Source organism: Dermacentor variabilis, chromosome 5, assembly GCF_050947875.1.
Source record: "Dermacentor variabilis isolate Ectoservices chromosome 5, ASM5094787v1, whole genome shotgun sequence".
Classification (NCBI taxonomy): Eukaryota; Metazoa; Arthropoda; class Arachnida; order Ixodida; family Ixodidae; genus Dermacentor; species Dermacentor variabilis.
The window spans coordinates 117,771,102-118,031,404 of NC_134572.1; the positions used below are offsets into that span (position 1 = coordinate 117,771,102).

The 260,303-nt window shown below is 46.0% G+C and overlaps 3 protein-coding genes and 1 long non-coding RNA gene across 13 annotated transcripts in view; all 4 read right to left on the reverse strand.

Moving 5' to 3' along the window:
* Positions 1-20,184: 20,184 nt before the first annotated feature.
* LOC142583101 (uncharacterized) lies at positions 20,185-134,499 on the reverse strand. Of its 9 annotated transcripts, XM_075693412.1 has the most exons (24): positions 134,218-134,499; positions 128,890-129,046; positions 127,374-127,449; positions 121,658-121,920; positions 105,356-105,463; positions 98,074-98,185; positions 97,067-97,208; positions 95,216-95,356; positions 94,643-94,748; positions 87,466-87,567; positions 83,321-83,485; positions 80,120-80,288; positions 73,764-73,993; positions 73,193-73,322; positions 71,287-71,564; positions 68,785-69,096; positions 60,774-60,864; positions 54,742-55,093; positions 46,554-46,704; positions 44,785-45,019; positions 32,120-32,293; positions 30,716-30,937; positions 25,543-25,599; positions 24,612-24,748 (listed from the first exon to the last, which is right to left on the reverse strand). In XM_075693412.1, exons 3-23 carry the CDS (start codon positions 127,387-127,389, stop codon positions 25,568-25,570), a joined length of 3,531 nt encoding a protein of 1,176 aa, XP_075549527.1. In that variant the 5' UTR covers positions 127,390-127,449; positions 128,890-129,046; positions 134,218-134,499; the 3' UTR covers positions 24,612-24,748; positions 25,543-25,567. The 9 variants fall into 9 exon arrangements, with proteins under 9 accessions (XP_075549521.1, XP_075549522.1, XP_075549525.1 ...); XM_075693406.1 differs by lacking the exon at positions 25,543-25,599 and having other exon boundaries at positions 20,185-24,748; XM_075693407.1 differs by lacking the exons at positions 25,543-25,599; positions 105,356-105,463 and having other exon boundaries at positions 20,185-24,748.
* Positions 134,500-139,887: 5,388 nt separating this feature from the next.
* Positions 139,888-216,937, reverse strand: LOC142581951 (uncharacterized). The gene is made up of 3 exons (XR_012828330.1): positions 216,767-216,937; positions 142,572-142,661; positions 139,888-140,196 (listed from the first exon to the last, which is right to left on the reverse strand). It is a non-coding gene; the product is annotated as an uncharacterized LOC142581951 (long non-coding RNA).
* On the reverse strand, positions 164,498-165,726 carry Hexim (Hexamethylene bisacetamide inducible). Its single transcript, XM_075693416.1, has one exon. The coding sequence runs from the start codon at positions 165,556-165,558 to the stop codon at positions 164,653-164,655; it is 906 nt and encodes a 301-aa protein (XP_075549531.1). The 5' UTR covers positions 165,559-165,726; the 3' UTR covers positions 164,498-164,652.
* A 29,109-nt stretch (positions 216,938-246,046) lies between the features above and the next one.
* Positions 246,047-260,303, reverse strand: part of LOC142583103 (uncharacterized) — a 90,419-nt gene continuing 76,162 nt past the window's right edge. For both annotated transcript variants that reach the window (XM_075693417.1, XM_075693419.1), the window contains one exon: positions 246,047-254,510. In XM_075693417.1, coding sequence (XP_075549532.1) covers positions 254,207-254,510 — 304 coding nt within the window. In that variant the 3' untranslated portion in view covers positions 246,047-254,206. The remainder of the gene's footprint in view (positions 254,511-260,303) is intronic.

The window sequence follows — 260,303 nt, forward strand, 5'->3', positions numbered from 1 at the left end:
CCTGATAGTAATTTTTTTCTAAATTCCAAATACCTTATTTTTCTATACACCCAATGAAACATGTTACCATGCGCCGAAACGTGATAAAAAGTGGCGCGCGAAGCGGCGTTTAGTGCTTGGGTGTCACTACATAAAGCCGTTTGGCCCGCTGCTTCTTGCGCAATCTGAAAGCATCGTCTTTTCCTACACGTCAGGGTGCGCATATGCATCACAACTGTACAGTCGAGTTCATTTTTAGCGTGGTCGACGCGCCCTTTCCCATCAATTCAACGACGGGCAAATCTTTTGCCCTTGTATAGCTGCTTCGCCGCATAGTGGGCAAACAAAAGTGCCCCAGGAAAAACTAATCAGCTAGTGGAATAAAACCAAACTACACCTGCATATATAGAGAGAGACCTACAGTACGTGCCACTAGAGTGCAATTAGCGCCTGAGTTTTCGGTGCGCTGCAATTGGCGTTTTAAAAACCACCCCATGCATTTTAAACGGGCCTACAAAAGTGCCCCAGGAAAGAGGTCTAGCCAGCGGAATTAAACTATACTCGTCATATAGCGTGAGTCTATTGTCGAGATTAAGTGCCTAAAGTGCAAATCCCGAAAGATGAGGCATTACTCCGCAATCGATCTTTTCTTTAAATGCTTCCCATAGAGTTACGCCGACCACATCGCCCGAGGGTCGGCTTCGCTGCAGTGGTCGATGTCCCGAATTCATGAACTTGTTACTGAGATTGGTTGCCTGTTTTCTTTTCTTTAGTTTCAAAAGACATACAGTAAAACCTCGTCAATACGTACCAGCCTAATAAGTAACTCCCGTTTAAGTCGCGATGATTCTCCCGCCCTGTCGCCATTAAACCTAGTGTATTGGTTCGCCGCTTAAAGGGCCCCTCACCAGGCCCCATAGCAAATTTTGGTTATACGCTGGAAGTTGTTACGTGTCCTCTAGGGAGCGTTCTTTTTTTTCAAATTTTTCAAATCGGCTCATTAATAGCTGATATAGAAGAAATATTTCGGTACCGCTAACCCATAATTTCAAGAGGCGAGCTCCACTGACAAGCGAAACACTGTCTTCTCGCCCTGTCTACCCTCCGCAAGCGAATTTTTTTCCCTGCGTCCTCCCATACCGGACCTCGAGGATCGCGCGACGCATACGTCACGGGCCCAGCCTTCTTTTTTTTCTCCTCGCTTCTTTTTTTTTTTTTTTTTTGGCGCTGCGCACTTTCGCTGACGGCGTCGCGCGCGAGCTGTTCTGATTGGTTTCGCGCAGCGCACGATTTTGCGCACTGTGCACAAGGACACAAGACTAGCGGTATAATTCAGTGCTACACGAATACTGAAGCAGAACAAGCGGAACGCAGAGCGTGATCATGCGCTGGAACACGATAGAAAATGGCATAGTTTCGGTACCTGACCCGCCGTGGTTGCTCAGTGGCTATGGTGTTGGGCTGCTGAGCACGAGGTCGCGGGATCGAATCCCGGCCACGGCGGCCGCATTTCGATGGGGGCGAAATGCGAAAACACCCGTGTGCTTAGATTTAGGTGCACGTTAAAGAACCCCAGGTGGTCAAAATTTCCGGAGTCCTCCACTACGGCGTGCCTCATAATCAGAAAGTGGTTTTGGCACGTAAAACCCCAAATATTATTATTATTATTTCGGTACCTGCGCACGTGACTGCACGACCGTGGGAAAAAGCAGACGAAGCGGAAGTACATCTCTCTTGATTCGGTGTTAAGAAAAACAAAAAAACGCGCAGACATTCCGTCTGTGTTTTATTAGTCCTCTAAACTTCAATTCCTCAATTCAAGCAACAGATCACACAAATAACAAGTGTTGCCTTGAATAATTCTCGAAGTCACGTGTCACCCCGATTGACGTCACACTGCGGACACGAGTACGTAGGCGCAGGGACACGAATACGTCTTGGAGCGCGGTCGCCGCGAGGGAACGGCGTTCGGATTGAAATTTCAGACCTTTCCGCGGCGCGTAGCGATGTAATTCTTTGCAAACACGATCGTTAGCGCGCATTGTATGCTCTGCGCTTGTCTGCTGAAAATGGCCAGACCTCGTGAGGGGTCCTTTAAGTCCCAGTCACTTAAGTCGCTTAAACGTAGGCCAACCGGTTAGCGCGTAGCATTTACTTTACTTTTAGGTGCGTACAAGCGTGAAATCGGCGAAATGTGCGCGCAGACACACATAGCGAAATTGCGGCGCACTGACCTTTCGCGGGCTGCAGTTGTCACTGATGGTGACGTCAAAACATGGTAGCCATGACGTGTTTCCTGCTCTCATAGCCTCTAGCGCTTCTACGTCGTCGTCATGGATGACGGCGTGAATGATGACTCTTCCGTATCGGACGCGGCGCGCACGTTGACCGTCGTGAAGACGTTCGCAGAGAAATGGGGCCTGATGGAAAAATTGGCTCGCAACGTTGTTGAGTTTGAGGATGCCGTCGTCGCTGCAAGAGCGCCACGGCGGCAAGGGAAAATCACAGATTTTTGAGTGGAGCTCGCCCGTTCCTGCGGCGAGCGTCGGCGTCGTCCCTCGGCATCCCCGTAACCGAGCGAACGAGCACAGCAAAAGGATGAAAGAGCGAACGCGGAGCGCAGCGGGGGGTGAAAGACGGCGATGACGAAGAGAGCGCGAGGAGGAAAGAGGAGGAGGAGGGTGCAGCGGGACCATGAGGCGTAAAGCGAAGGAAGGCATGAAGAAAGCGTGAGAAGAAAAGCGTAGTGCCGCGCACGACGGTCTTTGCGGTGACGATGGCTACGAGATGGCGCCAGATAGTGCGCGTCGTAAAGCGCGTCGCGCGTCGCCTGGAAACAAAGCACTGCTTGAGGGGAGGTCTGTCTGCGGCGGCTGGTGTGAATCGAGCCCACGCGCCACGATTACCGAGGCAGTCGCGCCGCCACACTCAGTTCCGTTTGCAATGTTCCGCAGGAAATAGATTGCCCGCGCCAGCCGGTACATCACGAAATGAAAACACATATACAGCTGCGCTCACATTTCGCATTAGGGATTATCGTAATCGTCGGTGATGTTTTCTTTTTGTATCTGCTCGCAAATAAAACTTGTCTGCGTGTGTGTTTGAGTGAGAATCGACTTTCTTTTTTTTTTGGCACTAAGTCTATAGTTACTGATCTGCCATTGTCGGTTACTCAGTACATCGCTTAGCGTGTAACTTATATACGTTCCCCGCTAGCTACGTATTAACGTGGTTTTACTGTGCAAGTTAAACCAACTAGCCCAGCGATGTACGCTACTGCATTTCATCTCTATGGGAGTTCTAGCGCGAGGCTGGCTTGACCGGAAAGTGTGAATGTACGCCAGGCCACAAAAGTTCACGGACCACGGGCATTCAATCCCCGAGCACCTTGTAGCACTAGCCAGTAAAAATGCATACGACAATGTTTTAGCACATTCTAGTCGAATAATTTTCGTAATAGCTTGTGGCTGGGTGTACGCGTTCTTTTTTTGTTTCTTTCTTTATTTTGTGATCCACGTCCTAACTGTTAGTCCTGCTTACGCCACTGAGCCATATTTGTTAATAAATTTAATTGTCTTTAGAGTTGTTAGCGGACGTACCATCAAAAAACCTGGTCTAGGTGCCGATTTTCGCCAAGATCTTCATAGACGTAGTGATTCACAGCCAGCAGTCTTTTCACCAGTGAAAGCAAAAACAAAGTTCACGCCATAACGCCATACCAACGGCATCATGTGACTACGCCATACGAGCGTAGTCACGTGATAACGTTAGAGCGCTGCAATTGGACAAATCCGTTTGGAAATTGAATGGCACGAAGGACTTGACTCACTTTCGACTGAAAACGCGTTCTTTTAAGTCTTCTAACACGTCTTTGTAGCTTAAATTGGCTCATTTTTATATACGTAAGTTTCAAAACGAAGTGTATGAATGTGGTTTTGAATTCAAGCGATTTCGCAATAGTTTCTGTTTACGGAATTGACTCGATCACTTTGAAAAACACGTTCTTCCCCTGTCCATAGGTAAGCTAAACCAGCCGCGTCTTTTTCCAGTTTCTTTCACTCTTATGTGCCGCTAATGCATAAATGCTCCTTAAATGTCTATTTTACTCTAAGTAAAAAGCGGGCCCTCGGTTTTCCTTCTCGCATTTTACCCTTTGCCACTTCACACCTCGCCTAATAAGCACGCCTGCGCCTCCTCCTTTCCTCGACCCGGTCATTCTGTTCAGTCACGGTCCCCTCACAAAACTGCCCATAACAGGCGGCTGTTCCGAATCTCGTAGACGCATTTCAGTCAAGGCGCGCATGGTACCACAGCTTCGTCATTCAGCCGCATTTGAATTTCTAGCCATTTATCTTTCCTTGCTAGCAACCCCTCTGCGCATATACGTAGCATATCCCCTACGGTCTTGATACTTATTCTTTGTGCATCGCGCTTCCTAACTACTGTTCTAATTCTGCTCTTCGCTGGTGTGTCGCCACATTCGTTGCTTAAGTCTTCGGGACGACGGCCTGGCGGGGCGGTTGCTGGGTCCGATATCCACCCCAGACTGCTTTCAGCGAGCAGTGGTGTTAGTAGGCGCCTTCATAGAATTTCGGGTGCGCGCACGGCTTAAGGGCGCTGTCTCACTACGGAGCGGTGCAACTGAATCACGGGCGCGGGCTGGTCACTGATGCGATTCGTCACCTGAACCGCCTGAATAAAACTAGAGGCAACTAAAGGTGGGTGAGTGTAAACTTATTCGAATACGAATTGAATATGAATATCGGTATCGAATATCGAATAGTCAAATGTAGGCGCATATATTCAGAGCAGGAACATTTATTTTGGTACAGTTAGGCACCACGCTTGTACTGACGAGTGAATAAAGACATAGCGTACAATCAACTGCAATCAGTACAAGTTCACTAATTGTCTTTGAAAGAACTGCACGAATATCTTTATCTTTATAGCCTGCTTGCAAACAAACTTTTGAGAATGTGCGGCTGCTGTGCGACGAGCTTTTAGAAAGCGCTAATGTTTGTTGAAAAAAAAGTTGAGAAGTTGTGAAAAATACAAAGTTGCTGAAGGACGTGCCTGCCGCGCGCACATGGAAAATGGTCCGTTGCAAGCAGTTGGGCTTTATATGCAGCGAAGCTTTGTTTAAGCGCATAAAGAATCGAGACACAACTACATACATGCACACACAGGCGCACACAAATTATACCCAGTCTTTTGTTAAGCGGAGTTGCTGACTACGGGCGAGTACGATGGACGCCTCCGAGCGCATCATGGTTTCGGAGGCAACAAGCGCGTACCCATTCTATCCGCAAGAAGCGTTTACTCGTCATTACCGTAATTAAAGGGAAGCTGAAACGGTTTTCAATTTCCATGAATTGCAGGGATTGGGAAGAACAGACCTAATAATTTATGGTTCCGAAATTTTTTTCTTCGTTTTGTTAATATAAGGGGCGGAAATCGCTTTCTAAATCACCCCCGCGGACACGCCCCCATCGCTTCCCGGAGCGCCGGGTGAGGTGGTTGCCAGAGGAGAGAACCGGCGAGAGTGACGTCACTGGCGGGGACCGAGCTGCCGGACCGGCGTGCTGGCATGCGCTGGCATACCTCTTTCCGTCCTGCGCTTTACTCAACGACGCTACCAGATATTTGCCGCCGCCGCCGCCGCTCACGTTTGTTTTGAGATTTTCGTTTTAAGCGTCATTACCGTGCAGCCGTGGATGCGCGAAGGTGAGCTTTCTTGTTTTTTTTTTTTTTTTTTCTTGCACGGCTGGCGCAGCCACTGCCGCGGAAGCCAGAGCCACTTGGTGGTGATGCAAGGAAGCCAGCGGCGGTGACGCTTGCCTCCTGCGCTGTGATTGGTTGGCCTCTTCGGCGATAGAACAGCCAGGCAGCTGCCACGGTTACCAAAACCAGGCGATTTTCGCAAACAAAAGCTTCGCTTTTGAAACAAAGCTTGCGTTTACCATTTTACTTATGCATTGCTTCAAAAACGTTTGTCGTTGTTTCACAACTGATAATTTGCGATAATCTGTTTAGCAAGCTAACAGTAACACGACTGTAATGGTCAGTTGTCGCCAAATATGCGGTTAGTTTCTATATTCAAAAATGCTGAATAGTTCATTTTCCAAATACTAACAGCCATTGCGCAGTGTTCGATTCGTATTCGAAACTTCGAATATTCGCCTGCCCTGTAGTAGCGACATTCTTTTATTTTGCCGTCCGAGACGGCGAGAGAGGCAACAGCTCCGAGATAGCCTGCTTGTTCCGATGGTGACGCGTAATGGTGGCGTCACCATGAAGACGTCCCCTTGGCGGCAAGCCCCGCTGTCAAATCCCGGCCGCGGCTGCATATCGATGGGGGCGAAAAGCAAGAATGCCACCCCCCCCTTGTCCTGTACGTTGCGTGGGGTAGCGTTCCTGTATATATACAGGAACACTAGCATGGGGCACGTTAATGATCCCCTGGCGGTCAAAATTAATCCGGAGTCCCCCACTTGGCATGCCTCATAATCAAATCGTGGTTTTGGCGCGTAAAACAGCAGAATTCAATTATTGCCAAGGGGATATTGTAACTGTACACGTAAAAAAGAAAAAGGAACGTCAGGTAAAAAGAGCATGATCGGTAGCGGTTCAAAGAAGAAAGCCGCCGTTGAATATCGCCAACTGTGAGAAGCGTCAGACTACGATGGGGACGTCACCGTGAGAACAAGCAGGCTTCATTATATCTGGGAGCTGTTGCCTCGCTTGCCGTTTCCGGTGGCAAGATAAAAGAATGTCGTTGGAGAGACTAGACTGATACTTGGTAAGAATTTAATAGAGCTAGCCGCAAATCTAATTGTGGCCGCGTGTACTGTACATGCAAGCGCAAAATTGTATAAAAAGCAGTAGTTTCTGTAGTCGGCCGACAAGAAATAAAGGGAAGCTGTTTTTATTTATTGCTTATGAAGTGAACGCATTGCAGCAAGAAATGACTCGAGGGCGTCTGAAAATGGGTCATCGATGGAGTCTTGCGCCCGATGAACTTCTTGAAAAGCCGAGAAGGTATTGAGAAAGCATGAAATTATTGGGTGTTTCACGATCTATGCCGCAGTAGCGGACATTTCTCTAAAGTTATAAACATGGCTGGCAGTACATGGCACGACACGAGTTGTAGCATGCAAATGTGAACACTCGTCCTCTTTGTGTAAATAACGCTGCAGTGAAATAGCGAAAATTGTGCCGTTAACGATGTGGGCCTCAAAAAAAGAAAACGTCCGGCGATTAAGATACTCCCTAATGCCAAATCTGGGCGCATCTTTACACGTGTTTTCATTTCGCGATATATTGACGTAAATAATTTGAGACCGAAATCACTGCACCGACTGGCAGTGGGCCGGTGCCGTCAGCGCCTTTTGTAGAGGGAGGGCCAGTACGGGTACGCTGGCAAGATGAGCGACATCGAAGCCAGCTGTGGACGAAGACGACGGCGAACGCGCGAGCAGTGGCGCGCGCACGTACGCGCGGTTACACCGACGCCGACGCTTTTTTATCCCCCACTGTGGGTATGTGCCACGGCCACTCAGGACAACAACAACAACAACAACAACGACGACGCTCGACCCAGGAACGGTCGCCTAAAAGAGCTGCGCTCTAAAATGACTGAAGTGACGTCTACAGCACTTTTCGACGCAGTTGCTTATTCGCCCCGACGCAAAACGAGCGTTCGTTGTTATAACAGAAAAATAAAAGTAAATACAATCAGCTAAACTCAAAACAACTACGTACGCCTTTCTATGCGTGATACCGCTTTCGACGCTCGACAGAACAATGCCCACTTCTCGGTAGCGTCTTTTGGAACGCTGCATTCAGGCACTTGCCAAAAAAGATGAAGGACTGACAAAGACCGCTTCAATTTCTTTTTTTTTTTCGGTGGGGGGAGAAACTGGCGAGAAAAGCTGACGAAGGTGCTGTTTGCAGACAGCAGCGTGATTTTTTTTTTTAGTAATAAGTGTTTTACCTATCGAAGAGTTGTTATTCACCTACCTCTGTAGAGCTTGTCCCTTCGTATTCCTTCCACGGCCGATTGCCGGGCGACATTCTCCCTTCGCTAAGGAGAACACGGGTGGCTGCGACTCGTTGGGGTATAGCTTGCGTGGCACCCTCGCGCACCCACACTTAGAACGGCCTCTCTCACGTTTCACAAAAACAGTAGCACAACCACGCAGTGACCGCAAAACAGCGTGCACGCATCACGCGCCGTGGTGGTACAACAAGCACGACGTGCCACGATCAGAAAAAGACGCGTTCCCAAGCCGGCGGCTCGTCGCCTACTGCCGCGCGCGCACTACGAAAAGTAACGGCCGTGACGTCACGCGGCAACTTCTTGTTTTATTTCGTCCAGCAAAGCTGGTGGCCACAGACAATGCCACTAATGCAGCGATTACGCATGGTGCCCCCCGCACTGTGCTTCCGCCATTCGTAAAAGCAAGCCCCCTTTAAGATTCTTCAGGAAATGGTGATGATGATTAGACCTCTATTCGCGCGAGGGCATCTATAGGGCCAAAGAGCGCCAGGAGGTGTCCCGCGATTCTGCAGAATTTTAGGTTTAAAGTAGTGATTTAAAAGCTGCATAGAGGCACACGCGTAAAATAGATCTATATATTTTAGTGCACCGATTCTAAAATAATCACAAAAAATAAATACAGGGCCTCAAATGCATTGTCTACAGCCGCAAATGCGAAAGAATTATGAGTCGTCCAAATCCCTCACTGCACGATCCTTGTCTATGCAAGAAGTGCGAGGACATACTTTTATGCATCACATTGTTCCTCACCTGTGAGGTAGAACCTGACCGTTCGTACAGAAGGACACAATTTCTAAAGAAAAATTAACTTCCGCAAGATAATTAAGCACTCTCTTAAAGTTTAAATGTGGATCCTCTGATAAGAATAACGAGGAACGGCTGGGAGGGGAGGGTGTATATGGTGCGAGTAAACTTTCCTAAAATAAGCCACTCGCTCTCGGTGAAGTCCAAGACATTCAGTGATGACATGCCGAACGATTAGGGTCTCTCCGCAGTGTGGACACGTCGACGGATCAGTTGCAGTCAAGGGGTAGTAGTTATGTGTTCCATAAGTGGGTTCTTTTCTTAACCGTGCCAGGGTGACTTCGGTAAGTTAATTGAACTCTAGTGGGAAAGATTTGGTTAATTGCGGCTTCAGCAGACGCAGCTTGTTTTCAACTTCCTTGTTACATTCAGCTTGCCGGCGCTTACGTAGCTCCTAACGTATAACTGGCTTCATATGTACACCAGGTATTCAGCTCACATCAATTGTGTCCCGATGAACAGCTTCCCTAACATTTTTGTCTGCCATTTCATTGCCTGCGATCCCAGAGTGGTCTGGCACCCAGCACACAACAAGAGCAAGGTTCAGTTGATATGTTGCATGAATGTTTCTTTTTTTTTAAGAGAGCGTGTTCAAAACAGGTATTTCAGCTAGGCTTGCCTCAAGACAGGGCCGTGACAACGCTTAAATAATCAGTGTATACTATGGACTTTTGTATCTTGTATTGCACAATGTGCACAACAGTGATCAGAATACCGTAATCTTCAGCTGTAAGATGTTTCTACGGTTATGCAAGGTTTTAGAGTTGAAGAGGTTTGGGCCATGGGCTGCACATGATGCAGAAGTTGCACACTTTGAAGCATCAGTGAAAAATTCCACAACTCTATACTTGTCTTCAAGGAAAATGTTGCTGGATTAGTGCAGTTCGGCAATTTTTCTTTTTAAGCTCTTTAGAGGACAAGACGCGAGCGACTGGACGTTGCCCTCAAGACAAGATGAGTTCAGCGTGGTCACTTTCCTGCAGATCTGTGAAAACTATTCCAAAATTTTTTGAAACAGATTTTACAAGCAAACGGGAAGGGCGGGGCGTGTGAAGGCCGGTTTAAATACAACTCATTTGTGGACAGGTCATTTATAAGTGATTTGCACGAATGTTGTTTTAGGGACGTGGTTTTTATTGCATAAGTGACTCCAAGATATGTTCGCTGATAATCCAGTGCCAATAATCCGACTCTGCATGAAGAATTTGGACAGGGCTGGTACGAAAGGCACCAAGTTCTAGGAAAATACTTAAGTGGTAGACAGGTTCAAGTGGCTTAATTAAGTGTTGTCTTTGAAGCTGACTGGTAAACAATACATTCATAGTCAATGCGTGACAACACAAAGCTTTTAAGATAGGAGACAATACCAATCTGTTCCCCACGATTGGTGAGATAAAATCTTTAAAAGGTTCATAGTCTTAAGACATTTTAGCTTGAACGGTTTTATATGCTGGATGAAGGTTAGCTTAGCATCGAAAATTAGACCCAAAATGTTTGTTCTATCGTAATGAACAGGCTTTTCCCATTCAACGTAATGCAAGAGTCAGGACACACCGCTCTTCACCTGGAAAACAGCACGCGAGTGGTCTTGTCTGCGTTGAATCAAAACCTGTTATCGTCTGCCCATATGGCTAGTCGAATAACACTGAAGTGTATCTGGCGTTCACACACAGACAAGCTGCAAGATTCGAAGGTGACCTGAATGCCGTCCACATAGACAGAATAAGATACCATAGGTGTGATAACGAAACAAATAGGGATAACTTTAGTAATTAAAAGTATGCAGCTGAGTCCTCCACCTTGTGGCACACCGTTTTCGTGAAAAGTGCGCTATAACATATTGCCCATTCTTACGCGAAACTTCCTTTCCGACAGGTAATTTCGCAAAATGTTCAGCATACTGCCACAAATTCCATACGACGACATGTCTTACAGGGCACCGTATCGCCAGGCAGTGACACATACCTTCTCAAGGCCAAAGAATACGGACAGCTACTATTGGCTGTGTACAAATGCATCACGTATATATGGCTCGAGGAGGACTAGATTAGCGATTGTAGACCTCGCTCTTCGGAGGCCAGATTGGTAGGGGCAAATATACCGTTATATTCCAAAAAGTATGTACCTAAGGTGACGGTTAATCATTTTTTTTTTCAAAGACCTGAAGCAAACAGCTAGTGAGGGCAATAGGTCTGTAACTGTTAGAGGGCCCCTGACCAGGCCCCATATCAAATTTTGGTTATACGCTAGAAGCTGTAACGTGTCCTCTAGGAAGCGTTCTGCCGCAAAAAAAAAACATTCAAATCGGCTCATTAATAGCCGAGATAGAAATACTTCAGTGCCGTGAACTTATGTTTACAGGAGGCGAGCTCCACTGCATAGCGAGACGCTCTCTCCACTCGCCCCGTCCAGCCTCCGCCAGCGAAATTCCTTCCCTGCGTTTTCCCATGGCGGACCTCGAGGATACCGTGACACATGCGTCACGGGCCCCGCCTTCGTTTTTTTTTTTTTCTTTTTCTTCGCTTTCTTTTTTTTTTTCGGCGCTGCGCACTTCTGCTGGCGGCGTTGCTCGCGAGCTGTTATTGTTTCTCACAGCGCACGATTATGCGTGCTGTGCACAAGGACGCACGACTAGTGGCATAATTCAGTGCTTACACGAATACTGATGTACCTGCCGTGGTTGCTCAGTGGTCATGGTGTTAGGCTGCTGAGCACGAGGTCTCGGGATCGAATCCCGGCCACGGCGGCCGCATATCGATGGGGGCGAAATGCGAAAACACTCGTGTACTTAGAATTAGGTGCACGTTAAAGACACCCAGGGGGTCAAAATTTCCGGAGTCCTCCACTACGGCGTGCCTTATAATTAGACAGTGGTTTTGGCACGTGAACGAATACTGAGGCAGACACAAGCGCATCGCAGAGCTTGATTACGCGCTGGAACACGGTAGAAATAGGCATAGTTTCGGTACCTGCGCACGTGACTGCAGGACCATGGGAACAAGCAGACGAAGCGGAAGTACATCTCCCTTGCTTCGGTGCGAAGTAAAATTTTAAAAACACGCGGACATTCCGTTTGTGTTTCATTATTTCTCTAAACTTCGTCAATTCGAGCAAAAGATCCTACAGATAACACGTCTTCAATAATTCTCGAAGTCATGTGTCGCCACGAGCGACGTCACACTGCGGACACCAGTACGTAGGCGCAGGTACACGAGTACGTCACCGTCCGGCTTCGAGCGCGGTCGCCGCGAGGGAAAGGGAAAACGGCGTTCGGATTGAAATTTCAGACCTTTCCGCGGCACGTAGCGATGTAATTCTTCGTAAACACCATCGTTAGCGCGTATTGTACGCTCTGCTCTTGTCAGCTCAATTTGGCCAGACCTGGTGAGGGGCCCTTTAACTACGGAAGGGTCTTAGCCGTGTTTCAGTATTGGTAGGAATTTATTGTCTCTTTCCAAGCTGAAGGTTTATGCCAAGTTGTAAAGTCATAAGAGGCAATTTAGGGTTTTATGAGACAGATTCTTATTTCATATGTTATCGTGCCTGAACCTGGAGCCGAGTCACCGCAAGAGCCTACGGCAAGCTTGAGTTCCTGGAATACTGATGGTTGGTTGTATCCCCCTGATTAAGACTTGTTTGGACACAGGTAAACAAGGTGTTTCAGCTAACACTTTCAAAAATGTTTAAAAATTGTCCGTGGCAGATAGCACATTTCCCGTCCATGAGCTGGTCTACTCAAAGAGGCGGCCATTACTTGAACAAGAAATTGAAATGCATAATAGACTAATTAACAACTCACAAATGAAGAGTTGAACTAATCACATTATGGCACATATTGCAATTTACAAATTCTAGCGGGTAACACTGCAAGGCATATCCATTTGAAAAGAATTGTGTAGGTGGCACCATTTACCAGATATGCGCCACCAAACTTGCTGTAGAAATGCGCTGTCGTTCTACTTACTTTCTCATCAAAACGTTCTATGCATTGAAGCGCAAAGGCAACTGGAACGCCAATGCATTCTTCCGCAAGGTTCGGGAATTAATATCTCCAGGTTAGTGTTGTCCTGAGCCATGTGGTTTTGTGTTACGCGTCGTATGTTGGTGGCCACGTGATCTACCTATGCGAGGGCTAGCCGAAAACGGTGGCAGTTTGATGCGCACCGTGTTCCTGCGCGCCCAATGTTTGAGGTCACGTGATCGAGCCCGCAATGCCCCAGTACCGGTCCAAGTAGGACCGGCCATTTAGACCGCCACTGGGACACTGCGGTCTCGATCACGGCACTCGCCGGTCCTACTTTATACGACCGGCACTGACCGCCTCCACTAGGCCGTGGCTGCCCAGGTGGCCGAGCACGTACGCGGCCCTGATGCTGTATCTTGGAGGTCACCGGCTAAGGGTGCCAGGGCGAAGAGTGAGCCGAAATGGCCGTTGGCTTCATGCGCGCGCAATGTTGGAGGTCGCCTAGTGAGAGTTTTGGAGACGCCGCAGAGCTGAAATGGGGAAGCGAGTTGCGGCGCAAGAACGTTCGCCTCGGGACCAGCGCGCGCAATTTCCGCAGCCGGAGCTCACCAGCGTTGTGGCACCGAATGTTTGCTGCATATTATTTTTACGTCCCACAAAACTACTAACCTTGCTTCGTGCAATTGTGTAGTAATTTACTATAGCTATCAATGCTTCGCTTTTCAGGTGAGGCTGCGACTTGTTTCCCTTTCGCTCGCGCTATGGGTGACAATTCCTCTTGTTGATCGCCAAAGTCGCAAAAATCAGCCCGAGAGGGAGAGCTGCGAGGAAAGGCGCGTGCGGCGTGGAGACCAGGAGAGGAGGAATGTCGCTACCTTAATTTTAATCAGCGGTTTATCGTCACCCCACTTGGTACGCCTGGCACTTACCCGAGTGCATGTCCGGTTAAATGAATGCGCTTATCAACTTCGCCGCTGTAGAAAAGCATCCCGCGCAGTGCTGCATGCCTATTGTGCTGTGCATGCTCTTGAACTTGCAGTATTTGCCGCGCACGCCGGAGTATGCCGCTCGCGCGCTTTGCACAGCAATGAACCGCACTTGCACGTTTAACTCGACAAACGTTAGTTAAAGGGACACTAAAGGTTACCAGAAACTCAAGTTAAAGTGGTAGAGCAATGTTCTAGAACGTCTAAAGCGTCAATATAATCGCGAACAGGGCTTTAGTAACCGAGAAATTGAGGTAAATGCATGACACGATTTGAGACTCCCCCGGCGACATTCCGGTACTAGCCCGATGACGAAAGCACTCCTCATAATTTGTGTTACTAATACTCAACTACTCGTATTAAAAATATCATTTCATTCGATTATAAGACGGGAAAAAAATGCTACTTGTCTACGTCTATTCGATTCTAAGAAAAAATAACATTTTGACGTTACCCTTCAGTAATATGGGTGGTCGAAAGGTTTCGTTTTCGCTCGACTCTGCGCGCTCGACTCTGCGCCGCTCACGCTTTGGAGTTTCAGTAGTTTCGTTATCGCGTCGTGCTGTGAGGGTTCTGCTGGCTCGCGAAGCTTTCATTTGGAAGAAGCAGCGAGAATGCCACGTCCATGTGATGTCGTGGGAAGCCCTCGTTGCTTTCCCGCTCCGGAGAGCCGGTGTCGAGGCCGCCGTCGTAGTACGCAACGACGCCGGGAGCGCTCGCCTGTGCTAAAATCGCTGAAGTTGAGCCCACCATCGCGAGCCAATCTGTCGTTGACAGGGACCATTGCGACGAGCGTCGAAGTTTGCGTCATAGAATGAAGTACCAGCTTATGGTCGCGTGTTTCTCCTTCCGCTAGCCACCATACTCTGCTCTGCTGTCGGCTCTGTTTCTGGCCGCGCGTTTGCATTTTGCGCAGAAAAGCCGTAGCGCCGTCTGCAGACGCCGTTCTACTCACCGATGGCGCAACGTCACTATGAGACCATGATGTCAGTACTCCTCGATCGGAGGGCGGGCGATTTGAACTGCGCTAGAGGAACGCGGACGCTTCAGATCGCATTTTCTCTTAAAATAAGTCTCTCCTTGGCACGAAACAAGCGTTTCAAGGCTTCTGGGATGGTATTTCAACAGTCCACGTTGACTTAATAGTAACCTTTAGTGTCCCTTTAACACAGCGCACGTAAGGATCAGAAACTCAATAACGCGCGGAGCATGCACATTGAGTACAACGCCACTTCACTTCTTCGCGTACGCAATACGAATTTTACGTTTGCTTGCAAACGCTATCCTAAATCTGTCTGTTGCCCCCAACAACAGCTTCAAAATATACCGCTCGCCGAAGCTGGCTTCGCCGCAGTAAGACCCTGTGTGGGGAGAAGCCGGCCTCTCGCAAACGTTTGCTTAGCAGCGCCAGGCGTCGTTAAAACTGAAATGACATCAACTGGGAATAAAAACAAGATGGCTTTTAATTTTGATACCGGTGCTCCACTGGAAACGTTCAGAAGCGGGGCTGAAATATACTTATTGAGCCGTATCTCTCGACGAGTCAGACATTACTTACACTGGAAATCAAAATGCGTGATTGACTAACAAAATTTCAATAATCAACTTTTTAAGTTATATTACTTCAGCGCTCTTATTGCAATATGAGAATTGTAGCCAGTGATTTCACAAGGCAAATTCACTTAGAAAGAATTTTGAAACTATACTCCATCTCACAAGTCGTTTGCAGCACTACCGAAGGTACGACGTGTGCGCAGGTAATATCCTTGCGCAGAGCAACATAGTTCCGGGGCATAACCGTCTGATTATTGACAGGACTAGAGATTATTTTTCCTTAGTACATGATACGTTGCAGCGATGCGCGACACGTTTGCGCATGCACGTAGTATACGGCGAATCACTGTGGCGGTGAGCAGACGACGCGGCGTGGATGAACACATCTCACGGGGTATTCGGCCTTCCTATTAGCTACGGTCCATATATTGGCTATAAGGAGACCTGCAGCTTCCTCGGTGCTGCAAACGACCAGTTTTGAGGTAACCGCTGCCAAATTGCGGTAAAAGTGCCCGGTTGTTCCACTTACTTTTTTAACAAAAAGGGCCCCTCACCAGATGTAGTCATCTCGAGCTGACAAGCGCAATGCATACAATGCGCGCTAACGATCGTGTCGGCCAAGTATTACATCGCTACGCGCAGCGCCCTGGACTGAAATTTCAAACCGAACGCCGTATGCCCTTCTCCTTGCGGGCGCCGCGCGCACAGTCGGGAGTGTGACGTGTTTATCGCAAGTACGCCTACGTACATGACAGTGCTGTGACGTCACCCAGTGACACGTGACTTTGAGAATTATTCAAGGGACCATCAGTTACTTGTCTAATCTGTTGTTTCGATAGACGAAGTAAAGTCTAGAGAAATAATGAAACCTAGAAACTGAATGTCTGCGTGTCTTTTACTTCGTACCGTAGCAGGAGATGTACTTCCGTTTCGTCTGCTTGTTGCCCCGTCGTGCAGTAGCGCGCGCAGACAACGGAACTATGACATTTTCTACCGTGCTTCAGCGCGCGATCATGCTCTGTGATCCGCTTGTGCCTGCCTCAGTGTTCGTGGAGCACCGACTTATACCGCTAGCCAGGTGTTCTCGTGCGCTGCGCGAAACGAGACAAATGTGACAACTGCTCGCGCACGAGATCGTCAGCGGAAGTGCCCAGCGCAGCAAAAAGCAAAAACGAAAGGGGGGCCCGTGACGCAGGCGTCACGCAATCCTCCAGCTCCAGTATGGGAAAATGCAAGGAAGGAATTTCGCTTGCGGAGGCTAGACAGGGACCAGCGGAGAGAGTTATGTTGGCGGTGACGGTCGCCTCCTGAAACCATGGGTTCGCGGCACTGAAATATTTCTATCTCAGTTAATGAACCAATCTGAAATATTCTTGCGGTAGAATTCTCCCTAGAGTGCACGTAACAACTTCGAATTCCGGCGTATGACCAAAATTTGCTGTGTGGCCTGGTGAGGGGCCCTTTAAGAAAACGTTTTGTGTGTGGGTGTGCATAGTTCAAAAAAAATTGGCGTGGTTGAACGCGGTTAAACCGAGCTTGTCGAGCGATAGCACGGTTTGGTTTGGGAAAGGACACAGGCGCTGCTCGGCGCCGTCAGCGACTACCGCATCTACAATTGCACCACAAGACAACAAACAGACGCTGCTCGGCGAGGCAGCAGCAGCAGCGAGCGAGGTGACCTTCATGCTGCGTCTCGCTTCAACGCGAACGAAGCGCCGAAAGCACAGCGCATACGAAGCTAGCTGCACTGGGCGAATTTTGTACACATCGCAGATCGCTCGGGTGAGGCCTGCGCGACCGCGCACTTCGTCCACATCGCAGATCGCTTTCAAGATATGGGCGCCCACGCGGCGTAACGCAGCAGCCGCCGGTATATATAATGACAGGCTGTCCCAGTGGACCTTGGCCGAGCTTGAAGGCGATTTACGGAACCAGGCGTTTTCTGGCTTTGCACCTGGGGTAGTATCTATCGCTCTAAAATTACTGGAACACCAATGCATATCTTCGCAAACTTTGGGACTGCATATGTTAAAATAGGGCCCCTATTTTGTAGCGATGCCTTTTCCGCTGCTAAATGCCGTTTCGCACTTCGTCAGTGGTCAAAGCGACGCTCCGTCCGCGTTATCAAAGGCATCAGCCGGCCGCTAGCGGTGGATGATAAAACTGGCATAGAGTCGAGGGGCAGGCATTGCTACAACATAGCGGCAATAGCGGCCCTAAAGCCGGCCAGGGTGAGTACCTGGTCAGCGAAAGTCGTCGAAATACCAACCTACCCTCCTGCTCAGCGCTCCTCTCTCGCTCACCCCCTTAGCTTCCGGCGTCAAACGGAACTTGCGTAGTCGCAGCTTCTGGTTTTAAGCGCAAGCGACGTGACTGCTGCACAGGGGTGCGAGTGTGCAACAAGCGAAAATCCAGTAAGCGGAGCGACCGTAAATGGAAACCCCGGAAGCGGATATTGCGGTAGCGGAACTGGTATGAACGACGAATCAGGGAGCAGCGGCGCATAGCCAAGGTTGGAGCTACTTAGCAAAAGTGGCGCTGACGCGTGGATAAAGGGGCTTTAAGCGGCACTGTCGTCATTCTCAAATTCGTTCCAAGTGGATATGACTATCGAGGTCATCGGCTACAATTTGTAAATTGCAGTGTGTGCCACAATTCGTATAAAAGTTCACTAACAAATGTACATTTTGATTTTCCGTGGAAATAGTGTCCACCTCAATAAGTAATTCTGATGCATGCCACGGGTAAATAAAAAATTATGTTAACGATAAAATCCGCATAACCCATGCATGCTGACTAAGTAGTGTGAGTGAACACACCTCCGTTTTGCATAATAAAAATATCTTTCCTGAAGACTTGATATATATAATGTTGGCTTATAGGTATTCAAAAGCACGCGCTTCTCTCATAGGAGTCGCTCATCCTTCAGATTCTTCCCACTGGTCGTGTGCCCATTCTTGTCCAGTACTCCAGAATAGGTATATGCCACTGTGCCACGAGAGGCACACAAACCTCAAATACAGAAATGCAGCAAAATACGAGTCTTTGTCCTCTGTGCATATACCTGCCATCACCATGTTCTTCCCTTGCCAAGTGTTGCGCATCACTTTTGTCCTCACGACATCACTGCACAGATGTCTCGCACTGTGCATCCGCCAGATTTTTTTTCATTTTGGCGTGGTGTGCGAGTATAGTGCATAAATATAAGATTGCTAGAGAGTTAAAGTTACCTTTGCAACAAACATACGTAAGGTTTCACACAGCACAGAATGAAGGTAAACGCAATTGTAGTTGTATAATATACACACTGCTTGACTGAAGCTTTGGATTCCAATGTGCGTTCAATCTTTTTTTTTTTTTTATGTCTGCAGACAAGGTAAACCCCGAAGGGTTTAACATGACCTTTTTCATGCGATTGGCGTCCTTACACTACTAACCCCACTTTGGTGTGCTGCTAACCGCTATCGCATGACAATTTCGGAATCTGGGCAAGTGCCCCTTTTTGGCCATGCTCCATGATGAGTATGTACCCGAATAGACAAGCAGGACAGGAGCATTTAGTGGCACTGGGTATGAGCCACCGAGTGTGCCCCAATAGACAACTTGGGTCACCGAGCAGGGGACACAGCGTATGTGCCAATTCTCAGCCAATGCCACAGAATGGGTGTGTACCCGAGTAGACAAGCAGGGCAGCAGGCAAGAAGGGAACAAGTCTGCGACTGAAGCGTCGGAGTGTGGAAAAGGAACTAAAGGGAACACACTGGGACACGAGCGTGCACCGAGCGAGGTTGCTACTTCTTGCCCGTTGTCCAGCTTGAGTGTGCACAGAGTGCAAATCAGTGAGCCACACAGAAGTGAAGCAGCTGGCAACAGAAAGTAAGTCGGCTACAGAGAAGTGCATAAAAGCACATTCCATTTGCATCACTTTGTGCAAGCGTTTCCATCACTAGAGTATCATTTATACTTAAAATTTGAGCAGTCGTCAAAGGAATCTGCGCTTGACATCGATTTTCACATAAGTGTGGGATAAGCGCAATTGGTAACAAATCCAAAGCGATGGAAATCTCCGAATGAGCACTGCAGATTGTAAAGGCATCTTCAGAAATACAATGTGTTGCTACATTGCTTGAATGCCTTTTGCATTCATGTCGATAGATATCTCGAGATGGGTTCTGCCTAAATTGCCGAGTACCATATACAGTGGCATTCTGAAAATTAATTCCAAGGTCACTTACAAGATCACTGGCTACAATTCGGAAATTGCAATATGTGCCGCGAAGTGATAAATTAAGAAGTTACGTAGTATAAAGCTTTGTTATTTGCATGACTTCTCATGCAAGTAACGTCCGCCTCTGAACAATTCAGCTCAAGAACTAAAATTATGTTATCTGAAACAGGCGATTTTTAACGATTCCATAAAACTTAAATATGATCACCCTGTATATAATCTACTCCTTAACATAATTTACTCCATGAGCGGTACAATATTGTCAAAAAATTCGGGGAAGCAAATCACGCACACTCGCAGCACAGAGAGGAAATGTTGCACAAAAATGATACTTCCGCCAAATCTACCTTCGATGTAAAGCATTTTTTTTACTCCTGAACACTGCTGTAGACAATAAAAGGTCGCTATGATTGCTTATCACAGCAAAATCTGATATGATGCACAGGTTCAGGGGGATTAGCTCGTATGGTTAGTAAACTTGCCAGCAAGCGACTTTGCACTTGCATAAAGACAGCTCCAGCTTAAACCCATTCCAATAATAGGGGATTTCCAAAGAAGACCTCCAATTCGTTCCGCGAAATGAGGAGAAAGAAAGAGGCACCACAAGAGAGGCAAATTCCAACAGGTTTATTTCTTCCTAACATGAGTGATTGCAGCGCATGGGACGTGACACCACGAAACAATTCTGGCAATGTAAAAAAATGTAAAAAAACACCTAGAAAAAACTCTACGGCCTTTTGTCGTCGTCGTTTTCCACGTATCCAAATTCCCTTGTTTGCAATTTATCGTGACGCCGTCCTTCGGCATTCGGACGTCGTCGTCGTCGTCGTCACCCGTTGGCTTGTCCCTGCCCCCTCACGTGTACGTCCCTCGGCCAGAAAGGGGTTAGTGCTTCCCCGCGGCAGTTCTCCGCAGCACGAGGGATCCGAGGTGTGGAGGGGGGTTACGAGGGAACAACACAGTTCCGATGCCTCGGCCTCTGAGCGGGAACGGAGGACGAGCTGCCAAACGGCAGCAACCAGGCGCTGGCCTTGTCGCTGTGCTGACGACAAGGATCCGTTCTTGAGCTGACACCTGGCCGCACACGCGTGGCTCACATTTTTGTACACAAGAGGCCGGAAGAACAGCGCTTGCTTGAACGTAGTGACCGCCCAGACCTCAATGCGGTGCAGAGGGTGTCAGGGACACGTGGTCGGTGTGAGGCGGAGAGGAGGAGGAAGTGGGTCCACGGTGGGCTGCTGCTGAGGGGGAAACAAGGCCTATGTACTTTTTTTTTTTTTGCTTGCATATGAGATGCGGGTAATTCCCCTTGCTTCTTTTTCCTCCTCCCAGGTGTTTGTTGCTGCTGCTGCTTTCAATCATGTCCATTTTTATTTGCCAGAAAGTGCGGCAGCTTCGCGGTCAGCTTAGCATGCACGTCCCCCATACATCTCCATACATCTCCATACATCTCCATGGTGTCCTTTTTCTTTAAAACTCTTCACGGAATGTAAAAAAAAAAAAAGACTGTGGCAAAAAAGTCACTGCAACATCTGCCTTTCTCTCACTCCCTCGGTGCTAACACAAGATTTGCTGTTGGCGCAGAGAACACACTCCACAGATTCCCGAGTCAGGCGCTGAGATAATGCGGAAAGAAAGCCGAACTGGCCACTGCGAGGGCTGTCCCGCCGTTCTGTTAACAATTGGCACACAAAGCACAGCCTTCACAGCCACTGTCGATCTGTCTCGGCTCCACCAGACAGTGGTGAAGAGGATACCACTGCGGCTGCCAATGCATCAGAGAACAGCTGCTGCAACTCTTATAAATATGCCTCTCAATAGTGCAACAATCAATCACCTGTATGTACGTCACTCTTCGTGTATATCCAACTCTCACAGTGCCCGGGTCAACGCTCAATGCCCAGGTATAATAAAGCAATGTTCAACTTTTAATAAATAAATATTCCTGATGTGATTCTTCTGAAACACTTAACCCCCGAGCACCTCCTTCAAGAGCAAGAAGCGAAAGGGCATAAAACAGGATGACTGGCGGAGAGGCCAGGGACTGGTAATGCAGTTTGCTCTCATCGCGAAGTGCCTCGCAGAATAAATAAATACTGCCAATCTTTTTTTCTTCGCAGCCTTCTGCGTGAGAGTGTAACGTGGTCACACACGTCAGAATGATGCAACTTGGTTGGCACACTGGGTCGTAGCACACAGTACGCCATGATGGTGGAGCCACGTTGTAGGGGCTGGCTCAACACAGGCCAAAATAAAGAGAGGGTGGGGAGGGAAACGACAGGAGTGCCTATGGCCACACGCATGCAATGCCCGCTGCAACCTCTCACTTGGCTTCCGCGTTTGCTAAAGGCACCGCCGTGCCAAGTGAGACAACTCAAATCATGACAGTCACTTGAAACAGCCCAGGCTAACTGTGCAAGACTCCAGGGAGGGTGCACACCCATTTCAGGCACACAGCAAAGGTATGGTAAAACCATGTCCGTCCACTAAATGACAAATAGCTGTTGATCCTCTCTGTCAAAATCATCCCCTCATGACTGCCTGTCCACAAAGCCCTCCCAGGTACGGACAAATGAAAAAGAAATGCAACAAAAGTTCTAAAAGGCTGTCACAATGTGTTCGAACTTTTAACACACCGTGGCGTCGCACACAGACTAGGGTAAAAGAACATGGCTGACACATACACGGGTGTGACCACTGCATCACTCTGAGGCTGCTCCAGAGTCTCCAGCTAGTCAACATGAGGGCAATGCCTTTTTTTTCATTTCTCCTGCAGAGATCGATGATAATGCTTGCACGTTGCCACCAGCTGATTCTGCTCTAAATCTTCCAGAGTGCAAAAAACTGGCAGATATGAGAAAAGTACTACACAATGACTAGCAATGCAATGGCTCGAAACTAGGCAAATTGCGAGTTGTGCCAGGTGGGCTCGAACACACAGGTTCTTCCCTACAAGGTAACAACCCTAAACTTTGGGCGCAAACAGTGTCTAGAGGGCAAAGCTTCTTCAGAGGGTGCACGCAGGCTGCAACCAACTCTGACTGCTAGCCAATGCCAGGACAGACAACTATGTTTCACCGTTTCATGCTGCCGAGCCGCTGCCACCTTCGGTGTCATCAAGTCTTGCAGCTGCCGTAGCACAGTGCTGACAATGTGCTGGCCACAGAACCCCTACTATCCTCTGCACAGGGCATACACATGCCATACATAATTTCGGGCGGGGGTGGGGCACTGCCCCGTGTGCATCAGCAGTAGTCACCAGAGCTGCTTTGCAATGCTAGCTATGACAAAAACAACCGGTGAGCACTGTTGCACCAGCAATTTGCCAAAAAGGGTCCTCAGAACAACTGCAAAAAAAACAGCTCTGCACATTTTATGGCAGCAACGGAACGTGGACAGCAAAACACTCCAAACAAATGTAAAAGATAACCTTTCACCCAACTGCTCCCCCTCCCCTTATAACGCAAATGGCCGGCTCATAACGCTGCCACGAAAACTTGTCCATGAACATATTTTTTTTTTTCCTTAAGGGTGTAAATCTATCAACATTTTACAAAGGCAGGTGACACTGGTGTCACCTTGGGCTACTCGGAGGCCAGTTTTGTGAGCACTCCTCCAAAACACCTCGGGGTTTAAGTGTACAGCCTGCATGGCCCACTTCCTAACACACATCCTTGCAGCTGACGGGAACACATCCCATTACCACTCTGTGTGGCTCTACCTTGCACACACAGTTGGACAGGACACACAGGTAAGAGTCTCGCAAGTTTTCACAGTATTACAACTGTTTTTTGGGAGCATGTGCAAGTTTGGCCTGCCATGAGCCTTTTCAAGTGCAGTGAGCTCCCGGCTTATTCTTTCATAACCCAGTCTGCTTTGGCGCCAAACCCGACAGGAAACCTCCCTGTGGTGTGTCGGAGATAACGTGACCGAGCTCTTATAATTGGTCAGACACGACCAACAGAAAAGCTCAAGTTGGGAAAACATTAACTTTACTGTATGAGGGGTGCAGATAGCATAGCATTATCAGTTTAACAGATGTGCGCAACTTCTCAGAAAGGAAACCAGGGCTACTATATAAGAATGAACCGGTTACCATATTGATCTCCCCCAAAAAAAGACTGTCGGTACCACATTGCGGCAGCTTTAGAAGAACCAACACATGCTCACAATGAGCACAATGTGGCAGAATTGAACATTCTTACATTATCGCTACAAATTGTTTCAGATGCATCAACAATGTCTTTAGTACATAAAAAAAAGCCAAATTCTAGCACAACTGAAACTGTCGCTGATGCTTTCAAGCACGTGTTTGTTACCTTAAAAACATACCTGGGGCTCACGGATGTTCCACTCGTGATGTGTTTCGAGCCAACCACAGTGGCCTGAATGTCTTTCCCAGGCGCTCCCCATTTCGAGGGATGCTTTGTAGTGTGTCGGAATGGGTAGTACTTTTTCACTCCTTTATGTCTGGTGCCTTAAAGAGTATTTCAAGTGTGTTAGTTGCCATGTAGCAATGATCTCTTCTGGTGGCTGCGGTATCACCTGGCAAAGAAGCCATACTTGTCAATGTACTGTTTCAATTAATCTTAAGGCGCACTTGGCAGCACAGCATGTGCCCTCCCCTTGACACCAGGTAGCCACTGTCCGTGAGAGGTGCTACCCAGAACGAGAAACGATCAAGAGCAAAAATTTACACTTTACATGCCAGACAATCACGCAACTCGCCACAAGAGGCCACTACTGAACAGCCCCTTGAACCACACAATAGAGTCGCGACAGATTCACTGTGAGGTTTCCTGCCAGGTGGCCGCCGGATGTCCTGCCATGCCCAGCTCTTTGCATGCTTGGCACTTCTTCGCAGCACATCACCACGAAGAGGCGCTAGCTGGATGGAGGTGGTGGGGGTGGCAGCTCGGTGGAGGAAGAAGAGGCTGCTGTGGGCAAAGGTCGCAGCTGAAAGGACAGGCCAGAGATGAGGAGGGCCCCCTGTGCAGCAGTTGGGGAGTCGAAACAGGCCAGCAGCTGTGACGGGCTCGTGCCAACCCGCTTCAGCTGCGCCCCGAGCCGCAGCAGGGGCTCCAGCTGCTGCTCCACTTCGGTGGGCGCGAGGCCCTCGGCCAGGCCCAGCACTTCCAGCACGTGGCCGCCCCCTGCCGCCACCGCCGTTGTCGCTGAAGTAGAACATCGTGCATGGCACCTAAGCGTCCAGCCTTCACAATGACAAAGATGGAAGCTGTATTCCAGGTTGGCCACTTTCAGCGATACCTTCACTGTTGTGCACCAAGTGCGACGCCCCCCCTCAATAATCATTGCTGCCTCATCAACACCGCCATTAGGCCAAGCTAGTTCACTTTCTTCTTATTCGTGGATTACATAAATATCTTAACGTCATCGCTCTGCGGGAACCTTCACTGCTCCAAACTGCATTTAAGACTGCCATTTATCTGAACTGCACATCACACATAATGCCGAATCCCTTCACTTGCTCCCATAGCATGATGTGTCAGAACATGTCTCATTGCAGTGAAGCGCACATGTTGATTTAGCCAATTCATGCGCAGCACAAGTGGCCTTGCTGAGAGTGACCAATGAAGAATACAGCACCTATTTGTGTGAAACATGGCCCCCTCCAGGTCCAGCAAATTTCCATTCAAATGACTGCAATGGCTACTCACTTGCCGGCTACACTAAGGCTACACTAGGCAAGCAGTGTCCAACTCTACAGCCAGAAAAGGCACTACAACAACTTTAACTGGAAATTCGCAGTGGTAAGGAGCAGTGTATAGCCACAGTTCCAGCAGGCTATGCTCCAGAACTCACAGCTACATGCCCTGTAGTTGTCAGCCAAGGAGTGCAGCCTACACCACTGCTGCGGTGCCAGTTGCCATTCGTGTCAAGATCATGTTTTTTTTTTTTTAATATCCGATTCAACGTACAGTAACTGTAAAATCCGGGTAGCACATACCTGCATTGTTCCGCTCTAGGCGCACCTATTCTGTTTTCCCGGCCTGGCTGCCATAGACTGCAATGTAAATGGTTCCCCACTTAGCGAGCAACTGCTTAATGGAAACAGAAGAGCTTTCCAGGAAAGCTGTGCTACGAGTGACTTTTCTACAGTTTTCTGGCTGCTGGATTCAGAACCGGCACTGATTTTTCAAGTTGGTTCCCACAAACCATAATCATTACTGGATAACTAAAGGATGCCACATGGCATACAGTGAATCCAATCCTACTCCACGATTTACCAAAGGTGTAGTAAGTAGTTTAGGTACAGGCTTCATGTGTCCTCTGATAACATTAACGCAGATTGCATATTGTGTGATGAAGCCTGCCAGCTAGTTCTCAAGAAAACAGGAGCCCATTCAAATACCTTAACAAATCAATAAAGACAAATATTTCTTCTCACATGTTCGTACTTGAAGATTGCTTTATATAAGGAAACTTAAGTCAAGAAGCGTAATTCCAAATGTACTAACAAACTGGCAATATCTTCACGTATTGAAAATACTACATACTTGACTTGAAGCACAAAAAAAAATGGAAACACGAGGACAGAGGAAAGGAACACCAGACAGGACCAGCGCTAACTTCAAACTAAGGTTTATTCTCAAGAAAACCACACATTTTTATCTGTCAACACTGATCAAAAGCACACAACATCCTTCACCAAAGCATGCTCCAATCCCCCCAAAAGTTTAAAATAGTTGTAAATTCAATCACGACACTGCTATGCGCATAATAACACAAAAAAACCAAAAGCTCCGAGATTGCAAGACATAGAACCAAGCTCTGAATCAGGCCCTTATTATGTGTGCACTAATAACATTGTGTTAGGAGTGAAAAACGCTTAGTCAAGATATGTTATTTTATTTGTGTGAAGGTTAATCAAAGGTTGGCTGAGACATGTGGAACCGCTTTTGTTTTTGCTTTCCGCATGCACAAAAATGTCAGCCAGCCCACAATGTTATCAGCGCACACATAAGGGCCTGATTTAGAGCTTGCTTCTATGTTTTGCAACCTTGCAGGTTTTTGGCTTTTTTCTTTTGTTTGTTTTGTGCGCATAGCGGTGTTGCGATTTAATTTTACTACTATTTTAAACTTTTTGGGGGGACTGGAGTGCGTTTGCGCAATGGCCTATTGTGCTTTTGATCAGTAATGCAGTGATTTGGGCTTGTTGGTAAGACATTGTGAGGCTTATAGCATGTGAAAAGACAAGGACCTGTCGACAGATAAAAACGTGTGGTTTTCCGAGAACAAAATTTAGTTTGAAGTTAGCATTCGTCCTGCCTGGTGTTCCTTTCCTCTGTCCTCGTCTTTTTATTATTATTATTATTATTATTATTATTATTATTATTATTATTATTATTATTATTATTATTATTCCCCCCCTGCTTCCACGTCAAGTATGCAGTCTCACAAACTCACCCAAATTTCATCACTTATATGAATACACTAGCCATTATGAAAGCAAATCTTAACAATTCTTGTTATCAGCCACAGTTGTTGATTTTTTTTTTCTTTAGGTTTCATGAACATCAAACAGGTTAACACAGAGCCGCACAGAGCACAGAGCCGCAGCACACTGGCTGCCTGCTGCTGGCCAATGTAAGCGTAATTCCACCTGGAGGGGCGCAGCTTTGCACTCGCTGCAGCCTCCCAGTTTCGGTTTCGCGTGCTATAATAGCCAAATTTTGTCGTGCCACAGTTACGCTGGTAATCGTATTTTTCCAGGTCCGAAAGTTGATATGGCTTGTATGGAGAGCTCGCTTCAATTTCCCAATTACAATGAGCCCAATGAAACTAAATGTTTATAAGTCGATGGACTTTTGTTAATTAGCCACCACTTATCATGTATCATTTTTCGCCCCATGGTTGCCACTACTGACGACATGCTTCTAAAGGAACAGACCTTTTACTTCAATATAGTTGCTTTTAAATATTACTTAAAAGGTTTGTAGAAACACCCAGTATTCTTGCACTCATCAGTCTTTTTGCATGGCCAAGTTTCCAGGTCAATAGGAGCTGGCATGTTCATTTAGAATTAACTCTATTTTTGTTGGAAACAAGAAGGCCAATGTAAAAGCTATCGAAATTGCCACTTCGAGAAATGTGTCACTGCAAGAAGTAATGACAAATAAAATTGTCGTCCACCTGGCTATGGCACAAAGCTACAAAGGAAACCCATCCAGGTTTCTCAGAAACAAGGCCTTGGAGTTCAAGAAAATCTCATCCTGGTCCATGGATCGAACCTTGGACCAACGCCTTTCCAAGCCAGTTGCTCTACCATTTGTGCTAACCAGCAGCTCATTTGTATGCGTTTCCTTGGTTGCTTCGAGCTACAGACAGGTGGATGACAATCTTCCCTTTCATGAACCTTCCTCCACTTTGTGAGCTTCCACAGAACTGGTTTGCTGTAAGAAGTAATGATAACCAGTTTCTGACCCCTTTTCATTAAACTTCATCCATCTCTCAAAGCATGTATAGAAATACAGGACAATTCTTTTGTTACCTCTTTTTCACGGCACCATAACCAAAGTAAAACATGAAGGGGCATTGAAGCAGTTTTCTAGGTAATCATAGAATGGCCTCACTATTAAAGGACGTCATCTCACGAATGTCATCCTGCAAAAACTTTCCGAATCCTCCAACTTTAAGTTATTGCCCCAGTACCCCTGGCTTTCTCTTTTTTGCCTTCACTAGTACGCCGGAAGTTACACAGCAGAGAAGACAAGGGGGCTAAGCCCTGGCCGAAAGTTGAGTGTCCCAGCATTGAAAGGGCTTGTCACGACACCCCATGGCAGCTGCAGTAAGACTACAATACGCAGCACATTGCTGCCATCTTGGAGGCCTCACGCAGTTGATGCAGCTACGCAGAGCACAAAGATGAAAACTTTTCCGTCTTTTGAGATCGCAGACATATACATTCTTCATCTATTTAACTAAGAATTAGCAATTACATTTTTCTGAGAATGGCCTCGCAATCCCAAGATCAACTAGTAGCATTGGCAGGCCAGCTGCTTTCGAAGATGCGTTGCGGAAGCACGAACAAGTGATTTTTCACTGTCTCTGACACGAGATTGTCAATGCCCTGCTGCATTCTGTGCAGCAATATTTGGCTCGCATGTTAACAGCAGCCTCTAAGACAGATTGACAATGTTTTCTTACTATATTCAAAACGTGTTTCAAGGCCCTTTTAAGGTCCACAAGAACTCAATAACTGCACCACCCCAAAAGCAATGAAGGCAGTGTTGGGACTACACAAACGTGAAGCAACGAATTCAAAGCAGCAGCAAGACAATGCACACAGTAAGAACCCAGCACTCCACCATTCCAAATTAAATGAAGATTAAGCAGAGCAGCAAAAGCTCTGCTTAAACATGAGCACTAGCCTCGCGCACCTTGCCGCGGTACGTGGCAGTGACAACGTGGCCTATACGAGGAAAGCAGACCCAATTTGTTCAATTTGAAGTTGCTGGATAGCATTCAGCAGTCCGAAAGTTTAGTTACCAACAAAAGTGCGTGGTAACCAAAACAGTAGCTTGGCAGTGTCAAAAAGCTGGACAACATGCTTGCCAGCAAGCAAGCAGCAAGCACCAGCTTAACAAGCCGCTTGCCACCATCAGAAAGCCTGGCACATACACCGAAACTTGGGTCAAGTTTTCTTTCCAAAAAGTTACGTGGAGAAGCACAACCTCATTTATATAGCTGCCTTGGTAACAATATTAATTAGCTGGCAAGTTTGGTGATGTATGGGTTAGAGTTGTGGGCCTTGAGGAAATATGAAGCTTCATCCCTTCAAGCTCTGGTGCTTACTCTTGAGTCGTGAGAAGTACATGGACTGCAGGATGAACCAATATCTGTTTTATGTAAGACTAAACCCAAATGTTCCTTTGAAACAAAGATAATGAAACTAAAGCTTCCTTATTTGGGTCATGTCACGAAGGCTACCAATTCTATGGAAAGTAATTTAATGCTCACTAAAGTGGAATGTAGGAGAAAACTGGGACGCCAGTGCACGTGACGGTTAGATGGGATTCTTCAGGCCACTTGGAAGCATTTCAGTGAGTTTTAAGAGCCTTTCTTAAGCAGAGCTCATTGGCGTTTGTATATTCACCAAGCGTCGAAAGCAAGTGAATGGTACATAACGAGCTATGTAATGAAGAACAAGAGGGGAAAGATCGGTAAGAAAAAATTTTCAACAAAGTAGCAAAGGTGGATACCTTGTTGCTGTGAACATGAAAATTCTGCAATTCAAGACCGTGCAAATGTGCCTTCAACTGTCTCAGGCTCTGTACAAAAACATTATGAAAGAATATACAGAAGCAAATCAGACCATGACAGAATAGAACCATTTCAGAGTTTTTAATAACAAAAAGTCAAACTGTGACACTGTCAATTTTCATTAAAAAAAACATTACGCGTCTGTGCACTGTTTCGTTCCAGATGAAATTGAATGCAGGGCAATGAAATTTCTTCAGAAGAATATTGTACAATGTCTTCACATGACGGTGAAATAGATCTGCTGCAATGTGGCTTAAGTGTGCCACTCCACAACGCAAATAAGGTTTTCCCCTTCACCGCAAGACTTCAATCTCTCAAAAGTTGGCAAGATCTCAGCCCTTTGTAATTAGCTGAACCACTAGCCGTTGGGATAAATGGGCAATGCAGAGGATGGCCAGTTGCAATCTGGCATGGCACCAGCCACTATTGCCTGTCAAAACAGCACAAGAAAGATTCCTGACCTGTCATTGATGAGAAACCACCACTTCTAAAGATTGCGATCAAGAGGAGTGAAATTAATGGATGTGCTGCGATAACCCTGCTGTGCCTCACATGTGCCATGCTTCACTGCCCGATATGGTCATGCATGCCTTCAAGAAGTGCTGCATCAGCCCTGCCCTGGGCAGGCGACGTGCTGTGGGATGTCGAAAGCAACGAGCAGCTGTCATCATTCAAGAATCCCAACTGTTCATACAGGTCTCGCAAGCAGTTTTCATATCACATGGCACACCAATAATCCAACAAAATGTCTTTTCTTACTACTTCTACCTCCTGCTCTACATACAAGTGTTTCTGAAGGGCACAGATGAAGGTCGCCGTGCCCTGCTAACAGCACAAGGAGGAAGGGCCTCACATACCAGACGTTGTGCTAGACGTTGTGGGCAAAGGGGCCGAGCTGGGCGGGTTGGAGGGGGCACGGGGTGGTGCTCGCGGCTGCCTGCGGGCACTTCGGGGTGGACGAGCCCCCATGGTGGCTGGGGCAGGTGGGGGTTGTGACACAAGCCGCAGTGCTCCCCTCAGCATGGCTGGTGGTGGCCCCTCGTGATGTTGCTGCAGCGGGTGGCCAATCAGCCGCACGTCTGTCGCGAAGTGGGGTGGTGGGAGTGGGGGGAATGACGAGAAGACTCAGTGCTTGCATCTCTGGCACATGCTATTCTTTCCCCCAATATCTGCCATTTAGGAGCAAAGTTGGCTTTGAACCCACTTTCTACAGGACACTGAAAACTGTTTTCCCCACGACACAGCTACCTTGCCCTTTCGGAAAGAGGATTCTTGTGAGAAGCAATAGGTGCTCTTTGTAGTGCACAAGCTGCTAAAACCTTTGGACTCCTCCTGTCAACCAGTGGGCATTCTTGCACACTGATCCCCATTGCAGCAAAGTTTTCATATGAGGCACCATGTATGATTTCTGGCAGCGGACTCATTGACTGGGGAATTTCCTTTCCACTGCTTTAGCCAATGGGAGCAATACCAGAAGCGATACCCACAAAAATAAATTTTCTGAAATGCAAGCCACATACAAACACTCACCATGCCAATACCCCATAAGTACCAGTCTGATTCCATACTATTAGAAACATGTACATCCAGATGTTAGTGCTGTGGCTGTACATTCCGGGCACACCTGAACAACAGCACCACCATGGGTATTAACAATAGAGACACACTGCTGAGTGTGCTAGGTAAACGCATTCGGCACTACAATGCACCTGCAGTGCATTGTCTGTGCTATGTCTGTTCACGTGTCTTTTCATTGCAGCACATAGCTGTGTCGAAAATGTGTCCTGCATTAGTGGTGCGTGGACAACAACAATCCAATGGAAACTGGTGGCATTAGGCCAGGACATAATCAGAATATAAAAGCATCAAGCATCTCGCACAGCCTCTTCACACAAATGATTGCCAGGAGCCAGCCTTCTACAACAGCTACGATCATGCACCACATAGCCAATGGACATGTAAAACACTGAACACTTCCACCATTACTTGATACCACAGTGCAGCAGAGCACTGGCATACATTTGAAAGGCTAATCATCCTGCCTGGCCAATAAGAGTGAGAATGGATCTGAGAGACGCTGGAAACTGAAGTGCCCCTTGAACAGCTCAGGCGCCCCAAATTTTGTTGTTTGACATCTGCAACAAGGTAATCTTGAATAAGAGACTTTTCACCGAGATTCAGTTTAGCTGTGCACCCCAAATCGATCGTGTCGCACCATGCCAGCCCACACAAAAAGCCGACCCCCCCCCCTCTCTGCTCACCTGGTAGCAGAGAGAGGCCCCGTGAACGGTACAGGGCCGCCATGGCAGCCACAGTGGAGGCAGGCTGACTCACAGCAGCTGGAGTTCGCGACCCGTTGCGGCCAGCTCCCCCACGATGGCGCTGCTGGTGGTGCTGCTGCTGTCCATCCTCTCCTCCAGACATCCCCATGCTCCCTAAACAACAATCATAGCTTGGCTATTGCAAGCACTGCCTCACAGTGCAGGCACCGCACACCAAGGGCACAGGGACAGAGAGCACATTGTCTCATACTAACGACAAGACCTTGACACCTTCAAACAAGGATGCGCAAGGCAAACAACTGATTTCATGTTACCCAAACTGCAGTTGGGCTGTGAGGAATGCCTCAGCGGAGGGCTCTGAATTAACTTGGTTCATTTTGGAAACATGTGCAGCAACCTTGACATACAGCTGATTTTGCATTTCGCAACCACTGACATGTTCAGCCAAGATTACCAAGAATCAAAATCCACAAACTTGGTGCTTAGCAGGAGAATCACACAGCAGCTGATCCTCTGCTTAAGTGATAAATGTACAGGAAAGCAATAACTACCCAAGTAAGAAGGTAACAAAAATTGCAGTCATTTCTAATGTCCCTCTGTTGCCGTTTGATGAAATCAAGCAAGGATGTACAACATTTGGATGGGGCCAGACAACGCTGTAATGCACAATATTTGCACTGATACAACTTCAATACATAACAATGACACAACACTGGCCAAGTTCAAGTCAAAGATCACACAGCTTCAGAAGCTTTAAAAAGGCACAGAAAAAAAGTGATGCTGGATGCCTGCCGAGATATTCAACACCTCACTGTTGAGCCATCCTTAATTAACGACAGTAAAAGAAATCACAGTTGGAATTGACAAATGCTGGTAAGGTCCATAAGCAAGTTTCAATTAATGAAGCTGCAAGCCAAAGCTATGCCAAGCTACTGACCAAAGCCCAAAATTTGCTCTGAGCACTGTGCCATTGCGAGCAAAGACTGATTTTTCATGAGGCTTGAATAGGCTGTTCTGAAAAGGTGCAGGATTCAAGAAGGCCCGAAATGTGCTGTCAGTATACTCTCAAGAAACAAGCCTTCACCAAAAAAGAAGTGACACCTTGTGGTATTCCAAAATCATTTTTCTAATTTCTTGCTCGTCTCTTTAAGCCAGGGTAAGGAAAAACTACTCTTAATATTTATGCAAGATGAGCATCCCTTCAGGTCGCATTTCGGAATGAAATTTAAAGGAACGCTCGATTAAGCACGAGGTTTAAAGTGACCTCAACCAAAGTGCAAATACAGTGACATGTCAAGAACACAGTAGAAGGCACACATCAAAGCAGCATGCACACGTGTGCTGGCAAATCCTCTCATATGCTTCTCTTTGTTATGTACAACCCCGACCTTTGCCCTGCTGAAGCGCTGAGGTGGCACAAACCTTGACACCCAAGGGATACACAAGGGACGCACAAGGACACACAAGGGATACTCGTGCCTGCGAGGGGTAACTTGGCCTCTGATTTCTGGCTGCTGCATTGCTGATAATGCTCTCAAGGGGGATGTGAGGATGTTATTTGGACAGGAGCTCGAGATAACCCCTCTGTTAACCCCTTTTCAATGTACACCACCCTATTACTGCCCATGTGTTTGCGCCATGCATGGATCGGCATACTCGTACTCATCTCACAGTTGTGAGTGGGAGTATGAGTGAGTGACAAAGGGGCATGAGGTGCCGATAAGTGTGAATAGATGCGAATGACCAGTGGCAAGTGTGAGTTGACTGTAGTGCAAACATGACTAAACTGTCAACATGTGTGAAGAGTACCAAATTGACTAAGCGCCAGTGGATGAGTGGACATGCCGTAAAAACCCATGAATAATAAGAGGTTTTTTCCTTATTATTAGCGTCCCAAATTTTCACTTCGTACTATATGCAGATCCGAACAAAAATTTCAGTCAGAAATTTGGGCTAGAGGTTTTGGTTTCGTTATTGCTGCGTGACTTTGGCTTGACTACGTTATTGGTGCGTGGCTACAGCTTGGCTTCCTTTTTGCTTCATGGCTACGGCTTGATTTCGTTATTGTTGCGCGACTACAGCATCGTTTCTTTATGTAGTTGAGTGCGCACCTTGGCAGCACACGTGCAAACTGCGCTTTGCGAAGTTCATCTTTTTTATTCCGCATTGAAGGATTGAGATGTCCGGACCACTAACTCAGTACTCGGCTGCTTTCAGGAGAAAGGTTATTTTAGCCGCACAGGACATCGGCAACAGTGCGGCCGGGAAGCAGTTTGGCGTCAATGAGGCAAGCATACACGGATGGCGTCAACAGCAGGAAGCCCTTTCCACGTACAGTGGAATGTGAAGAAGCTTTCGCGGCCTGAAGAGTGGGACATTTCCGGAAATCGAACTCGCCCTGACGGAGTTTGTACACCAACAGCGAGCCACGCATCTAGCTGTGAGCATAGAGCTTATGCAGGCAAGATCTAAGGAGCTTGCAAGAGAATAGGTGCTACCAAGCTCCGCCTTCAAAGCGAGCAAGCACTGGATTTATTGCTAAATGTGACGTGCTGGACTTTCCTTACGCCGCCGAACTTTGGTTTCGCAAAAGCTGCCCAAACCGCTTGAAAGCTGCTTGTGGCTTCCAGCACCACGTTATTTCGCTGTGCAAGTCCAAGAACCTCCAGCTAGGGCAAATCGGCAATGCTGACCAAACACCGGTTTATCTGGACATGCCATTGCCCCTCACTGTGCACAAAAAGGGCTCTAAACAAGTTTATGTCCGGTCCACTGGCAATGCCCGCCCTATGTCGTCTTCAAGCGCAAGACACTGCCTAAAGGTGAGGAGCTGCCAAGAAATGTGGTCGTAAGATGCCATGAGAAAGGCTGGATGAATGAGAATCTTGTGCTCGATTGGATAAAGTCGTCTTTGCAGGCGGCCCCGCGCACTGTTGTCGTTCCCGTCCATCCTCGTGCTGGACGCATTTCGTTGCCATTTGGCCGACTCAGTGAAGAGGCTGCTGCGCGAATCTGGCACTGAACTCGTCGTTATACCGGGTGGGATCACGTCTCAGCTGCAGCCTTTAGATGTTTGCGTGAACAAGCCATTCAAGGACGTAGTCAAGTGGTGTTACGCAGATTGGATGCGCTCAAGTGAGCCTGCTGACCGGGTGGCTGAAGCGGGCTTCACCAGCCACACTATGCAAGTGGATTGTGGACGCATGGGCCAGCATAACAGAAGACCTTGTGCGTCTCGGCGTGGCATCTCGAACGCGCTCGATGGCACAGAGGATGAGTACCTCTGGGAAGATATGTCCGACAAGGAACTATCCAAAGAGAGCGCAGCTGAGGAAGGCAGCAATTGTAGTGCGCAGTGCAGTTTGAATAAATGTGTTCCTCGAGTTTTTCTAACTCGTATTATATGCAGGTAAAACTATTTTTTTCCCTTTCGCATCCCAAAACATTCACCTCGTACTATGAGGTCTGTTAGAAAAGTATCTGACCTTTTTTTTTTTTTTTTTGCGAACACCTGGTGGATATAAAACAAGCGCGCTTGCATGAGCTGACCTTGAACCTTCGTGCGCATGCACATATTTTTTCCCGCCTGCCGATAGCGTCAGTCGCTGGGATGCAGCGTTTGAGTGAGGTAGTGCGCAGTGCTCTCGTTGGTTTTTTATTGCAAGGAAAATGGCGGAGCAACTGAAGCAGCGCTGCTGCATCAAATTTTGCCAGAAACTGGGCGACAGCCAAGTGGAAACCATTCGGAAGATTCAGACGGCTTTCGGTGACGATGCTATGAGCAGCACACAGATTAAGGAGTGGTACAACTGGTTTAAAGATAGCCGCACATCAATGGAGAACGAGCCACGCCCCAGTCAGCCATGAACATGCCGAAATAGGTCATTGCCGAAGTGAGTGCTGTAGTGATGCGCGACAGTCGTGTGACTATCCGAGAAATTGCGGAAGAGGTGGGCATCAGCACTTTTTCTGCACATTTCATTATGACCGAACATTTGTCTATGAAGAGAGTTGCGGTGAAATTCGTGCCGAAGCTGCTCACAGTGGAGCAAAAGCAACTTCGTGCTGAAGTCTCACAGGACATGCTGTATTTCACAAACAGTGACCACGACTTCACGAACACCATAATCACTGGTGAGGAGTCTTGGGTGTACGGGTGCGACCCGGAAGCCAAATCCCAGTCACAGTGGAAGCATTCCATGTCACCAAGACCAAAGAAGGCCCGCCAAGTGCGCAGCAACGTCAAAGTGATGCTGACTGCTTTAACTCCCGCGGTGTGGTACACCACGAGTACGCACCACAGGATCAAATAATCACCAAAGGGATGTCCTCCGTTGCCTAAGTGATGCTGTGCGGCGCAAGAGACCGGAGTTGTGGTCAACAGGAAATTGGCGCACCCATCACGACAATGCTCCTCCACATTCCTCGCACTTGATTCAGACTTTTTTGGCGAAAAAGCAGACTCCTGTAGTTCAGCAGGCTCCTTACTCTCCTGATATGGCCCCCTGCGACTTCTGGCTGTTTCCCAAGATCAAGTGGCCATTGAAAGGTGCGCGATTTCAGACAAGAGAGGACATTATGGCTGCAATGGCAGCTGAGCTAAACTCCATTCCGAAAGAGGCCTTCTCGAAATACTTCCAACAATGGCAGCACCGCTGGGAGAAGTGTGTGGAGTCCCAAGGAGACTACTTTGAGGGTGATTAGGTTTCCAATGCTCCAATTATGGCAGTTTTTTTTTCTTCGGTCAAAGGTCGGATACTTTTCTAACGGACCTCGTACATGCGGGTTCGTATTATACGCGGGTTTTTACGGCAAGTGCAGGTAGCTGCGAGTTGGAGGTGAGTTATGAATGCGAGTAAATGACAGCGAGGATGAGTAGGTGTGAGTATGAATGCGGGTTAGTACCGGCAAGCATGACTGGATGTGGCTATTAGCGTGAATGAGTGCCGGTGAGTGAAGTGCAAATAAAAACTTGAGTGAGTGCTGATGAGTGCTTGTGGACAGGATTGTGAAAACGAGTGAGCACGTGTCCTGCAAAATGTGTTGCTGAGCGAGTGTGTAACTCCTTATTCTGCTGACCTATGACGTTGTGAGCTTTCTCCTTTATTATATACTGTTATATACTGGTGTTATAACTGTTATATACTGGTCATTTGTGTGAGCGAGGTAAGACCACAGGGCGTTCACTGCTGCTAAACCATTGTGGCATTCAATCTCCATGTCTGTACAACCTGCAGAAAAACAATTTTTTGAAGCAAGAAAAGGAGAGAAAGCAGGTGTAGCATGCATTTGTAAAAGGAGATGCTTCTAAAGTTCGTGGTCTTGGTCTCATGCATCGACGCATCTAGCAGTGAAAATGCCCGATAAGCTTGATCATGTGAAACCAACAGACAATGAAACCAAAGAAAGCAATGGGTAAACTGATGGAATAACAGTAGATTTAATCAAAGATGGAGGATACATAATGCTTGGAAAACTGGCGGCTCTTTATACGAAATGAGTATCGACTGCAAGGGTCCCAGAAAACTGCAAGAATGCAAGCATTATACGAATCCACAAAAAGGGAAACGTTGAAGAATTGAAAAATTGTAGGCCCATTAGCTTACTCCCAGTATTATATAAAATATTTACCAAAACAACCCCCAATAGAATAACGGCAACACTGGACTTTAGTCAACCAAGGGAACAGGCTGGCTTCAGGAAGGGATAGTCTACAATGGATCACGTACATGTTATTAATCAGGTTATCGAGAAATCCGCAGAGTACAATAAGCCTCTCTATATGGCTCTCATAGATTACGAAAAGGCATTTGATTCAGCAGAGATCCCAGCAGTCATAGACGCATAATGTAATCAAGGATTACAAAACGCTCATGTACATACCTTGGAAAATATCTACAGTGGTTCTACAGCTACCTTAATTCTACACAAGAAAATCACGACGATATTTATAAAGAAAGGAGTCCGACAGAGAGACACAATCTCTCCAATGCTATTCACTGTTGTGGGGATGCGCGACTCTCGCGCATCCCCTGATGTTTTTCCTGCATAGGTCCCTTTTCCTGCAATCCAGCTTCGCCGCGTGGCCTGCGTGATGCCCGCGGCAGTCAGTCTGGTTGAAGCGCAGTACGAGCATTGGCGCTAGTGTTGCGCTGCTGACGCCGCCTCACGGCGGGGTTACTTGGCCGCGGAAGAGGAAGGCTCTGGCGCGGCTGGAGAACAGCGCGGACGTGCCACGCGTGCGCCGATCTATGCCTTTGCGAGACCGTCTCACGTGGCCGCCTTCGAACGCACCACCGTTCGCATGACCGTACACGCGAACGACCAGGCGTTGGGATCCAGCATGGGGTGAACATATTCGCTCATTATCCGGTCGCGGTGAGTCAGACTTCTAGATTTGTCGCGCACCCATCGGCATGTTTTGTGGATAGCAACTCGGCTAGCAGGCACTGATCTTTGAAAGGTGCAATAAATGCCCTTGTGATTGTTTGCACTACTGTGTTGTCGTTCCTTTGTCACAAGAGTACGGGTGAGAACCCCACACTGTGTGCTTGGAAGAAGTATTCAAGCTATTAAACTGGGAAGGCTTAGAAGTAAGGATCGATGGCGAATATCTCGGCAACCTTCGGTTTGCCGATTACGTTGTTCTATTCAGCAGCAATGCAAACAAGTTGCAACAAATTATTGAGGACCTTAACAGAGAGAGTATAAGAGTGGGGTTGAACATTAATACGCAGAACACAAAGATAATGATGAATAGCCAGGCAAAGGAACAAGAGTTCAAGATTGCCACTCAGCCTCTAGAGTCTGTGAAGGAGTACATTTACCTAGGTCAATTAAACACAGGGTCCCTGATCATGAGAAGGAAATTCAAAGAAGAATAAAAATGGGTTGGATCGCATACGGCAGACATTATCAGCTCCTGACTGGAAGCTTACCATTATCATTGAAAAGGAAGGTGTAGAATCAGTGCATTCTACCAGTGCTGACATATGGGGCAGAGACTTGGAGACTGACAAAGAAGCTTGAGAACAAATTAAGGACTGCGCAGAGCGATGGAACGAAGATTGCTAGGCATAAGTTTAGGAGACAGAAAGAGAGCAGTTTGGATCGGAGCAAACGGGTATAGACGATATTGTAATCAATATTAGGATAAATAAATGGCTTGGGCAGGTCATGTAATGCGCAGATTAGATAACCGTTGGACCATTAGGGTGACAGAATGGGTACCAAGATAAGGGAAGCGCAGTAGAGGACAGCAGAAGACTAGGCGCAGCGATGAAATTAGGAAATTCGCGGGCACTAGTTGGAATCAACTGGCACAGGACAGGGGTAATTGGGAGATGGCAGGGTGAGGCCTTCGTCCTGCAGTGGACATAAAACAGGATAATTATGATAATGGTCATGGTGGTGGTGGTGATTATTATTATTATTATTATTATTATTATTATTATTATTATTATTATTATTATTATTATTATTATTATTATTCTAAAGTAAAGTGAACCAGGCAATAAAACAGTGCTGCAGGTGGGATAAGAACCCACATCTTCCATCACTAAATATTCTTGAGAATTATATACAGTATTTACTCAAATATTAATGGGCCCCATTTTCTTTTTCCGGAAATTTCACCCGAAATATGCTATCAACCTATATCAGCCTATATCGACCGAACAACCTCAAGCTGTACTGGTGAACAAAGCAAACGTACAGAGATAAAGGAGTTAACTCCGTACTAAGGCTCACCTTAGCCAGGTTCAAGAACATTTACTGGCCCACTGGTGTCCCACTGGTGCACCACACTGGTGAACCAGTAAACATCATACTGATGCACCAGTGCTGGGATTTCATCACAATATATACAAGAATTGAACTTTGACCTTCATTTTCCTTTCTCAAAATCAACCTATGCCTCAAAATTCACGAAAATAGAGTTTGGGTGAATACTTCATCAGTCTAAGCTGACTTTGTCTCTCTTTCGTGGCCCCATATTAACTTTTGTCGCTTTTCATGTATTATATGTATCATATTGTGTACTATGTACTATAATATTTAATTATAATTATGGGAAAATTTGACGTCTATCCAATTGCTATAAAAGAAACCCATATGAGTTCCTCGAAAGAAAATCCTCGTAGTTGAAGAAAAATTGGGTGGATGTCTCGTTTTCCCTTAATTATTATATCTCTCCACCCTGCGGGTTTCCAGAAATCTGTTACGTTAAACTCTTGCCTTTGCTTCGAGATATTGACAAATTCAACTTCGCCCTGCCGCCTGGTTAGCTCAGATAGTAGAGCAGCTGCCCCGAAAAGGTGGTGGTCCTGGGTTCGAGTCTCGGACCAGGAAGAATTTTTCTTCAACTGCAAGGCTTTTCTTTCGAGGAACCTGTATGGCTTTCCTTTGTAGCAATGGCTAGGATTGCGTAGATGTCTCGTTTTCCCTTAATTATTGCTTTTCTACACCTTGCGGTTTTCCACAGAACTATTGATCAAATTATGTAATTATGAATGCTCGGGTATAGAAACCTTACCCCATATGCCAGCTATGTTCCTTATCAATAGGCTCAGCTGTACTGAGATGTATACCATAGGATATTCGTTAATGTGACACCAGTTTGGTGATAATTGGTTAATTCAACATTGGGGCATGCACCATACGTGTTATGCATGGTGTTTTGGTGATGAGCATGGGTTAGGAGGCATGCAAACATGCATTAATATTGTGGCCAGGCAAACTGACATGCCAGACCACAGACGTGATGCAATGCAAAGCAATCAAAGATAGATTTTCACATCTTAGAATCAAGGCATATGAAAATGGCTGCGGTACACACACTAGCAGCGGCTTGTCTCAATGCCTGCACGCACTCGCAGATGACGCATCCTTTGCAAGCTGTCCGGCACCATAGACAGATTTCCCCATGTTCAGAGATCATGCACACAACAAGGCTTTTGTGAGAAAATTATGAAAATAAAAAATCAGAGTGGTGCCACCTGTCGTGGAGTATGGTACCTTTCTCTCTCATGTGAGGCATGGCATCAAAGGGCTGCCGTTACTTTGTAGCTGCTGTTGCAATGAAGGCTGTAGCACACTTGTTTGAAGGTTGTAGCATCTCGAACTGGTGAGCTGGAGTCTGGAGAGTTTCATGGCCAACTTATGTTGGTGCTGTAACTTCGCAAACAGGCAATCTATTTTTTTGGGGTAGATCCTGGGGAACCTCGACAGGTACGAGTGCCCTCAAATAAAGCTCTTCTATTACAGTACGCTGCACTTTATTTTTCTGGGTGGCAATTTTCTGGCCACCATTTTGAATTTTGGGGGCAATCCTGAACGAGGGTCCTCTCCCCAATGATGCACAGAACTCGGGAACATGCGAGCATGTTCCTGAGTTCTGTGCATCATTTAAAGGGGCCCTGAACCAACCCTTGGGCTTGGTGAAATAACATAGTCCGCGGGTAGCATATGCTGCTGTGAACATCTCAGCCAAGTTTTGCTGTCGTGTGCGGTGGGTGTAGCTCGCAAGCAGACTACGAAGTCACCTTTCTCTCAGACGCCCTTCAAACTGCGATCGGCTACATGGCGTTGATAATGCGACCGCCACTGGGTGCCGCCACAAGTCCACTGGCTACGCGCACTGCAGCTCACTCCAGACAACCGCGTTTGGTTTATGTTTAGCGCGTCGTAGGCACCAAAGACGGAAGCGTTGGTGTCTACGTTAACATCCAAAATGAAATTTGAACTGCGCACCACGGTGACATCTAAAAGGCGAAGCATTCTGGGCACACCCCACTGCGCCGTAGCCTTCACAGTGCAAGGCACAAAAGAAGGAACAGGAGCACAGCAGAGGCAGTGTTTGATTGCCGATAACTCCGCTTCTGCTGAATGCATTGAAGTACTTTTTGCAGCAAAGTATTTCTGAAATAGTCTATTTTCACTTCAAATGCCTTTCTCCATGTTGATAAAAAGGATGTGGCTTTTGAAATCAACTTCCTTATTTCTGAATGGATTTTATTTGAATATTGGCATAGTGGTAATTGTTTTGATTGTTATCACAGAAATTTCAAAGCTTAAGCTCAACTTCTTTACGAATGTTTTTCTCCTTTTGGGCTTGTCCCGAGCCTGAACGCCTTGCAAAACGTGATATAAAACTCGTTTTAAGGACTGTGCATACCAAAATGAATGGTTGAGGGCATGACATTCTTAGATTTCAGTATTTACAACGAGACTTTCTTTAGTTCTCATTTTTTATGAGAACAGGCATTTTGACTGTGAGCAACTAGTTGAATCACTAATTCCAAAAAAGTCATACTGGAAAAGTAAGAATGTCACACCCTGAACTGCACTTCAAAGAGTACAGTAAAAGACAGCAAGGCAAGAAAAATAGTTTTGAGAAAATGGCTTACAAAAGTTGTACCATCGACTTTAGGTTATCAAGAGGCACCAGGGCTGTAGTCATTGATGTTCTATCAAATGCAAGGCTTCTAAAGTGTTTTGTCTTTAGTTTGAAGAGCTTTGCTTGCCCTTTTTCTTCCCCAAGATATCCTTGTCCACTGCTCTGTGAAAAGCATGTTGGCCAGGTCGCAGACCAAATGTCACACAATATCCCACAAAAAAACAGCAAGTGCCAAAATTGTATTTGCATACTGCTTTGCTGATAGCTGTTTCTAGTGCAGCAGGGAGGCTTATCCCTTAGCTTCACTCACATAATGTCTCCCTCACATTCAATAGCGCATTTTTGTCTTCTTGTAGCCATGACCAGATGGCTAAAGAAAGGCTTTCAGCAGCATTTTGAATTTTGTTTCCTAGACAACAGCTGAGGAGCTAGCTGAACATTAGAAAGGCACTGGTACAAGGACAGCAATGCAGCTGAAACGAGTATGCCTTGCAAGCTGGCACTTATGTGGAGGTGTTTTCGCAGCCTAATGTTTGCACCAGCTACCGCATTTTGAGAACACTGTGCTGTCCAAACCTTTTCTTCTTTGAACCTTGCAAGGGCCTGGAGAGCTTACGGAATGCAGTGGAAGGTTTGTTGAATATTGCGAGCACAGCTGAATGGGACATTCTTGGACGATGATCTTGATCACCGAGTCCGATGCACCGGTGCATGGAATGCCTAGCAGCGGGTCCAAACAGTACGCACGCGAAGTGCATGGTCGTGGGTCTTGAGGATTGCGTGCACAATGTGCTTGGTGTCGGCACCGACACTCCAAAGGCTTAGCTGCAGGTCCGAGAATTGCTTGCGCAATGCACTTGGAAGTAAAGTTGCAAGTGAAGTTCAAAGCACCAATGCTCAAATGGCTTATTCATGTGTCCGAGGATTCCGCGCATAAAGTGCTTCGCTGCGAAGTCCGCATCATCGATTCTTGCAATGCTTACCCCGTATTCAGAAATGTATCCTAATTTGAAGCCCATGCTTCACTTGATATAAATGACGCCTGGTGTGAATGTGCCCAAGATGCTCACTGCGTTTCCTTTGCTGCATTCACGACAGGTGTCATTTAAAGGGACATTAAAGTGAAACAATAAATCAGCTTAGACTAATGAAGCATTGTTTAAGAACCCTGCAGGCAGTCATTTCAAAAATTAGTTTGATTATTAGATGAGAAAATGAAGGTCCAAGTATCAGTATTTGAATTTCGCGCCGAAACCCCAGCGCCGGTACATCAGCGTGACGTCAGGGATTCCAAAGTATGTTTTCGCATTTGGGCCGCGTTGGCCGAGTAAAGGTTGCTGAAACTTGCCATGTTTAATATTTGGTTCCTTTAGAACACAAAGTAGTCAATCTGTACCGCTATATATAATTACTAGGCCCTAGAAGATGCCATCTAAATCCAAGACGTCACAGCCACCAGGTGCAGGAGCTTCAAGTAGGCGTCGCCACCCGTATTTCGTTCTTGCGCTTTTTCTGGCTTACCAAACGTCTTATCGTTGTAAGAATGGTGTTTTTGGTGTTGTAGGAAGGTAATTTACTGATGCGGAAGAAATCATTTTTCACTTTAGTGTCTCTTTAAATCAAGGGAAGCGTGGGCTTCAAGTTAAGATGCATTTCTGAATACGGCAGTTAGCCCATGGGTCTGAGATGTCCAGTAACAGAGGGGTCGGCTGCGTTTCTGCTATGCCCACGCCAAGCCCATTTCGACACTCAAGATCACAGTGGTCAAGACGTTAAGAGCTCGCAAGGTGCAATGAGCAGATGACGCCCCTACAGAGCGAGCGCTGGACCAATGGCAAACCGCGCCGGAGTCACATGGTGGGTGCGACCAATCGGAGACTCTGGAACAACTTCAGTCATTTGCTTTTTGTGCACTTGTTTCAGTGTGGAGATGATAGCTGAAGTGGCAAATTTGAAGACGGAGATGGCAGCACTCAGTTGCGCCATTCCAGAGATATTGTAGCTTTAAAAACACTGTTCTTTCATGATTTCTGCGAAACTTTTTGCCACCTTGGCTGATACAACAAATTTCTTAAAGCACTTCTATGCGGTTTTCAGCGATGATATTTTGAAATCGGATATAGAACAGGTTATAGAAACTGAAAATGAGATATTCAAGAAATTGATCTCTTGGCCAGTTTAACAATGCCGTCTTTTGCTGCATCATGTTTGAGTAGATCGGGTAACAAAAATTAGATGAAATCCTCACCCATAGACGAAGCATCTCCACTGGACGCCATTCTTTCTCCCATTGAACCATCCCCATACGGTGTCGTCGCCGAAGGGTGCGTGGGTGCTCCCATGCCGAGGAAGGGTGTGCCGCTTTTGGCCATGCCACAGGCCGGTAAACCCACGGCAAATGAGGTTGGCCCAACCAGGGAAGCACGGCTAGCTCCTGCTGCATTGCTCGCCACAGCAGGCCTCGCCACACACGGCACCAGTGACTGCGTTCGCACGTGCACACAAAGCTGCTGTTTGCTCCATTGTTCAGGCATGCGAATGGTGAGGAAACCAGGTAGGGGTGTGCGAATGGTAATACTTGAGCCCAAATAAAAGATGAATCGAATAGTGCCACATTCAAATAGAATATTGAATACTTTTCTAACAATAAACAGCTGTGTTCAGCATTATATAGAACGATGCTGGTGCAGAAACTTCAGGGTGGTTTTTGCTTTTGGGTCTTTTCAGGGTTATCAAGCCCCCTCAAAGTGCTCTCTCTCTCTCTCTTTTATTTTGATCTTTTTAAATTTTTTAAATTTTTTAAAATTTTTCTCCCCGGAGAGGTAAGTGTTGCTTTTAGGTGGCCTGAGCACATCAGGCCAACTGCCGTGCTTCTCCCTGCCTCATTGCACACCCCTTCATGGTATTTATAGGTCAGCAGGATAAGTAGATGCCAACTCGCACTCACTCACCAATATATTTGTAGGCTACATACAGTAGTTACCTGTATCTAACGTGCAATAACGTAAAAATAAGGAAACAAAAGTACACCTGAATTTAACGTGGCCTCTATTTATAAATAAAATACAGCATGCCCCATATGTTAGCTATCTGAAAAAAAACCAGACAGAGTGGAATTTTTTCAACGAAGTTTTATCATGCCAAATCGTCATTGCACCTTATTAGCCACAGTTACTAAAGCACAAAAGGGTGGTATTCTCTAGTCATCACTTTTAGAGATGCTGCTGTCACTTCTGCTAGATTTTACGTGACTGCACTACAGAAGTATGTGGCCGACAGCGATCCTGGCACTCGGCACAGATAGCTTAGCATAGCGTCAGAAAAGCTGGCGTCTGCATACGCCGATATATTCTGAGCCTAGTCGGACAAATTCTCGGGAGGGTGACAGTATCTCCAAAAGCGACTGATCACAAGTACCACTCCAGATTGTAGTTGGGCACAAAACAAACCCAGAGAAACCTTGACAAAGACATGCTCAGTGGCAATCTTGTGATGACAGTGACACTGCCTCAGGTGGATTTGAGATTTGACGGTGTTGTCACTGTGACACGCCGGGCGATTTTCGGAGCCATTTTCTCAGAAGAAAGGTGAACATTAGATTTGGGTAAATATGGCACTCTCTCGCACTCGTGTGCCTTCTGCACTCGCACTCACTCACATTCCTACTCACAACCACTCATACTCACCCACACTAGCACCATGTTCATAGGCGCTTCCATTCGCACTTACTAGCACCCACTCATGTTCATGCTTGCATCCACACCCCTTCACCAATATGCATTCCCATGCATGCTCATGTCTGCTCTAACTCCCTGTCACCGATTTCCATTCATACTTGCGTTAACAGGCACTCACTGCTGTTCACACTCCCGCCCACTCAAACTCAACAGCACTCGCTCCCATTCATACTAGCGCTCATTGTCACTCCCATGAAATGAGGATGGAGCGCGCGAGTTGGTCCACTCGTGAACGAGTGCGCCATCCTATGATGCTGACGAACACGCCTTTGCAATTCACCTGGAAGGCGGTGACCATGGGCGGCAGTGGGTGCTGGGGTGGCACAACGGGTGGTCCAGCTGAGCAGAGGGCATAGCCCACCAGGGGCTGCTGCTGTGCCTGCGCTGTGCTGGATGGAGGCGTCTGTGGCCGCAGGTACCGCAGGGGAAGGCTGCGTGCACACAGGGATAAACTTCAGGAAGTCCTCACTGCAAGCTACACAGCAAAAAGAGCAGTGCATGCAGTGTGCAAGCAAACGGAAATCTAGTGCTCAGAAAAATTAACAATGCAGTCAGGTAAGAGGACAATGTTACCTAAGGGGAGATGTGGGCCTTAAACCAAGAATTACTAAAATGCTTATTCTTCGAGGTATGGTGCTGAAAACTTGACCAGTTAGACCTTGATATAACGAACTTCAGTGTAACGAAATCATCGATATAACGAAGTATTTAACTTTTGAACACCATGTGTTTAACTTGAACACCATTTACTTAGAACCTCAATATAATGAAGTGTGTTTCTGTGCGATTTAAATATAACGAAATTTCGCCTCCGCCGCCAAGGGATGCCAAGAGAATAAATGGAAACTTCCACGGATGCCAATGGTCAAATGATTGAATTACAAGTGTCTGCTTGCAAATGCACCTCTCAAACCAAGCACGGCATGACAAGAGCAACCGCCACGATGGAGCCGCGTCATGTTGTGTATAAAGTCCAAGTGCGATCATATCCTATCCCGGCCTATGCACTGTGTGCTTTAGGTGCGAGTTAAATTGTACAAGTGTGAGACAAGAAAGATGGTGGCTTCCCAACTGCCGCCTTCCCATACGAGCAAAGGGAAAGAGGGGGAGGGAAGCTTACTCACGGTAACGAGATCAATCGTGCGCGAGGGGCAGAGGGGGGGCTTCGCGATTTCTACCACACGTCTAGGCCATGACTGCACATGGCTGTAAGCGCAGCTAAGCGCATACGCAGATGTGCACCCTGCTTTTGAGGTAATCTGCCGCATGTTCAAAGAGTGGGCGTGCTGAGACAGCCTGGCATCATGTTAATTGTTAACTGTCTTCCCACGCATTTAGTATTGGAGGTTGCGTAATCTCAAGTTTCGGCAACTCTTGGGAGCGAGAGGCAGACGAAGCATTCACTCCCCGCTGCCGGCGCATTTCATGATAGCGTCGTCGCTATGTGAATGACGCTATCAGCTGCAGAGGTGAAGTGCACGCGAAGGCATGGCTGGCTTTGCTTAATTCATAATGCCGATGGCAAGATATCGTCGATGTGGCATGAAACCATATCATTCATTGCCGACTCCCAAATCCATCAAAATAAATTGTTTCCTCATTCAAATTTGCTTTTTTAGATTGCCCGATAATTCGGAAAACTCTGCGGCCCCTTTCTTAGCAAGAAAAATCAATCGGCGACTGTACTTATTTGTATAAAACGTCGAATTTCAATGCAGCGAAATTTCGATACAACGAAGCAAATTGCAGAGTTTGCCTACTTTGTTATACCGAGGTTTAACTGTACGTACCGTCTAGACTCGCCTAAGGGTCGCACTTTTTTTTTTTCCGCAATTTTGACGAGGTGCAGCCTTTACACGGGACGACCGAACCTTTTGGTCAAAATGGTGCCGGTGCAGCCAACAACTACTCCACATGTACCACTGCATCAGAGGTCAACACGCAGCTCTCACCATCTATTAGGGGCACGCGGAAGCTCACAGCACGCAAAAATTTGCCAATGTGTGCATGTGGTATCGGGGCACCAAAAGCGACTGCTTCTCAGACTTTTTTTTTTTTTCTCTAAATTTTGGGCCGCCAAGTTGGGGGGTGCAGCCCTCACACAAGTCTATACGGTATACGTAATGTTATGCGCTTATTTCGAATATAAGGTTGATTTTTGTTTATCTCCTTTCATTCTAATTTTATGCAAGCTTACTTTAATTAGTTTTACAATGATTAGCAAATTATTTGTTCCTTAGATTGGGCTAAATAAGGTATCGATGGCTTCTGTATGATTCAGGGAATGCCATAACACCTACTTAATTGCTCTGCCTTATCCAGTACAAGAGTTGTGAGGTTATTAAGTTGAAACTTCAAACAGTGTTTTTCTGGTGCTTAACTCTGATGTCTCGCAATTGTTGTTCTAAGTAAAGCAGGGCAATAAGGTTGATCTTATGGCATTCCTTGGATCGCACTGAAGCCATTGATAACCTGCTTAGCGAAATTGCAGCAATAATATTTTGAAAATCTTTGCAAGAAATTATTCAAAGGAAGCTTGCATAAACTTAAAACCAGAGGAGATAAACAAAAACGGACTGCACATATAAGATAAGCACATAACATAAATGGGCAAGTTTTCGGTGCCATGTCTATAAGAATAAAGAAGAAACCAAAGGGTTCAATATTTTGCTGACACAACCAAGCCATAGACAATGCAGCCAACTTCCCCTATTCTTTTCTTTGATTCATCGACAGTTGGCTTCATGTGGTTGTGTGACAAAAAATCAGCAGTTCCGCCTGAAGGATGAAGAGTTGACAGTAATAGCAAGGCTTAGCGTTGTGCTCGAACTGCTCAAGCGGTGTTCTAACAGTACGCATACGCCGTATGCTGGAGCGACACAGCCCGCAAGGCAACTCCTACTGGGCAGAGGGAACAGCAACGTGGTACATAAGCAGGCAAGTCACAATGCTAGCATGATTAACGCCACCAGTGACATTGCACGTGTTGTACCTCGACGCTCGATGGAGCACGAGATGAGAGCAATGGGAAACCCGTCAGCGTTTGTCAGCGCCCAGCGAAATGTTTGATAACGTCACCTACTGCTCAGACCATGGCATATGCACAGCAGCTCAGCAAGAACACTTGTGTACTTACAGTGTACACAATGACTGAGCCGACTGAGTGGAGTGTTGATAGCGCATCCACTTGGCCTCGCCGTTTTTGCAAATCAAACAGGCCAAACTCGCTGTGCATCTCTCAAGACCTTCTAAACTTCCGCACACGGGCTGCGCATGCGTTGTCGAGCGAAACAGCATGAAGGCGTGGACACGCCTCAGGCGTCTGTAAATTGCTATCGCAATAAAGAATGAGCCCTTTGTTTTCACTTCCCATTCATTGTATAGCGAGGGCTTCGACTCTGGCAGCCCTGATGCATTCAAGCAGCATACACGGGCTTATTGGCCAGTTTGCCTGTTCTTAAGTTCGCATACTACGGGGTGCCTGAGGTTATAAGGATGTTACACATCTACCATCTTGGCCATGAAGTGGCGCTGGCTAACATAACCAAAGTCGGATGTTGTACCCAAAGAAAAGGAAGTAGCCAGGGAAGCAGCAACTCAATGGGTAAAACTTTGCACAGGTAACGCAGAAGATGTAGGCTCAGCAACAAGTCGTATTTTCGTCCACTTTTATTTTCCCTTTCTTTAATTTATCATTTCTACATATAAAGGGGGGACGCGACACTCGAAGTATGAAAATAGACCTGAACATCGCATTTTCAATCTCTTCATTTTCACATTCTCGAGACCCTTCTGCACCTTTCTGCAACTTTTGGTTTTAAAATTACGCTTATTTTACGAGTTATAAGAGGCACAAATGGCGAATGCGTGCACGCGAACCTTTCAATTGATATCTAAATTCACCCTATTTCAATGACCCGCAGCATGCAAACTATGCGCTCCGCCGCCACCATTTTGGTTTTGAGGGAAAGTTTGTGTATCCAACGTTTCATCTTTTTTTAGTAAGCAACCATGCTCTCCAGGCAAAAGCGAAAAAATCAATGACAAAATAATGCCCAGTGTGTGCTTCTTTGGTTGGTCGGCACACGTGACCGAAATGGCAGTTTTTCATTGGCTAGGGAGGCCTGTTTTCAACATTGTTGCACCTGCGCTGCCATTATGAAGAGTATTTCTCTTGCAGAGGTGTGCTATCCCTAACATGATCGTGTGGTTCACCATGGCCGGCGGTGAGAATAAGTTCCGATCTCTGTGCCATTACGGCTGCACACGAAATAAAGGCCAGGGCAGAAAGCACATTGGAGCTGCCACTGCATCGCGGGAGCATGTGAGGAACGATCGGGCTACGACATTGTCCGATAACACCGTCGTGACCGAGGGCGCTTCACCGGAAAATGTGCGCGTTGTCGACTCCAGCAGTGTAAGCGTAAACGTCGGTTATTGGCGACAGGAGTGTGCACGAAATTGCTTCCCCTGACAGCATGGACTCTGGCTGCATTAGGATAAACAGCGATGTTATCGGCGATTGTGAGGTGCACGAGGACACGTCCCGTGGCAGTGCGTGCAGTCCGTGGCAGGCCACATCAGGATAGACACCAATCGGTGTGTAAGAAGTGCGCGAGGTGCCCACCAGTGAAAAGGCCTCACTTGAGGGGGCTTTCGTTGGTATCGACAATGGCATGGTAGATTGAGCCTTTCGCAGAGGCGAGCGGTGCAGCAACCACGCCAGCGTCAGATCAGCCTACCGCTCCTTACATTTTGTGATTTGGAGTTTAGTGTCAAAGGAACAGCATGCATCTCTCTTTGCCCTACAAGCTGCTGTTGCAGAAGCTGTCCTATGCTTCAACACTGGGAATCTGCATGCATCTCCTGCAATTCTACAACAGCTAGACATACAGCGGAACCTTGGTTATACGTCCCCCGGTTTTGCGACAACCCAGGTTTTACGACAGATTAGCACAGTCCCGGCGAAGTCCCCATAGAAGCAATGCATTAAAAAAAAACCCATTATCCGACGCAATTTTACGCCTGACCCATGTTATACGACGACCCTCACGAAGCGCAGGACGGAATGGCGGACGAAAGAAATGTACCGAAGGTCTCTTTCCTCGCTCCAATCATTTTCTCCCTCTATTCTCGGCGGCGTCGCCTCTCATCGCATTGGGGAAGCGTTTCTCTCCTTCCAGTTTCCCAGCAACAGATCGCCGACAAGGTAGCGTGGAGAGGCCTAGGTTTATAGCATGTGTTCTTCATCGTAATCCTAGTGACCAACGTTCAGCGGAGGTTTTTTGTTGTGTGGAGCAACGCGACACACAATGTCCCGGAAGCGGACAGTTATGTCGCTCGGCGATAAGCTGAATATTATCGAGGAAGCAGAAAAGCAGCATGGAGCCACGAAAGCCAGCGTTGCCTGGGACCTTAAGATACCCGAACCTTGCTTAAGACGATCCTGGCAAGCAAAGAAGTGATATTGCAGAATGTCAACAAGTTCGGGCTCAAGCGGAAGGCGGCAAAACAAGGACAGCATGAGGAGTTAGAAAAAGTTCTCGTCAAGTGGCTGCATCAAGCACGGAGCTCTGCAATCAACGTTGACAGTGCCGTTCTAAAAGAAAATGCGGACCTTGTGGCATTGCATCTGGGCATCGATGACTTTCAGGCATCGAACGGGTGGCTGTATCGCCTTATAAAACAAAACAGGATTCCGCTCCTGCGGAGAAAGCACTTCCGTGGACATTTCGACGGTGAACAAGTGGATGGAGTCGCTGCCGGAGATGATTGCTGCATACAAGCCCTGCGACGTTTTTAACGCCGATGAGAGCAGTATTTTTTACCCTGTGCAGCCCGAGCAAACCCTTGTGTTTAAGGGTGACAGCTGTCATGGTGGCAAGCGTAGTAAAGAGCATGTGACAGTGCTATTCTGTGCTAATGAGGACGGTTCCGAGAGGCTGCCTGTGCTCGTTGTAGGAAAGTTTGCAAAGCCATGGTGCTTTAAGAACTTGAAGACGCTGCCGTGCAGCTACAACTTCAACAAAAAGGCGTGGACGACGTCTTCGCTCTTCAGCAATTTTTTGCAGCAGCTGGATAACAAAATGGGTGCTAAGGCATGGAAAATATTGCTTTTCATGGACAACGCACCGTGCCACCCACCCGATATGTCCAGCCTGAAGAACATAAAGGTTTTTTTTTTTTTCCGCCCATCTGCACAAGCCGGCTGCAGCCGCTGGATGCCGGCATCATTAAGTGCGTCAAGCAAGGGTACCGGAAGTGGTTAGTGCAGCATCGGCTGGTGGCTATGGAGCGCAGCGAGTCGAAAAAAAAGATCACTGTGCTCGACGCCATTCATTTTATTGCCAGTTCGTGGAACGTAGTGTCGCAAAGCACAATCGCTAACTCGTTCAAGCACTGTGCCTTTAAGCGAGAGACTGTCCCCTCTGCTGGGGACGCAACAACCTCGATGCCGCTCAAGGCTGATGCAGGCTTTGCCAACGACGATTTCAAGAGTTTAAACCTCACCAGGACTTTCGCCGAGTGCACGGAGGCCGACAACAATGTCGCAATCTGCGGCGAGGTGTCGCTGGATGACGCCATCAAGGAGGCTTTGCCTAGTGCCGACACCGCTGCGACATCGGACGAGGACAACGATGATGCCACAGATGCTGTGCCTGTGCCTACCACGTTCGCCGAGGCGCTTCGGCACATAGACGGCATCCGGAACTTCATCTGTTCACGCGACGTCGCAGAGGGCCTCCCTTTGGACGTTGCCCAACTCGAGCAAAAGCTCTTGGTTCACGGATCACCCGCCGTGGTTGCTGAGTGGCTATGGTGTTAGGCTGCTGAGCACGAGGTCGCGGGATCGACTCCCGGCCACGGCGGCCGCATTTCAATGGGGGCGAAATGCGGAAGATCTCTACTACAGCGTGCCTCATAATCAGAAAGTGATTTTGGCACATAAAACCCCATGATTTTTTTTGGTTCACGGATCAAACAAGGTCCAAAAGAAACAACTTTTTTTTAAGTTTGCACCAGCTGGAGGGAATTGCAGCAGTGGGTAGTAGAGTGCCGTAAAGGTTTGTTTGAATAAAGCATGATTGGTACCTGTGCTGCAGCATTAATTCTTATTGCATTTACTTTTTTGGTAATTTGGGTTTCCAAGCCCTGAAGAGTATTTTAGTAGTTTGCATTGAAGTTCCTCATAAATCCGTTATGCGAAATAAGTAGTATTTCTATAGGCATAATTTATGTTTGGATTTTACTACGCCTGCATTTTACTATGCTTTCTCACGGTCCCGAGAAAGTCGTATAATCGGGGTTCCATAGTAATTATTGTTGTCAGTGCATCTCAGAGAGCAAAGGAGGAAAAGCTCCATCGAAGTGCTGGCTCCAGTAAGAAGCCTCCTTGAGTGTGAGGAAGCTGGTCAAGATGACGTATAAGAATGGAATGCATCCAGATTATTTTCTGGGTGCATTTCCCCGAGATTTTATGGTTATGTTCTGAATAAAGGGGTTGCAGAATGTTTTTCCTTGATTTCTAAAAACAACAACTTTGACGAGCTTCCAATTTTGAAGGTAAAATAACTTCTGAACTTCTGTCTTATTTCAGCCATCGGCTCTTTTCTTTTTTTTGGAAGAAAAAAAAGGTATGCAGGAAGCAATATGGCCATTTTCAAGGCAGTACTATTCTCAAAAACTTTTTTTGAAATGGGTCACATGTTTGACAAGATGGCATTTTTTTCTAGCAACATTAATGAGCTCTAACATCTTGTTCGAATTGGCCTAGAACATTCATACTTTATGACACTCCCTGAACATTCTAGATAATCTTTACACTCAAACCACTGGGTTTGGATTTTCTGTTTAGATGCTAATTTTTCTCCAAGCAAAGGACCCAGCTAATAGAATGCTTTTAGAGTATATAGTAAACTTCTTATTCTATGAAACTGTTAATTACATTTTTATAATCTGCACATTAAAGTACACAAGGTGCAAAAATTTCGTTCAGATCTGCCCAAAAATTTAAGAAGTTGCCTTTCAAGTGTAGCCTGCCCGCTTAATTGAAGACCAGAGTTGACTTCCCCTATACTTTCCCTGGCTTAATTTTCTGCTGGCTTCATAGTGACTGTGTCTAACATTGCTAAATATATACATGCGTATGCGTAAGACTGATGGTGGTGGTGATGACCACACAACTGTATGCATCACGCCATGCGACAGCGGCTGCTAGCAGTAGCATAGCCCACTTGGAACCTTTGCTCTCAACACAATCTTAACAGCATGTTAAGCTAGTCCTAGTGTTAAGCATGTTAGTGCTAGTGTTATACTGAGGTTCAATTGTACTCCAGGCGCACAGTAGCATGATTGACCAATCTTCACACTAGCAGTGTGCTATGTTGTGGGCATCTACTCTTGCAAAAAGGGGGGAAAAAATGGTGACGGCCCACCAATGGCTGCATTGTGCTTACAGGCCCCTGTACCTGGCAGGTGGAGGTGGCTGCTGGTGGGGTGGGGCAGCAGGTGGGCTGGTGGCTACCAGGTACATGGGCACCAGCTGCTGGTGCTGGTGGTGAGGAGGTGCAGCAGCCTGCGGTGGCATATGTTGTTGTTGGTGCTGGTGGTGGTGGTAGGGCTCGCCTTGCCCCATCAAGGGTGCTGCAAAGGTCCCCAGAAAGGCCGTGTGGGAAGGAGGCCCTGGCTCAGCCGCACCATTGCTCAGGCCGGCCGCAGCCATGGGAGGTGCGTAGTAGCCCCACACAGGGTACGATCCCCCCCCGACTGGGCTGCCAGCAACCAGAGCACCTGCCTGGGGACTGGCCGCAGCTAGGCCCACTGCAAGCGGAAAGAGAACACGGCAGTCAGAATCAAAGCCACAAACCAAATTACGATTGCACTATGAGAACCATTGCTAGGAGCCTTCATGAAAATATGGTTCTTTTCTAAAGGTGCGTATATATCTGAAACCAGTCTAATAACGAATCAAATGCCAAATTTACTCATGTAAGGGCCACACTTTTTTTTTTCCGATTTTTTACTGCGTGCAGGTTTTACATAAGGCAGGCTTATGGCTATTCACTGGGACCTCAATCTGCGCTCAAACTGGTATGCAAACTAACACAGCCACTGGCAGTTGACTGAACATATTTAGTCACAACCGGTTTTGGACAAGCACAACGCCACGAAAATGTTAAAAAAATTGGGCAGTCCGAAAAAAAAAAATTGCAATGATGAAATTGGCTTTTTTGTTTCTTAGAGTGCCAGTGCGACGGAAAATTTTTTTAAGGGCTTTTGCAAAGTTTGTGCTCCATTAATCCTTTCTATGCCATTGACGAGTCCCACTTGTCAGGGCATTTCCTCCAAAATGTGTAAATTACAAGTTTGACTTGTCAAGGAATTTCCTTTCGTCTGTCAAGTACCACAGACGAGCGGCAGTCGTTCCATCATTTTGACGTGAATCCGACGCTATTATATGGCAACAGTTTCCCAGAAATCTTCATTTCTTGAGGCCACAGAATGGTGGTGCGGAGTGAGGCTGCTACAGTGCTGATGGCTTCCATTTTTAACACCAGAATTATGGTGCTTTTGGGTGTTTCACCTCAAATAAACAATTAGACCTTGAAAGCTCTAGAGAGCCCTACTCAAAGCTTCATTTAGCATTAACAATTATGAGACAGAGTTAGAAACCCTGGTGTCCATTATCACGTAGGCGTGGTTCAACAAAAATGCTTTAGTAGTGGCACCTTCCCCAATTTTCTTTTGCTGCTGCACCAGCAATAATGCATCACGCATGGAAGTAAAGAACTAATGGTCGATCAATTGGTAGTTCTGACGAAAATGCATTAGGACTAATCCTTCGCAAGCCTTAAGTGACCAACAAGACACCTGAAGAATGCCACACGACTCCTTAACGAAGCTTAAGGGGGCAGGTGGACATCAGAGCTAACTCTTTTGTTCTTTGACCTAGAGCAATGAAATTTGGCAGCCATACTCGAAGGTGTCTTAAAGAAATATGCAGTGTCATTACGGTACCTTGACTAGTTTTCAAGTTACAATATGTTAAGTGTGTTCCACTTGTGGAAAACCTCGCACTGTAAGGAAACATGCCAGGGAGCTGCCTGTAGTTTTAAAAATCTTTGCTCAAAAGAGCACTACAGGGTACAACAGTTTCAAAACTCTTTTAACTGCTTTATTTTTTTTTACACAGAACGTCATGTTCACTTTCACTAATTGTACTAGAACTTGTCATTCACAAATTAGCATGCAGAAAAAGAACTAAGCCCTCAGCAAGGTACTGAAGACTGTCATACCCTCAAGCACACTTCAGGGAATACATAAAAATAAACAGGACCAAAATTGGTCCAGGCATTCCCATGCTACCCTTTCCACAGACAATGCAGAATGCCCAAAAAACAGTTTTGAGAAAACGTCTCTAAAAGTTTTTGGAGCAGTTCACATCTCTCAAAATGCACCAGTATTGTAGTTTTTGCTGTCTTTGCTTACAGTGTGATTTTTTTGGTCTCTGCCCTTTTATTTGCGCAGTCCGAAGTGCCGAAGTACGAAATACCTAGCCGCGCAGTCCAAGGTGCCGACACGCAAAATTAGTACCCACGGGCTCGAGGAGTCGACATTCTATGTGCTTAGTTGCGCAGTCCGAGGTGCCAATGCACGAAATGCCTAATCGCAGGCTTGATGAGTCAACACTTGATGTGCTGAGTCACACAGTCCGAGGTGCCGAAGCACGAAATGCCTAGACGCGGACTCGAGGAGTCGCGCAGTCGGAGGCACCGATGTACAAAATGCTTAGGCAAGGGTCCGAGATGTCCACGCGCGATGTGCTTAATTGCCGAGTTGGAGACTCCTATGCGCGAAATGCTTAGCCGCGAGTCTGAGAATTGCCTCCGCAATGTGCTTGGTCACAAATTCCGAAACACCAAGTGCTGAAAGGCATTGCCACGTGTCCGGATTCCGCGCATGAATCTTGGTCGCGATGACCGTGTCATCGATGCTCGGTATGCTTAGCTGCGGGTCTGAGACGTCCACAAACGTAGGAATTGGCCAAGATGCTGTGATGTCCACGTAGCACCTGTTTCGACACATAGAGATTACGGTGAGTGGAGACTTCCAGACTTGCCAGGTACAAAGGGCCGAGCAGACAACGCGAGCGCCAGACCAATGGCGAACCGTGCTGGAGTCACGTGGCGGGCACGGCCAATCGCAGACTCCGGCACGACCTTCAATCATTTGCTTTTTGTGTGCTTGTATCTGTACGGAAGGGCGAATTTGAAGATGGAGAAATTCGTTTTCCAACGAGACCAAGATGGCGGCACTCGATTGCGCCATTCCGGAGATATAGTGGCTTGAAAAATGCTTTTTTGATTTCCGCAAAATTTTTCGCCACCTTCGCTGATAAAACAATTTTTTTAGAGAACTTCTACGTCGTTTACAGTGATATTTCGGAATCAGATAGAAAAAGGGTAATAGAAACTGAAAATGTGATTTGCAAAAATGCGATTTTTTTGCCATTTTTCGCGATGCAAATGCCGCATCCCCCCTTAACGCATGTCACTTTACACTTCGTTTGTTCTCCCCACTCCGCAGCATGCTTTCAGCGCTTCATTACAGTTGGTGCAGCCAAACGAGCCTCACAGGCTTCTTCTGATTTGGCCTGTAGTCACCACTGTATCGCCTCGACCTTTTTCGGCAACATTTCTCAGCATGACTTTCCACACTGCTCGTTTACAGTGCTCCCATCCATGTTATAAATGCACTCAAAGACACGCACCTTCAGAAGACATGTCTCAACCCTTGAAACGCAACAGGCAAGCTGCCAGGCGCAGTTACCTCCTCTCCCCTGGTGGTCTGCCAGCTGTGACAACGCCATCTAGACTAGGAGAAGGCCCTGAGCAATCCGAGGCAACGTCATCACTAGGCCACACCGTACGAGTACTGCTGGTACATATCAAGACGTGTGCACGGGGTCACATTCTGCTTGCTGTACTGCATTTCAGGATAATGTATTTTGTGCTAGTAATCTGTGCTGCTCGTGCAACAAAAGTCTTGACTGCAGCGTGTCTTGTGTGTGTGCTTGTTTGTGCGAGCCTGTAGGCACGGCATGGCATGGTGAAAGGTTGCTGTGGAAATGCCACACAAAAACTGTGTGCCGAATTGCCATGGTAACTATGCGGTGGGAGCAAAGGTTCACATGTCAAGTTTCCTCAGGAGGAGGACCTGTGAATTAGAGCCATCCCACAAGCTAAACTTATCGTCGTAGAGCACTCCAGGGTAAGTTGTAATCAGCTGTAATTTTCTTTTGCAATTTGCAGTGAAGAAAAGCGGCTAAATGTATATTTGAGAAATGTGTAGAAAAAGAGCTCGGTAAATATTTAACACACCAATTAACAATTTATTGCTTAATTTACAGAATTTCTAACATTTCTTTTAATTTTGCGAGCTTCAATTCTTAGCGACATCTTCCCAAGGCATTGTATGTATACGACACCACTGGACACAGTTACAGTGCTCTTGGCGCACATCCACCCTTATGCAAATAATGTGCAGTCGGTTTCTGGAGTGCCCCAATTATAGTATCCACAGTTGAACCTCGCAATAACAAAATCGTCGGGGAACGCGAAAAATTTCGCTTTCGTGATAATTTCGTTGTTGCAAAAAGAAACAATACAGATAGGTAATGCATCGCAGAACAAAACTTTACTGTCAAAATTCCGTTAGCCTACTTTGCAAGCTTTGCTCCAGGATATAGAACCGCATAGCCAACAGTACAAAGTGTGCCGCATGGGTCGAGCAGCAGTGGCAGCACTGCCATAGCGCAGTATTCTCGGTCAATTGCTTTCGGAAATGCAATCACTTCTGCGAGATCTTGCGCAACTCGGCACCAGATGCAGAGCAACAGCACATGCAGCAGCGTTTCTCCAGCGCACGCTGTTGCGCATAGGCGCCGAAGCGTCCAGGGCCGAGCGGGAAAGTGTTTGTATCTCATGTACCCACAGGCAAACGATCAAGATAACGGCCTTTTCGCGCAAATATATGACCGGCGCCGAATCCGCGCGCGATGCCTGTCGGGTGGCACCAAAGCCAGCGTTCTTAAAGCAAGGGACGCGTAATGCCGGACGATTACTCAATCATCACCCGATGCATGACACTCCATACTCTACGACCACCACCTGAAGCGCCATAAACTATTCCATGTCGGTTGGATGTGCATTTCCTTGCTTTTACTGCATTTTTCTCACTGAGGTGCCCATTACGTAGTGCAATGCCATGATCGGTGATTGTTCTTCAAAACACACGTTCAGCTTGCATTCAGTTTCGTCTCGTGCGATTGGCCTAAGCCTCGCCAAATCGTCAGCCGCGGGGAATGCAAACTGAATGTGCGTTTCGAAAGATCTACGATCTCGCCTATAGTAGGCGTGCAAAAACCGTCGTCACATGTCGGTAGTAACATGTGTGCCGTTTCAAACGGGCGATCAACAAACAAGCTGGCGGCCATAATGTGTTTCCAGCGCACTGACCGCTTCCGGCGCTTGGTTGTTTTTGTGAAAAAAAATGGTGGCGCCCACACAAGTGTAATGTTGTGGTATTTTACGTAATTTTAATGCAAAATGATCGCATTTGAGCACATATTGGAGCATGCTAGCCTTACGCGAGTAGGTAATATGCGGAGTTACGTGGTGCAAATTTCACTGATGCGGGATTGCAGTACAGGAACATTTCGTTGCCAAGAGGTACAAAATGCATTGAATTATGGGCGTTCGCTGGGGATACGAAAATGTTTTGCCGTCGCGAGAATTGCGTAGTTGCAGGATTTTGTTATCGTGGGTTTTGATTGTACAGCAATGGAATTACTGCTGAAACAATGTCATAACTTAAAAAAATTATTTCTGTTCTTGTTTACGTTGCTGGCTATGCAATCTACACAACTTTAATATGACTGAACAGTATCAAATCCAGGACATTGCTGACACTGGACAAGCAGGTTCTTGTTTCTGTAACAGAGCAGCACCATGAACTTAAAAAAGAACTCGACCGAGGTGGCCTTGTGTTTCCCACAATGTGTGTCATAAATACCCGCTGCTGCACTGTTGTACAGAAGCTGCCCAAGATGCGTTTTCTGAAGGTAGCATAATCAGTGGCAACTTGTGACGAACCTAACTATACACCTGCTTGCTTCTGAAGACTTGCGATTTCGACACATGTGAAGATGCGCACAGAAGTGAAGTCATGATGAAGCATGTAATATGGTGCAATGTGAGCACCTTGTTAAGGAACTTCTGTTGTAGCATGAATGACAGTCTTTGACGCTGACAACAAATCAAAGAAAAAAAAGAAACTCAAGAATAAGGCAACTCCACGACCTTGTGCATTCAGATTTAGCCCTCAGATCAACTTTAGTCAATTTCTTGAAAAAATGAGCACTAGGATTCAGCAAATGCAGTAATGTAGACTAGGGAAGGGAGCCGAAAGTTTGACATTAGAAGTAAATATTTGTACTTACCCTGTGAATTTGCATGAGCTTCAGGCACCGAGGTAACATAGTTGCGCCCACACGTTGTCAGGGGTGCCGGCTGTACATAATAAATGGGACCCTGGGCAGAGAAAAGCAGCGCATGTCATTAAACAGCCTAATCAAAGCTTTTAATGGGGCAATTTCAATTCAATTGTGGGGTGGTTAACATCTCTAAATGCAAAATACCTAATGAGAGATGCTGTAGCGAGGGCTCCACACTAATTTTGACCACCTGGCAATCTTTTACACTTGCACGCAACACCCAAAGAGCATTTTTCCATTTCCCCGACCACCACAGCCAGGAATCGAACCCAACGACCTTGTGCTCAGCAGTGCAATGCCAATGCCACTGAGCCACAGTGGAGGACAGTTCAAAGGCAAGGACAAAATATGCCGTTTGCTACGTTTCCGGGAGTCGCCCACGCAAACTTTTGGTTCACTAGAATAAGCAGTGTCTGTATTTGTGTCATTCCTTAACGTACAACAAAAGTCAAACAACCTGTTTACAACCAAATTCTTTTCCATACAAATACCTGGATCTGTGACTGTCACTGCACTAAGCAACATTCCAGCCAAAGATCAAGCTGTTTGTGGTTGACACAGCCCTTTCAGGGTGTCTACCAAGTTGACATTTTCAAATTCACCAGAGTTTTCCAGGTTTTCCCCAAGTGTCATTGAAAAATTCCCTGAGTGACCCAGAAATTTGTTTTATGTAAAGATGGGCTGACACCATATCACTCAATGCTGTCTCTCTCTAGCAAGCATGTTAAAAAAGAATGACTTAATACAGTTTGAATAGTAAGGAGCAGAATTTATTTTGATACAAAAGAAAACAGAAGGCAGGCATTAGTAAAATGCACAGTAAATAACATATCTTCGAAAAAAATGGTAAAACTCATTGCAAATTGAGTCGAGCATTCTCAAATACGAATAAAAAGGAAATGCATATAGAAGCAAATATTTTCAAATATGAGCTATTTCTATCAACTTATAGCAAGCTCATTAGTATGAGGCCCAAACTTGTAACAAGTGAGATTCTCTCTCAGCAGCTGGCAAGTCAACCTCAACTATCCTGACATACTGTCAGCCCGTGCACAACGCCTCAGTGTTGCGTTTCACTGCTTTTTGATTTGGATGATGGTCCCATGCATCTCAGCGTCAGCCACCACTTTGTTTTTTGTGCTCAAGGTCCTTGAGAGAAGTGATGGCATGCTTCCTTTCCCATTCATTCCTCAATGCATAGGTCCTTTTGTGATCTCGTCCTCCTTTCACCGTGCGTTCACCTGACGGACCATTTGAAGCATCCTCTTGGTCAGTTGTACAGTCAACGTCCGATTTTTCTAACTCCCTAGGGGCCGCAAGAAAGTCCAAAAACTCGGGCAGTTCAAAAAATAAGATTGCGTCTCTTTTATTGCCCTTATGGGTTTAAATCTCCACAGGCACATCCGAAAAAGCCCTGAAGGCTTGCCAGTACACTTATTAGGCATATCGGTACTCCTATTGTGACAGGAGATTACCGGTGCATGCGTGTATGATTAAGGAATACATAATGTGTTCAAGAGAACAGATTGGTGGGCTAGGTGGTACTACATAACTAGCACTGCGTCTTCGATTACTTCTCGTGTCCTCGTGTGTATTTTTTGTTTTGTTTTGTTTTTTTAGTTCTGGAGTTCTGCTGGAGTTCTGGAGTTCTGCTGCAAAGACATGTTCTGCTGCAAAGACATGATGTGACGCTGCCAGATGCTCTGTATCTTCCTCGTCACCTGCGGGTTCCCATGGGGTGCGGAGCTCACGGCCGTAACACAGCAAGGCTGGAGTATATCCAGTGACTACGCTCTCTGTAATATGCATGGCAAGGGCGATCTCAAGTATGTGCTGGCCAGAGCCCCTGTGGTTGGAGACCTTGTGGTTCACAGTCCTTGTAACGGCACTGCTTAATTGTGCCATTTTGGTGCTTGACCATTGGTCCCACCGGTCAGTATGGTAGACTAAGGTTTTTGTTAGGGGTGTGCGAATGCGAATATCAACATTTTCGAATACGAACCGAATATGAATACTTAGCATCAAATATCAAATAATAATATGCACATGCATTTATTAGCAAGTTGGTTTATTTTAACACATTGGAACACTGCAATTACATTGTCACTGGTAAAGAAAATTTAACTAGTAAGCCGTTATACTAAAAGATTGTGTATTTGGCTGATGTTAGCTTTGGAAAATTGAATAATTTCTGCTAGTTGTTGGTTCTCGCCAACCTGTGCATTATTGTACCGCACCAATTTCCCGCAAACTCAGAGGCATTTGACCCCGTACCAGACATCACTCATCGCATTTGCTGTCAAACAGTAAGCTCAGGATTGGGGGGTGGAAGCTGCAAAAGAGTGCACCCTCGCAGTTTGCCAACCCATGCCCCTTGCTAATGAGAGGCTGGCTTTCCTGCAAAGCCTGGACCTCCAGTGGCTAAGCATGTTTTACAGGTAAAATTTCGCCAGCAGCATGAAATTTCTGCAACATTCAGCACAAAATCGCCCCAATATTCTTAGATTAGATAAAAACAACTGCTAAGAACCGTGCCAGCTCGTGCGCAGCTGGAATATATTTGATTTGATTCGAATATTCGTATCTAAATGAAAATTCGAAATTTTCGTATATTCACGCACCTGTAGTTTTCGTATTTGCTGCCACTCGCAGAGGGAAGAGCTCTGAACACTTGGTGAATTTGTCGAGAATTAGCAAGTACAGTGGAATCCTGTTGATACATTCCTCGCTGGTGCATTTTCCGGGCTGCTACATAGTGTTTTCGTGGTCCCTTCCTAAATCCCAATGACTCCTATGTATTATGTTCCTATTTGATATAGCACCATTCTGTAATGTTCCCGCATCTTACATTGCATTTGAAAGTGCCCACCACGTAAAAAATTGGAGGACGCTTAAGCTTCACCTTCAAGAGTGGAATTCGATAGCGTTATCGCACCCCATTCGCACCGCCCACTCATTCGCTCGGCATGCTCTTGAGTCACACAATGACGAAACGTGCACCTGATCAAGCGGAATGAACCAAAGAACTCGGTGTCTCGGAGGGAGAAACGATCTACGCGAGCCAAACGTCGTAATCGGCACGGCCAGCCGGGCCGCGACGCACCATGAAGGCGGGCGCGATCATGGGGCTGACGCCTCTATAGGATCGTCCTCTATCTCGCTTGGGAGCACTACGCTGACGCACGGTTCCTCGCCAGCAGCACGGCACATATCGCAGGAAACGCTTTCCCACCATATGCACTACGGCGCAGTGATCACGTCAGAGGCGTCCCACATCAAACCCTGCACCTAGGAGTCGCGCTGTGAGCGGAAAGAAGAGCCGAGTCGCGCGCCACCTGTCGGGGAAGCTCCGTACATTGCCAGGAGGGGGTCTTCTGTGTTTGCCGCAAGATGGCTCTGCGTGTGCACAGAGCGCAGAAGAAATGTAGCGGAAACGTACTCCGCTACTCGTGTAACTGCGACTTCTGTAATTTACATGCTCATAATTACCGATATACACCGCAGCATAACTATCTACGGTACGTTTCTAAGGCAACACCACATTCACAAGAGGCGCTTTTGTCCTACTTTGAACCATCGAACTCGTGGCTAGCGTCTCCGTCTCACACTCCGGAGACCCTGGTTCGATTCCCACCCAGCCCATCTTGCAAGTTGTTTTTTATTTATGAAGTGCGTTCTGGGATTTATCGCTCACGGCCAACGCCGACGACACCGGCTTTTCTGCAACACGAGCTCCTTAACGCTATCGCGTTAATATAACGGCACAGAGAGAAATTGACTCTCGCATGTTGCAACAAGCTACCGATTCATTGCAACAAGCAACCAATTTGTTGACGCAAGCTATGAATTTGTTGCAACAAACGATCAACATTTGCAATAAATGAACAATGTTGCAGAAGTCAGGCACAACACAAACAATGGAAGAAAGCATGCACAGAGCAGTTGGCGAAGCATCTGAACCCGTGTGCATCGACTAAAACCTACCGAGAGCCACACACACTGGGCCAATTCTGCCAAGTGCAGGGCTACATTTACTTTGAGGCCTGCAAGGGTTTATTTGCATTTCCCAATTGCCGGTTCTTTTTAGTCAGCTTTGGTGCCTCTTAATTATTGGCGGCGAGGAGTTACGGAGTCGCCATCTATCGGAAGCACCTCGCTGGCGTAGTATGAGGGATCACGTGGCGCGCTCCTCATAGGTTTTGATGTCAGCGCTCACTGAAAACACCATGCGCGAGCTCTCCTGGACATTTCTGTAAGTACTTTCGAAACGAGAGAAGTTTTTTACTGTCTAAATAATAATCTTGGCAAAACTGAAATCACAGACTCGTTTACAGACGCTATCTCTTTACCGAATACGTACTAGTGAACGCCACTGCGCGCGGTCGCCGCGATGGAGACTTCCGAACCGGCTTTCTTACGTGAAAGGTGGGTAAACGCTGAGAACAAACTATGTGAAATATGTTCTTATAGTGTTTGAATAACTAAATGTAGCGTAATGGAATGAAGCCTCAATGCAGCAGTCGCACAGATTCGCAGCGACCGACTGCGCGTCTGCATGCTTGTCCGCGCACTGTTTCGCTTTCGCCACGTGCGCGCTTTCGCACCGTGCCATGAGCTTTAGGCCGCAGAATATGAGCATTTGACAGTATACAAGCAACCATTGTTGCGTGGGCGCTATCAGAGCTGCTCAAAAATAATTTCATTGTAGAGACTTCAACGTGATGTGCCGTCATGATGATTCAATCTTTTTTTTTCTTCTAAATTCTTGGACGCTTCAATATTATTTCTCGAGTTGAGTCGCACTGTATGTTTATTGGTGTTTTCAGCGTGCGATTTCCCGCTGCTTCTTTTTTGTAATCCAGTGCACAGAATTCCAAACACAAACATGACCATATGCCATGCTTTTTTAATGTGCTCCTTACCGCTCCCTTTCCACTCCAGTGAACTTGTCAGTATCTATAGCATCGACAAGCTCACAGACCAAACCGTCATGACATTAGTTGGGCAGCGGATTCGGGCGAGCATCTCAGTGCGCGTTTTCTGAACATTGCAGACCTGGCGCCGTAGCAGAAATCTTCCTCGCGTCTGTGCTTGCTGCATACCCGAGTTGTAGCAGATTACTATTTGCCGGTTTTATGTTTCGCTAGCCAAGCTTCACGCAGCTTCTTGTCCAGCGGCTACGTGTGAATAAGGCTGACACCGGGCTCCGTTGCGTACGTCCGGCGCTGCGGCACCGAGCAGTATGCCTACCATGTTGCGCGCCTTCAAAGGCAGCCACTACCTACTGTAGTGCTTTCCAGCGTTGTAAAGGAGACACTCGAAGCGGGAATATCTCGCCACTAAATGAGGACCGCAGCGTACTAGGGAATTTAAACTCGTTTTCAGCTCGCTTCGGCGCTCCCGAAGCAGCCGACGCGTCCGCTATGTCCACGTGATCCCTCCTAGCACGTCACGCCGACGGTGGCGCCAGCTTTTCCAGTGGTGGAGCTCGAGGCCAATACACACACGCATCTGCCATTCCTGGTCATGGTATGAGCACCGAGACATCTAATAACTGCACTGGCAGCCACTCTCACTGTTTGACATTGTGCTGCGGTGATTTATGCCCTTCCTCACGGTTACGTTTTCCCAGCTGATAGGTTTTATTTCCCCAGTCCCTTTAAAAACTTATCAACTGTACTTGCGGCCATGAGGTGTAGACGGCAAGGGCTCGATAATATCAACACTAAGCTCTTCAATTGGAGCTGTGGCCCACTGGACTATTCATAAGTGCCTCAGGCTTCTGGCGTCGAGCTTTTTGTGTGTTGACAGACAGCATGGCACTGCACATACTTTAACATGTCAGCCCGCATGCCAAGCCAGACAAACAATGCTCTCATGGTTTTGAAAAATCCGGCATGGCCTGCAGTGGATTGGTTGTGTGCCACCTTCAGTTGCCAGGTGTCAGAGATGACCAGGTAGCAATGGTACCTTCTTGTTGCCTCTTTGCCGAACAAGCAGTTCGCTTGGCTCCAGTTCTGTTGTCTCTGCGAGATCGCGAAAAAGGCGGTGATCAGGATCCAAGCTTAGGACCCTAGTCCCTTGGACCACAGTCTTCAGTTCTGAGAGATGGCCGTCACAAGCCTGTTCTTCCGATGAGCCATCCTGTGTCACCTAGAGTGTGGCATTCTCTTCTAAGGCTACTGATACTTGCTCAAGTGTAATTTCCACTTCAGGTTCTGGAGCAGCAATGGGGAACAGCGTCCCATACAGACAGTCACTTGGGCGGTCTTCACACTGGCAAGGGGCTCTGCTCAAGGCATCAGTGGGTATCTTTGCCTGTCCCCATCTGTGCTTGATTTGGCACGCCCTGCAGTCGTAGGACCCAATGCTTGACCCTAGGCAAAGCTTGGTCGGTGAACATCCATGACAAGGGAAGAGTGGTCACAGTGAATTGCAAGCTCGGCAAATTCAAGGTAGGCTTGTCCACTGCCCACACTACTGCAAGGCACTCCCACACCTGGACAATATAATGGCTTTCAGCCTCTGTAAGAACCCTGCTAATGAAAGAAACAGGCCACAGTGCATCAGGGCTGAGCTAAGGATTGCTTGAGTGCAGCAAAAGCCTGCTCTTGACTCTCTGCCCACTCCCATGGCTCATTCTTCTTCAAAAGATCCCGAAGTGAATGTGCTGTCAATGAGAAGCATGGGATGAAGTTCCTATAATAGTAAGCAAGCCCCAGGAAGGCTTGCAACTGCTTAAATGTGCTGGGTCTTAAATAATCTAGCACTGCACACACCTTTTCTTCACCTGGTCTGCCCTGCCCAGTTGAGATGTAGCCCAAGAACTTAAGGGAATGATGGCACACCTGTATTTTGTCTCGGTTAATCGTAAGACCAGCACGTTGCAGTACTTCCCTTATCTGCTCAATGTGACACTCGAGGGTCTCCGAGTAGACTAGAACATATCTAAAGATGTCATAGCGAAGTGGTGATCAATCTCCTGTAGCACACGGTCCATCAAGGTATGAAAAGTTGCCAGGCCACCTGCCACCTTGAAGGGCATCCTGACGAATTCTAACGTACCCTGATGGCAGATGAAGGCAGTTTTCATAATGTCGGCATAGCAAACAGAAATCAGGAAAGACTCTTGGGAGAGATCGAAGCTTGAGAACCAGTGAACTCGGCCAAGTTGTGCTAGCAGCCAGTCTAGCCTGTTCGAGGTATTAGGTAGGCAGGTACCTTGGTTCGTGCATTCAACGGTCGGTGGTCCACAGCAAGCTGGTAGCCTCTAAAATTCATCGCGAGGAGCACTAGGGCGCTACTCCAAGGGCTGCTGTGTCACCTTTTAAGAACCTGCTCTAGGAGGTCGTGTATACAGCGATTTTCTGCTTCTTAGCATTCATTGGACGGAGCTTGCATCTCACAGGTGCACTATTCCCTGTGCATTGCTGAAACGTCTGCGCAGTACTGAACAAGGGTGGTACACCCAGGAATTATAGTGAACAAAGGGCTAAAGTCAAGAGTAGCTATCGAAAAACTAGTTATAGATTTGAAATCAGCACAAAAAACTGATTGAAACAGTGAAGTTTAGTTCAGATTGAACCAAAAATAAAGAAAACCATTTTAGAACCCACGTCCCCTCACACCTTCGACACAATTTGTTCATTTTTTGGCGAGCATGACGACAACATGGCAATGGACCACGTTTTTGCAGTGTGGAGGAAGAGCTGTCAAGCTGCTGCAAGGCAAAGCTGGGCAAAGTAAGTTTACAAACTTTTGGAAATAAATTTTTGTTTAGCAGGCCATTTCTTTTGTCTCATTCTTGCGATAATGAAATTCCTACAAAAGCTAATTTTTCTGTCGACTTCGTTATAGCAGGTTTCGACTGTATATGTCAGCGAATGTGTTAATGTTCTGTAGCGAACTGTCACGATCAAAGCACCCTGTCCTTACTAGTGGACAGCATAGGAGGTACCTGGACAGAGACTGTAGATGCTCCATGCTGCTGCTGATGCTGATGCTGCTGCTGATGTTGCTGCTGCTGTTGGTGATGCTGCTGCTGCTGCTGCTGTTGCTGTTGTTGCTGTTGTTGCTGCTGTTGCTGCTGCTGTTGCTGCGTGGTGGGTGGCGGATGCCCATGCAGTGCTAGGAAGCCCGGCTGAAGGGGTGCCTGAAGCAGAAAGCCCCCTTGATGGTGCATTGTTCCGCCAGCACCCTCAGCAGACTCGGCCCCAACCAAGGTGAGCGAACTCAGCTGGCCTGCCACTGTCTCACATCCTGGTGGCTCCTGCGGCAGCCAAAGCCAATGCAGCGGTCCGTGAGGTAAGGCAGCAAGAGAAGCAAGCATACCTCACTGTTTGCGCTGTGCTGAGCTACTGTAAAAATTAAAATAAAATTCTGGAATTTTAGGTGCTAAAACAACCATCTGATTATGAGGCACATCGTACAGTAAAACCTCGTTAAACCGTACCCGCTTAAACAGTAGTTTCGTTTTAATAGTAGTAAAATCAAATCCCCGACTCAGCGGCCATTGAACATAATGTGTTTCGTATCCGCATAAACCGTACCAGCTTACTGCGTACGCATCGGTTAAAACGTAGCGTTTGAACTTTTCGTCGCGCAAACACGGCGCTGCGCCGTCTCCATCGGGCGGCCCGGCAGAACAACACGCCTCAGAGATCGGAACAACGGCCTCCAAGCGCCCTGTGCGTTTGCGCGTGAAGCCACAGCAACATCAACATCGTTTCGACGCGGTGCCAGAGAGCGTTATGGCGTCGTGCAAGCGAGGACTCGCGTCGTTCCGAAGCTTGGATAAAAAAGACGCCGGGTGCTCAGCATAGAAGAAAAATTAGGCATCGTCCGTGCTATCGAACGTGACACGAAGAAGTCGGCGCTGACAAGCAACGGGGATCTGCTGTTGACTACAGTGTGAGGCATTTGGAATGCGAAGAAGTTGCTCGGCAGCGCTGCTGCAACCGCGAAGATATGTCGGCTACGAGGTTCGACTTTTCGCCATCGTTGCCTCTGTTGTTGCCGAAGTGTCGACTAGCGACAGTGACGAGGATGACACGGAAAGCGATAGCACGGGCGATTCAGGCCTGACAGTGGCATAAGCTGCGCGTTGCGTCAGCCTCATGAATGCAATCGTCGCGACGACAATAGGGGCGCGATAACGTAACACTATTCCAAATGAAAATTATTCCAAACTCCGGCACCCGTAATGAAAAAGGCGCCCCCGGGACTTCTGCAGCACTACTGCGCACCTGCACAGTGAATACGTAACGCCAACGAGGAATCTGCCATGCGAGTGTTTGCCGAGAAGAGGGGGCTGGCTGAAAAGCTGGCACGCAGCTTCAGTAAGTTTGAGGCCGCTGTCGTCGGCGTGCTAGGCCGCCGCGGCATCAAACAAAAATAATGCTTTTTCGTGCGAAGTGAATAAATACTGCATGTTTTTTCCCCTTTCATCGCACTCTCTCCGAGTTCCGTTTTCGACAGGTAAGTGGGCGATCTCATGCTATTCGGTTAAACAGTACTACCGTTTAGTACGTAACTTTCCCGAGCTCCGGCCAACTACGGTTTAACGAGGTTTCACTGTAGTGAGGTACTTCGGGTTAATTTCGTCCACCTGAGGTTCCTTAACATGGGCACATTGCACGGTACATGAACGTTTCTGCTTTGCACCCCCATCGAAAAATGAGACCCCCCCTGCCAAGATCGACCCCACGAACTTCAGCTCTAGACGCTGGGCTACAGCGCTGGATGTCAGGCTACTTTGTCCCAACCACAATGTGCTACCTGTTGGGATTAAAAAATTTAGAATAATAATGAATCGAAAATGCCATATTAGATTCGGTCTTCAAATCGAATCGTCAGTAATTGTAGATACTAATATTTTTCTAATAGCTTTTCAATAGTTTAAATAATTAAGCGTTCGCAATGAAACATGCAGCTGGAGCAAAAGTGTGATAAATTTCATCCCGGGGTCTATAGGAGACATAAAACACAAGAAGCTACGAAATGGAGAGCGCTATACCTTGCTCCGAGAGCCAGACCTTTCCTTCTATCATCATCACTCCCACTTTCTGAAGAATCCCGGATATGAAACAAGCTGATTAAATTTTTCCAAGTGCTAAATTCATGCTTCTAACAAACCAGCACTTCATTTATGATGATTAATGCTATAACAGAAACTCACCAACACTATGAATACAAGGATATGAACATCATTTTATATTATGAAAAAAAAAGACGGCTGTTTTTATTAAAACTTCTTTGAAAAGTAAATCTTTGATTCGTATTCAATTCAGTCTCAAAAACTACCATTCACACAACCCCAGATTTACCTGAAGATTCCCAACAACCTTCTCCATCTAGGAAGCTTTTACGGGACTAATTTCTTTAATCTTCGGTTTCGGCTCCACAGAAAGATGTCCCCAAGAACGAGCAATGAAAGATTGGGCCCCTGCGCCCCATCTACCTGAGTATCCAGAAGGCCAGGCTTGCGGGCTTCCATGTTGGTCGGCGGTTGTACGTAAGGCAAATACACCAGCTGCTGCGGCGGCTGCTGTTGGTGTGGATGGTGGTGGTGGTGGTGATGGTGGTGATGGTGAGGATGGGAAGGGACTGGTCCCCGCGGTGGGGCCAGGGGGCTCAGCAACAGGCTGCCACCGCCCAAGGGGGTAGGGCCCCCTCGAGGCCGCACCCCTTGGACCAGCCCGCCTGCCATGTCTGGCGACATCAGCGGCACGCCAGCAACTGTGCCACAAAATATTCTTTTAAGCCAAACAGAAGCTCCAAGCATGCTTAACTCTAGCAGTAAGCAGGTTCAGGGAAAACCAAGTGAGGTATGGTTGCCGTAGACACTACAGTAATTGCTTCATCATTTGGCCTTCAGGAATTCACAAAATCTGATCATTTGAACTTGTACATCAGGCCATGCCTATCTCATCATGTATGTTTCTGTCATTTGCTCAGTGTTTTCTTGTAATAAATCATAAGCAATTCCGGCTTCAACATTATTACAACCGCCCAGGCATAAATATCTACCACACAGTGATAGAGACCACTTAAAAACTGTGTCATCATGTACAATGTTGACCTCCTTATTCAATGGCGTGTGGACATAGCGTGGCAAGATGATGAAAACAAACACAATGGCATGCTACTCAAAATAGTTCACGTTCTTTTTGCATCAGCTACTTTCTATGAATAGTTTGCCATAGTATGACATAATCCTTTCTGTGCCGTGCTATTACCCTGAAATCCTACCAGAAATTGCACTATATTTTTAATGTGGAATTCTTTACGAAAAATAATCTAGACAATATGTGTTTATTATCTTAATTTCAACTGATTCACTGCAAAAATGAACCTTAAAAAAAGTACTGTATCTGCGCAATTCTAATGCACACCTTTTTAGCATAAAAGATGCATAAAAGTTTGCATGCACATTACACTCGTAATTCTACTCGAAATCAAAAACTAAACCGATTCATTAAATATATAATAAAAAATAAAATAGTTCCAAGCAAGGTAGCTAGCCACACAGCCATTGAATGGGTCGTTTGAAGAAAGCGATGCTCGGACATCGCAAGGTGGGTCCATGGTGCATGGAATGCCCTCTCGCAGACAGTGGAAGAAGCATGGCATTTCTAATGCAATAAATAGAACTGGAGATGACTTTCTGCGGTCGGTGGATGGAAAAAAGGAGGTGTTGGACTCCGATAGCGACTAGCCAATAAGGTTCAGCTGTACACCTGTCTGTGTGCCTTTGTATGTTCCATAACATCGTTTCAACATGGTATGCATCGACTCAGGTTTTGTTGCTTGATGTGTGCGGTATAATTGGCAACAAGTTATTTTCTTGGATATTTGGGCGGTAATATAAATGCGCATTACAGTCGGTGGTGCAGTAGAATCGTGCAAATACGCTACACAAGAAAATAAAATGCACCACCAACGAAAAAATAAAAATTGCAAGAGAATAAAAGGCACTGTTGACCAGCTAAGCTCATCATGGGCCATTGTTACCAGGACTACGGAGACGAACCCAGCTTGTCCGTGGCATGGAAAGTGTTAAGGAAAGGGTGGAAGCACCAAACTGGCTTCTAACTCCAGGCTGTTCTCGCGGCATTTTTTTTTTTTTCTGCCCCAAAGATTATGATGAAGCAACCTCTCAACTGTACAAGCAGCACATGCTGCACTATTTAAAAACCATTACATGGCCCTGCTGCATGTATGCACGAGGCTTAGTCCTTCTCGGGAACTAGCACAGGAGCCTTTAAACAATACACAAGCTGCAAGGCCAACCAAGTCCTTTCCGGTGAAAGAAATTAAACAAAAAATCTCGGCACACTGAGTTCAAGAGCAATGCGGCCACCTACCGGCCTGAGGGTTGAGCAGCAGGCCCGTTGGAGCCAAGGGTGCCGCTTCCAGCACCGACGGTCCTGCCAATGGCCAGACAGGTGGCAATGACAGAGCCCCTGCTTCCCTAGGTGCAGCACCCCATGGGAGCTGCAACAAGACCTTCTCCGTTAGAGTTGCAAGGCTACACCTATTCATAATCAGGGTTCTCCCCACGGTGGGCAGCCTGGCAAATGCTGCCCACTGCACTAGTTGACTGCCCACCAACCCTTCGAGGGTGGAATCTGCAATTACAATGGTTGCTCTGACCAAAGTTTTTATCCTTCTTTTTTCCCCACAAGCCTCAGCTGTTCCCCTGTCGCATGGGAAAATATTCAAAAGAATTGTGATGTATAAGGTGAGATAATTGCACTTTTCTGTAGGCTGTTCAACAAGCCTCAGGAAGAGTGTTCTTTTTTGCGCAGCGTCCAAAATGCACAAAACAGTTCCAGACCCGAACAACCACAATGTTTCTAAAATTACTGTAAAGGGGCTAAACTTGCAGTGAGTACGATCAGTTAATGCGCGCTCTCCAACCTCGGGGCTGCTCACCTGTGCCACATAAAGCTGTGGCCGAGGTGCCGGTGGAGCAGCGGCAGCGGCAGGGGGTGGATGAGGTGCTTGGGCAGGAGCCACGGAGCTTGCTTCCTCACCGACCTGTGGCCCCGTGGATGCTGTCGACTCTGGCGCAGCCGACATCAGCGAGGGCACCTCAGAGGGTGAGGTCGCCACAGGCGGTGGCGCCTGCACCACCGTCGGTAGCGAGCTCACGTTGAACGAGTCTGGGGGGGGGGGGGAGAAGTCAAACAGAACAGCAAGTCAGACTTTCACGTAAACCATTACACATAATTACTTGTAATCAGTTACATTTCTGGCAGTCTTGTAGTTAAATATTACTTTTCTTTTTCATTAACCAATTATGCATAACCAGTTACTTCACTGAAGCGAGAAGCTGCAACAGGTGGCGCAGCTTTGGGCAGATGAATTTGGCAGGAACTAAAGTAGAACGCCCGCGGTTGTGTCACGCCACAGCCTCGCGGATGCGCATGTTGAAGCAGGCAAACCTGTGTACTCAGTATATGCTTCCTCACCTTAACGCTCCAACAGATGTTGGCCGATAAATTGTACCGCCATTGATATGGCTCAATAGCAATTGCCAGTTCAGAAGTTGATGCCAGAAAATCACTTAAAGATTTCTTTTTTTTTCGGCCTTTCATTGGCTCTATCGGGAACACTTTCTCCAAGCCACAGTGACAATGAAGTGCTATGCTTCATCGAGGACCCAGACACAAGCAACAGGCACTGACTAACCACAAACTTTTGCGCAACATTTTGGTAAATTACATCCTCGTCCTTCTCTCCAGCGAACAGGTTGAGCAAGTTTCAGTGTCGCTACTGTTATCTCCACCAGAAAATGAGGAAAGATGACAGACGTAAAATTTGGAAAAGCAATTGTTAGTTAAGATAAACTATATGTGAAGGGATACCGAGGATGTACAGAAACTACCAGACTAGTTCTATTTACTGCATATGTGCAACGTTAATCAAAGTTGTGAGCAAAGTAACATAGAAGTAATCAATTACATTTTAGTAGTTCCTCAATTACCTTAATGGGGCAGTAATTGGTGACTGCAAGCAATTACACTTTTTAATGAAGTAACTGTTATTGGTTACTTTTCTTTCCTGTAGCTTTTACAAATCTGGAGAAAATGCAGGTATGACAACAGATCAGCACCCTACATAAGTTGGCCCACTCACTCAAGTGACCACATTTGTTTGTTACTTTATTTATTCGTATATCTCAATACGTTCCAACTTCCAAATGCATTACAGAAGCGCGTAGTCATAAGAAAGCAGTGCAGTATTACATGTAACAATCGTGATTATGTTGAGGACGGAAAACGAGTGGGTGTTTCCATAGATTCTAAATCAATCAACAACTTCGCGAGACAAAAAATACATGACCTGCAAGGTTGTGTCAAATCTTGGTGGCAAATGATTGCATGGAATAATGATGAATGAGACATTTCACGCAAAAGGATTGAGAAAGCGCAAAGCAATTTTTATGGAAGATACACTTCCGTGTGAAGTCTTTGCCCAGTTTTAACAAAAAACTAAAGCTAAGCCAAATCTAAGCAAAGTTGAGGCACCAATTCGATCGAAGGCCGTGTTGTCGAGTGCTTGCCTACGCAGTGGGAGGTTGCGAGTTCCACTGCCCATATCAATGCATCAAAGTTTTCAAAGCGGTTTGCACTTAATGCTTTGACAGGAGTATGAGTGTCGCAGGCTCATTCCTAAGAGCTTAATAGAACAAAAGAATTAAAGCCTGTTTGGATGCATTTTAAATCAACTTGAAAACAAAAAAAGGCCTTTATCCTTGCTGCAAGAGTGTTGATTGTGGAATGAGTAATACAGTTAAACCTTGATATAACAAAGTCGGTAAAATCTTCAATTTGCTTCGTTACATTAAAATTTCATTGCATTGAAATTTGACCTTTTATGCAAATAAGTACACTCGCCGATCGATTTTTCTTACAAGGAAAGGGGCCGCAGAATTTTCCGAATAATCGGGCAATCGAAAAAATCAACCTTGAATGAGAAAACAATTCATTTTGATGAATTTGGGAGTCAGCAACGAATGATCCAGTTTTATGCTGCATCGACGGTATCTTCACATTGGCGGTACAGATTAAGCGAAGCCAGCCATGCTTTCGCGTGCACTCTGCCCCTGCAGCTGATAGCATCACCCGCACTGGGACAATGCTATCATGAAAAGTACTGGCAGCAGGGAGCAAATGCTTCGTCTGTCGTTCGCTCCAACGTGTCACCAAAAGTCGCAATTACGCAATCTCCAATACTAAATGGGCGAGAAGACTGCTTACATGATGCCACACAGTCTCGGCACACTCACTCTTAGCACATGCGGCAGATTGCCTCTAAAGCTGGGTACGCGGCTGCGTATGCGCTCAACTGTGTGCTTACAGCAATGCGCAGCCACGGCCGAGACACACACCAGAAGTCGAGACGTATGCAAACGTAACCCCCCTTCACCCCCCCCCTTGCGCCCCCTCGCGAGCGCTTGATCGCATTACCGCAAGCTTGCTCCCCTCCCCCTCTTTCCCTTTGTTCGCACAGTTAGGCGGCACTCGTGAAGCCAACATCTTTCTTGTCTCACCCTCGCAACACTTTCACGTGCACCTAAAGCACACAGTGTGCAGGTGCAATAGGATCTTATCGCACTTGGACTTATTCCAAACGTGATGCGAGAGTTCCACAACGGCGGTCAGACTTTGAGAGGTGCTTTTGCAAGCAGCCGCTTGTAATTCAATCATTTGGCTGTATGTGTCTGCAGAAGTTTCCATTTAATGTCTAGGAATTCCTTTACGGCGGCAGTGAAATTTCATTATAGTGAAATCGAATACAAACACAGTTCGTTATATTGAGGTTCTAAATACATGGTGTTCTATGGACACGAGGTTATGAGAAGTAAGATACTTTGAACGACAGAAACCTGAGCTAGTTGGTAAGGATTCATTATGCAAAAAAGAGGTGAGGCGAGGCATTTAAGGTGTTTCCTCTTACTTTGTTGAAGCTCCGGAAGTTTCATCCTCCATAGGAAGTCCGCGTGTTGCACGGCTAACCTATTCCAATCGGTATAGGGGCGGTTCCAATGGCGACCGTCTCCCAGGGCCGCGCAACGAACCTTTAGACACTCCTGATAGAACCTAACTTGGCGCCACAATTCAGCGGAAAGAATAGCTCCAATCCACCTGGCATGCCCAGTTGATGGTTGAATGAAGCCGCACATCATTTGAACTTCCAAAGGGACGACACGATTACGACTAAACCACGACATGGTTCTAGCGCGGAACATACATATCGCAATTAAGGAAGCTAACGAAACAAGATTTTGCAGATAAGTAGGGGAACATGGAAAAGGGCTCAGAGTACTAGAAATGAAGCTTAGAACGACAGAAAGCTGAGCTAGTTGGTAAGGATTCATTACGGAAAAAAAAAGGTGAGGCGATCTAATAATTCACCGTCAAATATAACGTACTGGTTCTTGGAGACGCCATCGTAAGTGATACCCATAGAAAAACCCTTGCTTTAGGTCCCAAGCACCGTATTAAGCCTAACATAAAACCCGTTGAGATTTTAAGCATACCATGCTGCATAACCAGGTTCGTCCCGGAAGAACGCTCGCGCTGTATTTCAGATTGCATTGCTAGCATTAAACAATCAAATTCTCAGTTTAAGACGTCTGACCCTGCCCAACCGTTAGTTAATTACCTTGTGGAGCATAAACTTAGACCAGTAATTGGAGCATAAACTTAGACCAGTAATATCTGACAAGGAAGGTTACTTCGTAATTATGCCAGATGACATGTTTTCAGAAAAAGCGATTTCAGTCATAGAAAAGAATTTACAGCCAGTAAAACTCAAGCCTTCGGCAGTCAAGCAACGTGCGGTTGACCTCCTGTCAAGACAATCTTGATAGGGTTGTCTCTAACGTCAAGAAAGCAAAATCCCTCACCTTAGAACTGTTTTTCTCGGCGAAGACCCATAAGCAAGAAATTTCTTTTCGTGCTATAGTGTCAGAGAAAGAGACGTGGCAGGTCTGTGTCGCTAGTTACCTACAGAACTGCTTAGCTTCACTAATTTTTTCAGACCCCTTTTGCTTGCGCAATTCTCAGGCACTAGTTCAGTATTTGAGAGAGGAAAATCCTGGTGATTATACAGCTTTTAGTATGGATATCGAAGACCTGTATTACTCCTTGCCGCATGATGGGTCGCTAAATTCCGTAAATGAGTGCATTAAAGAACAAGTGCAAGAGTCGGTTTTTAGTGACAGATGCGATGTTTCCATGGGAGCTTTTCTAGAAATTCTTTCAATGTACTTGAAGTCGACGCTGATTGGGTGGAGAGATAGCATTTTTCTGCAGAAATCAGGCATATGTATTGGCTCAAGGGTTGCCCCTATTCTTAGCAATATTTACCTGAGTAAGGTTGACGGCTGCTTAGAGACAGCCTTAGGTGATAGCGTTATCAAGATATTTCGTTACGTCGATGATTACCTGATTTTCTGCAATAGGGAAGAATTCAATTCCGCTGCTATCTCAGTGATTGAGCAATTTAAACTTTATGGAGGAAGATTAAAGTTTACCAAGGAATTTCCTCAGCGACGCGTAATTCAGTTTCCTGACATTTCCTTGGTCTTCGAACTAATCACGTTTGTTGGCAGTACTCCCCAAGATCTTCGAAGCCGTTGCTAAGCTTTCAATCCAAGCATTCCAAAGTAGTAAAAAACAGAATTGTCATGTTGATCCTGCATGCACAAAATGAGCACCAGTTTTAATGCGCAGGTCCGGCGCCTATTAGAAGCACGTTATCCTAGTGTAGCAGTGGCCACTGTGGCTGAGCGCCTAAAGAAGTCGGTTTCGAGGGGGATGGACGTGATTACAGAAAGCAGTAATAGCAAAAAAAAGAGTAGTGGCTATTCCGTACATTCATTCAGTGTCGAACAGGCTTAAAAAAGTTGCAAGTAGATATGACAATGTTGCTTTCACTGCTCCCAATAAGCTACGTAAGATATGCGCTGCCGTACAGCGGAAAAAGGAGCAGGTAAAAGGCAAGAAAAGAGAACAGATATTTGTCCAGTGAAGCACAATAAGAACAATAGTTGTACTGATTGTCGTATGGGTGTGGTTTATAAAATTCCCCTTAGCTGTGGCCAGTTCTACGTAGGGCAAACGGGACGGTGTATCAATCAGAGGCTAATGAAACATAAAAGGTCGTTAACCAGTGGATCGACTACTAATCCTTCCCTACATTGCCAAGATTGTAACTGCACGCCAGAGTTAGATGAATGCGCGATATTACACAGGCATAACAATGAAAGTACGCGTCGTATGGTAGAGGCATGGCATATCTATAATGGTGGAAGTGCGTGTATGAGTCAGCCTTCGATTACCTTACATAAGGAAGAGATTAAGTGCCTTAACAGTTATCTCTCACGTAGACCGGCACATGTACCCGACTGACACGTGGTGATACCATTCCTGAGCTTGCGCAGATGAGTTTTGTGTCTTCTTTCTTTTTTCGCCTCAGTGCTCCCTTGAGTTGCTAGTCGGCGTTCGTGTTGTCCACTTCTCTACTCTTGTGTCCTGTCTGCACGCCTCACCTCTTTTTTGCATAATAAGATACCTTGTTACATTTGTTGTTACAGAATTTTGTTGTACTGAAATTCATTATATCGAGGTTTAACTGTACTATCTGTTCAATAATTTGTTGCACACTCTCCACAGCAGCCACATCCCAAATGATTGCTGCTCTACACTTGGTTACCTTTCTTCACTCTTCCTGGTTTGAAATTTTTTTCAGGCAAATGTCTTATGTTATGTTTATGTTTGGTTTGTGTGCACACCTGAACGGAAAAAAGACACAAGAGAAAAATTTTCACTGGACTTTTTGGCAATGAATTAAATGTTTTTCTCACAGCTGTCAAAAACTGAATGTAACTGACTTCTTAATTCACAATTATAATAGTGTGAAATGTGACCACAGATTATTTGAAGACCACCTTAGTGCCACCCAAGGCAGCTCATAGGCACTGGCCAGCAGGTTCCAAAAATGGAACACAGAGGCCCAACGTCAGCGTGATGTAGCACATGGACATTCACGAAATTTCAGTATTTACCTGTGGCACATGGACGACAAATTACACAATTATCACTGCCGACACTCACATTTCTGAAAATAATGTTGGTGTTTGTTCATCTCACACAGGATACTTCCTGCAAGAGATTACAATTCCTAGAGGAATCACAGGGCCAGGAAGGCTTAAGACTCGGTGTGTCTGCAAACTAATGAACAAGCCACGAGTCCAACAGGCATCATAGACCACTGACCAGCCTTGACAGCCCTGAGGGCAGCGTTGCGTGCTTCCGTGAGGCTGGAGTCCCGATGCAGCAGGGACACTCCTCCAAAGCTGCTCGCCTTGGTCACTGCTGGACCACCCGGAACCCCACCGCCCTTGGTCAGTACCGAGTAGAACTTGCCTCCCGCCAGTGGCTCACCCTGCACCAAAGGCCCCCCAACATCAGGTCTGTAAGCAAGTTGTTGTCAAAGGAGCTTCGCATGCATTTTGCATACGTGACTGTGTGCGACCACACCGTAGGATTGCATATATAATTTGGCTTTGCTTTACTATGTGCCTATCTGAATAACTCTGAATAACTCAGTCAAGCACATATTTACGCAATCTCTTTTGTGGCTTTTTGCATCTTTCAGTAAAAATCGACATGGATGCTTTTCCTTATAGGCGAATGAAAAGTGCTAAAAATGCTAGATGTATTTCCTTCTTATATGTGCTAAAAATGGTGTCACAACTTGTGTATACCTTTACATGTATTTTGCTTTATTCAAAATGTTTTCATCATGCCTTGTAAGGGTCCTAAGCCTCATCAAGCTGTTTACAACAGCTTTTAGCTGACGGTGCCCCCCAAAATTACTTTGTGATCTTTGTAAATGAACTTCAGTGCGGGACATCTGCATTCATGCAGAGGCATCTTTCTCTCCGTCTCTTTCTCTCTCTCTGAACAAGACAAAACGTTGAGGATGGGCAATTGTGGGATAAACATCACTGGAAAGCAGTGCTGCGTACCACAGGGTTGCCTACTAAAATTACTACAGGGAAATTTGCACTGCGGCCATCCAGCTGCCATGGGAACGATGGGTAGCACATGGATTTGTCTAAACTTGATGCTTGATTTCCAAGCAGCCATACCTCTCTGAACACGCAAGCGCAGCGAGTCCCAGCACACACGCACAATCATCACGAACTGTTGAATTTAAGATGCAATATTTTAGCGAAAATTACCAATTTGCAATGCTGCAAATTTGTTTAAAGCCAGAAGGACAAAAGGCTAGAAATTCATGTACTATGTACTATTTATGTAAATTCACATGCATCATTCTAAGGCTGGCTGAACAGCCATACTTGTAGCTCGTGTAGACCACTAGCACCAAATTTTGCTCTAGTAACTTTCTTTTTTCAGAAAATTCTATGTTGCTTACATCTAAGGCACAGAATGAAAACCGTGACGAAACAGCACAAAAGAAAAAGGCAGTAAAGAGAAAGCGCACACACAAGAAAATAAAAACACACGAGAGAGTGCCCTTTTATTCACTCACTCTGTCTCAACCACTTAACACAGAGCCTGATCTTAGCACACCCAGGCAAGGCGCACCCTTCACAAGTACAAGTGGGGAAAGTGAATGCACCAACTTTTTTGCCGGTAAGATGTGGCACCCGCCAGATCGATGCCAACAATCTTGATGGTAGTGCACTTGCTCTGCCATCCCTGTTGCTTTATCCCTCTCTGTCACACTTCTGCCACTTTTGCTACTAATTTCTGGCCTATACTTGCCTATCAAACCTGCTGTCACCAGCACCAAATGGCTGCGACATAACACCACTCTTTCATTGTTTAATGATTGTAGGTTTAAATGCCTAGCTTCAGTGCACCTTCGTTTCTGTGCAAGTTTTTTTTTTCTTATTTTCTTCAATACAATATTCCTTGCAATGCATTTTAATCCTGCACTTATAATGCACACAAATGCACAACTTCGGAAACAAATTACACATGGACCATGTGGAGCACATTCGTTCACATTTTTCTTCACCGAACTGTTTCTGCAATCTATACATCCAAGGTGACGTTATACATACTTACAACGTCATAAAACCATATGCATAGGAGAAGGCTTCCAAAATGTGGCCAAAAGCAACGAGCATAGGGAAGCATAGGGAAGCATTGGTAGCTTTGCCAGAAAGACAGCAGTATTCAAAGCCAAATTTATGTTGCAAGCCAAACATGTGCAACAGCCAGTTCATGGTGCAGAGCACAATGCTACGACCATGTGCTTGGCCATCTATACATGCCAGTGTGCTACTTCTTCCATATAGCTAATAATACGCTGTCTATAATATTTTAACAAATAATGTTGCAAGGCAAAGACAAAATTGCTTAGTGGGAGAATCACCTTAAAGATAAAAGATGCTCTAAGAAGATAAACCCTATCAAAGAGAACTTTAAAAGACACACTGGTGTTTTCACATCACCGACAGCAGCTGGCATGTGGTGCAACAAAGGCCTTCAATATCAGGACAGGAGATGGTGATGTCGACAAGCCATCCACTGAGTCCCTAAGTGACAATGAGTTAAAAGTACCTTACCAGCACATGTAGAAATTGACAGGGTTTGTTGTGCATGTCGCAGAAAAACTTATCTTCTTGTTTGTTTGTTTTTTACCTGCACAATAAATACATGTGGGCGTTCTTCTAATAAAAATTATAGTTGCAAGTCCGTGCTTGTTTTGTGCCCTTATTTTGTCTATTCTCCCTATCTTTATGCAAGCGCTGCATAAACAACATGAACGCGTATAGACTTGTTCAGTTATTGATCCTATTCTTGTCAACACTACAAAATTTCACAATGTAGAAGCAATACTAGTGGGCGGCACTCCATTTCTTCCATTTCATCTACTCAAGGCTGACCAACATGCACTGGTGGTGCTGGTCAAGAATGTGGCCCCTGAACTCAAAACTTATCATGGCACACTCATACTGATGGCGCAGAATAACAGACAGAAGGTGAAACAAAGGCAAAAGGAAAAGCTTGCAGCTCGGAGGAGTTCAATGGACAGCACCACAGCACACCTGCATGTAGCTTCAGAAAAACTAATCTCACAGCCATTTCTTTTTTCTTCCTTCCCGACCTTCTGCAGAGTTACTGATCTGTCCAATGCTTCTACGAAATTCTTTTCGCCCCCTTTCATTTCACCTTTTCCAGGTTATCTCTACATTTGCTTTCCTTATTATTTCTACATTTTATACATTTGCTTTTTGGAGATTAATTTCCTGTTTGCTTCATATGCTTGTAACTAAATAAAAAGGAGTTCCTCGGTTTTCATTATTCTTTTCACTCAATGTATGTTCCTGTATGTGGCCAAATTGTCTGAACACTTTGCCAAAGGGGAGGCTGCACCTTGCAGGTAGACAATGCACGTAATGGGGAGTGGGGCATACAGGGGACGCTCGCACACACCTGCGCAACCCCCTCGGCTGCCTTGGGGGCGAGCAGGAGGCGCGCCCCCAAGTGCCGGCGCCGCTCCGACGAGTCCGAATCTGTGCTGCTCCAGGGGCGATTGTCGCCGCTCCACTGAAGCTCCTCTTGGCTACTGCGGCTGGCGGGGGAGTCCCCAACCCCTTCCTAAGAGCAGCAGCAGCACAGAGGGACAGGGCAAGCAAGAGGAACAAGCGTCATGCGGACAGTCCACCACCACCACTAGTGCTTATCAGAAGAAGCACCGTCACCCAAGCACAAGATTGCAAAGCCACATCCACATACAGTAAACCCTCCTTTTAACAAAATCAGTTTATTAGAAATATCACATTAAATGAAGTTTGCTTTTGTTCCCTCATTACTATGACTTTCTTATACCTTTCCCGATATTAAAGAAATACCGCTTATAGCGAAACCACTTTCCTGTTTTGTTGCAACAAGGGTTTACTATAGAGTGGGAAAGGCTGGGAAAGGCAGGGAAAAGGAGCTGGACAGCTGTTCACCAGGAATGTTTAGTTATGAATAAGCAACGAAACGTTAACAGACTGCCGCTGAGCACCTTTTATGGAAAGCCCACTTTTGTACAGCTCACTTGAAAGCATTGTTATGCTCATGCAACTGATTGCAAGTAGCTGTAAGTCATTGCTATCCAAATTAAGCAAGCAGAAACAAACAGTGCCGTCCAATTAGACAGCTTAGAAAGTTTAGAAAGTTCATTATCGTGTATGTACATTTTTCTTCCTGTACGCACACTCAAGTTTACCACAATCTTGCAGTCACGTTAAAGATTAGTGTTTGTTCTATGTTCAGCAGTGACAAAGTAAACTATTTATACCCAGAAAGCCAATGACCAGCCCGGCAAGATGATGTGTGTCATGCGCAACTAGTTGCTTTCTTTCAATGAAACTAGCGCTGCCAGACTTCATACACAAATCTTTGTTTGTGATTACAACAAGGTCCCTGTAAAAGCTCAGGCTGTAAAGTAAAGGATGGAATGCTCAAATTTTATGCCCAGGCTCCTTATTTCAGCACTGGCAGCGGCAGATGCACTAGAGTCTCTTGTACAACAAATTTTGGTTAACTTAATTTCTCAATCATGCTAGAAAGCTTAAAAGACGTCACTTTTAATGCATAGGAAAAGCAGAGCCATGAAATGCAGGAAATGCAAAGAAAGAAAGCAGAAATTGGGATGCCAGAGTGGCAAGCAACATATCTGAAAGCAACCTAGGGTGAAAGCCAAGAAGTTAGCTGCCATTCACAATACAGCCATCACTGTAGCCTCACTGATTTTGGACATATTAGACCACAAAAGCTTTTTATGTTGAAGAGGTTTTTCTCATTATGCTTTTTAGATTCAACAGGCTTTCCGATTACTTGCTGAATGTTCCGTACACACAACTGTCCTATAAGTTTGCCGTAATCATTGGAAGGTTGTGTGCAGCAAATGTTAGATGACTACAAAAAGCAACCTTGAATTCTACCTTTCAGCAGCGCTAAAAAGAAGGCATTCATGAAATCAGTTGAAGAATAATCTTTCTGTAAAACACCCCATATCACAATGGACTTTTCTAATGGGTTATGCACACGACCACACACATCTATGCATGATAAGTGACATTCTACCACCACTGCCTCCATAAAGCCAGACTCGCAGCATCTGATTGAGTTGGCACTGCAAACTGTTAAGCACATGCCCCCTCCTTTCTATTTTCCCACACACTCGTTGTCAGTAGGCTATAAATGCCAGGTGTAAATAATTTGATATCTGCACCACTCAGACACAAACGATTTAGTTTGAGGTCGGCGAACTACCAGCACATTAACAGTTCAGCACTGCTGCATTACCGAAGCTACCTCGCTTAAGCTACAAGGAGCCATTAACACATTCACTGCGACATGGGTCACAAGTGGGTCGTGGCAATTGTTCCCCCTGCAATAATGCAGGGCTTTCTTACAGTGCTTTGCCAGAAACCAACAGAGAGAGAAAATTGTTGTGTTTGATCCAATGCATTGTGGTGCCATCTCTCAGCGCCTTGAGACACTTTTAAAGGTGAACAACTCCCTCGTGAATCTCCGGTGCGTCATGACACACCAGAGGCATATTATATTCGAGTCTCAGGTTTTATGTGCAAAAACCACAAAAAGACTATAAGACCGCCAACGAAGTGCGGCCGCCGCAGCCAGAATCGAACCCATAACTTCAAGCTCAGCAGCACAACGCTATAGCTACTATGCCACCACAGCAAGTGTGATTAATGTTTGCTGCAATGCAATACACATGGAAACAATATCTTTACTTAATTGACACTTATCACTACGGGGATGCCCTACACTCTCGCATCCCACAACATCAATCTCACCCACAAGACTAGTATGTTCGCTTACCTGTATGACACAGGCACAATTGTAGGAACCTGCAATGTGGTTGCACCGCTACAAGAGATGGCATTATGATAGTGTTTCCTCTTACAAGAAAGAGAAGAGATGGAACTGAGGGGCCCGATTTTTATTCATCATGAGTCACGAGCACATGATCTTTTTGGGTGATGGCAACTCGTGGGTACTTGTGACGGGTGCAGCAGAAAGGATGTTCCACATCCGCCGCCAAGGTTTGTGATTGGTGGCGCTGGCTAACACCCTCAGGGTTAGTTCTAGTAGTAAAACATACATACCCCAGAAAGTGGATGGGAAAACAGTGCCGCGGTAGCTCAATTGGTAAGAGCATCGCACCCGTAATGCAAAGACATGGGATCGTTCCCCACCTGTAGTCAGTTGTATTTTTCATCCATTTTCATTTTCATTAATTTATCACTCAACTGGTAAGTACAAGTAATTTCCTCCTATGATAGCGGTTCTTCTTCTTGGCTTTGGTAATGTGCAACTTTATGCAGTGCTTTATGTGGTTTGAGCCACCTCCAATGTAATTGTACTCTATTGCAATTAGGCAAATTCTACGAATGATGCACCCACCACAACTGGGCAGGATGTCCTGGCTGTACAAGATAATTGTGCTGCCACTGAATTCACAGCAAGCCTCATCAAGGCTATTGTCTCTTAGTGCAAGTCACATGCTCTGCACCTCTACGATTCAAGTGTACTTAAAGAAGCGAAGAAAGTATGGGACATGCTACACAAGCTGACTATGCTACCACACTATAACTACTGCTGAACTAGAGCAACTATGACTTGAGAGACTCTTGTTTAAGCTGCAAGCCCGAAGACAGTGGATAAATCAAGCAACAAAACCTCATGATACAGACTTCAGGAATAGGCAAAGCACTTAAACCTTCTGAAGGCTCCAGCTATTGAATCAATGAAATGAACCCATTGCAGTGAGTTGAGCTCGCAATAGGGAAAAAGCATTTCACATGGAACCACTGATGGGCTATGCCTGTCAGTTTGCTCTTACTTAGCTATTTCTTACTGCACTGAATAGCAACAGACATTTCACATAAAGGAGATTCACCTATTTGTTTTTTGTTTGACAGTGTTTCAAGAGAAGTAAATATAGACACACGGCAATATCAGTATATTCTATATTGCTCTCAATATGAAGAGCATATCAATTTTAAAGCCAATGAAGAGGAATCACACCGATTCATTTCTGAGTGAAGTGTCTGCCTCCATGCTACTTTCCGTTGGTGCAATCCCCAGTGAAAAGCAAGCGCATAACATTGTAATCCCCTACATCTACCATGTTATTTTTCTTTTTTTTTTTTCGATATCTAAGAAAACTAGCCACAGAGTTCTAATGCATTTGTTATGAATACACAGAGAGCTAGAAATTGTACAGATTACCGAGCTAATGACGTGAAAGTAAGGTTTTCCAAGCATGCTCTTAAGAATAGCAACTGGCAACCAATGTTTTCTTTGCACCTACGAGCAATTTTAACAGTACAGTGCTGCCTCCACTTTTATAACAGAGAGCGCAGGACTCGACAGCTCACATTAAACAGAGTACTACTGGATCAATGAAATCAAATTGGCAAGGTTTTTTTTTCGTGTTATACAATGTTACCAAATCAGTAAATAAAATTGTCCGTGCATTTGGCAGGTGGTTCTAAATGTACGGTGGTAAACAACAGCTCCCGCCTCCATAGTGGAGAGAGAGAGAAAGAGAGACTCACATCCTGGTTGAAGATGCGTGCACGGGCCTTCTCATACTCTTCCTCTCGCTCCTCGATCGACTTGCTCCTCCTCGAATCCAGAGACAACTGTCGCTCAGGGCTCTGCGCACGCACCATGCACAGCCGTTCGGCATACAAACTCACTTGACTGATCGGTGCGATTTCATTAGATTTTGATTCCATTTTCTTTTCTTTCTTTTTTTTTGGTACTAAAGTCCATGCGCCCCCTGCAGATACTAGACAGGGGCAGTCGTGTAAAACAGAAAGAACCGAAAATGTAAATGCTTGGTTCAGAGAAAGGTAACTAAATATGCAACGGTATCTCGGGAGACATCAGGGGGCATTAAATAGGAAAACTGAACAGTTTCCCACGAAAAAATTTATTGTGGGAACATTTCAACAAAATTGTTCTTTTCATAGTTCAGCCAAAAGTTCTACAGTCGAACCCACTTACAATGATCCCAGATTTAACCCTATTTCAGTTATAATGACCACATGTCATGACATTTACGGTTTTCCGACTCTTCCTATTGAAACTGCATCCAGATATAACGAACATATTAAAAAGCGCCATATTGTTACAACGAACACTTCAAGCCCAGTTGCTGTAAAAGACGGGCGCACATGACGTTCCAAAGCACGGAAGCGCGAACAAACTGGGCGCACGGCAGTGCACGCCCCCCCCCCCCCCCTCAATTCCAACCTCGACAAAGCTACACCACTGAGATGAGTGAGCACCACGCATGGATTTCAGAAGACGCGAGGAAAGTCGCCTGCTTTCAACCATGCTTGGGTAACCGTGCTTTCAAGGCATGCCTCTAGCTTGCTTCAGGGCAAAGCAGTGCACAGGATATAGCGGCCGAGGACACGACAGCGGCACACCAGTGTGGAGTTCTCCGTGCAGCACCGTATGCGCAATGTTACGTACGCTGTTTAGACAATTTGGACCAATTTGAACCGATGGTCCTTCCAGCGTTGCTATCAGTACTCACATGGCCCGAGTCGACATGAACACGGCACAACAATCCAACGCCATGCAAAACTGCAGAGTCGGTGGTTAACGTTCCTGAACACTTCGTTTACATTGTTGCTGGTATCGATTCGCAATGGCATACAACCTATTGAGCTTCGCACTTTTTCGGCTGAAGCAACAGAAAACTACTCTGTGGCTTTCGACAAGCATGTGGCTAGTGCTGCAGCCGTAACGGCAATACCTTTGCAAAATGCAGGCACGCCACAGTAGTTTCCGATTCCAGTCAACTAGAACGCTTTGCTGTTGTATGCAGAATCCACTCTTGTCCCGCTGAATGTAAACTATGTCACAGGTTCTCGTAGAAAAAACACTGGCAGATGCACGCGTAGTTTCGAAATAGCAGGTGATCGGAAGCAGCCGGGCACCGATTCAAAGGAGTCTGACGCCGCAGTTTGTTCTTTAGATGACAGCTTATAAGGAAAACTTAGATGCAGTAAAGCGCAGGAATAAAAATTAAGGTACTGAAATCACTATTTTCATTCACGCAGCATCGCCTGACAACCCCACCGTGGCTCCACTTGAATGCAACAACGTCCATTTGTCATGCCAAAAGATTAAGTTCTCACTTGTCGTTTTTATGCAATGTATCCCTGGCACACAGAAATTCCAGCTGAGGAAAAGGGGAGGGATATGGAGGAAAGGGGGCATGTGCCTAATGTGCCCCTCATGGCTATGCCCCCCGGTCGGGCACCTCCGGATTATGCAATTGGGGCATTTTAAATGACTCTGGCAAGCTTCACCCTATGTTTATGTAAATAAACAGCTTGTGAATCGTTTTTCCTCATTTTCTCAATACAGTGGAACCCTGTCGATACATTCCTCACTGTTGAGGTTTCCTGGCTGCTAAGTCTGATACATCGCCATACTGTAATGTTCCCGCATCTTACGTTGCGTTTGAATGCAGCAGTCATGTAAATTTAGCAAATGGACATTGCTATGAAGGTGATAAATGCATATGATGCAACAAGCGACTGATAAAATGTAACAAGTGAACGAAGTTGCACAAGCCACATGCTATACAGGCACACTGGGAAAAAATGCGCATCGGTTAAAGAATTGTGCATCAGTTAAAACCTAACGGACACCAATACATGTTGAGCCTAATGCACCGAGCACAGGGCTGCGTTTATTTTGGGGCCGACAAGGGCCTTATATCCATAGCAAGATCGGCGGTTCTCTTTATAGTCAGCTATGCCATCATAAAGCTATGTTGTGTGGTGCAGCATACCAAGAGTGGAAAGGCGCCACTTTAATGGAATGTCATAGTTACCGTATTTAAACAATCATAAGTTGACCTATTTTTTAAATTTGAAGATCTGAAGTGGGGGGGGGGGGGGGTCGACTTACAGTCGAAACCAAAACATGGCACTGTAAAAAAAGTGAGACCAACAGGATATCAGGGGAGCTACAACATAGTTACAATTTTATGTTTGCTCTATGGCCCCACCCGTAGCTTTCCGCTATCCCGTGCATTTGTTCGCTTTTTGAAAGGGTTTTTCAACATTTTTTTAGAGTTTTACAGCGCACACAGCACTCATGTGGGGGTGTCAATAGTCCATGGAAGTGCTGCTGTTCCATTTGCGGCGGCACCCTCAGTACAGCGGTGCTTGCAGGGAGTATCGGTAGTTCATGAAAGAGCAGGCACCGCTCGCATTTTTCTCTTTCCCTGTAGCTCCTGCGTTTCATGCGTTCGATTTGAGTACCGGCCACGTGCTACTTCCATGCTTCCTCAGCTGTCATGAGTGCTCAGAGTCCACTAAACATTCGGCGCTCGTTCACAGCAGCATTGAAGAGGACTGCCATCCTTTACGCTGAAGAAACAAATAACTGCACAGCGGGCCGCGAGTTTGATGTTTCTTAATGGGTGGTGTGAGTGGCGACGGCAGTAAAGCAAAATTTTCCCCTGTGAGCAAGCGAAGAGGTTCCCTCGGGTCAAGTCTGGAAGTTTTCCGGAGCTGTAGGCCGAGCTTGCGGCGGACGTCGCCGAAATGCGTGATCGGTCCCTGCCAGTGACGGGTGGCATGGTCCTAAGACACGCCTGGATCTTCGCCTTTTAAGGATCTGCTCTGCCGTGAGTGCGAGTGGGTGGCGGCAGAAGATCGCGAACTTACACCATCCGGACATGTAAAAAGAGCCTCCCTGACGGCTCTGTGTGGTTGAGTGCTTTCAGCATGGACTTGGTGTGTATGCAAATGCAGAATTTTGCTTGACGACAACATGCTGCGAGACCGTAGCAGCAATGACGATGGCAGCACTAGTGAGGACAAGTAGTCCAGTGACCATGCCAGCTAATAATAAATTTTCGTTGTGGAATGCGCCCGCGGGTATGCTCTTTCTTTTTTCCCCTGTCACACTCGATATGGGGCGGGGGGGGGTCGACTTACATTCGTGTAAATAGGGCAAGTATACACACATGCATGCGCCCTCCTCGGTCACAGTACGAATGCCTAGGCATCTAATAATTGTACTGGCAGCCATTCAGGGTTATTTCTGAGGCTGGTATGGTGATTTGCAGCCTTCCTCACTCTTATGTTTTCCCAACTGTTACGTATGTTTTGCAGTGAAGCTGTACACCTCTATTTCCCAACGCATTTGTGATGTCCGTGGGCAAAAACTCAAATCACAGTGGGAGGTGTGTGCAGCATGTGCCGGTGGGTTCCTTGCAGCACCACCAGATGGCGCTTGGCTCCGCGCATCTGCGGAGGTGCCGCCCGTTCAAAGGAAAGAAAAAAAGAACTATAAAGCTCGCCTTCATGCATAGCGTTCGACGCAAGTGTTTCCTGGTAAATATTATGGTTGCATAAGTGGCAACTAGATCATACGAAGCAGGGAGTGACTAACTACTTTCATATGTAGAAGAAGAACCCGCCTTGCAACTGATTTCATTTGTGTTCTGATAGCGCTATGGGAAGGTCACGCATAGTTAGGTTAGGAACCTCGAAGAGCAGCATAAACACAATGAATGGCGACAAGAACATCAACGTCAATATGCACAACAGCATCGTATTCACACTAGGTAGGACACAGTTTAAGGCTACGTCACATTCTTCATCTATCGGATCAGGTGGTACCACAGCTATGCTGACCAGCCGACTTCGCAGCATGGATTGGAGCCCATTTATTTCCGCAGCCCCTTAAAAAACATACCAACGAAAATCTACTATATTTCTATTTTGGTGCCTTTCAACTTTTGAAGCAGCGACATTTCAGGCTTTATTCATGCTATCAGTGAATTCTTTTTTTGTCACGATGATAAACCATTATAATATGAAGTGATGGTAAGGAAGATAAACTATTGTAAAATGAAGTGAGACTAAATGTTGTACAATTAATATGGGGAATAAATTATGAAGGAACTTATGCAATGCCACATGGAGCACATTCAATCATGTTCGAGCCCGATCCAGATCAAACTTTTTGATCACGATTGGCTCCCTTCCTGAGCCTGTAAAAGGAGCCAATCACGATGGAGAAATTCGATCCCGATCGAGCTCTACCGCGATTGAAAGTGTGACATCAGTATATGTAGATTCATTATATTGAAATTCGTTACATTGAGGTTTAACTAGTTAAACCTCAATAAAACATTTTCAATCTAATGAAGCACTTAAGGAGGGACGTGGCAATGAAAACTTCTTTATTTATGGGAATAAATTGGTGAAATTTGGCATGCAGGTGTGATTTGTCACGCTGATATCATAACTGAAATTAGTTTTGCGCTACCTATTATAGTTCTTGAGTTACAAGAATTGACAGCCTCTAATGGTCATACCCAAATTAATTAATTACACATAAGTTCGCCAAGATTTTCTCATCCGCATGTTCACAAAGGCCCATCCTGTGCAATAAAGCTATTGTTTATTTTTTAAATGCTGAAATGAGCATAAAAATATCTTTTTAATCTTCCTATGCTTAATGTCGTACTAACAATGTTTGCAAAAAATGCATTTTATGCATTTTTTTATGAGGTCCAGTTAAAAATAGACAGGTTTACTGCACTAATCAATGTTTCAGGATATAAGTGCAGAAGACAATGATTTTGCCTTCATTGTGAAATGGCACTGGGATGACTGAAAGCAACTGCACAAAAAATAAAAGCTGAGAAACGGAGCTCAAAATTTCATTAGTTGTAAACATTTAAATGTTTACTTTGAGTACCTAAAACCCACCTGGGATAAAGTCCTTTGCCTGTGAGGACAAATTTTTTTTACATTTTGATGTAGTTTTTCACTTTCATGCAGCAATTTCGTGCACCTTAGTTGCCTTTTTAATCATCGTGCATCCATCTGGCGTGGAGAGGCAGATGAAAGCAAAATCAAAGCGCCCGCTCTTGTCTCTTGTTGCACAATCGCTTCATTAGTGAGAGTTAGAGCTGAAATCCCCAGATGAATATTTGACACGAAAACTTCTGCTCCGCCGATGTCACGTTGCCTTCACCATCGCTCGCGAATGCGCCTTCACCAGTGCTCGCGGTCCCGCCTTCACCAGTGCTCGCGGTCCCGCCTTCACCATCGCTCGCAGACATGCCGTCACCATAGCCCACGGTCCCGTCAGCACCGCACGTGGGCGTGCTTTCCCTGTCCGCCACTTGCGCCGGTCGTGCCTCGTCAACAAGCTCGGCAACATCCACTTCTATGAGTAGTTTTCTCAGTCTTTTCCATGCCTTTTGTGGCCGTCCGTATGCGTGGGTCTTTGAAACTTGGTTCCTTTGGGGCTAATCACAGAAAATGTGCATAAGCTGTCACGATCGTCAATAACGTTGATCCGAACACGCAGCTCGCTGCTGCACAAATGCGCACGAGAGAGGTTCGTCAGCAACTCAAATCTACAACAGCCAATTGGAGCGCGCCCTGTGCCCCACATGACTAATACGCCCAGCCGCAATGCCGCATTTGCTATTTTTTCGCTTGCGTTTGCTGGTTTATTCTTCGGTGGAGAAATACGTCGCTCTGGCTATCTTTAGCTCCAATTTCTCCTCTTTAAGATGATACCAAGATGGCGGCGCTGTGACACCGGATAGCCAGGCGATCTGTGGTGTGATGGGGCCTTCCAAAGCCCAATTTTTTCGGGATTTTTGATGACACCACTTTAGGAAAGTACCATTTTCTCGATTTCTAACGCGTATTTTGTTATATATCGCCATGTCATAAATAAAGGGCTGTGGGTCACGAAGAAAAAATATCAGAAAACAGAAAATTTTGACAATTTGACCACTTCAATTGCCACTTCCCGCCTTAACTTCTTATAACTTCTTGTCCATAGAAGACCATGTATTTTGAACCTCAATTTAGTGAAGCATGTTTATACACGATTTCAATATAACTAAATTTCACTACAAAGGAATACCAAGACAGTAAATGGAAACTTCCATGGATGCAGATGGTCAAATGGTTGAATTACAAGTAGCTGCTTCCACAAGCACCCCTCAAATAGCACGCCACACGACCGAGAGCAATCGCCAAAGTGGAGCAGCATCATGTTCAGTATAAAGTCCAAGTGCAATAAGATCCTATCGCACCCCACGCACAGTATGCTTTAGGTGTGAGGGTGAGCCAAAAAGGAAGGTGGCTTGATGAGCACAGTCTTCCCGCATGGGCAAGGAGAAAAGGAAGTGGGGAGCAAGCTCGCATGTAAGCTCGGAACTTCCATCCTAACATGCTTCTACACTCCTGCCACCACCACTCTCCTGCCCGTCATAATCTGCCTACGCAGTCACCCAGGGAAGCCCAATGAGGCAACATCGCAATCCACTTGCACAATCCCCATACAATGGATACGAGAGAGGTCTCTTCTTAAGCATTCTCTGCTGTGATGTTTAAAGAGATCCCTTTGACTATAGACCCATATACAATTCAGAAAAGCAACATTCACTTGAAGTGCTAACAGCAGCTTATGTTCCGCCTGAAAGCTTACCGACTATGCTTTTAATTAATGTCTGCGTTAGGTGTTATCAACCATTTTTTTCTGTCCAAATAGGGCAGAAATGTACAAGTCATATATGGATGGCTGTCAGGTGATCCTTTGAAGAGTGTGCGACATTGTAGCAGGGAAAGCACTGCATCATTAATTCTGCTCCACGAAGTTTAAGCTTTTCCTGTTGTGCAAGCATGCATTGCAGAGAAGCAGTAAAGAAGAGGGCCTTGCCTCCTTGCCATCCTCGAAGGAGGCACTGTCCCGCTTGAGGATCAGCTTCTTGGGCTCCTCGGACAGCAGGTCATCACGAATCTGGTCCTTGAACCGGATGTCAGGCCTGCGAAGTGGGTCAGTGCAATTTTATTCACGTAATGGAAAACTCCTGTAGAAACTTCACGACGACTTTTTCCCGCACCATATTAGTGTTGCTCTATTTTCTCTGCTCCTTCACTTGGACATTAACTCATTAAGGCATGCCAGTAGACCAGAAATAAAGATACAGTTGCTGACTGATTATGCAGACACTGATAATCCTGACAGCTTTACAGTCACCAGCACTCATCCTACAGGCATAATGTATAAGAGAAATTATAAAGATTATATAAATATTAGAAATTATAAAAGTATAAGAGCGGCATGTTGCCTTACAACACGCCGCTAATTGTTTTTTTACTCGGCCTGCATGCAACCATGTGCTAATAATAAAAATAATGCCTTTGCCCAGTTTGCTGTGTCATCATTAAACACACATTGCCAAACACCTAGTCCCACTTGACATGCAAGCCGCTAGTGGGTGCTACTCACAGGCGAGTGTTGCGTGTCTTGCTGACAATGACAGCCGTGCCAGCCTGGTCCACGTTGTGGTCCAGGCCAAAGTATGCTGCCACCCGGTGCACCAGCATGCGGTGGTAAGAGCTCATCTGGGCAAACTTGAATGACTGCCTTCTGCAAAACACAAGAGTGGACAGTTGGCATAAGGCCATGCCTGTGGTAGGAGCAAGTCAATGTTGACGAGGACACCAATGTATGAACTACAAGAACGGCACACTTGATGTTCCTTCAAACACATTCTTCCATTGCCTGAAGTTTAGTTTTCCCACATCCCACTGAAACAAAAAAAATAGCCCAGAAGCACATTACTTTGGGAGTTGCCCCCTTCAAATTCATAAAGGAACTGCCTCACAATGCGATATGCTGGTCTTTATCTTTGCATGTTTCTGTCCCATGAGCCAAGCACTGCAATAACTCAAACAGAGTGAATTACATTTACGGCTCAAGCAATATAACTGTCGTCATTGCTGTCTGTAATGTCACTAATTAGGTGACATTACAGACAGCAAGAGCCGTTCTTGCTCGGTATCTACACTGACAATAAGTGCAAACTAACATATCAAAGAATTGAATTCTGAATTCTGGGGTTTTACATGCCAAAAACCTTCAATTTGATTATGAGGCATGCCGCAGTGGGAGACTCCAGATGAATTTTGACCACCAGGGAATCTTTAACATGTTCCCAACGGCAGGGACAAAGGTGTTTTTGCATTTCGCCCCCATCGAAATGTGGCCGCCATGGCTGGAATTTGATCCCACAACCTTATAACATTTCAAAGAAAAGAGAAAAAACATTTAGTGCAATTGTGTATGATCATTAGTTGTACTAATCACAAGTGCAATTGAAAAATTCAATAACCAGACTGCTCAGTGCTGTCGGCTGCTATGACAACAGAAACTTCAAGAATGAACAGAGCAACAATTAATGAAATGTAACAGCTCAAACAACTGTAGCTTTTTCAGTTAGCCATTTTACCAGTACCAAAAGGTAAGGGCCTGGTGACGTCGTTCACTGTGCGGAGACCGCAGCCCCATGACTTGCACATTTTCATTCAAACCGTGCTTTTCATGATAAGTCAGCAATGGCAACGTTCACCACACAACCTAGTAGGTAGATTCAATGTTACCATGCACATTGTGCTCAAAAGTGCCTGCCCTTCCATTTGCCAACACTTCCGATCATATCAAGGCTCACACGAAATGAAAGCAAGCGAATTGCTAATTGTACTTGCCACTTGGCATAAGTACATGTGTAGAATGTAAAAAAACTCATTTCTTTTCCAAGTAATGATCATGCCAATGATCACTCTGCCGCTTTTGCATTGCTTCTTTACAACTTCATAATTCAGCACTCTGTGGTTTACATAGTCCCACATGGGGACTCACCTAACCGTGTGCTGCCAAATGACTTGAAATCAATGTTTGACAACATAGAAACAATGTATATGCTAGTCAAGACCAGCCCCTAAGCATGAATAATCCAATCTTCAGAATTAACCCCAGGGCGAAATGACAAGTTTTTGCAGTATCACTTGGCCTTTCGTCTCTGCATCCTCATGCACTTTCAATGGTGTACGAGGATCTGCGACCCATCCACTGGAACCACTAAATTAACTGAATACTACAAAGGTGAATTCTACCATACGAAACTATGCCGCACACAGCCATGCAAGGAGTCTTCCCCAAGGTTTCTGACGTTTACACGTAAAGTCACTCGCACTATAATGGCTCCCATACGAAACCAGGCTAAACAGGTGGTAAGCCCTGCCAGGGGTCTGGTTGAGGGAAAGGCAGGATGGGAGAGTGGGGAGACGCCATGCTCACTTGTTGTCCTTGACGAGGGAGAGCAGGTCCTGCTCGATCTTGAGCATCATCACCCGGTCCTTGTGGTTCTTGTGCAGTGTGTCCACTATGAACTGCTCCAGGTCCACACCCGTTGAGTCAGTGTACGTCTCCGTGCTAGAGTCTGCACTCATACGATGCAAGAGAGAAAATGCAATTGATGCTGTGGGTCCATGCGGTACATCTTGTCAAGGATAAAACAGTGCCAACAGACAGGGCAGAGATATACAACCCGAGTGCTAGCTTGCAATTGAGAATGCATTTGTAAGTAATCTGTAAGTAAACAACAAAAGGCCACCCGAGGTCTCTGCAATCTGCCCTAATGCATACAATAAAGCTTTGGAAAACAATAGTCTGTAAAGATATTTGGGAATGGAGGAAGGGGGGGGGGTGACTTATTTATGCATTTTGAAGAAAACCAAATACAAAAAAATTCTGCAATGCTTAACATGCTCAATTTCGAATAGTGTAGTTATACAGCAGAATCCTTGCAAAAATCGTAATGCACCATGAATAGTTCACAATTACATGTCTCATACCAGAAAGTTGCCATTACCACTCGCTGGTAGTGATGCGAAATTCAGAATGTGGTGTAACAGCACAGTGCCTGGGCATGACCTTAGTGATCAGGCAGCACCCATGGCGCGCTGAAAATCTCGGTGACCATGTTTTCGGATTTGTATCATATTCACGAAAAACTGGATGCCCAGATACACCGTTTAGGTGCTGTTTAAATGTCAGTAATAAAAAAATTGACATGGATATCAGCACTAGTAGCTTGGCCAAAATTTCCTTGACAGTGCCTACAACAGTGTACAACTAATTTATAACCTCTTTAGCCAAGTGAAATTTTCTCGCAATTGGCCTTGAAGGGATGGGTAATGTCTCAAGGATGTGCAATGGCTGGGCATATTACGATACCACTCTGCTAACCTGGGCAATGCACCCCTCCCCCCCATTTCGAAAGAGCAAGAAGAGAAGTGGCGCACCTCTTGAGAGACTGGGTGAGGATCCCTCCAGGCTTCCCTGGGAGCTGCTGGTGCCCTGCTTGCTCAAACGGGCCGGCTTGTTGCCTGGCAATGCCTTGCAACTCGCGGGGCCCTGCAAACATGCACACACACTCAAAAATCTGGGATACCGCTGGCAACATACTGGCAGGATGCACAATGCCGCTGTAAAATGGCTTCCTTAGAAGACAGCTAGTCGAGCCTCAATATAACAAACACAGATATATACCGAATGATAGGTTATACAGTCAACTCCCATTAATTCAGCCTTGGTTAAATTAAACTGGTTGTTTAATTTGAACGCACAGAAAAGTCTGCGCGCGAATCCATGCATTGTTATGGAATAAAAATTTATTTAGTTTGAACGTGAAAGCATGTCGCTTAAATTAATTCAACCCATCCACTGCGCTCCCTCGTGTGAGGAGAGGTTGCTAAAAGCTTGTAAACACAATTTAGCAGATAGCACCACTGGTTCCTTAGGCAACAACAGTGACAGCAGCAACCTGTCCTGTAGGGATGACGATGACTTCGGCTGTGGCCAGAGAGACGCCACTTTTGATTATTTTTGTCAGCGCCGACAACATTGTTAAGGTGCACGGGCCACTGACTGATGAAACGTATAGTTATTCTAATACTGTATTGAAGTAGTCCATCGATAATAACAGACTACTTCAAGCAAGCAAAAAATTTAACTCCATTCATTTTGCCACCGCAAGTTAAGTCTACCACTTGCGGTCCCACACGGGTCAAAACTAATGAGCTGACTGTAATGGAGTAAATTCAAAATGTTTCCCACCAATATCAGTGTGTAACAAATATATGCTTATAATGAATATTGGATATAACAAAGGTATTTTCATGTTAAATGCAACTTGCTGGTGATGAGCTTCGGATGTATATGTGTGAACATCCATTCAGAGTCACTCAGTTGACGGCACGTTGTGAAGAGAATCAGCTGCTAACTGCTACACCATCTAAGCATTTGATGTTCCATAGATGTAGCCAGGCAAAACACTTACATGGCACGAATTGCAGGGCCACGGCAAAATAAAAAAAATTTCACTATTTTTTTCTTTTTCTGGATCCCAGCAATGTTAAAAACAGGTCTGAATGGCTTCCAGAATACTTTTGGGAGCTCATACTGTGACCGGAGATGGCACATGCAGATGTGTATAATTTAGAAACAACATTCTCTGTGCCGAGACAGTGGCTCCTTTTCACTCCTAATATACTTCACCACATAGCATGGCTATACAGCAGCGATGCTGACTTAAGGAAACAGGCCATTATGCAACGCCTATTAGACCTTTGCCACACGCATGCCCAACGCATGGCTCGTTCTGAAGAGAACTGAGTTATGCCTACACTGCCAACCCACAAATTGCTTGGATTTAAATCTGACTACAGCTAGCTACATAGTGCATAATGGCAATTACAATGTGACTGTGACATTTTTTTTCTTTGTTGTTGTTTTGTTTTTTCACATTGCTAAGCCAACTAACCAGTGCCAAAGTGCACTGCGAAACCAACTGCCACAGTAACATTTTTCTGGCACTCTTCACAGAATTCTACCAATAGTATGATAAATGAGAAAGGAAAAGTGTGAAGAAACGAAAGAACAAGGTGACTATGACAAGCCAAAAGTAACTGTAGTTTAAGCCAACTGAAAGCTCAATATTTCTGGACCTCCTTGTATCAGAAGCATCATTTTTACCCAAAAAATTTACCCAAGAAAATTTACCAGTCACTGTCTTTCAACCCTTGTTAACTCTAGTCTTCAGCGAATATTCAATAATGCACATTTGTGAGAGTTACATTTAATCATGTTAACATTAAACTTGCAACAAGCAACCTCTGCCAAATGCATAAACTTTGGCACTGCTGGGAAGCTTTGTGAAGAACAAAGCCATGGTAACGGTTCTCTGACAAGCTACCTTACGCAGCTTTACATAAGTTTCTGATCTTGGCTGTAGGCAATTAAGTGACAAGCAGCCAGACACAAAGCGCATGTTAGCACTGGCCTTGGTTGGCCTGTCATAATGCAAAACTGAGTAGTGCTGAAAGGACAAGGCCAGATGCATAGTGTGTGATCCAAGTTCTAACCCTAAGGTTCTGTTCTCAGTCCTTTCCTATTTCTAATATATATTAACAACTTGCCTCAACACTTGCCAAATCCGAATGTTCGCTGATGATTGTGTAATTTACCAATCAGTTTCTAACCACTGCGATGAAGTAATACTTCAGCATGATCTAGACCGTGTCCAGGAATGGTGCGACCGGAGGCTAATGACCCTTAACCCGACTAAATGTAAACTTCTTTCCATTACCCGCCAAAAACACCCTGTTACATTCCCATACGCAATTGCTAACCAACCTATACAACCAGTAACATCGTTCAAATACTTACGAGTTACTTTGTCCAATGATCTGTCATGGCATGCACATGCTACAAACGTCATATCATCGGCAAGTACAACTCCTTTCTGAAACGTCACCTTCGCAACGCGCCCCAACACGTTAAATTACTAGCCTATAAGTCACTTATTCATTTGAAACTAGAGTATGCGTCAGCTATATGGTCCCCGCATCAAGTATGCCTCGTAGATGACCTTGAAGCAGTACAAAATCGTGCCGCCAGATTTCTCACAAAGTCAGTGTTACTGCCCACAAAGCGGAATCTGGGCTGCAAACTTTATCCCTCTGCCGATATATAGCGACACTTTGTCTATTTTATAAGCTTTACTTTTCATCACTTAGTAGTGCTCCTTACATCACCCTGCCTGCATACATATCTCCTCGCATTGGTCGCCAACTGCAAGTTTCCCGTACATGTGTGAGAACTGTTAATTTTTCAGCATCTTTTTTTCCTCATGCAGCCAAACAATGAAACGGCCTTCCTCCCAATATCGTCGCTTTCACCTACCCATCATCTTTCTCTGCCAATGTGACTGAGTACCTGGTGTCGCAAGTTTTAGTGTTTTAATTTTTCTTTATGTACACCCACCCCTTATGTAATACCCCCTCCTAGTGGGGTCTTTAAGGTAACTGAATGAAATTAAATGAAAATTATCCGATCCTAATCTCAAAACCATGCAGTGAGCTGCGACTGCTAACTCATAAGCACTCACTCTGCACAGCTGTCGTCTCATAACTCACACAAGTGCGAGAACACACAGTGCTGTATGTTTCACAATTTCGCAATTGTGTTGTAACACTATGCTTCTGTACTTGTCCTCTTACGATAGCTCAATTTGAAATTATCATACAAAGTGCTTCAACAATGCTGCTTGGCAATCCCGCCCCCCCCCCCTCAAATCATAATATCACAATCAGTAACTTTAAGCATCTCTTCATACTCAACGCCAGCTTATTTCATGTCCACTGCCAGGATGAAGGCTCCTCCCAGCAATGTCCAACTACAACTACCCCCGTCTTGGATCAGCTGACTCCATGCTAGTATATACAATGGAACCTACAAAATAACAAAATCAGTGACGAAAGCAAAAAAAATTCACATTTGCGAGAATTTTGTTTTTGCGAAATAAGACCACACAGATAGGGAATGCATCGCAAAACGAAACTTTACTGCCAAAATTTCTTTAGCCTACTTTGGCAAGGCTTGCTCGAGACCGTAGAACCACATTGCCGACAGCACAAAGTGCGCCCCATGCGTAGGTCAGAAATGGCAGCACTGCCATGATGCTATATTCTCAGTCGATCACTTTCGGAAATGCAATCAGTTTCGCAAGATTTCACAAAACTCAACACCAGATGCTGCGCAACAGCATTTCGCCAGCACACGCTGTCACCCGTAGAAGCCAACACGTCCAGTGCCGAATGTGAAAGTGATTGTATCTCAATCCTCGAGTGCGATCGACCGAGCATACAGCCGCTTCGTGCAAATATACATCCACCGACACCAGATCCACACGTGATGCATGTTGAGTGGTACCGAAACCAACGTTCTTGAAGTAAGAAATGCTTATTTTCGGATAATCGCTCACTCAAGGCTGGGTGCATGGCAAGCCACGCTGTGGCCACCATCTCAATAACCATAAATAAGTCCAAGTGGGTGGACTCAGATTTCTGTTTTTGTTGCACTATCCTCGCTGTCGCAACTTATGCCCTACACTAGGTTTGCAAAAGCAGTCATCGCATGACAGTAGAGACATGCGGCCTTGCCGTGCCATTTGATACAGGCAATCAACAAACAAGATGGTAGCCATGACATGTTTCCGGTGCACACAATCACTTCCAGCCACAGAGCTTTATACAATAATTACTAGAGGAAACTCTGGCACTGCAATCATTCAGCCACCATGGGAATGATGGGAAGTACATGGATATGTCTGACCTTCGTACTTGTCGATTCAGACGTTCTTGTGGCTTTGTTTGTTACGCTTTATGTGTCTTCATTGTCCTAAATTTCAAAGCGATCCATACTTTTCGAAGTACAGGATACTCTGCAAACACGCACAATTGCTGCAACTGCAGCAGTTCGAACTGCCGAGATGGCCAAATTGAAATGCGCCAAGGGTCTCAACACGCTGGCTTGCCCGCAAGAAAACCAAAAGGGCGTTCCGTGCCGCTTGTCGATGCATGTATCAGTAGCATAACGGCTTCAAACAGGCTTCTGTGCTAGAGGTCCTGTGTCTGAATCCTGCTGTCAGACCATTTCATAATGTTTATTTGTTTAATACACAGTGCTTTGTTGAAAACGAAAAATTTGCAATGTCGCGGAGCCCTCTGAAGTCAGGAGGATCAGAGGGTTTAGGCAAATCTATGTACTTCCCATAATTCCCATGCTGGCTGAACCACACCAATTGCAGCTGCCGTAGACACTAGTGCCAAAGTTCAACGAGTAATTATTATATGAAACTCTATGCTTCCGGCGCTTCGTTGTTTTTTGTAAACAAAAATGGCAGTTCCCACGCAAGGGTAATGTGGTGGTATTTTATACAATATAAGTGCCAAACGAAGGCATTTCAAACCCTTTTGGCTTCTGCTAGCCTTGCGCAAGTAGGTAATATGCAGCGTGACATTCCCGCAAATTTCGTTGATGCGGGCTTGCGGTTCAGCAACATCTTGTTGTCAAGAGGTACAAAATGCATTGAATCCTATGGGCATTTGCAGAGGATATGAAAATATTTCATTGTCAGGGAATTTCGTTATCGCGGGTTTTGATTGTTCCTGAAATTGTTTTAACTTCATTACACTACCTAGTCCTCTGTCACCCTCGACTTCCTTTCTACTGGCACTCACTCCGTAACTCGTAACCATCACTCATCTGTGCTACTCATTTCATGACCTGCTTAATTTTGTCCACATAACTTCCAACTACAATATTGGCTACCCCCGTTTGCTATTTAATTCTCACAATGCTGTCTTCATGCATCTTAAAGGGCCCCTGAAACGGTTCAGACAAATTTTGTAGATGCGTAGGGTACAGCTAAAGACGAACATTTGCACCACAATTTAAGTGAAGCGTTACGTATTAATGGAGCTACAAGCGATTAGAAGTTACCCTCCTCCCTAGCAATGTTTTTCCTCAACTCGTTCACCGAGGAATCAGGGCTGAGCTCCACCTTCACTGATTCTGCGTCACGGTGCGACATCACATCGTCCACTTCCGGTTGTTTTGGAGCCCACCCCGCCCGCGCGAAACCTCTCCGCTAGCCGCTTGGCCGTCGACCCCAAGCGAGAGCTATCGAAGCAGCGTGCGTTGCAAGCATTCTGTCGTAGCGCCGAATGTGTCTGGTATTCCGGTAAGCACAGGCAATCTGGTCATTTCGGCAAATGACTGGAGGCATAAACTCAAGCTGATGAAGGGACTTTAGCGTAGACGTACGTGAGCGGCCTGATCGATCTGCACGGTCCAGCCACTTGTTGGCGCAGCGCTTAACCAGCCGAACAAAGCGCTAATATTGCTCTACCAAGTGTAAAACAGTTTAAACATTTATAAAAACAACGTGTTGATGATTACACTCCTGAGAAATATACACACCAGCAGCAAAGAATACACTTCGTTACTGCTACTGCGTATGGTTGAGCTCTGTGCCACCAGGTGGCTGCACCGTGCAGACCATTCACATTTGCGCTTCTGCTCATGCCATGGCTCATCCCGTTACGGCACAGTCAAGCGGCCAGACCCTGTCCCCTTGTGCTTGCGTTTGCCCTAATACCGGACTCACAAAATGCTATTGCATTAGTAATCATCCGGTGTAAAGTGACGGCCACAAATGCGCAAATCCTGGCGCCGATCGGATAGTGGCAGTCTGATACGCAGCAGCCAGTTCGCTCGTATGCTGCCTTGCAGAGGGACACAATGTCGCAGCTTGACATATTGCCAGTCACTACATTTGCAGTCCACAAGGCAACAAACTTGAATCATAGTGCTCGCGAAAAGACTGAGACCGACTCTGACCGCGGAGCTCTCGTCAAAATGGAGTACGTTGTAACACAAGCAGACGACACTTGCTGTTTGCCGGAAGTGCTTAAGTGTAGTGAGAAATTGTTCTTGTGCACTCTCTTTCTGTTGCTTTCTTTTTATAGAAACAAATTAACTAATATTCCAACTATTACGAAGATCATTTGTTTACCATAAAGTTGGAAAAATTATCGATCATGCGCCCTGGTCAGCCAATCAGATAGCTCGCCCCACTGACGTCATATGGGTGATTTTCGTCATATGGGTAGGGGCGGCTTAAAATTCCGCTGAGCAGCGTGCTGCAATCGGCAGCGATGTGCATCTTTAAAACCTTATAATAAATTACACGCTTTACACGGAGCACTTAGATGTGCCAATTAATGATCAGAAGGACATACTCTAACGACTTGGTACGTTTGTAGAAAATCGTCAAAATCATTTCAGGGTCCCTTTAACATTACACCTTACAGTTTTCATTCCATCATTCAATGCACTGTCCTCAGCCTCTCTCTCTCTCTCTCTCTCTCTCTCTCTCTCTCTCTCTCTCTCTCTCTCTCTCTCTCTCTCTCCTTTTCGTTAAACTCCCACGTTTCCACGTTACTAAGAGACAAACAGAGGCACGTTTCATGAAATTATGATTTTCATTCCACAGACAGACAAAGGCATTGCTACCAAGGGGTGGTATTGCCTACCGCTCAGCAACAGAGTGGATGAGCACAGTCAAGGTGCCCCCCGTCGTCTGCAGCCGCCCCTTCCCGTCTAAGGTGCGTTTGTAAACAAAGAAAAGGGCAAAGCTACGGGGATGCCTCTGCCAGGACAGCCAAGGTGAATTCCCACCTGCACCGACAGCATCTGTGGCGAGGCCGTGGCTGCCTCGGGCGAGAGATCCAGAGGTGGCGAAGCGTCATCTCGGAGCGCGTGGCTGCGCACTAGCACCTTTAGCCGCTGCACCGTCCCAGAAAAGAGAAAGAGGAGGAGGAGGAAAAGGAAGGACAGAGTGAGACAGGAAGGCACAGCCGTACACACATGTGGAGACAGACACACGCAAAGAAGGCACATTCACTTCTACCCACGTCCCCAAATCCATCTGGCAGGCATGATGGCTATGCTGTCTGCTTCTTCAGATGCGTCCTTCAAGCTACCTTTACACATTTAGTGCTTTCCCTTCATTTGTTTTCCAAAAGGAGCTATGCATGACTGCAGAGTGTCAAAGGCTCTCTGCACTGATCTTTCCTGCTTTACTATTATCTTCCGGTTCATCCCCAACCAGCACTATATCTTTCCTGCTCTACTATTATCTTTCTGTTCATCCCCAACCAGAACTAGATATTTTTCATTTTACTGTTACCTTTATGTTCATCCCTCACTAGAAGTAGATCTTCCCTGCTTTACTATTATCTTTCTGTTCATTTTTAACCAGAACTAGATCTTTCTAGCTTTACTAGTATCTTTCCGTTCATCTCTGACCAGAACTTTATGGCATTTCTGAAAACCTTTTAGCACAATTCAAAACTCCATCCCACACATTAAAATCTGGGCTAGTCAGTACTTTTCTATAGGCATCCAAAGCCAAGAAATGCTACTCCCAGCGCTGTACTGGCAGTCAAACAGCTTCAGGACAAAGCACCACTCAAGTAGCTGGCAACCTTGGTTATCCAACAATATACAAGTGGGAGTGCACAACGCTTTTGGAATTTTGAATTCGAATCAAATACTAGCTGGTCAAAAAGCTTTCTGTAACTTTAGAATACCCAGTATTCAATTAAAATTTTCAAACTGTCATTTATTAGCACCCTAGCATGAGCACAATAATTCCACAATGGCCACATTACATATGTCAGTCAAGAATAACAGCACTAAGCTGACATTTACATTATTGCATAGAATTTTCCTTTAGCACGTAAACTCCCCAGACACTGGGTTGCGGATGCTGCTAGTCCCTTCTGAATAAATACAGAGCATCAAAAACGGAAAACATTTGGGCACAGCACTAATCCAGCAGATGCTTATTGAAATTATTATTCTGTCTGGTTGTCATTCACACCATGAACATAAGTTACCTATGGTTAGCGAAAACAGCATGCCTGAAAGCGCTATTGCCTTGGCCATGATGAAGCAATAAGCAAGCAAATAAAAGGGTTCCTTTCGAAACAATCTGGGTATAATGTAAAAGTTCCCAGTCTTTAGCATCCGCTGTTCATAACCAAGTTATTGTGGCAATAACATAGGCACACAGCCACTCAGATCGCTGATGAAATGTGGCAAACGGAAGAATAGGGAAATTATAGAACACTAGAAAAGTGCCTCGGAACAAAATCATTACATTGTCCTGTCCGAGTATTCAAACTCATTTCAACATCCAATTTTGTCATCACTATTTAACATTATTTAATTCAAATCAAATCTTATTGTGCACCTGGAAGCATATTCAATATTCAACAACTTATTTCCTCTGTCCTTAGTTTATTGTTGTGCACTAAAAATCTGGGTCGCAGACTAAGATATTGCAAAAAAAAAAAACAAGTAAGATTAAAGAATTCTGCATCATTGACAAGCCAGAATCTCACCGTTCTTTTAACCGCAATAAATTTCTATCAAATAATTTAAGACGTTGCTTAGTGGGAGCATTAATGCATTTTGCATGTATTCGAAGAGAAAGGCCCCCAAGGACAAAACCCCCTTTTCTTCTTGAGAACATATTTTCATGACACTTAGCAGCTACAAGCGGTACTATATCAAAAACCTAGAGTAGGAAAATTACTGAATCAATATTCACAAGAAGGGTGTTATAAATGGATATCTCTCTAAATCCACTTTGTTTTCAAGAATTACTAATCACTACATATTCCACCCCATTACGATTGGGCAAGCTCTGAAGACAACAGCCGGCACTGTTTCACCCACCAAAGCAGGAAGTCCTGCCCACCTTTGTGAACCAGTTGCACGTGTAGTAACTTCTAAATTAACCTTTTAAGGACAAGAGCTGCCTACAGGAAACAAAGAAGAAAAAAATTTTTTTTTTCTTGTTTAGTTTCGGTTTTGAGTACGAAGCGCCTTCTGCCAACACTGAATGACAGGCAGCAAGAGTCAATTGTTGGATTATATAGCAGGTACACAGGGCGAGAGACAAGAAGTTTGGCACTTGACTTGCTTTTTTTTTGTGTGTGTCTGTGTGTGTGTGTGTGAGAGAGGAGACAAACCGATGCGAGATCCCAGGCTGCAGTGGTATGTCACAGGTAATGCAAAGCAAATGCAATTTTCACCCACAGTTCACAGGTGACAAGAGCTGTCTGCATAAGTTCTAAACGAAGCCATAGGTGGCTTGGGGTGAAGCCCACTTCCAGTGTTCTGCCGGATGTTGCCCACCTATTGCTGAAAAAGGTTCAGAAAAAAAAAAACTTTTTTTTCTGCAACTATGCCTGTTCTCAGTGTATTCTGCATGTTCAGCTGGAAAATAGAAATTTGGGGGGTGGGGGTGGTATTTATATGCATCATCCTTAAATGATTAAAGGAAGGGGCCATTATCTGCCCATACCAGGCACAACACAAGCACTGGACTCGCACATGACCACACTGTACAGTACATTGCAGTATATGTACGTACTGCACATAATGATGCCTTAGGAAGCAGTGCGTACTGCTGCAGTAAAATAGTTTTCTTTTTTCAACCATTGCATGCTCTTTATTTTTTTTTGGAGATACCAAGCTTTTGGCGTGACACTGTGCTGACAAAAGTTCAGTATGGCGGCACACTTGGATCGTATTGTTACGGTTGATCTGTGTTTATTTACAGGACAATGTTGGAGGTCAAGTAAAGATGGCATCAACACGCTGCGCCACCTAACATCTTCCTCTACTCCTTGCCCAGCTCATGCCATAGCAATTTCCAGTTCCCAGACAAAGCCCGCTGGGTAAGTCTAAATCACTGGGAAAGTGCAGGGTGAAGGCGCTTAAGACGAGCAATATGTACCAACTGGGTCCGGCTAGACCAATGACCAGCTGACGTCAAGCGCGCCATCAAGTACGTCAAGTCGCTCAGGCAATCTACAATGATGAACGGGCCCGTGTACTAGGGTAAAAATTTTTAGCATAAGCCACGTTTACGTTGCGCGATCTACAACCACACAAAGACACAAAGGCTTCTTTAGAGTATGAGACAGACTGATGTCAACTGTCATAGCACTCTTTCGATCAGTGTTCCAATGCCATAGTACAAAGACGGGCAATGCGCTGGGCTTCTTTGGCAAGACACAGCATCTTGGCAACAGAGCTGTGGAAGTCAAATGGTAGTATTGTGGCAAAGCAGCTTAATGGTGAATGTGCGTAAAGGGTCATTCCATGCCAAACGTCCCAACCCCAAAAGTGACCATCGCTGAAGTTCCTGAAAAAATTTGGGATAGATTACTTTTGTGTGAATAAGCATTCGCCAAAATATTTTCGTCGAAAAAAAATTTGTGATCACGTGATCGCTCTTTGAAATTTCCGGGAAGAAGCAAAAGTTGGTTGAAGGTAATTTTTTTTTATTCAAGCCTGAAAGTAGGTACAATAATAAAGTTTACTTTAGAACACTGTACTGGCATCCTTCTTTCATATTACGTTATAACTGAATGAATTTTAGAATTTTCCGAATTTATTTGGCTCAGTAAAAAAGCAAAAAAAGTTGCGTTTTCAGACATTTTTTGCATAAACTGCGTTGACTTTTGAGCTGCAATAATTTTTCTGACTTTTTGCCTTTTGCTATATTGTATGTTAAAAATAATTCCCACTTATTAAGAAATATATTTTTTGAAAAAAATACCTCCAAAGTTGGAAAAAAATGACTTTTTGGCGAGATTCAGGCCACATTTAAGCATTAAGGCCCTCCAGATAAAAATATGTCAGATAGGTCAATATACGCACCGGCCTCTTAGCTTGTGATATAGAAAGTTTCATTCGAGTAAATTTTGTTTGAAGCGAAAAAAAAATTTTTAAAGTCAGCAATCCATGTCATTAGTAGACACTGCATACGTGCCGCCGCTCTCCTTGTCTCCGTATCGTCGTCTGCTTTCTCCTCCTTGTCTGCCGCCCAGCAGACGGCGGCTAGTATATATAGTTACTGCAGATTAAAATTTTTGACGTTATTTTGGTTTTTGCTCTTTCGGTGCTTAAGAAAACACAAGGAAAACGGCTTTACATCCTTCTGGGGATGTTTGTTTACCCTTACCTCTGTATTCATGTGTTTCTCCGATAAAAATGGTGTGATCAGCTAACAGACGCACAAGGCGGCAGACGAGGCTTCGTGTGAGCGAATCTTAAGGGAATGCGTACAAACGTTGTCGCAACAAAAGAACATCGGGAAGAATATGGCACATAACTCGGTCCAACACGTTCAGAATGGATGCGAAATCCAAACTTCAGTATCATGCCTTCCAGCATCAATTTCTTGCAATGCAAAAGGTAAGAAAATGTCTCGAGCATTGACTTGCGATTTGAAATCTTTGCGCAGTTCACCTAGAGCGCCTGAACTAAATCAGACTTTTCCACGAGAATAATAATTCAAGGCATCATCTAAAACGATGCTTGCTATATCAATTGCGCGATATTTTCGTGAACAGACTGAGGTTATCTAATCAGCCCATTTACAGTGCGGCATGTTTTGAGGTATGTCAAAAAAGCCAAAATCTTAGACAATGAGACCAACAGAATGCAGTGCAGCTAAAACGAGCTTATTTCTGGAGGCTTACTGGTACGCTTGGCACTATTTTTCAGGAAGCGAACTTCCGCCATGCTCTTTCGGCCCAAAGAACTGCCACAAAACAACTTACTGCGGCGAGCAGCGGCTGACAACTGTAGTTAGTTTGACTGACATAGATCGGCGTCTTCTTGCGCTGCGCTCAAGAAGAAGCCTGGGTGACGATGCGACCATTTGTATGCACCACAAACAACTTTACCTTCATCGATACACTTCTAAAGTCGCTTCGAAGTTGTGCTCAGACCCATTCTTCAGACATGCGAAGCATTGCCGGGGGTCGACCGTCATCACACTGGCCATCGTTGATGCCCACCCTTCTCTAGGCCTGGTTCCAGGTAATCGAATCTGTGAAGCTTGCAAGCGGCACTTGTATAGTACTAAAAGAATGGCAAATTTGGTGTTGCCGGAAGAGCAACTTGACGTTCTGGTCGGAGGTAGTGAAAGTGAGCCTGAATCAAGTGGTACAGGAACAGAAAAGGAGGCCTTAGAAAGAGATGTTGGCAGCAGCGTAAAAAGGAAACTGCAGCGCGGAAGACAGACGCACGCTAAAAAGAAAGTGGAAACAATGCGAGAAAACGCGAAGGGAATAACGGCTACGTCCACGGAAATGTGCCAACCATTGGCCCTTGACAAACGCGAGGGAGGTGAGCTCCTCCTGAATGATTATTTCTGCTTGATGCAAGACTTGAAAAACAAGTTTTCCCAAGAACATAGCCGAGAAAAAAAAATACAGTACCTCACTTTAGCCCCCCAATCTTGGTCTCGTGAAAAAATGATGGAGTTCTTTGGTGCATCGGAACGACAAGTTCGCGAGGCAATGAAAGTCAAGTCTAACAGTGGGATTCTAGGCAGGCCGCAAACAAGACGTGGTCGTCCAATTAGTGAGGAAGTGAAGTCATCGGTCAGAGCTTTCTACGAGGATGACTCTGTATCTTATTGCCTACCAGGAAAAAAGGACACTCTGAAAGGCCATCAAAAGCGACTATTGTTGATGAACCTGAAGGAAATGTATGAAGAATGGAAGAAGACTTACAATTTAAAGTGTGGCTTTTCAACGTTCGCCGCTTTGCGTCCTCCCCACTGTGTTTTGGCTGGTGGAAGTGGCACACACACAGTGTGTGTCTGCATGAGCCATCAGAACTTTAAACTAATGCTTCATTCTAGTGGGCTCAAGGAGACAACTGAAGAGCTCCTGGCTACACTTGTATGTCGACTTGATAACCAAGATTGCATTTTCGGCAAATGCGCATCCTGCCCTGGCATAAAGCACGCTGAGAATCTGCTTCGACAAAGTCTTGCCCATGTCGCAGAGAGCAGAGACAACATCCTTGTCCGGCAATGGATAAGTGGAGTCCGCTGTAGACTCGAAACCATGGTTTTGACATCGGAAGAGTTTTCCGAAAAGTTCACAGACATGTTGAACCAACTTAAGATCCACCATTTTATCAGTAAGCAGCAAGCTCGCTACTTTCGAGAACTGAAGTTTAACCTAAGCCAACACGAGGTCGTAATGGTGTTGGATTTCGCGGAAAATTACAGTTTTATACTTCAGGACGCACCACAGTCGTACCACTGGGTTAACACCCAAGCTACAATACATCCCGTAGTTGTCTATTTTCGGAAGGCGCAAAGCGACCCTGGAGAGGTTTCTGCGTTGTGTTTCGCTATTGTTTCTGACTGCCTAGAGCATGATACAGTCGCAGTACACACATTTCAGAGTGCAGTGCTCGAGGTAGTAAAACAATATCTGCCTGAAGTAAAAAAAATTCATTATTTCTCTGATGGAGCTTCATCACAATATAAGAACGAAAAGAACTTTTTGAATCTTTGCTACCATGAACAGGACTTTAATCTATCGGCAGAATGGAATTTCTTCGCCCCTTCACATGGCAAAAGTGCATGCGATGGTGTCGGCGGCACACTCAAACGTCTGGCAGCAAGAGCAAGCTTGCAGCGGCCATATCACAGCCAGATTCAATCTCCAGAGGATCTGTTTGACTGGGCCAAAACTAATATCAAGGGAATTACAGTAATGTGGGTACCTAATTGCAAAATACAAGGAAAAAGAACAGAGCTTGGTTTGAGATTCAGCACAGCAACCGGTGTTAAAGGAACGCGATTATTCCACCACTTCAAACCAGTGACGGTTTCAACTCTTCGGGTTGGTATCACCTCATACTCAAATACCGAAGAAGTTGAAGTAAAGAAGCGGGCATGAATACTGTGGAGTCTTTCATTTGCCTGTAAAGGTTCATGTGTGAAGAGTTGAACATGAGTGAACGAAAAAACTGAAAGCAACCGACAAGTTGAATGAGGCTCTAATCTCCAGCTGTGAGCGTCGGTGGCCCGGTCAACAGCCGTCTTCATTCTGGTGCGGAACAGCAGAAAAGAAGCGGCCGTGTTGCCTCCCGCTCTGCAGGAGGCAAAGTTAGCCATTAACTATTCTTGCAAGACATCCACATCGATGCCGTGTTCGCCAACCTGACTTCCCCGAGCCACAAAAATGACAAGAGGTGAACTGACAAAAACAGGCCATTTACGATGTGTTTAGACTGACGTGAAGCGACATAGCCGACACAGTCAACGTTCGCTCGCCAAAGAGCCGGAGTGCATATGTGAGCCCAAAAACTCTCTCGTGGCTCATACGCATCGTGCAGTGAGACCGAGCTCAGCAGTGTCTACTAATGACATGGATTGCTGACTTTAAAAATTTTTTTTTCGCTTCAAACAAAATTTACTCGAATGAAACTTTCTATATCACAAGCTAAGAGGCCGGTGCGTATATTGACCTATCTGACATATTTTTATCTGGAGGGCCTTAATGCTTAAATGTGGCCTGAATCTCGCCAAAAAGTCATTTTTTTCCAACTTTGGAGGTATTTTTTTCAAAAAATATATTTCTTAATAAGTGGGAACTATTTTTAACATACAATATAGCAAAAGGCAAAAAGTCAGAAAAATTATTGCAGCTCAAAAGTCAACGCATTTTATGCAAGAAATGTCTGAAAACGCAACTTTTTTTGCTTTTTTACTGAGCCAAATAAATTCGGAAAATTCTAAAATTCATTCAATTATAACGTAATATGAAAGAAGGATGCCATTACAGTGTTCTAAAATAAACTTTGTTATTGTACCTACTTTCAGGCTTGAATAAAAAAAAATTACCTTCAACCAACTTTTGCTTCTTCCCGGAAATTTCAAAGAGCGATCACGTGATCAAAAAATTTTTTTAGACGAAAATGCTTTGGCGAATGCTTATTCACACAAAAGTCATCTAGCCCAAATTTTTTCAGGAACTTCAGCGATGGTCACTTTTGGGGTCGGGACGTTTGGCATGGAATGACCCTAAAGGAAATAAAAAGGACTAATCAGTCGTTTCATGCTTTGCAGTAATATAAGCATAGGTGATGAAGGGGAGAACGTCATCCAGTCTTTATGATCGGAAAATACATACATGGCCAGCATGTTAGAGTTGTGTTCGTACATTCTGCAAACACATTTGTCTGAGGGTGATAAGGCAATGAATGGCAGAACTGCGAACTGCAGAGACAAAGCAGTTCTTCTATGGTGTCCACAACGAACTGACGACTGCGAGCAATAATGATGACACGGGGGGGACCATGCCAAATAATCATGGATTGAAGCAAAAACGTTGCAACGCATGCAGCTGTTGGAAATGGTATGGCCGCCATTTCTGCATAACAGGTCAGGTGGTCGACACATGCAATCACACATCGATTGTTGTTCGATGATCATGGAAATGGGCCCAGAAGATTGATACCCACTTGTTCAAATGGCAGGCGAGGCGTTGACAGAGATTCGAGAAGACTCAGCGGAGCGGTCGTAGGGCACTTGTAGCGTTGGCATTGTTAGTAACTGAGGACTTAGTGCTTGACTGTGCCTCACATTCTGGGCAAGCAAAAACACTTTTTTGTCCAGTTCAAAGTTCTGATGAGCCCTAAATGGCCAAATATCGCATCATCAAGCATGACTCTCATGGCGTTTTTCACTGGTCGATCTGGAGCAGCCGCCGAAATCTTCAAGCGAGCGCTCATTTTTCACAAATCCGAATCGGCTAGCAGAGCGCAAAAACGCTCTGCAGGGGATCACACAGGAAGTCTGCGTACACGTCGCACAAACCCGTTCCGGAAACCATGCCCGGCTTCCGTCCTGTACGTTTCCACGGCAACCAAACTCGCTGTCCCCCATGTGTAGTTTGACCACGGCAGTCGCATAGCCGTCATTTCCATGTCGCGCCCGCAAGGATTGTGCATGGACAACATGCATAGAAGGCTTCGTACAGCACCTGCGTCACTTCGTAATCGCTGTCGTCCGAGCTCTCATCGCTAAACGCAAGCGCTGCAGCAGCACCGAACGCAGCCATGTTGCAACGTTGCACGTACCAACCGGGTACCAATTTAGCTTGAAGACGGAAGTGACACAAGCTGTTTCCGCCCGAATCCGCACCTCGGCGGCGGAGCAAGTGATAGCGATCCGGCGCGGAGCGAGTTGATCCGAAACGACCAGTGGAACGCGCGAACCCGCTCTAGATCAACCAGTGAAATTCGGATTCGTTGCCGCGGAGCAAGAAATCCTGCTCCAAATCGACCAGTAAAAAACACCATCAGTATGTTCGCTCGCAGACTTAGCGGCACCACCAGAAGGAAGCGTGCGCCTTTAGCCGAATAACTGGTCTTGTAAAGCAGGCTGTCACAGACACAAAATTGACCAGTGGCTCCAGAACGCGATGCAGCTACTAATGGGAGCAAAGCAGTCATCAAAATTGTCTTTGTCACACTCCGTCGTGATTTATGATTTCGAGCTTCCCGACAAAAGGCCAATTCTGCCGCTTCATCACAGCAACACTACGGGAGAAGGCCCACAAGGCGTAAACACAATGAACCCAAAAAGCAGCGAGACAACTCATACTTTCGCCATCTAGCACAATGAGTGCACAAGAGCCTCTGATTGGCTGTCTGAGCAAGCGCTGCGGGAGGGCCAGGATCATTTTCTGCAGGGGGGTGTCGACGGCTCGCCTGAGGCAGCGTGGTCACGGTAGGGAGAGCGGTTGGATGGAACCGCGCCACCGGGTTTCCCTACCACCACGAGGCCAAGCCAACTTCAGGGGCACTTTTCCATCGCTTGATGTTTGATATATCGGGAGTCGCTGCTATTTTTGTTCAATGTAAGCATAATTTTTGCAATATATACTCATTGTAACTATACCATGTCCAGAAATTGTTCGATATATAGAATAATTCGATGTAAACGGGTTCGATACAGTCGGTTTCAACTGTACATACTTACCATAGTACATACTTCCGGTAGTACATACTTCCGAAAGACACGCAATTTTCTCGTCAAACTTCGAAAGCAAATTTCCGCTTACTTCAGCCTGTTTATTAAAATGTGTCAATAAACATACACAGTAACCATAGGAAGAAGCGGAGTGATCCAAACCCTCTTTTAGATTGATGTCAGGTATAATAACAGCCGTCTATGGGAACCTTGCATATGACGACATATGCAAGCAGTTGGCAGCATTGAAAAGAGAGGGTTTGATAAACATGCGACTTCATGCTTCACTTGTAAGCTCCATGTGCCTCTGATGACTGTAAAATTTGGCTGCGATGTTTACAGCTGCGTATGCTATCAGCAGATGGAGTTTTTTCACTAAGTATAAGAGGTGGTTTAGAACCTCTGCAATTCTGCCTTTCGCCGGCAATTCTCCTCCGCAATCCTTCAAGACTGTCACGATAGTGAACAATGCAATGGAGGCGACCACGATCTCACGGTTTGCAGTGCTATGCCGACAGCAATGCTAATCTGTGTAGCTTCTATTTCTGCAGGCCGTAAATACTGCAGGCAATGGCAATAGCGCTGGCGCAGATTTGCAATCACGGTTGTCCAGGAATATCTGCCACTGATGATGGTACGCCTATTTTCTTGCAGCTTCGCAAATGCAAATCGCAAATGTGCGCTATATTTCGGATTAGAGAGAAATTTATTTACAGAAAGGCAGAGAGGTCGGCCTGAGCTATAACTTGCTCTGGCCTGCTACTCTACTCTGGGGAAAAGGGACGGGGAGGGAAAGGGCTGATGAATGATGATGGTATAAGGAAGAGATGCGTATATACAAATTCACAGAGTTGTGGTATCTCTAAAGGCGTGCGTCCAGCCCAGTGGCTTGGAGAAAAGCTACAGCGGCTCTTGTGACCAGGGCTGCGCTGGTTGCATTAGGCCAAGGACCTAGAAGAAACTCGTCCGAAAGCGGTCTCTCATGGATGTTTGCTATGGAAGAGACAAGTTGCTGTCGTTCTTGCGCGTACGCGGGACACACGCAAAATATATGTTCAAGTGTTTCTGGCACCTCACAGCATTCACAGTTTGGGCTAGTATCACTGGCACCTATCATATTTCTATAACGGTTGGTGAATGCGACACCAAGGCGAATCCGGTGCACCATGCTCGTGTGGTTTCTATTGAACTTTTGAGGCATACGAAATCGCATTTCTTGGTCCCATTTGTGTAATCGCTTGTGTCGTCGATCAGGTTGGGCCCAGTGTTCCAACGTAGAGTTGTGGTTTACGCGACGAAGTAGGGCGTTTGTGTCTGTTCGTGAGAACGGAATGCGTACTTCACAAGCATTATCTAAAGCAGTTTTTGCTTCAGCGTCTGCCTGTTCGTTCCCTATCACGCCACAGTGTGACGGTATCCACTGAAAGGTGACATTGTGGCCATTAATTTCATTAATTCAAGGTGCTACATAGAAAGCATATAATTCTGGTCATTATATTGAAATATTTGGTGTTTTGAAATTCGCAGTACTGAAATATCTTTACATTAAAGCAATTAGATTTTGGCAGAGTATTTTAAAAATTCATTAATTGAAAAAATTGTTAATCTGAGGTTTTTAGCAACGAGATTGTGCTGTAGCTGTACCATGTTGCCACATGCTTTATACCTGTAATTGCTAGAGCGTAAACTAACTTTCACTATGAACTACTGCTGTTCCCCTGCTTTCAATGAGCACAGGTGACATGAGCAGGAAGTTAAGGGGACACTAAAAGCAAATATTACGTCAATGTGGACTGCTAGAAGAGCATTCCGGAAACCACGCAGTGTGTGTCGCGTGGCAAGAAAACACGCAAGCTTAAGAGAAAATCATGCCTGAAGTGTCAGCATTCTTCTAGTGCAATTCATACCCCCTGTCCACACAATTACTGAGTTATGAAGTTGCACACACCATTACTGCTCTTTACTGTCGTCAGCGAGTAAAATGCCAGCGGGCAGCCAGCGCTACGATTTTTTGTTCTTGTGTAAAATGCAAGAGCACGGCCAGATACCAAGCCAAGACAGTCAACAGCGTCCCAAGACATCAGATGGGCACAGATTTTTCTGCTTCTTGCATAAATTTTGCTTGTCACCTGGAAATCCGTGCAGCTGCTCGCCCGTTGGCACATCACTGCCTAACAACAGTGCATAACAACAGCGACCAGTGTGCCTGCCTCGATCAGAATTCACTCTTGCTACCTGCTCTCCTCCGTGACAGCAAGAAATAAATAGCACAATCGGCCTTCGCTTCGTCTCATCTCACACAAAGCATACAATATCATGCTCGCGCCACAGTCTCGGAGGCCATGGAGACGCAAAAGTATTTTGATTCCCAGCTTTCAGATTGCGCCACATCATTCACCACTGGCAGCATACAGTGCATTTTTACAGGCGATGACGATACATTTAAAAAGGAGATTAAGTACCTTCTGGTTAGAAAGTTGGCCTCGGGCCACGTTTGAGGTTTTTTTCGCAGGCATACAACTGCATTGGTTCAGACAACAACAAAAGTTTGTCAATGTTTTTTTTTTTTTTTTTCCAGAGTGGCACTCATGTATACAGTTGTCCCAGAACAAGACAATAGTACAACAGGATCCGTCCATTGTATTGCTTGAATACTGTGTGCATGTGGTTGCCTCTTTATTATGAGGTTCATTGGCCAGGAAAACAAGTGCAGCACTACACAATACAGAAACTACAAAAACATGAGTGCGGGCAGCACGAAGTCAGGTGAAAACAGCCTTTTTGACCAACCGCTGCATTGTTGTCAAGGGTAACATAAATGAGTTGTTTTTTGAAACAAACAAACAGAATCTGACAAGTAGCATTTTCTTTTGTGCTATAATGAGGAGTTGCTACTTCATTGGGCTAGTACTAGAATGCCCCAGTGGAGTCTCAAATCGTGTCCCACGTTTACCTTAATTTCTCTACTACTGAAGTTTTGTTCAGAATAATATTGACGCCTTAGATGCTCTCGAGCATTAATCGATCACTTTAGCTCAACTTAATACTTGCTTTTCGTGTCCCTTTCATAGCACTCTGACCATGACCTGAAAACTGAAACCAACATCGGGAAGGTGGCACTGTTTAAACGAGATGCCTAGTTTCCATGCCACTAAGCAGGCATTGTAAATATGCAGAAGGCTGTGCCCCAGCTAGCAGCTTTTATAATGAAAAAATGATTTGCAATTCAAAACAGCTCAAGTTCCTTATGTGCGTCTGCTTCCACTTGACCAGTGGAAGTCGATAAAGGGCCCAAAGACGGCATAAGCATGCCCAAGGATGGGCACAAGGAGAAAGGATAGTAAAGTAAGAGCGAAGGCAGAGATGGTCTGCAGCAAAGCTGCTCACAAACACATGAAGCCACTGAATCACAATGCTAATCTAAAGCTAAAAGGAAAAAAAAGAATCAAATTCTGAGGATTAGCGTTCCGGAACTGCCCAGTGGGTTATGAAGAATTTTCATAGGTTTACAAATTAATGTCCAGCACCTGTGCTTTTCTATTGTGCATCTAACTGTAAGCATGCAAGCGATTTTTCATTCCACCCTCACCACAATGCTATCACTGCAACCGAGGATCAAACCTGTGACCTTGTTGTCACCAGAAGAGCAAACCCTTAGTATCCGCGATGTGGCATCAGTGTGTTCGTGACCCCAGACAACTTCCGTTCAGCCATTTTCGACAGTCCAGCCAAGAAAAAAGTATTTTGTAGCACAGTATGGTGTAGGCGCATAATATTCTTGATGTTTTCTGACATAAATAGCGTGCACCGTGCGTCGAGTTCATGCATGGGTTTTTTTCGTAGCACTTAACAATACAATTCACTTGTCGAACACTCCAACTCTGCAGCAAAACTGGTGCCAGCTGGAGGGTGCTATAAATTTATAGGCTATTGTAACTTGTGCTGTTCCAGAGGGCTTAACTGGAAGTCTTCTGGGAACTCTTGTTTACAAGCATGAAAGGGTCTATACCATAGCCACTGAGAAATACAGAAGATGAAGCCTTTTCCTTCCTGCTTGCCAGGGGGGCAAGGACAAGAGACAAAGCTAACTGCAGTGCACGGTATTACTGCTGGCTTAAAAACAAACAAAAAATTGCAATGCAACCTTACTGCTCAGTGAGCCAAAAATGAAAAGCACTTTCCGAAAGTGACTAGGCATATACTTTACGCCAGTGACAGTTTGAATGGCATGATTCAGCTTTCAAGCTACTACAGCCATGACATGTTACTAATCTAGTTAATGCACATGCCTCATCCAATTATTTAATAACACACAATCTGAGTTACTGCATTCTGTGGTGACAATGTGTCATTTCCGACTGCCTGACAAAGTTAATACCCTTGTTACAAACAAGAGACAGGTGATGGCCTACCTGCTCTACATTCGACAAAAGGGCCCATGCTTCAACATGCACGCAGTGAGAGAAACTAAAAATCAATATTCTAAATCTTATTTTTTTCAGTTTTACATGTGGCCATGATAGTAACTTCTCTTATGAAAGCAACGGGATAGGCAATACTGCAGCAAGCCAAAGCCAGTGACATAGCAGACAATGGCAATGGGTCAGCCTATGCAACACCCAGGCTTGTCGCCTGTCGCTGTCACTTACAGGGTCTGTTCTGAAAGTAGTAGGACTCGTTTTTTCCTGGGCGAATGGGCGGACGAGAGGCGGTCTGCACACGCAGGATCGGCGAAGGGGTATATTGGGTACACTGGGGAAAATCGGCAGTCGGCTCTCAGCCATTAAAGAGAGCAGGTCGCTTGTACTGTGAACCCCTGTCGAAACGCCTCGTCACGAAGAATCATGGAGCGCTTACTGGATGAGCGATACGCGATCAAATTTTGTGTAAGGCTTGGTAAAATGGGCAAAGAGACTGATGACATGATTAAGGAAGCCTACGGCGATGCTGCCATGGGCAGATCAGGTGTTTTTGAGTGGCATAGGCTGTTCCGAGAAGGTAGGGGAAAAAGTGGAAGATGGCGACCGCTCCGAACGCCCTTCAACCAGCAAGACAATTTACTGGCCAGTGATCGTAGGATGAGTATCAGAATGATTTCTGATGACTTGCGCATTCCTCAAACCCTAGTTCTTGAGATCGTGACAGAAAACTTAGCCATGAGGAAAGCATGCGCGAAGTTCGTGCCACGAGTGGTTGTCAGAGGAGCAAAAGGCCAACCCGAAAGCAATCTGCCAGGATTTTCTTCATCATGTGAATGAGGACCCCGACTTTTTGGACAATGTAGTGACCGGTGACAAGACGGGGGTGTTTGACTACGACCCGGAGAGCAAGCGGCAAAGCTCAGAATGGCCCAACCCTTTCCCAAGCCCCAAGAAAGCACGAATGAGCAAATGCAAGCAAAAGTCCATGCTCATTTGCTTCTTTGATCAACGTGGTGTCATCCACAAAGAGTTCGCACCACCCTGACAAACAGCTAACGCAGTTTTTTACGTGGTTGTCCTCAAAAGACTGCGAAAACGCATTGTTCGTGTCCGCCCAGCCATCGGCAACAATTGGCGGCTGCACCATGGCAACGCGCCGAGCCACACAGCGTTCCACATAGTGGAGTATCTTGCCCAGCACAATGTGGTAACGCTGCCTCAGCCCCCCTACAGCCCCGACTTGGCCCCACCAGACTTTTTTCTGTTCCCGGGAATAAAATCGACGTTCAAGGGGAAGCATCACGGATCGCTAGAGGCGGTTCAACCGGCCATGACGAGGGAGCTAAACAGCATTCCGGTCCAGGCGTTCCTGGAGGCGTACGAAAACTGGAAAACTCGTTGGCAGCAATGTGTAGATGCGGAAGGGTGCTACATTGAAAAATTTTAATCCTTTGTACTATTATCATGAAGAATTTTTTTTTTTAAGTGAGTCCTACTACTTTCAGAACAGACCCTGTAAATATGTACATGCATGCAGTTGGCACTTAACAGAACAGTTGCTGACGTTTGCCTCAATAATTTCTTAGACTACAGTCATTCCATCTGTCAAACATGCAATTCCTAGGCAACCTTGAGGCCCAAAAGCGACAGTTCAGGCATGCACAAAGAAAGGTGCGCCTTCCAACTGACCTGTGCCGAGGCTCGGCTGGTATTGTCCACTGGCTGGGGAGCCTCCTCCTCGGTGCCCACTTCCAGCCGGATGGTGACAGGTGCCGGAGCCGGTGCCTGTTCCTCAGCCATCTCCACCTCGGGCTGCTTGGAGAGCCGCACGGGCTGGACGCGAGGGGGTGGTGGGCCGCAGGGGGGAGGGGCTGGGGGCGGGGACGACCCATTGGTCCCACGCCCGCCCCCTTCCATTGGGCAACCCCCCGTTTGGACCACTATGCTTGGAACTGGAAACCGAGGTAGCACAACAAGGCATCTGTCAGCATTCTCCACATGCATGTCCACCATGGGAAATTTCTCTTTTTCAACATACTCATTACGAGTAGCGAAGTAATTACGAGACTCGGAGTGGAGGGGGCTTGCAGTTTTATTTTGGCCAGCCAAGGTTCCAAATGTGCACTGAAACCTCACTAAATGAGTTTTTTCTTTTTTTTTTCATTCTGTTGCCAATCAGCGAGCCACACGTGCTGCTGGAGCATCAATTAAATCAATTAAGCTGGCATGCTTCTGCTTCCACTTGACCACTATGCATTAAAGTCGTTAACAAGCCAGAAACAAAACTATGCCCTCATGAACAACCCTAAACCAAAAATTATTCCCTTAATTAAAACAGGGAGCACACCACTTAACACCCCCCCCCCCCCAAGAAGAAAAGATTGCCTGCCCTTTCGTTTAATTTCTGGGAATCCCTGCCACTTCTCACGTTTGCCACTATGCACATATGAACACGAGAGACACTGGCTGGATTTCTTTTGGCACCATGACCCAGAGGTTCCTCTGGTTAGATTGAAAATGCAGAGATCTCGTCACTGAATAGGCAGCGATGCAATCTGGTGGCAGAGAATACCACTGTGTCAATACTACAGCCTCCAAGATGAAACAGCATTATGAGCGATCTCAAGTATCGCCTTACAATGGCGCAGGTACGCAGGTCCAAGTGCAGTAGGAATGTCGAAAAGGGCGGTAAAGCCATAAAGGCATGGCAGGGATATTTTACTGCTGATAATGCCCCTCATATAAAGCACATTAAAAAAAACAAATTGTGGTTCACGCGGGGATGTCGATTAATACAGGACACATTCAAAAACATTTCTTAAAGATGTTGCAAGGCCCTTTTAACAGAGTTGGTCTTGAATCTAAAGTTGACTCATCAGTCGAGTCATGTTCATCATGTTTGTCCATCCATGATAAGCAAAATATTAAAAAATGGAACATTTCCAATAAACCTAAACAACACAATATGGAAATGTTTCTCTTCGTGCTACCTAAAGATTTCCCAACTTTATGTCATTTTTACCAAAGAAAAAAATATTGCACTACAGTAGGATTGGCATGAAGATACAGTCTACTTCGGTTAAAATCTACACTGACAGGATCAACAAACTTGATCAAATCGTCCGACGCATTGAATTAAACAAGGTGTAGGAAAAAAAGTCATAGCACACCCCCAATTCATTTGGCAGTATTTTGCCAGTCTAAAAAGCCCCCGAATAATATGCATGCCCACTCTCTGTGTCCAAAGAAGAGGAAAAAAACGTAGCAATGACATTAAAGCTTTTAAACAAAGTATAGATCTAATGCGCACCCGATTTTTCAACAAGGAAAATAGGTAAAAGTCTAATACGTGTTGCACAATGGTGGCCGGTTTGCTAAAGTCAGCTTCACCACGCGGTTTTTGAAGTAAGCTTCTCCGCAGTACCTTGTGTTATGCGGTAAAGCATACGAATGCCACAAAAGCACTTTTGGTTTCATATCCGATTGCACCGTGCAGGCAAATTCTGGCCCCATTTTCTTGAAATAGAAAAGGCGCTTGTTATAATCGGGTAAATACCATAATTGTGAGCTACCGTCATTGCTTGAAAATCGTCCTAGTACTGCTCGAATATAGGCGGTTTCAAAGGGATATGATGTGTGTTCAATGGATTCACTATGCCCTGAGCTTCACTGAGACAGACGCTACAATTAAAGGGGTCCCCACAGGGGTCAAGTGTGTACGTGCTGACTGGTCAAGCTCGAATTATCTGGCGAAGGCAAATTTTAGGTTCGAAATAAAGAAAGCTTGGGCTTATATAAATGCACTGGCATCGGCTGGGACCTTCGGTCGTGGTCGAACAAATGAAAGTCGAATTAACGGAAGTCTACTGTAATGTTGTTACATGTCTGTTCCTATGGGAGCTGCCAGCTCGCCTCCTGAAAGTCTAAGGTCTTACATGCCAAAGCCACGATCTGCTTATGAGACACACGCCCTATGGGAAACTCCAGATTAATTTTGACCATTTCAGGTTCTTTAACGTGCTCCTAAATGTAAGTGCACAAGCGCTTTTGCATTTCACCCCCATCTAAATGCACCCGCCGCTGCAGGGATCACATCTGGACCTGAAGCCCAGCAGCACAACTCCATAGCCGCTAAACTACCGCGGCGGGTGAGCTCACATTCTGCCATCAATTATGATATGAAGGCCTGCAGAGATCTCTAAGCATAAACTTCTATGTAACACTTTACATAGCCCCGTTTCCCAGGAATAAGTTGATCATGTTGCAGCTATACTGGGTTTTAGGTGTTCCCTTTACTGCACAACTTTTCTTCGCCCTACGCAATATATTGGAAAGTGCAGCAAACATGCCTGCATGCCCATTTGGCTAAAAGAAAATTTATTTGCTGCCTGCCCATGGTAACAGTTATTGTCACACACACACAAAATGCAGAAGGTCATAGAAAGAGATAATACATCCTTCACATCATAAAATATAGCACCTCACGCATAGTCGTACTTGGCTCCAAATACTTCCCCGAATTAACGCAAAGGTCCTTTCAATAAATATCTGGCAAGAAAAAGAAAGCCTTGTGCTCACTAGCAGCAGTAAGCATTCTCAGGGCTTTGGTCAATCATCTTATCTTCTGTACTTTCAATCGGTCACTTCACCACCTCAATATTGCTGTTCGATCTGCTCACTAATTTTACCGACACAAAATGGGGTTTCAAATGCAATATCAGCAGCAGCAGCAGCCTATTTTATGTCCACTGCAGGATGAAGGCCTCTCCCCGCAATCTCCAATTACTCTTGTCCTGCGCCAACCGATTCCCACTAGCACCAGCAAATTTCCTAATTTCGTCGCACCACCTAGTCTTCTGTCGTCCTCTACTGCGCTTCCCTTCTATTTAATTTAATTTTTGGGGTTTTACGTTCCAAAACCACTTTCTGATTATGAGGCACGCCGTAGTGGAGGACTCCGGAAATTTTGACCACCTGGGGTTCTTTAACGTGCACCTAAATCTAAGCACACGGGTGTTTTCGCATTTCACCCCCATCGAAATGCGGCCGCCGTGGCCGAGATTCGATCCCGCGACCTCGTGGTCAGCAGCCCAACACCATAGCCACTGAGCAACCACGGCGGGTTTCCCTTCTCTTGGTACCCATTCTGTCCCCCTAATGGTCCAATGGTTATCTACTCTACGCATTACATGACCTGCCCAGCGCCATTTTCATGCGCCTCTTCATGTCAATTAGAGTGTCATCTATACCCATTTGCTCTGATTCAAACCACTGTCTTTCCGTCTCTCAAAGTTAGGCCTAGCATTCTTCGTTCCGTCACTCTTTGCGCAGTCCTTGTTCTCAAGCTTCATTGTCAGTCTCCAAGTCTCTGCCCCATATGTCATCACCGGTAAAATGCACTGATTGTATACCTCCATTTTTAATGATAATGGTAAGCTTCCAGTCAGGAGCTCACACTGTCTCCCGTATGCGATCCAACCCATTTTTATTCTTCTGCGAATTTGCTTCTCATGGTCAGGGTTCCCTGTGATTAGTTGACCTAGGTAAGCGTACTCCTTCACAGACACTTGGCAATCCTGAATTCTTGTTTCCTTGCCCGGTTATTCATCATTATCTTTGTCTTCTGCATATTAATCATCCAGCCCCACTCTCAAACTCTCTCTGTTAAGGTCCTCAATCATTTGTTGTAACTTGTCTACAGTATTGCTGAATAGAACAATGTCATCGGCAAACCAAAGGTTGCTGAGGTATTCACCGTGGATCCTTACTCCTAAACGTTCCCAGTTTAATAGCTTGAATATTTCTTCCAAGCACGCAGTGAATAGCATTGGAGCGATTCTGTGTCCTTGTCCGACTCCTTTCTTTATAAGTATCTTCCTACTTTTCTTGTGTAGAATTAAGGTGGCTGTAGAATCTCTGCAATATATCCAACCAATAACAATGCTGCTTTAGCGATCAGGCAAGAGCACTGCAGGGCTTGCTTACACACTACCAGTGATATAGTACAGGCTCTTAAAGAGGCACTAAATAGAAACACTAACCAGTTTGAACTGGTAGAGCATCCCTTCAAAATAATTTAAATTCCTTTGGCAAAGAACTGCTAATTACTAGCGGGAAAAATGAAGGCTAAACTTTTATTTAAATAATGTTCACGATAACTGAAGCACCAGTACATCAACATGATGCCATAAATTTTAAGAAATTTTCTCATACTTGGCCCAATTTAGTGCAGAGCATGTTCCCAAAGCTTCCTAGGCTGAGAATTATTCAGTTATAAGGCAATCTATTCCATGTATTTTCCCTCATTGATAAACAATGAAGTAGACAGGAAGAGACGCTGTCAGAAGTCTGTGGCATCACAGTGGGAAACAGCCAAACTGATATTGCCACCTGTCCACCTTCCTATTTGAGTACTTTCTAGCTCAACAAGCCCGAACTCCCGGTAAGAGTGATCTTTTCAGTATTCTAGAACAGTAATTTAGTAATACAACTTAATATTGCTCTTTATTGCCCCTTTAACTCATGCTGCACTCGTGCTGTGTACTTTCTCTCTTCCTTTGTCCGGGTTGCACTGCCCAACCATAGGAACATGTTCAATCACCAACTCGCCCAGCTTGCCGTCTTAATTCCCTTTAACTAGGCACAAATTGCACCCCTGCTGACATTGGTGAGTAAAGCAGGCATCACACATGCTCCATGCCAAGTAATGTTCAGGTTCCCCCACACATATAATAGGGTTAAAAAAAAGCTCCAGCAGATCATAAAGCACACTCATGGTGTTTTTCAATGGTTGATGTTGAGCAGAATTTTTTGCTCAGCAGTGACAAATCCAGATTTCATAGGCCGATCTGGAGCAGGTTCGCACTTTCCAATGGTTGTTTTGGAACAACTCGCTCCGTGCCAGATCACTCTCACTTGCGTTGCTGCTGAGGCGCAGATTAGGGCAGAAAGAGGACGAGAAGCATACTTCACCTCCGCTCACTGTGGAACGCAATGGAAACGTACCGAGCGGAAGTCGGTTCGTGTGGCGTGTGCACACAGACTTCTGGTATGATTCAACGCGGAGCAGTTTTGCTCTCTGCTGGCAGATTCGCACTGGTGAAATCCAAGCACTCACTCCAGGATTTCAGTGGCCGCTCCAGATCGACCAGTGAAAAACGCCACAAGTTTGTGCACAAAGTGCAACATTGTGCACAAATAACAAGCTCATAGGCTAACACCTGGCAACACAATTCCTCACAAACAAAACAATGTGTGTGCAGCATTAGAGATTAATAACGGATTAATATTGCAACCACTGAAAAATGGGTTGCCAAGCTTGCACACCAGGGAGCTCAATTTTCAAAGCAGGCTGGCCATCTACAGACATCACAATGCTGAAAGGAACAACAAAGATTACACTTACTTTCAGACTTGGCCATAGATTCTCTGCTGTGAGAATCCAGGCTGCCTCAGTTCAGAGCAGCCACAGCAGGCAGCTCCTGAATATAGGAGGGGGGAAAAAAAGATACAACATAGTCAAAAAAGGTACCACCCTCAAGAAAACAATTATACATGCATTTGTGGTATTCTGCAAGACTACTTCTTCCTAAACCCAGGTCTCGTTCCTAGGAGAATTCCTAAGCGTGTAGTAATAAATTGTGCTGCCACTGTACCACCCATACTGACTCATCCAGCTTTCAGTTATTCTGCAGGAGAACACAAGTTCCATCAAACATGAACAAAGTGGATTAGCCCTGCATACCTAGCCTGGAGGACGCTCTCAAAGAAAATCTTTACCAAAAATAAACAAAGCAGATTTATTGTAGCACCAACATTGACAAATTCAGGACCAATGACTAAGGCTAGCCTGAAGGGCTTTGATAACCCTATGCTGAATCTAAAACCTGATTTCATGCTGAAAATGACCAGCCATACTTTCTAGAAAATACTCCTGTTCTGAGTTCCCAAGCGATGCCACTAAGGCAGCCTCAACTCATGTTGAAAGCCATTGTTTCTAAACATGAAACACAGAGCATTGAGTACATTTCTCACCATACCAACCACTTACGTTTGTAAATGTACTATTGTGAAGTAAAAATACTCTGCTATTTGCCATGCTAACCCTTCAGAGGAAGACAGCCTGTGTTGTGAGGCAACCAATTTTCTTTAAATTTAGATGTCCGCACACAGCAGTAAATAAAATCAGCATCCTTCAATTCAGCACCATAACATGTTCACTGTGTCCATGGTAGGTATTTTGGTTCAATTATTACACAGCACAATGGCCCCTGAGGCTGCCTGCATGACACTGTTAGCCATGTTGGGTAACATGTGAGAAGTATAAGAGAGGCTGAGGGCCTCAAAATTTATCAAATTAACCTTCACACAGAGCCAACCTATGATGCAGCCATGAAAAGCATGGGGGATAAAATGAGCTTTGCTTAGTCATAAATTGTTTTCTTTTTAATTGTAATGTGGGTATCATATTTAGTTATCTCCATATGCTTAGCAAAGTTTTTAAATATAATTAATCTGGAAGAAAACAGAGCTTACCGTTGGCAACTGTGACACTAAGTAGTCTCTAGGGCTGGTATTTTCAAGCGATCACTTTCAGGTATACGATCACCTTTGAGAAATTTCACGTGACTTCACAACGGAAATGTCGCAGCATATGGCCGACAGCCAAGGTGATTGTATTCCCGAAAGTGATCACTCAAGAATACCACCCCAGCTCGTTGCATGACACGGGACACTCTACCAGCCAAGGCATGGCAGTGGCTGAACCTGGCTTCCACTTTCTAGGATGGACCTTCGCAAGTGCAGACAACCTAGCTTAGAAAGTTTCACCAGCCAATCGATTTCAGCGTCTGTTGTTTTACATACACTTGGGAGCCTTGCAGAGCCCAGTAAGTGGACAGGTTACTGTAGTGTAGCCTTACCACAAGCCCAGTGGTCCAACTTCCGGGGAGATCTCTGGCTGCCAGCTGCTGCGGCCGGTGGCTCACCTGGGCAGCAGCGGCACTCAGGTGGGGACCGGGCAGCTCACGCATGCTTCCTCAGGCTGCTACACGAGGGCTGGAGGCCCCCCACTCGGACCTGCACCACCTCTACGCTTTTAGCCAACACTCACATCGGACTCGCATGCAGCTACTATAACTTAGCAGAAACGAACAGACTGGGCTCCTGGAAGTTAGGCTTCCTTCCTTTTGTATCTTTTGCAATTTTAGGATGTCATTTTCCTGTTAATCAGCACTATAAAATATTACAAGATAGTTTTGTGTAACGAAAATCCCTCAGGAGTAATGTACAATTACTAATTGGCCAACTTGACAGTAGCAGAACTGCTGGCAATTTGCCCAAAGCCCACATGTGTAGTCAATGTAACCTCAGCACTCAGGTTCTATAGCTTAATATTCTTAGTCCTAAAACATGGAACTCCCAAGTTTACAATCTACAATTCTGAGGACCACGAAAACAAAGCAGAAACTGAAGGTTAACCGCAAGCATGCATGACTTGTGCTAATATGACCTTCGTGGGGATGCTGCAAGGGAAAAGAACATGCTATAGAGAGTGCCATAATTATCAGTATGCCAAGGAAGTCAGGATTAAGGACGAGAGCTAATGAAGTGATCCTGTCAAGACATGCGGTGCCACTGCCTTAACATAAATTTTGACAATTGCACTATCTTCATTAGTAATAACCAAATCCTTGGTTTAAGTTGGTGCGACTGTGCCACCATCATTGTAAATAATAAATAAATACCATATGGCTCAGCTGGGAGAAGTTATTGCACTAATTGCTCCCTATGTGAGTCAAGGAGTCCCAGTAAACGCTGCTGTTACATAGCGAGCCTAGAAGACTAAACATGCCCAAGGATTGTGAGCCTGTACAAAGATAACAGACCATTATAGCCCATCTGCGACATCACACAGCATTCACTGTCTAGGCTCTTCAAAGTATGTGCAAAAGCTTTATTAAAAAAGTCTCAAGTAATGCATTTATTGTGCCCTGCCCCCTAGTTATTGCAGGTTATCAAAACCTATATTCAACATGTTTTCAAGTTTAAAACTACTGTAAAATCACTTTGAAGGAGCACTGGAACACCTCTAAGGAGCACTGTAGACAACATACTCGTGTTCACAAAACTATGCTAAGATATTCGTTCTCGACCATGTACATTGGTGAAAAATTAAATAGAAAGTTTACTGCTCCCACCTGTCATCAGCTACATTTAGTCACTATATATTAAAGTGCACTGAAGTGATCAACGCTCTGTCAGTTCATTACAATGATATTGGAAGCAAACCAGGTTGTATAAAAGAAAAATACAAGCTCATGCTACATTTGAGGATTTTTTAATAGACATAAGCAAGCATTATGAAAGCAAGTGCAAAGCACAGAGACATGGCTATGATAAGCAATGCACCAGTCCAAGCTAGTGACTCTGGATTGATTAACATTTCAAAGCAGCAACATGTGGACTAAGCGAGGTGCTATAATTGAGGGCTTCAGAGTGGTGCCAACCACTTGGGGACCTATCTTTAACATACACTTACATTTAATGTGCTGTACACAAGTAATCTTGCATTCTGACCCCACTGGTATGCAACCACCCCGGGCAGGAAAACCTCACAGCCTAGTACTAAGGAGCAGAACACACCAATCACTAAGCCAGCACAGCAGGCAACCCAAGCTGAACCAAAGCTACAAGAAAACATTCGATGCAGCATGTGACACTTAAGGGCTTCCCATGTGTTCAGTTCCTGCACATGCAGCAGCTCCCACCCTTGTTCATGCTTTGGCCAAACAGCCAACCTTTTTAATCTACATGTGTTACTTCAAGCATGGTGCTCTATCAAGCGTAATAGATGAGGCAAACAAATAGAACATTTCACACAGCAACCAGATTGCCTGTTCTATGTGCTTGTGCCATCATTTGCGCTGGAATCAGGACTATGTGTAAAAAACCTGCTTAAGAGTGTATATCTGAATGTAGATCAAAATATTTGCCTCCTTCACGGTGGCTTATTGCATGTGAAGCGCAAAGGGACTGTGAGTGAATCAAAACGGAAGAATTAGTTTGGCAACAAGGGAAATGGCTCAACATGCATCAGCTATCCTAACAAGGTTGTTACAGGGCATAGAGGCGCCGAGCCTTCTGTGACAATATAGTGATATCCTGTTCCCAGTGGCATTTCGCGGTACTACGCAATATCCTGCTGTATATACCAAGCATCCTACAATGTCTCTCAGCACTCTTTAATATAAAAATAAGAGGCTCACCACAGTAAAAGAGAAAGAGAATACAATTAACACAAGCATTCACTGCTCAAAGGCATACAATGGTTGCTGGGCCAACACCTACTGAACACGAAGGGGGGGAAGAACATACTTTTATGACAGTGCTCCTGCAAGGTTTCTATTTTAAAGAAAAGGTGTTCTTTTACTAGGAATGCTGGTCAGAAGTGTAAATTAAGCTGCTATGATCATCACATGTCTATAGTCACTGAAGATTCATACTGCCTTCACTAGAGGGCTAACTTGCAAGATTTAGTCAGTGGAAAAGCTGCCTCATTACCGCTATCTCAACTGCTCTAGTTGGTGAAAGCCGAAGAATGCAGAGACAAACACATGACTGGCCAACTTGAAGGTAATCTATATAAATTCACCAGCCAATTATGTTCGCTCATTTCTGTGACGTCACAGCGGAGGCTGCGATGTCAAAATACTTGATACGTGCAACTTCGTTCAATATCAGCATTACTCCGGAACAGTGTTTTGCAGTGGGGTGGTACACAGGGCAGGAAGGTGCAGCACAGTTTTGTGGGCAGACCCCGCACTGAATTCTTAGGTTGTCGCAGGGTATAGTGAGTACGTGTATATATACTGACTATAGGCGATGTGCTATATATGATATATAATGGAAGTAAGCTCTTCCACGATATTAGGTTGCCCAACACAAGATGGCTGACCTATCACAGCATTATGCCTGGTGTAGGTATCTGGGCATGCGGCTCTTATCGCATGACAGTGCTAATGCCCTGTTGCGGGCTATTCTCACTGCAGCCAACCTTGTTCATCCATCGCACACTCGAGCGCAGCAGAATAACAGTGCACAGTGCCCCGTCACTTGGTATTTTTTTCATATTTTGCAGGCTTTTTTTGGAACACGGAAAAAAGGAACACGTGACATAGATCGTGCAGGTAACAATTTATTGAGAGGTTTCTCAAGGTGCTCTACAACTTAGCGCATCACACTTGGGTTCTGCAGCCAATACTTAAAAAGTTGATGAATTAAACCTAACTAGTCCATTAGTTAAGGGGAAAATAAAAAATAGCCTGAGTAACTCTAGGCCAGCGCCAACATTATGCATTCAGTTCAACTCACGTCTGGAGTACCTTTCATTTTTAAAGCTCTGGCTCAAGTTATGTGGGACAACCTGTATAGCAGACACCAAGGCATAGCCACTTTGTGCTCAGATTTTCTCAATGCTACGAAGCTACCTCCCTCATTCAACACAGAAAGAGCAACTTGTCACAAGACAGCATTAAGGTGAGCACATTATATGAGCGGTCACTTCTACGGTTTATAAAGTGACCATGAAGGAGAGCATTAAAAACTAAAACATATGAAAAGTGAGAATGTTTGCAAGGTGAATGAAACACCAAAGGGGCCATACTGCAGAAAAGCATCTTACCCAATATAGCAATGTAGTTAAAACAGAGTTAAAGCACCTTGTTGCCCCATTTGGCACTTCCAACCCTATGAAAAGCAAGGTTGTAAGGAGAATAGCTGGGCATCATCGGTTATATTGTGAAGCAGGTTACAGCACCCTTCGTTATATACTGCCACCTTTCACAGACGCACCTCTAACATATATGAACAAGTTGGGAATGTTTCTGCGGGGTTAGCAATGGTAAGACACTCACTCCACAGCTTATTATCCCAATTTTAAAGAAGGCACATTGTCATTTCTTTTTCATGCGATGACCCATCAAGCCTGGAACTGCTCCGGAAAATCCAATGCGTGCGAAGGTCTTTCTCCACTGGGAAATCGCCACACAACCACCTGTGGTACGTGTATCAAGGCTCGGGGGTAATACAAGGACTCGAGTCACACATATCACACGTCACCAGCATTTCGGCGGGCTGGTACGTCTGCGGGGCTGACTCATTGCGCTCAGGTGCAAGCGCAAGTTAACTATTCGCGATAACCCGTTCAGTGCTTGGCTATCAACACCATAGTTGACGGACGGCGTAGGTTGCCTGAACATGAGCCACGCTGAGTAGCTGCAGTCCTAAGAAACAAGCATACGTGCGGTACCCGAAATACTTTAACCACTACTCTAAAGCAGACGACGATGGTACATTGGGGCAATTTCAAGAGTTCACTAGTCCCAAGTTCTTCACGTCGAGCATTTCCTAAAACTACGACCTGCAAGTTGCCGAGATCTCACAATGCACGTGTGGTCAAACCCAGAAGTAAAAACCGGAACGCATGGCAACGCTGTTACTGTCCGGGCCTCCGCATCACCACACCGAAGAATCAAAATATATTACGGTTGAACATGCACGTCCATTACGGTTACGTGCCCGGTAATCAATTTAGCCGATGCTCAGCGCGAAAGAAAAAAAAAACGAAGAAAAACTAAAAGTATACGTGCTCCTAGTGGAAAGACGGTCCCTGTGTTTATGCTGTGTACGCCAGACACTACGTGAACAGATATCGAACTTACATTCTGGATATTTTCCGTACTGCCTCTTCGCAAAAAAAAAAGAGAGAGAGAAAGGGTGAGAAGAAAGGTCGTCATTATGCGCTACAACAAAGCCTCCTCGGGTCTAAAATTTTCCAGCGCAGCTCTCGGACGATGATGTCCGAACTGTTCGGATCGGAAACGCAGCTAAGCAGTCAACACACCTCAATGTGCCGTACCCAAATTTACGCACGGTATTCTGCCTTTTCAACAGACATAGAACAAGGCAGAGCGACCGTGAAAAACGATACTGGAATGTTTCTAGTGCTGCAGATCATACCCGAAGGGTTACGACAATGGAATCATAACCCCGAGGTGTCTTCCTACAGACTTGCAAGACAGGCCGAGCGCCGCTAGGCCTACCCCCACAGGCACCAACTCGGCATAGTATGAATGAAAACTCTGCAGTGGGGTCATATTTAGCATTTTCCCGCAGTTATTCGCGCTCAGAGCGTCTTTCGCAACCCTTCCATATTAGGAGAAATTTAAAAACGGGACGAGGGAACTTACAAAATTGGACGCAAAATTGCGATCACAGCAGAGAAATCCTGTGCGCTCCCCCGAAGTAAGGAATGATGATACCGGTGTTGGAAGGCTCGTCGACCTAGAGGGGCCGTCGGTCTGAAGAATGAAATCCAGGGTTATGAAATCGATTATTCGTTTGATAAGGATGCATCTCCACTAATAACTTAAAATTAAAAGTCCCTCCGGAATTTGTTTTAAACTGGCCCTGCCGAGCCGCACGTCCCACCTACGGCCATGCTGATTGCCGACGGCCAAAACCGACGACGTCACGAAAACACGAATGCAGCTGATGCAGCCGCATATTAGTGGTGACGTCACTGTTGCAGCGCGGGTTTATTTGAATTTTTTTAACAGAACAAGCTCGTATCGATCTTCTTTCCTTTCCGTATTATTACTTGCACCCTTCTACGAAAGATCATTTATCGTGCAAAGAAGAAGACGCCGATGGGATCTGGAGTTCTGTGCATACCAAGACGGTTTCCTTCTCGAAATATGAGCGAGCAACGACCAGTCTGAATAGCTAGAATAGAACGGAAATGTTTGAACTGCCTGGTGCAGGCGTCGTGCACAATTCCTGCAAGCCCATTCGCACCATGTGAAGGCAGTGACGCGCCGGTTCAGCACGACTAAGAACTGGTACTGAACTGTATTGAATTAGTTCAGGGTCGGTTCCACCCCAGAGAGAACTGGCACTAAGCTCGGCGAGAACTAGTTCATGAAACGAAAGAGCGTATCCATTCGCATATAACGTTGTTTCAGTTCACCTATAGTGATTGCGCTGCGCAGAAATCTATTAGAGTTTGCGAAAGTTCGAAAGAACGAGAAGTGTGTGCAATCGCGCATGAAAAGCTTCCTGTAGTGCATACACAGCCCACGGGCTGGGCGGGAAGGTTAAGTGCACAGAGAATATGTTTAATGCTTCGTTTCCAAATGGCCTACCTTGCGCTTCCTCGGAAGTGTCAGCACCGAGTGCCTCTAAAAGCGCCGTGCGACCGAAGGCATTCGCATTCGCTGCGTCGAAAGCACCGGCAGCGCCAGTACAGTGCAGCGAGAGATGCCTTATTGGCGCCATGCGCGCAGCGCTCGATTCGATCACGCGGGCAAACAGTTAAGGCGCGTTTATGATTTTTCGCACAACCATGCATCACGTGGCTGTCGGCCCAATTTTACCTGCCGTGAAGAGTAGATAAACGCGCGTGCGTGCGTGTGTATGTGTGTGTGCGTGTGTGTGCGCGCGCATACGCATTATAGCACACACGAGACGTGCGATTGTTAGATTGTAACGTGCGATATATGTTCGTGACTCAAATACTCGGTTGATCTCACGTCGAAAAAAATAACCACATCATATGTTCGCGGATTACTAAAGTGCATGCTCTGATGGTAATAAATGTGGATGAAATGGTGTTAGTGTTTTGTATCGTTCGTGAAAATAATTCTGTCTTTCTTTTTCGAGCGCCGGACATGTGATTAGAATGTGATTCACAGTGAGAATTAAGTTCCTTGCAATGTTCACCCTCCACTTCTCTTTCCCCTCTTAGTAAGAAATTGTGAGTCAATTGCGTGTGTCATATACGAAGACGACATAAAATTACTTCGATGAAGCGTTCTTGGTGGCAACACAACTTCCACGCTTGTAGAATAGGTTTAACAGTTTGGGAGTTTGTTGTGTACCCTGGAGTCCCACTGCTCCTGTCATTTTGAGTCGAATACTGTGCGACATCTCTGTGTACAATCCTTGAAAGGTACCGTCATACTTACTGGTGTTTTGTGTGCCGCCGTTGCCGCTAATTTATCTGCTCTTTCGTTTCCTGGGACACCAGTATGGCTTGGCAAGCGTATTACTTTGCCGTGTTCCTCTGCTCTTCGCGGTATCCGCAAGATGTCTCCTAGAAAACGTTCATATTCAGATTTTAGATGTAGGGCCTTTATTGCACTTAAGGAATCTGTGTACATAACTGCCCTTTTGTAATTCCCTGATACTACTTTCTTTTACAGCTGTAAACAAGGCACATACTTCAGCTGTAAAAACGGAGACAAAAAGTGGTAGTCTAATGCGAGATTCCAAGGGTTTGGATACTACGGTGCTTCCAGTATGTTTTTGTGTTTTTGGTGGCCATCCGTATAGAATTCAATATAGTCATTATATTTTTCTTGTAGTGCTAGGAAATCCTGCGCGTAATGTGCTCACGCAGTGTTTCTTTCTTTTTTTGATGCATCAGGGCAAAGTCGCATATATGTGCGAAATCCCACCATGGAGCTAATCTGTTCGGTGTTTGGGCAACGCTGAGAGCCTCGTTTGGTATGTGTTAGTCTTGGCATATATCTCTTCAAACCGGAGATAAAGTGGTCTTATGGCATGCGGTTTATTTGTGTAGTGTATCCTGTTCGTGAGATGAGAAACAATGGTGTGGTATATACGATTCGGTTTAGCTCCGCAGTCTTTAGGTCATAGGAGACTGTGAGCCAGGATCTTCGGTATTCCAGGCAACGTTCCTCGCTCACGCGGCGTATAAAATTTCGACGGGTGAAGTTCTATACGCACCAGTTGCCAAGCGTAGTCCGTGATTATGTACGGGATCGAGGCGTTTGAGATAGGACTGCATCGCTGACCCATAAACTGTGCAGCCGTAGTCAAGTGTGCTGCGCACGACAGAGCTGTAAATACGTAAAAGGCGCATTCGGTCGGAACCCCACAGTTTCCATGGTAGAACTATCAGGATGTTAAGCGCCTTGTTCACCTTCTTTTTTACGCTGTTAATAGGGGCAATGTAGTTTAATTTACCCTCAAAAACCAGTTCCCGAAACTTATGTTCTGGTTTAAGTGGTAGTGAGCTTCCATTTAATTTCAGAACAGGACCCGAGTTCAAGCCGCGCTTCTGAGAAAACAGAACGGTGACGGATTTTTTAGTAGAAAAAAATAAAACTAGTTTGATCTGCCCACTTTGTCAGTTTGTTAATGGTTAACTGGAGCTGGTTTTCACACGTGAGTATACTTGAGGCACGGCATGCAATTTGAAGGTGGTCAACATACAACGAATGCGCAATGGAAGGCGGAATGACTGTGCTTACTGAATTCATTTTCACCGCGAAAAGCGTTGTGCTTAAAATGCAACCCTGTGGCACGCCATTTTCTTGCACGAATACACGCGAAAGTGCGGAGCCCAAACGTGCCTGAAAACTTCATCCCCCTCCCCATTTCCTGTTGACACCAAGTTTGTTACTCAAACAGACCGTGCCTCATTTCTTCTACTAGTTACGTGGTGCGGCAGACTCCGCTTATATCCTCCTATCGTCAACTAGAATACGGCAAAATCTCGATTTAATGAAACCCGATTTTAAGAAAGCACTGATTTAACGAAGTGATTTCGATTCTCCGCCCCATCACAGATTCATAAAGCTCAAAGCGTGAAACCTCGAATCACTGAAGTGGAACACAACAACCGCCCGATGTAAGTTTCTTTCATCCTTTGTTTTTTTTTTCTTCCTCTCTTTGCTTTTTCTTTTCTTTTTTTTCCTTCCTTGTGGTGGACGGGTGACCGAGAAAATGTATTTGTATGCCGTGTTTCAGTTTAGGCGACCTGTTAGAAAAGACGCGCTCAACGCGGGCCCACAGCGTACGATAATATAATAACCAACGTTATTCGCATGATTGTTTCAATGTAACGAAGTCCTCGATTTAACGAAATGATTATCGGGTCTAATCATCTCCGTTAAACTGTGGCATGACTGCGCCGATCACATTTGCGCTCTGCTCTGTAAACAATTTTGCAGCCTCCAGGTCCCTTATCGCGTCGCACGTGTTGATCACATACGACCTCGCCATTTTCACCAACCGCAATCAAAGCTTAACAGCGTCGTTATTTATACATATGTGCGCCTCAAGCCTCGTGACCACGTGGGACAAAAACATCGCAACATTCCTGACGTCGGAGATAGGGTGTCCTAATAGGCCGAGGTCACCATGCACTTTCACAGCGCACGCATATATATATATATATATATATATATATATATATATATATATATATATATATATATATATATATATATATATATATATATATATATATATATATATATATGTGTGTGTGTGTGTGTGTGTGTGTGTGTGTGTGTGTGTGTGTGTGTGTGTGTGTGTGTGTGTGTGTGTGTGTGTGTGTGTGTGTGCCCTCAGTATACGTATACGCCGGCCGAGGAGCTTCAGTGAAACCCCACTCCGCTGGTTCGGACGCGAAATAAAACAATGGGCTGCCGCTGCGTGGGGGGCGCACGCATCAACCGAACGCCGGAGGCGACCAGACGTGGCGCAGGAGGAACAGGATGCCGATGCCAAGCGACGACGTCGACAAAACCCAACAGTTCAAAAGCGCAAAGCGGTCGCACACATCGTGCCCGTGCCGTGAGCATGCCGCACACTATACGGGAACGCGAGGTCGACAGAAAGGCGACAATGCCGACAAGAAAGACCCTGTAGTTCTAACCTATACTGCTCGCGGTCGTCTAGTTCTCTACGTTCGTGTGTCTACACGTATACCACACCACGCGTGCTTATACTTAGTCGGCTTGTGTTTAGTGCAATTAATTCTGTCGCTATACAGCTAGGGGTCTCACACTACGTGTAATATTTCAACGTGTTGCCATCGCATTCACGTCGCTTGGCCTACATGGTGAAACTGATTTCTTAAATAAATAATTCAGTAAAGTTGTCCAGTGGTCGGATTCGAACAGAGAGCCTCTGGCACAGAAGCCCTAAGCGGTAACCATTTCAATACTGACGCTTTTTATTTTTTTGCACAACGGCGTGCCTCAAGAACACGTCGTAGTTTTGGCATGTAAAACGAAGGGAATTGTTTAAAATTAATTAACACGTCATCATACGCCAAAATATGGGTCGATACCGAAAATGGTGCCGTCTGACGCTCCTCCTGCTTCTGTCCCCCGGGGGGGGTGGGGGGGTGAATGCGCCCCTGTCTCACCTCAGACTCGCTCAGGGAGAGTTTCTCTTTCATCGACTTAAGGTTGAATAACCTTCCAATTTTTTTGTCTGTTCTCGCCTATCCGGCATTTCGCGATACCTGCTGCGCAGGAGAAAGAAGGAGAGGATTTGAAGGGAAGGGGTAGTTCTCGGCTTTTTCTTCTTTTTCTTTTTTTTAGGGGGGGGGGTCGGTATTGTCCGGTCCCTACTGGACGGGGTGTTAGCGAGTAGGGTGTCTACACTCGTGCGCATGGGTGCCATGACTCTATTCCTGTATTCTGTGCGTTGCCATGACTGCTGTATTCCGAGTATACCCGGGCTCAAGGAAACCTGGAGGGGAAAGGCTGAGGTTTTCGAGCGAGCTTAAAAGGAGGTTGAGGGTGCCTTTCTTCAATTTCGCTCTTCCTCAGTAGCGTAGCCAGTGGAGGTGGAGTGGCGGGGGTTGTCACACCGGGCACCGTCCCTACCCCCCCTCTCCGTAAAAATTTCTGCGTAAGCATGCACAACACCACTTAAATTATGTGGTATTGGCATGCAGCCTGCTTCTCTCCTGCACCCCCCTCCCCACTTTACACCCAATTTGTCACTGTCACTCTCCACGTCTCCGGTGAAGTTCGTTTCCCCCACCTCCCCCGTTGCCCCCGCACCCGTGAAAAAAAAAAAGGAATTCTGGCTATGACACTGTTCCTACTGCACTCCACACCCTGTTTGTCACGGTTTAGTGACAAACATGTTTATTCGTCGCGGTTGTCCTTCATCCTGCTAACGACAACTCCCGGCACCCGCGGTGGCGTAGTGCAACTAGTGGTGTGGTGGCACCGTTGACCTCCTGCGATGGGCTGCAGAATCCAAACCACCAGGAAGAAGATGCGAACGGCTCTTTATTCACGTTTGCAGGCTGCTTCGACCTTGAGTGCTGACTTCGGCTTGAACATCATGATGACGTCTGGATGCCGGGTCAGCCCATAGTGACGTAACGTACCCACCTGTAATAACAGCAAAGAGGCACAGGTCGATCGGTTGGGATCGCCACCTGCAGCGCGCTATTTCTTCATGTCTGGGATGTTTATTCAACAGCTGAAATGAAACAGCCATGCAGTTGCGTATGCGCAGCACATCTTCCTGGGCATTTGTTTGAGAGGCGTCAATCGACAGCATCAGGGCTGCGCAAAGATACTATGCAATTGTATCATGACACGACAGAAGATACTCGGGCAACAACTATATGAGTATACTAACAAGTATACTTTCCATTTGTATCTTAAGATACTCCGATAGATTCGCAAATTTCTTACTATATATATATATATATATATATATATATATATATATATATATATATATATATATATATATATATATATATATATATATATATATATATATATATATATATATGTTGTAGCAGCAAACACGTGTGCACAAAAATATTTGCTTGGAAATGTCTTAACTCTGCCCAACCTTGTTTCATTTCAACGAAATGTCTTGGTATCTAAAAATTTTGTCTCTCGTGCTAAAAGTATAGTATTTTCATTCCGAAACAATTTACTGGGGTTGCTTTAGCTGCTTAATATGAGAGCTCTTTATACGCGCGCTGCGCTGCCAGCGGTTCCTGCTTTTCTAACTTATGGGGGTCGCTGCTCTGCTTGCCGTCCAGCTAGCAGGTCGTCATCTAATTACAAGAAAGTCAACAAGAAGCCTCTGCACGATGGCGAAAATACCGCTGTGGAGTTTAACCTTCTCCACAAACATGTTACCGTTTACACAATACCGGATCGCCGGACAGCTGTACAGCAGCAACAACGATGGTACAGCAAAAAAAAATGAATTTGGCGCATCGAGTATACAGAGAGCAGATAAAGCTCTAATCACCTTTCATAGTCTACTTACCTGCTGGCGTAAAGCGTTCGTTAGCGACGTATTCATTGACGTGCAATCGTTTTACTATTTTTCTTCTACAAAAAAAAAAAAAAAACTTGCGCAGCCCAAAATACGTTTCACACGTATACTGTAGTGACACAAAGCGTCGCAGGATGCCTCCGTTATTCACAACACTGCCACTTGTAGCCCCGATTACCCGGTAAGTTGTAACAGTGAGAAAGTTAAGGGTGGGCTAAAAGAAAGTAAAATACACCTAAGTAAAATATAAAGGCGCTTCCGTATAACAGAACTACAGTTAATACATAGACACACGATGCAGGCGAAACCACTAGTAAATATCTCATTTAAGCATGAAGTATCGTCAAGTTAACGTCAAGTTAAGTTAAGGTACCTGTTAAGGTCAGACAATAGAAAATTCAGTGCCTGAGCAAAATAGCTTATAACGGCGCGTATGGGCGCTCTTGAGAAAAACGGAGTACTTGACCCCCCCCCCCCATTATAAAGTTACTACAAAAAAAAAAAATGTCGCAGCGATTTTTTTTTTTTTTAGTTCAGCCAACGTTTATTGTGACGCGCGGTGATGTTGCGATAGCAGTATCTTGTATCTTAAGATACATGATAAATTCTTTTGTGTATCGGAAATACAGATACTGATACACGTCTTGCTAGACGTGTCGTGATAAAGATACAAGATACCCAAAGACTATCTAAGATAGTATCTAAATGCATGCATCTTCGACACTGCCAGAGTCCTTCCATGTTTCTGACACTGCCCAACACTGGACGGCATGCACGAATACGAATGTACAATTCTGTTGCCAGATGGCGCCGCAGTTGCTCAGATGAAAAGCTCACGGTGTACAGCTAACATGCCGTTTTCTATTGGGTGTGCGTGCAAGAATGTAAATAACTAAATAAATAAATAAATAAATAAATAAATGCAACATTACTTAAACCCGTTCTCATTTTTATCCCCATAACCCGCCATGTTAACAATCAGGATCGGGGTGGTAGAACGTATAACTCGAACTTTGCGGAGAAATGTATTGGCGTTCCAGTTACTTCTGTGCTTGAATGCATAAAACGACGTTTGGTATGAAATAAACTGGAACGTCAATGCATATTTTCCCGCAAAGTTCGGGGATTAATATCTCAAAACTGGAGTCATCCTGAGAATTCTTTCCAAGTGGATCCGCCTTGCGAACTCCACGGCTAGAATTTGTGAACTGCAATATGGGTCATAAGATAATTAGTTAAAAACTAAATTAGTAATTTTTGTTAATTAGTCGATCATGCATATAATTTTATTTTGTGTGTGCGTGTGCAAGTATAGTGTCCGCCGCTTCGAGTATAGACCACCTCATGAACTCGAATTGGGCTATCTGCCAGAGGCAACCTTCGAGAATTTTTGAAAGTGCTCGCCCAAACACCCTGTAGACGAAATAGTAAGAAAACTGAGGACGAAATACTAGAAGTGTACCGCAGGCCTCGCTGGATCACGTGAAGTTTGTTGTCTGGGACACGTGCCATGGCGAGGTGAAAGAGCCAGGGTCAATCTCGGGCGCCGGAGCTTTGTTCCGGAGACCCATCAGTGGACGACATGCACAAAAAATAAAGGAAATGCATTAGCATATATATATATATATATATATATATATATATATATATATATATATATATATATATATATATATATATATATATACGCACTCCGCACTCCCTGATGTCGGGGTACTATACCCTCCTCGATCGCGTTAAGCTTGATAAGGAAGATCGTCGCGCGCTGTTTTTTACGAGCTCGCGGATTAAAAGGTGGCTACATATTATACACACGGCGTCCCAGCTAACTTTAGCCAGAGCTTTAAGATATGCGAATGCCGCGTAGCTGGACATAACCAAGGTAATGTTGCTTTGTCATCACTTGCACAGATACTCAAATGATTACTTTTTCCATTCCGCCTAATTAGATAATTAATCTTAATGAATTCATGAACTACGCAAATATTACAGTTAGATGAAAAGTGTCAATGAGAAAACTGTAGAGCGACACGAAAAAGTCCAGATACATCTTTCTCTTGCTCAATACGTGCTACATAAAAGTATTTTTCCGGGGCGTGAAAGAAGCCCGCGAAAGCTGCCCTCACTTTTTGCGGTGTCTGTGTTCGGAGAGGGGGGGGGAGGGGGGCAAAATATGCCATTTGGGAACATAGGGAGAATATTAAGCGCAATGCGCTGCAAAACTTCCACTTTATTGCTTTAAATGCAAGTACCGCAAATAATTGCCAATCCCTCGTTTTCCCACGTGTTCTCGTGCGTCTTACGAGATTCGTAGTTTGTTTCTTCGGTTTGCTAAACAAGGTATCTTGTTTACATCTGGGGGAAATTAGGGGCATGCATGGTATGGTCACTGTGTAGGCAATATTCCAAATGGGTGGGTTAAATGCGCATTTTTCAGTAGAATACGCATATGCAAGTGGTCCGTAGCGTTCTTAGTCTGTTTTACGAGCGGTGTAAAAATTAAACGGCTGCGCTGGCATATTTACAACTACAATCGAGGTAAAATTTCGCGAACATAGGGGGAACAGAACACAAAAGTTGAAATGCCATGGTAAATGCGTGTTGATCAAATACAGCCTTAAATAAATTGTAAGCAAGTATTCGAAGGTATCACGTTTGCTTTTACACGTATTAGCTAGGTTTCCCAATGTCCCAAGAGAACTTTGCGTTTCAGATATTTTGTACCTTGAAGGAAAAGGCACCATTTTAAGTGCTATGTGTCGCGTAGTTTTAACATTTCTGGCTTATTTAGAAGCATCAGGAATAATTATTGAACCCTCTTTCTTTTTTTTTTTCCGTGCGTGATGTATTAGGTTCAGCTGATGTCCTCACTGAACTAAGGAAGGTAGCTTCTTTATTTCATGGTGTCTGTAAGAACAAGGTAATGGATGATGCGTAGGTAAAGTTTAAGAGAGATAAGTAATTGGGGCTTTAGGCAGTAAATTACATATGCAAGCCCTCTAGTGTTATATGAGCGTGTCTAACGAGCGGGGCAGAATATAGCCCACTCTCCTCGCAGATCTAAAGAAGCCGCCACGACCAAATTTTGCGAAAATTGGCTGTACGCTATGGAAACTCTGTCCGAAGTTAGGTGCAGTTGCACCAAACACAGGCTTCGTAAAAAAAATTCAGTGTTAGAGCGTATGATATGGCCGCTATCAGCTATGCTTCCCAGTTTCCCGACATAGCTGTAGATTACACAAGGTTCATATTTCGTGGAAAGTGTATAGGGGAGCTATGGTAAGTGCAATATGCGACAAAATTTTTACGTTCCTGGTACAGTTAGAAGCGTTGCAACTAATGACAGAGCAGTCCCCGCCCTGCTTTTTTCTTGCGTCATAAAACGTTCATAGATGGTTTCGGCCATGTCCTCAGTGAACTAAACAAGATACTTTGTTTATATTTGGCGAAAATAAAGGGCGCGTTATAGACAGTATATGTAGGTAAACTTCAAAGCCAGGGCAATAATTATGAAATTTGCAGTAAGTTACGCATGCAAGCGATCCGGCACTTTATGAATGCGTTTTTCGAACAAAGCAGAATTCATCCCGCTTCCCTCGGAGAACTGTGAACTCAACCAGTATCAAATATAACGGAAATTGACGGGGGGAGGAAGGGGGGGGGAGAGGAGCACACCCTGATAAATGTTATGTCGAATGTTATGTGTGCTGACGAATTAATGCTTTCTTTTTTTATTCCCAACAATAAATGCTACAAAGTGTCACATGCGGGCAAGGTTTCAAATGTAATAGTCATATATATTGGCAACATCTTAAAAGTACGGGATATAATTACAGGAAACTGAGACGTTTATTGCAGCTGTTCGAAAGAAACAGCTTCGCTTTAAATGAGGTTGTAATGCTCCAAGGTCGCATACATCTGCTGTCTTTTCTTCTTGTGAGTATTGCAAGTCATTTAAGTTGATATACTTCGTTGCGTATAACCTCGAGAATACTATTACCTAAACTAGCGATATACTGTGAACTTTTACACCAAATTCAATTATTTGTTTAATTAATTATTGAAATAGTTTGTAGCAAATGTGAATTTTTTATTTGCGCTGTACTACTGCGACTGGGCGCGATCAGGGACTTCTCTCGGGCACGCATTGCCTTTTGTCTCTGTATCACCTTGAGATTTATAGGTGTAAGAAATAAATGCAAATTCAAATAATTTTGCGGGACCCCACGGTTCACCAGGTGTGGTTGATAAGTACGTCTATGTCTGCTAAATATAACTGATCGACAGCCGCATTTTATATATGGGGGCGAGGACTTACGGAGTCGCCATCTGTCGGAAGCGTCTCCCTTGCGTAGTATGAAGGATCACGCGGCGCGCTCATCCGGCGCGGTTTGGCTTACGGCGCTCAGTAAGAACACCACGCGGCAGCCCTCCTGGACATTTCTGTAAGTACTCTCAAAACGCTGGAAGTTTCTTACTGTAGAAATAATAATCTTGGGCAAACTGAAAGCACAGAATCGTTTACAGATTTTGTCTGTTTACCGAATACGTACAGTGAACGCCACTGCGCGCGATCACCGCGATGGAGTCTCCCGAACCGGCTTCTTGCGTGAAAGGTAGGCAAACGCTGAGAGTAAACTATGTGAAATATGTGCTTATAGTGGGCTGTCTGTATAACCAAATGGGGCACAACAGAATGGAGCCTAACGCAGCGATCGCACGGGTTCGCAGCGACCGACTGGGCGTCTGCATGCAAGCATGTCGCGCACAATGTTTCGCTTTCGCTGCGAGCGCGTTGTCGCACCGTGCCGTGAGCTTTAGGTCGCAGCATATGAACATTTGACAGCACACTAGCAACCATTGTTGCGTGGACGCTATCAGAACTGTTCAAAAATAATTTCGTTGTAGAGACTTCGACGCCTATATATACACGGCGACTGTGATGTGCTGTCGCGACGATTCAATTTTTTTTTCTAAATTCTTAGACATTTCAATATAATTTCTCAAGTTGCGTCGCACTGTATCTTTATCGGTCTTCTCAGCGTGCGATTTCCCTCTACTCCATTTTCGTAATCCAGTGCATTAATTCATAACACAAACATGACCATATGCCCTGCCTTTTTTATTACGCTTCTTACCTCTCCATTGCCATTACAGTGAACTTGCGAGAATCTAGTATCAACAAGATCATAGACCTATTAAAGCGTCATAACATTAGCCAGGCAGCGGGCGCGGGCGAGCGTCTCAGTGCGCGTTTTCTGCTACTCTCCGAACATCGCGCAGTCCCGGCGCCGTAGCAGAAATCTTCCTCGCGTCTGTGCTTGCTGCATACCCGAGTTGTAGCCGATGGCTGTTTGCCGGTTCTAAGTTTTGCGAGCCAAGCTTCACGCAGCTTCTTGTCCTGCGGCTATGTGTGAATAAGGCTGACACCGGGCTCCGTTGCGTACGTCCGGCACTGCGTCACCGAGCAGTAGCCTACCATGCTGCACGCCTCCAAAGGTAGCCACTACCTATTATAGTACCTTCAAATGTTGTCAAGCAGACAGCCAAGGCGGTAAAGCCTCACCACTTAATCAGAACCGCGGCGAATGTGGGACTTTAAACTTTCGTTTTCAGCTCGCTTCGGTGCTTCGGAAGCAGCCGACGAGGCCGCTGTGTCCACGTGATCCCTCATGCCACGTCACGCCGACGGTGGCGCCAGGTTTTCTAGTGGCGGAGCTCGCCCCCAATATACTACCCCACCGCGTTTATACATGCATCCTGCCAAGCGGGTTGGGAGACTCAATTAACCCACCCCTCGTTTGGCCGGGTGGGTTGATTCGTGGGCCGGGTGGGCTCACCTCGACGCTCACTCGACTCGACCCGCTAGCGTTTGCATCGAACCCGACGACCGCATTTCGGCACGACAAGGCGATTTGACCCGACCTCGTTGGGAAATAGAAGGAAAATATAAGGAAGTTAACCATGATCGCGCGCCCGCATTCAAGAGATGCGAGAACGACGTAACAGCAGGAATGGCAGAGGAAACGTGGGCATCAAAAGTTTGCGTATACCGCCTGATACGATCGAGCAGCATTTTCCCTGATCCTGCCGCGGTCTGTGTCTCGGCGTACCCGGCTGTATACGATGTGTAGACTACTTCCCACTTATCTGCAGTCAACAACAAGTTGTTCGTAAACTTCTGACGCCAACTGAGAACGTTCTTGTGTCTCTTACCGTGCCCGTTTTTCGCGCTACTGTTATGACGCTACGACATTTATGCGCACGTTGCTGAACCTTGACCGCAGAAGCGAATGCGTTTTTTTGCTACAGCTATTACGTAACTCTGCATATTGGCCTAAACTTCGATTTCGAAGATTGCGAATCCGAGATGATAACCGAGGATGACTGCAGGCCTGTCGAAATCGTCATCAACGCGACGCCGTTACCGCGCCATGCAAGGTGCTCCGGCGATAATTAGGTGCCCCGAATGCACCTACCTATTCGGGAGATTTATCAGGGACTGAATTAAGTAAGCTTACGTTGACTTATAGCCGCCGTCGGCCGGCTTTTGTTCGAGCACTCGTCTGTCGTCGCCGCTGTGTTGGCTCGACGGTGTGTGTACACTCCCACGTCGCTCACGCTCCATGCCATATAACGAGTTCTTCATCGCGATTTGAAAATAACGCCGCATATAGGAACGGGCGAATATTTATAATTTATTCATTGAATGCCGGTGCACGTGGCGTCCCCTTATATGTGCGAAAGTGGAGCGCATTACTTCAAACTATTCGAGGGACCTTGTTCGAAGTGTTGTTAATTGTGTACAGGACGTTATCGGCCCGACAAGGCCGACTAGACGGGTCCTTATCGGGTCCGCGTGTAAACGTCGCTACTGACTCCATTCTTCTCTCTCTTTTTTTTTTCTTCCCCAAGTGTATATATGGTAGCTAAACCGGGCCAAATACATCCTAGACACGTTGTCAGACAACTTGCTCGACACGGTAATTTCAGTCGGTACGTGTCAAATGTTTACCAGCAACTCGTTGTTGTTGACTGCAGATAAGTGTGAAGGTATAGTCAATGCATTGTACGTATACAGCCGGCTGTACCGATACTCAGACAGCGCCGGGAGCATGCTCGCATACCGTGATCACGCGGTATATACCCAAGCTGTTGACGCCCACTGTTAATTACTGGCACGTTCCTGTTGTTATACGCGTCATTCTTGCGTCTCTCGGGGTTTCGCGCTGTTGTTAAAAGACGCTTGGCGCTGTTGACCGTGTATGTGACACTTCGTACGAGAACTTCGTCTATAAGAATAGGCAGGCACGCAGCAGGCCGCGGTACACGTGGCCGAGCGGGGACCATTCCGAGAGGCGACGATACGTCAAGGATCGAAAGTGCGCGCGCGGGCGGTGACAGCCCGCGCTGATCGGGGAATGGATGGGCCCCCGCATTCCCGGGCGCTGAATTAATGCGCGTCGTATACATGAGTCGCGGACCCACGAACAATAGAACGGCAAAGTCGCGGGAGAGTATACGAAACGGCGGGCAGGGCGAGATAGATAGATAGATAGGTAGATAGATAGATAGATAGATAGATAGATAGATAGATAGATAGGTAGATAGATAGATAGATAGATAAATAGATAGATAGATAGATAGATAGATAGATAGATAGATAGATAGATAGATAGATAGATAGATAGATAGATAGATAGATAGATAGATAGATAGGAAGCCCTTAATTCGCGGAATCCTTTTGACTGCAGCCACGTGCAACATGGAGGCGTTTCCTTCAATAGTATACACTGAGCAATTATAGCGCGCGCCTCGTTCGTAATGGATTTGGATATGGGAATATACGATTTAACGTGCGCGGCTGCTCGCGCATGCATCTTCGTGGTGTGTGATCGGTTCCGGCGCCTTAAATATATTTCGGTGCGAGGGACGCCCTTTTTGTTGTTGTTGTTGAGGGGTCTGTACGTACAGTTGATCCAGCTGTTATGCTATATAGAGGCCTGCACAATCCTCGTAGCAGAATCGAAAGGAGGTCTTCGCGTCGACGTTATCGCGAAGCGGTCGGTCAAATCGTATTTGGGCCCTGCGGCTACGTAAAGCTGCAATATCTCGTAACGCGCGCGATGCCACAAAGAGGAGGTTTTGCCTTCTGCCCACATCGTTTGTGCGCCCCTGTTTAACGCGCTTAACTCAGTGTAGCTCGCGCTTTATAATGGCAGCCACGCGAACTCTCAAGCACACCGCATCTCACAAACGCAACAGTACAGAACGCAGCACACACACACACACACACACACACACACACACACACACACACACACACACACACACACACACACACACACATATATATATATATATATATATATATATATATATATATATATATATATATATATATATATATATATATATATATATATATATATATATATATATATATATATATATATATGGGCCCGCACAATAACTAACGCGGCCGTGACGCGACAGTCCTAATTGTGTCTGTACACGCGCGCGTTCCTCGTGTTCTCATCGCGTCCTACCGTTTTGACCAAGTCAATAGTCAATTTAAACTAAATAGGTCTCTCAGAAGCAGACCATTATGGCATCTTATTGGTCTTACACCACACTTCCGCGTGCGCATGAGTGTGCGTTTCCGTCTTTGAGAAGCATCAGCGTGTTGACGCGACGAACGTATATAGATATATACATATAACCAGACACGCCTCGTAACCCCAGGGGCGTTTCCGGATACAATATAAGGGTCAGCTTCGCGGCTTGCTATACACTTCCACACAATCCTTCGTCCTTTCCCGGCGTTGTCTCCTTTTCAACGGGAAAATATCGGGGCCGTCTTCGTTTCCTCCCACGCGTACAACTAGAGGCACACACACACACACACATCAGGGCCTGCCCTCGGCGCCAGTATAAGGGCAGTGCGTGGCCTCAGCGCGCGGGCTCGACAGATTCGGTCGGCACCGCAGCGTCCAGCGGCGCGGCGAGCATCGAGAAACTAACAAGAAACAAGCCGAGAGCGAAGAAGACACCGCGGAACCGGTTCTCGGCCGGGCGCCCATGTGCGCGGCGCAGCAACGCTGCAACGGGATCGACGCCGAAGCCGCTGTTTCTGCTGCTGCTGCTTCAAAGCGGGGCGGCGGCTGGCTCTCTGGGCGCCAAATGGGCCAACGGTAGGCGGGATGCGCCGGCGAGCGGCTTCTCTCGCGCGACGTCGCTGATTTATTTGCGCCATCTTTTTTTTTTTCGCGACCTCGACACAACGCGCGCGCACAGTTCGTATTGGTGTACCTTTTTTTGTCGTGAACTGTGCTTGTTGCGTGTCGCTAGTTCGGAAAGCGACGAACCCGGTGCCGCGTAGCCTACGGCGCGGTGCTGTTGATATCGAGGTCGCGGGTTAGAACCCGAACGCGGCGGCCACATATCGATGAGGGCGAACTGGAAAAAAAAAAAAGAAATTTTCTCGTGTGCTTAGATTTATGTGCTCGTTAAAGGACCCCAGCTGGCCAAAGTAGTCCGGAGTACCCTGCTATACGGCGTGCCTCGCAAATCAGATCGTGATCTCAGCACGTAAAACTTCGACATGCAGTTTTTTAAAGCAACAACGACTGGTTTCCCGGACTGTTTATATAGTAGATTCGACGTGGACGTTCGCGTGCGGGCGCACCTATAATGCCTTTCTCCACCCCCTTGCACCAGCACAGGGTAGCAAACTGGACGTACGAGTGGTTGGTTGACCTCCCTTATCTTTCCCTTTCTTCTCTCTCTCTCTCTCTGTTTCGCTGGATGTTGTCGTGAAATCGCGCTTCCTGCATGATCGATGCAGGCTTACACGAACAATATGACATTCGCGCACGTGTGTTAACACAGTGCGAATGACTATATATATATATATATATATATATATATATATATATATATATATATGTGTGTGTGTGTTTGCGGGCTGCGGAATCTGATGAAACGTTGAATTATCGAGCAGTTTGCGACCGTATCCAGTATATAAAACCGTGCAGCAATGATATGCTGCTCGCATATACTATGATGCGGGCTTGAGACAAAGTACCAGGCTGCATGTCTCAGCGGTCAGTTGACGATGAGACAGAACGCGTCGCCGACACCAAAGGTACAAAAGGGCTACGAGCTCTCGACTTCTGTGGGAGTCGAACCCACGACATTTCGTGTTAACGAAGGCGAAATTAATATAGATAGAGTTTGATTTAGGCACTCGAACCCACGACGTTTGGAATTAAGAGGGATGATTAAGTGAAGTACACTCTGCGAATTAAGGGGGGCAACTAAGCTAATTAAGTGGATGAGTAAGCTAATTAAGAGGTATGACTACGCAAAAATAGACTAAAAGGGGATGCGTACGTCACGTATCCGTCTTTAATAAATCGGCACTTGGGCTTTTCGCCTTCAAGTCGTCTTAGGGATAACATAAGAGACCCTGTAAATTTTCAGCGTTCTCTTCTTCCCCCGCACCCCCCCCCCTTTTTTTTTTTCTGATCATGCGGTTTGTAAACTTTTGACACCGACTTCACGTTGCGCACGTGCATGTGGGATGCCTCTTCAGTTAGTCTTATGTTGTTACTTTCTTGGTTCATTTTTTTATGTTTTTGTCGGTTTAGGTTTACGATTTTTGCGTGTATGTACGACTCATCATGTTTCCTTTAAACATTTGTTTTTCCAAAAGGAATGGGTGGGAAGGGGAGCCTTTCGCCAATGGAAACTATTCGCAATAAAGACACGTACACTCGTACTCTGCGGAGAATAGTTTGCGAGGTTCCTAAGAACAAGGGACACTGCTCTAAAAACAGGTTATTACTTTTTTTTTTTTACATCATATATACTATAAATACCTTTTTTTTCAGTTCATCATTATTCATTGCTTACGTGAGTGACGGATTCAGCGCCTACGTAAGCGAACTCCTTAAAGAGTGAACGGATAGGTGCTGTCTCATGTTGTCCCAACAGAAACCCCTTGTTGATGACCCCCGGCCGCTCTGCCCTCGTCCCCCCCCCCCGTCCCACCCCCCAAAAAAAATATATTCTTCGACGACACCAGGCGTGCCTTAATCACGCGGCATGTCTGTTTTCCTTTTCTCTACCCGCAATGCTCTCAGGTGGAGTAAATTTATCTCTGCGGGGACTCCGGGTTGATGCGGCCACATGCGGTGATCACTTGGAACTGGTGTTCACTAACCGAACACCACCTACTACGAACCGATCGGCTCCTGCGTTTGCAGCGGACGCCCATCATATCTGCTTTGGACAAGGACTGTACACCCGTGAAAAGGAACACTGTGCCGGTCTGACTTATATGGGTGACGTCTAACGGACGGGGTCCCCATACGTTCACATAATCATACGGGACATGCGCCCCATGTGAAATATGGAAACACACGGGCTTTTATGTGGGACGTTATTGGATGTGCGTTTTTTTTCTTTTTTTCGATGGTGTTTTACTGAACCACGACGACCATGCAAAGTGCGAATAAATACTTTGAAATCGTTGACGTCGTGTTCTGGTGCACACGCGCTGAGGTTTTGACGCGAAATGGGGGAAAAAAGAAATAAAGAAAGAAAAAGATGAAACTGTCTCCTTTCATTCTCCCCTCTAATAACCCACCTCTCACCGCCAAATTAATGAAAACAGAGTTTCGCTAGAGCACTTTATCAGTCCAAATATGTTTATTGCTTACCTCGAATGTCCCTTTAAGGCGAATAGCCCCAGGTATCGATACAACTAAATTACATCGTAGAGCGACAGCCCACGCATGGGGGCAGCAGTGCTTGAAACATCGCCATGTCACGCAAGCCCGATAAAAGTACAGTTATCAAGCTTATATTTACGATTGATAGGGTTTAATGTCTCAAAGCTGCACAGGGACTACATTATACGACACAGCGAGAGGTTACGGATTACAGAACCACCAAGATTGACGGCAGCCTAACGTATCGACGGAGCACTTGCTTTGACTTGTCTGATTTCCAAGCACTTTGCTGCGTGCACAGAGAGTGTCCCCTCTATCCCGCTTTCCTCTTTCTCTTCCCCCTTTCCCTTTCCCCAGTGTGGGGTAGCAAACCAAACGCTCGTCTGGTTGACCTTCATGCCTTCCCTCTCTTTGCTATCTCTCTACGTATTACACTATATTCAAACTACACTGTACCTCTGCAATCGAATAATTGTGGTATATGCATACGCGTAACCTGGACGAGGGGTTTATGCCCCGTTTTCGTATCTTTCATAAACGCCAGTCCTTTAAACATAATAGTATTTCCTCCGTATATAGCATAAGTAAATATAGACACTTCCACAAACGGAAGGTAAGTCAATTACATTCTTCATTTCTAAATTTAATTTTGTGTGGAATATATGTTCTTCGTTAAACTGCTATGTTCAACGTAACGGGTTAAATTATTCTTTTTCTGATTTCCTGTGCGCCGTTACTTCAATCATGTAACACATCGCTTAGCGCATGGCTCTTGATTATATTAATATATGCAGAATTAATGTTTAGTTGCAACGTTTCACGTAATCCTGTTCATGCTTCTTCTGTGATACAATACGTTTCTCGCGCTTTTTTTCCGTTCCACTAGTGGTCGTTTTCTTAAATAGATTTTAACTTGCGCGTAATATCTGGGTTAATTTGGTACAATTAATATATTTATTTGTCGCATGAAGTTTACATTGCTGCTGTGATTTATCTAGATGTCGCACGGTTGTCTTGCATCCCGTTCTTTGGAGCGCCGTCAAGCTGTTTTCAGCCCAGGACAAAGTGGACAAACTCTAGTTACCCCTCCTCCTTACCTTTACTTCCTCCCCTTTCCCTCTTTGCCAAGGAGTCCAGCCAGACTCCTTGGCAAAGCCAGTTGAGGTCATTTTCTGCGTAGGCGGTTGGGGGGGGGGGGGGGGGGGGGGACCTAGGTGTCGTCGCTAGGTGTCGTCAGCGGTTGGTCTAGGTAGGGTGCCTCGATGTCCTCCTCGCCCGCCGCTGTGGGCGAGGAGGACATCGAGGCACCCTAGGTCTAGGGAGTCGCTAGGCGGTGGCTTCCCTCATGGACAGATCGGTTTGCTCATTCCAGAGGTAGAAAGCGTCTTTTTATTTTTAATTATTTTACTTCTTTCTTTTTTTTAGGGGGGGGGAGGAGTTGAGGTGGGTCTGCTGTAGAATAGGATATGTCGACGACCTCTATACATTTTTTTTTTTTTTCACATTCGAAAACAATCTCAGCGGCCCCAGCGGTGACACTCGATCGGCAAAGGAAACAAACCGCCGTCTCCCACACACACGCACGCACTCGTTTCTTCGGGCGGCTTTAGGAACGGACAATAAAGAAACACGCATAAATGCACGACCTATTCGCTTACCCACGCTGGTGTCGTCGAACTCGACCCACGCATACAAAGGACACACAAAGCGAAACTCGTGGTGAGGTCATCAACAACGAAAACAAACACATTCCGCGCGCGGGGTGAGGGGAGGGGGGGTGAAGGTTGCGCGTGCTTAGACGTGCGTTCTTCGGAGGCAGTGACACACAACACTTAAACGTCTCGATACTGCACAGTGGATTGTTATACGGGAGGCGCCGTAGTGGAGGTCAGCGGATTAATTTCGAACACGCGGGGTTCTTTAGCGTGCGCCCAGAGGACTCTGAGCGCGGTACGCGATCGTTTTCTGGCATTTTATACTCACGTGGGAACGCGGCCGCCGCGGTGCGGAGTCGAACCCGCGACATCGGGCTCCGCGGCATATCGTCATGGCCCCTGAATCATCGCGGTTGGTACATAGCAATCGCACTGCACACTGACGACCCTACAGCGACAGCCCTCCGACCTATAGCTCTGCTGTGCAGGATGCTTGCCGCTTGCTCAGACTCACTCACCTTCTTTGCCTCCCTTTCTTAAAGCGGTTGCCTTCTCGTGACAGTTGCGCATCGTATATATCGAATTTACGGCGCATCTCACTCGTCCACGTAAACGGCGGTAACGCGCTATATGCAGGAAGGTGAGTTGCACCATTGCCCCAGGACGTCCACCACCTCCTGCGTCGTTTCCGCCCGTTCTTTCGGTGGTCGTCGCTTCTCTTCGAGCTGCTTAACAATGTCCTTAAAGCTCTGGCTCCGTAGCTGTAGGTTCGCGCGAACACAGGGCCTGCGCGACGCCGTCCTTCAGCGCTCATCGTTCGTCGACCTCAAGCGGATGTGTCTCTCGGATGTGTAATTGGGGAAAGGGGGTCCAGGGGACGGTGCGTCGCCGAGGGTCCGCTGGTGCAGTGAGCGGGCGAGGGCGGACGCGAACTCTGCGAACTCCCGTCAGCGGAAAGCGCCTCTGGAAATTAGGAATCGATGAGAAATAAGAGATCACGCGAAATGGCCGGTTACTCGAATGCGTTTGTTCAGTGCACTCGTCGACACAGAACAATTAATTTATTCATTTAACTATTTGTTTATTTTGCAAGAAATTAAGTCACGAACGTGAGACGGAAACAGCCCGCAGTGCATATGGACCAAAATTACACACATCGCATGCGCACGATACGGTGATAATTGCAGGAGCCAAAGCGAGGCATTTGACCTGCAGTCGGCCCGTAATTAGGCTGATATTCTATAGCCGAGAAGAGGAGTAACAGGTAAACGGGTTAACTGAGCGGTTTAATACGTTACCATATACGTCGTCAATTGGAGTAATCGCAAGGAGGACAAAGACAGAGGAAACGCGCACTCGAGAGTGGCAGAGTATCTATAAATTGAGTGATGCGATTGCAAAATTTGTCGACGCCGGGCAGATTCGTTTGACAAAACATGGATCGGAGATCTCCGGGGGAAGACTCTATCGAGTGCGACGAATGAGCGACCCCAGCCCAATATTTGGGGCCCGGTGGCTTTTCGCGTGTCTCTTCTGAGTGACATATTAACGCGAAAGCGTTGAAAGCCTCGCGTCGCAAAAAAAGAAAAAAGAAATCCGGTGCCGGCGCCTTGCGTCGGACGTCGTTTGGCGAAAAATCATTCCGTACCACAACCACGCAAGCCCTCCTCGTGGCGCAGAGGCGCTACTGAGCTAATTCAATTCCTCAAAGTAAGATGCGTCAGTAAAACAGTAACGCACAACCTAAACACCACCAACAGACATGACAGCATCGGATTGCAATTTGAGTATACCAGAAAATATAATTCTGTCACGTGGAAACTCAAACGTAAACCCCTTTTCCTGTGTTTCTACTATTCACAGCACAGCGCGCTGCGCTTGGCTCCTCGCGACAACAACGCCAACAACAACCATCCAGATGGCGGCCGCCTCCACGCATCCGCGGCCCACGCAAAAGGCCGCGATTCTTCAGTTTTTGAAGTAATGCAGTTTTTGGAGTAATTTCTTCAGCTTTTGGAGTAATGCAATAGAAGAACATTAGAAGCAATAGAAGGACCGTGTATAGGGTTGCTCAGAAAGTTGAAAGTTAGAACTGCGACATAGGGAAGTGGAATGTGAGCATGCACTGGTTAGAATGGCTAATAGAGATAGTCAAATGATATAGAGTCAGTATACGTGGCACAATATTAATTAGTTCTAGCACTACACTTTCTGAGCCAACTTGAATTGGTTAGCTGTTGGTCCATAAACTGAAGTACAATATATGAGACGTGATAGTCTGTAGAACTGTGATATATGATTAGAAGCGCCTGTGTAGTGAGACATAGCCTCCTATATACTGACTGGGAACTTAGTTCAAAAGTTTCTTAAATATTAGTACGCTTTATTCATCTTCTTCGTTACTGCATGTACGTGATTATGCCATGTAAGGTGTTGGTCTACAAGAAATTAAAACAATAGCATGGTTAGCTTTCTAGAGAGTTTCTACATTAAAAGGCAATTTTCCACACTCAGTGACCGGCGAGTACAAAAAAAAAAAAATACGATATTACTTTAGGAAAAGTTTAGAATTATTTTATTTCGATAGCTATTAAGAACACCGGCTGCGAATTCGATTAGCGTTCTTATGTAGGTCTTCCTCATTATCAGCTGCTTTAAGTGCATTTGTGCCGTCTGCGCATGGGACACATTCCTCTAGTAAGTGGGACGGGCGGTCATATACAAATAATATATGCTCATGACTTTTTAAACTAAAAGCGTGAACAAATAAATAAATAGATAAATAAATAAAATGCGCTCACGCACAGTCCGTCTGCCTTCGTATGCCGTCAGAGCAGAGAGAGAGCGCCAAACAGACGCCGCCGTCCCGGATGCCTCGTTTCTGGCCCAGTTGCGTGCAGCGTTGCGAAGCCCGGTGCAGCCGACCTTTCGGGCTCGACTCCGCTGAGCGCTACTTTCCCAGTCGGACAAAGGCTTAGAAGAAAGAGAGAGGAAAGAAAAAGGAGAGAAAAAGCCATAGCTTCAGCTGCGACTCAAAGCTAATAAAAGGACGTTTCGGCGGCTCCCGCAAAGCTGGCGCGCGGGAGCCGAACGTCATTGTAGTCGACGTCTATGCGTATTTCGCGAGGAGCGCCTCCCTGGCGCCGAATGCACCGAATGTTTTATAGCTTTCCGGCCACTCGTGCAGCAGCACGCGGCATCTTCGCCGCTTTTACTCGGAGCCTCGCGAGAGACAAGACGTCATTTCGGCGCGCTGCTGGTACCGCCTGCCTGGCGTTCATTTTCTTTCCTTCCTTCTTTTTTAAATTGAGGGGTTTAACGTCCCCAAACTTCACCATGGGCTATGAGGGACACGCCGTAGTGGGGGACTCTGGATTGATTTCGACCACGTGGCGTTCTCTAACGTGCGCCCAATGCGCAATACACGGGGCGCTTTTTTCTATTTTTTTTTAAAGGCGAAAGCCTTAAAGCTCTTATGTTGCAAAGTCGTGCTGTGAGGTACAGAAGATATCACGTGACCCAAGGAAGGCCAGAAGCGAACCAAAGCATGTTCAGCCGTGTATAAGAGATTATTAATGATCAACACAGTTAATTGAGGATTAATCATTGGATATATTACTGTGGATTAAAGCATATTAAAGCGCATAAGAGTGTACTGCGGAGGGTTAAGGTGTATTAACGTCGATTAAGGTGGGTTAAGTAGTATTACGTTGGATTAATGAGGATTAAGGTGGTTGAGGTGAATTACAGTAGGCTTTACAAGTTAATAAAGGGAAAATGACACATCCACCCAAGCGTATAGCTAAGTGCTACAAAGGAAACCCATACGGGTTCCTCGAAAGACAAGCTTCGCAGTTGAAGAAAAATTCGCCCTGGTCCGGGACTCGAACCCGGGCCACCGCCCTTTCCGGGGCAGCCGCTCTACCTTCTGAGCTAACCAGGCGGCTATAGCAGATGGTAGGTGAAGTCGAATTTATCGACAACTTCAGGAGCAAAGGCAAGAGTTTGAAGCTATAGTTGTGCGGAAACCCGCGAGGTGGAAAGAAGTAATTAATAAAGATAAAACGAGACATCCACCCAAGCGTAGCTAAGTGCTACAAAGGAAACCCATACGGGTTCCTCGAAAGAAAAGCTATATACGTCAGGCTTTACAAGGCTTTCGCCTTTTCGTCTCTTAGGCGATCGCTAAGGACACCTAGGCATTTTTTTGCATTCAGCCCCCGTTGGAATGCGGCTGCCGTGGACAGGATCGAACGCGTGACCTCGAGCTCAGCAGCGCAAACGCCACAGCCGCTGGGCTACGGCGGCAGGTTGGACGCGATGACGTAAAATATTCATGTCGGAAATAAAGTCGGACGCACGCGGAACTCTACGAAAATGGTTTGAGCATTTCGTAAATGTTCAAATACACCGACAATATCATCGATTTCGTAAATATTGAAACTAATTTGATCTGTGGAGCACCCTGTCGTCACGGCTAACGCAAATAGCACAATTCTGATGCATGAAGTAGGTCTCTCGAGGATCTGGATACACGAGAAGTCGGAGCAAGTGTTATAGCTGATTAGAACAAAATATCGCTATTTAACTTTTCTGGGCAATCACTATATAAACTGTTGAGATCACCGTGGGCGGCCCATCTACTCGGAGCAAGAAACTGCAGCACCAGTCTTGAGATTCTCGCCTTCGAACTTACTGCAAAAGGCATTGTTCTTCAGCTTATTACATTGGTTTTTTAAACAAAACGGCCTTTCTTTTATCGGTTTACAAGCTTTAAAAGTTTAAAGGTAGCGGACATCTCGAACATGTTGCCAAAGTGGTTACACATCTCGCGAACTCGCCGCTTCCAATTGGCAAATTCCATAACGTGAGCCTAAGAAGTTAATTACTAGATGTTCGTCAATTCGTTCATTACCGATGTCGAACTATCTTGGAAGTAACGTCCACCTCCTCGAGCAGCCGAGGAGCAGAAGAGCTTTACTTATTTGCCGCCGGCGGCATAAAAAAAAAAAAAAAAACTCTGTTCGGATTAAATAAAAAGAAAAATCCGCCTACACTCCACCCTGTCAAAGTCGTTGTACAGCGAAGCTGTTGCCTACGTTAGACCAGTACCACCACCGCAAGCGACGTACGTCACGTGCTCAGTGGCTACGGTGTTAAGCTACGAGCACGAGGTCGCGGGATCGAATCCCTGCCACGGCGGCCGCGTTTCGATGGGGGCGAAATGCGAAGACACCCGTGGGTACTTAGATTAAGGTGCACGTTAAAGAACCCCAGGCGGTCGAAATTTCCGGAGTCCTCCACTACGGCGTGCCTCATAATCAGAAAGTGGCTTTCGCACGCGCCGTTGTCAGACGGGAAGAGGACTTGCCATGGCCTACCCGGAGGCGCCGCGCCCACGAGCTTAAAGCCCCATAATTCAATTCAACGCGCGCACGCGCACGTGTGCGGAAGTGCAGCATACATCTTCATTCTTCTAGGCACTCCACCAAGCGCAAGCGCCTTATTTAACTATTTGAATTTTTCAAACCAAATCGCGTCCGGAAATTCGTAAAGTACGACATGCACACAAGCTGCAGACACGATAGCTTCGGGCTATAATTCCAATATACGAAAAAAAAAGATAATTCTATTGTGCGGAAAGTCAAAGACAAAGACATCTTCCAGTTGCCGTTTGAGGTCTGCCTGAGTAGCGGCGGCCGCTAGGTGGCGGTACTGTTTTTGGGTGAGCACGATCGAGTCCACGAAAAGTCTCGACCAAACATAAACTAACAGCTTCGGTGCAAAATGTGCAGAAAGAAACAATCGACGATGACTGTCGACGTAAGTGAATAGCTCGAACGAACGAAAGGACAAGCTAGCGAAAGAAAGGGAGAGCGAACGAACTCTTTCCGCGCCGAGTCCGACCCGAAAAGCTATTCGCTTTAACAGTTACGCCAGGTATATCTTAAGTATACGAGTACGGCGTGCCGATACAAAACATTTCGTGTGCGCGCATGCAGCGAGTCAAAAAACGTGTGGACAGGAGACTTCATGCTTACTCGTTGTTACTCTGCCTTATACGCTCAACGTGAGGATTGCACACAGGTGTTGATGGATGGACGGATGCTAGGAGCGTCCCCTTTAAAATGTGGCGGTAGGTTGCGCCACCAAGCTTTTTTCCTTATTTAGCCGGATGTTTTACCTATATATATTGTATATTCTTGAAAAAAAAAGAATTACCAGCATCAAATTTGTTTCCAAACGACACAGCGTGCCAACAGGCGGGGGTATATTTTAAAACAGCGTGAATTGACACGCGGTACGTATATATATATGTCAAAAAGTTTATTCAGACAACGTATGGTACAGTTGCCGAGGGCGCAGACCAAAAGGCAAGTGGATACCTGACAAGGAGTCTGCGCCACGCTGATGTCACGCTTCTAATTATTTTCCAGCTTTCAACGCGGTTTTCACCGGTTATACGACGTTGTCCTCAATCGTCGTCAGGGCACTGGAACATTTCCACCGCAAAATGATGCGTGTGGTATATCTTAGGCGTCATGTTGGTGAACCGGCACAGCGGTAACGTCTTACTTCAACTCCCCCGCGTTCCTTTTATTTCTTGTTGATCTGTAGCCGCGCCTCTCAATAATGCCCGACGGCCTTGAGGGTAATATAAATAAATAAACGAATTCAAAACGAGGCACCGTCTCTCGGGAGGTATTCAGAGGGAAAGCGCTAAGTATATGAGGCCCCGAGGTCTCGGCTCTTCTGCGATGAATGAATAAAACAAACTACTCACCGTAACGGAGCCGCGCCCTGTTGAGCGCCTCCTGCCTCCCCCCCTCCCACCCGACTCGCCTTGCTCTATTAAACCTGAGCATGCGCAGAGCGACGCGCTAAAGCCTCTTCGCACGCACGCGTGCGCCAAAAAAGCTATTTCGCATTCTCTTTGTCCCGGGACGCGGAGCGGGGGAAAAACAAAATGAGAAACTCGAAACGATAATTATCGCCGTGTGGAAGACGTCCGAAGAACAAAGACTTGCGCGCGTCTCAAGAGGTCACTCTGATTTCATGGCTGTGCGCGGATCCTGCGCGTAAACGACGGTCAGGAACTCCTCGACAGCCCCTCTCGCCCGCCCGTGTTCTGCGCCGCATAGCATTCATCGCCACTGTGATGAGAATGTATGGTCGCGGACAGACAGGCATGCTGCACAAAGTGTCATTGCCAAAGGTCGACGGAGCCCGCGTGACGGCGACTATCTCCGACTCTGGTTAACCGGTCTCAGCAGGGGATAAAAAACAAAAAGTTTCAATTTCGCCCGAAAGATGAAGCACCGATTGCTAAAGCAATAGTTGTATTATCGGCCGTATAAACTTATAAACATTCGCTCACTAACTGAATTGACAAGTATGGTGGCAGCGCGCATAAGCAAACGTGAACACATCGCCCACGCAAGCGCGGACACTCGCTGTCAGAACGCTGCACGCTGGCGTGAGCAAGCGAGGCAGCAGCAGCGAGCGAAGCGACCTTCGTGCGGTCAATCGCTCCAACGCAAGAGCAGCGTGAACACAGGGCCACGGCCGCTCGATGCAAAGAAAGGTTCTTTTGGATCGAGCGGCCGTGACAGGGCGCACAAACGTATATTGAGGCGTCTGCAGATCTCTTTCAAGATACGGCGCGCGCGACCGTGCGAAGCACGCACTTGTTGGCGGAGTCGAAGCCCCCCCCCTCCCATTTCCGTGCTTTCTCTCCGCTTTCCTCCATAAACAATATGGTGCGCGAGATTGAGCCGCGATCGTCAGTTCCCCTTGCGCCCGGTTGCGAAATGCGCAGTCGCTGCTGGAGCACAATGCAGGCCCCAATCCCTGCTTCCCTCCCTCCCATGCCCCACGGCCTCTCGCGCGACGGAAGACTTCGCTCTTCGCTTTCTCCTTCGCGCGCTCCGGATCGAGCCACGACCGTCGGCTTCTCTGGCGTGCTTTCACTCGCACTCGCACATACAGCATACGACGCGCGGCTACGGTGTTATCACCCTTGGACTTTACACGGAACATCACGACGACGACGACGGCGGCAAAAATGCGCTTGAAGTGTCCATGTAATTGCTATCGCAATAGTACCAAACGATAATTATTACCAACCTAAATTCACAGCAGCGGCAGACCACCGAAACCGCGCCCAAATTGCTCGCGAGCAAATTTGCACAGATATGGGCTATACCCGCGCGATAAGCACGTTCTCACCAGCGAAAGGATGCTCAGCAGAGCAGCGCATTAGCCGACGAGGAGGAGAACGAACAACTCTTATTTACTGTCACGACGTTACCTAAATTAACCCTTCCCCTCCATTTTCTTTTTTCTTTAGTCTTACAACATTGCTTTTTCTTTCGAGTTGTATGGAACGCAATGGGGACGTCATGTTCGTCTGTCTTTGGACAACGGTCTTCTGTTGACGTCTCGCAAGGTTAAGCACATATTTAAAAGGCGCGCGGAGTTCATGGCTCTGTTTGAGAAGTTTCGACATTGATGTATACAGCTGAACTTGGATGTCCAAGCTTACAGTCTTCGGTCTGGATTGTAGAGCAACGTTCTCCGTCCGTCCCATAAATCGCCGCCTCGCACACTTTTGGCGCCGAAGGATAACGACTCGTTTCTGCCGAAGCTTTGAAAGTGCCCTGCAAGATTTTGTCAGGACTGTTGGCCTACCGTGGACACTAGCTATGACAATGATAGTGGTTATCATGACAATGATATTGGATAGTGACAATGATCGATAGTGGTTCGCGGTCGAGGAGACCATATACATCTAGCTTTTCTAAACACGAGCGAAATCTTTGGTTGTCGCATACTTTTCCCCCTATATATACGTGTATATATTTTTACCCGCAGGTCCCTTTGTCATGTGCTGCTTCGCCATTACTGGTCGCCGTACCAATACTGGTTTTTGCATTAAACTGCAACATCAATCATACTTGTTCATTAGGCATACTGCCTGTGTTACCTGATTTGACATCCACGTATGCAACTAGGATCAACGATGAGTGCTCGTCTTTCACTCGAAAATAATAACTCGCGCATACTGTCGGTTCGCAGGCCAACAAAGCACTAATGCTCACTACTTCCCTAATCAAATTCGCCATCTACATACGATAATTATTTATTTTTTAATTCGTCATCGTTTTGTTATACAAAGACGCTTCTTAAAGCGCGAGCTAGTAAACGTAGCTGGATTTTATTTTTGTTCTGGTATTGCACTACTTCGAGGCCTCAACACTAGGTTTTAGTGCGTTTGACGCTGTGCGCGTATTTACGAAAGCAACAAAGCGTGGCACAATTCTTGCTTTTCTTGCAATTACAATAACATTTTTTTTTCAATTGCTTCCATCCCAAATTCTGCTACGACTCCTTACTTTATTTCTTTTTATAAATATAATCGCCCGTTAATCTGGTGTCATCTCTCAATTGCAAATTTACGCACAGTTAAACCTCTCCAAGTTTATTTCCATAAAGTCATTATCTGTGCGTGCAACCACCCGAATCTTGGTCCATCCTCGATTGTATGTACTTGCCGTGTTTTGAAGGTCCATCGCCATCAACATATGCAACCAGGCACAACGGTAATCGCAGGTCTTCAACGCATAATAATAAATAAATAAATAAACACGATAGCGTGCAGCAGGCAAAAAAAAAAAAAAACACCAGTAATGGAGGGCAGGTGCGCAGGTAGTCGTCGCGTGGACATTGCGAAAACCAGCAAAAAAAAAAAAAAAATGCGTAATCGGCTGCGTGAGCCCCTGGTCTCACTGTCACAGCCCCAACCAACGAGAACCCATTTCTCCATTGCTGCGAGACGTGAAGCACACAGCAAAGGACAACAAACGGACGCCGATGAGTGCCAGCTTGGCAACAAAACAAACAAGCAAACCTGCCCGAGAGACCGCCAGCAGTGCCCCTGTAAAGCGCTCCTGCCCGCACGGCTCCACAGGAGGAAAGAGAAAGACAGAGGCCTGTTCAGACAGGGTACGCGCTGAGATGTTTATGAGTGCGATCAGATTTTTTTTTTTTTTTCATCTGAAAAAGAAAAACGAAAAAAAAAAGGGAGAACAATGAGAGGAGTAGGAAAGTGCTCTATGTACACACCGGGAGAAACAAGCACGAACGTCAATCACGAGGCCGACAGGTTGACCGGACTCTGGTCCAGCGCCTCGCGAAGCGCCCGGTTGTGCGCCCGCACCAGAGCGTTCTCGTCGGCGAGCTTACGGATCTCGTCGCGAAACACGGCCATCTTCTGCTGCGCCTGCTCGTCCGAGTCCGTCACCGGCGGTCGCGCTTCGGCGCCCGTCTGAGTCTGTGCATCGGCACGGGCGGCACGAGCAGCCTTCAGCTTGTGTTCCAGTTCCTCCACCCGCTCCTCCAACAGCAGGTACTCCTGGACGAGCTCCGACTTGCTCATCGAGTTGAGCCGCTCGGCGTGAACGTCCTCGTAGGCCTCGCTGAACTGCTTCTGCAGGAAGTCCTCTTCGTCTTCGGGCGAGCTGTAGAACTCGTCCGAGGAGTCCACGCTGTCGTTGATGCTGTTCTCGCGGTGCCGGTGGTGGACGCCGTTCATGCTCTCGTAGTCCGGCTCCTGGACGCAGTGGTCCTCCATGAGGAACTGCGTCGTGTTGTACGGCGCCACGGGCTGGCCGTGAGCGAACATTCGCTGACGAAGGCGGTTGGCGCGACGCGCCTCACGTTCCTCCAGTTCGCGGCGTTCCTCCCACGAAAGCTTGTAGTAGGGCTTCCACTTGCGCTTCTTGCTCTTCCCACGGCGGTTCTTCCTTTTCTTTCCACCGCACGAGTTGGAACGAACGAGCTTCGTGGGTCCGCCAGCCGAAGCTTCGGCGTCGTTCCCCTGGCGTCGCTCTTCGGCATCGACGGCGTCACCGCGGTTCTCCTGCACGTCACTGGGTGGAGCCACAGGTTCCGGGCAACTTCCGGCAGAGGGCTCGTTTCCGGTTGTCTGCTCGCCGTCAGTCGCCCGAGCGCCCCCAACGACAAGGTCTTCGCAAGGCGTTTGTACTTCGCCCATGACACGCTCAAAAAATGCTCACATCTAACACGTTCGAATCCGGAAATGAAAAGTCCGCAGTCATCTGAACAGATGAGCAAAACAAAAATCGATGCCGATACAGGCCCACCTCGCACTAGCCACACGATGCGCACTGCCCGACGCGCGGCGCAGAAATACTCATGCGCCTCGTTCGTTGTCTAGTTTGGTAGGTTTTGTCACCGCACCGCCGCCGCTGCGAAAAGTAGTTCCAATAAAACGGTGCGCAATATTTGATTATTGAAAGCTTTAGTCCACTTTGGTATGTCATATTAAAAATAATTGTACACTCAAGAGGTTTAATATGCACAATCAGTAAACATTGGCTAGCGTTATTGCAATTTCACTGCGCAAGAACACAAACGCGCAGAGGACGAGGAAGCTGCGAATTGTTCGCGTTTCTTGCGATGGTGGCCATTTAAGCAGCTCTCAATGGTGCGTGGAATTTTGTCTCTGCGCGATTGTATTCAAGTGCCTCGCCAGTATTTTTCTGCTCGGGAAGGACACCTGCGATTGCGCCGGCGTCGTGCGTTGTTCTGGATTACCGGGGGCGCCATCCGCCGGGTAAAGTGACCAGCTAGCCGCCGCGGCACAGCCAAGATGGCAGACATTTTTACGAGGCGGCGGCGGCGACGGTCGAAAATTTCTATCAGATAAGCCATTCCCGTATTTAACACTACAGTAACGTAAACTGCCTTTCGTATTTGTGTACAGTAGTTGAAATTAGAGCTCGATGCGCAGTCGCGGTGAGTGTAAATTTGTGTTTTAACTTGATAAGGCTCAGTGTGGACGCGGTTGCAACATAGGGAGAGGGAAAGGGCAAACGTAGTCTCCGTAGCGGGATATGGGAAAGGGTGTGTCGTTGATGTCGGTGAGGAAAGAGGCCAATGGGAGAACAAAGCGAAAAAAAAAAAAGAAAAAAGTGTGCGTAGTTGCTGTGGTCGCCTCAACTGGGCGCTCCTCAAGAAGTGCAACGTAGGCAGCGCGTTCTCGTGTTTTTATTCGTGTTTCAAGCTCCGCTGGACCCCGTGGCCGTGGACCAAACCTGGGAGCTAACGGCTTTCCCGCATTTGGTTTTGTAATGCCACCTCGTCCTGCTAATGCTGTGGAGACGCGGCCAAGTAGTCTGGTCACGACCCAACTGTGGAAGCGTTCAAGAGCCATATGCCGATTGTCTCAATTGGTCGACGAAAAAAAAAAAAATGTTTATAAATAAACGACCTACGTTTCGGTGCAGGTATCGCATCGTCGCAACCGTGCGAAGACAATAAACATCCCTGCTTTTTTCGTATCCCTCTCTCTCACTCTCGCTTGCCCTCGCCGCGTCGTATGTGGCACGGCGGCCGCGATTATCGGGCGGGGCGAGCGAGCTGCTGGTGATGATCAGCGCAGCAACGGCTTTGGTGTTCGTGGCCTTCGTGTGTCGTCGTCGTGCTCGCTTCGGTCCGCTGAACGGGCCTGGCGGACCCCGGGCACGCGCGGTGTGTATCATCCGAGACGCTTCAGCTGCGCCCTGAATAGATGCTCTCTTTCGCGGGGCGAGCGGGACTCGTTAGTCTCAGTTTTCGCAGCTGTTATCTCTCCCACCAATGTTTTCGGGAACGCCTCTGTTCATTCCCCCTCTCCGACTTCTGGAAAATAAATAAATAAATAGAACGTCGCTGCAGGTTTCATTATACTCCTAATCCCGAGTGCTAATATTAATCTTCCGTTTACCTGCGTAAGGACAATCCAGCGCGCTTGTAGGAAAGCTTCCATATAGCAGAATATTAACACCGAATTCGTGGCGAAATACCCACATGACCTCGTTTTGTTTCTAAACGTTTTCTTTCTCCTCCATGGAGTCCGCAAACCGCTCAGCTGGGCTCCGTTGCGGCAAGCTGTATCATACGGAAGTTTGCTTACGGATCTCAAGGTCGTGTGTTCGAGTCGTAAATGAAGCCACTGCGATTTTTTTTTTTTTTTACAAGATTGCAGCGTGCCCCGTGAGAGCGATATTTACTTTCACGCTATATATGGTTGGCGTCAGGCTAATCCGTAAAACCAGATTCGCGAGGCTGGTGTCGTGCTTGGAGAACATTTCGTTATTTAGCCATCTTTTCGCCAGTTCACGTCATAGGCCGGGGTTCGAACTCCGGCCATTCACAAGTTCGTCAGCGCTCCCAAATTTTCTGAATTAGCCTCGCCGAGAATTCAGTTTTGCGCCAGCTTCACCTTACACCGGTGCTGCACCGTTTTAACGAAGCAGCGGCTCCGTGCAGCTGCAGTAGCGTGTGCATCGTATGCGTTGCGTATGCGTTCGCGGTCTGAAATGAGCAGAAGCGAATGCTCCAGTGTAAATGGCTCTCCTAAATAGGCGAATTCGCAGCTACAGCGCTGGTTGCTTTGTATTTCGTGAACGGGCGCGTCTCCGACCGGCAACTTTAGATAGCATAGTCTATGAAAAGCTGTTTTTCGCTTACAACAACACCTGTGCGTGAAATCGACGACAACAGGCGGGCTCACCATGTGTGGGAAGTGCGCTTGACGCGAGCCTTTTGGCTAAGCCCGCGCCCTCTGGGGGCATGACTGCCTTGAACGGCAGATAAAGAAGCTGACCGTAAGTGTGGCTGACGTAGGCGTTCGTCCTGCGTCTCTCCTGTGTATTACGCTTGCTCTAAAGAGAGAGAGAGAGATAAAGCTCTTTAATAAAATGCAGATAATGCTGCAGGCTCATATGGCTTGCTCTAGATATTGTTTCACGCTGATACGAACCAGCAGCCCCGCAGTGATAGTTGAACGAGATAGACTCCCAAGCGTTTCAGAAATGTGACATGTTAATACCTACGGGGTGCGGCGCCTGGAACGGGAGCTCCTTCGTCATCTGTCGGTCATCTGCGTTTCCGAGAGAACGAGCTTATACCTCGAACTGCTTGTTGATGACCGGTGATCCGACTACAGAGTGTTTGGCTGCTGCTGCTGCTGCTCTACCAATTTCTTTCTCTATGCTCTACCGCTGAAGCGCGGCTGTATCTCCAAACCCGGACAACACGCGATCTGGGCGAAAGCGTGCCGCCAGCGACTTCCAGTGCGAGAACGGAGCAGCGGAAGGTCGCCCGTAAGGGGGGAGGATGTGGGGAGGGGGGCTTTTGCCGACTGAGCGCGGCTTGGTGGCTGCTCTCGCGCGGCACGTAGGCCCCCGGCGCTGTTGTCGCAGGCGGCCGCCGCTTTCCGCGTGTGACGCCGCCGACTGACCTTTTTGTCACAGCGTCGTGAACGTTTCGATTGTGAGAGCCCAATAATCGCGCAGTTTTTCCTTCGTTTATTTATCGGATTCGATCGCACCGGATAGGCGGCGCGCGCGGGCTCTGCCCCCGTGTGTTGGATGGAGCTTTGCGTAAAGAAGCGGAACTTGTGTTGAACGGGGACGCTGCTATACTAGACGATAGCGATGGATGTTACAAGGAGCGCGCGCTGTTGCGGTTTCTTCCTCAAAAATCGTGGAGTATATATATCGTGGTCGCCTGACTGACTGACAGACGAACGAGGCGTTTCGCCACGCCCAGTGTTGAGAACGGGATGGGGCTCTGTTCGGGAAAGCGAGCCTAGGCCGTGCGTTAAAAAACATTCTTCCCCACTGATTTTTACTGAACTTTTATCTTGCCCAGCACTCTCTCTCTCTCTCTCTCTTTGTTTCAGCAGCACTCTGACGTTGGCGCGTCCTGTGGCGACGCTGCAGCTGAGGTAGTTTGAAGTTTATTGCCAGAGGTACTACGTTCAATTAATGATATTACTTTCAAAATTGAACAAAACTATATCTGTATATAAAACACAATTTTAACAGCCGTACTATGAACACAAATTGGAATAGCCGTTAGTCGAAAGTATAAGTGTAAATAAAAACAAATAAACGAAAGTAAGGAACCTCCTACTAGCCACCAAAATGGCCTGAATGACAGCCTCAAATAAACAAACGACACAAAAGTAATGCGCTGGCATTGTCTGGCAATATGAATATTTTAACGAGTAAATGGGATGATGATTTGTGGTTCTGCCGTTTAAAACTGGTTGGCAATTACGCAGTTTCACACGTACACACGCACGCACACGGGATAAATCGCGGGGATTGTCCGGCAACCCAAAGTTGAGGAGTTTCCTTGTAATTTTCAGGAACAGTTGATAGGGGCAATGGTGCCTCCTTCTGGATACAAGCGTTTTACTTAAATATTCAAAATCAGTGACAGGAACACGTAAAGACAAAGAGAGCTGGTCGCAAGTTATGTGAAGGACTTCTCTATAGAAATTCTCGCTGGCAGGCAATTGTTTGCACTAAAAAAACACTACATAAACAAAAAACAAAATATCCAAGCGTTCTTAGCGATCCTTTGTTTGATTTCTTATCCGCACTCTTCTCTTTCTTTAAAATAAAGAGGACAGATGATTGTGCACACGGGCATGTTTCTCACGAGATGTAGTGATTTTCCTCATCTTACAAGCTCTTGCTTACGTATTAGCGTGTGCATGTTGAGTTCTTAATTACAGACTCGTCAGGCATTTATTGGTCGTTATCGTCCTCTTTTACTTCATCGCGCTATAAGTACGTCCTTGTAACGTGAAACACCACTATAGTGCGGTGTGCCACCATTCCTTATAAAGCAGCACCTTCGATCCTCTCAACGTTGCAGCTATGCCGTTCGCAATGCAGGTCGACGCTGCATCCGCTCCCTGATAGCACGTTACTGCCGTTTGTTTACATGCGTGCACAGTGTTGTAGAGTTTCATACATGACAGGCACAGCTCGTGCAGAAACACCGGAGCAACTTCGCCGGTATTATCGGACGATCACTTTGAAAGATATATCTTTCACTTTCCCGAGATTTCACGAGATTGTAGAACCGTACGCGTTCGGTGTCTACGGAAGGGCCAAAGCTTTCAGAAATGACATGCATATGTACATCCCAGAACGAGATCTTTTTTTTTCTTCATGTGAGCGCGGCGACTGAAAGGACAACAAAAGCTTTCGGAGGAGCGATATAGTCATTTTAATTTTTTTTTTTGTATTTGTGTCACTAATGTGTCGCGTAGGACTAGCAACATTTATGACTACACCACTCGTGGCAAAAAACTGCGAGCAATTACTTACCCTTACACAAGGACTAAAGTCGCATTTATGGACAGATAAAACTAAAGAACGAGGGCTACGTAAAATGTGCCCTCAACATAAACGCTGGTAAGTCGAATCCATGCTCGGCATACATCCGTACATGCGGAAGGTGTATATATCGGAGATTTGATATCAGCCACGACCAATTGTATGGCACTGACACGTCCAGATATGAAGTTACGGCAGCTGTACACACAACAATTGGTCGAATATGTACAAGCACAATCACTTTGCATTTCCCAACCATTCACTCAATAAGTAAACTATAGTAAAACAAATATAAACCAAGACGGGAGCATCTGTGTACTTGATGCATCTCTACCTCTTTTGTGTGGTGTCTGTGAGTGTTGGCGAAATAATAATTACAACATTCGTTTATGGTGACAGAGGCAGTACGGTATTTACACGACCTGCTTTCCTCTAGCAGAATCGAAAAATGACTCCCGACAACTTAGGCTGCATGCTGTGGTTCTGACCTATAGGACGACATCTTATTTCCGTGTATCTTGGCGTATGTACATCTGCCTGCACCGTGGGTCCTTTTTAACGTATCACACGTGCACCTTGTGAGCGCCACTCAATTTTCGTTTGCGGTTCTCGTACAGGTTACGTTTTAGTACGTCCCTTTCTGTGTCGTTCTCGTTTAATATTGTCGCGTTGTCGTGACAGTTGAAACTGGGACACGTACCTGGCAAAGGCGCTACTTAAAAAGCTAAAGTTTCTATTGGTCGAACTTGTGCCCAGAAAAAACAAAGTAAGACTCGGAGCGCGACGAAGCGAGCGATGTGGTTGCGCGGATGACGGAGTAAGGACGGGGTGATGCGGTTGTGTACGTCAGTGTCGGTTGCGCAAGAAGAGGACGATGTTGGCCACAGCCCGGTGCGCAAATGTTTTTGATCAGTCGTCTTGACTGTATGTCAGTGAATAAGTTCAGGCTGAACCACCATTTGCCAGCCTGCTTCCTGCATTTGCTTTTTCCACGTCTCTCTTTCTTTCAGTTGTTTTTAAACCAAATAATAATGTTTCTGTAAGTACATATAGTACATCTACTTCCAGCATCGCCGTTACAAAATATCAAAGACTGCTTAATACGTTCAGGTACGAAATTACTTGAGAGTTAAGACGCATGACGAAACTTGGAAATGACTCAGCCGGGAAGCCACGATTGACATTGGCCAGCAGGCTCGTCGGAAGTTTGCACAAGGACTACCGCTTCGCAAGCGCGTTCTCATATGCGTACACGCTTCGAGTAAGCGGAAGTATATATATGTATAATTTTCTGAGCGGAAGTGGCACAGTACACGAGGGCCGAATTACAAAGAATCCGGGGCGGGGGCGTATTGTGGCGGAGCGATCAAAATTGACCGCATTTATTATGCGTGCAGCAGTGAACCGCGGGAGAAGTTCTTGCAACACTTCACTAGCTGACTGCCTCGCAGATCCTCGGTGCCGTCATGCATAATGAATTCGCATACATGCACTTTTCTTCTTTTTTTCTTCAAAGCGTTCGCGATAGAATTCACCGGTATGTGACTCGAGTGAGAGGGTGTGTGTGCGCGCGTGTATATCCATATTCCCCCGAAACCTTCTCTAAAATTTAAACAAGCTGATTTCGCTGATGTCCGGCTGCAGAAGCTTCGCCGCGAATCAAAGAGAGAGAGACAGAGAGTATTTGATATATGCTCCTCACTCTATAAAATCGCCGGTCTAAAGCAATCGATCCATTTCGATCGCTTTTCGCGGCCGCATATCTCTCGCGGTCCTTTTGAACCTACGCTAGCTAGCGCGCCTGACTACATTGTTCTTCCTCCTCCTTCCGTGGAGGAGAGAAGAAAGGAAAGAGGATGGTATGATTGATATACCTATAGCATGCCTGCTACGCAGGTGAGTGCGGCGGTCAAATTGCATCGCCGCATTCCAGGTATATGTTTAATCTATGCCGAAAACTAATTTTCGTTTTTTTTTTTCTGCCGAAAAGAAAATCTGTATCTACGACAAGCATAGCAAACATCTTCGTGTCATTGTTTCCAGAGTACATTAGACCGCAGAAAATCGTTTGCTTCGATCGCTGCCGCGAGGTTGCATCATAGATGGGGACGGCCGGGGCCGGTCGTCGTGGGCGTGGGTATAACTTTACGACATCAAGCAGTGACAGCCACAACGCCAGGCTGCAATATAGTGAAACCTCGTTAGCTCGCTGTTACATCCGTGGGTGTCGTCGGGCAGACAGGCACATATGCGTGTGACTCTCGGTATAGTGTGTATATGAAAGGCGTAGACATGCAGCCTGGAACGGGTAAAAGCTTGCGTATTGCGTCGGGCACCGTTGGAGGTGAGAGCCGCACTAAATCGAAGCCGTCATCGCGTCTCAATAATTGCCGATCACGGTGTAGAGCCGATCGATGTCCGAAAGTTCGTTGCTATATAGATCGAGGATCCCCCGAGATCACCAGCGGTTGCGCGCATCCCGATCTCGGAGGCTACGCTGAGGTATTTCAGTGTGTACTGCACACTTTTTTGGACGCCTTATTCCTGGAGAGAGACAACATGCCTTCGGCGTAATGGGTAAATATAGCTACGCAGATGTTGATTGTGACTCGCTTCCTCTGTAGCGCTATAAAAGAAATGTACATTTCACCGCATCACCATCGTCATCAGCCTATTTTCATCTCCACTTCCAGGACGAAAGACACTCCGATCGATTTTCCATATCGCCTGTCTTGCACCAGCTGACGCCATCCTACGCCTGCCAATTTCCTAATTTCATTATACTACCTAGTTCTCTGCTAAATTGTACAACTGCTGATACGCACTAAATGGTATCTGTAGTGCGTTTCATTCTTATCAGCTAACGCCTTCCAAAGTTCTTCTTGGTGTTCTTTTTTTCAAAGGTTCGAGGTTGCCGCTCATTAATTCTGAGAGGGCTGCGTTATAAGGCATAACAGAAAGAAAAAAATACATAATTTGATACAACCACGCATCGTGCAGGAACTTCAGTGTAAGGCCCTGTAGTGAGTCTTATTGAATCCATGCCCCAGACTCATCGTGCCGGTCACTGCGAAGGCCATATATATAGTCAGAGCAAGGTGCTCCAGGATATATGTGCCTCGTGCTTGTGCAAGTCCACAGCAGGGGAAGCGTATTCTCGGATGGTCACTTCCGGAGATATCACTTTCAGTGCACGCTGATTGGCTGCTTGAGGAAAATCGGATGAGCCGATTGGCTGGTTGAGCACTACGTCACGCGAAAGAGAGAGTATATACCGCGTAAGATGTCGTCCGAGAATACGTCCCTGGGTTAATACACTTAGCGCATTGTGTCATACAGAGCTCCAGACAGAAGGAGAGAGAGAGAGATGAAGGTATAGGAAAGGACGGGAAGGTTAAGCTCTCCGGTTGGCTATAGCCTGTGCCGGGTAATGTGGAAATATGGTTGTTCAGTTGTTGGGGCAAGTGGCGCCGAAAATGACGAAGCCCTTACGTATGGACGAGGGCCACACTTAATCCGCCCTTGCGAAGTTGCGAGGGACGGAGCAGACACACACAGGAAAATGGATCGAAACGTCAGGCACGTGTTCTGCGAACGAGTATATGGGAAGAGGGACTTTCGTTCTTCGTGTTCGCGCGTGCATTTTTTATGCTTCGAGCTTCGCGAAACAGGCGGCTTTCCTGCTGTAGGCTTTTCGATGCTTAATGCAAACGAATAGAGAGATGTAAATGATGACGTTATCGTTTTTCCTTCCGTCTGAACGTTTCATTTTAATGCCCGTTCTCCCAGAAAGAATAACGAAACAAACGAGAGAGACGGGAGAAAATATGGCGAAACATAGAATGACAAAACAGAATGGGACTCGCATGTAGAGAAATAGAACGGGTCGGCATTTCTGGCAGCGCTTCAAACGTCTTGCGCGCAACACGGCTTTCCCGCCTCTTGAGCCTCCGCGCCGTGTTTTTGGCTCAAGAGCTCTGCTGCCACTTCTCTTTTGGGTGGCGTTGTTTCTTCAGTGAATGCACTTTATACACTCGACGAAGTGAAAAGGATAGCTTCTGAAATTGCGCCGCTGCTTCGTGAAATCCGCAAGAAACGAAATTCAAGCCCAGCGTTCCGGCCGACTGATCGTATCTCAAACATGTGCGGCCCGTGCGGCCGGTTCTTTATAGTGCGTCACGTGAGGCATATTGCCGGTTATTTTTATCCCCGCGCCAAGGTGCGCACCGCAGGCTCGTAAGCCTTTCACACGTTTTGCTGTCGTCTCTCTCTCTCTCTCTCTCTCTCTCTCTCTCTCTCTCTATATATATATATATATATATATATATATATATATATATATATTTCTTTTTTTTTTCCAAGTATGCCTACGCTCTGGGAGGTGGGCGCTCGAACGTGATTGTCGTCACTCGAGTCTGGGCCAAAAAAAGGTACGACATGCGCGTTGTTTTTGCACACTGTATTTCTGACGTTTCGGCACGTCGACCAGCCTTCGTCAGTTATTGCATAATATATTGCTGACGTTTCGGCAGGTGGACCAGCCTTCGTCAGTTTTTTCATAATATTTTTCTGACGTTTCGGCAGGTGGACGTACCAGCCTTCGTCAGTTTTTTGCATAATATATTTCCGAAGTTTCGGCTTGTGGACCAGTCTTTGTCAGTCTTCGACAAAGGCGGTGGTCCACCGTGCCAAAACGTCAGAAATATATTGCGCAAAAACAACGCATGCCGTACTCTTTTCGCTGAAATTTTACCTCGCAATGGCCAGCGTGATTCCTACACAGCACTATATACATGAACGCACATGACCGCTTTCCGAAAGCAATACGAGAAAAAAAAAAGAAAAAAGAAGACCGATTATGTCGTGTAATTGCTAAGGCGACGCACTATATACGTCGAGTATCAAGTTGAGCGTGGTAGTAGTGCCCTCACCAAAGCGGTCGTGCGTACGAAATACTGAGCGCGCTGAGGCACATTGACTAGGAAGGGGCTTCAATTTACTAGCAACGCAACGTCAGTGCTTTTTTTGTGTGTGTGTGTTTAATGCGAAATCATTATATGCCCCGTGAAGGGGAAATTCCTGCGTCCGGCGTTATCATCCGATGGTACCAAAACCCACGTGACCAAGTTATGACGTCACGTTTCCGGTGCTGGAACTGCCGGGGCTCGCACTGCGAAATGCCATGGCGCACACCCAAAAGAACGACCTGGCCCACTTCCAAATTGGATTAAGGTGAGTTAAAGTGGGTTACGGTGGATTAAGGTGGATTTTTATTTAAGGTGATAAGTTAGACGAGTCCTCGAGCTCTCGCATTCAAATCAGGTAAGGATACTTAAGTGACTGTCAACTTCTTTTTTGTCACCCGACTAGACAGAACAATAAAAAAACAAGTCGCGCAAACAAACGTACGCATTGTATGTACACATAAAGGTGCGCCGTGACTGCAACGGATATGATATGCTTCCTCGCGTAGGCCTTAAGACAGCTCTCCTCGAACTCAAAAAAAGAAGAAGAAGAAGAAGGAGAAGAAGGAGAGAGAGAGAGAGAGAGAGAGAGAGAGAGAGAGAGAGAGAGAGAGAGAGAGAGAGAGAGAGAGAGAGAGAGAGACGCCTTGTTAGTTGACTCCGCCGTGCAGCAGATCCTGCCGGTGAAGACCTAATAAAGCTGGCAGTTCAGGAAGCTAAAGTGACTGTCGAGTTCATGGCACGCTCGAATAAGCCGTGTGAGGCATAATATAATTAAGATGAGGGACCGCAGCAAGAAGCTTATAAAAACTTAAATTGCTCGGACTGATGCTTCAATGTTAAAAAATTGGACGCTGTCGGATCGGACAGAGACAAGCCTTGCAAGCCTATACAAACAATCGCGAGACTTTGGAGCGCATCCTTATCTTTTTTCCCCTTTCTATTTCTGAAAGAAAAAAAAATCTATTGACTAAAGAGAGCGCCGGCGCACTTGCGAGTCGGTCGCCTGCCTTTCGTATGCGCAAAAATTGACGCTTGTACAAACTGACGCTTCACGCAAAAAAACTGACGCTTGTAAAAATGTCTGGCGGAGAAATGTCAGTGTCCGCGCTTTGATCGATGCGGCAAGTCGACGCGCGAAAGAGCGACTTGATGAGTCGATGAGGTTACAGGAATTGCGGCAGAGGGCGCCATGTGGGGTCCGCGCGGAAGTAAAGCCACGCGGTAAAGAACCGTTGCCTCTATAGAGTAAGCTTTCCTATTATTTCCCTTTTTTTTTTAAGCGGATAGCTTTTCTTTGGCTCCTTCGTCCATTTTCGGCTGTGGTCGCTGCGAGAGAGGGCTCCGGCAGGCGGGAGAGGAGGGTGGCAGTAACCTATAGCGCGCTGCTTGTGGCAACCTACACACATGTCGAGTCGGTATACGTACACATAGCCACCTACACTAACGTTACAGATGTACTGGTTAGGGGCTCTGTTGTCTGTGGAATGACGCGATGAAATAGCAAGTGCCAACCCGAATGCCTTCGCTGCTACAAATGTGCGCCTTTAGACATTTGATAAAGTGAATAGCTTTCCCTTTTTTTTTTCTTCACAGATTGTTTCTTTTCTTGCCTCCTGCTCTTGCGTATACGTAAGCCTGTGTGTGCAGATTTGCTACAAGCTTAGTAATTTAATAACGGGAATGGAAGGAAGTGACAACACAAGAAAAGTACCTGCGCGCGCTAGGAGCCACGCCCGCAACCTGCCATGACGCATGTAAGCGTTGCGTCCCTCGGCCCACCTTCTTGGGTTTCTTTTTCGTACACTTAACGCATACAGCTGGGCCTGTTAGCTTTATTACAGACTTGATTAGGAATGCGAGGCTAGGCAATAGCGTAATGGTTAGCGCGCGGCCGCCTATTCATTTATTTGTTTGTTTGTTTATTTATTTATTCAGGAACCTACATCGCCCAGTCGGGCATTATTATAGAGGGGGTCGAAACAATAACCAGAATGAAGACACGGAAGCAAACAGGCACCAGTTGTCACTTGTGCATTCGACTAAAGCATGCATCTTGCAAGGATGGAGAAAAAAAAACTTGCGGGAACATCTGCAACGCTACTATCCAGCTGATTCCACTATTGAATAGTTTAAAACAAAAAAGAAAAATGAAAAAGAAATAGACAAGAAATGCGCAACTGCGTCCGTACGACATCTTATTTCTCGAACCTTTTTAGCATGATCATTTCCGTGCAATATGTAGTATGGACTCGTCATGCCGAAACTCGTCACACCGGTTTCGTCACGAAAGAATGGAGTGGAGCTATTGTAATCGCCAAGATTTTCTTCTCTGGTGAAGAGCTTTCCAACGTAGTTCGCTCTTAATGCTAGTTGTACTGTAGAATTAATGTTATAACTACAATCGACAAAGCGTGCATTACGGTCTTGCGTGAGTTCAGGCTTATAGATTAATTAGCCTTTGGCCACGAGGATCTCACAGTCTACAGGCATATGCAAGGATTGGTCACACATTGGCGACATACAGATCTTCTTTAAGGCTTTTTGGGTCAGATTTGAAGTTACCTTTAAAGAAATGGAACAGATCACTGGCAACTACCGAATTGCCGCAGGACTTCACACAGGCTCCACTGCTGGGTGAGGGGCAGGAAGGGACAGTGCTCCCATATATATATATATATATATATATATATATATATATATATATATATATATATATATATATATATATATATATATATATATATATATATATATATATATATGTGTGTGTGTGTGTGTGTGTGTGTGTGTGTGTGTGTGTGTGTGTGTGTGTGTGTATAAGGAAGCCAACAAGCAAAGACAGCAAGGACAACATAGGGGAAATTACTTGTACTTACTAATTGAATTAAAGGCATGATATATCAATGGAAATGAATTGGGCGAAATGGTGGCGCTGGCTAACCCTGCCAGGGTTAGTTATAGTAGTAAAACATAAATATCACAAAAGTGGATGGGAAAACAGCGCCGCGGTAGCTCATTAGGTAAGAGCATCTCACGCGTAATGCGAAGACGTGGGTTCGTATCCCACCTGCGGCCAGCTGCTTTTTCATCCACTTTCGTTTCCATTAAAATATCAGTTCCTTAATTTAATTAGTAAGTACAAGTAATTTCCGCTATGTTGTCCTTAGTGTCTTTGTTTGCTGGCTTCTTTTGATATCATCATCAGCCTGGTTACGCCCACTGCAGGGTAAAGGCCTCTCCCATACTTCTCCAACTGCCCCGGTCATGTACTAATTGTGGCCATGTTGTCCCTGCAAACTTCTTGATCTCATCCGCCCACCTAACTTCCTGCCGCCCTCTGCTACGCTTCCCGTCCCTTGGAATCCAGTCCGTAACCCTTAATGACCATCGGTTATCTTCTTTATATATATATATATATATATATATATATATATAATAGACCTGGCTTTCACAGGAACAACAAAACATTGCAGAAGACCCGTCTGAGCCACGCCTAGCCCGATCTCCGTTGGCCACAGCCAGCTCTACAAATAGTAATCGAGCCACCGTTTATTTAAACGTATATGCTCTGTTTGTAAGATACGATGTATCGCCGTTATTATTCCCCCGTCCTTCCTTTTTTTTTTACGCAGTGCCGGCCAACGGACCGACAGCGTCGTCGGCAGTGCGTGCTGTGCCGTCGCAGTCCCGTTCCGAAGGGGAGGGACACGAACGACGCGCGCGGCGGCAGCGTACTCGTCGTGTGTATGCATGCACGCGCGCGGCGTCTTTGTTCGGCGCGACCGCATGCGCGCGCGGTGTGCGTGAACCGCGCCCACCTGTGCCACTCGGCTGCGCTGCTCGGCTTTGTGTCCCGACAGGCACGGCCTCGATGTGCGGGTTTCGCCGCGAATGAATAAAAAAAAAAAAAATGAAGGCGACGAAGAAAGAAGAGGAGAACGGAAGCCGCCGCCGCTGTGCACGGCAGGACTCGGCGTGCGCCGCCGCCGCCTGAGGTGCGGGACACACATTTTGGCCTTTCGAGCACGCGTCCTTTTTCCTGGTCAAGGAATCGCATTGCGTTATAACGGGAGTCCGGCGGTGCCCGTCTGCGGGTGCCACTTCCGTCTCGAGAGAGAGGTTGTCTTCGACAGAGGCAGTGTTGTTCCACGACAGATCCACGACGGGGGAAAGATGGAGGCAGTAGCAGCAGCAGTTTATTAGTCGTAGTAGTAGTAGTAGTAGCTAGTAGTAGTAGTAGTAGCTAGTAGTAGTAGTTAGTAGTAGTAGTAGTAGTTAGTAGTAGTAGTTAGTAGTTCTTGTAGTATAACTAGTATGAGTTAGTTGTATAGTTGCTCATAAACTTGTAACCCGCCGTGGTTGCTCAGTGGCTATGGTGTTAGGCTGCTGAGCACGAGGTCGCGCGATCGAATCCCGGCTCCGGCGGCCGCATTTCGTTGGGGGCGAAATGCGAAAACACCCGTGTACTTAGATTTAGGTGCACGTTAAATAACCCCAAGTGGTCGAAATTTCCGGAGCCCTCCACTACGGCGTGCCTCATAATCAGAAAGTGGTTTTAGCACGTAAAACCCCATAATTTTTTTTAAACTTGTAGGATTACAGATGGAGTAGAATATAGGTACAGTGGCAGAAACTGGGTTGTTTATTGAAGCAAACAACTAAATATAGGAAAAAAGGGAAAGGAATTGCTCCTGACCGCACTGTAACTATATCTAGCGCAGTCTTCTGACGGTGGTTAGCAGTGAATGGATACGGGTATGGTATGGCAGAAGGACAGGGAGGAAGAGGGCAGCAGAGAGCACGGAGCAAATAGTACTTACTCGCTATTAACTAATCCAGACATGTAGCTTCTTCGGTGTAGCTCGTGATGGTCGCGTAGTGAAAGCATCACGCCGTGTATGTACGTCGCACTTTAACGCAACGTGCTACAACGCACTTCGGAGTCCTTGACGATCCTAACCTCCAGAGAGGCATCTCGGTCAATCTTGGTTTGCACCACGCGCCCCACCAGTATTCATCGCGGTTCTTGCGAATATATCACAGCATGTCGGGTATGGGTAAAATTTATTCACAGTGGGGCGGTGGAACGTAGTGTGGGAAGCAACCGAGTTAAAGAAAACCTCCCACGCTTCTTTCTTTCCTCCTTTCTTTGACTGCACGGCTTGACATATACGACATGCCGAAGAAATCCTTGCAGGCCCTTCTTCGTGAAGGAGCTCCACAAGTGGCCTGTGGAACTTATCTGGTGTAGTTAACCGTTCGTGTAGTCTGTGAAGTCCTTCCGTATCCGGGCGCCTCTAAGTACTTTCTCTCTCGCGGCCTTTGTCCCTGGTGTTACGTTTCGCCTACAACGCGCGGTATAGCCGGCGCGGATGCAACGGACGCCGGGGCTTCGTTCAAAGCGGCGGACATTTTGGCCCGTTCGGCGCCGCTGCTACGCCTCCCCGCCAAGCGCGTCCAGGCATGTTCCAATGCCACGTGTCTTCGTGTGTGCGTGTGTGTGTGTGTGCATGTTGGTGCCCACGCTTGTCAAAGCGCGGCAGCCGGGGAGAGGAGCTCCCCCAACTGTGAAGCGAAGAGGTCTGACCGGCGCCGGCCCGGCGGATGCGTCACCTACTCGTCTCAACGTGCCCGAGCGGCGCATCACGTGCCCCTCTGACGAGGCGTTCCTTCTTGCCCTCAACTGCGAGAGTATAAAAGCAGCTCCCCCGGACGCCAAGAGAGAGGCTCCGATTTCTTCAGTTGAGTTACGTGCTCTCCCGTCTCTCCACTTCGGTCGACCTGACCGCCCGCTCTTTTGCGATGCTAGAATAAACAAGTTGTCCTGTTACCAGTCGACTCATGCTTTGCCGGGACCTTCGGATGCTTCCAGTTGTGCCCCAGGCCGCCAGGCCAACGCTACCCTTGGGGCTTGCGACCCATATGCAACAACGGGCGTCAGCGCTGAGATTCCAACACTGGGCACAGCCACAGCTTGTGGCGAGCATGCGGGTCTACTGTGGGGTGAGTCTACTATAGAGCAGTGAGCGGGCCCGGGCTGGCCTGGCCGCGCGTAAAGCGATTCTTTTTTTGACGGGCCTGGGCCGGGCTCGAAGCCGTGGGCCTAAGCCACGCCCGAGTGCGTTCATTAATGAGCCTAAGTCGGGCACTTTCGAACACACGCTGGCGTTCTGCATAGATCCAAGGCATTCTGCGCATAGCTCGATCGAGTGACAAGTTGGAAAAACTGGCTCTTGATCACCTTAGCAACCAGACAAAAGAAAAGAGCTTTATTTCTATCTTTTTTTAAAGTGGTTCTATAGTCCTTTTTGCAGCTACAAAAACAGGCTTTGTTCTCGCGAAAATGAAATTATACCGCAAGACGTTCTCGATGCAGTCTGATTGTCACCGCTATTTGCGATTGCACTATTTCATTGACCTCGATACCATTTTTTTCTTTATTACGTCATTTCACCGCTTTTCTTTATTTTATTTAATGCACCCCATTGGCAATTGCTCTGTGGGCACTGCAGTACGCATAGATGCCTTCCACCTTAAGATGATTGACAGTTCTTCGTGGGGCTTCAGCTCATGCATGAGAATTTCTTCGTCGTGGGCTCAGCATGGTTGGCATAATGCAGCGTATTTCCCACAAATTTTTTCGTGACCTATAGAGTAGGCTCATCTAAACTTTCAGCTGCCTTTGCCGCCTGATATAATTTCGATTTTTTTTCTTTTCTTGCTGTAAGAGCCATTTTTATTGCGATAGCAATTAGGACACTTAAGGGGCGCTCGCGCTGCCGCCGGCGCCGCCGTGCTGTCACTGTATCGACGCGCATCCATGCGTGGTTAGTGCATGCATGCAGGTTAGTAGGGTTACTAGAGACGCGGAGAGCGTTTATAGCAACAAAAAGCGTCGAAGCTGCAGGTCACCCTCGCGCAGGGTATGAAACCGGGCAAGCTGGTGTTGTTCCGTTTGTGCCACGTGGTGTAACAAGATCGATATCGCTCTCGCGCTTTTCTCTATCGCCTCTGCCGGAGATGGGGTGTAATAGACTTTTTTTTTTCACGCTATGGCATCAGTGCCTTCATGACCCCAGAAAATACTTCCGGTCGCGCTTCTTCTTCTTCTTCTTTTTTTTTTTTTTTTTACAGCAAGGTTAGCCAAGAAAAAAGTATTTTGTCGTCCAGTATGCTGTAGGCACATATTCTTGATGTGTTCAGTTATTAAGAACATGTGCCATGCGTCGAGCTCATTATATGGGTTTTTTGTTGTTGTTGTTGCACTTAACAATATAATTCACTCGTCGAACTCTACAGTAAAACTGCTGCCATCTGAAGGGTTCTATATAAGTTTATAAGCTATTGTAACTTGCGTTGTTCTATATATAGAGCTTAACCGGATGTCCTCTGGGAAGTGTGTAAGCATAAAAAGGGTGCTCTTCTGGCTTCCACTATATATATATGCAAATGCCACGTAGCTGGACAGAACGAAAGGTAATGTTATTTGCCGTCGCTTGGAGATACTCAGATGTTTTTTTTTTTTTTGCATTACGCCTAATTACATAACTAGTCTTAATTAACAATAATCTTCTCAAATATTATAATTATAATTAGATGCAAAAGCTGTCAATGAGAAAATTGTAGGGCAACACGGAAAAAAAAAACTATCCCGATCGGCACAGCTTTCTGTTGCTCAATACGTGCTGCGTGAGAGTGTTTTATTCCACTGAGCATGAAAGAAGCCCGCGAATACACGAAAGGCGACTCGATTGAGCGGCCAAGTCGAGCGGCAATAGTGCGCGTATTCGCGCAAGTGGAGTGACCGGGAGTTAATTGCGCTCTCGCCTCAACAGCAAACACTACGAGTGCTTGCGTGTGAATTACACCGGTCTATGACTCTCTCACTTATACGCCCACACGTAGTGCTTTGCGAGCGACCAAGGCGCCTATTCTTTATTTTCTTTTTTTTACGCGACACGCTTTAAGTATGTCCGTAATTCGTTCGCGTATACCTTTAATCAGATTCTTTTAACCGTTTTTTGAAGTTAAGGGCTTCTTTGGCGACTTCGGATCGATCCGACTATATATCTGGCTACTCTCGTCTCTCCAAGTTAAGGCGATTCGAAGCCTTATACATACAACCAAGTTAGTTTAAAGCTATGCACGTAGCAGGAATAATGAATATAGTTAGCGCAAAAAAAGAAAAGCTTTACATGAAACCTATAGCATGCGATCGCTCAAAGTGCGCGCGCCTATATGTACTTTACTCAACGGCGGAAAAAAAATGTGGGCCGATCCCGGAGATAGTGCAGTGAAAACAACAAACTTGCTTCACCAATCAGGCCGATGTCGATCAACCGCTGTTGACTCGCGTTTTCTTTTTCCTTTACTTTTTTTTTCTTTTCCGATAAATGGATGTTTCTGTGGGTTTTATTTTTAGCTTTTATTAGCTTATAGTCACCCGGAGGTACCATGCCAGACATCTCGCCATAGGCTAACATCCTCGTATCTCATTAATGTCTCTCTCACACTTGTAAGCACACGCCTTCACGGGCCTGTGCGCGCCGATTTATATGGAAATTGAATAAATCCGGCTTCTACACTGTAAAGTAATTTACACCCTTCAAAAAAGTGAATAAGGGTGCAAACTGGCCTATAACTCGCACCGTTACACTCAAAAAGGAATGTTAACGATTTACACCCTTATGCAAACTTAAGGGTGTAAGGGCTGCAGAATTTCGATTGCAAGGAATGTTCGAACGGGTTGACTGATAGCGCTTTGCGTTCCTGAGACTGTAGCAGGCGCAGCAGCAGTGGAATATAAGGTTCGGGATTGAAATTCCAGACTGCTTCCCTGCACTAAAGGTCATCTCAGTGCAAAGACCGTTTCGCGTCAGCAATTATTGCCTGCACGGCTGAATTTTCATTACTCGCGAACGCATTGAGTTGAGCCTTTTTTTTAAACTGTGTTTTAATGACCGTGCCACGTAAAGCAAAATTGAAACAATCTTTTTAGCTTTATTTCTGGCCATGGAGAGCACATTGGCGCGAGAGAGAAAAAATGTAATGAAACGTTATTTCAGTTTTAACCTAATTAGTGTAGCAATTAATCAGTGAGTAGTTGATTTGCTGTATACTATCCACAGGTGGAACTTCACTCCATGCGTATATCAAAAGCATAACTTTGGGCTTTGTGCGTTAAGCTTCCCGCGCGTAATTCACCATTTTGAGGCAACAAGCTCTCCGTGTAGGCATATGTGATACATTGGGCATTATTGCGGGCGCGTTGGTTTCTCTTCACCCGCCGTGGTTGCTCAGTGGCTATGGTGTTAAGCTGCTGAGCACGAGGTCCTGGGATCGAATCCCGGCCACGGCGGCCGCATTTCGATGGGGGCGAAATGCGAAAACACCCGTGTACTTAGATTTAGGTGCACGTTAAAGAACCCCAGGTGGTCAAAATTTCCGGAGTTCTCCACTACGGCGTGCCTCATAATCAGAAAGTGGTTTTGGCACGTAAAACCCCCCCCCCCCCTTTTTTTTCTCTTCGTCACAGGGGAACAGCGCAGGAATCCCGCGAAGAGAACCAGAAAGAAGACACACGCAGCACTGCACTTTTCGCAAAACGTCAGTTTTCTTTATGCTGATCGCCAGAACAAAACGAGATAACCATGCACGCACGGTGCTTCTCATGTCGTTATCGCACATGTCGAAGGTGGCTTTCTAAAAAAAAAAATTGAAAAAGAACGTCGACTCTCGCTCGCGCAAGGCTACGGATCGAAGCACGTCATATGCAATATTCACCCGCACGTGCTGTTTCAACCTAGTAAGCGCTGATTTGCTTCTATAGAAATAATCTTACAGTTACCGAAGGCGGCTTTGCAGCCACAGCACATATATATATATATATATATATATATATATATATATATATATATATATATATATATATATATATATATATATATATATGATAAATTAATGGAAATGAAAGTGGATGAAAAAACAACTTGCCTCTGGTGGGGGAACGATCCCACGTATTCGCATTACGCGTAATGCGAAGACGTGGGATCGTTCCCCACCTGCGGCAAGTTGTCTTTTCATGCGCTTTTATTTCCATTAATTTATAATTTCTTCAACTCAGTTAGTTAGTACAGCTAATTTCCCCTATGTTGTCCTCGGTGTCATTGTTTGTTGGCTTCTTATGATATGAATAATAAATATAGGGCTCTCGGTTAACCCCCTTTCTTGTACGGTTAAGAAGTCGCGGTGCTTATTGATCCTGAGTATACTATAATTGTATAGCAGGCAGAAAATGCTTTAAATCGGCACAGAAAAGTCGGCATGTTACAGAAAAGAAAATACGAACGGATTAGAATTACTTCTTTCAAAAATATAGTTGATTATAGTCGCCAATCGCGGTCACACGAAGGTAATTGAACAGATAGTAAAGACGCTATCGATTACTTTAACGTTACTTTCGTCCCTACTTTTATTGACATTGCACAAATGCAGTAAACAGAACGAGGTGTAGCCGCTGGCACTATCAGCTGCGTCCTCTGCAGCCCTTCACACGTTGTTTGTCTTCGATAACACAATTGCTTTTGAAGAAGTTCCTTCGGTATATCTTCCCTCGTTTGCTTGCGAAGACATGTGCAGCGACAACGAAAACTCGCTCTTTGTCAGCGCTCGAGAGGAGGTTTGTGTTGTGTAAAGTACGAACAGCTTGCCCACAAGGTTGTGGTTATACCCAATGCCGCGATGGTTTGCTTTGAGTCCTCTATGAAGCGCAGCGCTTCAATGTTGCTGGCGCGTATAGGGAAGGCGCTCCCGATAGGGCCAGTGATATGGTAGTGACTGTTGGAAGCGGAATTTTTATTTATAGCCTCGAATTTTTTTTGCAAGATTGCCGAAAATCGGTAAGTTAAGTAAAAGAAAAACAAAAGCACGAGGTTTTCAAATCCGTAACTCTACACCAAACCAGATATAACAGTTCTGTAAATTGCATCCGTTAGAGCGTCTGAAGCGGATAAATACGATATACCAATTTAGATCTTACGTGAATTTGTTGCAGTGCTTACGAGGGTTCTGCAAAAGTCATACTCATATTTAGTATTTGAAAGCCATATATAATACACTAATATTATCCGCTTTAGATATACTATTAGATGCGGTTTAAAAAATGGTGATATCGAGTTTCCTTGCTGAGTTGCGGAGTTCTAAGCCTGACAATATTATTTTCTAAGGATCAGCACTCTTCGACAATTTTTATAAAAATATCGCCACAATAAAACGAAAATACGCTTCCTACAGTCGCTAGATATTTAGCTTTTTTGTCGTAAATGCAACAATCTTCATCACATTTCGTGCATTGTTTTCCGAGAAAAATGATTTCTCCGTTACCATGTATGGTAACTGTAACTGGTTACATCTAGTTGGTTACTGAAAAAAAAAAGTTATTGAATTATAGTGAGCTACCGAGTAAAAGAAATTATCGTCAAATTACAAAATTATACCAAAAAACGTAATTGATTTCAAGTAATTAATTACATATAATTCGTCACGTACAAGCCTTAACTTTGCTAGGTGAAACCTCGATGCCGATCACCAGGCTGATCGCGTGTAGATGTAAAAAAAATAACAAAATTTTGTTTCGTTTAAGCGAAATTTTATTTTCGGCGAATTACGTATTCCGCCCGTACATGATTGTTCTAAAAGCATGAATCGCAGAAAACGCGCATTTAGTTTCGCGTATAAATAAAGGCTTTACGTGATTTGCGCAAAGAATATATGCGTCCACAAATGAGATTTTGGACAATTGCGGGTTCCGGAGCGCTTTATCGCCGAAAATGCAGCGCGCAATTGTCATCGGGCCAAGTGTTTTCAAAGAGGCGCCTGTGTGCAATGTGTCAGAAATGTCACTACGCGAGCCCATGTGTATACGTTTCTGGGAACATCTGGCATTTGCATATGGGGTGCCTGATCGATGTCGACGCCACGTTTGATATTTACATTTTCATCTCTGTGTCATAAATGTACGCGGTTGATCCGAAGTCATTAAACGCATTTGGAAACGTTACAGCTGTTGGAAAGTCGCAGCCTGAAAGCCAGGACAAAGCATTCAGTGAACACGGCCAGGCGAACTTCTTCCTCTGAGGCTTCGAGAGAGAGAGATGAAAGAAGTTCACGCGCTCGGTTGGCTACCCTACGCTTGAGGAAGTGGAATTGGGAGAGAAGTGCATCGCCGTGCGTCCTCCTGTAGGGCGGCAGAATAGTGCGTCTCTTTCTCCCTCACCACGACCCCCTCCTCCTCCCCCACCTCTAATGAGGCTTTTCTATCTTGGAGGACGGCTACGCTCAGAAAAACAATGGAAGCAAAACAGGGCGATAACAGATGGATAGCATGAACAATGTACACATGAAGAAAGAAAGAAAGAAAGAAAGAAAGAAAGAAAGAAAGAAAGAAAGAAAGAAAGAAAGAAAGAAACCTTCGTGCTGCTCTCCCACGTAGCAGTTGCCGTAAGTGCGTCAGTGAAATTCATATTCGTGACAAGAGAAAGCGCCCTACTCAGTCACTTCGCGATCTTCTAACTCCGGCGAGGATTTATTCAGTGTCGGGAAGCCTCGCGATGGAGCGCTGAGACAAGATGGGGTAGCGCGTGGTCGGTTTCGCAAACTTGCAGGCCAGCTATGTGCTAACTATTATTGTTGCACACGATGTGCGTTTCTTTTTTTTTTGTTCTTTTTTAATGCGTGAGCATTAAGAGTGCCACAGTTGAAAAGAGTGTATCTGAAGCGTCGAATGAGCTTCTGAACAACACTTTGTAATGTTGTGAACGCGGTTTAAATCATGGATCAGGGACCCCCAAAGAAGTGCGACCTAATGCTAACGCATCTCCTTCGCATTTACCGTTAAATCGCCATGGAATTCATTTTTCTTTCTTTCTTTTGCCGCGCAGCAAGGCGTATATAACTCCTGTCAGCCTTTGAATGTGGCTTCAGCGTCGGTTACGCTGCCTAAGTAATAACAGCGCTATCGGTGAAAAAGCACGAGTGTTGCACCGAGATAACCGAACTGATAAAAAAGCTGCCGTGCGCGTGCATGCTGATAGCCAGGGCCTAGCTGGCGGTGGAAGTGAACACGTTCCGGGCACTCCTTTCTCATTCACGTTCACTCACACGGGGTGACTACGCGTGAGAGTCGTCACTCTTGTGGCGCTAACGCCCGCACGCTGGTTGACCTACATACGCAGTTGTGCGCAAAACTTACGTTCTAGCAACGTGGTGCATGCTTTACGTCAAGCGAACGATGTCTGACCCATACCTACATTAGCCTGTCTGTGTTTTAATTTGATTGATGGTTTGATTGAACGGGGCGTCTTATTACGATGAAAAATATTTTTATGCACCTTCGCAAAATCGTATATTAGCGTATATTAGCGTAAATTATGCTCGCCCACTCCCACGCTCGCTCGCTCACTCATGTGTGTGCCCGAGAATGACTTGCTGCAAAGTTTTTTTTTTCTTTTTTGTAAGTGTGGTTGACGGAATGCACCAAACCGTTCGACGTACGTAAACATCTGACACGTCGTATACTACAACAACGCTTCAGCGAAGCCGCGTTAAAAACGCGCCGGGGTGGTAGTTGGGGGCGAACAGAATAGATTATTCTATTTTTACAACTTTCGGCCTTGTTCCGCTTCAGAAACTTGGCACGCGCTACGCGGGGCACGCTCGACACAGACGGAAGCGAGGGGGGAAAAAAGCAGAAAAACAAAAACAAGAAACACAAGACGAATTGGCAGTCAGTCATCGAATCATTCGTGTTTAAGTTGCACTTATACTGTAATCACTGGTATAATAACCCGTTTGTTGGCCAATCCCCAGAGTGAGTGTGTGCCATCTCCACAATTCATTATATATATATATATATATATATATATATATATATATATATATATACACAAAGAATGAAAGACAAGGACGTTAACCATGGTATAGTCACGTCCGGTTGGCTATACTATATATACGTGGAAAGGGTTCGAGTGGAAAGAAAGGTAAGAAGCAGGTAATGTCAGTGTGCAAATGAATGTTCACTCACTGCCTTCAAGAAGTGCATTAGCGCCCTTTGGTGGATGTTTGCTTCCGAGACCGGTCTGTCGTGTAAGCGCATGGCCTCCAAGATTGCTGCGTATACTATGACATTCAAGATCGGGCGTCGCGCGGCGCCCCATCTCGGAGGCCATAGTAAGCGGCTGAGCCTATAGCACGCAGCGCATCTCGTTTAATAATAATAATATTTGGGGTTTTACGTGCCAAAACCACTTTCTGATTATGAGGCACGCCGTAGTGGAGGACTCCGGAAATTTTGACCACCTGGGGTTCTTTAACGTGCACCTAAATCTAAGCACACGGGTGTTTTCGCATTTTGCCCCCATCGAAATGCGGCCGCCGTGGCCGGGATTCGATCCCGCGACCTCCTGCTCAGCAGCCCAACACCATAGCCACTGAGCAACGACGGCGGGTGCATCTCGTTGAGAGCTCATCGAAGAATGGACAGTGGCGCGGGCATTAGAGTTTCATCATATCCTCGCAAGAGTGACTTGCGGTGCCGTTGACCTTTGGCGAGAGAAGTCGTCGGTGATGAGGCACGAAAAAGGCGTTCGTGAATGCGACGCTCAACCTCACACGGGGCACTAAAGAAATGGTTCGCCACGGCAGTGTCCGGTCGGCATCTGTTATCGCAAGTCGGGCTCGCGAGCGAATATAACTCGGAATTGGTGAAACCGGGGCGAATTCCATCGTCGAAGTGTTACGTGCAACGAGCAAGTGAGTAAAGTCGCTCTGTGTATACTCTGTATACAGCTTCCTCATAGTTGAAACCAGGATCAGAATTCCCGTGTTGGTATTTTTTTCCGGGATTTCAGAAGGAGAGCCCCGTCATCATCGGGACAACATCAGACAATTCGCACTTCTGCCATCGCCTCCCTACCACCCTGACATGTCCCAATTTCCTATCCGCGAGGAGGACGAACAGTTAAGAACGAGTAAGTTGGCAGGTCATTGAAAACTTCCTGTAGCTGCCACGAGCAGCTACGGAAAGCGGGAAATAGCTGAGTGTATAGCAGGGACTAGGTGTACATCCGTCTGCCCATTTTGTCCGCACCCCCATTGCACGCACCTGTACACATGTGGCTATCATATATACCTGCGTATACAGCACCTATACTTCGTTTAAGAACAAGCTCAAAAAGCGGCAATTTGAGTCTTGCATCAAAAATCGAGGAAGACAAGCGGGCACAATGATGGAAAAATCCAGAGGCCGCGCGCGACTAGACATTCACTACCTATACCATGTACGCCATAACTCAAGTCATGCCATCGAAGCCAGCCCCCAAGTCTTAAGCTACTTTACTCAAGTAATCGAGCACACGGACCCTCGTGCTGTAGAGCTATATAGGCCTTTTACAACGAGCAGTTCGCTCACCGGGCGCCGCCACAGGCGTGCCGCGCCATTGCACGCCTTCGGAATAGGCTTCAGCCGCCGCCGGCCGCTGCGGTAATGTTCCGCCGAGAGGTCGGGTACTACAGTACTACAGTAGTACTTATAACTAGTGCTACAGCTTAGTACTACATCACTATTAACTTAAAATGCGGAAGAAGCAGAAGGAAGACGTGCTCCGTCGTGAACGGCAAACACAGCGCCAGAGTCTGCATGGCAAGTGGCGCGCGATGAGGCTGCGTGAGCGAGCTTCAGTGATCCACCTGCACATGCGCAAGGAGTGCCCATGTTTACGACCGTTCGTCGTGTACACCCTTCCGCAAGGTGAGTACAAGAAACTCAACCGCCAAATAGCCAATGACCGGCAATCTTATGTTGCCGCTAATGACTATACCAGGCTATGTAGAACACTGCCTGCAGCGACAACAGCGTCATACCGCCATTGCAGCACGGCACTACCATATCACGCAAATGTTTAGCTTCGACAAGCATGCAAGTCGGCGCTGCAGCCTCTCCAGGCAAGTACGACTGAGTTACTAGAACCACGTCACCTTTTATAGCGGCGAAGTCAAACTTTAAATGATAGCTAGGCGGGCACCGCTCTTTCTAGCGACGTGAATAAGACAGCAGGTTAGCAATATCTCAGCAACTTGCAACATTTTTGGCCACCCGTATGCGAATACATTTTAATGTGCGCTGTAAATAATCAGAAAACCTTTCCGAAATTAAGCTATCTGATCCGCGCTGGCGACAAGAATGACGTGGTCGGAGTATAGGTCGCAAACTCATTTCCAGCTTTTCAGCGCGCGCAGTCACGTATATATTCCTGAACAACTTCGAAGTTGTTGCACGTACAGTTAACGCCAGCAGGCGGGCGGCCGTCACAGTCTTACAAATTTACCGCTGTAAATACTATAGAACATAAGGGTAAATGTAAGCACCAGGCTGCTACATTCGTCGCCTTCAGCCGGTAAAACATGCGTAACTTCCGCACGATAAGATTGCAGTGCAGACGGAATGGATAAGTAAACGGTATACTTGCACTATATACCTCTGCAGCTTGTACAAAAGTTTTGTGTCGTCTACACTCACTGGTCACCGTGGTTGCTGAAATACCGGCTGTATGAGCCGTGCATGTGACCGCCGTGGTCATCATGTAGACAAGCAAGTAAACACCGTTAGAAGGCGCTCAAGGGCAGGCACTGTCATGAGGCGCCCATGGGTATGGTGATGTAAAAGGGTTATATAGCTCCGAGTCACTTCAGCTAATCAGGAAGAGGGCTGGTTCCCTATATCGATGTTCCTTTTTTTATTGAAGGATGAGACAGCTGGAAAATAGGCCGTCGAGGAGCCAGCTATCCTAATCATCAAGGATAAGCTCCGGCGGCTAAGGAATGTAGAAAAAAAAAAAACACGAAACAAGTAAAAGAAAAAAAAGCTAGGAAACAGACGGAAATAAGAACGAGTGGCGGACGATATCCATGTCAGAGCGCGCTGTACAGGCGGCATGCGAACGTCCAACCACAGCGTGCGCTACGAAACCGTCTCTATAGAACGGCGAGAAAAAGAAACACACAAAAGAATTTTTGAACAAATCGAGGAATAAAGCGCATAAAAAAAACAGTGCAATGGCAGAATCACAAATCTATTAGCGGCTGAAAATGGGTACAGCCTTCCGCCATTTGATGCACGGAGCCAGTTCTGATTGTGTATCACCTAAGATATAAGCAACACGTACTTGTTCGGTACTTGCTGATGCGCGCCTCCCATTCTATTGTACGTTAGTTAAATAAGGGTTCCCCGTGCAGTGCTGTTGAGGTGCCCTCCTGTGAGAGACAGTTACGGCGCTGCACTCATCTCTTCCTCTCCTTTTCACACAAATAAGGGGCGTATACACTAATCAGAAATACTGAGTGCACATATACTACTATTATTACTACCAATAGAAGTAATAGTATTGTTAATGTTATGTTAAAAAGCCAATAAAGAACTAGATAGTCCCAGGCAGACGCCATCAAAATTCCATGACGTCGCGGCAGGCTGGAGCGGGAACATCAAGACGGCGTCGGCCACCCGCCCTTCCTCTCTTTTTATTTTTATTTTGCATCTTTTCTGGCTTGTCGAGCCTCTTCTGACGGCAAGAGCGGTCTTTCTTTTTCAAAATAGGGGCGTAATTCACTAGAGAGATCAAATTATTTATTTCCGTTCGTATTGTGTCCCTTTCAACCCTGATACGGACGGATTCGTGTGTTTTTTTCAAAGAAGCAACCTGGTCGCCCAACTCCGTGTTAACTTCAGCGACGGTCCGGCGTATTATTTGTCTTCACGCAATCTGTGTGTCGCGAGTGAGACACTCCAACTCGTCACTTTCACGAGATGACTCGTCGTCTTCGGTTGCGTCACGGGTATATAGCTCTCTCCTTAGTGGGATCCGTGTCCCAAAATAAGCTTGCGAAGCCTCCAACACCACCGCAGCCTCTCTCTCTCTCTCTCTCTCTCTCTCTCTCTCTCTCTCTCTCTCTCTCTCTCTCTCTCTCTCTCTCTCTCTCTCTCTCTCTCTCTCTCTTTTTCAACGTTGTGAAAGATCGCTACGTTCGTTTCCAGAGCACCGCAAGGAAGACGGATGCGCACGAGAAAAAAAAGTACGCGAATTAGTGCGCTGACTAAACAATCAAGTATTGAATAATGCACACGAAAGAAAGAAATAAAGAAAGAGATAGAAAGAGAAGAAGCCTGCACACAGTGACCACTATAGATTAGTTAGGCTGAGCTGTCGGTGGAAACTGTATGAGCGAATTAATTGCTACTGAGTTTGGCAGGTAATGAAAGCGATTGCCCGCTTCATTTAGCCGCGGCAAACAACATAAATAAAGAATAAGTATCCTCGCGAAAGAAGCAACAACAACAGCAGCAGCAATAATAATAATAATAATAATAATAATATAATTGCGAATGTGATGTTGCAATCACCAAATCTTGAAATCCAAAGCTAACTTGCGTGTCTGCGAAGGCGTTCACAAGTATACCCTCTGTATTCCGCAAGCTGGTCTGTCTCACAATCGAGAGAAGGAAAATAGCAGTTCCTTGGAGAAAGCTACATAGGCTTGCATCACGGCACGCCTATAGCATTCTACGTCAGATGACTGGCATAAATGAAAATGACACTCACTCAACGCGGTACACCAAAGACACTTATCCTACACATAGAACACCACAACGCGCCGCTTACAAGTACAATCATACCATATCGAAATGTTTCGCAAAATGTTACAACTCGGGCGCCTTCGTTGGCCGGCGACAGAATAGCTTCGGGGTCGGTGGCCGCCTTTCATCAAATTATAATACTTTAGAAGTTAATTAATTAATTAAAGTTAATTATCTAATTCGGTGGAATGAAAACAAATATAGTTTGAGTTTCTCCAAGCGACGGCAAACAACATTACTTTTGTTCTGTCCAGCTACGTGGAATTTGCATATCTTTTAACTCTGGCTGAAGCTAGCTGGGACACCTTGTATAGTCGCCTGCAATTCCTTCGCCGACACGCCTCGTACCCGCCGTGGTTGCTTAGTGGCTATGGTGTTAGGCTGCCATATAAGCTCGAGGTCGCAGGATCGAATCCCGGCCACGCGGCGGGCGCACATTCTTACGGAGTCTTCTTTCAATCTGTTACCATATATGTTGAAATACAAACGTCACCCGTGCACTCTGTTACGCCGTAAGTATATGATGGTGCATCTTACCTGTTGTACCAAACTGCAAACTCGCGAGTTAAAAGTGTGGATACCAATAGAGGCGCCAGAAAAACTTTTCTTTTTTTTCATTGCAGCCCAGGCAGGCCGGCTGAAACCAAGTGGTACACAGTCCATGAGCGCTTGTCCGCCCAATGCGATGCATTGAGACAGTTCCACGCTGCACGGCTATACTAGACGAAATTAAAAATATTTTTTTGCCGATATCATGGTGTGTAAAGTTTTGCTCACGAGTACATATGACTTAACGTATCGGTAACGCTGTAATTGCCTTTACCTACCCACCCCTTTTTTTTCTTCTTCCTTTCTTTAACAAATGGTCTTTTGCATTGTGTATTTGGGTGTTGATCAATTATAGTGTTTGTACGTTGTAATATTATTGGACGCCCGTAATTGCTGCAAATGTGTGGGACCATACTCTGGGTATGGAAATGCAGAAGCGCAGCTGCATCTGCGCCACCTCTTTACTGTTGCATATATACGAAGCTTTCCTTTTTTGTTTCCTACAGTGCTGAAGTGGCAGGAAAATGGCTCCCATAATTAAGCCCGTGTATAAAAGCCTTTCGGCAGTAGCACCCAGCCGATTGCAGTCGTTTCATTCCGCGAGAAATCAGGGTCGTTCCAAGTTCAGGTAGCGCGACACGAAACACGCAACGCACGATTTCTCGCTTTGATCTTGGCATCGCTCCACTCGATTCGCTACGAGCTTCGTGACTTGGTTCACGCCATTTCAGCACCGGTTGCGTGTAGTCGTGCCAGACGAGCCCCCGGCGTGCTCCTCCAGCTTGAAGTCTGCACCGCGAGCGAAAGGAGAAGCAACTGCAACCTGCAGCGGCGAAGCGAAATATCGACGTGCAGTACCCCCTTGAACTGATCCCTCCCACCACCCCTTTGAGCCCCTTCAGCTTCGTAAGAGAGAGAGAGAGAGAGAGAGAGAGAGATGGTGAAAGCAAGGATGTTAACCGGAAGAGAAACACAGTTTGTTACCCTAAGTAGTGGGAGGGGGCCACAGAAAGAATAAGGAGACAGAACGCACGGACGAAAGCGCGGGAATGTCCTGGAAGTTCGGGCGAATCCAATGAAACTCCTTGTAGACAGGACTGGGTGCGCGCGGTAGGCTACAGCGGGGGGCCGCCTGGAGCCTCGAACCCTCGGAACGCGCGTTCGCTGCCCGCAAAGACGCCAGCCAAACGCAGCCAACATCGCTGTCTAATCGGCGGTCTCGCGGCTGTTCAGCGGTAAGGAAAGGGTGGCCCGCCGGGCAGGCGCTAGATTACGGTTGCGTGTCCTAGGCCAGACTGCACGCATGCCAGCCATGCGGAGTTCTCCGAGTCGTGTGTAGTAATGCACGTACATGCACAAAGGGAGATGGTCCTCTCCACGTTGCGGCTGTTTCTGCTATGCGTGAGCGAGAGAGAGGGAGACGTTCGCGGGCTGGGGGAGGGGAAAGGGAGAGTACAGCGGAGCCGAGAAGTTTCGAGGAGAGAGCTGGCCTAGCGTGGCCGGCCCTTTCTCTGGCACGCGCGGCTCGTTGCCAATCGATGAAGCCCTCTCCCTCGGCTCCTCTCTGTCTCTCGCCCTCTCCGCCGAGCTGGCGCGGCTCGCGCTGCGATGCTCGGCCCGCCAGCTGGGGGTGTGTGTGCATACAGAGTCGATGACACCCGTCTCCTAAAAGTCTCCCACGCACGGTGTATGTATATCTGCTTCCCGCCTTTTTCGACGCATGCGAGAGGCCGCCAGCCTATACGCCCGCAGACGGAGCGGTACGTTCGACCGGTCGCTTGGCTGGCCGAGTATGTCCGTGATGGGTAGGTTCGACTTGGGGCTGGGGAGATGACACGGAGAGAGAGAGGTGTTCGATGCAACAGCACGGGCTTCCGGGCACCTCATTTCGCCTTTCGGGAAAGAAAAAAAAAAAAAAAGCGTTATCACGCACCGGCGCTAAGCGCACGTAAAGGCTGCAAGAGTGACTGAGCCGGTGAAGGTTCTGAACATTCTTTGCAGTTTCGATAAATGTTAATAAGGTTGAACTGAATTGTTGAATTGAATTGAGCGAATAAACACACTTTACACTTATGCAGTATATATGCTAATGCTGTGAAGACGCGTCAAAAGCTTTATCGCTCTAATAAATGGTATCTTCAATCCATAAATCAACCGAATCGAAGGACGAATTCGGTGACTTAGGTGTGGATCAAGCATGCTTTGAAGTAGAAATACACCACGTTACTCGAATGTAAGTTTTGCCCGTAACTGGAGTATCTGGGTCAACCAACTTGCGCCTTGTTCTTTTGTAAAAAAAAAAAAAGAAACAAACTGTGAACTTTTGTTTATGATCAATGTATAAACCGACTAATTCTGTACTTGACACTGTATTTCCTCACGAGGGTTGCAATGGTGGGCTTGTTGGTAATGCATCTTGAAGGGGCTTACGGTAGCGCGATTAAGAGACGGGACAAAAGAAGACACACAGGGACACACACAGCTCTCTGTGTGTGTGTGTCTGTGTGTCTTCTTTTGTACCGTCTTTTAATCGCGCTACCGTACACCCCTTCAAGCTGTATTTCCTGTTTCTGAGGAAACAGCTGCCTTCGTGAATTAGGGGTGCACCCCATCATTTCAACGCACACTCATTGCCGTACGATGGCATATCTAGTTGTATCATTCCGCTCCGAAAAAAAAAAAAAAAAAAGGAGCAATGAGCCATTTCCGCGCTTACGTATCGACAAAAGAAAAAGAAAATGTACGAAACTGAAGGGAGTGCCTATCACAGGAACTTAAACATCGACAGATGAATGCAAACACAAGAAATGCAAGATTGTTGATTTGAATATTTGCTTTGTCATATATAGAGAAGCTTTATAATCAAGCGCTTTGATCTGTCGCCCACCTCCAACTCAATCTACCGATTCTTTCCTAGCCGCGTCGGTACGTATACCTTCTATAACAGCTGAAATAGAAAGTGTATGTATCAGATACATACACTTTCTATTTCAATTGTTATGAAATTTATGCACCACCGCGGCTCGTTGCTTTACAGGAGTGCCGTGCAAACGAATCTCGCTACGAAACAGCGAACGATGCGAGAACGACGGCCGTACGTATACATGCAAACTAAACACTGCGCAGAGCCTCAATAATAACTTTCCGCCGCTGCAATACCGCTGAAGCCCAGTGCTCGTGATTCCATAACCCAGTGCTCGCGTTGTACATTTAGTTATTGATTCTTCCCGATTCTCTACATCCAAATCATTCGGCCCCGCCGTGGGAAACGTATTATAGGGTGGTTCCACGTGTATAGTAAGGCGAGCTGGACAGTGCTACGATAAATCAGCGGAGAAGTGCCACTGTATATATGCATAACGCACCCACACAAAAACCCGGAAACAATCGGAAGTGCGTTCCAACTTGCGACGGCGAGATTGCTGTTGCCACTGGCGGCTGGCCTTCCAGCCTGCCAGACTGATTCGCTCGGCAAACAGCGACCGAGAAGAGGAGGAGACGGCCGGGCTGGTCTCTGGGGGGTGACAACGAAAACGTGGACAGGGAGGGGGTGAGCAGTGCAACAAACGGCGTTATTGTTGGTGCAAGTTTATATATACACGTATAGTTGTCTCTGCACTGGCGTGTTACGCGAATAAAGAAGAGAAAAAGAAAAGAAAGAAGGAACGAAACGAACGAAGGTATACGGTTGCGCTTTCGCATACCTGTGTAATTGTGTCGCCCGCTCCGCCCCCCTCCCTCCCTCCTTTCTTTTCTGTTGAAAACGCAGCGCAGGACAACTACCCTTGGAAGAGTGGTTTAATTGCCGATTAGGGAGGGGAAACTAAGAAGGAAGTGTATCGTGCGATATATGGCTACGCCGGTGACGTTGCCAGGAAGAATAGGGGAGTCGAGGTGAGGGGGGAGGGGGAGGGGGAACGTAAGGTTGGATCGAAGTTTTGGATGCCGAATCTCTCAGGGGACGACAGGTCGCGGTTGTTCCGAGGGGATCGGCAGGTAACCTACAGGCGCGTCGAGCTGCCGCGAAAACCGAAAAGCCCGAAACTTATCAGTCCGTTCCCTCCACATTAGCGAAATTGTGTTGACCCGATTTTGCAGTCCGCTTCAGAACCGAGACGTTCGTATCATCCTTCATGACTTTATTAAGAAGTACATGTACAGTCTATTAAAAATAAATAAAAGTAAGGCGTCGCGAGTGTAGCAAAGAAAGAAGAGGCGATAAACTCGACCCAAAGGAATTAAATAGACCAAGTAAAAAATAGTAAGGCCAGGTTAATACATAACCACCGAGCGCGCCTCCTGATCTCGCAGGTTTTGATCGGTAAATAACTCTTTCTATTTCAATACCAGGTTGGTCAGCTATCTGCCTGTAGCGAATGATTGGTTATTATTATTATTATTATTATTATTATTATTATTATTATTATTATTATTATTATTATTATTATTATTATTATTATTATTATTATTATTAGATATGAAAATATACAAGCACACAAATGAAACAGGCAATCGTCAAAGGTCGTACACTTGAGTCCGATCAGTACATATTCCTTAATTAGCAGTGCACGTTGTGTGACGAATGCGAGACACTCCAATATAAGGCGTGCAAGTGTCTCACAGGAAACACAGGACGTACGCGACGGACTGTCCACACGTCCTTGACGATACAAGCGTTCGCGCACCAACACAAAAGCAACTCTTAATTTCACTAGCATTGCTCTGGCACTACGAGGCAAGCCACGACCACGAACACGGGAGGGAACGCGCCATTTGCAACAAGTTGGTCTGGGTGCCAGTACTCAAGTACGGGGCAGAAACCTGGAGGCTTACGAAAAGGGTTCTACCTAAATTGAGGACGACGCAACGTGCTATGGAAAGAAGAATGATAGGTGTAACGTTAAAGGATAAGAAAAGAGCAGATTGGGTGAGGGAACAAACGCGAGTTAATGACATCTTAGTTGAAATTAAGAAAAAGAAATGGGCATGGGCAGGACATGTAATGAGGAGGGAAGATAACCGATGGTCATTAAGGGTTACGGACTGGATTCCAAGGGAAGAGAAGCGTAGCAGGGGACGGCAGAAAGTTAGGTGGGCGGATGAGATTAAGAAGTTTGCAGGGACAACATGGCCACAATTAGTACATGACCGGTGTAGTTGGAGAAGTATGGGAGAGGCCTTTGCCCTGCAGTGGGCGCAACCAGGCTGCTGCTGCTGCTGATGATGATGATGATCTGGGTGCTGCTTTAGGAGGTATCGGCGGATTAACACACGGGCGTTGTCAGTCATACAAGAAACTTCTGGGCAGTCACTCCCGTTGTGGGCACAAGTTGAAGCGTGCGTGCTGTGAGCATAGCGAGGAGACCACAAGCGAGGCGATCAGCCTCTTCATTCCCAGCAATACCCACGTGCGAAGGTATCCACTGGGCAATGAGGGACACCCCACGATAAGTAAGTATGTCGGCGGACTCTATTACACTGCGTAGAATTGGGCTATTGGCATCCTTTGTCAACAGCCTGCTAAGGGCAGCACTTGATAAGCTGGAAGCCACGCAAAAACGAAACATCGCTTTCGACACCGAAACTACAGCAAACAGATTCTCGTAAACGCCCTGAATTTTCGCCCCGTGCGCTCGGGGCTACTTGATTAACTATGAGGAAGGACTTGATTTCATTCAAGTGGAAGCAGTGACTCAACATACTTCTTACATAATACCCGTAGTAGCATGCCAGACGATAAACCAAGTTATATAACATCTCCAGCCTAATACAATTATCGCCAAAATCACCACTTCTGTCAATGTGAAGACTTTTGGTAACATTTTTTGGAGGACAACGGCCGAAACGTGTGAAAACGACGTGGAACCATGACGTTGCACTGACATCACCGACGCCGTGGCTTGCGCGCGAAATTCAAAAGGGTAAGTTCTGCCTTCTATTTAAAGCGAGTAGCCATTCTTCTTCCCCCTACGAAATGCAAACAATGTTAAAAAAAAGCACAGTTGATTTAATGATTCTTGTTAGTGCCCATTTAAAGAACACGCCTTGCTTAAGACGATGCGTCTCACGCTTGCTTGGTACTGCGCCTTGGCTTTTGCATCCGGCCGTAGCGCCCAGACGCTTTATAGAGAGGCTCAGATAATTTTTCCTTTTTTATCACACGCATTTGTATGAAATAAACACTGGTGTGTTACACAAGCCGGGATAGACAGCCGCGAAACAGTTTAGCGAAAGCCAAGTTGAGTGCATGTAACATTTGTACGTGTATGTGCTTGTGCACGTGAGCACTTGTGTTGATTTTTTTCTCTCTTCCTTTCATTCCACGCCATCTCACCTGGAGGAGCATGCCGAGCCGGTTATCTGTTCATCTATCTCTCCCTTTCCCTCATCCCTCGCCACCTCACCTGGAGTAGCATGCCAAGCCTGCGTATCTATCTATCTATCTCTCCCTTTCCCTCATCCCTCGCCACCTCACCTGGAGTAGCATGCCAAGCCTGCGTATCTATCTATCTATCTATCTATCTATCTATCTATCTATCTATCTATCTATCTATCTATCTATCTATCTATCTATCTATCTATCTATCCCTTTCCCTCATCCCTCGCCATCTCACCTGGAGTAGCATACCAAGCCTGCGTATCTATCTATCTATCTATCTATCTATCTATCTATCTATCTATCTATCTATCTATCTATCTATCTATCTATCTATCTATCTAGTTTGTCCGTCTGTCTGTCTGTCTTAACCGGCAATATTCTTGACGGTCAGTGAGCCCAAGCAACCACCCTTGTTCATCCTAACTTGTCCGTATCTCCGCAAACGAGGCATTGGTGTGTCCATCGAAAAATGCGCGTTAATCGCGTTTACGCGCAAGCCCATGAGACCGTATTCTGTTCCTCTCAATGGCCAGGTTATCAAATACCAGAAGTCTCACCGCTTCGTATGTGTGATTATTGACAGGGACCTTTCATGGAGTCCCCACTGCGTCTACCTGAAGCGGAGACTAATTTCGATTGTACATATATTGAGGTTCCAGTGAGGAAAAACCTGGGGCACGTCGGTACGTTCTGTGCTGCAGCTGTACAGAGCACTGGGTATGGGCTTTACACGGTACAGCTTGCCGGTTTCGGTGAACACATGTAAAACAAACATTCGTACCCTCGAAAGTTTACAAGGCCAGGCTTTACGGATATGTCTTGGAATACCACGTTGCGCCTCGACTCACGCAGCAATCATGATTGCTGGAGATTACTTGGTTCCAACATATAACGATTGAAAACCTTAGAGCACACATTGCCCAGTCACTACATTTGCTGCTTTGCCAGCACAGAGACCTCAAGCCACATTTTCCAAACTTGTTGCGACACATCAAGGCTTCCATCGGGCTTTACACCAGCACCAAGACCACTGGTACTCCTGTGGTGCCTACGACAGCCACAAGTACACCTCACGATTCCGGGAATTACGGACACCGTCATCCAACAGTGGATCTACGTCAGTTCACACTGTGATTACTGAACGAGACATATGAACAAAGAACGCACATTTACACCGATAGATCTGTCTCAGCCACCAGCTTCACAGGCGCTGTTATCATCCCGGCCTTACAAGTTACAATTACTTTCAAAGTGTCCCATGTAACGACTTCTATGGCAACAGAACTTGCCGCTCTACGTGTCGCTGGTAATTACATCGCACAAGCCAAACCTCGAAAGTGGGTCGTTTTTTGTGACTCCAAGGCAGCCCTTCAGAGTCTGCAGTCAGCCTTACGACGCAAGACCCATGAAAAACTGGTGTTTGAGACCAGAGAAGTTCTCCACCAAGCCCTCATAGACGGACATGACATCATCTTCCAATTGCTTCCGGGGCGCTGCGGCATGGTCGGAAATGACCTTGCTGATGATGCCGCCCGGTCAGCCCATAAAGAAACCCTGATCCTTCCTACACCCATATCGAGGACAGACGCTGCTAGGGTTCTTCGTTTACTTGCTCAAACCAAGACTGAAACTTTGTAAAAAACCCCGATTTCCTCCAACTGCCGTCTCCACTGGCTGGATCCTACATTGAAGCTGCAGATTCCATCGAACTTCTTCTTCCGTGATGCAACTTTGCCGCCTCTGGTTAGGGGTGGCTTTTACGAAAGCCTACTCATTCCTTATTATAATGTCCGACATACCGATCTGTGACCCGTGCAACTGTGAAGAGACGATTGAGCAAGTGTTGTGTTTTTGTGATCTCTATGAGATCGAACGCGACGGTCTTCGGAGGGTGTAAAACCGCTTAGCAGAACATTTTCAGGCTAAGATTCTCGGGCCACGGCCCCACGCGTCACAGGCTTAAAAAGCAACGCGGGCACTGCTACGTTTCGTGAAATCGACTGGCCTCACTAACCGATTATAGGAGTGAAGTTACGGACAACCGCACGTGTCGACACTGATAGTACCTTCTTCCCTCCCTCTCCTTTCTTCTTTCCCTTAATCTCCTTCCCATGTGTAGGGTAGCAAACCGGACTTGCGTCTGGTTCGCCTCACTACGTTTCCTTTCTTTCCTCCTCCTTCAGTTGCATTTCCGACAGCTGATTGCACAGAAGCAAAGCGGAAGCGTTAATGGTTTCGTAGTCGTGCGCTGCCGCTGAGGCGATGCGCGGCGTGCCGCCGGAAGCGCCATCTCGTTGCTCTAGAACAAACTGCTCCTCGAAAAGAGCCAACAGTCAGCCTGAGGAACAATCACACCCGACCTCTAGAAGGGGCATCGTACGAAGACTGGGTCGCACCGCAAGCAGTTGCCACCAGAAGAATTAACGCTTAAATTTGCCGTCCTTTACTAAGGAGGCAAGCATCTTTCCTTTCACCTGATCCCTTACCCCTATCTTAGGCCACGGGCCATCCTTTCTAATAAAAGTGTCAATCAATCAATCAATCAATCAATCAATCAATCAATCAATCAATCAATCAATCAATCAATCAATCTGCATGCTGCGGCTTAGGTGCCAAATAAAAGAAGACATATATGAGTCATCCTTTTCTCTCCGCAAGTAGACAACTATCTCTCCAACAAAGAAACGAAGATAGTGCGAGGAAATATTCACCCATCTAAACTACCATATACGGCTCCTATGCACTCATCTGTCGCGCAGGTAAACTATTACACAAGTTGAAAATAATTAAAGTGCAATCGCACTCGTGGTGCGTGTCCTTGCATGATTGAAACGATTCGAGGAAGCTTCGCTTTACATCGATTTCGGTAAGTGCGTCGGGTATGCCGTAACTTTTCGTTTGTTTCGCTGGTTGAGTATACGTACACATTACACGGCATTTCACTTAACTTGAACATAAGGATATTGAAAAAAGTGGTTAGCCACAGCTGAATGAAACCAACGACATACGATTTGCCGTCGTGTGGCGCTCCTTAGAGTATCTTTATATTCCGCTTAATTAGTTCACTAAGATCAATTATGCAAAATTTTTAACTTCATGGCCAAGTGCGTTTCGCTGCGTTGTAGAGGGGGTTCAGAAACGACCTATCCACTTTTCTTTTGTAGCAACGCGCATACTGGCGCGGCTATTTGGTTTCGGCGTTTAAATAAAGCCCGCGAAATATAAAATAAAGCCACGTGACTTCGCCCACGCGCTATCGCATTGCGGCGCTCTCAACCGCGCTTCGCGCGAAAGAACCGTGCGCGCTGATTGTGGCGAAGTGATCGAGCGTCCGCGACTCTTTAGGCATCGGCTTCACAGTGCGTCAGCGTGTTTGCCGGGTGGCACGCGGAAAGGAAGTGCCGTCGTCCCTGATGGGCGATAGGCTCGACGCACGGTTGAGGGCGCTGCAATACGATAGCGCAATCACGTGGTCTTATTTCATATTTCGCGGGCCTTCTTTAAACGCGGAGAATAATCGGCACGCAGCGTGTACCTTACCACAAAAGGCTGGATCGGTTGTTTGTGAAGCCACTCTACAACGCAGCCAAACGCACAAGGCTCTAAAGAGAATATTAAGAATTTTACAAAGATTGGTCTTCGTTAATTAACTAACTAACGGATTATAAAAAAAATACTCTAAGGAGTGCCACATGACGGCAAACCATATTCCGTTGGTTTCATTCAGCTGCGGTTAACCACTTTTTTTCAAAATCCTTGGTTCAAGTTACGTGAAACACCGAGAATTCGTTCCACTTGGAACGAATTCTCAGGACGACAACAGTTTCGACATATAAATTCCCAAACATTGCGGAGAAATGCAGTGGCGTTTCAGTTAATTTGTTAACAAAACGTCGTTTCATGCTCTGAAGCACACAAGTAACTGCTATAATTTGTAAATTGCAAGATGGGTCATAACTAGCTAAAGAGTTAATTAGTGAATTCTTGTTAATTAGTCAATTTTGTACTTCAATTTTTTGTGCAATTAGCGTCCGCCGCTTCGAGTAGACCGGCTCATAAACCAGAATTGACCTATCTGCCACAGGCAACCTTTAAAAATATTTTGAAAGTGTTCGCTGAAACACCCTGTACACACGCACACATGATGGAGCTGGCCAGACAGACGTCGAACGCTGCTTGCTGCGTTAAGGCGTGCGACAACAACGTTCGCTCTCATCCGCAACGCTATAGTGTCGTACATATACGCTGCAATGTCGGTCGATTCGTCCTCGGTGTCACACCGTGAAAGACACAGGCGGCATTGCGCCCTGCGTATACGGGCGTACAATGCGGCCCTGAGAAAAATGCGACAACGGACGACGCTTCCGCTTCTGCCACCGATACGACTGCAGTGCGCCTCCTCATATACATCCCGGAAGACTGCTCGCCGTATATCGTTCGAGTATATATATATATATATATATATATATATATATATATATATATATATATATATATATATATATATATATATATATGGAGCGGTCGATTGAGTTTCTAATTCCTGTCAGTAGGCCGGAAGGCCTCTGTCCACTCTGAAAGGCCGGCATTTACGAATTTGCATATTGCAGTACTATATACTTGACAGCGTGAATAACCTCATATTCACTCTACGGGCTTGTATACTTCATCTCTGTCTACCTCTCACGTGAATGTGTCTGTGCGTGCGTGCGTGAGTGTGTGGACGTTCAATACGGCCGCTGAATGTAGCAAACAGCGCTGCAGGTTCTCGTGCCGCAACAGTGGATATCGAGTTTCACTGCTGTAACTTCGTTACCGAACGATCGCGTTAATTGGCTTTAGTCGCTAACGCAGCTTAAAGGCGACTATACCGATGCGCTGCTTGTAATCCCGCGTCGTTTTTCGCTAGTGCTTCTGAGAGCACAGGTAGGTACGTATGTGTGCTCTTCCCGGTCTGCGCAATTGCAACAGCTGCAAGGGAACCGTTGCCCAGCGCAACGCGCATGCCATTGCTCGTTTCTTTATTAGTTATTTATTTTCAGCGGCCTGCATGTTTCCCCGTGACGGCTCAGTCAGCGGCGCTATAGATTCGCATCGCTTTGCATTCTGCAAAAGCCGTTCCTGTATCCGTGTTTACAGTTCATTGTCATTGCTCTTCAGATATATGCATTCGACGTTTTTTTTTTTTTCTCGTCCAGCTCGCTACACCTGCTCTCATCCAAGTGCAACAAGGTTTCGCCTGAAACCAAAAACAAAAAGGAGTGCGAAGTTCTCCGACTCGAAATTGCTAAGTTCCTCCTGCCAACGGTAGACGTATCAGGCCCGCTCGAGAGTTCGCGAGGTAGAAGGTAGAGTCAACTACTCAACCGCACCCATATCATATCGGCCCAACTTCCATCACTTGTTGAGAGAAAGCGAGAGCAGGAGCGAGAACGATCGAGGAACATTCCGCGCCGATGTACACAAGGCTCACGTAAATCTCATGCGCGCATGGGCGGCAGGGACCTACCACGTAAAGTGTCTGCACACACAAGAGAGAGGGAGAGAGAGAGAGACGGGAAAGAGAAATGAATAAGAAAGAAAAGAACGCATATGTATGCACAAGAGAAGCGCCCAGCCGAGCAGACATCGCAGGCAAGCCGTGCGACCAGCAGCCGTGGCGGCGCACGAGCTGTTTCTGCTTTTTACTTCTTTTCTTTTCCTTTTTTTTTTTCCTATCGTTTTCCCTCGCTCCTCTTGACTCCGCCAGCGGCGGGGGCGCATGCCCGGAAAGGCGGTCGGTCACGTGATGTTTTTCCTGCGCTCCCCTGCGGAGAAGCAGCCTTGCTCCTCGCCTCCAGCGGCTAGCAGACTACGACGGGGCGACCCCCTTTGCTCGCCGTCGGTTTCTGCGTTCGTTGTCGTCGTAGCGTGGCGTTTGGATGGGAGGGAGCTCGGCGCGCGAACTGCGTGGAATAAGGAAAGGCGCTGTGACAGTACGCGAAGAGTGCTCGGCGTGCTCTCGGAGGGGCGAACGACTGAGCTAGCAGCAGTCGTCCTCCTTGGAGAGTAGGAAGACTTCGGAAACACATGTACGGACGTATATAAGTACATTGTCCGCGTCTCTATTGCGCTTGCAGCCTCTCGCAAGCTATAAAGGACTATTAGTGGACTCCGGCATCACCTGTCGGTCGTCTAATTAAAGAAAGCTTCCGAGCAAAGTACAATAGAAGTATTGAAGGGCGCTAGCCATCGAAACGCAGTAGCAGGCGACTATGAAGTACTTCTTTTTCTTTTTGTTTCTTTTTACTGGAGCTGAACAGTTCTCCCTCACTTGTTTCTTTTGCGTTTAACTCGAAGCGTTTCCGTAAGCATGCGATCTTGAAGACTCGCACTTGATAAACTCGCACTTCCAGCGCTCACAATTGGGGTTTAACCAGCGAAATCACACCTTCCAGCACTCGCACGAAGGTGTCAAAGCTTGTACTCCGAGGCTCCACAACGAAAAGCAGCAGCTGCACACACTGACGGCAGCAAGACGCGCCGAACAGATCACGCGCGTGGCGCTTCGGGTCAAGCGCCGTGAGCGCAAAAGAAGTGTGCCACACGCAAGCGCACGCTTGGATGAGAGTTCGCGATTATACAGATGCGTTATCGTTTCTTTTGTGCCCAAGCGATGGCATTTCTAATTACGCAGGTTCTGATTACGAGTGCCGTTTCCGGAATGTTTGCGCAGGCAACGAACTGCATCAGACGCCTGGATCGGGTTACCGCGGAAGCGACGTTTTCAGAGGGCAGACGTGCCTACACGCCCCGTCGTCACACACACCCAAATCGAGGCGCCTCTCACGCTGCCGCACCTTTTCTTTTCTTCTTCGTCCACCGTTGTCACAACATCAGCACTTGCTCCGCACAGGCCTCGATGAATGTTGACAACGTCGATCCACATAACTCAGAAGCTCCACACTGAACTCAATAGGGCTCTAACGATTGTTCTGCTAGCTCGATACGTATACGAACGTCCTTTTTTTTCCTTCGGAGAAACGAGAGCCGGTTGTGCTCCTAATCGAGACCTGCCCCCGGGCTGAACGGCACACCATCTCGACGACTCCCGGACGTGCAGATAAACACGGCGCGGTTCTCTCTGAGCCTCGCCGTTGTTGTGTGCGCCATATAATAGGCCATAATGGCGCGCCAGAGTTTGTACGCCCCCGAAGCGAGCGTGAAAAGCGTTCGTACGAAGGACTCCCGTGTTCATAATTTGCGCAGCTGTCTGGCTTAATTTTGGGCAGCACAAGAACTGGAGACACGTTCGTATAGTATATAGTGGCTCTCTTCAGATCTAGTAGTGTGCGTGAGCGGCCCCAGAAATGAATTAAGCTACACGTGAACGCATAAAGTGGCACGATGTGTGTGTGTGTGTGTGCGCACTTTGGCTAGATAAAAAGAACAGAAAGAAAAGTGTTTTCGAGCTCCCATGGTATTCAACGGAACAGCTGCAGCAGCTATACTTCACATTTCTTTTTTTTAATTTGCGGGTACCGTCAAGCCAGTACACAAGCCGTTTACAGGCGTCGATAACACATGCATGTATGCTACAATGACAGCAACAGAAGGTTCGTATCAACTCAAAATGGCGTCTATTGCCTAGTTGGCTAACAACGCATGTGTAAATAATATTAAAGGCAACCAAACAAAGAAAGCAATAATATGAGCCCTAATGCGCCAAAAACCAAGAAAATCAATCACAGCTACGCCAAGAAATATTTCTTAATGGCATTTACAATCTAGTTGTCACATACAAGAACGCCACTGATGTGCCAGTAATGCATTCGTCGACAGATGTACGTGATACAGCAACACGGAGAGGAAATTCCACTCATTGCTACCTCTAGGGCAAGAAAAAGGGGGAAAAAAAACTAACCTGGTAGGGGGGGAAGGGGAGTATTCTGTAAGAGTCCACCTAGTGGACTGTCCGTTTCAACCGCCGCTGATTGGCTGAGGCCACTCGTCTCCTCCTCGCTCGCACAGCTCCATCCAATAAGCACATCTGCAGCGACCGAAATGGGCAGTCCACTAAGTGGACTCTCACAGAATACCCCTCCTGAAATCATGCAATCAGTGCGAGCAGCAGGAACATGGATGATATTTGAATGACGGTTTCCGGCAACGGCGATGATAAGGCCACATTAAGGTGATGATGCATTCTTAATTTCGCCCCATTTAGGTGCCAGTTATACGCGTAATTCTCCTCCTCCCTTCTTTCCAACCCGCTATTCCTATACATATGCACTTGCAGGGAAGCAAACCAGAGATCTGCTTCTGGTTAACCTCCCTGCGTTTGTTCTCCCTTTCTGTCTCCTTTTTCTTTTGCAAATGTTTTCCACTTAAATGAAGCGGTGTCCCACATGAAATCGCAAGAAATGCGGAACGATGTTTTATATAGCGAACTTAATTCCTTCGTAACTTTTTAAATACGCACTATTATATAAGTGTGGAACTGTTTTCAAATGAAATACCCGCCTTTATCCGGAACAGTGTTCCACATGCCTGTAGCTTTTACCCCAAACATAGTTTTACATACCTCTGTCTGGAGCCATGTTTAAGTATGCGGGACAAAGCGTCTGCATGGAACACTGTCCCTGATAACGGAGGATATATTGCATTGGAACACAGTTCTACGTATTTTGAGTTGCGTAGTTAAAAGGTAAAAAAAAAATGGTAGCCGACCCTAATGTTTGATTTAGGAGTCTCTTAGGGGCACTCACACCTCGGCGTTGGTGTTCTTTAGGTTAACTTTAGGCGAATGCAACGCAGGTACCGAACTCAGGGTCAACTGTTTTCCATTAATTAGCCGGTTAAACATCATGCCACCTTCTTGTGTGTGACGTCAATAGTGACGCAATTACTTCCGCTTTCTAGTTAAGGGTTTCCAGGAATTTCGCCAATGTCGTACTCATGTGGCGAGTCTCTAAAGTCTACGATCACCTGTGCTTTGGTAGCGGTAATCAGTGATTTCTAATTAATTCTAATTATTCCAGACACTTCAGTAACTCAACTTGTAACTAAACTTGTGCTCTGATATCATATCTATAATGAAACCCATGAACTTTGTACTGTACTATTTTTTTATTTATTTTCTTTTACGCTTTATTTTGAATTTGTTCCCCGGTTGTCTCAGGAGGTGAACCGGAAGTGCTGCGCAAGAAACAAGAGTGTCACTCAATGCTCGTGCCACTAAAAATAATAATAATAAATAAGGTGTGCAACGCAATTCTATAGATTTTGCGGTTACGTGGGGAATGCTGTTCCATTAGGTAAGCGAGAAATGTTTGCAAAAAAAAAAGTTTACACAAAGCTAGAACCCAATTGGAAAGATATTAAGAGCGTATATAAGGCGACCCAGTGACGTCGCAAGGGAGCGGAAGAGCTACACACTAAGCGGCGGTTCCTTGCAGAAGTGGTGGTACGTATAGGAATGCAGCCCGGCCCATATAAAACACCACGTTATACTTACGTGACACGCATGCGTTACGAGCCATGCGAGTATTAAGTGGAATTGCGCCATATCGCAACGAAGGTAACACGGACCGCTGAGGTAATTCAAAGATTACCTGAGCGCAAGGTCGCGAATGCGAGTCCCCGCTCGCACGTACACGTGCACACACACGCACGCACACACAAAACAATTTTTTTTATTCATTCTATGTTTTTTCGCCTGTTTCTTGCAGTTTCTGAGGAACTTACTGTTTGATTTTGAAAAAAAAGATCTCATTTCCAAAGCCTTGTTAAACGCTCAGAATTGTCGCATATTAATGGACGTATGCAGAGACGTTAACCGAGTGAAACATACTGGTACACTGGTATACACGCTGTTACACTGAATGTACGTGTTGTTGTTAGACATGGTATACCTATATAGCCTTGTTGGTTAAGGGTCAAAACAAGGCTTGGAATACTGTTTGTAGTTTCGATGAATGTTAATAAAATTCAGTTGAATTTGAACGTGTGAAGTGTTCCTGGAGACGGTGCGGCTGTGAACCTCGCCGCGTATTTCCCACGCTCTCATTTCGCGCCGCGAAACAGCAGCGTTTAGAACATCGCTATACTGTTATTTAGCACTGAGTATATCGCTTCATTATGGTACTGTTAAGTGACCACGTGGACATGACCACCGTGTCCCTCATGCGAAAGTTGCCGAAAAAAAAGAATGAAATATGTATTATTATCCTTAGTGAACTCGTCTCGAAATTTTCCGCCTCTTCCTATTTGAAGCAAATGTTTATGCCAGGTGTTACCATGACTTTGCTCTTTGGAAACCCTATTGCCCGCGGCGGTGGCTTAGCGGCTTTGCCGTTGCGGTGCTAAGCCCGAGTGCAGAATCGAATCCCGTCTACGGCGGCTGCATTTCAATGAGGCGAAATTAAAAAAAAAAAGAAGAGAAAGAAATAGAAGAACAAAAGCCCGTGCATTCGGTGCACGTTAAAGAACCCCAGGTGGTCCAAATTAATTCGGAGTCCCCCACAACAGCATGCTTGCGGTATAAAAGCCCAGTGACTTTTTCTTTGTTTTTCCATATCTTGAGGGCTTTTTCATGCAGAGCCCGGAAGAGTACTACGTAAAGGATCCTGTCCTAAAACAACCTTATTGGTTGTTTCTGAACATGCCCTACAAGTTTTTAAATAGGACTTATGCCCTAAAGCGAATATATAAAATTGTGATCGCACTTAAAAAAGAAAAAGTCCGAGTAACTCAGGACAAGCGCAAACAGTATGCCGTTGGCCTCATTAGGGGTATTACTCTGTTTTTAAGGTTTAGTTCAAGTTACGTGAAACACCTGGTATAGTGAACGTATTACGACATTCACCGACAACTCCGGATACACCTAAGCGAATCGGGGAACTCATGCATGGTGGTTTTATATCAATTTATGATACCCATGTGTGACGATTTTTCTTTCTTTTTCTTCGCGTAATGATTGTCGAAGTTAATGCATCCGTTATGGGCTGATGTCTAGCTTTTGAAAGCTATACAGTGTTTGTACGTGACGTCACATCCGTCGTCTCTCCTGATCATCTGCCATTGAGTGTAACCGGAAATAGCCTCTAGCGAGCCCTCGGTTGGGAGTTCATTATACTCCGTACGATCGGAGTATAATTTTTATTCTGTGCAGATGGAATTTTTGCGTAAAGCCTTGGAAGTTTTTTCTTTTACTTTCTATTCCTTTTTTTTTTTTTTGCTTCGCTCTGGACGGAGTTCTTACAAGGATCATCGGGATTATAAAACGCACAACATAACATGCACGCACAAGACCACGCACAAGACCGCGTCAAATTCTGCGAAACAAGTCAATGAGAGCAGACAAACCGCGACATGCATGATTATTTCAGAAACACTCAATGCAGAACTTTGAAACGCATAAACGCGACACACAACAAGAACCAAGACTGTCAGTATATATATATATATATATATATATATATATATATATATATAGCCACTATCCTGCGTGCCTCGAAACCGCGTGTATAGCTCGCTTGTATCGCGCTGTGTTCTCGCCGTTTGCTTCGGCACCTGCGCGCCGCACTTTCTGTGCGATGGCAAGGGTTAGAAGCCCCGAATTGTGTCCTTCGTACACGGAAGGGCTTGTGGGGCCAACGCAGGCTCGCTACAAAGAAAAAAGTCGGAGCGTGCGACGGCGTGGACCCGTACACAAACTGGTGTGAATGCAATCTTCAGATCCCGAGGTGCTGCCAGCCACGACGCACGTTTATGTTATTTATTGCGTTGCGATCTCCATAGCAAGGAGTGGTACATGACAAACTGTTTCACATAGAATAAGGCACAAAACACACACACACGCACGCACGCACGCACGCACGCAAGTGTGTGTGTGTGTGTGTGTGTGTGTGTGTGTGTGTGTGTGTGTGTGTGTGTGTGTGTGTGTGTGTGTGTGTGTGTGTGTGTGTGTGTGTGTGTGTGTGTGTGTGTGTGTGTGTGTGTGTGTGTGTGTGTGTGTGTGCAAGTGTGTGTGCAAGTGTGTGTCGCCGAGTATGTAGTCTCGCTTTCTTTCTTTCTTTTATTTTGTGCCCTCTGCCTTGAATTCGTTGCTTAAATCTGGAAAGGAGTAAGACGTATTTTCTGAAAATTATTTTGATTTATCCGGGGCTAGCCACAAGGCACGTCTGCTTTCTTTCGTACAGCATTGTGTGCTTGCGCTGCCCCGTTATCACTTTCGGTAAATTGTGCAGACCTGGTGCTGCGTATATAGTTCCGCTTCTTGACAGTGCTACTTCTTGCGCGGAAACCGAAAATTACGCAGATCGGCATGATTGCCACGCCAGCAGGAACCTCGTATAAACAACCAAAGAACCAGCGCGGTACAGCTACAACAGCCACGGGCGCCTGCAGCAATGGCGGACACATTCGCGGTACAGACCGGACCAAGAGTGACGCGCGCACAAAGCATGCATGCATAGAAGTGTTGAAGGACCTGGGCACATGGTTATAATGAAAGGTAGTCGGCGAGGCCGACGAGGGGGACACACTTTGACTCGCCGTTCCGGTTGCTTCACGCACGCAGCCTCTACGCTCCTGCAATACATTGTCTTTTTATTGTTGTTCACAAACAAAGACTTCCGGCGTCGCCCGTTAAAGCCACGCGCTAAATTTAGCGGGCGCGAAACAAAAGAGCGCCAGTCAGCAATAGATCGTCGAGAGAGGAACACCGTGCGAGGCACTTTGACTGCCTCCAAAGTTGACTCGCACCCGATAAGATTCTAAAGAGACACTATAAACACAAATGAGTTTTTAGTGATTAAGCATTCTTTCAAAAAATCTATTTTCGTTAATTTCGAGGTAATAGTTTGATTATTAAACGATAAAATGAAGGTCACAATGTCTCTCTCTCTCTCTCTCTCTCTTACTGACCGAAAGCAGAGCGTGGGTTCATCTGTGTAGCGAAGAATTAAGCTATATGGGATAATGGGGCTACCGCACCTGGCCCCTGGTCCCCATCTGCCGGGGAAACCCCACGAAAAATGCTTCCTTGATGAGCCCCTTAGCAATATTCAACGGGAACCTCACCGGGACCCCGTCAGAAATTTTCTTTCTACAACAGAAGTTGTAAAGCGTCGTCCACAGAGCGTTCTATGACAGTAATTCTTGGAAAGGGTTTAGCAGTGGCCGAAACAGAAGCAAAGGATATGCGGTGCGATGAGGCGACCTGCCCTTTGTGCGCAGATGCTCTCTCTTTGCTTTACCAGCGCCCTCCAGCGACGTTCTTAACTCTTTGCCTTCTCCCACGTAAGAGACCAGGGTCCACCTCCAGTAGTACACGGACTTGCTGGTACATATTAACAGACTGTATGCCACACATGCAGTGTGATATAAAGTGTCCCTGTATAACTGAAATGTTTGTTGCTTTACAAGACGCGGTTCTCTTCCTCCCCGAGTGATGGCAGTGGTGCAGTTCGCGGCTTTGTGACTAACCTCGCGTTCGAATGATGACGACGCGCCCGTTAGACAATAGGCACTAAATAGCAACCTAACAGAAAAGAGAGAGAGAATAAAAAAAAAACACGTTTAACCAAAGCAGAAATGCGCAAACGTTCTGGCACGATGCAAGATGCCTCGTACGCATGTTCATAGATGCATGAAACCTTTTATCTGAGAGTAAACTATAGAAAACAGCAGGGAATACTTGTAATAGCTTCAATATTTTTTTTCTGATCACTGTGATCGTCATCAGCATCACTACTGGGGGGCCCCGAGGCCAATTTAGCCCCGGGCGCAAACATTTCTAAATCTGGCACTATGGGCAGCCAACAATTTTGCATCACAAATTTCCTGCCTTTCCTCTTCATTCTCTCTCTCTATCTGCATCACAAATAATATGCTTCACGCAAAACTCGCATAAAACCACCTTCAAAACGTTGCCATTTGTATTCTCTCTCTCTCTCTCTCTCTCTCTCTCTCTCTCTCTCTCTCTCTCTCTCTCTCTCTCTCTCTCTCTCTCTCTCTCTCTCTCTCTCTCTCTCTCTCACGTCCTTGAAGCAGTATACATTCCGCAACACTGCTTTTATGCTGCTCCTCTAGTCACAGTCCTAAAAAAATTATGGGGTTTTACGTGCCAAAACCACTTTCTGATTGAGGCACGCCTTAGTGGGACTCCGGAAATTTCTACCACCTGGGGTTCTTTAACGCGCACCTAAATCTAAGCACACGGGTGTTTTTGCATTTCGCCCCCATCGAAATGCGGCCGCCGTGACCGGGATTCGAACCCGCGCGACCTCGTGCTCAGCAGCCCAGCGCCATAGCCACTGAGCAACCACGACGGGTTGTCGTCACAGTCCTCCTCATTTTTGTGACGCTACCGATGTGCACTTTCCACGGTGGCAAGGCGAGGTGCTCCCGGCTTTCTTTCATTCGTGATTTCATTACAGACTTGATGGTAGCTCTCGCCGTGTATGCAAATCGGGAGCAAGAGGAATCGCACAATTTCCGGGACATCGTCCTCTAATCCCATTTTCTGCCCTTCCACGCAGGTTTCTGCCTGAATGCGCGCAAAATGTTCTCTTCGGTGGACAATTTGCTCCGCGGGAGTGTGTGTGTGCGGGGGGGGAAGGGGTCGAGGAGGGGGGAGCGCGATTAGTAAAGGCGGCCTTGGTTCCCCTTGTGGGTGTGGAAGGGTCCTTGCACGGCGTCGAGGTATACCGCGGAGCCATCGCCAACCACCTGATACCGTTTGTGCTGAGCGTTCAACGACGGTTGCTACCTTTTTTCCAGCACGACTGCATGCTGCCAGCGGTCCATAAAGAAGTGCGTGCTACGATCACGTACACATTGCTTGAAGAACATGCCTTGCGCCAATTCGAGTGGCCGCCATATGTGAGGCCGGCCTGAATCCAACAGAATGTGTGTGGGAGCATGTCGAAAAAAATAAACCGCCTGTCGACCGACACGAACCAAACGCGGCCGCACAGCGGATGCGTCAGGCGATCGCACGAGAATCCATGGGAGGCCCTGCGTCCTCGCGACCAGATATTATTAGGTCTCTCTCTGCGTACGGGTCGATGCCAGCACGGGTTAATAAGGTGATCGAAAACGCGGCACGCATGCCACGTCGTATCCGAATGAGATTTTCCTAATGCCCAACGGCATTTTATGTACGCGGTATATGAATAAATAGGTACAGTCCATTGCACCCGATTATATTCCTCCTTTTTTCTTTTTCTAACATTGCGGCAGCGTTCCTCCTACAGTGCAGCCCCGGAAAACATCCAAGTGCGATCGAAGCCCACAATCGCAAAGCAGGAACAACTGTCTGTGAAAAAAAAAAAGAAAAAAAAAACAGCACCTTCGCAACCCGTCACTCGAACTGAAGTTATCACAGGTGTGACTACAATGTCGCCAGTATATACGGCTGGGGCGTATCATTTCATATCAAACGCGTACGACTAAATATGCTTTGAAACGAACAACAGAATAGTGCCGCTTACCTCGCCAGATTTGCACGTTCGTTGTCGCGCTGGCGTCGGCCATCGACACGTTGCATTCGTAGCCGATTCTCTGTAACATATACTATATGCGCCTCGTGGACGACAACCACGGTTGACCGCAAGCGTAACCTTTTCATGTGCATCGCGCATCAGAAACAATAGACTGCTCCGCAGTCCCTTGAATTTATGTTTGAAGGTTGTGGGCAACACACATGGCTTTACGACCCATGCACGCCCAGAGCTAGGAAAAAAAAAAAAAAAGTCGCGTATCCGATGTATCGACCCGCGCACGTCGTGCATCATGGTGACTCCGCGCGAATCAAAGCCCAAGCGTTCTACACTCTGTGTGAGTAGTACCGTGCAGCACGGTGGAATCTTCGGGCGCCTCGACCAATCAGGAAGGTAAACGCACCTATAAATGTATCCATCTTCCCTTCACTGTCGTCCTGTCGGTTCCGCACTTTGTTGCCCTCGCAGCGTTGGCTCCGCTGCACGGAACTAAGAAGACAAAGTATACGCGCACCGTGCAGGGTAGTCGACTAATAGTCGACACGCTGGGAACGCCCCCTGTTGATAAAGGAGGCCCGTCAGCATGAACTGATCAACACAGTTCCAGAGCGCTTTTGCTGTGGTACAAAAATAGTTTAGCACAGTTTTAAAGCTGCGCTGCTATAAAGTGAACGACTATACTGCACCTATCATCTGGCTCCGTTATCACCATGTGGTCCCGTTTACGCACGTACTAAAGCTTAGTTGCCGTCTTGCACGACGTTTGTGGCGCTACCGGAGCGCTCTGAAACGGTCGCTCGAATGTGCCGTAAAAGCTGCGCGCGTATAGCCTTTTGCGAGCCCGCTTTTCTAAACACTGAGTTGGGAGCACGAGATGAAAGCACGGAAAAAGAGGAAGCTTCGAAGGCGGCGGATCTCGTGTGCATACAGCTCATACGTGCCCGTTGTACATCACCGATACTGACTGCGTTTTTTTTTTTCCCGAAGAAATTTACAGGCACGAAAAACTGCTAGAGACTTTTCAGAAGACTCTCCGCAATATCAGTTCACTTTACCGCTCTTCACTGCAAATTTGGTAATCAATTACGACGCCATTTACGACGCACTCGCTATTCCGTGTTCGCCGTCGTTATCTATATACGCAAGGTCAAAATGTCTCGCGCTAAATTTCACTTCAACGCGTCTTCATGAGGCGATTGTTGCCTTAATCACAGCTATAGTGACTGCGTTTCTCAGTGCGTTTTTTTTTACACTTAATTATACCAGGGTCGTCAGAACTAATATGTGAGTGGGTAAGGATAGAGGGGGAATGGGTGCAATCGTTAATTAGTTCACCACCACCCGCAATGTCTGGACACAGCGTCCGCAAACCATGACGAAGTACTACCTCCGGAACGGCCTTCGCTACCACACCGTCGCAATCACCACTTCATCTGCCTTCATGGACGAGATAACAAGTAACAAGTGCTTTGTAAGTAATATCGTGGACGAGTTTTAATTCAATTGCTTATGTTCCCACCCCCTATGCAATACCCCGCAATGGGTTCTTCAAGAAGTAAAAAAGAAAATGAAAACGGTTGCACTGCTGCACGTGTAAAGTCCCGAGTACGTGGGATATGTCAAGGACCCTGCGTTGTGGCGGGATATCCGGTTTAATTTTGACCACCTGGTGCTCTTTAACATGCACATTTATCTCTATTCACTACGAGATCGCGCCGATAAGTTCCTATTTATAGCTATCATATATTTCTGCACGTCATTTGTGTATTATATTGCCATCGTTTTCTTTCATTATGTCCGGTTCTCTTGTGGTTGGCTATTTGCATGACGACGTCTATATATATTGCGCATGCTACTGTACCGGATTTATAGTGTGTCTTACTTAGACATTGTATAATGTTCTCTATTATGTACGCTCCAACCTTTAGTTGAGCAATGCGCATTGGTGGCAGAGCCTATATATACTTAAGGTGGAGTAATACCTGCACTTCAAAGCCTTATTGTCACGCAAGACCTGTTTTCTATACGGGGTGATAATTCTTAAATTTTACGGAATTTTCGAAAATCGTCCGTTGCAAATACCATAATTATATTTCTTGAGCTGGATTATAATATTTAGAGAGGCGGACATCACTTGCACAATAAATCGTTACGCATATTGTGCTAATTAACGACAGCTCACTAATTAGCTTTTAAGTAATTACGATACGGTACATATTGCAATTTACTCATTGCAGCGGGTGAGCTTGAAAAGCGGATCCACTATAGGAATGAATTCCCAGTATGACACCACTCTGGAGATCAAACTCGCCGTAAAAATGCACTGTTCCATTTACTTTTCTTTTTTTAAACAAAACGCTCTTTTATGCATTGAAGCACTAAGGTAACTGGAACACCCACGTGTTTCGCCCCACACGTACATTAGGGAAATAATATCTCGCAACTGGTGTTATCCTGGAAATTAATTTCAAGTGGATGCGTCTCGCAAGGTCACCAGCTACAATTCGTAAGTAGCAATTACGTGCCGTAAAGCGATTGATTTGACAAGTTAATTAGTGAATTTTTTAAAAATTAGTTGAATATGTGTTTCGTTTGCTCGTGCTAGTAATATTCGCCTCTTCGAATAATTAATCCAGCTCAAGGACAATAATCACGCTACCTGCCACAGGCGAGTTTTAAAAATTCCGTAAAATTTAAAAAAATGGTTAAAAGGTTAACAAAAACCCGGGGCACTTCGCCGACCAAATAAAGATTTAAAAGAAAAGAAGACGTTTCGGCTCCCACACGGGAGCCTTGTTCACAGGTAAAACACAGGTTTTACCTGTGAACAAGGCTCCCGTGTGGGAGCCGAAACGTCTTCTTTTCTTTTAAATCTTTATTTGGTCGGCGAAGTGCCCCGGGTTTTTGTTAACCTTTTAACCATGTTTCATCCCGACCAGACGGGCTTCCGTCAAACACTGAACTTCAAAATTTAAAAAAAATATAAATTATATATATAATATAAAATAAATCTGCATGTTAAGCAAAGCAAACGAACTGTAAATTAGCGCCGTTGCACTACACTTCCCTCGTATATATATATAAATTAGTAATATAGTAAAATCTCGCAACATTGTGCTCACCGGCCGAACGCCGCGGCCACCAAGGCACTTCACGTCAGTTTTGCGAACATCGGAAGTCTCTCGCTCAAGCGGACACCGAAAACAACAACTGTAGTAAAGTCAATCGCATATGTTTACAGACCGGCTAGACCTGAAGAAACGTAGAATTTCCGAGCAGTCCGTGGCCATAGTAGAATCGTGCAACACTACGGTTTCTTGCATACATTATATTACGCCGCAGGCTGGAAATGCGAATACCAGGCTGCAGAGGTGTTCAGATTTCTTTTCTTGGACCTCCCCGTCCGTAATTTTTTTAATTTATTAATTTATTTATTATTATTTTCTTCGGTTGGGTGTACGCTACACCGCTGCAAGGTATACCTGCGCAAAATTGATACTAAAACGTGTTTTCAATGAAGTACAGAGAGAGAGAGAGAGAGAGAGAGAGAGAGAGAGAGAGAGAGAGAGAGAGAGAGAGAGAGAGAGAGAGAGAGAGAGAGAGAGAGAGAGAGAGAGAGAGAGAGAGAGAGAGAGAGTTAAGACAAAAAAAGCGAGGCGACCACCGCTGTCTCCCATTTCCCATGCCATTGTTGTCGTTTGCCACAGCCGGTGCAGAGCCGAGGTTAGCTTGGTAGTAACACTGTCATAGGGGGCGCGAACAATTTCTGAGACCTAATTACAGTGGTTATAGCCACTATAACCGAATCGAATATGAATCGAATAGCGTCAGAAGCGAATCGAACCAAACCGAATGTCACGAATAGTTTTTCCAATAATGAACAGCTGTTTTAACCATTATTGTAAAGCAATGTTTCCATCCTAGTATTAGTAACGCTAGAAAGTTTCAGTCATTAAATTGCAGGTTATGAGGCCTTGCTTGTTTAAAGCACAAATGGAGCGCTATAAGGACGAAAATATGTGGTTCACCTACCCGCGACTCTTCGAAGAGTGCGAACGATCGCGCTTTAGCCGGTAAAGTCTGGCTCCTTGAGCGACGCAGCCAGCTCCACTACGTACGTAACGTCTCATGTTTTGTGCCTGCAGACGCCGGAGTAGAACGCGGAAACAGTAAGACCGCGGGTGACGAAATATTTATCGCACTTTCGCTCAAATTATAGGTTGGATTGGGTCCGGCCAGTCGACGATTCTGAAATATTCGAAAGCTATCAGAAAAATATTCGTATTTACGAATAGTGAATATTCGATTCGAAGCTTAGACCGAATAGAATAGGGTAATATTCGACTTGCTATTCGAAATTTTCAAATATTCGCACCGCTCTAGACACCGACAGTCTGAGCATGCATGGCCTCCGAGATAGGGAGACGCGCTCTGTCCACCCCCATCTATGATGTCAAGATCTGAGCCTATGTAGGTTTTCTACAACCTCCTTGGTCTCTACTGTCACCTTTGTAGGTTTTCTACAACCTCCTTGGTCTCTACTGTCACCTATGTAGGTTTTCTACAACCTCCTTGGTCTCTAATGTCACCTTTACGACGCGGACCGCACGAACAACTAATATTCCATATTACAGAGACGTTACACCATATAAGTGATGCAGGCCATGAAATAACCTTCCAGTGGCTTCCAAGTCACTGCGGGATTATCGGCAATGAACGGGCGGATCACGCTGCCCGCTCAGCCCATACTGAGGGGCGCCACGTCCCAGTTCCTCTTTCTAGAACTGACGCAGCACGGAAGCTCCGCCTACTTGCTCGGCAGTGCACCGCGTCGCAGTGGAATGAGCCACATTTAAGAAATACGCGACTGTACTCACTTGATCCGACACTAAGTCTTCGAGCGCCATCACAGCTTCGCCGTAGAGACGCCACGCTTTTATATCGACTTTGGTTGGACGTTGCCTTTACTAAAGCCTATGCATTCCGCATAGGGATGACCGACACCCCAACCTGTGACCACTGCGGCCATGAAGAAGAATCAATTGGCCATATTTTGTGCGCCTGCCCGCAGTACAGTCCACAGAGGGCATGCCTTCGCCACGAACTTGACCAACTGGACGACCAACCGCTATCCGAAAAAAGAATTCTACAACATCGAAAGGACCTACCATCACAGAAGAAGGCCGTGCAAGCGCTTTTGCGCTTTTTGCGATCTACCGGCCTGTGTGAACGACTTTAACTGGAACGCTTTTGTGTGTGTGTCTCCATGTGTGCGCGTTCCTTTATTTTCCCTTTATTTAGCGTTTTCCTCTCTGTCATCTTTCTAACCCCTATCCCGCATCCCCAGTGTAGGGTAGCAAACCGGAGACTCATATTTCGTTAACCTCCCTGCCTTTCCTCTTCATTCTCTCTCTCTCTCTCTCTATCCTTGGTCTGAGCGTATCCGGGAACTGTAATAAAATCGCGCATATTCGTCTCGCCAAGCCCCGCGCAGTCTATAGACAAGGACGCTCAACTATATGGGCCGTCTAACAAGCCCTGGGTGCGCTCGAAAAGCACAAGCCTCACGACCCGCCACAAACAAGCCCAACTAGGGTAGTGCAGTGTAGGGCATAACACCGGGTCGACACTTGGCCAACGTCACGACGCGTTAAACCGTCGATTGTCGGCATTAAAAAAAAAAAAAGTTTTTCCAATCCCACGCCGAGCAGTACAACGAAAGCTATATACACCAACACCACCTAGATGGTGTTGTATACACGTCGTGTCAGCCGACCAGAAGATGGAGTCCTCCATTGTTCGCCTGTTATATCGCCTTCGACATGACGCCGACTGGCTTGGAAGCTTCACGGAAGCATTGATAGCGCACAATTTGGGCGAGGCTCCCTCCCTGCTGTTTGGATCCCACCGATGGCATCGGTTGTTGGGAACTCGGCGCTGACGCCCGTGGTTGTACCTGGGTCGCAAGCCCCAAGGGTAGCGTTGGCCTGGCGGCCTGGGGTACAACTGGAAGCATCCGAAGGTCCCGGCAAAGCATGAGTCGACTGGTAACAACAAAACAACTTGTTTATTTTAACATCGCAAAGAGTTGGCGGTCAGGTTGACCGAAGTAGAGAGACGGGAGAGCACTTTACTCAACAGAAGAAATCAGAGCCCCCCCTTTTGGCGTCCGGGGGCAGCTGTTTTTATACTCTCGCAGTTGAGGGCAAGAAGGAACCCCTCAATAGACGAGCACGTGATTGTACAATGGGCTAATGGTGACGCACACTGTCGTAGCGCCGCCGGTCGGGCACAAAGACTGGGAGGAGAAGGTAACTTCGGCTCTCGTAGCGCCTCTGGTCGGGCACAATGACTGGAAGGAGAGGGTGACCCCCTGCTGTCGCATCGCCGCTGTTCGGGCACAATGGCACATACACTCACACACGCACATGAAGACACGTGGCATCGGAACATGCCTGGAAACGCCTGGAAACGCCTGGCGGGGAGCGTTGCGGCGACGCCGAACGGGCCAAAATGTCTGCCGCCCCGCCGCAGTCGCGCCTGGAAACGCCTGGAAACGCCTGGCGGGGAGCGTTGCGGCGACGCCGAACGGGCCAAAATGTCTGCCGCCCCGCCGCAGTCGCGCCGGCAAAACCGCGTGTCGCAGGCGAAACGCAACAGACCGCCCCGCCGGGGGAAGGAGATCCCGATGGACAGGGGACTGCATCCGCTGTCCGGAGGGATGTCGCTCGATGATGCTCATAACCGAAGTCGGGCGTCCCTCGACGTTTCTTGAGCGCAGCGCACAGAGAAGGCCTCGTTCTCTCGTTCAGGTTCGCACGGGACACTGCAAAGTGACTTCGGGAGAGTTCACATTTTTGTTCTCGTTCCCGGCAAACGTTAGAACTACGCTGAAACTCAACCGCTCAGTCAGCAAGCACGGCACAACCCTCACTAAGCCCTGCCAGGCTCTTTCCCCTTTTTATACCACTGCCTAGTTCCTTACAGTAGTCTAGCATCACTCAGAACGCGTCCACAAATTGGAAAATTGCACTAGAAAGCATATCATCACTTTGAAACACTAAACAAAAGCAATATGTTAAAAAAAACCCTGCCTCAGGAAGAAAAACATCAGTAACCAACAATTTTGAGGCTGATTCCTACGTTAGGGGCTTCGACTTAAGCCATCGGCGTTACCGCTGAGACTCCCCTTTTTGTAACGCACCTCAAAGGAATATTGTTGTAAAGCGAGGCTCCAGCGCAGGAGGCGGCCATTTTTGGGAGAGATGGTCTGCAGCCATTGGAGAGGGCAGTGATCCGTCTCAATGATAAACCTCGAGCCGGCTAGATAGCATGACAGTTTCTGAACGGCCCACACGAGACACGCACACTCTTTCTCGGTGGCGCTATACGCCTGCTCACGACTGGTCAGCTTACGACTAGCATACAGGACGGGGTGTTCTACTTCTCCATTTTCCCGTTGGCACAGTACAACGCCCATGCCTCGCTCACTAGCATCGCACTGAACAACGAACCCTTTTGTATAGTCTGGCGATCGTAGCACAGGCTGGTTTGTTAGGGCACTCTTTAGGGCGCTAAAAGCTCTTTCCTTTGACTCGTCCCAGACGACTGTTTGAGGCTCTGACTTTCTTAGAGCATCCGTCAGGGGAGCCGCGATATCAGAGTACCTGGGGATGTACCTCTGATAGTAGCCGGCGACACCTAAGAACGACCGAATATCGGTCCTTGTGCGCGGTTGCGGAAAGTCTCGCACAGCGGCCACTTTTATTTCAGAGGGGCGGCGACGACCCTGACCAATCACGTGACCGAGGTAGACAACCTCGGCCTGTGCTAACTGGCACTTAGGAGCCTTTACTGTCAAGCCCGCTTCGCGCAGGCGGGTTAGCACTGCCCGCAAGTGTGCCATATGCTCAGACCAGTATGCGGAGAATATCGCTACGTCGTCTAGATACGGTAAAGCGAATTCTTGCTGTCCCCGCAACACTTTATCCATGAGGCTTGAAAAACAGTATGGCGCGTTCTTCAAACCAAAACTCAACACTTTAGGACGGAATGTTCCCATTGGTGAAATGAACGCCGCATACCTACTAGCCTCTTCTGTAAGTGGAACCTGCCAATAACCCCTGACAAGATCTAGGGTGGAAATAAACTGAGCGCTACTAACTTTCTCAAGGCGCTCCTCGATGTTAGGGATCGGATAAATTTGATCCTTAGTGATGGAATTAAGCCTGCGGTAGTCGACGCAAGGACGAGGTTCCTTGCCCGGTACCTCAACTAAAATCAAAGGGGAGGTATAATCACTCTCACCTGCCTCAATAACACCGAGCTGTAGCATTTTCTTTACCTCAGCCTCCATAATATCGCTCTGGCGGGGTGACACCCGATACGCCTTGGATCGTACTGGCTCTGGGGAGGTAAGTTCTATATCATGAGTAAGTACAGAAGTCCTACCAGGCCTCTCAGAGAACAGACCTTGAAACTCTTGTAAGAGCTGGTGTAGTTCGGTTTTCTGCTCAGGCGACAGCGGTGCTTTACTGATAAGGTCACTAATGACTTGACCGGTGTCTTCCCTGTTCGTCACTGAGCCTAGTCCCGGAAGCTCGACCGGAAGCTCTTCAGGAACGTTTACCATCATGCACACCACTGCTTCCCTTTGTCTATAAGGTTTGAGCAGATTACAGTGGTAAACTTGCTGTGCTTTCCGCTTTCCTGGCAGACTTACCACGTAGTTAACGTCCGACAGTTTCTGAACAATTCGCGCTGGGCCCTCCCACTGCACGTCTAGTTTGTTGTTTAGCGATGTGCGCAATATCATGACCTCATCGCCCACCTCAAAACGACGGGCCCTGGCGGTCCGATCATAATAAACCTTGGCCCTCTGCTGGGCCTTTGTCATTGCTTCACCTGACAACTCCTGTGCCCTTCTTAAGCGTTCGAGGAGCTTAAGTACGTACTCCACCCCGACTGGGTCGTCGCCCCTACCTTCCCACGATTCTCGAAGCATGCGAAGCGGAGATCGAAGCGAGCGACCGTACACCAGCTCAGCTGGCGAAAACCCCGTAGCCGCATGCGGCGCGGTCCTTAAAGCAAACATCACCCCAGGCAGACACAGCTCCCAGTCAGTTCGATGTTCAAAACACAACGCTCCCAACACGCGCTTCATGACGGAGTGGAGCTTCTCAACGGAATTCGACTGTGGGTGGTACACTGAGCTGTGTAGCAGCTTTACCCCACACCTTTCGAGAAAAGTTGTCGTCAAAGCGCTAGTAAACACTGTGCCCTGATCTGATTGGATTTCCGCAGGAAAACCAACTCGCGCAAATATGGACAGTAGTGCATTAACTATCTCAACTGAGCTGAGTTCTTTAAGCGGCACTGCTTCAGGGAACTTTGTCGCTGGGCAGATCACAGTCAAAATGTGTCTGTACCCCGTGGCTGTTACCGGCAGAGGTCCCACTGTATCAATAACGAGCCGTCTAAAAGGCTCCGTAATGATAGGTACCAATTTCAACGGCGCCCTCGATTTGTCCCCTGGTTTGCCCACCCGCTGACAGGTGTCACATGACCTCACGAAGTGGTCTGCGTCCCGAAAACACCCTGGCCAATAGTACTCTTGCAAGAGACGGTCCTTAGTTTTCTTAACTCCTAGGTGTCCGGACCACGAACCCCCGTGCGTCAAGCGCAACAGATCCTGACGATAGCATTGAGGCACGATCAGCTGATCGAACTCCACTCCTCGGCGGTCTAGATACTTCCGGTACAGGACTCCACCTCTTTCCACAAAACGCGCAGTTTTCCTGGCGATACCTTCTTTGACATTGCAGCGCACGTTTTCCAGGCTGCCATCCTTTTTTTGCTCGGCTATCAAAGCCGACCGGCTGACTTTTAGCAACCTATTAAGTCCGTCTGACGTAGGCGCGATGAGCAAATCAGTAGATAGCTCTTCTAACTTTCCCGCATCGGGATTTTCCTCTCCGGTATCTGGTGCCTTTAACGTTACAGACTCAAGTGTATTCAGTTCGGGCGTGCTCTGAATATCAGCTTGCTGCGCCTCTGACCCTTTTTCGTTGTTTGATAACGTCGGCCCCGCAACTACCGCCTTTGCAGCGAGCTCCCGAACCTTCGATCTGGTTAAGGCCTGAACACTAGCTTCACCAAACAAAAGCCCCTTCTCGCGCAGGAGGTGATCGGACCTGTTTGAAAATAGGTACGGGTACTGGGGTGGCAGCATAGATGACACTGCCGCCTCCGTCTCAAGCGCTCCGAAAGGTCCTTCAATAAGCACTTTTGCTACCGGCAGACACACGCTATGAGCTTCCACGGCTTGCTTGATCCATGCGCACTCGCCCGTGAACATATGGGGTTCTACGTAAGACGGGTGAACTACATCCATCGTAGCTGCGGAATCGCGAAGCACTCGGCACTCTTTCCCGTTCACGAGGAGGTCTCGCATGTAAGGCTCGAGAAGCTTCATGTTCTCGTCAGTGCTGCCTATTGAAAAAAACACAACTTTTGGTGTTGTTTCCGGACACTGCGCCGAAAAGTGACCCGGCTTCTGGCACGTATAACAAACGCGCGCTCGCCTCATCTCGAACCGCTTTCTGCGTTTGGCTGCCGCCGTCTCTTTACGTTTGGTCGGACTGCTTTCGCTCGCATCCGCACTACGCGTGTCCCCCTTTAATCTCATGGGCGTGAACTTCGGCCTCTCAAACTTGGAGCCAAATTCACCCTTTTGACCGTCCTTAGCTCCGCGAGCCCGACGCGTCACAAGCTCCTCGGCTAGCTCAGCGGCTTTAGCCACCGTACAAACGTCTGGCCTATCCAAGACCCAGTATCGCACGTTCTCCGGTAACCGACTATAAAACTGTTCTAGCCCGAAGCACTGCAGAACTTTATCGTGGTCACCAAACGCTTTCTCTTCTTTGAGCCACTCCTGCATGTTTGACATAAGCCTATACGCAAACTCTGTATATGACTCACTTCTGCCTTTCTCATTTTCCCGAAACTTCCGACGGAACGCCTCCGCAGACAGCCGGTACTTTTTTAGCAGACTCGATTTTACTTTGTCGAAATCCTCTGCCTCCTCTCTATCCAAGCGAGCGACTACGTCGGCCGCCTCGCCGGGTAACAAAGTGAGCAAGCGCTGTGGCCACGTTTCCCGAGAGAACCCCTGCTTCTCGCACGTTCGCTCAAAGTTAACCAGGAACAAACCAATGTCCTCTCCAAGCTTAAACGGCCGCATCAGGTCAGTCATTTTGAACAATACGCGTTCTCCTGCACCGTGTGCCTGACTTCCATTACGAGCGCGTTCCATCTCAATCTCGAGACGCTTCATTTCCAACGCGTGTTGACGGTCGCGCTCTTCTTTTTTCTCTTGTTGCTCTCGCTCTTTTTGTTCTTTAAGTTCGCTCTCCTGTCTTTTTGCAGTCTCCCTCTCCTCAATGGTCTCAAGGCATTCCGACAGCTCGTCATCCTCAGCCTCTAACTCAAGAATAGCCTTTAGCAGTTCAGGTTTTCTTAGTTTGTCTGAGACATCCAGACCCAACTCTCTTGCAAGCTCCAACAATTTCGGTTTGCGCAACGACTTCAAATCCATGGCTGCTCTGAATGCTGCTTTCTCTACTGCTTACTATTGTCTTGCCGCAAACTAACCCGGCAGCAACGACAACCACAATTACCAGCTCTGTTTCTGACACTAACAAAAGCCTGGCAAAGCTCAGAAGAAGAAAGTCCCGCACTCACCAAACCTCGCAGCCAAGAGTCCAGCGCAGTCGTTCCGCTGCAGGCAACCAGTCATCACACAGGGCTCGTTGCACTGCTCCCGGATCGTCGTTGAGCTGCTCAGCATACAGTCAACTGCATATCTTCGCTGCTGGCCTCCGTTGTCGCGATCTCACCGCTGGCAGACAGTTGTTTGGAGTCGGAGGCGATCCCACCGCTGCCACCAGTTGTTTGGATCCCACCGATGGCATCGGTTGTTGGGAACTCGGCGCTGACGCCCGTGGTTGTACCTGGGTCGCAAGCCCCAAGGGTAGCGTTGGCCTGGCGGCCTGGGGTACAACTGGAAGCATCCGAAGGTCCCGGCAAAGCATGAGTCGACTGGTAACAACAAAACAACTTGTTTATTTTAACATCGCAAAGAGTTGGCGGTCAGGTTGACCGAAGTAGAGAGACGGGAGAGCACTTTACTCAACAGAAGAAATCGGAGCCCCCCCTTTTGGCGTCCGGTTGCAGCTGTTTTTATACTCTCGCAGTTGAGGGCAAGAAGGAACCCCTCAATAGACGAGCACGTGATTGTACAATGGGCTAATGGTGACGCACACTGTCGTAGCGCCGCCGGTCGGGCACAAAGACTGGGAGGAGAAGGTAACTTCGGCTCTCGTAGCGCCTCTGGTCGGGCACAATGACTGGAAGGAGAGGGTGACCCCCTGCTGTCGCATCGCCGCTGTTCGGGCACAATGGCACATACACTCACACACGCACATGAAGACACGTGGCATCGGAACATGCCTGGAAACGCCTGGAAACGCCTGGCGGGGAGCGTTGCGGCGACGCCGAACGGGCCAAAATGTCTGCCGCCCCGCCGCAGTCGCGCCTGGAAACGCCTGGAAACGCCTGGCGGGGAGCGTTGCGGCGACGCCGAACGGGCCAAAATGTCTGCCGCCCCGCCGCAGTCGCGCCGGCAAAACCGCGCGTCGCAGGCGAAACGCAACACTGCACTGAAACACGCAGCCGGCCCTGATTACCGATTGGCTGACCGCTGCATGACACAACCCTAGCCTTCGACCGCCGCGCTGTGTACTGAACTGGCGAGACGAGAAGGAAAGGAAGGAAGGAAGGAAGTAATGTGCACGAAAAAGCGCGGTGCCGTGAACATGGCGGGGTGAATGGCCGAGAAACACCACGACGGCACTTCAACTGAAGCGGTCGTCTCGCATGTGCCGCGAGCAGTCGCCTCTCCAAACTTGCGGCTCGAACGCCACCACGTGCAGACCTAATTTGACAGCGGCTGGGATGTACCTGCTTTTTTTTTTTTGTACTGCGCAGCACTGCAGCCGCTTGAGAAAGCATATGCAATACACATGATCCCTAATTGTTAATTTAGGACGCACTAAATGGGCGCACTAAACCAATTTAGTGTGGCGAAGTACTATTCCAGAAGTATATTTTTCTATGGTCCATGATTAGTGGAGAACGCGAAATTCGAGCTTTAACTTCCGTTTCGCGCCCAAAGTTCAGCGCACGTGCTTCAGCGCGACGCCACGGATTTCAAATCACTTTCTCGCGCACAGGCACACGAAAAGCCCCTGAACCTGCTTGCTGTTATTGGTTGAGTGTCTCGTTCATTTAGAAATGTAGTGTTGTCGTTCCTTACAGCTACTCAGGTTGCATTAGGCGCTGTCAAAATCCCTAACATGACAGCGAGCTGGCCCGGAAACTTAAAGGCGGCGTCGTCACCATGCAGCCCCGTTCTCGCATTTTTTACGGCTTACTGATTGCTTCCTCTTGCAATAAGAGTGACCGTTTTGCCATTGCAGAGTTACAATGCAATAATGTGGATTGAGTTGATATTGCTCTTTAGCGTCGTCTTCAGTTCTAACAGAGAATTGTGCTTGCCCTAGAGCTGGAAATAAAACTACACCTCTATATACCTGTAGATATATGTCCCCTGTCTAAACTGCACTATGTGGTGGAGCGAAACACAAGTCCTGGCCGCCATCGAATCACGAGCAAGAACCAGACCGCCCCACTAATCCGTCCGTGATCCTTCCATTCAACTGGATCGATTATGCGAACAGGAATTAACCGCAGTTAACGGGCGAGCCTTAATTCTCCTGGCTATCGTCCCACGATTGGCTAGCGCGGCTAGTATACACTTTTCGCACTGTTGTGTTGAGTTGATGCGCCGTTATGGAATTATCGCATTGAAAAGCTGATGATGGCTTTTATGGGGTTTACCAAACAGGAATACTACGTTGCGCTATAGATTCGTAATAAACAGACCACGCATGCTGCAACATCACTACAACCCGTAATAAACATTTCGGGGACACCAGAAATGTGATTCTTATTGCATACGCGGCGACTTGGTAAGACGGAAGACGCGGAAAAGAAAAAAAGGAAACTGGTAGAGTTCGTCTACGTTATCTACGAGTGCGAATAGCCGGAACGCGTCATGTACGAGGCGTGTGCTCTAGCCGGGCTCCTCGCGCTTCTCCCTGGACATGCTGCGCCATCTGGCGACGCCGCCGCGAAGTCCGCGCATACCCGGTGGCACATACCCAGTTACCCAAGTTGGCGTCAAAGGAGGTTCATTTGAAGAGCGCCACATTCCAAGTGGCACACACCCGCGCAATGGCCGCTGGGGCACATACCCAATGGTACGTACCGAAGGGAGCGGCCAACATTTTTACACTTCACTACCTTCGGGTTCGGTCCACTTTTTTTAGACTGCACTATCTTCGGTATCGGCCAATATTTTTGGTTGGATAATTAGATAGATAGCCGATTAAAAACCCGTGTGTACGGTGACGCTCTCTTGAAGGTATATATGCGTACATAGTTCCCCGTGAGAATTCTATTCCGTTTGGCGATTGTTAATTGTCTGCCAATAAAGTGAATTACGCCAGCTGGTCTTCACAGAGTAATCTAAGACTCGACCTGGCAACTTCTCGAAAATTTTCTCACAACAGGATGGCGCAACTGCGCGAGAACAATTTTAAAGCCGTGACGTCAAGTCGAAGCATGTATAGACACTGTGGTTAGCCGCGAAACTCAGAGATATAATATTTGGCCTTGATTATCCCGGTTTTCTTTTGTAGTTGCCATTAGAGGAAAATAAAAGTGAAGCTTTATCAACCCGCCGTGGTTGCTCAGTGGCTATGGTGTTGGGCTGCTGAGCACGAGGTCGCGGGATCGAATCCCGGCCACGGCGGCCGCATTTCGATGGGGCGAAATGCGAAAACACCCGTGTGCTTAGATTTAGGTGCACGTTAAAGAACCCCAGGTGGTCAAAATTTCCGGAGTCCTCCACTACGGCGTGCCTCATAATCAGAAAGTGGTTTTGGCACGTAAAACCCCAAATATTATTATTGAAGCTTTATCAAATGCTGTCGTGTTTTTTTTGTGTTTTTTTTTTCGCACAAAGACGAACAATGCTCGTGGAAGTGACAGGACAGAAACCGTGGGCTACGCTCGACGGGTCGCTTTCGAGCGCTCTATATTTAGAGCGCCCTGACAACGCGTTTACATTCGGCTGCGTCGCCAAAAATCAAGCGGTAGGAACATCTGGTAGTTTCCGAACGCGGCCGTGCTCACCATCGAGTTGGGAAGCGCGCGATCGAGATCCGAGAGAATTCCGGTCACGTGGCTCCTTCGGTCACGTGGTCACGTGCTCTGGGAGCAGTATGAGCGTTCGGCGCGGGCGGCCTTTCTCCGGCTTCAATCTCGAGAGGGGCTCCGCGTCGCCGCCAACCGAGTGGGAACGTGGTAGAAACCAATTGAACGTACGCGCCACCAGTCTTCGTGCACTTTGGCGCTGAGCCGTGCTCCCGCAAGGTTTGCAGAAGATAGTGCCAGCCTTTGCTCCTTTCCCTACAAGAACCACTTCTCTCTCTTCGTGCACGAAAACACGCAAAATATGTCACCATGCACAACTGAATCACCCTAAAGACTCAGTTGCCCAGTTCTATTCCATCAACAATATACGATATGCCAGACGAGCTTGTAGACAAACCATGAAACACTACGATTTCCCAGACAAGCTTGTGTAGAAAGCGGCGTTGCGACCAAGTTGTATTTAAACCTCCTTGGTTGCGATGTGCTGTGACGGCTTAGGCCCATATACACAGCTGCCTCACTGCCTCCAGAAAACGCGTGGTCCCTGTCAATCAAGAAATCTCGAGAACCGTGCATCTAGTTCACGTTAATAAAAAAACATAATAATAAATAAACGTAGAAAGAAACGGCGGACGGTATACGTACGTAAATGCCAAACGTAGATGTCGGATCAACAGTGTGATTTCCCTAGTTAAATAAATAATAAAAAAGCATCAGCAGGCAGCTGTGGAGGTTCTGGGTTCGGCTTCCACAGGCACTAAATAGGTATTTCTCGCACTTTCATTTCCGTTTTCCTTTGCTATTAATAAGTTCGTCATCGATTTAATCATAATCCTGTAACTGACCTAACAGTTAAAAACCGATTATTTTTCCGTACACGCGGCGTTGGCGTTGTCTGGCGTTCCTTTGGCGTTGTCTGTTAGTTACTTATGTTTACATATACATACTAACCCCCCCTCCCTTACTCCCCCTCGTTACGGCGATTTATGTTATTATATTTCGCTCGAGACGGTGTAATCTTTTAGTTTATGGAATTCCAGAAGTTGAAGAAGAAGACAACGAATCCCTTGAACAAACTTTTAATGAAAGCATTGCCAAGAACATTCTTCAAATTCAACCTGTCGCCATTGAACGCATTCATAGGATAGGAAAACCTTCACGCGAGAAAACCAGGCCTGTAATACTTAAACTTCTTGACTTCCGTGAAAAGACTCTTGTGCTAAAAAACTGTCGCAAACTTAAAAATACTGAATACGCGATCAGTGAAGATTTCTCTGTCCGAGTACGCGACATAAGGAAAAAACTGTGGGTTAGTGTAAAATCAATGAAAGATTCCGGTGCAAAGGTGGCGCTCGTTTACGATAAAGTCCGAATCAACGGAGAATTGTTCCAGTGGGATGAAGAAAAGAACTGCCGGGTACCTGTAAAGGCACAGACAAATGCGAGTAAAGGCCAAAAAAACCAGGAAGGAATTGGACCACACCTACGCCCCCGACCGCCCCAAAAACGAAACAAATAACCTTTGCAAACGTAAATGCGCGTAGTATCTTGAATAAGCTTAACGCACTAGAGTCTCTTCTTATCAGCCTAGAGCCCGACTTTATGGCGATTACAGAAACGTGGCTTACAGATGACATACAGGACAAAGAAATAGCCCCACCCGACTATGTGATTGTGCGCAAAGACAGATTAACGCGAGGAGGAGGAGTTGCTTTACTAATAAATAAAAAAATTCCTTTCACTATCTTACCAGAAGTCGAAAATGCTGAAGCACTTTTTTGCAAACTTAGTTTTGGTGCAACGACTATCAGTGTCGGTTGTATATACCGTAGCCCTTCGACTGATGAACGCGTAGTGACATCATTACATCAGTATATGGAACTTCATGTACCAAAATCCCGGCTGATCCTTCTCGGGGATTTCAACCTTCCTGATATCGACTGGCCAACCATGAGTTATCGCTCTCCTTGTTCAGAAATTGTTTTTGATATTATGCTTAGTTTTGACTTGTCACAAGTTGTCAACGAGCCCACACGTGTTCAAGGCAATGCATCCAACATTCTTGACCTCATCTTTCTGAGCAACCACTTTTCGATCAATAAAACTAACTTAGCAGTGCTAGATGGAATATCAGATCACAAATTAACATTATGCACTACTCCCATTCAGGCCGCAACAAATCTTTCTATTTCCCAAACTAGTTATCCAGACTTTATAAAAGCTGACGACTCAAGCATAGTTAATTACTTAGTTTTGGAGTATCAGTCATTTGAAGAACTCGCTAATTCTTCAGACACTGATATAGACGCAATATGGGAAAGATTTAAAGCCATTGTATCCCACTGCATCAATAACTATATTCCAATAAGAACCAAACAAACTAATAAAAATAACCCATGGATAACACGTGATGTCATTCATGCAAAGCGCAAAGTGAAGCGACTAAGACAATTGCTCAAAACAAAAAAAGGCCCTCAACATAAACGTAAACTCACGTGTGCTGTCAATGAAATGAAAGCAAAGATTAGTACAGCGAAATCACATTTCTTTTCAGTTACGCTTCCTAACTTTTTAAAGCATTCCCCTGGAAAGTTTTGGAAGTATCTTAGCCCCCAAAAACAAAGCAACACTCTCAATTCTCAGGAACAAAATTTAAGTTTTGCAAATTCATTAAATACATACTTCCAGTCTGTGTTCACTGCTGACGATGGTCGCATTCCGGAGGTGAATCACTACAACCAGAGACCACTAGGCATGCCAACGATAACTGAGTCAGGAGTCCTGAACTTATTACTATCAATAGACACAAAAAAAGGAAACGGCCCGGACAATATTCCCAACACTTTTCTTCAAAGATATGCCGAAGTCAACGCGAAATATCTACATCTAATATTTAACAAATCCTTATCAACATGTAGCCTTGCAAAGGAATGGAAAATAGCGAAAGTAATCCCCGTTCATAAAGCAGGAAGCAAAAGTGATGTTGGTAATTACAGACCAATATCGCGAACGTCCACTGTAGGGAAATTATTAGAGCATATCATATTAAAGCATATCACGAACTATCTAGAGCAAGCAGAAATATTATCGCCTATCCAGCATGGCTTCCGGCGGGGACTTTCAACAATAACCCAATTACTTGAAGTAACGCATGACTTATCCCAAAGCATTGATAATCAAAAACAAGTTGACTTAATAGCATTAGATTTTTCAAAGGCGTTTGATAGAGTAACCCATCGAAAACTAATCAGCAAACTGAAAACAACTTTAGGCGATGGTTCTATTGTCAATTGGATTGAAGATTACCTAACCAACCGGTTTCAGTATGTTGTTGTTAACAATGAAATTTCTTCCATTGTACCAGTTACATCGGGGGTGCCTCAAGGGTGTGTCCTTGCTCCCACTTTATTCCTTATATTTATTAATGATTTACCCTCTAACATCCGCGTTAAAATGAAGCTTTTTGCCGACGACTGCATTCTTTATAATGAAATTAACTCTATGAATGACCACGTTGATTTAAACAGCGCCCTTCACGAGGTAGTGAAGTGGTGTAAAAAGTGGCAGATGGAGCTGAACATTAAAAAAAACTGCCTTTTTATCTATAACCCGCAAAAAACATAGGTCAGACTTCGAATACACAATCAATAATATACCGCTCACCCGAGTTCATGAGCTTAAATATCTTGGCTTGATCATTTCACATGACCTAAGATGGGAATCTCATATTAACAGTATCATACCATCTGCTTTAAAACGGCTGTTCTTCCTCAGAAGAAGACTTCGAGCTGCGCCACCGGAAATTAAACTGCTATCATACAACGCATTTATTCGCCCAGTTCTCGAATATGGTAACACAATTTGGTTTCCTTATACACAACAGCTTATTAACAAACTAGAAGGAGTGCAGCGAAAGGCAATTAGATTCATCTTTAACAAATACAAGAATAGCGATTCACCTACCCAACTGCTAAAACAAGCCGGTATTCCTACTCTGCGAAACCGCGCCAAGCTAGCAAGACTAAAATTATTGTTCCAATTGATACACAATGCATTACGAATAAATACTTCGTTGTATATATCCCTAGCTGACACCAGACCTTCCCGCCATAAGCATTCATTAACACTTAAAAAATATGCATTTCGCACTGACTGTTTTAGATATTCGTTCTTTCCTCTTACAATAAGAGAATGGAATAGCCTGGACCCCTTCATAACGACTAACACATCGTTGCCGAAATTTATAACCCTTGTGGAAGAGCTGTTGTGCAATAATTAGAATACGTTAGCCGGAAATAACACCACTCAAGTCATTGTATAAAATGAAATCTGTATGAGCATTGTATTTGCCTATGTAATTTCACCCCCTTTTGCCAAATGAAATGTACCCTTGTTTTATTTCCTACCATATGTGTAAATCTGCTTTCTGTCGATTGCAAATATTGTTGAAATCATGTAAACCTGTTTTTATCGCTATTTGTGAGTGTATAATATATGCCCAACCTGTAAAAATCCCGCTGGGATTGACAGTATCTGAAATAAAAAAATAAAATATTTGGGTAGCTATATGCATTGTTTAAGTAAAACTCTTGCTTGGGCTAGTTGGTTCATGCTTGAAGTAGTTTGGCAAGGCGCAGAAGACCAGGACTCGAGAAGAAGAACACAAACGACAGGACCGGCGCCACTCACAACTAAGTTTATTTTCGCAACAAGCCCGCCTTATGTAGGTTATTCACGCCGAGTCGCGCACAAAACTTTAGAAGTAAAAAACAGCAATCTATCGACCACTCAGGAATATTATCTGGCACATATTATCGAATGAGCAAACAAGAACCACACGTGGATCAGCACAGGAGGCAATTGATCTAGTATAGTCTTTTTCCAAGCCAACGGGGAGAAAAACCAGACATAAAAAGTACCGTCTACGCTTCACCACCAAACTATATCCACAACATAACACACTTCAAACGCCTAAGGCCCAGTCAGTGATAAAACCCGCACGACTAAGGGAATAATGACCAACGAATAACACGGAAAAAACACGGAAAAAACATGAAAAATGCGTCTAAGGTGAGTGACTATTAGAGATTTTAGTCTTGACACAGACACTGTACTTAGACGCATTTTTCAAGTTTTTTTCCTTGTTATTCTTTGGTCATTATTCCCATAGTCGTGCGGGTTTTATCACTGACTGGGCCTTAGGCGTTTGAAGTGTGTTATGTTGTGGATAGTTTGGTAGTGAAGCGTAGACGGTACTTTTTATGTCGGGTTTTTGTCCCCGTTGGCTTGGAAAAAGACTATTTAGTAGATCAATTGCCTCCTGTGCTGATCCACGTGTGGTTCTCGTTTGCTCATTCGATAATATGTGCCAGATAAGATTCCTGAGTGGTCGATAGATTGCTGTTTATTACTTCTAAAGTTTTGTGCGCGACTCGGCGTGAATAACCTACATAAGGCGGGCTTGTTGCGAAAATAAACTTAGTCGTGAGTGGCGCCGGTCCTGTCGTTTGTGTTCTCCTTCTCGAGTCCTGGTCTTCTGCGCCTTGCCAAACTACTTCATGCATTGTTTGCACCGGTTGGTATGACGCGTATTGTCACTCCTTTTAGCCTCACTCACTTTGTCACTCCACTCAGGGCTGTTGTACAATGCATAGAGTTCTTATCGATCGCGACTCCTAGAGCGCCAGAATAAAGAAGGTATACCACGGAAATGCGGAAAGTTTCGGGAGACAACAAGGGAATGTTTATGTAATGTCGAAATACCAGTCAGATATGCGCTTGGGGGATTGGTGTAACAAAACGAATCGATTTGTTATACTTGGGGGTATATAGTGTAGAGACATGTGGGTAACGGCGCAAACAGACGACCGCAAGAAGGGAGACACGTATACACGATCGAGCACTGTGTGTACGTCTGGTCTTCTTGTGGCCGTCTGTCTGCGATACGTTTCAAGATGAACCAACTCGCCCAAAAGGAAGTATTGATAAAGTATGTATATATAGTGTAACCGTACGTACGCGGTATTGGGTGTTTCTACGAAGACTAATTAGCAATATTTAAAAATAGCCATAATTACTTTGTTTAGGGCAAAACAACGGACACAACAGAGACGACAAGATTTTGAAAAAGAGGAGCGATACCACCGCCCGAGAATTATCGGAAGCTTTTTTCATGGTCACTGGGTTCACAGTGCATTAGGCTGCCATCTTTAACAGTGTACAGTGCTGAATATGGCTTTTTTTTTTTTGTTTCCGTCGCATGAGTGCGCTCTGGTGATCGGATTTTGGTGGTTCCTGCACATGGTGCTCACTGCGCATGTCCTTCTAGATTCTTCTCCTATAAAGGAGTGACGCAAAAAAAAAAAAAAAAGAAATATGTCAGTTGAGATTAGTGCCTTGTCCTGGTCGTCTCCCTTGTGTCCGTTGTTTTGCGCTAAACAAAGTAATTATGGATTCGCACCAACTAGCCCGCCAACGCATTGTGCTAAATATAGCCGTTTCGAAATAAAAGGACAATTCCTCCGCAGACATGCCGTCAGCGGTGACGACCACGGGGTGACGGGCTATGCGTGGTGACTAGTCGCTAATTGACAGAAAATATTAATTAACCTTTAATCTATTAGTGTAAGCGCGCTCGTCGCATAATTTGGAAATCGAATTAATCGAGCTCTCCGTACGAGCCATATCAGCTTTTGCATCTGGAATAAATTGCGATTGCTAACCGGTGTCAGGCAGATAGCAGAGGTCCTGAAAGCTATGGCTTCTTGTGATTGGAATATAAAAAAAAATCGGGCCCTCGGTTACGGTCTCTCTCTCTCTCTCTCTCTCTCTCTCTCTCTCTCACACACACACACACACACACACACACACAAATATGAAGGAGAAGAATGGGGGTTAACCGAGGGGCCCGATTTTTATTAATCATATCATAAGAAGCCAACAAACAAAGACATCAAGAACAACACACAACACAGGGGAAATTACCCGTATTTGCTAATTGATATAAATAAATGATAAATTAATTGCAATGAAAGTGGGTGTATATATATATACCTATATAACACTTTTTTTTCCAACTTTGACACTCCTACTTCTAGGCATAAAAAAAGCACTTTGTACTTAAATTTTCCAACTCAGTGCATTTTTGTTCATATATTTTTGTTAGCTGTAAGCATTTTCACTCGAATGCCTATGACCCATTACGGTATAACAAACAAACAAACAAACAAACAAACAAACATACAAACAAACAAACAATAAATAAATATTATTGGGCGGCACGTGTTCGAAAGAAAAAAAGAGACCTTGCCCTGGACCCACACTGTATTAAAGAGGAGCACCTAAATTGGCGCCCCAGGCCTTTAAATGTCCTTGCTCTAATCAGCGAAATGAAGAAGGCACAACGCGCACAACGCGACAGTTCAATCGAACACGCGCGATCTATAAACATATGCGCCATCAAGGGATATGTTGCAGGCTTGCAGCTCGCATACGCCACTGCGGTACTCGTTTGAATGTCGATTAGGAGCTTCGTTTCAATATCGGGGCAAAGTGGGCAGGAAGGTTGAGCTGCGTCTGCGATGGCTACTAAGTTGCTCGTACCGTACCGCGCAGCTCGCGTTAACTACAGGGAAAGCGAGACGCGGGAAACGTACGCGCTCACAAGATGGCCGCGGAGGTCGCCCCTGATATAGAAACTACAAGGCCGGGCAGTGCCCTACCGGGCCGATCCCGGCAGACAGTGCGCCAAGGTCCTTGAGCATCTCTCGTGTGAAGAGGAAGCCGGCTAACGAGCTGTCGCGGAAAGAGAGGTAAAAGGCTCGACAACGCGGCGGAGGATGGCACTCGCTTGGTTCCGTCCCATACGCTACACGAAAGAAAAAAAAATCGCGTATTGTTTTTTGTTGAAATAAACTTTTTTCTAAACGCGCATCAAAGGCGAATACGGGTTCTTCGTGCGATTGAGCATCACAAGGACATTAAAGAGGGCTTAAGATTGACTGAGTTCAAGGGACACTATAAAGTGAAAAAAAAAAAAAACGATTTGCGCTCGATTAGTAAATTGCCCTTTTGCAATAACGAAAAGACAACTAATGCTTGAAAGAAGGCCTGGCAAGACACAAATGACACAAAGCACGGTGGCAACGACGCCTGGGTAGCCTAGGTGTTCCCGCCACAGCTCGCCTTGACGTCCCTGATTTCGACGGCGTTTGCTAGGATATAGTTAACGGTTTATCGGTAGAAACGGACTCAAAATATTGTAACACTGAACACATATCAAGCGTCAAGAGCTTTTACTTAACCGCAACGGCCCAAATAAAGGGGGGGGGGGGGGGTAGATGCTCCGATATTGATGACGTCATAACGACGCACCGGCGCTGTAGTTTTGGCACGAAACAACAAAAATTTTAAAAATCGCTTTCCCTCTCCTCTAGTAAAAGCCCTCTTGCCGCCAAATTATGAAGGAACATCTTATTGATCTAAACTGACTTGGTGTTTCTATTTGGCGTTCGTATATGAGCATGCAGTATTAATAAATTGTTTGCGCAATGGCAAAAAAGAAAAAGCGAAAGAGCGGAGGACGGGTAATGACACCGCCGTCGAGTTATCGCGACAACTCGCCGTGACGTCAGCAGCGGTTTTGACAGCTTCTACTCGGGCCTATAGTTAATATTTTATCGGTAAAGATTGTGTGCATTGGGTTCTAAAAGAACCAGAGACTCAGCCAACCAAGTTTCGAAAACACCTTATAGACGGTTACATTGCAACAACCCGCCGTGGTTGCTCAGTGGCTATGGTGTTAGGGTGCTGAGAACGAGGTCGCGGGATCAAATCCCGGCCACGGCGGCCGCATTTCGATGGGTGCGAAAACACCCGGGTACTTAGATTTAGGTGCACGTTAAAGAACCCCAGGTGGTAGAAATTTCCAGAGCCCTCCACTACAGCGTGCCTCATAATCAGAAAGTGGTTTTGGCACGTAAAACCCCATAATTTATTAGATTGCAACAGATAAAGAATAAAAAAGTTGCAGTTTCGCCCGAAAGGCGAAGCGTCGATTGCAAACTAGTGGACAGCTATACGAAGTAAGGATAGTACTTTTATCTGCCGTAAAAACTTGTAAACATTCACTTATAATAAACATTAACAAGCATGATGTCAGGCGCGCACAAGCAAACATGCACGCACCTCACTCGATGGTCGCGGAAGATAGCTGTCAAAACACTGGAAGGAGGAAGCGCGGCAGCAACAGCGAGCGAATTGGCCTTCGCGCTGTCTCGTTTCAACGCGAACTCAGAGACTAAAACACAGTGCACACGAAGCTATCAGCACTGGGCCACTCTGTCCCCATCGCAGATCGCTTTCAAGATAGAGCCCGCGTGGCCGCATCATACGCAGCAGCCGCCGGAGTAGAACGCCCTCCACCCCGTTGCCTTGCGGGCGACGGACGCATGCTTTCTCCCCGCCTTCCTCACTCGCGCGCGCGAGAGTGAGCCGCCATCGTCGGCTCACCCTCGTACTCTTTCACTCGCGCCTACAGCGTACGGCGCGCGGCGACGTTATGGCGCTTGGACTTTATGCGAAACATCACGGCGACGACGACAATGGATATGCACCTGGAGTGTCCATATAATTGCTATAGCAATAATATTTGTGGCTCACTAGCAATAAGTTATGTGGCTCACTATATGGAAGCTTCACACATGAAGCTCCATAGTGAGTCGAGTGTCTCTTTGGCGTTAGCCCATGATCGGCGCCCCAGTCCTCAAACAACATCACCCTTCCTTGGGCCATTACTTTTGCCTGAATGTCTAGAGTCCTTCGTATTATCGGAGGAGATTATGAACATTTGAAGCTGCTTCAACCGCGCACTGCATTGCCATTTCACTTGTGGAGGTGATTGAGGGCGGTCAGGTTCATTGTGTTGCCATCGCAACTTCTATAAGGCAATGATGTCTGTCATGGTGTACCCTGCTCTTGCCTTGGTTAAAAGGACTTGTGTGCTGCAGAAGAGAGTGGTCTGAATTAGAGATCGCAGCCAGGAGGTTTTCTCTGTGTTGTTTCTGGAAGCAGCACCGTTCCTTTTCGGGGCCTTGTATAATGTCCGGGGTCGATCCCCCGCATTAGGTTACATTCCACGTTACATTACAGCGTGGTAACTTTTGCAAGCATTTCCTGCATAAAAAAAAAAAGAGCACCTCAAGTACACAAGAACACACATCTGTAACGTAATACTTGCTGGTGATGCTGCAGTTCTGGTGACAAATCCAAGAACAGAATGCCTGCCCTCCATTCCCTACATGGCACACAAAATTTTAGATTAAAATTATAATCAACCAGCATAAACTTTTTTTACATGCTTTAAACTTGTACGTAAGCCTCACTGAAAATGCGAATTTGAGAGCATGGAGCATATGTCAGCCATGCCTAGCACTAGACAATTTCTCCATGATGCATACTAATCGATAACGGTTGCTATCTGCATGAGGGATGAAAGGAAATTGTTAGCAAACACACCAAACTTTGCTGTGTTACTGGTAAATTTATAGAAAAAGAATTGTGCAGTAAGTATGCAATATATTCAAAGAAACACTATACGAGAATGCGTACGTACTCCCTACTATTAGTGCGCTTCAACCGTGAAGTCCCGCACAAACGGTTTTGTTCCCAACAATTGGAACGTCAAACCTGCTTTTTTAAGTAGTTTGAGCACCTTTTGGTCCCACATATACGACCAAAAACCAAGAGCGATTTTTGGTCATATCTGCTTGAGGCCGCTACCCTTGCACCATTATACATTTCAGGACCGTAATCACATGCCGGATTACGCCTAAAGCTACTTGCCACACAAGTGCGGGATACCTAATGAACAGACCCCGTTTCACACATACCGGAGCATGCAGCTTCCTTTCAGTTAACTCTTGTTGATCTGTGCACTCTGGCTCTGGTTTATTCGAGAAAAGGACAAGAATATATGAACACAGCACAGCCAGCTTGATAATAAAATGCCGTGCATGCGTGGCAGAACCAGCCTAGTACTGCACTCAAGTTTGACGAAATAGGCTGATGGATCCCTAACAGTATGCTATATGCGTGCGGCTGGTTGTTTCTCCTTCTTTTTTTTTTTTTAATCCACAGGCCCACTCTCAGCAACTGACTGACCAAGCATTCCTTATTCCGCGTCGAGCAGTGTACGTCATATATGTCCTCCGAGATTGCGCATTCAGAGTGTCACATAAGAATGTGCTTTCATCCCTGCATCTGCTCCCCAATACAGAAACACTAGGAAACGCTGGGGAACGATGGTGTCCAATGCTTCTTTATGGTGAAATATAACAAGCCTCAGTGAGAGTTAAACAGTACAGGTACAGTGCCGCAAACAACTACGTAGCACCTGCAGAAAAATTGGAATATGGCAGAACTGCATGTACACCCACGAGCAAAAGTATACGGACCACAGGGTCGCCAAAAAAACAGGATTTCTTCGTAGTTAACAGGCATAAACGGAAACTGACGAGTGCACTAGAATATTCATAACACCAAGTTTGAGCTGCAGTCTTTAATTTCAAGTTATGCTCACAGGCAGAGGAGAAAATCAGTTTTATCTCCCTGCTCCGTATACTTTTGCTCACGGGTGTACATTGTTAAGAAAGGCACGGTACAATTTGCTTTCCTGGCTGCACTGGGCCTGGAGAGGGGCAGGAGAGGTGACTAGAGAGACATATCGCAATGAGAGCTAGAAATGTTAGCCTAGCAATATACCTAGCATATGCTACCCCAGATGATTAATGATAGATGAAAAAAAAAATGAAAAAAAAAATCTGTAAACTGAAAGCAAACATAACTGCAAGCGTACTCATTCATTAAAGACAAAAAAAAGGGGGAAACAAACAAACGCTCTAACAGAAACAATATGCATACAGAGTAAATATTGTTGATTAAACCATGCATCTCTTTAAAAAAAAAGTCAAAATCCCCTTTGTTGTGCTCAATTAAAGCAGCAGCAGTGTTCCTTCAGGGTTCAAGACCATGCAAGGCATGCATCTTGACGATTGTTCAATGGGCTCGTTAAATAATTCCTTAATATACGAAATGTTTGCATATACATATTACATGTGCCAAGTCTTCACTATCACTGCACGTGTGGGTTATCATGTCCCAGGGTTGCAGGGCTATGACAAGGTGACTGAGGGTGTGACAGGCAAAGCCGAAGCCAAGCCCTTGTCCCCCTCCGTGTGCAGAGATCGAAACAGAAGTTCACTGCAGAATTCTGCATTAGATAATTGCACCGTGCAACACCACTGAGATGTTATGAAAAAAAAGGCAGTATAATCGAAAATGTATTTCGAATGAAGAGTGTCGCTAGAGTCAACATAAAATGATGCTTTTTAGGACAAAAACTAAAGAAAAAGAAAACAGCGAGAGGTGAAAGGAATTGCCGCTCACTGTTATCTTTCTTTCGGGTTGTTGCACTAAAGGGCATCATTTTAAGTAAACACCAACTTGCCCAAGAAGAAGTTAGCTAGAGGTAACGTTTCAACAAGGGGACTTGTCTTTATAGATGTAGGTGTATAACATAATGTATAGATATGTATAACGTATATGTATAACATATATTGTATAACATAAACATAAATAAAATAACATAAAAATAACATAAATATAACATAATGTATAACATATGTGATGTACATTTAAGTATAGTTGTAGGAGGTCATAATAAAGAACATTTATGATGAGCATACGGTGCTGCAGCAGATAAGGTGGCAAACTCTCAACCAGCAGCCAGCATGCAACTTCATTTTTTCTATATAGTATCCTATCTCTGGTTTAGCATAGCCTTTTGTATATCAGCATAACCTGTCCATGGTAACATTGTGGGAGCCTGTTATGGTCATTAAAGTGCTTAGGAATGGAGGCCTTTAGTGTTCATGTCTCTTCAACGTCCACAAAAACTCACTGGCTCTAATCTTTGCCCCTGTTCCTTTAACTAGTAGGCTGGCAGCAATGTCTCATTATAACATCTTTCACTTTGGCCATTTCTGTGCAGCTAAAGTTCCCAAACTTGCCAGCTTGATTCTGTATTGCCAAACAGTGAAGTAGCCATGAGCTCATCTGCCAAATTCAGTATGCCAGGGCGAGCTGGTTCAGAAAATTTAGGCTGGTGTCACAGTGCATGTTACACTTCTGCCTTTCTATGATTGCCAAGATGTCCGGTCGCAGTAGAGCACGTGGGTAAGAGTGGCCTATCTAGTATTCTGTACATGCGTAACCTACTATATTATAGGGAAGAGTACCTTAAAGGGAACATGTACACATGCGTCAACTAATGGTGTAGTCCGCTTCTCACTTCTTATCAGTTGTATCCATCTCCTGGCCTTCGCTTTCCTCAGATGCTTCCTTGAAAAGAAAACACTGTCCCTGCTTGAGGATGTTTTTGTACACTAGGTATGATTGACAGGTCTGTAAAGGGATCAATTGATCCATTCAGTGTGTCCTGATAGATCTCGGCAGTGGTGCGTACCCACACATTAAAGGGAGGGAAGGCTCCCTTCCCTCCCTCGGCGAGGAGTTATTTCCTGTGCAAAGTCAGTGCAATACTGATGCTACATTTAATTGACCTGCTCGTGCAGTGAGCTGTCTTCTTTGTTGCATTCGGCGGATGACCACAATGTGTTCATTGTTGCTGAACAGCTAGGGATCCTCTTCTTTGTGTGACTGGCATTTATAAGGAAACTATTCCTTAAAGTGCACAGGGATGAATGGCAGGCACAACAAACTTTTTTGGGAGGAGCTTCTCCTGCATTCTTGGCTTGTCACTGACTATAAGTCAACTATTGTTGGTGTCCCTTTAACACAAACACACAATTCAAGTGGTTACATGTGACTGGCGGGGTACAATGCATTGAGGAACAGACACGAGTCTTGTCTGTCTGTGCGGGGAATATATTAACGTCTTTATTTTCTCTCTAAGGGAGCACTTGTGGTACAGGAGGAGGAGAAGGCAAACAAAATTGTGACACACGCAGTGTCACCTGGGCTGTGTATTCACGGCAAAGCCCAACTGAAACAAGCAACTTTTAGAAAAATAAAATCAAATAGTCATGTCACTTTGTTCGTAGAGCACACACACAGTAAAACCATGCATTCCTGAAACAAACAAGGTGCACCAGCTCCGACACACATGCCAGCACATTCTATACACTGTAGCGATGAAATATATATATATATATCTATGTGTATACTCTGTTTCTCGGCTTAACGAGCAGATGAGCATTAAAAACGGCAATTAAGCCCTCTTCCTTCTGTTTCAACGTTTCCCGAGTGAGCAGAAGACGCTGTCAATCAAGACTATATGATGTTTGTTCTGGGCATCCTTACAGAGTATGCTACCTTTTCTAGCAACTTCAGTGCATTTTCCAATGCCTACAGCAAGGCTAAGTGAGCAGTCTCAAAATAGCAGTGAAGGTCTGCTATGGAAACTTCCTTGCAGACTATGTAAAACAATGTCACAGCAACGTGCTTGTGTGAGACATTTGTGGGACAGTCCAGGTGTGTTTCCTACAACAACCCTATCATGTCCTTGAAAAGTCATACGATGGCTCGCTTGAGATGCATTCTGGACACCTTCGTGCCCTGACAAGGATGCCCTCTGAACATCTAAGGAATGCTTCACACAGTCTTCCTGTTTAAAGCATGAAGACAACCAAAAGTTCTGCCTTGACTAAGCACATCGATGACACAATGCACAACATAAACATCTGTCATTCTAGTCTTCCTTAGAGTCAACATAAACGGCACTGGAAACATGATTAAAGTCAGTGTTCCCAAAGACGAAACAAAAACAATGTTTGCAGCAGAATAGCACTCTCTGAAATCAAGATATTCAAGGCAGGGTCCTGCACAAAAACTCAACCACCATTATGGCATTGTGTCTATTCAAGCCAAGTTTCTGACCTCTACAGACCACAAGATAGAACATGATATCTTCCAGTGGCCTTACATTCACATCTAATACTACAAAAGAAAGCCTGCAGAGGCAACAAGAATAAAAAGAAATTCTCAGCACAAAACTGAACAAAGAATGTATCAGTTGCCAGATGTTTTCAGTTTGCCTTTGTAAAACTATGAGTCATGGTGCATGCTGTCAGGGAAGCTTAAAGCTAGCCACTCTTGCTCCAGACGGTGACAGTTTGCAGGAAATATAAGAGCCTGCACAATGGCACAATTTCTAGACATTAGGATAATTAATGTGCCTTCAAATATACAAGAAAGCAATAGATACACTCAGTTCCTCTATGCAAACAAGTTTGACCTCCTTTTAATGTCTCACGAATATTCTAGTGGCAAGTTGGGCCTTCTGGTCACAGTGGTGACGTATTTCCAAAACACAAGTCAAGCCTGAGTGCAAACTTCTTTCCTAAACATGCTCCATAACCCTGCAGCTTAGTCTTCTCTACAGAAAAGAAACACTGCGTGTATATTACCTTTCATCAACTTTGAATAAAAAGTATATACTATCCAGATTAAAATTTATGAACGCCAATAAATGCAGAGTATAGAAACGTGATTATCTATTCAAGTTAGCTGACTATGAAGACATACAGTTTTCCATATGATTAAACCAAAGCTAGAGCACAGTGTTATTCTTCATGTTGGAGCTCACGTTTCCTGATATGAGCACCATGCAAGCAATGGCTGTCTACCTTCCCCTCAAGGTACCACTGTTTGTGTATTTTATGCCTGCCATGCAATGCTGTATCAAGCATGCTTCGCATGTCTGAGTTGCACATAAGCATGTGGAAGGTTGCACAATCAGTAAAAGTGCTTGCCCAAGCAGCTGCCGGTTGCTGCACCACTGCAAAAGCATTTATGTAAAAATAGCATGTGCAAACACCATCGTGAACTCATCATTGTTCAGGAATTAGCGGGCGTCAGCCTGCCGCACATATGAAGCATATGTTTTAACACGTGTGTATAATCTTGTAATCAACACATTTTCCTTTGGCACAGTGAGACCTGTTGTATTTACATATTGCAAGAGTGCCACCAATCTCAGTTAGACCACAGCTAATGCATACTGATGCATTGCTCTAGCACATCACAGTAAAACAAAATATGAGTCTCCCGGGATACCATGCGCGATGCATCGGTGTGCTACCAATCCAGCATCATCCACACAGCAGATCGTTTGTATAATACAAGAAACAAACACATTTCATGCTAGCGAATAAATCCCACACGTTCTTTTGCCAACAGAAATGTGGCAGAACACCTCTTGGCAGTTCCTCTTACAGCAACGCCTGTCTGTTTTAGGCGGCATTCACACTTGTGAGTCACAGAGCTCGCATGACCAAATGATAACATGACTCACATGACCATCACATGAGCAAAGTGATGGCTGCTTTGGTGAAAAAGTGACCCTTTTAGGTCATTCGTTCACTGCTCATTTTGCAGCTCCTGCAACTGGGACCACAAAGCTTGCTGAACCTGAGCAGCAGCCTGAGCAAAGCCAGGACATCAGTATACACCGATGCTTATTTATGGTGGTGCGAACGCATGTGAACAACATTAATCGTGACACATTTCAGTGTGGTGGCGGGCAGGTTGCACTCGCCAGTCTAAACATTGGTTGCTGCGAGTGACTCCTTGATTGCCAGTTGTGGTCAGTTGCAGGATCTTTGTCAGTCACAGGTGTGAATGTTGCCTTCGACATCCTGCTGGCGCCCAGAAATGCAAGTCAGGGGCAGTGAAATGAGTTATCTTTGCACTGCAACCTTGTGTAAACTTCTTTCTTTATCAGAATTCAGAATAAGAAAACCGGGTTCTGGTGTTTTCACACATGTCGGTAGTCGAGATGCAAGACTGCACATTTTCTCTCCTCCTGCTCAAGGACTGAAGTGTGTGTATGTATACTAAGCACACCACACACAGCAAAAGGAAAACATGTTTAGAGGGATACTACACTTGCAGTGCGATTGCAATCAAGCTGTAAAGATTGTTTTCACTGTGGAACACTAATTTGCATTTCTCGTGACAACTACATTGGCTACAATCACAGAGAAAACACAATGCAGCTTGACTAAGTACCTTAAAGACACACTATTGAGGAACGACAAGTTAAGCTACATTTTGCTGGAATATACTTTTAGAATTACCATCCTTTTGTAAGCACAGCTTGACAAGCCTCAAAGGATGCCACATAAAAAGAAGATGGCAATGCAACCTTGAAATTCATTTATGATAGACTGTGACCATTCAATAATTCAGTACAAGCTTCGCACACAGAGCCAAAGGGCACCTGCTCGCTGCCCCTCTGCGCTCCAAAACACAGTACTCGAGTGATGCCGATATTGAAAGACGTTTGCCTTGACCTTTCTATCAAGGAAACGAGCGAACTTAATTGGCTGGCATATCTGTACACATTTTCCTTCAGTTGGATGGCGGTGTATTATCTATTGCATTATTAGGTTGTCATCGACTGTAAGTTCCTTACAGTGATGGGGGATATTGACCTCGCCTGCTTGGGGCATGTTGACATTTCCAAATACAGAAGGATTATACTGCATTTAAAAAGTAAGTGATGACAAAGTCTGGCAGCTTCTGAGCACTTTTCCCATTTTGAAGAGGTTGGTATGCAGCGAAATCTGTTGCACTCACGTCACCAATGCTGTGGTTTGTACATGTGTGAATTTCAAGAAGAAGTCTTGCTTTTTATTTTCTCTCAAACTGATCTGGAGTTTCTCCTTAATGCCCCTTTAAGCCTGTATTAAAGAATAGCCTTAGAGTCTGGTCTCTGCACAACAGCTACCTATTCTCTGATACATGGGAACATAACCTTCTGAATAGGATACCTTGACAACCACAAACCAGTTCCACTTGAAATAAAACAGGCAGAATGCCGTTCAAGCAAGACATTTGCTACAGGAGACAGTGGTAGCACACAGTACAATGAAGAAAAATACAAAAAGTCACCGTCTATTTAAGCCGACACTCCTGTACCAACGCTCCTCCTTGTGGGTTTAAAATATGTTAACTTCTGTGAACATCAAAAGTGCAGCCACTGCAATTTGTACACAGAGACAAAGCCACACTTTCGCTGTTCCTATGGCCAAGGTGTCAGTGCTAGAAAGACAGCTACTGCAACTGTAGAAATCTCACATGATGCTGTTTTCTAAATGTGATGACAGAGCAAACTGATGTCAATGGCAAACTAAACTGCTGGTTAAACAAGAGAGTTTGATTAAGAGTCTTACATAGAAGCTACAGCATACAAGAATGCATCCCACATCACCTGTCCTGGTTGAGTGCCAGGTAGAAGCCATATAATCGCTCCGCAAGTACAAGATCAATGGTGTAACTTTGTTCTTCGCTCTTCACTCTTGCAGCATAGCTAGGTGCTGTTCACCCCTAGCCTGTACATAAGTATCCAGCTACTATATGCTTATATGGAGACGCTGTGTATGGTACACATTGGTTTCACTATAGATTAACGACATCAAGAGCACAATGTATTGAATTTAATCCTCTTATGCCTAGTGCAGTATTATGTGAGAAGCACCACTTGAAAGTGCAGCAACTGCTGAGGTCAGACAAGAATTCAATTAACTTTCTGATTACCGTACTTACTCAGTTCTAATGTGCTATCAATTTTACTATGCACCCTGATTTTGATGCTTGAAGAAATAATAAATGCAATGCCTTTGATATTTCACTCACCAGTTTTCACTGTAAAAGAGAGATTAATGGTGATGTGCTCTCACTTGGAGAAAAAGAAAGTTATTGCATTGGAGCCAAAGCAGAATGCACATCACTCAATGTCACTGTCGCATGCCTGCTCACCGCTATCAACAGCCCCAGAGCGCCAGCATCTTCGGTGCTGTCATCAAGAGCCTTTCTGAAACTTCATTTCCTAAGTGCATTGTGGACTATGGCAGCCTAACTCGTGGAGCAGGCAAAAAGCTACTGCAGCTCCTATAGCGAGGTGATATTCTAGAAACCGTCAATTCTACTATGTTGTTGAATTCCACCATGCTGGTGCTGTGAGCCAATCTGAGAAGGCATATCTAGCTGCTCATCGAGCCAATCAGAGATGGTAATTAAGATAAAAAAAAAGAACCGACACAGTGCAAAAAAGATAGACATGAGAGAGTGAAACGCACACAGCGCTGACTTGCTACAGCTCTGTGTGGCACCAAAGCTTCCATGCTAAGATGGCAAATTTGACAACATGGCCGAGTTTGACAGGGTCCACGATAGCACTGAGAAACAACTTGTGGATTGGACTGAATTATAGAATATTTTCCCATCAATGATGATAGGTTGTCAACATTACAGTTTCGGTTTGATACCTGAATCTAATGCATATGTTATCTTCTAGGGGGAAAAAAAGGAGCAGATTAGAATCGAGTACTAAATATGGTAACCGCTTACTTACTTCACTTCAAGCAGTTTTTATTAACCTGATAATAACTGGCTGATGTTGCATCAACATTCTCCCATAATAGCTCGCCTCTTGTTGTATCAGGCACCAGCTCAGCTGCACCATACTTTCCTACAGCGTATGAGTCACTTGTCAGTCACTTTTGTACAGAGTTCCTGGCACTCACGTAAGAAATGATAATGATAACCCATTTCACTAACTGCTGGAAAGGAACAATATCTCCAGAAATGTAGGTAGTCGAACCATGATATAACGAACACAGACATAACAAATTATTCAATATAACAAAGTAAATCTGAATTTTTTATCACTGAGATTAGCATATGATGACAATGCACTTATAATAAACATAGTTTATATAATGAACATATTTTCATGCCATAGGTGACTTTGTTATACTAAGGTTCGACTGACAAAAGAAGGAAAGACCCTGCAAGCTTCCTTTTTGCACAGTGGTGACACGACAGGTAAAACTTGGCAAATACAACCCCCAGACCAATTCTGTAGCGTAAGCCCAAGTGAACTGTAGTTTGCTTTAACTATGCACTAACTCTGCATGTTCCGTCTGCCATGGTGACCTTCAGGCTCAGCCCACAAAGAGCATTATTTGGCTTGAAGCTTCATAAACAGAGATCCAACAAACACACAAAAGGAGCATGCAAGCAGCATATTCGACAATAATCATGCAGACGCATAGCAGACTAGCACCTGTCCACTTGGCATCCTGCCTATCTCGAAACAGGTCCCATGCAGAATGAATAGAATTCAGAAATAAAACATATCTCAGAGACACTTCAGTTCTTCAAATGACTTTCCTTTTCCCTAGGTTGAGTCTGTTTTGGCGCATTATTCACAGGGGTGCATTCATACACTGCAACCATTTTGTGACAAATCAGTAAAGTACATGCCAGTGCTGGAGCGTCCTGTGGTGACTATGAACTTGCATGGTAAAGTATTAAAATTAAAAAAAAAAAATATTGTTAGTGCTTGATCTTGTACCTGACCTGCACAGAAAAGGTCAAAGGCCTTACTTCATCTTTCAATGAACAAATTACATTTCCATTCAACAACAGCTTATGCTGTAAGGGCGGCAATGACTGCTGTAAATAGACAAAAAGTATTGCTGTAATGGCTTGTTAACAGAAGGGAACACATTTAGGTTACAGAGACAAACATGATGTCTTGTTCTAAAATTTGTGCAACAACGATACTGTGCAACAACATGAATGTTTAGGTCATGAAGGCAGGATGGCAGCAAATGCTTGTGGTCCAAGTACTATCAGTGATTGGTGATCTAGGGCATTGTTAGAGAACAATTTAGTACATCCCTGTGTGTCTTATTCATATGGAAACAACGACTACAAACAACTCTGGGATCTGGCACTCAGTGCTTCAATGAATTCACCCTTTTCACTTTCCACCCATTTTGCAACATGGAAACAAAACCTCCACTTTCTCAATAACATTGCCTATAGTTAAACTAGAAGCTGTTATAACACTGGAAGCAGCAGAACTGCCTTGGAGCTACATGTGGCATTCAACATGGAAAGGTATCTCTGCTTTAGATGATCAGTAGAGGCTAGTGCCCTTTACTTCTACACACTAGTCAACCACTGTATCCTATCTGTTATATACTATGTTATGGAATGGAGTCTGCTAGCTGTTAGCGCTCTCACCATAGGTTGCCAACATATAAAACTTCACAAGAAGGCTTCATCTTCACGGAGCTCAAGTGCTGACACTGTATTAAGAGGCTGGTGGTCGCTCTTGCATCCAGCAAGGAGTCTGTTTCAATGAGCAGAAATCCCATTCTTGTTCTCAGCAAGTGGGTGTCAGTTTACTCCCTTTTTCTAGTGTCCAATCCACATTTTACTGAGGGCACTTGAGCTGTATGGCCGGAGTATGAGTTGTGAAGTTCTGCGTGTTGTCATCCACTGATGACCAGCAAACAAAATCGCATAAAAGAGCACCAGCGTAAGGAATAGGGACATGTGCATGATGGCATACTCACAAAGAATATATGTTTACTCTGTGTGAATCCTGCACCCTGAAGGTGCAGAAATGAGTTCGACCAATAGTGAATAGGTTTGATACTGAACACTGGTAAGATTTTGCACAAGTACCATAGGGTGTCCCACGTCTCCCCTTCTCAACGTGCGCCATACATTCTAGGGGGCACACTCTATAGCACATATTTAAGAAAAGGTCAAATCGTGTTTGGTATAAAGTGTACTAGTATGCACTAGGCTGCAACATTTTAAATGTTAGAGTGCAATGAAATTTTGTTCTACAAAGGAAGTTTAATGCGAGTGAGTTCAATGCCTGACAGTAACTGCTCAATCCTTTTACTGGTGGCACTGTCAACGACTGATGAGGATAACTACTACATGTTGTACTTTGCCCATTCACAAATAACTAATGTATTACTCTAAGATACCCATGTAACAATGAATTTCAATGAAATTTTAGATAGTGGAGACAGCTCAAATTAGCTTCCTTCCAAGTATTTCCCTATAAGAGCTCTCTAAAATGCTGAAATGGAAAGTGCAAAGTGGCAAGTTGGCTCACTTAATGTCACAAAACAGTTGCAATGTGAGAATGTGATCAGAGCAACTAAAAATGAAGGATATGCAACATGGCGAGGACAACACTCAGTCCTCTTCAGCGGGGTCAAGGGCACAGACAACGGCCTTCATGAAGGCGGCTGCAGCGAGTGCAGCACATGGCTGCCACTCGCGGCCCTTGCTGCCATCCTTGTAGTCGGCGATACCACGGATGAAGGCATAGTGGTCCTTGCGGTTGCCAAAGATGGACTCGACGACAGTGTCGAAGCCGGTGTCGAACGCTCGCACACCGTACTCCTCAGCCAGTGCGTGCCGTCGGCTGTCATCCCGCACCACGCTGCCCAGACCCGAGGCCACGCTGCCAAAGTGCACCACTGGCCGCCCGGGAAGCCTGCGGCAGAAAGGCATTGCGTATCCCTCAAGTTAATGCACTGAGGCAGTTCATAACATAGGCAGCTTGCAACTGAAGCAGTCGTATATCATTATGCACTTTCCGGAATAAAAAAAAAGTAGTAAGTGTGCATTCATTCTGTTGTCTTCTTTGTCTCCATATATTAAATTTTTTTTTTCGTGCTTGTTTCTTTTCCTATTCACGAGCATGTGCCAATTTGTCCAACAGCTTGCTCTGTTAAAAAGAAATTACAGCAGAACTCATTTCGCGATGACTGTCGAGGCTAATATGAATAACATTTGATGGATGTAGCGACAGATCATATTCCTCATGCGACGTTTATTTAACGTGTGTAACAGTAATTTTTAGAGTTTTGTTGTTTCGGTTATGTGCCACATATTCCGATATCCTACTACTTTGCTATGGCACTTGCTTGCCAAGGTCGCCCATCAGCATGAAGGCGAGATGATCACTGTATAATGCTGATGCATTAACGATGAAATGGCAAAGGAATTATATTAATCGAATGACAAAGGCATATAACAATAATTGCATGACAACAATGAGATGTAGATTCCTAAATTATAGCGCTGGAATAATGACAACAACATGACAAAAACATGATAGCAATGAGATGACAACTGCATGACAATGTTGGTATGAAGACAGCTCAATGAAAGAGCAGGAATGATGGTGATGACACAAGTAAGACAATATGATAACAACGGCATGATAAAGGACGCACAACAGTGAACAGTGACTACGGTGAAATTACAGAGATGGCATAAAAATTGCAAAATAATCACAATTGAATAACAGCATGATTACAATAGAATGACAAACTGGGATTACAATACTGAAGTGATGACGAGGGTGAAATGACAGCGGGACAGTGATTACATGACAATGGCATGACGAGAGTTGGATGTCAAAGTCACAATGATGATTATGACAGACTGCAACAGCACCCTGATGACGGTAAGACAACGAAGGCATGACAACGATGGCATGACAACAGCACGAGGACAATGGGACGACGACGAATGTATGATCACAACGGAATGACGATGACTGTATCACGAAACCTGTACGACGACAATGGTATGATGAGAATCGGATGACAAAGCTGGAGTGACACTGATAGTACGACCACGACGGTAGGACAAAACCAGATGAAAAAGTGGGAATGATGACAATGATATGACCAAGCCAGCATGACGATGACAGTACGACAATGGCAGCATTATTATGAGTGAATGACAATCACATGATTACAATAGAGTTATAAGCAAGAAATGACGTCGATGAATCCACGAAAGTGGTATGATAATGACGGCATGATGACAATGGGATGACAATACTGAAGTGATGATGACAGTGAAATGATAGCGTGATGACAATGGCACGACAACAATGGTATGATGACAACAGCATGATGAGAGTCTGATGTTAAAGTTACAATATGATGATGTAACGACCATGACGGGATCCTGATGATAGTATGACAATGAATGCATGACGACGACTGTGTGACGACGATGCATTGACGATGACTATATGACAACAATACATTGACGACGTTGGCATGACAACGAGTGTATGATTACAAGGGAATGACGATACTGTATCACAAAACCTGTCTGATGATGATGGCATGACGAGACTCGGATGACATAGCTGGAGTGACAATGATGGAAAGACCATGGTGGTATGACAAAACCGGATGAAGCGGGAATGACAACGATGGTACAACCAAGATGTTATGACATGGGATGCATGATATTGTCTATGTGACGATGATGTAATGACAATGGCAGCATAATCATGATTGAATTACAACAGCATGATTACAATAGAATTACAAACAAGTAATGACGTCAATGGATCAAAGGTGGTTTGACAACAATGGCATGATGATACTGAAGTGATGACGACAGTTAAATGACAATTTGATGGCTATAGCATGATGAGAAATTATGACGACAGCATAAGTTACAATTTACAATGATTATGATGAAACTACCGGGATGAGATCCCGACAGTGGTATGACAACGAATACATGACAATGATGCAGTGATAACAATGGCATGACAACGGCACAAGGACAATGGGATGACGGCAAGTGTATAGTGACAATGGCATGACGATGACTACCATGAAACCTGTATAGCAACAATGGCATGACTACAACTGCATCTTGAGAGTCGGTTGACAAAGCTGCAATGATGATGATGGCACGATTGCGATGGCATTACAAGTCTGGCAATGGAAACATAATAGCAACTGTCTGACGATGATGACATGACAAGGGTGGCATAATCGCAATTGAATGATGACAGTATGATTACAATGAAATGACAAAGAAAGATTGATGTCGATGGAACAACAAAGGTAGGTGGTATGACGATGGTGGCATGAAAATTGAATGACATTACTGAAATGATGACAGTGATAAAACCTGTGTGACGACTATCGCTTAACGAATGCATGACGACTATGGCGCGATGACAACAGCATGATCAGAGTCAGATGACAAAGCTTGAATGACGACAATGTAAAGGCCACGACAGAATACCGGCCCTTAACACATACCAAGTAGCTTAAGGTATTAGGCAACTTGGACTACTGGGCCAGGGTCGAAGTAGTGATGACAGCAGGACAACAGGAAGATCACAAAGCTGGAATGACAACCACTGAACAACCTCAATGGCATTACTATGGCTGTGCAACAGCGAATTCATGACGACTGTATGACGATGATGGCGTGACGAGTGTCGGATGAAAAAGCTAGAATGACGACAACGCAATGATCACGATGCCATCATGACTATGAGCCCATACCTTGTGGCCCTAGGTATAAAACATGGGCCATTAGGTCAGGCTAGAAGATGTTACAATGACGACATGACCAGAGTAAGATATCACGAAGAAAGAATTACAACAATGGAACAACCACGATGGTATCACGGCAAGGAGCACATACCTAGTGGCTCAAGCAGGTAGATAACTTGGGCCACTGGGTCGGCCTAAGAGGCTAGATAGATAGATAGGCTCAAAACAGCAGATGCAGGCAAAGAATGCTATTTGCATTAATATGTCATAGCTCACTTTTTGGGGAGTGTAGGAAGTGGGACTGTCCCAGAGTTCCCAAGACTCATACTATTGCCATTGATACGATATGGATTGCAACAGGTCAGCCATGAATGGAGTGTACTCTTTGTTTCACTAAGGTTGCCTGGCAATGGAAGCTGTTGCTATAGCCACACAAGATGCCTTCATAGAATTATGAGCATCTTGCAGGGTTTCCCCACAAGGGGGTTCGAAACTTGCCCCCTTCTTTTTCCCATACCTTGGCATTTTCATTGGCTCACATTAACCGCATACTAACTCGCTGTAAATTTGCCAAGCATCTCAAGTAGAGTAATTCAGGAATGCTCCTTTAGAAATCAAGAAGCAGAGAACTTGTGCTTTCTGTCTGGCACCTTTAACACTATTGCACATGATAGTGTTGCAGTTTACCTGTCTGTCATAGTGACCTGCAAGCTCTATGGAATACCGGATGCTACGAAGGAAGCTGCACCTTCTATGGTGGGCTCATAAAATAGCAGAATGACAAAATTCCAGAACAGAAAAATTTTTCTTATAAGTGATTTTAACTTGCCAAACATTAATTGGGAATTCCTTCAGGCAAGCCGCAAATCCAACAAAAATACTAACACTATCTTTGATATCATGCTCTTCCATGATCTAACTCAAGTTGTAAGACAACCTACTCGTGAACAAGGTTCTTCTTGTTCAATTTTAGACCTAGTATTCTTGAGTCATAATTTCAATGAGCACACCGTCCTAATTGAAAAAATGCCCGTTTGATCATCATCCTGTAAGCATTCCTATACCCCGTGTTACCTCTATCTCTCTTAATAAACACATGGAAGTACGGAGCATCAAAGATTATTCAAATGCTAATGATACCTACATTGTAGAGTACATGGAAAGTTGCCTAGTTCAGTTTAGGGAAGATGAGCATTATGTCAATGCCTTATAGAGTCAATCTAATAAAATGTGTCATCACTGTATATATAACCTTACACCAAATAAATGCAAAAAAACGTTTCTAAAAGGACGCCCTGGATCATGCGCAAGATTAGTAAAATTAGTAAAATACAAGAATAACACACGGTCACCGGTCATTAATGAGCTTGAGATTAATTTGGGCAACAAATTACGCGAATGGAAAGATTTTTACTTTATAACAACACTAACAAACTTTTAAGAAGATTAACATAGTAAGTTCTGGAACTACTTAGATGGCAGCAAAAAGCAGGTGTCACAAACCTCGGTTAATGGAAATACAGTTACCGATCTGAAAATAATTGCGCAGCAATTTAATAACTTTTTCAACAGTGTATTCTCCAAAGTAAGTGTTCATAGTGTGTCCCATTGACAAGTGTTTCAATTCGCTGTTCCCTTCATTTCTTACCCTGGTGTGGTTTCAATAACGTTGGTCTTCAAAATCAAATCATCTTGTGGTCCCGACGGCACATCTAATGTGTTTCTTTGGCCCTACGCTGAAACTGTTGCTCAATTTCTCATTGTGTTGTTTCAGTGTTCACTGTTAACTTCAAAACTACTCAGTGAGTGGAAGATAGCCCGGGTTGTCCCTGTCTTTAAGAAAGGCAACCATTTATTACTAGAAAATTACTGTCCTTTATCATTAACATCATCAATTTATAAATTCCCTGAACATGTAATCGCTAAATGCATCACAGAATTCCTTGAACAAAACTACATTAACAAATTTTCAGCATGGATTAAGGGAAGGTTATTCTGCCGTAACATAGTTACCTACAGCAGTTCATACATCTGCAGAAACTCCGGATTAGAATGGTCAAACTGATGCCATACCTTTAGATTTTAATAAGGCATTCAACAGGGTAATTCATCAAAAACTAATTTTGAAGCTCAAGGATATTAACTTGTCTGATATACTAATTGCATGGACTGTAGTTTATTTGACCGAATGGAATCAGTTTGCTTCAGTGGATGGAAATAATTCTAGCTGTCTTCCTGAAACATCAGGTGTGCCCCATGGCAGCCTTTCTTGTTTTTACTTTATGTGAATGACATTGTTAACATATTAACACCAGGGATACAAACCAGACTGTTCGTTGATGATTGTGTGCTGTTCCGTGAAATTACTTGCACTGATGACCAGAATAACCTTAACTCAAGTCTCGCTAATGTATTGAAATGGTGTAAGGAATATGGTATGGTTACAAACACTGAAAAAACTCTCTTTGTATAACTCACAAAAAAACACCATTCAATCATACGTATAAACAGGGCTCATCTTCACTAAAACAGGTCAGCAGCTACATATACCTCGGCATTACAATAACAAGTGATCTTTCCTGCAACATGCATATAGACAAAATTTCGACAAAATTTCTTCTACCGCCTTCCGCAAGTTGCGTTTTTTAAAGCATAAGCTTAGGAATTCACTTTCGAGCATTAAACTTCTCACTTACTTCACATATATAAGACGCAAATTTGGATGTTCTTTTGTCTTATGGGATGCTTTTACTAAAGTTAGTATCAATAAACTTGAAGCTATCGAAAGAAAGGCTGTAAGGTTCCTTTATTTTACATTAAAACTTACAGGCTCGCCAAGCGAGCTCATGCTAGCCAACAATATTGAAAAACTTGAAGCACGATGGACGAAGAACCGTCTAAACTTTCTTTATTCACATCCAAATCATAAGTTCGCCTCTGACCACAGAAATTACTTATCC

Bases quoted from the DNA above. Each gene is read 5' to 3' on its own strand.
- LOC142583101 (XM_075693406.1), bottom strand. The intron at 71,565-73,192 runs GTAGGTGGCCGC...TTTGTGGCACAG, and splicing joins GCTGCTCAACCCTCAGGCCG to TTGCTGGCGTGCCGCTGATG. The intron at 55,094-60,773 runs GTAAGTACAAAT...TTCCGCTTGCAG, and splicing joins AGCTCATGCAAATTCACAGG to TGGGCCTAGCTGCGGCCAGT.
- Hexim (XM_075693416.1), bottom strand. From the start codon at position 165,558: ATGGGCGAAGTACAAACGCCTTGCGAAGACCTTGTCGTTGGGGGCGCT.